At 41.6% G+C, this 288,358-nt stretch overlaps 2 protein-coding genes, 1 long non-coding RNA gene and 1 pseudogene across 9 annotated transcripts; 1 reads left to right on the plus strand and 3 right to left on the minus strand.

Moving 5' to 3' along the window:
• Positions 1-29,138: 29,138 nt before the first annotated feature.
• Positions 29,139-149,024, plus strand: ZNF678 (zinc finger protein 678). Of its 6 annotated transcripts, none has more exons than XM_033196985.1 (4): positions 29,139-29,315; positions 56,656-56,767; positions 62,949-63,041; positions 142,074-149,024. In XM_033196985.1, exon 4 carries the CDS (start codon positions 142,118-142,120, stop codon positions 143,564-143,566), a length of 1,449 nt encoding a protein of 482 aa, XP_033052876.1. In that variant the 5' UTR covers positions 29,139-29,315; positions 56,656-56,767; positions 62,949-63,041; positions 142,074-142,117; the 3' UTR covers positions 143,567-149,024. The 6 variants fall into 6 exon arrangements, 5 of the variants coding, with proteins under 5 accessions (XP_033052876.1, XP_033052877.1, XP_033052872.1 ...); XM_033196986.1 differs by lacking the exons at positions 56,656-56,767; positions 62,949-63,041 and adding an exon at positions 134,227-134,353 and having other exon boundaries at positions 142,074-142,365; positions 142,618-149,024; XM_033196981.1 differs by lacking the exons at positions 56,656-56,767; positions 62,949-63,041 and adding an exon at positions 134,227-134,353.
• On the minus strand, positions 65,792-72,817 carry LOC117074999. Of its 2 annotated transcripts, none has more exons than XR_004433807.1 (3): positions 72,585-72,817; positions 67,114-67,228; positions 65,792-65,836 (listed from the first exon to the last, which is right to left on the minus strand). It is a non-coding gene; the product is annotated as an uncharacterized LOC117074999 (long non-coding RNA). The 2 variants fall into 2 exon arrangements; XR_004433808.1 differs by having other exon boundaries at positions 65,792-65,860.
• LOC117076016 lies at positions 88,587-89,729 on the minus strand (annotated as a pseudogene).
• A 116,762-nt stretch (positions 149,025-265,786) lies between the features above and the next one.
• On the minus strand, positions 265,787-266,555 carry LOC117074103 (zinc finger protein 717-like). Its single transcript, XM_033195323.1, has 2 exons — positions 266,337-266,555; positions 265,787-265,887 (listed from the first exon to the last, which is right to left on the minus strand). Exons 1-2 carry the CDS (start codon positions 266,497-266,499, stop codon positions 265,787-265,789), a joined length of 264 nt encoding a protein of 87 aa, XP_033051214.1. The 5' UTR covers positions 266,500-266,555.
• Positions 266,556-288,358: the final 21,803 nt, after the last annotated feature.

A 288,358-nucleotide genomic window follows, 5' to 3' on the forward strand; every position in this document is an offset into this window, starting at 1 on the left:
GCATCTGTAAACACTTAGAGCAGCTCTATAAACATGGGATTTTAGTCCAATGCCAGTCACACTGGAATACTTCACTTTTGCCAGTATGAAAGCCACTGCCAGGACCAGGGTCTGATGCGTTATAGACCAGTGCAGGATGTGCCATGAATCAGGTCATGGTAACCATCCATCCAGTGGTACACAACCCATATGCTTTAATGGAACTCATTCCAGCAAGTGCTACTGGGTTTACAGTTTTAGACTTAAAGGACACTTTCGTTTGTATCTGCTTGGCACCAGTTAGCCTATCTTTGCATTTCAATGAGACAAAGAAGCTACACAGCTCACCTGGACTAGGCTCCTGCAAGGGTTGAAAAACTCTCCCACAATCTTTGGGGAAGCATTGGCCTCAGACCCCAGGACTATACCCTGAAAAATGATAACTGTGCCTTGTTACAGTATGTGGACAAGCTTCTTTTAACATGAGAGGACTGTTGTCAGGGAACCTGAGACGTCCTATGGAAAGCAGATTAAAAAGTATCTAAAAAGAAAGCCCAAATTTGCCAGGAAGAGGTTAAATATCTAAGTTGCATAGTAAGCCATGGGAAATGCTGGCTTGGCAATGAATGGAAGGAAGCTGTTTGTGCACTTCCAACCCTGACCACCCAACATCAAACAAGATAATTTTTAAGGGCAGCAGGATCCTGCCACATCTGGATTCCAAATTTTTCACTGATGGCTAAGCCGTTATATGAAGCCACAAAATGAGGAGAAAAAGAGCCCTTCCTTTGGGAAACTAATCAGGAAATTATCAGGGGAACCCACCCCCAATATTTCAACGTAGGTTCTTTCTATTTTCGCTAAGTGTCGGCTGGTCTGAGAAATAAAAAGAAAGAGTACAAAGAGAGGAATTTTACAGCTGGGCTGCCAGGGGTGACATCACATATTGGTAGGTCTGTGATGTCCCACCTGAGCTGCAAAACCACTAAGTTTTATTAGGGATTTCAAAAGGCGAGGGGGTGTATGAACAGGGAGAAGGTCACAAAGATCACATGATTCAAAGGCCAGTAAAGATCACAAGGAAAAGTGCAAAGCAAAGATCACAAGGCAAAGGGCAAAATTAGAATTATTCATGAGGGTCTATATTCTGCTGTGCATATATTGTCTTGATAAACATCTTAAACAACAGAAAACAGAGTTTGAGAGCAGCGAACTTGTCTGACCTCAATTTCACCATAGTGGGGTTTTTCCTCACCCTAGTGAGCCTGAGGGTACTGCAGGAGACCAGGGCCTATTTCAGTCCTTATCTCAACTGTATGAGACAGACACTCCAGGAGCAGCCATTTATAGACCTCCCCCCAGGAATGCATTCCTTCCCCAGGGTATTAATTATTAATATTCCTTGCTGGGAAAAGAATTCAGTGATATCTCTTCTACTTGCAAGTCCATTTATAGGCTCTCTGCAAGAAGGAAAATATGGCTCTATTCTGCCTGACCCCACAGGCAGTCAGACCTTGTTGTTGTCTTCCCTTGTTCCCTAAAATCGCTGTTATTCTATTTGTTTTCAAGGTGCACTGGTTTCATATTGTTCAAACACCCATATTTTATAATCAGATTTCATATTGTTCAAACACACATGTTTTACAATGAATTTGTACAGCTAATGCAATCATCACAGGGTCCTGAGGTGATGTACATCCTCAGCTTATGAAGATAACAGGATTAAGAGATTAAAGTAAGACAGGCAAAAGAAATTATAAGAGTATTATTTTTGGGAACTGATAAATGTCCATGAAACCTTCACAGTTTATGTTCAGAGATTGTAGTAAAGGCAGGCATAAGAAATTATAAAAGTATTAATTGTGGGAACTGATAAATGTCCATGAAATCACAATTTATGTTCCTTTGCCATGGCTCCAGCCAGTCCCTCTGCTGGGAGTCCCTGACTTCCCACAACAGGAAATAGCATTCAAACAGATCAAAGAAGCTTTAACTCAGGCCCCAGGCTTAGGACCACCAGATATAACGAAGCCTTTCTATACGCTCATGAATGAAAGGGAATAGCTATAGGGGTTCTGACTCAAGTTATAGGATCGTGGCATCACCCAGCGGCATATTTATCCAAACAACTGGACTCTGTGGTGCTAGGATGACCTCCTTACTTTAAAGCATTAGCTATCACTGTCTTGTTAACACAAGAGGCTAGTAAATTAACTCTGGGAGAGCAGCTAACCATCTGGGTGCACACACTCAATGATAACTTTGATGGGTCAAAGAGGGCATCATTGGTTATCAAACCCAAGAATGGCTCAGTAACTAGGGCTTCTATGTGAAAATCCTTACATTATTTTAGAAACAGTGAACACCTTAAATTCAGCTACTCTGCTCCTGTCGAACCGGGAGCTCCCCTCCATGACTGTGTCAAAACAGTAGATGAGGTATTCTCCAGTTGGTATTCAACAGCTGGGTCCCTCAGAGAACCAGATGTCAGGTACTTCACAGATGGAAGTAGTTTTGTGCTAGAAGGGGTTGGACATGCCGGGTATGCAGTGGTAACATTGGACTCAGTAGTAGAAGCTCAGTCTCTGCCTACTGGAACATCAGCTCAAAAGGCAGAATTAATAGCCCTGACAAGAGCACTGTTGCTAGCAAAAGACAAGGTCAATATTTACAATGATTCTAATATACTTTTACTACATTGCATGTACACAGAACTATAGATTAAAGACAGAGACTTTTAACAACTGGAGACAAAGAAATAAAGTACAAGGAAGAGATTCTACAGTTCTTAGAGGCTGTATAGGCTCCAGAAAAAGTAGCTGTAATGCAGTGCAGAGGGCACCAAAAGGCAGGAACGCCAGAAGCTAGAGGAAACAGAAAGGCAGACAGAGAGGCAAAATGGGCAGCAAAAATTATGCTGCACTCTAAAGAGAAAGCAGAAGAAGCCTTAGCTATGCCTCTCCTCCCAGAACCTCCTCTCCAAGAGGACCCAAGTTATACTTGAAATAAAAGAGCCTGGTTTCCCAAAGAAACTGGAAAATACATTAAAGGATGGCAGTGGAAATTATTTGATGGGAGATTAGCCATTCCGGGGATGTTATCCTTCGTAAAACAAATTCATCAAGGAATTCATATGGGAGAAACGGCACTGGAAAAAGTTATTAAAATGTCATTTCTACATGCCATGGCTCTCTGCCATCACTCGAGCCATCTGTGAACTATGTTTAACCTGTACTCAGAACAAACCATGACGAGGGCCCACACAACACCCAGAAATTCAGGAAATAGGAGCCATGCCTTGTGAAAACTTACTTATAGTCTTTACCGAACTGTCCCATGCCAGAGGCTGTTGGTATATGCTAGTGCTTATTTGCACCTTTCCAGGATGGGTTGAGGCTTTCCTCACCAGGACAGAAAAAGCACGAGAAGTGACTAAAGTACTGTTAAGAGACATTATCCCCAGGTTTGGACTGCCTCTAACTTTAGGGTCAGACAATGGGCTGGAATTTGTAGCTGATATAATGCAAGTTTTAACAAGACTGTTAAAAATAAAGTGGAAGTTACATACAGCCTATCGGCCACAAAGTTCAGGAAAAGGAGAACACATGAACCAGACGCTCAAGCAACTACTGAAGAAATATTGCCAAGAAACTCATCTGAGATGAAATCCGGTCTTGCCTATAGCCATCCTCTGAGTCAGGGGCACACCCACCAAGCAAACTGGGTATTCACCCTATGAGTTTGTTCGGTTGGCCTCCCCCAAATCATAAGTCAAATAAAAGCTGACCTCCAGGAACTAGGGGAATTAACTTTAAGAAAGCAAATGCAAGCATTAGGAATAGCCATGCAAGAGGTCCATGGCTGGGTACAAGAGAGAATGCCTATAAGCCTGACAGACCCAGTACACCCCTTTAAACCTGGAGACACTGTTTGGGTTAAAAAGTAGAATCCAACTTCTCTAGGACCCATATGGGATGGGCCCTATGTTGTAATCTTGTCTGCTCCCACTGCTATTAAATTTGCAGGTGTTGTGCCTTGGATATACCACAATCGGCTGAAAACGGCAGCTCAAGAAAAGTGGACCAGCCAGTAGGACCCAGATCATCCAATCCAGCTGATCCTGAGACAAGACCAAGCTTCTGCTAAAGACAACCACCCTGCTCTGGTCACACCATAGCTGACCAGTCTATGCACGGCTGAAGCTTAAGGAGATAAGCCCTACTCTAGTTGCACACCAGAAGTTGACTAGTCTATGCAGCGCTAAAGCTTGAGGACTCATCAAGGAAGTAAATGTGGTTAGAAATTTTAGGACTAGGGCTGGGCACAGTGGCTCATGCCTGTAATCCCAGCACTTTGGGAGGCCAAGGCGGGCAGATCACAAGGTCAAGAGATTGAGACCATCCTGGCCAACATGATGAAAGCTCGTCTCTACTAAAAATACAAAAATTAGTTGGGCATGGTGGTGCATGACTGTAGTCCCAGCTACTCAGGTGGCTGAGGCAGGAGAATTCCTTGAACCTGCGAGGTGGAGGTTGCAGTGAGCCAAAATCGTGCCACTGCATTCCAGCCTGGTGACAGAGCAATACTCCATCTCCAAAAAAAAAAAAAAAAAAAAGAAAAAAGAAAAGAAAAGAAAGAAATCTTAGGACTAGTAGCTTTCCCTAATACTAACTTTTTCTATTGTTCTATTGTGGTGCTCAGTCTCCTCCCCCAGGTAAGGACCTCTTCTGTCCTTGCTGGATATGAATAAGCTATACATTGTTTTGCTGTTTTTACCTCCCTTAACCATGCTAGAAGAAGAACCTACAGAAGGGTGTCCCCGCTGTACACATACTAACTGGTCAGCGAACAGTATCACTAGAACTCTATTGTACCATACTTGTTATGAGTTTACATGGACTTGCTTAGGAACTTGTACTTATAATCAGACCACCTACTCAATTTGTGACCCAGGACATAACCAATCACATGTTTGCTATGATCCTAAATTTTTACCTGGTGAATGATTTGAGATTAGTGCAAGGTCAAAGGAAGGTCCCCTCTTAAACCAAACCAAGGTTCCTCCCTTTCACCTAGGGCCTATTTCTCTGTATTTTGATGCCTGTCAGGCAGTATACCTAGACTCACCCACCTGTGGTATCCTACCTTTGGAAAGATACTATAGAAATGACTACAAATATGTATGCATACCAAGAGTAACTCCACCTTTTCCCCCTAGAACCCCAGAAAAAGATTGTTGATATTGTATATCATTGCACCTTAGCACACAACAGAGGCCAGTTATGCTTACTGAAATGCCAGGAAAACTAGATCATGAAGCAAACACCTGTAATCCTGTAAATTTCACTATTCTAAAGCCAGACTTACCCATGTGAACTGCAGGTTACCCTATACATGTCTACATACACACATACCCAGCAACCTACCTATATGTTATCAAAAAAAGGAACACAGACCCGTCCAGCCCAGCAACACTTCTGAGTCTTTAAGTCATTCTATAAGCATGTGGATCAAAAGTTATCAGAGCCTCCTCCTGTACTCAAAAACCTGTTTGCTCAGTTGGCTGAAAACATTGCCAGCAGGCTAGGGATTTCCTCATGTTATGTTTGTGGAGGAACTAACATGGGAGACCAATGGCCTTGGGAAGCAAAAAAGTTAATGCCACCAGATAATTTTACTCTGACTGACTCTTCCCCCAAACTGACCTCCTAAGTTCAAGCCTCTGGCTCCTAAAAACTTCTAATATCGGGAGATATTTTGTTGCTCACTGGGGAAAAGATTTTACAGAACCAGTAGGAGAACTAACCTGCTTAGGACAGCAATATTATAATGAAACACTAAGGAAAACTTTGTGGCAGGGCAGAGAGGACTCCAAATCACCTCATCCAAATCCATTCTCTCATTTATCTTCTCTAAGTCACATTTGGTATCAGCTTGAAGCTTCAAATACCTGGCAAGCACCCTCTGGTCTCTATTGGATTTGTGGGCCATGGGCCCACCAACAGTTACCAGCCAAATGGACAGGGTCTTGTCTATTTGGAACAAATAAGCCGTCCTTCTTCTTACTCCCACTGCAACAAAGAAAAATCTTAGGGTATCTTGTCTATGATGAAATTAAAAGAATAAACAAAAGAAATGTAGACATAAAAATAGGAGATTGGAAGGACAGAGATTGGCCCCCTATTGAAGAATAATTCAATACTATGGGCCAGCTATGTGGGCACAAGAGGGGTCATGGGCATACCGCACCCAAATTTACATGCTTAACTGCATCATAAGGTTGCAGGCAGTACTTGAAATCATCACTAATGAAACAGCAAATGCATTAGATTTACCGGCCCAGCAAGCCACATAAATGAGAAATACCATTTACCAAAATAGATTAACCTTAGACTAACTCCTAGCCCAGAAAGGAGGAGTATGTGGAAAGTTTAATCTAACTAATTGCTGTCTAGAAATTGATGACAATGGGAGAGCTATTATGGAAATAACTGCAAGAATGAGAAAATTAGTCCATGTTCTAGTCCAGACTTGAAAAGGGTGGACTCCTGATTCCCTCTTTGGAGGCTGGTTTTCTTCCTTTAGTGGATTCAAAACTTTAATACGAGTAGTTCTAGCCATACTAGGAATCATTTAATACTCCCTTGCCTCTTACCCCTCCCAACTAGAAGCATCCAATCAACTATAGAAGCAACTGTAGCTAGGGAGACTACCACTCAGCTAATGTCTCTGTGTAAATGTCAGCCTGTGCCTAAGGAGGCACTGCTCTTTCATAAGGAATCAAGTAATAGTGATGCTTTCTATTAAAATCTTGTTTATAAAAAACATCAAAGGGAGAAACTGAGGTAGAAATTTAATAATAATAAGTACTGCATTCATTCACTCCAAGAAAAGTAAAAGCCAAGGCCCAGAATGTGGCAAGGCAGGGTTAAAAAGAAAAGAAGAACAAGTTTTCCTCTGCCTAGCAAGCTCACTTTACGGACAGTTATAAGATAACTCTGTTCAAGAAGTTGAAACCAAAGGAAACCAGACACCCCCCTTCTAGAGCAAGGGTGAAGAGGGAAAAAAAGAAGAAAAAAAGAGGAGAAATGTCTGTATTTAGCCAGTTTTTGTTTTTCTTTCAATTCAATTACAAGGCCATCAGCTATGCAAGGCTACAAATTATGCCAACGCAGCAGTAATGCTACAGATCACATGACCTGTCATTGCATAATTAACTGCCTTTGTTTTGCTTCTGTAAGTTTGCTTATAAAAATCCTGCTCAGTGTGTGTTCAATGCTAAGCTTTTTGGATGTGAATCCACTGAGCTGGTGCATACCTTAAAATAAATATCATCCTGTATTCACCCATACTGGTCTCTCTAGTCATCCGCATCCAGCAACACCTGTGCACCTGGAATCCCATTGCCACCAATTTCATGTAAACTCCAGTACCAAGGACACAAGAGAGACCCAGGCCTTGGGCCCCATGGGCACACTTGGCATCATGGCTGTCACCAGATGGATGGCCACACTCTACAAATCTTGGGGACCACTGCACCAAGAGGACAGAGAGGAGCCAACAAAGGAAAAGCCCTATGAAATGCACCCCCAAATCAACCAAACAATCCAAGAAAAAGCACATCCCAGGGCTCCATTGCTTGACCCACGTGGGAAGCCCTCCCACCTTGTTCTGGCCCAGTCCAAACACCTTCCACCCTACCCAGGCCTGCTCAAAGGGGCCCTGTCTACCAGAGCAGAGCACTCCCTCTCCAAGGCTCTATCACTCTTGCTGTCTAGCCCCCTCACCCTCTCTCTTTCTGTTCTTCCCCCTCCACCTCATGCTCTTTCTGTCACCTTTTCTCTCTCTCTCTCTCTCCTCACTCACTCTCTCTATCACTGTCTCTCTCTCCCTCCATTTGTATGTCTTCATCCCTCTCTCTTGCTTTCCTACAAGCTGTCTGTGTCTGTGTCTTAGTCTGTGTGTCTGTGTGTGTGTGTGTGTGTGCCCGCACACGTGCACCCATGTGTGGGGGGGTGGTTTTGCTCATGGTGGTGAGGTGTCTCTGGGTGTGCCTCAGCCCTGTCTCCTGGGATCAGGCTGCCGGTTCTAGTGCCAGTGAGGGGCAAAGCAGGGCTCCTTGGGCCCATTGTTGCCCATGGGACAGGTCCTCATCTGGACAGGTGACAGTGCTGGGGGTGTTGTGAGAAAGAGGACCCTCGGGGCTGCCTCAACTGATTGTCCTTGGGCAGCCTTGGTGGCGTGGGTAGGTGGGGCAAGAGGGGGCCTTGCAGGAGGGGCAGCGAGGGATCCAAAATGCCTCAGCAGTAAGGCAGAGGACCAGAGGGGATCCCCGGACCATGGGCCCTGGGCCCTGATGCCTTGGAGCACAGCCTATCCTGAGCAGGCCCGCTGTGGTGGAAGCTCAGGAGCTCAGCAGCTGGTGGAAGGCCTGAAGCATCAGTGGAGGCGGCCCGTGCAGAGAGCCCGAAACCTGGGCAGGGGACAGAGGCCTCTGGCGTCCTCACCCAGCAGCAGGGCAGCACCGGGGCAATCCCGCGTGTGGCCTGCCCACCAGCAATGGCAGGAGGCTCTGGGAGGCCAACAGAAGGCTCAGAGAGGCAACCGGCAGTGCTCAGGCATAGAGGGGAGGAGCAGCCATCCTGGGCACAGGTGAGCAGCTCAGGGATCTCCGATCCAAGCCCTGTGGCCCAGGGGTGGCGGGGACAACTGGAGTCTGGCGCAGTCGTTTGTCCTAGCTCTTGGGGCAGCCAGACACCATTGTCAGCATCTACGGCCATGCCACCCTGAATGTGACAATCTTGTCTGATCTTGGAAGCTAAGCAGGGTTAAGCCTGGTCAGTACTTGGATGGGAGACCCCCTGGGGATATTGGGTGCCGTAGGCTTTTTGGCTTCCTGCCCCCTCCCTCTTTCCCCCTTTTATCACCATGCTTCCCAACTGCCCCCTGACTCTGCTCCCATTTTCCGCACACCTCCACCCCCGCCACAGCCCAGGACCTCCTCGTGGGGGTCCACCACTGCAGCACCACCAGGTAGCAGCATCTCACTTCTTCCACCTCACTGCTGACCCAGTAGGATCCCAGCTTGCTTCCAGGGGTGCAGTGGGCTGGGGCCCAACCCTGAAGGCACAGAGGCAGGTCCCCTGTGGTCCCAGGTGTCTTCCCACTCCCAGGACACCCAGGCAATTCAATTCATTTATCCAGCTCCACAGCAATCATCCAAGCTGGGAGAAGGGGCTGGCAGGGGCAGCAGGTCCCACAGACGCCAGCCAAGACCTCCGCTCCAGAATGCATGGGCTGCTTTCCCTGGGGAAAGGACATTGCCTTCACCAGCCACCAGGAAAACTGTTCCTGTGCACCCAGAATCCCATTTCCACCAACTTCATGTAAACTCTAGTCCTGAGGACACAAGAGACACCAGGCCTTGGGCCCTGTGGGCACACTCAGTGCCATGGCTCTTGCCAGACAGAGGGGCACACTCTACAAATCTCGGGGCCCACTGCACCAAGAGGACAGGGAGGAGCAAACAAAAGAAAAACCCTATGAAACACACCCCCGAGCAACCAACCAATCCAAGAAAAAACACATCTCAGGGCTCAGTTGGGTCACCTGCGTGGGCAGCCCTGCCACCCTGTTCTGGCCCAGCCCAAGCACCCACCACACTATCCTGGCCTGCTCAAAGGGGCCCTGTCTACCAGACCAGAGCTTTTCCCCTCTAAGGCTCTATTGTTCTTGCTCTCTAGCTGCCTCACCCTCTCTCTTTCTCTTCTTCCCCCTCCACCTTGCACTCTTTCTGTCACCTTCTCCCCTCCACCTTGCACTCTTTCTGTCACCTTCTCTCACTCTCTACTGACTCACTCTGTCTGTCTCTCTATCACTGTCTCTCTCTCCCTCCATTTCTATGCCTCCATTTCTATGCCTCTTGCTCTCCTTCAAGCTGTGTCTGTGTCTTTGTATGTCTGTGTGTGGGTGAATGTGCCCGCGAGCGTGCGCCTATGTGTGTGGGTGGTTTTGCTTGTGGTGGTTGTGAGGTGTGTCTGGGTGTGCCTCAGCCCCTGTCTCCTGAGATCAGGCTGCTAGCTCTAGTGCCAGCATGGTGCAAAGCAGGGCCCCACCAGCTCCCTTGTTGCCCACGGGCTGGGTCCTTGTTGGGACAGACGACAGTGGTGGGGGCATTGTGAGAATGAGGGCCCTTGGGGCTGGGCTGGCTGATTGCCCTTAAGCAGCCCTGGCAGCTCTGGATGGGTGGGGCAAGAGGGGCCCTGCAGAGGGGTGTCAAGGGATCCAAAACAATCCCTTAGCGGTAAGGCAGAGGACCGGAGGGGATCCCAGGACTATTGGCCCTGGATGCTGATGCCTTGGAGCACACCCCGTCCTAAGTGGGCCGATTTGGTGGAAGCTCGGGAGCTCAGGAGCCAGGGGAAGGCCTGGAGCATCCGCAGAAGGGAAGCTACCTGGAGAGCTTGAAGCCTGGGCAGGGGTTAGAGGCCTCTGGCGCCCCCACTCGGCAGCAGGATGACATTGTGGCAGTCCCACGCATGGCCTTGCCACCAGCGATGGTGGGAGGCTCTGGGAGGCTGAACTGGAGGTGCAGCGCAGCAGCCGGCAGTGCTCAGGCATCAAGGGGGAGAGCGGCCCAGCCAGGCTGCAGGCAAGCCACTTGGGGGTCCCTGATCCGTGCCCCTTGGCCCCGGGGTGGTAGGGATGCCTGGAGTCAGGCTCACATGGCTGGGAGGAGCTCTTGGGGCAGCCAGGCACCACTGTCAGCATCTATGGCCAGACCACCCTGAAGGCACTTGATCTCATCTGATTTCAGAAGCTAAGCAGGGTTGGGCCTGGTTAGTACATGGATGGCAGAACTGGTTAGTACTTGGATGCGAGAACGCCTGGGAATTAGGTTGAAATTTAAAAATAATAATAATAATAAGTATTGCATTCATTCACTCCAAGAAAAGTAACAGACAAGGCTATAAGAAGGTCGTAGTGACCTAGTCTGGAAGTAAAAGCCAAGGCCCAGAATGTGGCAAGGCAAAGGTTAAAAGAAAAGAACAAGTTTTCTTCTGCCTAGCAAGCTAACTTCAAGGAAAGTTATAAAATAATACTGTTCGAGGAGTCGAAACCAAATGAATAGGTTCCAGATGCCTCCCCTCCGGAGCAAGGGTGAGGGGGGATAAAAGAACAAATGTCTATATTTAGCCAGTTTTTGTTTTTCCTTTCAACACAGCTACAAGGCCACAAGTTATGCCCAGTTATCAGTGATGCTATAGATTACATGACCTGTCGTTATATGACTTACTGCCTTTGTTTTGCAATTGTATGCTAGCCTATATAAGTCAAACTCTGTTTTTGTTCAAGCCTCAGCTTTTTGGATGTGAAGCCACTGAGCCAGTGCATACCTTAAATTAAACATTATCCTGTTTTCCCATATTGGTCTCTCTGGTCCTCAGTTTCCCACATTTTCGTGAGCCAGCTAGGAGGAGTGAAGACAACAGGCTTATTATCTCCTTTGCCTGTGGGGCTGGAGCCCTGGGTCCAGGGAAACCTGTGACCCCAGGCACTGCCAAGAGAAATTCAGATCGGGGGGAGATTGGCTCTCCCATGACCCGGAACTCCTACCCAGCAGTGCAGTGGAAACTGAGGGGCTATAGGATGATTCCAGGAACAGTGCACATCCTTCAGAACCATGGTAAGGCTTTGGGGCCCAAGGCAGGACTGGCCCCATAAGGATGGAAGGAGCAAGCTTGATCACCTCCCAGGGTGTAACTAGTAATCCAACCCAGAGAGTCTGGGGGTGGCAAGAGGGGCTCGCCACCCCAAACAGGAACACAGGAACTGGGAGTGCAGAGGTGTGTCAAAGTGTGTGAAAGAGACAGTTCTGGGAGGAACCAATGCAGGGAGTCACATGGGGAGCCACAGATGTTTTAGCATGGACTGTGCTCCAAGTGAAGTGTGGGGCTGACCTGGGCTAGTTGTGATCTGCATTCGGCTAATAGGAGCTGCTCCATGGCTGCAACAGCTGTGGTGGGAATAAGGAACTCTCCTAGCTAAGCGGAGACTGATAACTGCTGTAATAGGAGATGATCTGGCCAGTCTGAAATGAAAAGAAGAGTGAGCGCGCCGCATCGTAAAGGGAGGAAAGTGGAAGAAAAGTCATGAAAACCTACCGTATTAGAGTGCATGATACAGAACTTTAAGAAAGGTTATGCAGGGGATTATGGAACCAAGCTAACCCCCCAGAGGTTGAGAACACTCTGTGAATTAGAATGGACTTCTTTTGGTATTGGATGGCCGGCCAAAGGTAAATAATTGGCCGTGTACTTTTTTTTTTTAATATACTTTAAGTTCTAGGGTACATGTACACAATGTGCAGATTTGTTACATATGTATACAGTGCCATGTTGGTGTGCTGCACCCGTTAACTCGTCATTTACATGAGGTATATCTCTTAATGCTATCCCTCCCCTCTCCCCCACCCCATGACAGGCCCCAGGGTGTGATGTTCCCCACCCTGTGTCCAAGTGTTCTCATTGTTCAATTTCCACCTATGAGTGAGAACATGCGGTGTTTGGTTTTCTGTCCTTGCGATAGTTTGCCCAGAATGATAGTTTCCAGCTTCATCCATGTCCCTACAAAGGACATGAACCCATCCTTTCTTATGGCTGCATAGTATTCCATGGTGTATATGTGCCACATTTTCTTAATCCAGTCTATCATTGATGGACATTTGGGTTGGTTCCAAGTCTTTGCTATTGTGAATAGTGCCACAATAAACATAAGTGTGCATGTGTCTCTATAGCAGCATGATTTATAATCCTTTGGGTATATCCTAGTAATGGGATGGCTGGGTCAAAGGGGATTTCTAGATCTAGATCCTTGAGGAATTGCCACACTGTCTTCCACAATGGTTGAACTAGTTTATAGTCCCACCAACAGTGTAAAAGTGTTCCTATTTCTCCACATCCTTTCCAGCACCTGTTGTTTCCTGACTTTTTAGTGATCACCATTCTAACTGGTGTGAGATGGTATCTCGTAGTGGTTTTGATTTGCATTTCTCTGAAGGCCAGTGATTATGAGCATTTTTCCATGTGTCTGTTGGCTGCATAAATGTCTTCTTTTGAGAAGTGTCTATTCATATCCTTCACCCACTTTTTAATGGGGTTGTTTGATTTTTTTCTTGTAAATTTGTTTAAGTTCTTTGTAGATTCCGGATATTAGCCCTTTGTCAGATGAGTAGATTGCAAAAATTTTCTCCCATTCTGTAGATTTTCTGTTCACTCTGATGGTAGTTTTTTTGCTGTGCAGAAGTTTTTTAGTTTAATTAGATCCCATTTGTCAATTTTGGCTTTTGTTACCATTGCTTTTGGTATTTTCGTCATGAAGTCCTTGCCCATGCCTATGTCCTGAATAGTATTGCCTAGGTTTTCTTCTAGGGTTTTTATGGTTTTAGGTCTAACATTTAAGTCTTTAATCCATCTTGAATTAATTTTTGTGTAAGGTGTAAGGAAGGGATCCAATTTGAGCTTTCTACATATGGCTACCCAGTTTTCTCAGCACCATTTATTAAAGAGGGAATCCTTTCCCCATTTCTTGTTTTTGTCAGGTTAGTCAAAGATCAGATGGTTGTAGATGTGTGGTATTATTTGTGAGGGCTCTGTTCTGTTCCATTGGTCTATATGTCTGTTTTGTTACCAGTATCATGCTGTTTTGGTTACTGTAGCCTTGTAGTATAGTTTGAAGTCAGGTAGCATAGTGCCTCCAGCTTTGTTCTTTTGGCTTAGGATTGTCTTGGCAATGTGGGGTCTTTTTTGGTTCCATATGAACTTTAAAGAAGTTTTTCCAATTCTTTCAAGAAAGTAATTGGTAGTTTGATGGGGATGGCATTGAATCTATAAATTACTTTGGGCAGTATGGCCATTTTCACAATATTGATTCTTCCTATCCATGAGCATGGAATGTTCTTCCATTTGTTTGTGTCCTGTTTTATTTTGTTCATCAGTGGTTTGTATTTCTCCTTGAAGAGGTCCTTCACATCCCTTCCGTCTCAGATCTGGTCATGCTTGAGCTATTCAAATACCTCTCAGGGAGATGTGAGGATGCATTTATTATTTTGACCAAGGCCAACTCCATGTGGGGCAATGGACTTTCATCTCTCAACCCTTTTCAACCACTGATCTCTTAAACTGGAAACATCATACTCCAGCCTATATGGAGAAGCCCCAAACTCTTATCAGTCTGATGTAGTCCATCTTTCTGACACACAATCCAACATGGCCAGATTGCAGGCAGCTTCTTCTCATGCTGTTTAACACTGAGGAGTGCAGGAGAGTAACCCAGGCAGCTCTACCCTGGCTAGAAGTCAATGCACCAGTAGACACAGTGAATGCTCAGGCATACACTCAGGGCCAGTTCCCAGACCAAGATCCCAAATGAGACATGGAAAATGTGACCTAGCTTCAGCGTTTGCAGAGATACCAACAGGCACTTCTGCAAGGGCTACACGATGGTGGAAAAAAAGGCAATCAATATAGGAAAGATGGCAACGGCGCTTCAGGGAAGTGATGAGAGCCCTAGCCAGTTTTATGAAAAACTCTGAGGGGCATACCAGCTTTTCATCCCGTTTCACCCTGAGGCTGTTGAAAATCAGCTTATAGTGAATACATCATTTGTATGACTGGCCCAGGGTGACATTCAGTGAAAGCTTCAGAAACTGGAAGGCTTCACAGGCATGAATGTCACCCAGGTTATAGAAGTAGTCACCAAGGTGTACATTAACTGTGACCAGAAGACAAAGAAGGAAGCCAAACAGAGGCTTTAAAAGAAGGCTGATCTGTTAGTGACAGTACTCACAGAAAGAGGGACTAGCAATGTGAGAGGACGTGGACGTAGACATGGACATGGAAGGGGTCAAGTTAGATAGGGATTGGAGAGCCGACCAAGGCTAGAGAAGGATCAATGTGTGTGATGCAAAAAGAAAGGACACTGGAAAGATGAATGCCCAGAAGGCAATGAGAAAAATGGCCAAGGCTGTGAAACAAAGATGCAACTGGCCAGGAGTTGCCACACCCTAGGAGAAGGAGATACTTATCTAATCAGACTGGCAGGGACTGAAAGATATGAGGACTAGGACAGACTGGGCTCCTTCTCATTAGGCCTCCAGGAGCTCATGGTCACTTTAGAAGTTGGAGGCTAATTGATGGACTTTATGGTAGATACTGGGGCTGAACACTCTGCAGTAACTCGACCCGTAGGGCCACTATCCAAAAACTATACAAATATCGTAGGGGCTACTGGAGTCTCAGAGAAGAGGGCATTCTGCCAGTCAAGGAGGTGTGTTATATGAGGACAAAAAGTTCAACATGAATTCCTACACCTTCCAGATTGTCCAGTTCTCTTGTTATGGACAGACCTACTTCAAAAACTGAAAGCACAGATTACTTTTGGCCTGCAGGGAGATATGACTTTAAATCTAACTCACCTGAAGGCCATGGTGTTAACCCTTACTGTCCCACAGACTCAGGAGTGGAGACTTTATAGAAAGAAACTATTTCTAGGTTAGCTGTAAATCATGCAACAATAGTATTAAAACCAGGAGCAACTCCTATTCAGGTTCGTCAGTTCCCAGTTCCCAAAAAGGCTTACTGTCCCACAGGCTGAGGAGTGGAGACTTTATAGAAAGAAATTGCAGGCACCAATGCAACCTTGTACACAAGAGGAAGAAAAATTATTATTTCAGTTAGTCAGAGAAATTCCTGGAGTGTGGGCTGAGGACAACCCACCTGGGCTAGTTGTAAATCATGTGCCAATGGTATTAGAATTAAAACCAGGGGCAAATCCTGTTTGGGTTGATCAGTACCCAGTTCCCCAAAAGGCTGTACAGGGCAATAGTAAACACTTAGAGCGGCTCTATAAACATTGAATTTTAGTCCAAAGCCAGTTGCCCTGGAATACTCCTCTTTTGTTAGTACAAAAGCCACTGCCAGGAGCAGGGTCTGATGAGTATTGACCAGTTCTACACTTGCATGCCATAAACCAGGCCATGGTAACCATTCATCCAGCAGTTCCCAACCCATATACTTTAATGAGACTCATTCCAGCAAGTGCTACCTGGTTTACAATCTTAGACTAAAGGGATGCTTTCTTTTGTATCTGCTGGTACAGTTAGTCAGCCTATCTTTGCATTTCAATGGGACAAAGAAGTTACACAGCTCACCTGGACTGGGCTCCTGCAAGGGTTTAAAAACTCTCCCAAAATCTTTGGGGAAGAATTGGCCTCAGACCTCAAGGCCTATACCCCACTAAATGATAACTGCACCTTGTTACAGTACATGAATGACCTTCTTTTGGCAGCCCCAACACGAAAGGACTGTTATCAGAGAACCCAGGACCTCCATCTCCTATGGAAAGCAGGTTACAAAGTATCTAAAAAGAAAGCCCAAATTTGCCATGAAGAGGTTAAATAGCTAAGTTTCACAGTGAGCCACGGGGAACACCGGCTTGGCTATGAGTGAAAGCAAGCCATTTGTGTGCTTCAACCCTGACCACCCAATGTCAAATAAGAGAATTTTTAAGGGCAGCAGGATTCTACCACATCTGGATTCCAATTTTTTCACTGATGGCTAAGCCTTTATATGAAGCCACAAGGCGGGGAGAAAAGAGCCCTTCCTTTGGGAAACTAATCAGGAAATAGCAATCAAACAGATCAAAGAAGCTTTAACTCAGGTCCCAGCCTTAGGACTACCAGATATAACTAAGCCTTTCTTTCTATATGTTCATGAATGAAAAGGAATGGTTATAGAGGTTCTGACTCAATTTATAGGATCCTGGCATCACCCAGCGGCATATTTATCCAAACAACTGGACTCCATGGCACGAAGATGGCCTCCTCGCCTTAAAGCATTAGCTGCCAACGTCTTGTTCACAGAAGAAGCTAGCAGATTAACTCTAGGACAGCAGCTATCCATGCAGGTGCCACACTCAGTTACAACTTTAATGGATCAAAGAGGCCATCATTGGTTATCAAACCCGAGGATGACTCAGTACCAAAGGCTTCTATGTGAATACTCTTACATAACTTTAGAGACAGTGAACACCCTAAACCCAGTTACTCTGCTCCCCATCCAACTGGGAGCTCCCCTTCATAACTGTGTTAAAATAGTAGATGAAGTATCCTACAGTCAGAAAGATCTTACAGACAGACCCCTCAGAGACCCAGTTGTCAAGTACAGAGACCCAGTTGGAAGTAATTTTGTGCTAGCAGAGGTTCGACATGCCAGATATGCAGTGGTAACATTAGGCTCAGTAGTAGAGGCTCAGCCTCTGCTTACTGGAACATCAGCTCAAAAGTTAGAATTAATAGCCCTGACAAGAGCACTGTTGCTAGCAAAAGACAAGAAGGTCAATATTTACATTGATTCCAAGTATGCTTTTACTACATTGCATGTACATCGAGCTGTATACAAAGAGACAGGACTTTTAACAGCTGGAGGCAAAGATACAAAGTACAAGGAAGAGATTCTACAGCTCTCAGAGGCTGTATAGGCTCCAGAAAAAGCAGCTGTAATGTGCTGCAGAGGGCACCAAAAGGCAGGAACGCCAGAAGCCAGAGGAAACAGAAAGGCAGACAGAGAGGCAAAGTGGGCAGCAATGATTACATTGCATTTTGAAGAGGAAGCCTTAGCTATGCCTCTCCTCCCAGAGGACCCTCTCCAAGAGGACCCAAGTTATACTCCAAATGAAATAGCCTGGTTTACCCAGGAAGCTAGAAAATATATTGAAGGAGGGTGGTGGAAATTCTTCGATAGAAGAAGCCATTCCAGAGATGCTAGCTCCTAAGTTTGTGAAGCAAAATCATAAAGGAACTCATATAAGAAAAACGGCACTAGAAATCTTACTGAAATGCCATTTCTTCTTTTTTATTATTATTATTATTATTATTTTTTTTTTTTTTACTTTTTTTACTGAAATGCCATTTCTGTGTGCCACGGCCATCTGCCATCACTCAAGCCATTTGTGAACATTGCTTAACCTGTGCTCAGAACAACCCCTGACAGGACCCCACTCGGCTCCCAGGAATTCAGAAAGTAGGAAACATGCCTTGTGAAAACTTGCTTATAGACTTTACAGAACTGCCCCGTGCCAGAGGCTATTGGTACATGCTAGTGCTTATTTTCACCTTTTCAAGGTGGGTTGAGGCTTTCCCCACCAGGACAGAAAAAGCACGAGAAGTGACTACAGTACTGTTATGAGACATTATCCCCAGGTTTAGACGGCTTTTAACTTTAAGATCAGCCAATGGGCCAGCAGTTGTAGCCGAAATAGTGCAAGATTTAACAAGATTGTTAAAAATAAAATAGGAGCCTATCGGCCACAAAGTTCAGGGAAAGTTGAATGCATGAACCAGACACCCAAGAAACTACAGAAGAAAAATTGCCAGGAAATTCATCAGCGTTAGGATCAGGTCTTACCTATGTTCCTCCTCCGAGTCACATGCACCCCCACTGAAAAAAAACTCAGTATTTGCCCTGTGAAATTTTGTTTGGTCAGCCTTCCCCAATCATAAGTCAAATTAAAAGCGATCTCTGTGAACTAGGAGAATTAACCTTAAGAAAGCAAATGAAGGCTTTAAGGACAGCCTTGCAAAGTGTCCATAGTTAGGTACATGAAAGAATGCCTATAAGCCTGACAGACCCAGCATACCCCCTTTAAACCTGGTGACTCCATTTAAGTTAAAAAGTGGAGTCTAACTTCTCTAGGACCCATATGGGATGGGCCCTATACTGTAATCTTGTCCACTCCCACTGCTGTTAAAGTTGCAGGTGTTGTGCCTTAGATCCACCACAGTCAGCTGAAACTGGCAGCTCAAGACAAGTAGACCAGCCAGCAGGACCCAGATCATCCAATCCAGCTGATCCAGAGACAAGACTAAGCTCCTGCTAAAGGCAACTGCCCTGCTCTGGTCACATCAGAAGCTGACCAGTCTATGCACAGCTGAAGCTTGAGGAGACAACAAGCTCTGCTCTAGTCACACACCAGAAGCTGACTAGTCTATGTACAGCCAAAGCTTGATGACTTATAAAGCAAATAAATGCAGTTAGAAATCTTACAACTAGTAGTTTTCTTTGTAATACTGTTTTACTATTGTTCTGTCGCTGTGCTCAATCTCCTTCCCCATGTAAGGACCTCTTCTGTCCTTGCTAGATATGAAATATGCCGTACACTGTTTTGCTGTTGTTACCCCCTTTAACCATGCTAAAAGAAGCATCCCTAGAAGGGTGCCCCAACTGTACACATATTACATAGTCAGGGAAGAGCATAACTAGAACTCTATTGTACTGGACCTATTATGAGTGTACTGGAACCCACCTAGGAACTTGCACTTGTACTTACAATGAGACTACCTATTCAGTCTGTCCCAGAGGATGGCCAGCCTTATGTATGCTATGACCCTAAATTTTCACCTGGTGCTTAGTTTGAGATTCATTCAAAGTCAAAAGAAGGTCCCCTCTTAAACCAGATGAAGGTCCCTCCCTTTAACCAAGAGCCTACTTCTCTGTACTTTGAAGTCTGTCAGTCAGCATACCTAGACTCACTTGTCTGTGGTAACTTACCTTTAGAAAGATATTATAGAAATGACTACAAATATGTATGCATACCAAGAATAACGCCATTTTGTTCCCCTGGGACCACAGAAAAAGATTGTAGATATTGTATTTCACGGCACCCTAGCACACAACAGAGGCCAATTACGCTTACTAAAATGTCGGTAAAACCAGATTGTGAAACAAAAACCTGTACCCCTACAAGCTTCACCATTCTAAAGCCAGACTTACCCATGTGGACTACAGGTTACCCATACATGTCTACATAAGAAAGTACCCAGCAACTGACCTATATGTTATCATATACCCTACCTATATGTATCAAAAAAGGAACCTGGACCCATCCAGACCAGCAAAAATTCCAGGTCTTTAAGTCATTCTATAAGCATGTAGACTAGAAGTTACCAGGGCCTCCTCCTTTAGCCGAGAACCTGTTTGCTCAGCTGGCTGAAAACACTGCCAGCAGCCTAGGCGTTTCCTCATGTTATATTTGTGGAGGAACTAACATAGGAAACCAGTAGCCTTAGAAAGCAAAAGAGGTAATGCCACAAGATAACTTAACTCTGTCCGACTCTTGCCCTGAACCGACGCCCACAAGTTCAAGCTTCTGGTTCTTAAAAGCTTCTATTATCAGGGGATACTGTGTTGCTCATTGAGGAAAAGCTTTTACAGACCCAGTAGAAGAATTAATACGTTTAGTACTGCAATATTATAATGAAACACTAAGAAATCACTTTCTTGCAAGGTAAAAATAGTTTCAAATCACCTCATCCAAATCCATTCTCCTGTTTCTCTTCTCTAAATCACACCTGGTATCAGCTTGAAGTTCTAAATACCTGGCAGGCACCCTCTTGTCTCTATTGGATTTGTGGGCCACGGGCCAACCAACAGTTACCAGCCAAAAGGACAGGGGCTTGTGTACTTAGAACAATTAGGCTGTCTTTCTTTTTGCTTCCACTGCAACAAGAGGAAACCTTAGGGTATCCTGTCTATGATGAAATTAAAGGAAGAAACAAAGAAATGTAGACATAAAAAGACATAAAATAGGAGATTAGAAAGACACAGATTGGCCACCTGAAAGAATAATTCAATACTGTGGGCCAGTTACCTGGGCACAAGATAGGTCATGGGGGTACTGCACCCCAATTTACATGCTTAACCACATCACAAGTCTGCAAGCAGTCCTTGAAATTATCACTAATGAAACAGCAAATGCATTAGACTTATTGGCCCAACAGGCCACAAAAATTAGAAACACCATTTATCAAAATAGACTGGCTTTAGACTATCTCCTAGCCCAGGAAGGAGAAGTATGTGGAAAGTTTAATCTAACTAATTGCTGCCTAGAAATCGATGACAATAGAAAAGCTATTACCCAAATAACTGCAAGAATGAGAAAATTAGCCCATGTTCCAGTCCAGACCTGGAAAGGGTGGACTCCTGATTCCATCGTTGGAGGCCGGTTCACCTCTTTCAGTGTATTCGAAACATTAACAGGAGTAGTTCCAGTCATACTAGGAGGTTGCTTGATACTTCCTTGTCTTTTACCCCTCCTGGTTAGGAGCATTAAATCAACTATAGAGGCAATTGTAGCTAAGCAGACTACCACTCAACTAATGGCTCTGTGTAAATATCAGCCTGTTCCTAAAAAAGAAAAACTGTTCTTTCAAACAGAATCAAGTAATAGTGATGCTTTCTATTAAAATCTTGTTTATAAAAAGCATCAAAGGGGAAAACTGAGGCAGAAATTTGAAAATAATGACAATAAGTACTACATTCATTCACTCCAAGAAAAGTAACAGACAAGGCTTTAAGAAGGTCAGTGACCTAGTCTGACAAGTAAAAGCCAAGGCCCAGAATGGTTTAAAAAAAAAAAAAAAAGAACAAGTTTTCCTGTACCTAGCAAGCTCGCTTCCGCGCGGTGGCTCAAGCCTGTAATCCCAGCACTTTGGGAGGCCGAGACGGGCGGATCACGAGGTCAGGAGATCGAGACCATCCTGGCTAACACGGTGAAACCCCGTCTCTACTATAAAATACAAAAACTAGCCGGGCGAGGTGGCAGGCGCCTGTAGTCCCAGCTACTCAGGAGGCTGAGGCAGGAGAATGGTGTAAACCGGGGAGGCGGAGCTTGCAGTGAGCTGAGATCCAGCCACTGCGCTCCAGCCCTGGCGACAGAGCGAGACTCCGTCTCAAAAAAAAAAAAAAAAAAAAAAAAGATAACCAACGGAATAGGCCCCAGACACCCCTCCTCTGGAGCAAGCGTGAAGGAAAAAAAAAAAAAAAAAAAGACAAATGTCTTTATTTAGACAGTTCTTGTTTTTTCTTTCGAAGCAGCTACAAAACCACAAGTTATGTCAAGTCATCAGTTATGCTATAGATTACGTGACCTGTCAATATATGACTTACTGCCTTTGTTTTGCTCTTGTATGCTAGCCTTTATAAGCCAGACTCTGTTTTTGTTCAACGCTCAGCTTTTTGAATGGGGATCCACTGGACCAGTGTGTACCTTAATATAAACATCCTCCTGTTTTCCCATATCTGTCTCTCTGGTCCTCAGTTTCCCACAGCAGAAATACCGGGTGCTGAAGGCATTTTGGCTTCCTGCTTCCTCCCTGTTTGCCCCTTTTATCGCCCTGCTCCCCAACCGCCCCCTAACTCTGCTCCCCTTTTTCTGCAGGCCTGCGTCCCCGCCGCAGCCCGGGACCTCCTCATGGGTGTCCACAATTGCAGCACCACTAGGTAGCAGCATCCCACCTCTTCCGCCTCGCCGCCGCCGCTGCAGCAGGAGCCTGGCTCGCTGCGCCGGGAGAGGCGGGCCCGGCCGGACCCCAAAGACGCAGGGGCAGGCTCCCTGCAGTCCTGGGAGGTTCTCGCTCCCGGGATCCCCAGGCAATTCAATTCATTCATCCGGCGCGGCATCTACAGTCCAAGCTGGGGGAAGGGGCGGGCAGGGGCAGCGGGTCCCACAGATGCCAGCCAAGACCTCCGCTCCAGAATGCTGCTTTTCCCGGGGGAAGGACATTACCTTCGCCAGTCAGCAGGAAAGCCGTAACTGTACACCCGGAATCCCATTGCCAACAACTTCGTGTAAACTCCAGTCCCAAGGACACGAGAGAGACCCAGGCCTCAGGCCCCATGGGCACTCTCAGCGTCAGGGCTCTCGCCAGACGGACCAGGAGAGTCTACAAATCTCGGGGCCCACTGCAACAAGTGGACAGGAAGGAGCAAACAAAGGAAAAACCCTACGAAACGCACCTCCAACGCAACCAACCAATCCAAGAAAAAACACGTCTCAGGGCTCCATTGGCCCACCCTGGTGGGCGGCCCTGCCACCCTGTTCTGGCCCAGCTCAAGCACCCTCCACCCTACCCCGGCCTGCTCAAAGGGGCCCTGTCTACCAGAGCAGAAGACTCCCTCTCTAGGTCCCTCACCCTCTCTCTTTCTCTTCTTCCTCTCCCTCTCTCTCTCCCCCGCCTCCCTCACCCTGTCTCTCTCTATGGCTTGAAGAGCGCTTTCCCTCCAAGGCTCTATCGCTTTCACTCCCTAGCTCCCTCACCCTCTCTCTTTCTCTTCTTCCCCCTCCACCTCTCCATCTCGCGCGCTCTCTCTGTCTCCCCCCCATGTCTCTCTATCGCTGTCTCTCTCTCCCTCCGTTTCTCTCTCTCCATCCCTCTCGCTCTTGCTCTCCTTCAAGCTGTGTGTGTGTGGTCGCGCGCCTGCTCCCGTGTGAATGGGTGGTTTTGCTCATGGTGGTCGTGAGTTGTGTCTGGGTGTCCCTCAGCCCTCCTCTCCCAGGATCAGGCTGCCGGCTTTGGTGCCAGCGCGGGACAAAGCAGAACCCACCTGGCTCCCTTGTTGCCCACAGGCTGGGTTCTCGTCGGGACAGGGGACCGGGGTGAAGGCGTTGTGAGAAAGAGCGCCTGCAGGACTGGGTCGGCTGATTGCCCTTGGGCAGCCCTGGAGGCTCTGGGTGGGTGGGGCAAGAGGGGGCCTTGCAGGAGGGGCGGCGAGGGATCCAAAACAGTCCCTCAATGCTAAGGCAGAGGACCGGAGGGGATACCAGGACCCTGGGCCCTGGGCCCTGGGCCCTGACGCCTCGGAGCACACCCGGTCCTGAGCAGGCCGGATATGGTGGAAGCTCGGGAGCTCGGGAGCTGTGGAGAGGCCTGGAGCTTCGGCTGAAGGGAGGCCACCTCCAGAGCCCGAAGCCTGTACGGGAGACAGAGGCCTCTGGCGCCCCCGCCCGGCAGAAGGTCGGCGCTATGGCGGTCTCGCGCTTGGCCTGGCCACCAGCCACTGCGGGAGGCTCTGGGAGGCCAGCTGAAGGCGCAGCCAGGCGGCGGACGGTGCTTGCACGTAGAGGTGGAGAGTGGCCGGTAAAGGGGGCCAGCGGACTAGCCCGGCCGCTGTCGAGCAGCTCAGGGATACTTGATCCCAGCCCTGTGGATCCGGGGTTGCCGGGATGTCTGGAGTCGGGCGCGCAAGACTGAGCGGAGCTCTTGGGGCTGCCAGGCGTCTATGGCCATACCACCCTGGAAACTAGTCAGTTTCCAAAGCCTCCAATTATAATGGGTATAACCATAAAGAAGATTATGACAAATGCATGAGCCGTAACGATAACATTATAGATGTGATCATTACCTAACAGGTTGCCAGGTTGACCGAGTTCGGCTCGGATAAGAAGGCTTATAGCTATACCTACGGTTCCAGCTCATGCGCCAAATAGTAAATATAAGGTTCCAATGTCTTTGTGATTTGTAGAGAATAGCCAGCGGCTATCTCGTCTTATCTCTGGAAGCTAAGTAGGGTCAGGCCTCGTTAGTACTTAACTGGGAGACCGCCTGGAAATACCGGGTACTGTAGGCTTTTTGGCTTCCCGCTCCCTCCCTCTTTCCCCCTTTTATCGCGTTGCTTCCCAACCGCCCCCTGACTCTGCTCCTCCTTTTTCACCCGCCTGCGCCACCGCGGTACCCCGGGACCTCCTCATGGGGCATCCGCCACTGCAGCACCGTCAGTTAGCAGCTTCCCACCCCTTCTGCCTGGCAGCCAACCCATCAGTAGCCTAGTTCGCTGCTCGGGGCGGGGCGGACCGAGGCCAACCTCAAAGGCTCAGGGGCTGGGTTCCCTGCCGTCCCGGGTGTCTTCCCTCTCCCGGGACTCCCAGGGAATTCAATTCACTCATCCGGCGCCGCTGTCACCGTCCAAGCCGGGGGAAGGGGCGGGGAAGCGGGCCCCACAAGACGCCAGACAAGACCTCCGCTCCAGAACGCATGGGCTGCTTTCCCCAGGGGAAAGACATTGCCTTCGCCAGCCACCAGGAAAACCGTCGCTGTGCACTCGGAATCCCTTTGCCACCAACTTCTATAAACTCCAGTCCCAAGGACAGGAGACAGACCCAGGCCTCGGCCCCGTGGACATGCTCGGCGCCACAGCTCTCGCTAGAGGGACTGGTGCACTCTACAAATCTCGGGGCCCACTGCCCCAAGAGGACAGGGAGGAACCAACAAAGGAAAAGCCCTACGAAATGGACCACCAAAGCAACCAATCCAACAAAAAATACGTCTCAGGGCTCCTTTGGGTCACTCCGTTAGCCCTTCCACCCTGTTCTGGCCCAGCCCAAGCCCCCTCCACCCTACCCCGGCCTGCTTAAAGGGGCCCTGTCTACTGGAGCAGAACGCTCCCTCTCCAAGGCTCTAGGGCTCTCTCGGTCCCTCACGCTCTCTCTTCTTCTTTCCCCTCCACCTGGTGCTCTTTCTGTCGCCTTCTCTCTCTCTCTCTCTCTCTCTCTCTCTCTCTCTCTCTCTCTCTCTCTCTCTCTCTCTCTCTCCCCCCTCCTCCTCCTCCTCTCTCCTGACTCACTGTCTCTCTATCACTGTCTCTCTCTCTCCCTCCGTTTCTATGTCTCCACCCCTCTCTCTTGCTCTCATTCAAGCTGTGTGTGTCTGTGTCTTTGTGTGTCTCTGTGTGGGTGTCTGTTTGCAGGACGGGCGGCGAGGGATCCAAAACAATCCCTCAGCGCTAAGGTGGAGGACCGGAGGGCCTGGGCACTGAGGCCCTGTCCTGAGCGGCCAGATGTGGTGGAAGCTCGGGAGCTCGGGAGGCAGGGGAAGGCCTGGAGCGTTGGCGGAAGGGAGGCCGCCCGGAGAGCCCGAAGCCTGGGCAGGGGACGGAGGCCTCTGACGCCACGGTTCGGCAGCAGAGCGGCGCCGTGGTGTTCGGGGGACTTGGCTGCCAGCTACTGCCGGAGGCTCTAGGAGGCCGACGGAAGGCGCAGCGCGGCGGCCCGCGGTGCTCAGGCATAGAGGGGGAGAGCAGCCCATCCTGGACGCGGGCGAGCGGCTCTGGGGTCCCCTATCCGAGCCCCCGGGGTGGCGGGGACGCCTGGAGTCTGGCACGCGTGATTGGACCCAGTTCTTCGGGGGGCCAGGCGCCACTGTCAGGGTCTACGTCCATACTGAAAGAGATCAAATGAAATCCACAGGCAGACAGCCCGGGGGGCGCCTTGAGCCTAGTTAGAAGTTGACCCTACAGGCAGACAGCCCGGGTGGCGCCTTGAGCCTAGTTAAAAGTTGACGCCGGACCTAACCGATAATGTTATCTATAGATTTCAGATGTTGTATAGACAAGCAATGTGAAAGTCCCTGTCTTGTTCTTTTTCTGTTCTAATTACTAGTGCTTGCCATATATCTCTCAACTTCCTGAGCCCAGTATAAACATATCCCACCATATGTCTCCCCTCCATATATCCCTCAACTTCCTGGGCTCATCCCACCATATGTCTCCCTACCATATATCTTTCAATTCAAAGACTACCATATATCTCAACTTTAGAAAGACACCACCTGGAAAATCCCCGATAAGAACACAGCCGTTTGTGAGAGCGCGGGAACCAATAAAAAAACTGCTAAATGTATAAACTTAAAATGTTAACCAATTGTAATGCTGTAACCTAGAGAATTCCCTCGTTCCTCTGCAACTTTACAAGTCCTGTTTACATTAGGCTATAAAAGGCAAGCGCACGCATTGTTCAGGGCCCTCCTGTATGTTGTAGAATGGAGGGACCAAGTTCGAACTTGCATTAAAGATCCTTGCCGCTTGGCTTTGACTCTGGACTCTGGTGGTCTTTTTCGGGGAACAAACGGTCTGGGCATAACAATACCAACCTGAAGGCGCCCGATCTCCTCTGATCTAGTGAAGCTAAGCAGGGTCGGCTGGGTGAGTGCTTGGATGGGATTCCGCCCGGGAAAACCGGGTGCTGAAGGGATTTTGTCTGCTTGCTTCCTAACCGCTCTCTGACTCTTCCTAACGTTCCCCTTTTATCTGCTTGCTTCCTAACCGCCCTCTGACTCTGCTCCCCCTAACCGCCCTCCTGAGGCCCCGCAGCAGCCCGGGACCTGGGGATTCCCCCCCCCCCCCCTGCACCACCGCCAGGTAGCAGCATCCCACCTCTCCCGCCTGGCGGCAGCCCCAGCAGGAGCCGGGGTTGCAGCTGGCCGGGCCGACTCTGAAGGCGTAGGGGCGGGTTCCCTGCCGTCCTGGGTGTCTTCCTGCTCCCTGGAGGCGCAAGCACTTCAATTCAATCAGGCGGCGTCGCCGCCACCGTCCAAGCCCAGGGAAGGGGCCGGCAGGGGCAGCGGGTCCCGCAGACGCCAGCCAAGACCCCCGCTCCAGAACGCATGGGCTGCTTCCCCCTCGGGGAAGGTCATTGCCTTCATTAGCCACCAAAACAACTGTCCCTGTGCACCCAGAATCCCATTGCCACCAACTTCGTGTAAACTCTAGTCCCGAGGACACGAGAGAGACCCAGGCCTCCGGCTCCGTGGGCACGCTCGGCGCCTCCGCTCTAGCCAGATGGATGGGAACACACTACAAATCTCGGGGCCCACCGCACCAAGAGGACAGGGAGGAGCCAACAAAGGAAAAACCCTAAGAAACGCACCCCCAAATCAACCAATCCAAGAAAAAACACGTTTCAGGGCTCCCTTGGTTCACCCGCGTGGGCGGCCTGCCACCCTGTTCTGGCCCAGCCCAAGCACCCTCCACCCTACCCAGGCCTGCTCAATGGGGCCCTGTCTACCAGAGCAGAGGACTCCCTCTCTAAGGTTGTATGGCTCTGGCTATCTCCCTCACCCTTTCTCTTCTTCCCCCTCCACCTTGCGCCCTTTCTTTCGCGTTCTCTCTCTCTCCCCTCCGTCACTCTGTCTCTCTCTCTCTCTCTATCGCTGTCTCTCTCTTCCTCCCTTTTTCTCTCCATCCTTTTCTCTCTTGCTCTCCCTCAAGCTATCTGTCTCTTTCTCTGTGTGTGTGTATGTGTGTACCCGCGCGAGTGCGCCAGTGTGTGTCTGTGTGTGGGGGGGTCGGGGGGGTGGGGGTTGGTTTTGCTCGTGGTGGTCGTGAGATGTGTCTTGGGTGTGCCTCAGCCCCTCTCTCCCGGGATCCAGGATATGTGTGTTGGGGGGAAGCAGTGGAAAGGGTGGTGAAGGAAGGTGACAATCAGCTTCCTGGAGGGCACTGACAGGCCATTATTCCTGTGGCTTGGCAAGTTTTCTGTTTGAACTTATTTCTTGTTAAGGGTCCAAGTGTACTGACTATGGGAATAAGAAAAGAAGAGTAGCTCTGAACAGCTGAAGCTCTGTGAGGTACAAAAGATTTTTCTGGCCCAGAGAGACTTGAGTATGGGATTTGAGACGCATCTCCACACCCTTTCCCAGGGGCAATTGTTTAAAGGTATGTTGTTCCTAACGACCTGCCTCATCTGGAATTTGTGATACAAAGAACAATGTATAGCCAGCCAGTGGCTTATGGATTTTAATGTAAATTTTTGATGAAAATTTTAGGAACTGCGTCTTTTCTCAAAATCCACTTGTAATGGCTACTAATTGGAGTGTATATTCAGGGCAACTTTGTGCTCTCCGGTAGGTATCCTGAACATGTGCCCTTGACTATACTTTTGAAAATAGATTCTGACTTTTTTATTATGATAGGTTGACAGGGGACTGGCCTGGGACACCTGCCTGGATGTAAATACCCCAACCATTAGCTGCACTGCCCAGCAGAGGAGGCGGGTGGACAGCAGGTCCCCTTTGGTCAGAAACACATGCATTTCCTGTTCTACAGCTGGGTCCTGCTTGCGAGGACAGTCCCACAGGCGCACCGGAATGCACAGGCAGCCTCCCCTTTCCACCCGCCAGCATTCCCAAGCACGCCTCGGCTTCTGACTGGTCTGTGCTTTGGGAGGAAAACTCATCTTCAGGTTTCTCTCCAACAGAAGATGATGATGACGCTGTTTAGACACTCAGAAACAAAGATTGCAGATTGGCTTAAGAGTGCGCCCTTTATTAAAGATGGTATGCATGTAAAGACATGGAACAATTTTGGAAAGATACAAAAAAAAATTGCCCATTTTATTAACAGTCTCATTCAACTCCTTTGCTGACCTCATCTCCTGTCACTCATAACCAAAGGAGGAGGGTCCTGGAGCCCTGTCCAATCAGGGACATTGACGTGGGAATTGTCCAATCAGGAGCGCAACTTGAGAGGCAGAGGCGGTTTCCGGGATCTGGCGGGGCCTTTGTCTTGCGCTCCAGGTGGAGCTTCTGTCGCGTTTTCTCCGCTATTTATCCTCAGCTGCGGAAGGCCCTGGTGACTCTGCTGCTGCAGTGTCTGGTTTCTCTGTGACCTGCAGGTGCTGGGAGTTACGTAGCTAAGATGCCAGGACACACTGAAAGCCGGAAAACGGTGAGAGTTCCCTGGAGGGTATTCCAAGATGGCGGCCCGGCCTCTCCGCGTCAGCTCCGGAGTCCGCGGCCCGGAGTCTCGGCTGGCGCCTGTGGGATCTGTCACCTCTGGGTAGGGGCGGGGCCAGGCTGCCGCGTGATTCTCCTCCCATCGCAGTGCCGCGGCTTCCCCTCGGGCCTCCGCCCCGGCAGCTGCAACCCCGCCAGTCCCCCAAACTGTGTGCTTGGTCCGGAGGGGAGGGTCATCGGGGAGAAGCCCAACTCGGTGTGCGAAACATGCGTGGGAAGGGCTGTTCCATAGGGCTCATCTTAGCTGTGCAGTCCATCCTTTTTCCTGTGAAAAATAAAGGGAGTCACTCTTAAAGCTTTAGAGTTTGTTTGAGCAAAGGGAGTTTCAGGAATGGGAGAGCACCCGGCTATGGTGTGTGGCTTGTGGGTTTATGGAGGAGGTGCTTGAAGGAAAGTCTTTTGTAAGGTGCATGAGGAAGCAAGCCAAATTTAATAATTGACTGGCGACAGTTACAGTCACTTTATTTGGACTGTACAGGTGGAAATTTCCTGGTTATTTAATTAGAGATTAATTGGAGTTTTGTGATTGATTGAACCTGGATTTTGTTTCCACTTAAGGTAGTCATTAACAGGAAGTGCATTTGAGCTACTAGTATTTTTCATGTCGAAACGCAAGACACTAGAGCCACATCTGTCTAATTGCCTGCTAATTATTTTAACACTACACAAGAGACTGGTTTTCCCCTGCATTTTCCAAATACATGGAAAGCAGGGTCTCAAATCCCCTCCCCTGTTCCCCCAGCCTAACTCTGGCCTGCAATAAAATACTAAATTTTCAGTTTCTTTCCAAAATTCACAAAAACCACCGTCACCTCTTCAATTCACAACATTGTCAGCTATTTGTCTTTTATTGCATACTCCAGGCACAGTATTTTAATTAATCATTTTTTCACAGAACATTGGAGGGAACTCTTTGTTGTTGCTGCTGTTGTTTTGTTTTTGTTTTATCTTTAAGAAGGAGTCTCGCTCTGTAGCCCAGGCTGGAGTGCAGTGGTGCGATCTTGGCTCACTGCAACCTCTGCTTCCCGGGTTCAGGCGATTCTCCTGCCTCAGCCTCCTGAGTAGCTGGGATTACAGACGCGCGCCACCACCCTCGGCTAATTTTTGTATTTTTAGTATTTTGTGTTTTAGTTTCATCGTGTTGGTCAGGCAGGTCTCCAACTCCTGACCTTGTGATCCCCCCGCCTTGACCTCCCAAAGTGCTGGGATTACATGCCTGAGCCACGGCCCTTGGCCTGTTGTTGTTTTTTTCCCCGCCCAGCTTTTTTTGTTGTTGTTGTTGTTGAGTTGGAGTCTCGCTTTGTTGACAGGCTGGAGGGCAGTGGCATGATCTCGGCTCATTGCAACCTCCGCCTCCTGGGTTCAAGCGATTCTCCTGCCTCAGCCTCCTGAGTAGCTGGGACTACAGGTGTGCGCCACCACACTTGGCTAATTTTTGTATTTTTAGTAGAGATGGGGTTTCACCATGTTGGCCAGGATTGTCTCGATCTCTTGACCTCATGATCTGCCCACCTTGCCCTCCCAAAGTGCTGGGATTACAGGCATGAGCCACCATGCCTGGCTTGTTGTTGTTTTTAAGAGGATCTTGCTCTGTCATCCAGGCTGCTGGAATGCAGTGACATTGTCATAGCTTACTGCAGCCTCCAACTCCTGGGCTCAGGTGATTTTTCTGCTTCAGCCTCCTGAGTGGCTAGGATTAAATGTGTGTGCTACCATGCCCGGCTAATTCTTTTTATTTTATTTTTTTGTAGAGATTAGGTTTCACTAGTTACCCATGCTTGTAGCGCTCTTTAAAGATTTGTTTTCTGTTTGTAAAAGCAGAGAAGAACTCCCTGGCACTCTATTGTGAAGAAATATTTGTGGCACTCTGCTTTTATCTTTCCTAGGCACAGACGCCTTGTACAATATCTTTGAGGTGAGGTTCCACTTTGGAAACTTTACAGTTTGTTGTATTCTCAGCCACTCTTTTTTATTTATATTTATTTATTTATTTATTTTGAGACAGAGTCTCTCTCTGTCGCCCAGGCTGGAGTGCAGTGGTGCACTCTCGACTCACTTCAAGCTCAGCCTCCCGTGTTCACGCCATTCTCCTGCCTCAGCCTCCCGAGTAGCTGGGACTATAGACGCCCACCACCCTGCCCGGCTAATTTTTTGTATTTTTAGTAGAGACAGGGTTTCACCGTGTTAGCCAGGATGGTCTTGATCTCCTGACCTCGTGATCCGCCCGCCTTGGCCTCCTGAAGTGCTGGGATTACAGGTGTAAGCCACCGCGCCTGGCCCGTCAGCCACTCTTATCCTAGTCCTGAGTTTCAGAATAATCCTGAGTTTCAGAATTGATCCAAGATGCCCACAGTGGCTATGTCTCTTGGAGTATCTAGTGAATTTTAGTTGCTGGGTCTTTTTTCTTCCCAGAGGACAGCCTGTGGCGTGGGGATGGAACCTCTCAGTGGAGCTGCTGGATGTCCTGGGGCTGAGAGAAGTCTTCTGGTGCACCCTTCATCTAAAAAGCTAACCTCTTAGACATTCTCTCCCAACCCCCAATTTCATTGTCTGGAGACACGTCAGTGGAGCTGGGAAAAGACAGAAATAATTCCTGCCCTCTGTATTCTCAGACTTGTGAAGGGAGAAAAACTAGTCCAAAGGACAAGCAAAACCTACTCCAGTGAGCTGATGTGAGAACATGCAAAGCAAAACATCCCTGGAGCACACAGTGAGGCACAGTGCAATGTCTCCAGACAGGGTGGTCAGTGACCACTTCAGTGAGCAGAATGGGGGTGGGAGAATGTCCCAGGTTATAGGATAGCCTGACCTGGCGCTTGAGTCGGATGTGTCTGTGTTCCAGGTAGCACTGTTACTCCCTGAGTTTGTCACCTTAAAAAGATTTGTTCACTTATTTCATCATCAGTTTTTTATTAAGTATATATAATCCCTTTATCAGTAGAGCTTGAAAGGTTAGAAAATATTTACAAAGGACATGAAAGTGGTGAATTCTAGGAAAAAATATGTAGTCATGTATTTCATTTGTTAAAAAAACTCATTTATCTTTTTCTTCATCAGAGTGAGTGTAGTAGTTTCTCAGTTCTATTCTATTTTAAGGGTGATTTCTTTTTTTTTTTTTTGAGATGGAGTCTTGCTCTGTCGCCCGGGCTGGAGTGCAGTGGCCGGATCTCAGCTCACTGCAAGCTCCGCCTCCCGGGTTTACGCCATTCTCCTGCCTCAGCCTCCTGAGTAGCTGGGACTACAGGCGCCCGCCACCTCGCCCGGCTAGTTTTTTGTATTTTTTAGTAGAGACGGGGTTTCACCGTGTTAGCCAGGATGATCTCCATCTCCTGACCTCGTGATCCGCCCGTCTCGGCCTCCCAAAGTGCTGGGATTACAGGCTTGAGCCACCGCGCCCGGCCTAAGGGTGATTTCAAACAGAATCTCAGGGCTTAAGTTTGGGAATTCTACCAGGGGAAAAAATAGGAAACATCTCTTTTTCACTATGCCTATAGGAAATTCACTTTCACAAGACAGTATGGTAGATTAATTGGTAAATTATATAGATTCATGAAACATCAGTTCCTCTTTTTTACAGGGTGGATACTTTGTGACATTAAATGTTCTGTATTCAATTATCTGGACATCCAAATTCAATGCTAAGTTTTAGGAGATGGGACATGGCTCCTCTTAGAAGGGCTCACATTTAGTAAGTGTTTCCTAAATGATCTGTTATAGAAATATTTAATTGACATTTTTGTATCTGAAAGGAATAGACACTTTTGCCTTTCCTTTTGTTTTTTTTTTTTTTTTTTTTTGAGACGGAGTCTCGCTCTGCCGCCCAGGCTGGAGTGCTGTGGCCGGAACTCAGCTCACTGCAAGCTCCGCCTCCTGGGTTTAAGCCATTCTCCTGCCTCAGCCTCCCGAGTTGCTGGGACTACAGGCGCCCGTCACTGCGCCCGGCTTGTTTTTTTGTATTTTTTAGTAGAGACGGGGTTTCACCATGTTAACCAGGATGGTCTCGATCTCCTGACCTCGTGATCCGCCCGTCTCGGCCTCCCAAAGTGCTGGGATTACAGGCTTGAGCCACCGCGCCCGGCCGGCCTTTCCTTTTGAAATGTAAAATGTGTCTTACAATTTTATTCCCTTTTATAAACACTGTCTTTGGCTGATTTTGCTGAATTCTTCAAACACTAGGCATTTTCTCATTTAAAACTAAATGAATAGCCCTGACTGGAAAGTAGAAGTCTGAGCCCAGTGACTCTAAGTTAAGGCCAATCTTGAACCTGCAAAAGAAGGTCATTGAAGGCCCAGTTAGTTCTTCCTGAGGAGCCTCCCTTGCAGGTGTCCCGGCCTGCTCACACAAGCATGGAAGAGCCCTTTACATTGAGAGAAGCTACAGAGCCCTGGAAAGTGGGAGATCCATGGGCAGATGCAAATGAGGTTGGGTTGGAAGACGGGTTCAGAAGCTCTTTCTGAGGATAAAATTTCGTCGTCCTGGGCTGTTTCTAGACTTTGTCAAATAAAGCTAATTTAGATTTACATAAAAAGTTACTTAATTTTAAAGGAGTATTGCAACAGGGGAAAAATACCAACTATATCTGCAGTCATCTGAAATGTTAGGCAGAAAAGGGCTTTATTTGAAGGGGGAACACACAAGACTAGAAAGAATGTGGAAGCGGGAGGACAGGATGAAAGTTGCCAAAATTAGATCCTAGATCAGAGAATGTTTCACCCTGAGGTCAGCCTGTGTTTAGGAGGGGCATAAAGAGGGGTTATTTGCTGCCTCAGGCTGAGTATGCATCAAAGTTCTGGGGCCTGCTAGAAAGAGAGAAGCTAAACCCTTTTATGCCTAGTGTTCATTATTGGAGCACTAAGCTCGTGGGAGTTATTTATACTTTCTACTACTAGATGACCCTACTGCTCAGGGTCATCACCATGGTCTGATTTTTCCCACAGAAAAATTTGCCACCTCCAGCATAAATGGGTTAAGCAGTGGTTGGTGAACAAGGTTTTTTTTGTTTTTTGTTTTTTGGTTTTTTTTTTAACCACTGAAGAGAATTGTTCAGGTGATTGTTTGTGAGACAAAAATGGGAATTTGCAGTCTGTGTCTGGCTTTGTAATAGCTTAAAAAAAAAAGGGAGCATCATAAGTCAAAATTAGAAGAGTGTTTCTTTTCATTCAGCTGCTCTTTGAGAACATGAAGGATGAGGAATTTCTTCAGTCACATCTATTTACCAGGAATGCCTACCCACCCAATCTTCTCCTGCCACTTTACTGTATATAGCTCTTCCATTTGGCTGTTTTGAGATGTACTTTTTATAACAAACTGGTACTACATGTTTTGCTGAGTTCTGTGAGGAGTTCTGTCAAATTATTGAACTTGAGTATGGGGTTATGGGAGTCCCAGACTTACAGACAATCACTCAATAAGTATAGATGGGTCCCTGGTGCATGTGACTGGCCTCTGTAGTGGGGGCAGTGATGTGGGACTGAGCCCTGGCCTTGCAAGGTCTGTGCAAACTGAATGGTGTTAGAATTGAATTGTTGAGCAACCAGTGGTGTTGGAGAATTGGTTGGTGTTCAGGAAACTGCACACATCTGGTGTCAGAAATTTTGTCAAAAGTGCAGGAGCAGCAGCTGGAGGCAGATGCCCTTTCTTAGTGAAGGGAGGTTCTGTTCTGTTTACAGGCTGTTACACTGCACTGTCCTGTGATTCCAGATGTCCTCCCAAGATGAGAGAGGACTGAGGAGTTAGAGGGAAGGAGTTCTGAAAACAGACCCCCTTTCCCCACAGCTGCTTTCACATGGTGCCCACCCACTCAAGAACATAGCCACTAACTATCGATGTGGCCATGCCTCTTCTAGAACAAGGCTTCACTCTCAGGAATTTCACGTACAACACCTTTGCTTCTAGAGTCTCCAACCAAAAATCTCACATGTGTCTTCAGGACTCTTGGCATATCCCCTGCCTCAGATACTGTTTCTGTAGCCACAACCTGCTCGCTTCATCAATCTGGGCTTCTGGACTAGCTGATTATAAGGTCATTTTCCAGCACAGAAATGAGTCAGGGTCATAGCCCCACATGGACCAGTATCTGAGCATAAACCAATTATTCCTTCAATCCTTCACTGTCCCCCACCTGTGGATCCTTGAGAGCACCTTTCTCTTTTTTTGCTTTCTTCCCCACAAACTCTCTTTCATGTTTCTAATCCAGTGCCCACTGGAATTCCAATGTCCAGGAGTTCAAGACCTGTCTGTTGTAGGAGCAAATACAAATTATAAGGAAGAAACTTAATTTTTCCACTTGAGAATGAGGGAAGAAATTTTGCTCTTCTCCCTTTTCTTTTTGTGTTGTTTGTTTGTTTGTTTGTTTTTAGACGGAGTCTTGCTGTCTTCCAGGCTGGAATACAGTGGCGCGATCTGGGCTCACTGCAAGCTCCGCCTCCCAGGTTGGTGCCATTCTCCTGCCTCAGCCTCGCAAATAGCTGGGACTACAGGCGCCCGCCACCATGCCTGGCTAATTTTTTGTGTTTTTAGTAGAGGTGGGGTTTCACCGTGTTAGCCAGAATGGTCTCGATCTCGTGACCTTGTGATCCTCCCGCCTTGGCTTCCTAAAGTGCTGGGATTACAGGCGTGAGCCACCGCACCCGGCCTCCTTTTTCTTAAAGTATTTAATTTAGAAAAGTCTTATTATTCTTTTGTTTATTTATTTTGAGACAAGATATTGCTTTTTCACTTAGGCTGGAATGCAATCATAGCTAACTGCAACCTGGAAGTCTTGGGCTCAAGGATTTCCTGCCTCACCCTCCAGAATAACTAGGACTATAGGCATATACTAACATGCCTGGCTAATTTGTAATGTTTCTGTAGAGACAGGGTCTCAGTATGTTGTCCAGACTGATCTTGGACTCCTGGCCTCAAGGGTGCTTTCTACCTCAGCCTGCCAAGGTGCTAAGATTATAGGTGTGAACCCCCATGCCTGACCTGGAAAACTTGTATTTTTTCTTCTGCTTCTTGAAATATATGCAAATTATTTTACCAGCTAAATAAATTTGAATCATTCTTTTTAACTCATGGTTGTCTTTATCCAAGACCTGGATTCTGTTGCATCGTTTTTTGATTTGGCAGAAATTTATTGTTTTTAAAATGTTTAGTCTTTTAAAGTTGATTTTAAGAGCATGCAAAAGTTGAGCCCAAAGAGTAGAATTAAATTCAGCAGCCAGAATGGTAACGGGTAAAAGATATTAAGTAGCTGGCCTTTGACAAAAAACTGATCATCCAAGGTGATTATCTGACATTTGGAGTCTGAAGTACTTACAGTGCAGAAGCAAGAACAGTTTAATGTATGACCTGTACAGCAGAGTTTCTAGCTATACCTGATTTCTTTTTATTACTTAGGACAAGTTAGCATGGTTATGTGTAGTCTTTAGTAGATGACTTGCATTCATTTAAATTAAACAGTGTTTTCAACAATAGTGTATAAATAAGGCCACAATATTATTTATTTCTCATGCTGCCTTGTTTAAGAGGCTGCAATATTTATTTTGAACAAACCCCTTAAAGTAGGGATTTTTAACATCAGTGCTATTTATTCTTTTGAAATATAAAGTGTTTTATATTTCAGTGAATTAAGGTCATATTAATAATCTCAAAACTACTGTAAACATCATGACTAGTATATGAAAAAATTTTTACCTAGATATTTATACCTACTATATAAAGAAAATTCACTACCAAATTGTTTCAGTAGATACTAATCAGTCTGACATGATTATTAATTGATTGTGTAGGTATAATTATAGGTCAGCATGATTTTATTGTCTAGTGTTTTATTTTACTAAATTAAGGATGTAGCATTTGTAGCCCAGATAAACATAAGTGATGTAGCCACCCAAGGATCACAGTAGCTCTTCAGTTAGCTGTGTCACAAGCTCAGATAAATCCCACTGTATTAATAAAATTGTATTCCAATTCTTCATCAAAAGGTGCTAGTGGAAGTTGTCAGGTGCCTTCCAATATGGACCCCTAATCTAATGGCCTGCAGATGAGAAAGCAGCAGAACTGGCAGAAAAAACCTTTAGAAATTCTGCTTGAGACTATGCTCCTGTTCCTCATAATGTTTTTTATGCTAACAGTGGCTGTGTGCTTTGGGTGTTTAAGGAGAAACTCCTGGAAGGGTAGATTTTTCTGGTTGAATTTATCAATCCCATATTTAATCTAAGCTTTTCTTTAAGATGTTTTCAACTTCTTTTCTTCTCTCAATATAACCTTTCTCTGATTGAGAGCTGTTTTTCTCTCCAGTGCCTTGGGTATCTGTTTCAGAAGCTTTATTAGTATCTTGCAGTGTCTGTAAGCAAGGTGGGGGTCATAATGGCAGCTCGTGGAGCTATTTTATTCAGACTCATGCTGGGCATCTAGCAGTATTTTTTTTCCCTGTTGCCATTATACATGGAATCTGAGGTTGCAACACTCTTTCCATTTCCATTATTGCTAAAGTGCAATTCTACCCAGGAGTCCTGCAGGCTCTCCTCCAGCCTCGGGGCCCCTGCACTGTAACAGGGTGTGGGAGCACAACTACAGCAGTCAGCATTTGCATGGGCTGTAAGCTCTGGGTGGTAAGCTGTGGCTTGGTGGCAGATGGCCAGAGTTGGAAGTGGATACAGGCCAGCAGAAGATGGGTGCTCAGAGCGTGACAAATGATTTCTTTGAAATGTAAATAGTCAAGAAGATAGATTCTTTCATTACTGTTGCTGTAGGAGAGCAGAAGCCTACTTTGAGCGGGCACCTGGCTCTAAGTTGCAAAACTACCTCATGCCTTACAGATAAGGTAATTTGTTTTTCATTGCAATATAGCAAATTAGGTAACACAAATGACTCTCCCTTCCCCCAATTATCAGGTGAATTTAGGATGAACTATATATGACAAATGGTGCAGTCAGGTCTGCTACTTGAGGACTAATTAAGGTGACTTACATTCTGTCTTTTTAATCTCTTAGCAGATTATCTGTAATGCATGTCACATTCTGGTTGAGTTGTGTAATTTAAACCAGTTTTGTTGTTGTTGTTGTTGTTGTTCTACCATTGTAGAGAGTTTTTCCGGGATTGGAGATGATTTTACTTGTAGTTATATTCCCCAAACATTGTCCAGAATTACCAGATATAGTATAAACTTATGAGGTGCCTGCCAGGCTTCACTCCAGAGAGGCTTTCCATCTTGGGCTTCTAGTCACAACTCATACTTGTGCAGCAAAGTGCATGCTGCCCCTAAAATCTACAGGCAGTGTAGTCTCTGCCTGTTTAGGATCTGCAGTCTCTTCTAGAGAAGTTCAAGCAGACTTCTACCAAAACTACTCCACAGGGCAGCAATCAACCATTCAACGTGTTTCAATGCCCTGGCTTCTTCAGACCTGAAACTAACTCAAAGACTCTTGGTACCCAGAGACCCAAACAGGGTCACACGTGTGTATTAATTACATGACTTGAGACCTCAAACTCCTCCTTTTTCTCTTGCCCAAAGGCCCACAAATGTATAGAGGGCACCTGCTGCTTTCTGACCCATCCAAGACCTAAATCTGCAGCTCCAAATTCTAAATCTAGGTCATAGGATTTGAGAAAAGAAAGTAATTTTATCAGAAGAATCTGAGCTGTTTTACTTATCAGGCCCAGAGAGATGTTATAATAAGACCATAAACATGACCTGCTCCTCATTTTTAATGTATTTTTTCCTTGAAAGTGCTTGCTATTGTTACAGGTAGCTGTAAATTAACATAATAATGCCACCATATAGTGTCTCCACCAGACACTATAACCCACACTCTGTATTATATGGTCACTCACCAATCACTAATGTTATTTCTGTAAACCAATGAGAATTTCAGACAAACAAGTTTGTATCAGTTCAGTCTTTTGTCCCGCTCCCCCATCCCCTTTTTTTTGCCTTTGAAAATCCACTTGGAAGTACTGCTAATCAAAGTGTATATTCAGGTCAACTTAAAACTATACTCCCAGATAGCAATCCTCAAGCTTGACCCCCCATAATACTCTTAATTATATCATTTTCATCTCAGCTTTTTTTCTAAAGGTCAGCATTTTATGGAGTGTGTTAGAGCAGTCTCCATCAGGAAATCTCTCTGGTTTTAACTCCGCTTGCGGTAACATCCAAGATTGCTGAGCTAGGTTGATCCCACTTAGAATCTGCACAGGAGATCTAACTTCTGCCTGGGATTTACAAGACAGGACAAGACTATGGATTGAAGATGAACAGAAAACCCGTGGGAGACATGTTCTGCATTCTGACACATCAACATAGACATCTTAAAGTCCTTCTTTTAGAGGGATTTTTTGAGTATTTCAGATCTTGTCCCATGACCTGCTACATTTGTGTGAGAGGCTCCTGGTTTAAACAGAACCTCATGGCAAAGTTTTTAAGTGTAAACCAGCACATGAGCAGTGGGAGGTTAGCAGCACATAATAGCGAAAGCCATGACTATAATTACAGTTACCTTTAAACTGTGATACTGGAGTAGATAATTTTTGTCTTTCCTCTTAACCAAGAGTTGGCTCATCAGAACAGGTGCTGTCACACCTGGATTCAGGTTCCGCAGCTCCACTAGGGCAGTTTTATTTGCTATTCAGAATCAACCTGAGTGTGAATTTACTGAATCACAATGAGGGCATCAATCCAGGGACACCAGAACTCTCTCACCAGCACCTGGGAGTCTCTCAGAATTTTGGAAATGTTCTATGCAAACTGTGGTCAGGCTGATAAGAGGGTCTAATTTTGCTTCCCTCTCAGAGTAAGAGGAATGAGTTATCTAGTACTTGTTTCTCTCCTCAGTCTGGTTGGTTGGTACCCAGGTGGAAATTGTTTTAGTACCCTGGTACTTGGTGTAAAAGAAAAGAGAGGAGATCTGGAGACTCAAACTGATGTTTTTTCATGATTAGATTCAGATTTATTTTATTTATTTATTTATTTATTTTTATAAGTTATTTATTTTTTGGCTGGGCATGGTAGCTCATGCCTGTAATCCTAGCAGTTTGGGAGGCCGAGGCAGGTGGTTCACTTGAGGTCAGGAGTTCAAGGCCAGCCTGGCCAACATTGTGAAACCCCATCTCCACTAAAAAAAAAACTAGCTGGGTGTGGTGGCGCACGCCTGTAATCGCAGCTGTTCAGGAGGCTGAGGCAGAATCGCTTCAACCTTGGAGGTGGAGGTTGCAGTGAGCTGAGATTGCACCAGCACACTCCACCCTGGGTGACAGAATGCGACTCCATCTCAAAAATAAATAAATAAAAGAAAAATATTTTAAATTATTTATTTTTTTGACTACGAGTATTACAACAGTGATATTTTGTTCTTCTGTGTGCAATGGCACATGATAAAAATTTGTCCTATTACAGTTGATGTTAATTTCACTCAGTTGGTTAAAGAGTTCTCTGACAGATTTTTCTACTATAGAGTTAATTATTTTTCTCTGCATTACTAAGTACCTGTTGTAAATTTACTGGCTAATTTGTTTAAACCATCACATTTATTCTGTAAGTAAGCTCAGATCTCTTCTTTTTATTCTCTTTGCATGTACCTTACTTTGGAAAATGAAGGCTCTCATCTTTGTTTACTGGTCAGAAAAACTGAGATGAACCCAGGCTCTGCCACTTACTGGATGTTTGACAGAATATTCTCATTGGGCTAGAATTACTGGCCTCATTGGTGAGCTTCTTAGAAATTCAGAAACTCAGGCTTCACCCCAGATCTCCTGAATCAAAATCTGAAGTTTCCAGTTATCTGTTGTACACATTAAAATGTGAGAAATATCTTCTAACTCACCACAACTTTTCCATTTGAGAAATATACACAAGTTAGTCCGTACAGTGTAAATATAGTACTCAAAATTGGGCAATGCCTGTGTGGGTACCCATAATTTTGTATTTTGTCATCTAGAAAGGTATTGTATGTATACTGGATTATGGATCTTATGCATTTTTTCCTCAAAGTTAGTGAAAACCTTTGAAAATATTTCTGAGTTAAAAAATTATCTTATTGGATAATTCCAGTGACTCAGTCAGAACTGGTTCTCTTTACTCTCATTTTACGTTAAACCAAATTAAGAATTATGCCCATGGCCACTTAGTGAGTGTGTAGTGTTTTTTGGTTTTATTTTATTTTATTTTATTTTTCAGAGACTCTTGACATTCAGGGATTCAATCATAGAATTCTCTCTGGAGAAGTGGAAATTGCTTGAGTATGCTCAGCAGAATTTGTGATGTTAGAAAACTATAGAAATGGTTTTCTATTCTATGTTCTAATAGAACATTTCTATTCTGTAGTTTTCAAACATCTACAGGCTGGTACCTGGCCTGTCTTGGTGAGGATAACTTCAATACACAATTTCTAATATACCCTGTGAGTTTCTTTTTTTTTTTCTTTTGTTTTTTGAGACCAAATCTTGCTCTGTGGCCAGGCTGAAGCATAGTGGCATGATCTCGGCTCACTGCAACCTCCACCTCCCAGATTCAAGTGATCCTCCTGCCTCAGCTTCCCGAGTAGCTGGGACTATAGGCAGACGCCACCACACCCAGCTAATTTTTTTGTATTTTTAGCAGAGACAAGTTTTCACCATGTTGGCCAGGACAGTCTCGATCTCTTGACCTTGCAATCTGCCTACCTCAGCCTCCCAAAGTGCTGGGATTACAGGCATGAGCCACCATGCCTGGCCTTTTTTTTTTGCTTTCGTATATGTTTTAGGGAGTCTCTGCTTTGCTTGAATAAATTTCAGATCACCATTTTCAAGAAAAACTTAGGGATTTGTTGGTATAGAAAATAAAATCTCAAAGATACTTCATCTTAACATAAACCTTTTTCTTTCTTCAGCTGATCTGTCCTTTATTTTAGATTAGTGGTAACTCCAGAAATTTAGAGGCATAAAATATTGTTTCCCACATCTTATAATCACATTACCACCTCCCATTACCACCACCTGTTTTTTTCCTTAGGCGACTGGGTCTCTCCATGTTGCCCAGGCTGCTCTCAAACCCCTGGGCTTACGTGATTTGCTGCCTTGGCCTCTCAAAGTGCTGGGATTAGAGGTGTGAGCCACCGTGCCCAGCCAACCACCACCAAGTTTTGATTCAGCAGCACTGGGTAGTGGAGCTCAGGACCCACAAATTAGAAAAGTTTTTAAATATCATAAAGTTTCTGTGAGGAAACAGTATTTCATTTTAAATTTTTAGACTCTTTTATAATGTTCTGTTTTTTCCACTGAGCACAGTACTAAGTTGGTAATTGGAAAATCCCAGCAGAAGTCATACTACTATTTCTGATGAAAGAGTCCTTGGCTGTTCTCTAAACCAAACCTGATCACCTATATGGAGAAAAAAAAAGCCCCGGAGTGTGAGGAGACTGGAGACAGTAGCCAAACATCCAAGTAGGTGGGAGTGAATAAAGTAGATGACATAGATGAGATGTCCAAAGGTCAAGGAGAAAGTCAGATCTTAAAATGTGGCTTGTGAAGCTACGCTCCAGTGGAAATAAGTTTCTAAGAAGCCCTGGTTTTTTTTCTCTTGCTCTCATATAGAGACAGACATCTTCTGTCCCATGCTCTTCAATTCTCTAAGGACTGGACTTCCTCTTCCACAATCCTTCTTCTAGCTTACAAAGAAAAAGTCCTTTTTGTGGCTTACAAGGGACTGGAGGACGTGACGTGGCTGCTTGCTCTTTTACTGCTTTTCAGGACATGGGGCTATCTGTGATTTTTAAGGAGCTCTGTGTTAAACATTTTCTAATTTCCATTTTGAATCTTGTCTAAAATGTGTAAGAGTAGTGGAGATACTGGGGTTTGGTTTAGAAATCCCAGAAACACCACACCCAGATGTTGTATGTTTTCTGCTTTATAATTTCATATCCTATGAAGGCTTCAAATGTGATTCTACAGAAATTTATACTCAATACTTTTATCACTAAGCATCTGCCCCATATAATAAAATCTAACGTTATCTTACTGCAAAATTTTAAGTTTTTTAATATGTGCTGAGACATATCTTGTAAATGCTGTGTGCTCTAATTCCTAAACTGTAATATGGTTTAATGTATCTACTTTCTACATTTAAAAAATGTACTGTGCCATTGAGGAACTTAGAACATTGCTGAGCATGTGTTAAATTCCCATTTGTTTCCTGATTTTTAAATAGTTATTATTTTATAATTTTTCTTGTTTAGTTTGAAGCTTACTAGGATTATGTCACTGTATGTGTTTTTATATGCATACACACGTGTATACATAATGTCATTGATATGTATGTGTATGTTTTATATTTGTGCATATACACACGTGTATATATGCATAACATTAATTTTTTGATCAATAAAAATTGCGTGATTATGTATTGTGTATATTGTAATAATTTGATAGTTATATATATTGTGAAATGTTTAATACAATTAAGTTGATGAAAATTATGTCACTTAACATGGTTATGTTTTTTTTGTAGTGACAGCACTTGAGGTCTCCTACTGTTGTAGCAAATTTTAACCATACAAAACGCTGTCATTAACTACATTTTAAAGCTATACATTAGATCCCCAAAACTTATTTATCTTTTAACTGAAAGTTTGTAGTCTTTGAGTATCTTATCATTTTTTCTACCTCTAGAGCTGCCATTGAGTATCCTGCCTCTAGAGTTACCATTGTAATTCTCTGCTTTTTGAGTTCAACCTTTTTAGATTCTCCATTTAAGTGAGAACATACAGTGTTTGTCTTTCTGTGCCTGGCTTATTTTGCTTATTAGCATAATGTCTTCAGGTCCTTTTGTGTTGAAATAGAATTTCATTCTTTTTTATGGGAGAATAATATTTGGTTGTGTATACCACATTTTCTTTATCCATTCAACATCTGCAGATAAGTCATTTTTTTAAAAAAAAATCCTTGACAGTTGTCAATAATGCTGCATTGAATACAGGGGTGCAGATATTTCTTTGCGATACTGATTTTATTTTGTTTATATACAGAAGTGGAATTGCTGGATTGTAAGATAGTTCTAGTTTTTAAAAATAATCTCCATGCTAGTTTTCATAATGACTTTTCCAGTTTCCAACTCATTAAGAGTGTACAGAAATATTTTGTCACATCCTTGTTAACACTTGTTGTATTTCTTCTTTTTATTAGCCATTCTAACTGCTGTAAAATGCTATCGCATTATGATTTTGATTTGCAGTTTTCTGACAAATGGTAATGTTTAGCATCTTTCTACACACCTGTTGGCCATATTAATATGTTTGTTTAAAAAATATTTAGTCTTTAGCCGGGCATGGTGGCATGTGCCTGTAATCCCAGCTGAGGAGACTGAGGCAGGAGAATTGCTTGAACCCAAGAGGCAGAGGTTGCAGTGAGCCGAGACTGCGCCATGGCACTCCAGCCTGGGTGACAGAGTGAGACTCCATTTCAAAAAGAAAAAAGAAAAAAACTTCAGTCTTTTGGGGATTATTATTGGTACCCAAATAATAATTTGGGTATTATTGTTACTGTTTCGCTTATGATTTGTGTGAGTTTCTGCTATATTTTGAATACTAACCTCTCATCATACATGGTTTGCAAATATCTCATCCTATCTTAAAGGTTCTTATTTTTTGCTGTGCAGAATATGTTTAGTTTGATACAGTACAACTTTATGTTTGGTTTTGTTGCCATACTTTTGATATCATATTTGAAAAATCATTGCCAAGTCAGTATCATGGAGGCTTTTCATATGCTTTTTAAATGATTTTTTAAGGACTTATGTATTAAATTTATTTATTTATTTATTTTTGAGATGGAGTCTCACTCTGTCGCCCAGGCTGGAGTGCAGTGGCACAATCTCGGCTCACTGCAGCCTCCACTTCCCGGGCTCAATGATTCTCCTGCCTCTGATTCTCAAGTGGCTGCAATTACAGGTATGTGCCACCACACCTGGCTAATTTTTGTATTTTTAGTAGAGATGGCGTTTCACCATGTTGGCAAGGCTGGTCTTCAACTCCTGACCTCAAGTAATCCACCCGCCTTGGCTTCCCGGAGTGCTGGGATTACAGGTGTGAGCCATTGCGCCTGGCCATGACATTTTTATTTTTAAAAAACAAAACTGCCCAAGTAATTTCTTGATATATGAAAACACAAATAATGTATATAAACCAAGAGTCCTCATCAACATATTTCCAACCCCATTACTCTCCTTTTCAATGTCAGAACTTTAATAGATTTGAGGTGTATCCTCCTTCACATCCAGAAATTTTGCTTTGTGAGTTTTCACCCTATATAATATTACTATACTATGTATATTGCTTTATACTTTGTGGTCTTTTACTTAACAATGTGTCTTAAATTCTTTCCACCTCAGTCTATGTGAATCTGCATCACTCTTTCTAACCATTGTCTGATATTACTAATTAGGTACGGGTGTATCTTGATGTAGGAAACGTTTCTTTCCTTGATGAACATTTCAGCTGTATTTAACCGGGGCCATCACAGACAGTAATATCCTGTACACAGTTGTGTTCATATATGCGTAAGTTACTGTCTAAGATGGATTTGCAAAAAGAAGGGAATGAAGCTCTGAAGTTTTAATAAATACTGCCAAGCTGCTCACCACAGTACTGTCACCATTTTACAATCCCGAAGGCATATTTGTAGAGTGTTCATTTCCACCCACCATCAGCAACACCGCATATTGTTAACTTTTAAAACTTTTGGTTATTAGTGGAATTAAACAATTTTTCTTATGTTTATTGAGCGTTTCTATCTTTTCTGTGAATTACCTATTTACGTATTATTTTACACATTTCCCCATGGGGATGGATGTCTTTTTCTTACTGATTTATAAGAATCATTTATGTTTAGGATATCACTCTTACTGTGTTACATGGTTTTATTCATTATTTTTCAAACTTGTTTCAGACTCTAAATTAATTGTTTCAAAACGAATTGGTATAAAGTGAAGGTTGTAAGGCATAAAGTCAAATATTTATAAAATTTGTATACGGTATTGTGATTTTTACAGCTTATTTTTGTAGTCTTAGCTACTATTAACTTTATTACCAGCTTTTTATTAGTTTTCTATATAAAAACAACCAAAATGTTAACAAACAAATATCCATTTTTGGTGACTATTTTAAGAAAATCATTGATATTTTAAATGAAATAACTAATTTATTGATCGTGCACTATAGAATTGTTTTCCAAACTTTACCTCAAACTACTCACAGCTAACTATTTAATTCCCCTTTTCAGAATTTTGTGGGTTTTTGTTTTGTTTTGTTTTTACAGAATTTTCTACTTCTACTTCAGCATAGCATTGGAGAGGAAATGTGGCAGTAGTTACGAACACAATTTCTGCAACTTACTAGCTGTGTGACCTTCAAACATTTTCTTAATCTCTTTATGCGTCCATGTTCTCTCCTGTAGAACAAGGAAGCAGTAATAGCTACACCTCACAAGATAACTGTGAATTCCTATGAAATATCACCTTTTCATGTAGCATTTTTGAATTCTTGGTATGTTTCAGGCACTACGTAACTGATTTATGTACATTATTTCACTTAGCTCTCCCATAATTCATGCCTTGCCAAAATTGCTGGCTCTGCTTGTTTTTCAGTGGTTTGGAAATTGTTTACATCTCTCAATATGAAAAATAATCTGAAAGTAAACTGATGAATCTCACATATTGATGACTTGTTGCCCCCTAGGTGGTCTTTTTATCTATTAAACATATTTTAAAACAATTGTTTGCTATTTTAAGTTACTATTTTACAAGCCATCACTAGTCAAAGTAAAATAACATCTAATTATATGTTGCTATTGGTGCCAGATTCTTGGAAATAAGAATAATTAATTAATGAGAAATAGATGACAAATAATTCTCATCTCTTTATTTTACATTTCAGTATGTATTAAGTTTAAGTCTTTATTTTGAGTTAATTTTTGTGTATGGTACAAGAAATACGATTTAATTTTATTATTGTGCTTGTGAGTATCCAGTTTTCCCAGCACCAAGTATTGAAGATGCTGTACTTTCTGCATTGTGTATTCGTAATGCCCTTGTCAAAGATTTACCTTTAGATGCATAGATTTACTTCTGGGCTCTGTATTCTGTTCCATTGATTTTTGTGTTGGTTCCTATAAACATACCATTCTATTATTTATACTGTAGCTTTGAAATGTAGTTTTAAATAATGAAGTATAATGTCCCCAGATTTGGTTTTATTCCTCATGATTGCTTTGGCCATTTAATGTTTCTTATAGGTTTTATATACATTATAGACTTTATTTTCTGTTACTCTAAAAAGTGGCACAAGAATTTTGATAGGAATTTGAATTAATCTACAGATTGCTTCAGATAATATGGCACTTAGATGATATTTATTCTTCCAATCCATAAACAAGTCCTATATTTACATTTATTTGTATCTTCTTTAATTTCTTTCATCAATACCTTATTTTTTTTGTTTAAAGATCTTTCACCACATTGGTTAAATTTGTTGCTAAGAAATTTATTATTTTGTTGCTATTGTAAATGAGATTTTTTTTTTTACTGGTTTATTGCTACTCTATATAAACAAAACTGATATTTGTATGTTAATTATATTTTCTACTTCTTTACTGAGTGCATTTATTATTTTAAGCTATTTCTTGGTGTACTATTTATGGTTTTACATATATAAGATTATGCCATGCCATCTGCAGTGACTTTTTTTCTTCTTTTCAATTTGGATCTTCTATGTTTTCTTGCTTAATTATTCTATGTAGGACTTCCAGTTCTATGTTCAAACAGAACCATTAGAATGGACATAATATAGACTTGCATTGGTGTTTGTGCATTTGAAGGAGCAAACACCTCTTTTCATTTTTATAAACTGTTTTCAGTAGGTAAAGATCTTCATCTTTTGGGTCTCAAGACAGATGAGATCTTTTCTGGGCTTGCAGTAAAAAGGGTTGTAGCTGGGTTACAAGGTTGCTGCCAAGTCTGGAGTGGGTTTTACCTTTAGTGGGCTTGTTACGAGGAGCACATGTGGTTGTGAGTCCTGTCATGTTTTTGGGCAGACTGGATTGTCTTCAGGACTTTCTGTGGAGCAGGCACTAGGGCAGGTTTCTGCTGTATGGTGGGCCTAATACCAGATGCATGGATGAGTGTAGCTCCCACTGAGTACCTAGCAGGGTTTCCCCAGGTTATCTACAAGCAGTGACTTTTGAACTGTTTTGTGTGGGTCACAAGTATGATGTCCCCAGCTTTTTTGTTATTCCTCATGATTGGTTTGGCCATTCCTCATGATTGGTATTTCTTGTAGTTCTATGTACATTGTAGGCTTGCATTTTCTATTATTATGAAAAGTGGCACAGGAATTGTGATAGGGATTTGAGTTAACTTACAGACTGCTTTGGATAATGTGACACTTTATTAATCAAAGGGCCTGTCTTCTCAAAGTGACTCTTCTTGATCTTGGGTTTTAGCACAGTTTCCTAATGCCCTGTATCCCAAAGCTCAGTATATTGCCCAGGCTGTTCTTGAACTCCTGGCCTGAAGCAGGCCTCCTGCCTCAGGCTCCTGAATGGAGGAGATTAGTGTCATGAGCCACTGTGCCTGGCTCTCTCATAAAGTTACTTTGGTTGATGGATGGCTGACTAGTTTTTTTTGTTTGTTTTTGTTTTTGCTGCAGGGGAATATAAAAGTAGGGAACTCCAGCATTCCCCTTGAAAACTGGTACAAGACAGGGATGCCCTCTCTCACCACTCCTGTTCAACATAGTGTTGGAAGTTCTGGCCAGGGCAATCAGGCAAGAAAAATAAATAAAGGGTACTCAGGAAAAGAGGAAGTCAAATTGTCCCTGTTTGCAGATGACATGATTGTATATTTAGAAAACCCCATCGTCTCAGCCCAAAATCTCCTTAAGCTGATAAGCAACTTCAGCAAAGTCTCAAGATACAAAATCATTGTGCAAAAGTCACTAGCATTCTTATACACCAGTAACAGACAAACAGAGAGCCAAATCATGAGTGAACTCCCATTCACAATTGCTTCAAAGAGAATAAAATACCTAGGAATCCAACTTACAAGGGATGTGAAGGACCTCTTCAAGGAGGACTACAAACCACTGCTCAGTGAAATAAAAGAGGACACAAACAAATGGAAGAACATTCCATGCTCATGGATAGGAAGAATCAATATCGTGAAAATGGCCATACTGCCCAAGGTAATTTATAGATTCAATGCCATCCCCGTCAAACTACCAATGACTTTCTTCACAGAATTGGAAAAAAGACTACTTTAAAGTTCACGTGGAACCAAAAAAGAGCCTGCATTGCCAAGACAATCCTAAGCCAAAAGAACAAAGCTGGAGGCATCACTCTAGGTGACTTCAAACTAGGCTGCAGTAACCAAAACTGCATGGTACTGGTACCAAAATAGAGATAGACCAATGGAACAGAACAGAGCACTCAGAAATAATACCACAGATCTACAACTATCTGATCTTTGACAAACCTGACAGAAACAAGAAATGAGGAAAGGATTCCCTATTTAATAAATGGTGCTGGGGAAATTGGCTAGCCATAAGTAGAAACCTGAAACTGGATCCCTTCCTTACACCTTATACAAAAATTAATTCAAGATGGATTAGAAACTTAAGTGTTAGACCTAAAACTGTAAAAACCCTAGAAGAAAATCTAGGCAGTACCATTCAGGACATAGGCATGGGCAAGGACTTCACAACTAAAACACCAAAATCAATGGCAACAAAAGCCAAAATTGACAAATGGAATCTAATTAAAGAACTTCTGCACAGCAAAAGAAACTACCATCAGAGTGAACAGACAACCTACAGAATGGGAGAAAATTTTTGTAATCTACTCATCTGACAAAGGGCTAATATCCAGAACCTACAAAGAACTCAAACAAATTTACAAGAAAAAAACAACCTCATCAAAAAGTGGGCAATGGATATGAACAGACACTTCTCAAAAGAAGACATTTATGCAGCCAACAGACACATGAAAAAATGCTCATCACTAGCCATCAGAGAAATGCAAATCAAAACCACAATGAGATACCATCTCACATCAGTTAGAATGGCAATCATTAAAAAGTCAGGAAACAACAGGTGCTGGAAAGGATGTGGAGAAATAGGAACACTTTTACACTGTTAGTGGAACTGTAAACTAGTTCAACCATTGTGGAAGACAGTGTGGCTATTCCTCAAGGATCTAGAACTAGAAATACCATTTGACCCAGCCATCCCATTACTGGGTATATACCCAAAGGATTATAAGTCTTGCTGCTATAAAGACACATGCACACTTATGTTTATTGTGGCACTATTCACAATAGCAAAGACTTGGAACCCAACCCAAATATCCATCAATGACAGACTGGATTAAGAAAATGTGGCACATATACACCATGGAATACTATACAGCCATAAAAAAGGATGAGTTTGTGTCCTTTGTAGGGACATGGATGCAGCTGGAAACCATCATTGTGAGCAAACTATTGCAAGAACAGAAAACCAAACACCGCATGTTCTCACTCACAGGTGGGAACTGAACAATGAGAACACTTGGACACTGGAAGGGGAACATCACACACTGGGGCCTGTCGTGGGGTGGGGGCAGGGGGAGGGATAGCATTAGGAGATATACCTAATGTAAATGGCGAGTTAATGCATGCATCACACCAACATGGCACCCGTATACATATGTAACAAGCCTGCACAATGTGCACATGTACCCTAGAACTTAAAAGTATAATAAAAAATAAAAATTAAAAAAATAAAAGTAGGGAACTCCTATTCCATTATCTTGATAATGTTACTGTCTCCATGCATTTCTGCCTTATTTTGTTCTCTTGTATGTTTGTGTGTTATTTTAGGTTCAAACATTAAGAACAACGTGGTAGAATTTATACATTGTGTATAAAATAAATTAGATAGCTAGTAGGTACACTATATATTATAATATTCACCTGTAAGATTAAGTTTAGTGCAGACAAAAGGGCTCATTAAGATTTTCATCCACTTTTTTCAACATATGTCCAAACTATAATATAGTTTATGCCCAAATTTTTATTTTATCAGTTACTCTTAACCATATTTCACAAAATTTGTATTTTTTAAATTTAGAAATGTGAGACTCTTATTTCCTTTTAAAGACTATTACAGGTTATTTGTTTTGTAAAATAATAGCATCAATATATTAGTAATATAAATAGTTATTTGCAGTGTAAATACTTATTAAAATTCTCTCATTAGAGAATTTTATTAATTATTGTAGTGCATTTTCTGTAAAATTGTACTGCCATACACCACAGGGCAATGATTCAGAATGCCTGGTCTTCATAGATGCACACTCACAGATGAACATTGTAGTTATTTAGAAAAATTCTTTTCTAGTGTTATATCGATGTTCCAAACAATATTTTATGGGTAAATGTTTCTCTCATTCTAGTTTTGCAATTCCATGTTAACTGTATTTTTATTTTAGGGTAGGTTCCTTGACATTGGTTTATTGTATTCTTGGTTTTACCCAAGTATTATTTTGGATGACAATGTGCAGCTTTTTATGTACAGTTTATGTCAATTTGCAGTTTACTTACAATATGAATTAGCCATATATGTATTCACAATTGAAGTTCAACAGAGTTAATGAAAACTAAGCAAACTAATGTTATATGATGAAGCCCCAATCAGCTATCTTATACTTAAGCAAATACACCGAATAATAGTTTGTAGCTTTATTGCTGCTTTTGTTCAAACTATGTTTTATATCTGTGACCAAGGAAATTTCTGATATTGTCCTATCAGGCTAAAGAAACAAAAAGCCGGGTGCGGTGGCTCACGCCTGTAATCCCAGCACTTTGGGAGGCCTAGGCAGGTGGATCACGAGGTCAGGAGATTGAGACCATCCTGGCTAACACGGTGAAACCCCGTCCCTACTAAAAATACAAAAAATTAGATGGGCATGTTGGCAGGTACCTGTAGTCCCAGCTACTCAGCAGGCTGAGGCAGGAGAATGGCATGAACCCGGGAGGTGGAGCTTGCAGTGAGCCAAGATTGTGCCACTGCACTCCAGACTGGGCAACAGAGCAAGACTCCGTCTTAAAAAAAAAGAAAAGGAGAAACAAACAAAAAAGCAGTGATGATACTTTCAAGTAGGAGTTTATCCCAGATGTTCCATATGTAGACAACTCTGCTCATGTTTGTTTGTTTTAATAAAGCTGTGGTGCAAAACCTTATGTGTTTATAGAAATTAAAGCTTTTCAGTTCCATACCAAAGCAGCCGAATGATCTAAATCCAAGAGTGATGGCTTAGAGTGAGGACCATTTCTTGCTGACATGGAGATGGTTGAGTTGGTCTACAATAAATCTACGGGAGAGGCAGGTTGTGATGACTTGGAAGTATTGGTTGCCTTTGTGGTCTCAGAGTTCTTTGCCAAGTTCACCTCAGCAGTGCTGTGCTGTTCTGTTGTCAGATTGGGAATGCTTGGCCAGTAGTGGTTCTCTGCATGATCCAAAACTGCGGATGCTTCCCTGATCCACTGCCTGCCAGAAATGCAGTTGTAGCAAAGGAGGTCGGTAAGGGGACAGAGGCTGGCTGGCCGCTGCCTCCCTGAGATAGAGCAGTGGGCACCCAATCCTAGCTCACATGCCAAGTGCCATCCTCATCCCAGTACCCAGGGGTGTCTCCCATAATGCGCACTGCCTGGCCTTATGTAAATGGAGAGCTCAGCTAAGGCCTATAGTTGTTAAGGGGCCTTTCCAGAGCCCCGAGTGTGCTGGACAACTCAATAGCCATGGGAAGACCCTGTGTCCTTGTGGCCACACAGAGGCAATGGTTGAAGCATGCCTACATTGCAGGGCCTTCTGGAGTCTTCATGTGAGAGTTCAGCTCTGGCAACAGAGGACATCTCTGGTGTCTGGAGATTCTCAGTGTCTGGCAGGTGGGAAACTGATTGATGGCATCTGCTGGCTTCTGGAGCACTGCCTGGCGGTCCTTATCTATGGACCCCAGCCAGGGCACTTCAGAAAGCTTGATCGCTGGCTAGCATTCTGGACTGTGAGACAGCCTGGCTGCAGCTAGTGCTGGATGGAGAGAGTAGAGTGTAGTGAGGTGGGAACAATGTGCATTCTGTCACGTGGCATGGGGTTTCTTGTGACTCTGAACTACCCAGGTGCGGCAACCAGAAGGCAATCAGAGAGTGGAAACAGTCCGACTCATAGACATAGTTATTTATTGTCAGTGGAGAGAAGTTCATCGAAGGAGACACAGATTGGGGTGGTGCATTAATGTAATTCTCAGGGCTGAAAATGCCACCTTTTAACAATATTTTTCTTAGGACCCCACAGGTGTGTCACTGTCTGTTTTTAATTCCATGTACAAACAGTACTTTCCTCAAATAATGAAAGTAGCACTATTATTATGTTGGGAAGAGAGCAGCAACACTTATGAATAAAAGCCCATTGACAGATTGAGCTCATAATGCTTACACTAATTTATACATGATATGATTTCAGGTCGTGCATAATGTGTGCTTGTCAATAAAAATATGAATTTTAAAAATTAAACAGTTTATCTTAAAATGCAACTATTTTAGCATTGGTCCACAGTTTTAGTAAATATCTCTTTTTTTCCCAGTAAACCATATTCTTAATACAAATGTTAGCACTCGGTACTGCTTTTTATTTTTGTTTTTTATTTTTAACTTTTAAGTTCAGGGGTACATGTGCAGGTTTGTTACATAGGTAAGCTTGTGTCATGGGAGCTTGTTGTACAGATTATTTCATCATCCAGGTATTAAGCCTAGTGTTCATTAGTTACTTTTTCTGATTCTCTCCCTCCTCCCACCTCTACCTTCAGATAAGTCCCAGTGTCTTTTGTTCCTTTCCATGTGTCCATGTGTTCTCATCATTTAGCTCCCACTTACAAGTGAGAATATGCAGTAGTTGTTTTTCTGTTCCTGTGTTATAGGATAATGGCCTTCACCTCAATCAGTTTCCTGCAAAGGGCATGATCTCATTCTTTTTTATGGCTGCCTAGGATTTCATGTTGTATATGTACCACACTTTCTTTATTCAGGCTATTATTGATGGGCATTTAGGTTGATTCCATGTCTTTGCAATTGTGAATAGTGCTGCAGTGAACATACACATGAATTTGTCTTTATAATAGAATGATTTATATTCCTTCGGGTATATACCCAGTAATGAGATAGCTGGGTCAAATGGTATTTCTGTTTTTAGTTCTTTGAGGAATCACCACACTGTCTTCCACAATAGCTGAACTAATTTACACTCCCACCAACAGTGTATGAGGGTCTTTTTCTCTGCAACCTTGCCAGCATTTGTTACTTTTTGACTTTTTGATACTAGCCATTCTGACTGGTGTGAGATGGTATCTCATTGTGGTTTTCATTTGCATTTCTCTAATGAAAACCATTAGAGAATGTTGAGCATTTTGAAATATGATTTTTGGTTGCATGGATGTTTTCTTTTGAAAAGTGTCTGTTCATTTCCTTTGCCTACTTTTTAATGGAGTTGTGTTTTGGGTTTTTTTTCTCGTAAATTTATTAAGTTCCTTATAGATGCTGGATATTAGATCTTTTCCAGGTGCATAGTTTGCAACAGTTTTCCCCCATTCTGTAGGTTGTCTGTTACTCTGTTGATATTTTTCTTTTCTGTGTAGTAGAAGCTCTTTAGTTTAATTAAATCCCATTTGCCAATTTTGCTTTTGTTGAAATTACTTTTGGCGCCTTTGTCATGAACTCTTAACCCATTTCCATGTCCTGAATGATACTGCCTAGGCTGTCTTCTTCTGGGGTTTTTATAGTTTCAGGTTTTACATTTAAGTGTTCTATCCATCTTAAGTTAGTTTTTTGTGTATGATGTAAGGAAGGGGTCCAATTTCAATCTTCTGCAAATGGCTAGCCAGTTATTCCAGTAACATTTATTAAATAGGGAATCTTTTCCCCATTGCGTGTGGGGTTTTTTGTTGTTGTTGTTATTGTTGTCGTCGTTGTTTGTGATGTAGTGTCACTCTGTTGCCCAGACTGGAGTGCAGTGGCACCCATTGCTTATTTTTATCAGGTTTGTCGAAGATCAAGTAGTTGTATAGTTGTAGGTGTGCAGCCTTATTTCTAAGTTTTCTGTTCCATTGTTGTATGTGTCTGTTCCAACACCATGCTGTTTTGGTTATTGTGGCCCTGTAGTATAGTTTGAAGTTGGGTAGCATGATGCCTCCAGCTTTATTCTTTTTGCATGGCATTGCCTTGGCTATTCAGGCTATTTTTTGGGTCTGTATGAATTTTGAAATAGTTTTCTCTAGTTCTGTGAAGCATCTCGTTTGTAGTTTAATAGAAATAGCATTGAATCTATAAATTGTTTTTGGGCAGTATGGCCATTTTTACAATATTGATTTTTTTCTATCTTAAGCATGGAATGTTTTTCCATTTGTTTGTGTTGTCGAATTTTTTGAGCAGCATTTTATAGTTCTCCTTTTAGAGATCTTTCACCTTCTTAGGTGTATTTCTAGGAATGTTATTCTTTTTTGTGGCAGTTGTGAGTGGGATTGTGTTCTTTATTTGGCTCTCGGCTTGGCTGTTGTTGGTATATAGCAGTGTTAGTTATATTCACATGTTGATTTTGTATCCTGAGACTTTACTAAAGTTGTTTGTCAGCATAAGGAGATTTTGGGGTGATACTGTGGGGTTTGTTAAGTGTAAGATCATGTCATCTACAAACGGGTATAGTTTGACTTCCTGTCTTCCTATTTGCATGCCCATTATTTTTTTCTCTTGCCTGATTGCCCTGGCCAGGACTTCCATTACTATGTTGAACAGGAGGGGTGAGATAAGTCATCCTTGTCTTGTGTCCGTTTTCAAGGGGAATGCTTCAAGCTTTTGGCCATTCAGTATGATATTGGCTGTGGGTTTGTTGTATTTGGCTCTTATTATTTTGAGGTATGTTCTTTCAATATCTAGTTTATTGAGAGTTTTAATCATGAAGGATTGTTGAATTTTATTGAAGTCCTTTTCTGCATCTGTTGGGATAATCATGTTGTTTTTGTCTATAGTTCTATTTATGTGATAGATCACATTTATTGATTTCCGTATGTTGAACTAAACTTGCCTCCTGGGGATAAAGCCTACTTGATCATGGTGGATAAGCTTTTTGATGTGCTACTGGATTCAGTTTGCCAGTATTTTGTTGAGGCTGAGGTTTTTGCATTGATGTTCATCAAAAATATCAGCCTGAAGTTTTCTTCTTTTGTCTGCTTCTACCAGGTTTTGGTATCAGGATGATGCTGGCTTTAGAGAATGTGTTAGGGAGCAGTCTCTTCTCAAGTTTTTGGAAGAGTTTCAACAGGAATTGAACCAGCTGTTCTTTGTACATCTGGTAGAATTCAGCTGTTAATTTGCCTTGTCCTGTGCTGCTGTTTGGTTGGGAAGATATTACTTAATTTCAGAGCTCACTATTTGTCTGTTCAGAGTTTGAATTTATTCCTAGTTCAGTCTGGGGAGGGTGTATGTGTCCAGGAATTTATCCATTTCCCCTAGATTTTCTAGTTTATGTGCATAGAGGCATACATAATATTTTCTAATGGTTGGTTGTATTTCTGTGGCATCAGTGGTAATATCCCTCTTGTCAGTTCCTGTTGTATTTATTTGAATCTTCTCTCTTTTTTACTTTATTAGGCTAGCTCATGGTCTGTTTTATTAATTAAAAAGAAAGCACCTCCAGGATTTGCTGATCTTTTGAATTGCTTTTCATGTCTCAGATTTCTTCAGTTCAGCTCTGATTTTGGTTATTTCTTGCCTTCTGCTGGCTTTGGGATTTGCACTTGGTTCTCTAGTCATTTTAGTTGTGATGTCAGGTTGTTAATTTGAGATCTTTCTAACTTTTTGATGTTGGCATTTAGTGTTATAATTTTCCATCTTAGCACTGCCTTAGCTGTATCTTAGAAATTCTGGTATGTTGTATCTGTATTCTTGTTAGTTTCAAAGAACTTCCTGATTTCCACCTTAATTTTATTATTTGCCCAAAAGTCATTCAGAAGCAGATTATTAAATTTCCATGTAATTATGTGGTTTTGAGTGAATTTCTTTGTCTTGATTTTTAGTTTGATTGTGTCGTGGTCTGAAAGATTGTTATGATTTCAGTTGTTTTGCATTTCCCAAGGTGTGTCTTTCTTTTGATTATCTGATTGATTTTACAGTATGTGCCATGTGGCTATGAGAAGAATATGTATTTTGTTGGTTTTGAGTGTACAGTTCTGTGGATATCTATAATCAGGTCCATGTGATCCAGTACTGAGTTCAAGTCCTGGATATCTTTGTTCATTTTCTGTCTCAATGATCTAATATTGTCAGTGGGGTATTAAAGCCCCCTACTATTACTGTGTAGGAGTCTAAATTTCTTTAAAGGTCTCTAAGAACTTGCTTTATGAATCTGTGTGCTTCTGTGCTGAGTGCATGTATATTTAGGATAGTTATATATTCTTATTGAATTGAATCTTTTACTATTATGTAATGCCCTTAGTTTTCTTTTTTGATCTTTGTTGGTTTAAAATCTGTCAGAAACTAGGATTGCAATCCTTGCTTTTTTTCTGTTTTTTATTTGCTTCATAGATTTTCCTCCATCCCTTTATTTTTAGCATACATGTGTCATTGTGCGTGAGATGGGTCTCTTGAAGACAGAATACCAGTGGGTCTTGGTTCTTTATCCATCTTGCCATTCTGTGTCTTTTTATTGGGGCATTTAGTCCATTTCCATTTAAGATTAGTATTAAAATGTATGGTTTTGATCATGCCATCATGATGGTAGCTGTTTATTTTGCAGACTTGTTTATGTGGTTGCTTTATAGTGTCATTGGTCTGTGTACTTCAGTGTGTTTTTGTAGTGGCTGTACTTCAGTGTGTTTTGTGTTGTGTAGTGGTAACAGTCTTTTCTCTGCATATTAAGCACTTTTTTTCAGGAGTTTTTGTAAGGCAGATCTGATGATAATAAATTACCTCAGCATTTGCTTGTCTTAAAGGGATCTTATTTCTTATTTGCTTATGAATCTTAGTTCGGCCAACTATGAAATTCTGGGTTCGAATTTCTTTTCTTTAAGAATGTCAAATATTGGTACCCAATCTCTTCCAGCTTTTAAGGTTTCTGTTGAGAGGTCCACTTTTAGTCTGATGGGCTTCCGTTTGTAGGTTACCTGACCTTTCTATCCAGCTATCTTTAACATTTTAACTTTCATTTCAACCTCAGAGAATCTGATGATTATGTGTCTTGAAGATGATTTTGTTTTGATGTGTTTTACTGATGCTTTCTGCATTTTTTGAATATGAATGTTGGCTTCTCTAGCTAGGTTGGGAAAGTTCTCATGGATGACAACCTGAAATATGTTTTCCAACTTGGTTCCATTCTCCCCATTTCCTTCAGGGGCACCAATGAGAATTAGATTCATTCTCTTTACATTATATTTCTTGGATGTTTTATTTGTTCCTTTTAACTCTTTTTTTTTTTTTCACTGTTCTTGTCTGATTGTCTTATTTTAGAAAGTCAGTCTTTAAGCACTGAGATTCTTTTCTCCATTTGGTGTATTCTGCTATTAATAATTTTCATTCCATTACAAAATTCTTGGAATGGGTTTTTTAGTTCTATCACATCAGTTATGTTCTTTTATATACTGGCTATTTTGTCTTTCAGCTCCTGCATTGTTTTGTCATGATTTTTAGCTTTCTTGCATTAGGTTTCAATGTATGCCCGTAGCTCAGATGATCTTCATTTGCACCCATATTCTAAATCCTATTTCTGTCATTTCAGCAATCTCAGCTTGGTTCAGAACCCTTCCTGGAGAGGTGACACAGCCGTTTGGAGGAAAGAAAGCACTCTAGCTTTTTGGACATTCAGCATTCTTGCACTGATTCTTTCTCATCTTTGTTGGTTTATTTACCTTCAATCTTTGAGGTAACTGACCTTTGGATGTGCATTTTTCTTCTTCTTTTATTGTATTTGATTGCCTTGAGAATTTGATTGTGGTAAAATGTGTTTTCAGCCAACTGGTTTTGTTTCTGGAAGATTTTGGGGGCCAGCACTCAGTTCCCAAATCTTGGACTTTGTGCTCTCTGGGAGACTTGTATTGAACCTCGTTTGTTTTCTGGCTCCTGGAGGTTTAGAATCCACTGCACTGTGTGTATGGTGGTGGGTGAGGTGCAGCAGCTGCAGCAGAGTGCTAGTGGGTGCTGGAGTGCTTGCCCTGCTACAGGCATTCACTGGAGTGGTGAAGGCAATACAGCAGGGGGTTATGAGTGGCGGGAACCCCTGTTGCAGAGTGTGTGTGCCGTTGTGTTGGAGGTGGTGTTGGCCTAGGGCCAGAATGCTAGTGGTGCAGGTTTGGGTGCCTAATCTGTGCCTTACAAGCAGGAGTGATTGCTCAGGGAAGGACCCACTGTTCTCTGTGCAGTGTTAGTGCAAGGATGGGGTGCTAGTATGGGTAGGGCTTGCTGGTTCTGTGCCTGCCAAGGCTGAATCTGCAGTGGTGGTTGCTGGGGGGGTGCGGGAGAGTGAATTATGCTCCTGTGCTGGTGGACAGTGAAAGTAAAACCTGCCCATATAGACATGCACCAGCAAAGCAATGTGGGAAGTTACCATGGCCCTGGGGGAAGCTGCAGTATGGGGAGGGAGCAGACAGGCTTGTATGTGGTCATAGCGATCATTTCGTTGGAACTCTTCACCAGTCGGGCATAGTGCATCAGTGCAAAAGCTACAGTGTGGGCCCCGAGGACACCCAAGACTGCCCTGCAAGCAGATATGGCCAGGCTTGGGCCCCAGGATAGGCCAGCAGACCAAGGGATGCTTAGGTCAGACCAGTGCCATCTGATAGGCAAGACAGACCTGTGGAGATCAGATCTGACAGTTCCTCTGGGCTGCTAAAGTCTCGGAGCAAGCTGAGCCTATGGGGATGGTTGTCCAAGTCCACACCTCGCTACAGGTACTTCTTTATCAAACCCTTTGAGCTCTACATCAGCTGGCTTGCTATCTCTACCAAGTAGGGGTTGCAGTTCTAAGGGACAGAAGCTCTCCCTGCTAACTCAAAAGTGTCTCTGGTGGCCAACGGTTCTCTTCCTGCTCAAGGTTCCAGAGGCCTATGGCGAGAGTGGGTTGCTTCTTGACAGTTCAACTCGTTCTTCTGGAGCTGTTGTGGTCCAAAAATGAGTCCCAGTATACAGTAGCCCCATGCATTGTTTCCAGCTTTCTGCTGCATCAGACCGGCTTCTGTGTCTTCCCTCTGTCCACTGTCAGTGCCTTTCCTCTGAAGATCTGTTAAAAGCATACCTGTCATCTCAGTCCCTCGGTAAGAGCTGTTCTACCTCGCTGCATCTAGTTGGCTATCTTGCCCTCCCCTCCTGCTTTTTAAAATAAAGCAAAATTGACTTTCATTAGTTATACTTTCACCTTTAATACTAAAGCAAATGCTATTAAATTGAAGTTATTCAAACCTAAATATTTTTGACAGAAATTACATCCATATTTCTGGAAAAGCTGTTACTGTCCTGATAAACAATGAATTTTTGTTATCATTACTTTTGATGCCTTTATGAAACTAAGGGCTTCCTTGAGTCTCTAGTCTTTCTGTCAAGAACAATAGCATCATTCTTTTATGAGGAATGAAAGTACATTATAATTTATCTAACTTCTAAGTCTATTTAGGCCAAAAATTACCACAAAAGGCCTGGTGCAGTAGCTCATGCCTGTAATCTCAGCACTTTGGGAGGCCGAGACAGGCGAATCATCTGAGGTCGGGAGTTCTAGACCAGCCTGACCAATGTGGAGAAACCTCGTCTCTACTAAAAATACAAAATTAGCCAGTCGTGGTGGTGCATGTCTGTAATCCCAGCTACTTGGGAGGCTGAGGCAGGAGAATTGCTTGAACCCGGGAGGCGGATGTGGTGGTGAGCTGACATCGTGCCTTTGCACTCTAGCCTCAAGAACAAAATTCCCTCTCAAAAAAAAAATTTACCACAGAAAATTAATACATTAATATTGTAAGAGTGATACATTTAGAGTATGGACCTCTATATAAAGGTCATGTACAATTTTCATTGGATAATTTTCAAAGTCTTCAATATGAATACTGAAATGAAAAACGTTTAACAAATATGAAGAAAAGGAGGAAAAAGGATAGAAAATTTAGTATAGATTTTAGAAATATAAAATCCTTGTAGATATTTATAATTTGTATCCTGTCAATTGCTAAGAAATGTGTTAGGGCTTGTCATTGAAATTATATTGAAGTATATTATATATATAAAAATATACCTAAGTTATAAGTATATAGCTTGTTAAATGTTACAAAATTCTGCAACATACCTACATAACTAGCCCTTAGTTCAAGAAGGAGAGCATAAAAAAAAGGAAGGAAGAAGGAAGGAAGGTAAAAAAGAAAGGAAAAATTAAAGGAAACATGGATTACTAGAAATCCAGATGCCCTCTTGTAGTTTCTGCCTATCCACCAAGTGCAAACATTACCCTGATTTCTAAAACCGTTAAGTAGTTTTGTCTATTTATGAACTTTATGGTCATAAAATATATACTCTATGATTGGCTTCGTCGCTCAACATTCTTAGTGGCATTGCTTCTTTTTCATCCATAATCTAATCCATCTATAATTATTGCTGTATTGTATTCCATTGTATAAAATCAACTTGTATTGTTGATAAAATTTCGATTTTGTCTAGTTTGGGACTATTATGAAAACTCTTGCTTTGAACTTTTTAGTACATGTGTTTGGTGCCAAGATAGTCACATTTCTGTATGCTAGAGACCTAGAAAAAGTGCTAGATTATAGGTTATGCATATGTTCAGCTTTAGTATATACTGCCAAATGGTTTTCTAATGTGGTCCTTACAATTTACATTTCCACCAGCAGTGCATGAGAGTTTCGTTTGTTCTGCATCTTGGCAAACATTTGTTACATTTTCTTTTTCCATTTTAGTTATTTTGGTGGCTATGTAACTGAACTGCATTGAGATATAATTTGCATTTCCTTGATAACTAATAAAGTTGAAGCCATTTTATATGTTTAGTGCCCATCTGAAGGTAATTTTTTTCAAGTATCAGTTTAAGACTTTTGCATTGTTATATTGCGTTGTCTACCTTTTTCTTATTACATTCTGGATACAAGTATATTGTCAGATATATATATGTGTATATATACGTATATATGTATACACATACGTATATATACACATACACGAATATCTTCTCCCACTCTAGTTTTTTATTTTCTTAATTTTGATAATAATAATTTCTTAAATTGAATGTAGTCACACATCAATTTTTCTTTTTTATGACTTTCTGGTTATTTTTGTTAATTTGTTATTATGTATGTATATATGTATGTATGAGATAGGGTTTTACTCTGTCACCCCTGGTGAAGTGCATTGACATTGTCATAGCTGACTATATCCTCAAACTTCTGGACATAAGCAATCCTTCCATCTCAGTTTCCTAGGCAGCTAGGACCACAGGGGCATGCCACCTGCCCAGCTAATTTTTTTTTTTTTTTTTTTTTTGTGTGTAGAGACGAGTTCTCACTATGTTGTCCAGGCTGGTTTTGAACTCCTTACCTCAAGTGATTCTTTTGCCTAATCCTCCCAAAGTTCTTACATTATAGGTATGAGCCACCACACCTGGTCCTGGTTTCAATTTTTTAAAGTTTTGCGAATTATAATACATATATCTCTGTTTTCTTCTAAGAGCTTTAAAATTTTAACTTTTGCATTCAGAGCTACAATCATCTATAATCAATTTATGTGTGTAGCCTGAGATAAGAATCAAGATCTTTTCTGTCTGTGTGTCTGTGAATGTCTAATAGGCTTGGCACCACTAGTGCCAGTGTAAGACATTATTTACTTACTGCACTGTCAACTTTGTCATTAATAAGTTGGTCATATATATTTTGCAAACATAGTTTTTAAAAGAATTATGTTTTAGTTGAAGGTTAATTGGCAATTTCTGATAGGTAAAGTCTCTAGTTTTGTTTGTTCTGTTTATGTTGCATTCTGGCTTTCTTAGAAACCTAAAGCACAGGGACTGCCATTACAATGGCCTCCCTGTTAAGATTTTTAAACACTTGTTTTTATTTATTTTACATATTATGTATCCATTGGTCTGACTCCTTAAAGTTGGGTCTATTATTTCTAAGTTCTATTGGTAACCTTTACATCTAATAACTGTTCACAGCACACCTGCTGTCTTATTTCGTGTGTGATTCAGTAGACATCCAGGCAACAAATATTATATTTATGAACCCCTACTGTTAATTCTTCCTCTTCTATAATGATAACTTTGCAACAATTCAGTAAGTCCATTTTAGAAAATTTCTTTTTTTTTCTTTTTTCTTTTTTTTTCTTGTGACGGAGTCTTGCCTTGTCGCCTGGATTGCAGGCTGGAGTGCAGTGGCACAATCACGGCTCCCTGCAATGTCCACCTCCCAGGTTCAAGCAATTCTCATACCTCAGCCTCCTGAGTAGCTGGGATTACAGGCAATTCCACTTCTGATTTAACTTTGTCAAGAGTTCCTTGACCGCTCTCAGAATTGATTACTCACTAGAAAAACTAAAAACACTTAGAAACTAAGTGTTACATTTATGGCTACAATTTATTAAATAGAAAAGATACAGATTATATTTAGAAAAGAAAGTAGGAGGTAGGAAAGCTTTCAAAGGAGACCAAGTGCACACCTCCAGTTGCCCTGTCACAGTGGAATCACACAAGCAGTACATAATTTTCCCAGTCTTAATGTGACATGTGCAAAGTTTTGCCAAGTAGAGAAACCAACCAGAGTCTTGGTGTCCAAAGTATTTTATTGGGGTTCAATTGTATAGGCATGCAGTGGGCACATGACTGGCTCTAGCTACTCAATCACCATTTCTACTGTAGGGGTCATACTAATACAGCATGGCCCAGAGACCCAGGCATACAAAAACAAGATATTCACTATATCACTTACATGGTTACAATCATATACATGTTTTTACCCAAGACCTCAAGTGAACTAAGACACTCTTTCTTATCAGGTAGAATTTTCCAACGTCATGGAGATTACCTTCTAGGGGCAAGTCTAGAACCAGTTCTGAAGACCTTTAAAATGTACATGGTTGGGGAAGTCCTCACCAATTGAATTAACATTTTGTCGCAGAGCTTTATACTACCATTGGTGCAGGATATTTTATATTGAATCATTTGTTCATTTGTCACAAGACCTAAAGACCAGCTCACTGTTGAATGAATGCATGATTTCCAGGTACCTGTTCTCAGGCATGGAAATATTCAAGGCTCAAATAGGAAAATCAATGGCTACCTTAGTGATGCAAGAACTTCCTTAAACTAACCATTTATCCACTCTCCACTCAAGCCATTAATATTTAAAATATGCACAAATAAACAAATATGACTATTAACTGAGATGAGCTAACAGCTGAGAATTCTGAACAAAACACAGCTAGATATTTACCTTGCTCTATCTCCAGCTAAGGCTGATCACTTTTGGCTGTCTGTCCCGACCAGCGGGATCATTAACACAGACCTTGGAGGAGGGGGTGGGAATTTAGAGAGACAAGAGACACAAGAAATGGAGACAAGACAGTATTCTGATCAAGTCTCATTTAATGGCGGTGGTGTAATGCCTTATATATGCTGCCAGGTAAGAGGAAGGGCTCAGAGCAGGAGGGGAGGGGAATAATGAGAGACGTCACCAGACGCATGCTCGGTAGACTTAGTCTTTCCCGGGCGCGGGAGGTTATCTACGCGCGGGCGGGAAAAGTTCGCGCGCGCGGGTAAAGTTGATGATGAACCAGGAAGTGCGCCATCTTGTCTCCACAATGCAGAGCTTAAGCAACAGAGGCCGCGGCAATTTCCGAGCCTCACGGCTCCGGACAGGTCCCCCTTTTTTATATTATTAAACGACTAGAAGATATTCCCTCGGGAACTGCGCCTGTCTTAGGTTGGAGTGACACATCTCTTCACTGGTACCCGTCATGGGATTAGGCAGTAGCTATGACGGCCCTCCTGTCTTAGGTTAGTGAGAGATGACACTCTCTTACCCGTCATTGGCTGTCCAGTTCAGCGCACAAGGAAGGTGGTTTATAGCAAGTGTAAGTATGGACCACCGTGATCTTCTTGTTCAAGGCGATGATAATGGACCTGTATGGGTTTGGCTTGGATGGCCTCGATTTGTTGCTTAATGAATGTCATGAGCTTATTGAAGATTATAGGCCCCAAAGAGAGTAAGAGCAATAGGCAAAGCAGGGGGCCCAATAACGGTATGATATAAGGGAGGAGTCCATGGAACCCAGTCCAAAACGGGTTATCAGTCATTTCTTTTTGTCGTTTTTCTAGGTCTTCTTGTAGACGCTTGATTTTATCTCTGACGATCCCGGACTTGTTGGCGTAAAAACAGCATTTTTCCTGTAGAGCCAAGCAGATACCTCCCTGTTCGGCAGTTAATAAATCTAGGCCTCTCCTATTTTGAAGCACTACTTCTGCCAGGGAATCTACTTGATCTTGTAGATCCTGTATAGTACTTGAGATGGCCTGCATATCTGAGATCAATTGGCGAGACAATTTGGTGTATTGAGTAACAGAGACCCCTAGGCTTGAAACCCCAGTTGTTACGGCAGTAGTGATGCCTAATCCTACAAGTAAGGGGATAAATTGTATTGCCCTTTTGGCTCTTCCCAAAAAGTGATCTATAGCTGGAATAGGTACAGGTTCATCTCCAGGGATAATGTCTATATCTGGCAGAAGAGTGGCTAGGATACAAAGTCCTGTCCAGTTTGTGGGCAAATATGTATATGCTCTATTGTTTCCGCATATAAAAACTGAACTGTTTGGGGCGCACAGCGAATGAGAAACATTAGTGATAATAGGGCAATTAGTAAACTCAGCTATGCCTACGTCAATGTCGTAGGAATTGTTGAGAGGCGGAGAGTAGATACAAGAAGAGTTAGAGAATTCGAGGGGCTGTACTCGAAGGGGAGGAATGATGGCGCAGGAAGTATTGGGTGTATAGCTTGAGTCATTACTGGGTATGGCAAGAGGAACAGGATCTCCCAATGGTAAGCACAGCCAGCAATCACTGGCTAGACCAGAGTTGGAATTATTGAGCAGACTATGTGTAACAGTGAGGAGGTCAAAAGTCTGGGCATCAATTTTTTCTCTCCCTCGAGTTTTGGGCAAGGCCAAGGGGTGGTAATAAATTTCCGGGTACAAGGACTTTTGCAATTCCTCAAGTTTTTTGTGTACCATAATTTCTCGGGCCTTGTCTTGTGGTCCTCCCCCATCAGAGACATGAAGAGGGGGGTTAACATTCCAGCAGACAGGCTGCCCTACCGTACCAGTACAGCCAGCTGATATGAGGTTGTTGGTATTTCCTAATACTGTAGGGACATTGCTGGCCCCTATAGTAGGGTCTCTAGTACTTGTTAAGGTAGCAGTGTAGTATGTTTTACCGCCAGAGGTACATTTTTGATAAGCGGTGAAACAGGAGCTGTGTATAGAGTCCCAAAATGTGGTACAAGGGCAGGTTATGTTATCCCCTCCACTAGATATTCTCGGGGTTAATACACACCTCCACTTAAGGGAATTAGACGGCAGGTATGCTGTGTGAGAGGAGCAAGATACAGTTGTGATATAAGGATTAGGTGGGCTGGCGAAATATCCCCCAGCGCAATCACAAGGCTTACCATGTCGTTGTTGTATGATCATAAGAGCTTCACGTGGATCACCAAAACCGGCATGAACTTGGAATGCCTTGCAAGTCAGCACGAGAATCCAAAGGAGTTTGTAATTGGAGTTCATCTTTGTAAGGAAAGAAAGGTACTCTCAGGGAGAGAGTTATTCCCTGGGTTGGTTATTGTTAGGTACCTGTTTTACCAATCGCTCTGGTAGCCATCTGGCTGCGTCATGATTTTGGGAAAAAACACAAACGGAGCCTCTTCCCCAAATTAACACTGGGTCTGGACCATGCCATGTGTTGTCTAATGGGTCTTTCCACTTAACCATGGCAAATTGTTTTTTAGAGTCAGAATGCCAAAATCGATCAGCCGCTGATTTATTCAGCTCATCTAAATTTAAAAAATTCAAAATAAAGAGTGTGTGATTAAGAATGTTTCTAGGGGTGCCCTTAGTAGGGTACCATTCCCCCTTCTTTATCTTTTCAATGGTAGTTTTTAAGGATAAGTGAGCTCTTTCAACGATTCCTTGTCCTTGAGGATTATATGGGATACCAGTAGTATGTTTTATTTGTAATTTTAGGCAAAAGTCTTGGAAACCTTTAGATGTATAGCCAGGACCATTATCTGTTTTTAATTGTTTAGGTTTTCCAATTATAGAAAAACAGTGTAGTAAATGGGCTATTACATGTTTGGTAGCTTCACCTGTTTGTAGGGTGGCTAATATAAATCCACTAAAAGTATCTATACATACATGGATGTATTTTAAATTACCAAACTCTGAATAATGGGTGACATCCATTTGCCAGATCATATGGGAACTAGCCCTCTTGGGTTTACTCCTAAGTGAGGGACTGGCAGATAAGTTATACATGTCTGGCATTGTTTAACAATTTGTCTAGCTTGTTCCCTAGTTATTTTAAACATTAATCTTAGGGTTTGAGCATTAAGGTGGTGTAAAGCGTGAGCGGTCTGTGCTTGATTCAAATTTGTATCTATAGTTGTAGCTACAGTCTTGGTTGCAAAGTCAGCCACTTGGTTGCCTTGGGATAGAGGTCCTGGCAATCCTGAATGAGCTCTAATATGTCCAATGAAAAAGGGTGTTGATCTGTTATGTATTACTCGCTGGCATTGTAAAAATAGTTTGGCTGTGTCTGACACATGTTTGATTTGTGCTACCGTTTCAAGTAAAGGTATTGAGTGAGCTAAATATGCACTGTCAGTATAAATATTAAGGGCCTGATTAGGGAAGGCTGACAGCACTGCGATTAGGGCCTGCAACTCCACTAGTTGAGCTGACGTATGACTGGTTTTGAAGTTAACAGTGGTGTCTGCAAAGGTATATGCAGCAGTCCCTGTGGAGGACCCATCAGTGAATACTAATAAGGCATTGTCTAAGGGTGTTTTACTGGTGATATGAGGGAAGACAAAAGCATGCAGCTTACAAAATTGGATAAGCTTATTTGGTGGGTAATGGTTATCCAAGTTACCAGCGTAAGAAGTGCAAGCAATCGGCCACGTCTCAGTGTTTTGCATTAGCCAATGGATTTGTGGCTTAGAATAAGGTTGTATGATCGTAGAAGGTTCAATTCCAAAGTATTTTTTGCTATTGTCTCTTCCTAAAATAATTAAGTCTGCTATGGCATCATAATAGGGTAGCAATACCTTTTTGGGAGATGAAGGCAAGTGGACCCACATAATAGGGTTATCTTGCCAGAATAAACCAGTAGGTGTTAGTGTTGTGTGAAATATTAAAAAGGTTAATGGCTGTGAATAGTCTATGCTGGTGACAAATTGTTCAGCAATAGCCGCCTCTACTTTATGGAGTGATAAAAGCGCCTCTTTTGACAATGACCTAAAGGACTTAGGGTTGGGGTCACCTTTTAGGGTGTCGAATAAAGGTTTTAACTTTCCCGTGGTAAGTTTTAAGTATGGCCGGAGCCAATTAATGTCTCCAAGGAGTTTTTGGAAATCATTGAGGGTATGTAACCTATCTTTACGGATAACTGCCTTTTGATTAGTAATCTTAGGTCCATTTATTTGAAAACCTAAATATGTATAAGGGTCTTGTAATTGTATTTTTTCTGGAGCTATGTGTAACCCCGCAGTGGTTAGCTCTTGTCTGAGTTGTGCAAAACACTGTAGAACTTGTTCTCCATTTTTCCTGCTATGAGGATATCATCCATGTAATGTATAATGTATATTTGTTTCCATGTCTCTCTAACTGAGTGTATGGCTGTAGCCACATATTTTTGACACAAGGTGGGGCTGTTGGCCATACCTTGAGGCAACACTTTCCATTGGTATCGCTTCATTGGTTCTTTAAAATTTATAGCTGGCAAGCTAAAGGCGAATCGTTTTTGATCAGTGGGATGAAGGGGAATCGTAAAAAAGCAATCTTTCAGGTCTATGATAATTTTAAAATATCCTTGAGGGATCGCTACCGGAGAAGGTAGCCCGGGCTGTAAGGCACCCATGAGGACCATAGTAGCGTTTACTGCCCTTAAATCTTGTAATAGTCTCCACTTACCGGACTTTTTCCTGATGACAAATATGGGTGTATTCCAGGGAGAGTTACTCTCCGCAATATGCCCTGCCATTAGCTGTTCCTGTACTAACTGTTGGGCTGCAATTAGCTTTTCATTAACTAAAGGCCATTGATCAACCCAAACAGGCTCATCCGACTTCCATGTTATGGGGTCAGCGCACTTTTGGGGTACAGGCATGTCAATGGCCGAAGTTAAAAATTTCCAAACCCTTTTGTGTTAGATTGTCCTAAGGCTGGAATAGGCTGTCGAATACCGTTTTCTTTTTTCCCAGTCCTTTTCCGGGGCTATAACCCTGAGCTAACATTTGTGCAGCAACTATATCATTGGGGCTGCACATCAAAATTTTCATCTGGGAGAGTAGGTCCCGTCCCCAGAGATTAACAGGCAGTTGAGGGGAACAAATGGTTAATGAGACCTGAGTTATTTTCTTTGTCTTTCCAGGTAAGGTATTTAGAGCTTTGTTTGGGATTACTACTTTGTCCAATTCCTCTTAAGTTAGTGAAAGTTTCTGTGGTAGGCCTAGTGAGAGGGCCAGTCCTCTTGTCTAATGATGGTTACATCAGCCCCTGTATCTATTAATCCTGTAAACAACTTACCATCTAGCCACAAGGTCAGGGAGGGCTTTTGATTAGTGATTGGCTGTACCCAATATATATTTGATGATCCAAAACCTCCCTTTCCTCTGTTAGAGTGCTGGACTTTATTAGTTGTTTTAATTAGAGGCAGTAGGACTAATTGTGCTATTCTATCCCCTTGAGGGACAGTAATAATATTGTCAACAGCCCTGGCCATTATTTTAATTTCGCCAGTATAGTCGTTATCAATTACTCCTGGGAAAACTTGTAGACCTTTCATAGTGACACTACTTCTTCCCAGGATCAATCCAAAGGTATCAGGAGGCAAAGGCCCATATATTCCAGTGCCCAAGGCTTGTGCTCCCATCTCAGGTGTTAATACTGTGTGGGAGGTGGAACAGAGGTCCAGTCCTGCACTTCCTGGGGTTGCTCTACTAAGTCTTGAAATGGATTGTTGTTGCTGGCCGGAACAAAGCTGACCGCCCCATAAGCTTGTTTCGGGGCCTGGGGCTGGCCCCTCATCCCGTTTCCCTGTTGGGAGGGTAAAGGATTTCCCTGATTGTCAGTTTTAGATTTACATTCATTAGCCCAATGTTTTCCTCTTTTACACCTTGGGCAAAGGCCTGGAACCTTTGCTTCAGAGTTTTTATTTGAATCCCCGCGGCAATCTTTTGCAAAATGTCCTCTTTTGCCACATTTAAAACACCCTCCTTTTTCTCTGTTTTTTTTATCAAGGAAGTCTTTTACGGTTTGTCCGCTAAAGGCTGCGGCCATTGCCAAGCCCTGTTGATAGGAGGGTCCAATGTCTGAACAGAGGCGGATATATCCAGTCAAATCTGTTTTCTTTCTATAAGGACGGATTGCTGCCTGACAAGCTGGATTGGCATTTTCATAAGCCAATTGTTTAACATAATCTACCCCCGCCTCGGCATTACCAAAAATCCTTCCTGCGGTTGTCATGAGCCTATGGACAAAATCTGCGAACGGCTCATCAGGTCCCTGCTTGACTCCAGTGAGTGAAGCTCCTGGGTCGCCTTTAACAGGGAGTTTCCTCCAGGCTTTTGTAGCCGCCGCCTGGATTTGTGAGAATAATCCAGGGTCGTATTGCATCTGCGCATCAGTGTTGGAATAATTACCAGAGCCAGTTAACATATCAAAGTCCCAACCGTTTCCTGCCTGTTGGTTTCTTTTGGCTGTGTCTCTGCAATTTTCAAAAAACTCCGATTTCCAAATCAAATGATCTCCCCCTGAAAGAACTGCTCTAACTAGTGTGTTCCAATCTGTTGGAGTAAGCCAGTTATCGGCCACAGACTCTACTATAGCAAGAGTATAGGGAGCAGTAGCTCCATATTGAGAAACAGCAGTTTTTAACTCTTTTATAACAGTAAAATCAAATCCATTATGATGCCTCCAGGCCTGACCCTGTCCATCTACAGTTTCAGTTACTGGGAAGATATCTTTATCGGAGGACTCCGTGTCTCGGCTAGTAGAAAACTTCCCTTTTGGACATGTTGTCCGGGCCGCTGAGGCGGGCGAGGGAAGCCTCCCATACTCTCTGAATTTGTTACCCTCTCATTTCCTGTTTTTAACTTTTGCAGCCTAATGATTAGTGACTGATGCAATTCTTCTAACTTTATCTGCTCTTCAAGTTGAGCGATTTTTTCTTTGAGTTCCTCTTTCGGATTAACCACCGCCATTACGTCGGGTGCAGAGGCACCAGGCGTTCCGTTATAGGGAGGCGGATGCGAGAAAGAGGGGGGCCAATCAGGATTATGATATCTAGCTGCTTCTTCCTCTAAGTTGTCCCAATTTACATCTGAGGGGCCAGGATTGTCACTTTTATCTTTTGGTGATGTATGTAGAACTGGATATTTTTTAGGCTTTTGTACGCCTAGCATCATTTTGTCTCTAACCGAAAGAGCCTTGGTCCCCTCGTCATCACTTTCAAGAGAAATAAGGTCTACTTCTTTGTCTGGCGGGGGGCTCCTGAGGTCGGTCTGAGAACTGACTTGTAAAATTTCCTCAGTCTGGGTGACCGCAGCCATTATTGTGGATCGGCCTCCTTTTTATCTATTAGGTCTCTGATTAGATTCCAATAACAAAAGGCTGTCACTGGAACTTTTTCTGGTCCAAAAGTATTATAATAATCTTGAAAGCAATCTCCCACTCTACGCCACCTCTTTATGTCAATGGTCCCCTCTTGCGGGAACCAAGGGCAGGTGTCTTTTACAAAATCAAAAAATCTAAATAAGTCACCACTTTTAACCTTTACTCCCCGTGTCTTTAAAGCCTCTTTTAATTGCCCTACGTAGATTTGATGCTGGCTTAATTCTTGTCCCATTTTGGGCGCGTAACTTACCCTCAACTCCGAAGCAGCAGGCTCCCACGACGGTCGGAGGGATTTTTCTTTCACTTTAGTCGCCGGCCTTTCTATGCGCCCTCTTCCTCACGCAGTTCCCTCGTATCCAAGCCCCGCGTTTGGGCGCCACATGTCCCGACCAGCGGGATCATTAACACAGACCTTGGAGGAGGGGGTGGGAATTTAGAGAGACAAGAGACACAAGAAATGGAGACAAGACAGTATTCTGATCAAGTCTCATTTAATGGCGGTGGTGTAATGCCTTATATATGCTGCCAGGTAAGAGGAAGGGCTCAGAGCAGGAGGGGAGGGGAATAATGAGAGACGTCACCAGACGCATGCTCGGTAGACTTAGTCTTTCCCGGGCGCGGGAGGTTATCTACGCGCGGGCGGGAAAAGTTCGTGCGCGCGGGTAAAGTTGATGATGAAGAACCAGGAAGTGCGCCATCTTGTCTCCACAATGCAGAGCTTAAGCAACAGAGGCCGCGGCAATTTCCGAGCCTCACGGCTCCGGACAGCTGTCCATGTGTGAGGAACACTATTTACAAATTACATGTCAAACATGTTAAAAAATATTCCATGATACTGGTTAAAGCATAATAAGAAACACTTTAGTCGGAATAATAAGATGGGTATAGATACCACTGCAGTAAGATTTTGTAGTTGGGGAGAAAGATTGAGCTCAACTCTAAATACAGTATGGGTAAGTAAGAACTTACAGCCAAGGAGCAGGCTAAGGGTTGATGGATGGAAACTTACTAAGAGGAAACAAGGATGAGGGGTATTCTGGTTAAAGTGACCAAACCAGTTCTTGCTGGGGACAGCCAGGGTGATCAACCTTGTGGGATGGCGGACAATGAGAAACCTTATGAAACATTGAGGCTGATCAGATATTAAGGATGACGTGTTCTTGCTAAACTGACTTCTCAAGGTAATTTGCTACAACTGAATTTTACAAGAAAGTGTATAGATTGGCCTAGAGGAAGGTACAGAAGTCTGACAAAAGCAGTAACAGAACAGGAGTCACTCTGAGAGAGACTTGAAACTAGGACCTAGAATTTGAATTACTTGCTTGATAAAGAAGACACAAATTTTTTCTATTATGTTTTACTTGAAAATGTGATTTAAGACTGTAGAGTAGTAGAAGATGAGAAAAGGATACAGCCTGCATCCATGAAAAGGAAATGGCCAGTTTATCGTTTTCTATCTAGATCTGTTATGTTAAACATGGGCTCATGGACATCCAATTTGAATATGCATGGTCAGTGGAGCAAAACTATTGCAGGTGCCAAAGCTAGCACAGCTGAAAACATAAGGTATCATTGGGTAAATTTAGTCCCAAATAAGTAGAAAAAAATGAATTAAAGTAATACATATTTATGAACCTTAAATGGCTAATAAGTGAATATGTCAATTAATTTTGTGGAGAAATCAGGCAAACTAAGAAAGTATACATTAAACAAAAAAGCTTAGAAATAGAAAACAAAATGCTCAAAGATCTTGGCCAGGCACGTTGGGATTACACCTGTAATCTCAGCACTTTGGGAAGCCGAGGTGGGCAGATTACGAGGTCAAGAGATCGAGACCATCCTGGCCAACATGTTGAAACCCCGTCTCTACTAAAAATTCAAAATTAGCTGAACGTGGTGGCACACGCCTTTAGTCCCAGCTACTCAGGAGGCTGAAGCAAGAGAATTGCTTGAACCTGGGAGGTGGTGGTTGCAGTGAGCTGAGATCACACCACTGCACTCCAGTCTGGTGACAGGGAGACTTAGTCTCAAAAAAAAAAAAAAAAAATGTATTCTCTAGACATTTGAAAAATCCTCTCTCAAATCAAGAGCCAACAACTAATGAAACATAGATATCAGTGACCACTTATGACGAAGAATAGAGCTTTAAAAATAAACTGAAATGATCACTGAATGAGTAACGACAACTCACAGCAAACAGTCACAAAGCCTAGGGAGGGAGGAGAATTTGATTTCCAGATTTACTACAGTATAGTATTCAACATGTCCACTTTTCAACAATAAAAAATGATGAGCCAGGCAAGATGATGTGCACTACAGGTGCCAGATACTTAGGAGGCTGAGATGGAAGAATTGTTTAAGCCTAGGCATTTCAGTGCCCTATGACTGAGTCTGTGAATAACCACTGTACTGCAGACTGGGCAACATAGGAAGATCCCATCTCTAAAAAATAAAATAAATAAGCAAATAAAAACATAGTCATTCAAATGAACAACAAAATATTATTCACAGGAAAATACTAATGAATTAACAGAAACTCTCTTAGGAAGCACAGACATAATATTTATTAAACTAAGCCTTTAAATCAACTTTCATAAGCACATTTTAAAAGCCAAAAGAAAAATGAACAAAAAGTAAAACAAATGAGTAAAACAATGTCCCGCCAAATGGAATATATCACTAAACAAATAGGGATTTTAAAAAAGTCAACCAAATAGAAATTCTAGAACAAATGTATACTAACTGAAATAAATTTAATAGAGGGCTTTAACAGAACACTTGAGCAAGCATATAAAAGAACTGATAAACTTAAAAATAAGTAATTAAGAGTCTGCTAAAAAGTAAACACAAAAGAAAAAGGTAATGCAGAAATTTAGAAACAAAACTTTCAGGATCTCTGATTATCACCAACATTTAAACTCTGCTTGCAAGAACTACTCCCTCTGCGGTTCTGTGTGGTATCCAAGGTGTTTCTTCTTTGGCATGTGAGAATATGTAGTTAATAAGCTAAAGTCAGTTTTATTAGTGCCAGGCGTCATGTGTTTGGTCATATTCTTAACCCTAACAGGCAATTTTTCCCTAATCAAGGTGATCAGTAGGTAGGTGAAACAAAGCATTCCCTAATTACTGTGGGGCAGGAATGTAAGGGAGAGCTCCACTTATGGTCTCCCTGAATGCAAAGCCCATGGGGATGGGGTGATAGGCTGCACCTAAATGGCAGGATGAGAATGGAAGACAGAGCCGTGTTCAGTATTTGCCTTGATAGTGCATTCAGTTTGGGTTGGGAGAAGCTAGGCCTCAGTATTGCAGGGTGAGGATGAAAGAGTTCTGCTCCTAGTTTTTGTAACACTAGCACTGTGGGAAGAGAAGTGTTATGTCTTACTTGTGTGTGATGTTTGCCAGAATATGAAGAAGTGTCATCCAGTAATCACTTTCTGCATAGGCCATGTTTATCCCATGCTTCTTTGGCTAGAGAGAGCATGTTAGAATTTTTTTTTTTCATTATTTTTCAGTTGCCTTTTCCAGATTACTGTGTTCTCCACTATTGAACCAGGATATATAGGAGGCAAAACAAAACAAAACAAAAGACATACCCAGGGCAGTAGCCGTTAAACCACTCCTGTTGTTCCAAGTTAGTCTGCCTTCTTTTCTGTACCTTTCAGAGTCTTTAGACTGATGCTTTATAAGTTTTTACAAGCCCGTTGCTATAATTTTTGAGAATAGAATAGAGTTTGCTTATCCCATCTTGTCTAGAACCAAAAGTTTCAACTTTTGGTGTTTCAAGAAAACTTTGAGACATTTAAATCCATTTTGTCTTGTATTTCCTGCATGAAGCAGTAGCCTGTCAGTTCTTACGCCTTCTAAACTGCTGCAGACTCCTGAAATTTTGTGTATCATCACTGCATTTACAAAGTGCACAATGCAGCCAAAGATGTTAGGGCAGGTTATGGGTAAAATTGGAACTTCTACTCCATGCCTTCTTACCTGGAACATCTCTACATTTTAGCCACTGTGGAAACCCTGAAATTCACCCTTTCCTTTTTTTTTTTTTTTCAAGATTTTAAAAAAAATTCGGGGGTACATGTACAGGATGTGTAGGTTTGTTACACAGACATGTGCCATAGTGGTTTACTGTACAGATCATCCTGTTACCTAGGTATTAAGCCCAGCATCCATTAGCTATTCTTTCTGATATTCTCCCTCCCCCCAACCCCCCAACAGGTGCCCAGTACATGTTGTTCCCCCAACATGTTTATGTTTTCTCATCAGTTAGCTCCCCCTTATAAGTGAGAAATTGCAGTGTTTGGTTTTCTGTTTCTACATTAGTTTGCTAGAATAATGATTTCCAACTCCATCCGTGTCCCTGCGAAGGACATGATCTCATTCCTTTTTATGGCTGCATAGTATTCCATGGGGTGTATATATAACATATTTTCTTTATCCAGTCTATCACTGATGGGCATTTAAGTTGATTCTATGACTTTGCTATTGTAAATAGTGCTACAGTGAACATACATTTGCATGTATCTTTATAAAAGAATGATTTATATTATTTTGGGTGTGTATCTGGTAGTGGAATTATTGAGTCAAATGGTATTTCTGCCCTTGGGTCTTTGAGGAATTACCACACTGTCTTCCACAATGGTTAAACTAATTACACTCCCACCAACAGTGTACAAGTGCTTTTTCTACACAACCTCACCAGCATCTGTTGTTTTTTTATTTTTATTTTTATTTTTTTGACGTAGGGGGTGGATACAGTCTCACTCTGTCACCCAGGCTGGAATATAGTGGCATGATGTCAGCTCAATGCAACCTCCACATCCTGTGTTCAGGTGATTCTCATGCCTCAACCTCCTGAGTAGCTGGGATTACATGGTGTCATGCACCACCATGCCCAGCTATTTTTTTCTATTTTTTAATAGAGACAGGGTTTCACTGTGTTGGCAAGGTTGGTCTTGAACTCCTGGCCTTAAGTGATCCACCTGCCTCAGCCTCCCAAAGTGCTAGGATTACAGGTGTAAGCCACTGCCCCATACTGTTTTTTGACTTTTTAATGGCCATTCTGATTGGCATGAGATGGTATCTCACTGTGGTTTTGATTTGCAATTTTCTAATGATCAGTGATGCTAAGCTTTTTTTTTTCATATGTTTCTTGGCTGCATGTATGTCTTCTTTTGAGAAGTGTCTGTTCACGTCCTTTGCCCACTTTTTAATAGGGTTGTTTTTTCTTGTAGATTTGTTCAAGTTCCTTGTAGACTCTGAATATTAGACCTTTGTCAGATGGATAGATTTCAAAAATTTTCTCCCATTCTGTAGGTTGTCTCTTCACTCTGATGATCATTTCTTTTTCTCTGCAGAAGCTGTTTAGTTTAATTAGATCCCATTTGCCAATTTTTGCTTTTGTTTCAATTGCTTTTAGCATTTTCATCATGAAAACTTTACCTTTGCCTGTGTCCTGAATGATACTACCTAGATTTTCTTCTAGGGTTTTTATAGTTCTGGATTTTACATTTAAGTCTTTAATGCATCTTGAGTTAATTTTTGTATATGGTCTAAGGAAGGGATCCAGTTTCAACTTTCTGCATATGGCTAGCCAGTTGTCTTAGCCCTATTTATTAAAGAGGGAATCCTTTCCCCATTGCTTGATTTTGTTAGGTTTGTCAAGGATCAAATGGCTGTGTAGCAGGACAAGCCACAGGCAAAACTCCTCAGACACCAAGTTAAAGAAGGAAGAGGTTTATTCGGTCAGGAGCATCAGCAAGACTCCTGTCTCAAGAGCTGAGCTCCCCAAGTGAGCAATTCCTGTCCCTTTAAGGGGGTCCGTGTGAGAGGATTGTGATTGATTGAGCAAGCAGGGGGTACATGACTGGGGGCTGCATGCACCAGTAATCAGAACGAAACAGAACAGGACAGGCATTTTTACAGTGCTCTTCCATACAATGTCTGGAATCTATAGATAACATAACCGGTTAGGTCAATCTTTACCAGGCCCAGAGCGTGGCACCAGGCTGTCTACCTGTGGATTTCATTTCTGCCTTTTAGTTTTTACTTCTTCTTTTTTTGGAGGCAGAAATTGGGCATAAGACAATATGAGGGGTGGTCTTCTCCCTTATTCCCCCACTTTGAGACTCTCACTCATTTTATTGGTGGGAGTTCTCACCTTCATTTTGACTGCCTATGTCTTCCTGCATGACAGATCGATAGTAATTTATGTAGTACACTTGTGCTGAAGCATTCTGGTGAACTAGAGTAGCGATGAAACATTTTACTATTTGATTGAGTACAGGTAGTAAATAAGGGATCAGTAAGCAGGTTCCTATTACTACTATAATTTTAATTACAAGAGTTTTAAATCCTCCTAGCACTGGAAACCATTTTTAAACATGGCCTCAGGGTCAAATCCTTGCCACACTTGTATAGGCACATGTGCCAGTTTCATCATGTCTTTATATCTTCGACTACTTGCCCTGGATCATCTGTCTGCAGGCAGCAATTCGTAAGGTTAAATTTTCTACAGACTTTTCTTTCAACTGCTAGCAAGTAGTCGAGAGTCAATTTATTTTGATAGATAGCATTTCTCATCTGAGTTTCTTGCCAGGCCAGAACAGTCAGGGTTTTACCAGTTTTATTAGTGATGATCTCCAAGACAGCTTGCAACCATATGATTCGGTTGAGCATGTAAATGGGGGTCCGGTATCCCCACGACCCTTCTTGTGCCCAAGTGGCAGGCCCATAGTATTGTATAATTTTTTCAGGAGGCCATTTATCATCTTTTTAATTATCTATGGCTATGCTTTGCTTTTTGGGGGAAGCATAGACAGGGAAGCCCAGGAGTTCACCTGTTTTTATGGGCAGTAGGAAGAAAGATGGTTTAATAGTGCCAGTAATACAATTGCCTGTCCACTGGTCAGGCAGCTTAGTGTAGGCTCTATGTCCACATATCCAGTATAGCCCTGTGGAGGCCATCCAGTCCCAGTGGGATTCTGGGTGGCCCTAAACGGTCTGCAAGTTTGGAAATTTACTGAATGGATTTTTCTCTGTGTCGTTTGAACTCCACCATGTAGTCTTCCTACAGGAAGGGTGAAGTCCTTCCCCATTCTTACTGTACAGTATTGTCTAATGATTGAGGCTTTTAGGTCCTAGAAGTGATCAGGGTGATTCTTTTGGGCCAGGAATTCATCAGGAACTGGGTCTGTAGGTACTAACTCTCAGGCTTCCTATGGCCATTGATCTCCTATTACAGTTCCTCCACATACATAACATGAAGTGACATTGAGAGACTGGGCTACATGCTTGGCTAATTGCAAAAACAAATTTCTTGTTTTTTCTTGGAATTTCTGGTACTGGCACATTTAGTCTATCATAGAAGGTTTGCAATACTGGCTCGGGAGACCGTTTATAAACTTTTTCTCAAACCACGATATTTACTTGAAGATCCAGTCCAGCTCCATCAATTTTTAGGGTTACACGTTCTCCTTTTTTCTAGCGAGGATTAAGGGGGTTGATTATTACTAGTTCTAAGGGTACAGGACCAGTGGTACAGGAAGGGCCACTTTTCCCTTGCTGAAGGTAGACAGGATTTTTTCATTTTTTTAAATTTAAGTAGCCTAAATGACACAAGACCATTATCTATATTTTCACACAGTCCTAATTCATGATAAATGTACTTATTTTCTGCCATATAACCTCTTTCCTAATTAAGAGAACCACATCCTATTTTTAACTTATCATTATTAATGACAGCACAGGCATCAAATTTTAAGGTGACTTGTTTGGGCACTTCTTTTTTTTCTTTTTTGGCTAACACTTTTCTCATATCGTTTATGAGCCCCCACCAGTCTTCAGTTCTTAATCTTATTTTAAAAACTGTGGTCTTGGGAGGCTCAGATGGGTCATAACACACATCAGGTTGGTCATTTCCTGGGCTACATACCTTGTATAGAATAACATACAAGCAAGTTCTTTTTAGAGTTCCAGTACACTTATAGTAACCATAAAATAATAGGACTGTAGCAATCTTTTGTCCTACCTCAGTGACTTGATATAAACACTGGGAACAGCCTTCAGTCTGAGGAAGAGCAGTTGAAGTCCTTACTGTACAAGTCCAAATTTTAAGGAAAATGAGTCCCACGATGAGTTTCCTCATGCTTCAGCCATGCATGGACCACTCAGCTTCCGTGTGTGACTGGAGCAAGGCTTGTCATCTTCTTCAGAGTCACTTTGCAGGGATTGGCGAAGCTGCTCCCATCCATGTATGGCTCCCAGTCTACTGATGTTTAAGGATGGTCTCAGAGGTTGGGCCCACTAGAATAAACTGAGTCCAATACCTCTACATAGTTATGTTCAACTGGGCTCTCTGATACCAGGAGCAAGGTGGTGGGGTTTAGGGTATTTTAAACTTCAGTGATTATGCAGGGATTTTCACAGATCAAGCTTTGGTATCTAGTTAGTCTAGCATTCGTTAGCTAATGATGTCCTTTGGTATTTATTAAAGTCACCACAGCATGGGGGAATTTTATGTTTAGGTTTTGCCCAAGAGTTAGCTTATCTGCTTCTTGTGCTAACAGGGCCATTGCTGCCAGGGCCCTTAGATATGGGGGCCAGCCTTTGGAAACCCCATCTAGTTGTTTTGAGAGATAGGCCACTGGCCTTGGCCAGGGCCCTACAGTCTGGGTTAAAACTTCAACTGCCATTTTTCTTTTTCTGACACATGGGTGTAAAGGGTTTTGTCAGGTCAGGTAGACCAGGGCTGGGGCCAACATGAGTTTTTCTTTAAACTCATGAAAAACTTGTTGCTGTTGGTTGTAATAAGTGTAGTTTATCTAGTCTTCATTTTTATTAACTGTCACCCACTAAAATATTGACTTAAATCCTGTAACTATTTGATTTCAAACTTTAAATTGATCCAGTATTCTTTGCGGGGCTCCAATTGCATCTAAATAGATGTGAGAGTTGAAAGACCCATAAGGGGCTTCTCTTGCTTTACGATGTCCTTTTTTTTTTTTTTTTTTTCTGGTTGATGAAATGCCAGGGTGAAAGGGATAGCCAAATGGACTAAAGCACAAGTGCCACTCCAGTTGTTCGGCAGAGTGCCCAGTACAGGTCCACCACAATACCACTACACATCTGCCCGGGGATGAACAAGGGCTGACTGATTGATAAGCTCTTGAAAATTCTTAAGCTCATCACATCCCTTCAGGTCTTCAAGAAATGCTAAGTTTTCTCCTTGTAGTGAGAGACACAAAGTGAACTTAGTGTTGGGAGACAGGAGCTGGATGGCCCTCAGGGGCTGACCCACAGAGTGCCAGACTTTGGGATATAGCAGAGAGAGCTTGGGATGACTTATTACTCCAGGCTGTAGAATCCTGGAAAAGAGCTACCATGCAGCCTACGCCTGGTCGACTGGAGAACCACCTTAGTGGGAGGGGGCAGTTTGGGCCTCTGGCCTGGCATGTGCACAAGCATAACAATTGCTTTTGTTTAATTTGCAGATGGAATATTTGATCCATTTTAACCAGGCATTTGCATCTTGATATCTTGTCTTTATTGTTAAAGTTTAAGTATTTAACTTCTATGATCCTCTAGTAAAATGAATGTATGATTTTAGGAAATTACAAAAACTGGTTGGGACAGTCCATCCTTGCTCTTTAGTGCTCCACAGAACGTTGGACCAACTATGGCATGAAAGCTCTACACTGGGGGCAAGACTTCTGGTTGGCACTAGGGTCTTTATCAAAATCTCCTCGGATTAAATGGTCCTAGTTTACTAATGCCCAGTCTGAGGGACAGAAGTACTTTTCTGAAGTAGAAAGCTGTCTTTGACTTGGCAAGTCTCCACAGGATATAACAAGGCAAGCATTAAATGCAATAGTTTGAGGTGAAATTGACTTGGTTATGCTAATAACTAGATGGTCAGCAATAGAACCAGGAAAGAAGAAAGAGTAATAGAATAGATGAAAAGAGTTAAAGTTTTCTTAGCTTTAGTTTGGTAGGGTTTTCGCCTGGGACTGTGGTCCACGACTCTGGAAGGGGTGGTGTCTTCTTGACTCGGGTGTGATTAGTCCATCCCTTTCTTTTTTTTTTTTTTGCTGTATGAACAGCAGTCTTGGTGGTTAGCAGCACAAGGTAGGGTCCTTCCCAGGCTGGCTCGAGTTTTTCTTCTTTCCACGCTTTGATGAGAATGTGATCTTCCCACTGGTGCTGGTTTACCGGAAATTCTAGGGGTGCTACATGTACTAAAAGACTTTTAGTGTTTGAGGGAAAGGAAAGTGGAAGATAAACCAAGTATATAATTTTTAAGAAATAGACCTTTTGTTTTAAATGTGGAGACCTTAGCTGTGGACTTTAGAGCCCTTAGTGCCTTTTTACTGAGAAATTTCCTTTAGCACCTATTTTTATTAGTTTTTAAACCAAAGAAAGCCAAATACCATTCTACATTTAACAATGCATTTTGTGTGATTTTTGTACCAGATAAGCTAAATTTTACCTTTATATTAGTGTATTATTAATGTTAAACCTAATTTTAATAAACCTTATAGACATATTTATCCAATTTTTAATGTTTGAGCGACCATAAGGTAAGATTTTATAGACTCTTTTTAACCTTTTATAATTTTTGCTAAAGAGCAGGTTGGTGCTTTAAGAAAAACCTACTATGCTTTTATTTTAATGTCCAGTTTACAGAAAAACTGGTTGTTACCTCTTTAACTTTAGCCAATGTTTACACACAGAATTTCCTTTCCAATTAACATTTTAAAACTTGATTAAACCTTTAAAACAAAATATACATATTTTTAACCTTTTAATGAAGGTAAAAATTTATATTGTTATTCCTCCTTATAATTCTTTTACCAAAGGTATATTTTACTTTCCTTATACACCTTGCACATAAACTGTTTTTTTAATAACATTTTTCTCTTTCACAACTTTTACGGACAATTCTTCGACATGCCTCAACTTTCTGACTTATTACAAATATTTCTTTCTTTAAACAATCAATTTATTTCAGAACAAGAGTTTACCATATAATACTCTTTTTACATAAATTCTGCCCCCGCCCCTTTTTTTCCTTAGGGTACTTCTGAACTGGTGAGGTGTGCTCACAATGAGGTTGCCTCTAAAAGTTATTTTTTACTTTTTTCTGTTAGCGAATCAGTTGCCGCTACAGATTGAATGCTTTTGGGCCATCCACAGGTTACTGGGTTAAGGATTTTTGATAGGAAGCCCTCAGTGCTTTTGGGATATGCCCTTGTTTACACTGACAATGAAGTGGTATTGGAGTGTTATAGGGTTATGGAGAATACCTTCAATTATCAATTACAGGTTTCAAATTTACCTTAGCTTTTAAAAAGGAATAGGGTACACTGTTTTTTTTTTTTTTTTCTTTACTTGTATCTCTCTCTCTCTCTTTCTTTGACTTTGTTTCTCTCTCTTTGACTTTCCTTTTGCCTCTGTCTCTTCCTCTCTCTCTCTCTTCTCTCTTTCTCTCTCTGCCTCGCTTATGCTGCAGTTCTCTCAACCAGTGTGGAGAGATCTAAAACCAGCTGTAACCAAGTGTCTATGTATGGGAACTGGTCTGGGTGCCCTGGCTTTACAGGTTACCACCTTGTGCCATACCTTTGAAACAAGGGACTTGTCTAGGCTTCCTTCTGATGGCCAATCCACCTCTAATGCTGGCCCATTACACACAGTTTTACACACAGTTTTACGTTTTCCTGGTGTCATAGATAGTCTCCTTTAAATCCTGTTTTGAAATTTTTCAACGTAGTTCCTAGTAGAGTTGACTTACCTGTGCCTGACCCATGCTTCTTTGAGACAAAACACCACATTTACACCACACACACACCACAAAACAAAGAACGGGTAAAAAGGGCACACACACACTTTTACAGTTTACGCCAAACCAGAATCAAAACCAAAATCAGAATATCAAGAAATCTAAGCCAGGTCCAAACCAAAACCAAAGTATCAAGCAATCCAAGTCAAGTCAAAAACAAAAACCAAAGTGCCGGTACAGGCGCACTGTGGGTGATCAGGTCACTTCCACTCAAATTGAGTAGGCAAGTTCCTAAAACCAGTCCTGTCAGGTGATTCAAACCAAGTCAAAACCAAAACCAAACCAAAGTGCCAACAAAGGCATGTTGTGGGTGATGAGGCCACACTTCCACTCAAACGGAGTGGGCAAGTTCTCAAGACTAGTCTTACCAAGTTTCAGATGTCCAGACTCCAAGTACTGGTTCTTTCCTAGTGTTCAGCCTCTGCATTGATCCTCCATGGGGGCATGCCACACACTGCTCTGGCAAGGCATCCCACTGGGACAAATGCCTACCTGGGAGTGCTCTCAGGATCTGCGTTGCTCAGGCTGGTCAGAGTCCCCCACAGGGATGTTCCACAGGGCAGGTTTAAGCTGCCTAAGGAGCTGCTGCAACCATCTGTTAGTCACCTCACTTCCCAGTCAGGGAACCAAGAAATGTAGCAGGATGAGCCGCAGACAAAACTCCTCAGACACCAAGTTAAAGAAGGAAGAGGTTTATTCGACTGGGAGCATTGGCAAGACTCCTGTCTCAAGAGCAGAGCTCCCCGAGTGAGCAATTCCTGTCCTTTTTAAGGGCTTACAACTATAAGGGGGTCCGCATGAGAGGGCCATGATCGATTGAGCAAGCAGGGGGTATGTGACTGCGGGCTGCACACAGTGGTATTCAGAACGAAACAGAACAGGACAGGGATTTTTACAATGCTCTTACATACAATGTCTGGATTCTATAGATAATATAACTGGTTAGGTCAGGGGTCGATCTTTAACTACCAGGCCCAGAGGGTGGCACCAGGCTGTCTGCTTGTGGATTTCATTTCTGCCTTTTAGTTTTTACTTCTTCTTTCTTTGGAGGCAGAAATTGGGCATAAGACAATATGAGGGGTGCTCTTCTCTCTTAGCTGTAGGTGTGCAGTCTTATTTCTGTGTTCTCTATTCTGTGCCATTGGTCTATGTGTCTCTCTCTGTGCCAGTAGCATGCTGTTTTGATTACTGTAGCCTTGTAGTATGGTTTGAAATCAGGTAGTATGATGCCTCCAGCTTTGTTCTTTTTGCTTAGGATTACGTTGGCTGTTTGGGCTTTTTTTTTGTTCCATGTGTATTTTAAAGTAGTTTTTTCTAATTCTGTGAAGAATGTCAGTGATAATTTAGTGGGAATAGCATTGAATTCTTTTATAAATTACTTTGGGCAGTATGGCCATTTTCTCAATACTGATTCTTCCTATCCATGAGCATGGAATGTTTCTCCATTTGTTTGTGTCCTTTCTGATTTCTCTGAGCAATTGTTTATAGTTCTCCTTGAAGAGGTCCTTCACTTCTCTTGTTAGCTGTATTCCTAAGTGTTTTATTCTCTTTGTAGTGATTGTGAATAGTAGTTCATTCATGATTTGACTCTTGGCTTGCATGTTGTTAATGTATAGGAATCCTAGTAATTTTTGCATATTGATTTTATATCCTGAGATTTTGCTGAAGTTGCTTATCAGCTTAAGAAGCTTTTGGGCTGAGACAATGGGGTTTTCTCAATGTAGGATCATGTCATCTGCAAAGACAATTTTACTTCCTCTCTTCCTATTTGACTACCCTTTATTTCTTCCTCTTGCCTGATTGCCCTGGCCCAGACTTCCAATACTATGTTGAACAGAAGTGATGAGAGAGCACATCCTTGCCAAACAAATCTGGCATGGTGTCTTATGATTTTGAAGGTTGAGCTACTAAAAGACATCTGTTTTGTTGTCAAGGACTGACACCATACAAACCACACAGGACAAGGTGGCAGGAAAATGAACTCACATATGGAACAAGTTGCAACCCAGCTAGGCCCACTCCTAGGGCTAGGACTATCCTGCCTCTATAGGTGACATGACACTTATAGGCCTGAAAGGAGGTGAACTGATGGCATCCTTTCCTTATAATTACATTTTATGTAGCTTATCTCACATGCACAGACTCACTTCCAAGACTCTGCTTGGTGAGTGTCTGTGTCTCAGCTTCATTGACAGTGAGAGCTCAAGACTTTGGTGAGTGGATAGGATGAGGCAGGATTTTCTCAATGAAGTGGTAGGAGAATTTTATTCTTTAATTTCAGTCATATCTTAGTTAATTATGACTAAATACAGTAGATGTTTTCAAAAGAATATTAATTTCAGGAATTCAAGAGAAAACTAGATTTTGGAAAAAAACCTTTATTGTATGCTGTTGAATTTGGACTTTGTGTGTGATATTCCTTATTTTATAATTTTCTTTTTTATTTTTATTTTTAAGTAAAATAGCTATTTATTCAGCCCATTGTTGTGCCAACATGTTCTGTGCATATACCACTGTAATTAGCACACCCTTTGTAACAGGCAAAATTGTACATCAAGTTATATTTCATGTTACCTGATTATATAAAAATGTAAAATGAAAATGAATTATCAATTTCTTTTAACATTCCTAGTAAACAATTCAGCAGTAGATATGAGGCACAAAATCTTAGTAAAATATGACACAGGAAGAGCAATCATGTATCTCTTAAAGTTAACTTATCATGATTTGTTACTAATATACAAAGACAGCAAACTTTTAAAACATTACATTTACTAAGATTCTGGCAATAAGACATAGCATACCAAGCTTGCCACTCAACTTGTTTATGGTAAGTCTCAGCTTCAATATGAAGCTTTTTTTTTTTTTAATCAAAATCCTGCTTTTTGCATGCTAAATATCTTGGCAAGTAGGCCATTAAACATGGTAATGACAGCAAGAGGGAGGAGTTAACAAAAGCTAAACATTGCAGCCTAAACAAAATCCATACAAAAAAAAAAAAAAAAAACTATCACTGGTTACATAAAATTTTCCTGACTGCTTAAAACTGCCGAGACCAGCTTGGTCCGGGAGACCCTAACCCAGTGGTGCTAGAGGAATTAAAGACACACACACAGTAATATAGAGGTGTGGAGTGGGAAATCAGGGGTCTCACAGCCTTCAGAGCTGAGAGCCTCGAACAGAGATTTACCCACGTATTTATTGACAGCAAGCTAGTGATAAGCATTGTTTCTATAGATTATAGATTAACTAGAAGTATTCCTTATGGGAAACAAAGGGATGGGCTGAAATAGATGGGTTTGGCTTGTTAGCAGCAGGAGCATGTCCTTAAGGCACAGATCCTCGTGCTGTTTTTGGTTTAAGAATACCTTTAAGCAGTTTTCTGCCCTGGGTGGGCCCCGTGTTCCTTGCCCTCATTCCGATAAACCCACAACCTTCCAGTGTGGGCGTCATAGCCATCACGAACATGTCACAGTGCTGCAGAGATTTTGTTTGTGGCCAGTTTTGGGGCCTGTTTCTGGCCAGATTTTGGGGGCCTGTTCCCAACATAAAACTTGGTATAAAACATGCATTTTAGAATCTCCAGCTATCAAGTTCAAAAAGTACCAGTGTCTATTTAAAATAATTCCTCTCCCAAGCCAAAGTGTAATCAAAATTAATTCAAATGACATAACATATTCTAATGCTAAAAAATATTCTTTATTATTGAAGAGGTAAATCCCAGAGCTTTTGGGGCTTTCTCATGCTGCAAATGACTGCTTCTCTGGTTCACTCAAAGCAGCGTATGACAGCATCCAAGGATGACACTAAGCTCAGTAAAGGGCAAGACTGCTGGTACCCAGCTCTGACCTCCCAGTGAAGCATGGCTACCGTGTCCATAATACAGGCAGGATGTGTGAGGATCAAAGGCACACTAATCTACTAGCTAAAGAGATAGCAAACCAGCCCTGCAACCCTAAAAGCTCCTTCCCCAGGTAAATAAAAGTATACGAGGGGAAAAAATTAAAATACACTTCTCTACAGAGTAACGGTTTTGAAATATTAATGTAATCCCTCCTTCAAAAATTTTAACTGGAGTCATCTGGTCATTTCTGATTACATCTTAAAGATGTATCCAGATTCACTTTCTGTTGGTTTATCCTTAGACACTTCTAGTTAAAAGTATTAATTTTATTACCGAATATCTTAACCACTAGTCCGACTGCAGAGTATTATCTCCCAGAGTTATGAAGCACTAGAAGAGGAAAAAATAGATGTTCAAGCAGCAGGCAACATTTATGGCCCTTTCACACAGTGGCATCTGAGTGGCTACTGAATAGTCCAGGAATAATTCTAAAAACAAGAAAATTCGTGCATTTTAGTAAATATGTTGTAGTTTTCACAGTTGAAATTTCCTCAGACATTGCACTTTCTTTATAAGGGAATCCTGATTTTTCTTAATGTTAATGGTGAGTCAGGACTTGAACTAGCAGCCTTCTTTTTCTTCTTCTTACTGTGTTTCTTATGCTTCTTTTTCTTTTTTCTGTTGCTTTTTCTCATTTTTCACTGCTTTTCTTTTTTGCTCGTACCTCCTCAATATACTGTGATTCTGACAAGGACTTGGATGATAAAGTTTTATCTTAAGTATTTATCTTTCTCTTTTTGCTGAGTCCCTTAATATCCTTTTCTTTCTCAGTTGCATCTTTTGACTTTTCTTTTTTAAACTATTCTTACTGTCTGATTCAGTTTATTACATGGAGCTTTCAGAAGATTTATGTGAACGGTTCTTTTTCTTTCTCTATTTTCCTTGTTTCTTATCCTCATCTTCAGAATCAGAAGAACTGCTGGAAGAATTAGAGCTTGATGAAGAAGATGAATACCTACCAGATTTATTCTTTTCTTTTTTCTTTGTTTTTTTTTTTTGTTTGTTTTTGATGAGCTCTCACTTCCACCTAACAATTTCTCTCTGTGTTTTTCTAGTTCTTTCTTCCAGTTCTCATTCATTTTTTCTTCAAATTCAGCCAAAGTCTTGGAGCCTTTCTTTTCCTCTTATAGTTGCTCTTTTCTTCCCAGGTAGGCCTTGGTCGATTCAAGTAATCCGGTATTGTTGGCCCTGAAGACTGGATTGGACCCCTTGATCTCACCATTGCTATTGGGTTCATGTAGTCCAGGATGTAGAGCATCTTCCTCCAGTTCTAGAATCATTTTCTTGTTCAAATAACCTTTGTTAAATTTAACTGGTTTCAGGTTTTTGTTTTTAACAATATTGATCTCATTCTAATTCCCTTGGTGTCATGTCATAATTTTGGCAGTACCACGCGATTGTCCCACTTCCCCATGGTGCTGGGCTGAGCGCACAGTCACACACAGAGGGAAACCAGGCTGGAGAGAAGGCCAAAGCGGGCCTGCTGCAGGTCCTCCTGTCACCTCCCCCTATAATTTTCTTTTAAATACTGTATGTAATTACATTGAATTTTATCTTTGAAAGCAACAGATATCTAAATTCAGAATGACTGAGTTATGCTTCTTTTTTTTAAAGTTTAGAGGCACTTTAGTGTATGTATAATATTTTAAGACTGATTAAAATTATGTCAAAATATGAGATTTTACATTTTATATTAATTAGATTTTAGATTACTATGAAGACCATTTAGTTTTATTATGCCATAGTAGTTGCTATGAGAGAAATTTTTTTCCTGGCTGCCACATATCTGAAAATAGAACTTTTTGCTGTTTATCAAATCGTTGAAGAATTAATAAGCACCATACATGAATGTTGCTTTAATATCCAGCGTGATTTTTATATACCTTCTTAAAAATAAATTCAGCTTTATTATTTTTTCTTTTTTTTATTTCAAGTGCAGGGGTGCATGTGCAGGTTTTATATAGGTAAACTCGTGTAATGGGGGTTGGTTGGTTGTACAGATTATTTACCCAGGTATTAAGCTTAGTACACATTAGTTATTTTTCTGATTCTCTCCATCCTTTTGCTGTCTACTGTCCAGCAGGCACCCCACTCTGTTTTTCCCCTCTGTGTGTCCATGTGTTCTCATTTAGTTCCCACTTAGGGAAATGCAATATTTGGTTTTCTGTTCCTGCATTAGCAGATAATGATAATGGGCCTCCAGCTCCACCCATGCTTCTGTGAAGGACATGATCTCATTTTTTTTATGGCTGCATCATAATACATGGCATATAGGTAACTAATTTTCTTTATCCAGTCTACTATTTATGGACATTTAGGTTGATTCCATGTCTTTGCTATTGTAAATAGTGCTGCAGTGAACATATGTGTGGATGTGTCTTTATGACAGAATGATTTATATTTCTTTGGGTATTTACTCAGTAATGGGATTGCTGGGTCAAATGGCAGTTGTTTTTCAGTCTTTGTGAAATCACCACATTGTGTTCCACAATGTTTGAACAAGTTTACACTCCCACCAACAGTGTATAAGCGTTTTGTTTTGTTATTTTCAGACTTTTTAGTAATAGCCATTCCAACTGGTGTGAGATGATATTTCATTGTGGTTTTGATTTGCATTTCTCTAATGATCAGTTATGTTGAGCTTTTTAAAAATGATTGTTGGCTGCATGTATATCTTTTTTTTTTTTTTGAAAAGTGTTCATCTCCTTTGCCCACTTTTTAATGGAGTTGTTTTTTTCTTGTAGATTTAAGTTCCATATAGATTCTGAATATTAGACCTTTGTCAGATACATAGTTTGCAGAAATTTTCTCCCGTTCTGTATGTTGTCTGTTTACTCTGTCAGTAGTATCTTTTGCTTTACAGAAGCTCTTTAGTTTAATTAGACCCCATTTGCCAATTTTTGCTTTCATTGCAATTGCTTTTGGCATCTTCGTCATGAAATCTTTGCCTCTCTCTATGTCCAGAATGATATTGCCTAGGTTGTATACCAGGGTTTAGTTATGGAATTTACATTTAAGTCTTTGATTCATCTTGAGTTTTGTATATGGTGTAAGGAAGGAGTCCAGTTTCAATCTTCTGCATATGGCTAGCCAGTTCTTCCAGCACCATGTATTAAATTGGAAGTTCTTTATTCATTGCATGTTTTGTTAAGCTTTGTCAAAGATCAGATGGTTGTAGGTGTCTGGACTCTCTATGCTGTTTCACTTGCCTATATTTCTGTTTTTGTATCAATACCATGCCACTTTGATTACTATAGTATAGTTTGAAGTCTATACTATAGTATAGTTTGAAGTCGGGTAGTGTGATACTTCCAGCGTTGTTCTGTTTGCTTTGGATTTTCATGGCTATTCAGTCCTTTTTTTAAAAAGTTCTGTGAAGAACTTTGCTAGTTTGTTAGGAATAGCATTGAATCTGTAAATTGCTTTGGGTAGTATGGCCTTTTTTTTTGAGACGGAGTCTCGCTCTGTCACCCAGGCTGGAGTGCAGTGGCCGGATCTTGGCTCACTGCAAGCTCTGCCTCCCGGGTTTTACGCCATTCTCCTGCCTCAGCCTCCCGAGTAGCTGGGACTACAGGCGCCCGCCACCTCGCCCGCCTAGTTTTTTGTATTTTTTAATAGAGATGGGGTTTCACCGTGTTGGCCAGGATGGTCTCGATCTCCTGACCTCGTGATCTGCCCGTCTCGGCCTCCCAAAGTGCTGGGATTACAGGCCTGAACCGCCATGAGTATGGCCATTTTAATAATACTGATTTGTTAAATGCATGACCTTGGAGTTTTTTTAATTTGTGTCATCTCTGATTTATTTGAGCAGTGTTTGTAGCTCTTATTGTAGAGCTCTTTCACCTTCTTGGTTAGCTGTATTTCTAGGTTTTTCTTTCTTTTTTCTTTTCTTTTTCTTTCTTTTTTTTTTTTTTGAGACGGAGTCTCGCTCTGTGGCCCGGGCTGGAGTGCAGTGGCCGGATCTCAGCTCACGGCAAGCTCCGCCTCCCGGGTTCACGCCATTCTCCTGCCTCAGCCTCCCGAGTAGCTGGGACTACAGGCGCCCGCCACCTCGCCCGGCTAGTTTTTTGTATTTTTTAGTAGAGACGGGGTTTCACCGTGTTAGCCAGGATGGTCTTGATCTCCTGACCTCGTGATCCGCCCGCCTCGGCCTCCCAAAGTGCTGGGATTACAGGCTTGAGCCACCGCGCCCGGCCTTCTTTTCTTTTTCTTGTGACAGTTGTGAATGGGATTCTATTCCTGATTTGGCTGTTGGCTTTATAATTTTATTTATTTATTTATTTATTTTTATTTTTTGAGACGTAGTCTCACTCTGTTGGCCAGGCTGGAGTGCAGTGGTGCAATCTCAGCTCATTGCAACCTCCACCTCCTGGGTTCAAGCGATTCTCCTGCCTCAGCCTCCAGAGTAGCTGGGATTACATGCACGTGCCACCACGCCTGGCTAATTTTTGTATTTTTAGTAGAGACAGGGTTTCACCATGTTGGTCAGGCTAGTCTTGAACTCTTGATCTCGTGATCTGCCTGCCTCAGCCTCCCTAAGTGCTGGGATTACAGGTGTGAGCAACCATGCCCGGCTTGGCTTCATAATTTTTGGTGTATAGAAATGCTAGTAATTTTTGTACATTGATTTTGTGTTTTGAGACTTTGCTAAAGTTGTTATAACCTTAAGGAGCTTCTGAGTCAAGGCTATGGGGTTTTCTAGATATAGAATCATACCATCTGCAAACAGGGATAACATGACTTCCACTCTTCTTATTTGGATGCCCTTATTTCTTTCTCTTGCTTAATGCTTTGGCCAGGACTTCCAATACTATGTTGAATAGGAGTGGTGAGAGAGCATCCTTGTCTTCTGCTGGTTTTCAATAACAAAACAAAAACTTATAAAGTTTTCTGCAGATCAGTTTGGCTGAGACAGATTAGTAATGAGATAATGCTAAATTTGATAATTTGCCAGATTTTTTTTTTTTTTTTTGAGATGGAGTCTCACTCTGTCGCCCAGGCTGGAGTGCAGTGGCCGGATCTCAGCTCATTGCAAGCTCCGCCTCCCGGGTTTACGCCATTCTTCTGCCTCAGCCTCCCGAGTAGCTGGGACTACAGGTGCCCACCACCTCGCCCTGCTAGTTTTTTGGGTTTTTTTTAGTAGAGATGGGGTTTCACTGTGTTAGCCAGGATGGTCTCGATCTCCTGACCTCGTGATCCGCCCGTCTCGGCCTCCCAAAGTGCTGGGGTTACAGGCTTGAGCCACCGTGCCAGGCCCAATTTGCCAGATTATTAAAATAAAAATCCTGCTGTTTTCTCTGAAAGTTTCAAATTACTTATCAGTTAAAATTTATATTTACTGTGACAAGTAAATTTTTGAGAATTTTTAGTTGTATGCATTAAGGATTTGTGTAATATACAGTACTTTTCAGAAGCACAGATATCCACATTGTACACATAAGTAAAATATTTCACAATTCTTTTTTGACAGACAGTAGTGTTTCATCAGAGATCTCAAGTCTCTTATTTGGACCACACACCCTGTCCCATATACCATAAGATAACAGTAATTTGTAGAGTGCAATTATTTTTAATACTTGAAAATTTATTTTATGTTTTGCATAAATTTTTGAAATAATAGTGCTTCACTGCAGAAATAGTATCTGACTATAGCCAGAATTACTGTTTGTTTATAACACAAGGCTAGAATTGGTAGAATTATTTTAGGTATTTGGGCTCCAAACATCCTTCTTCCTCCTAGCACTTTCCTGACTGTGTAAAAATATCAGTTTGAATATTTATTTAAACCAGATGTTAACTTAAAAAGGTCATAAATGAAGTTTGCATATGGCTGAATAGTACTTGTTGGTTGCACTTTAAAGAATGCTTTTTGATCCAGGCACAGTTACATATGCCTGTAATTCCAGCTTCTTCAGAGGCTGAGGTATGAGAATTGCTTGAGCTCAGGAGTTCAAGGCTATAATGTGTGATGATTGTACCTGTGAGTAGCCACTGAGCCTCAGCCTGAGGCAACATACCAAGATCTCCTGGAGGGGAGGGAAAATAAAACATAACCTGTGACCCATACATGCATGTGCATCTTCCTGGAATGGGCTGCTGGTTGTGCCGGGTTCCCTTTTGCAGGTACTGCCTGGCTGCCTCAGCATCTCCACGTGTGGATGAAGTCTCAGGCTTTGTGGGGAGAAAGAGCAGCTCCACAGGCAGCTAATTGTCTCCAGAGCTCCAAATCTGTTCCTCCCATGTCATGATGGGCATGGCGCCGGGGGAATGTTGCATTGTGTTTTCAGAGGAATCAGGTACAATCCCTGAAAGGATGAATCTATTTTGCTATTTTCTGTTGCCAGGTTGGGGGAGGTACTAGGTGGTTGGCCTTTATTTGTATGGGTACTCAGATGCCTGCCACTGTGTTACTTGTTTTACTACCATACAATGAGGGTTCACTTTTAAACTTGGCATGTAGATACTATTTGCCACCAGCAGAGAGGAGGGCTGCTGACTTGGGAAAGTGTACTTGGCAGCCCCAGGTGTATCTGGCCACCCCAGTGTGACCCAGTGAATCCCACTCCAGGTGCTGCAGTCCTACTGGTATGTAGGAAGTCATCTGATTCCTCACCCACCATTGCTCATGGGCTCCAGGGTCTTGGCACCCCAACCCAGCCCCCTTCTGCTGCTTCATGCCAGCTGTGGGAGGATGCGGAGCTGGTGCCTTGTCCACTTGAGCTCTTGCGGGTGCTCCAGGTCTGTTGACAAAGCAGTAAGTGGCAGCCACTAACTTTGAACTTCCAGGATGTATTCTGTGGACTTCAAGTGCCTCTTAGAAGTCCGATTCCATTAACTCCCCCAAAACTTAATGCAATTTGAGGCTACTTCTCATTCTTATCTCAGTGTTACACAACCATTAATCTCCATTCTATCTGTAGACATTCACTTTCTGGACATGTATAATTGAAACCATACATTATCAGTCTTTTGCTTCTGGTTTCTATTAGTTTAGTTTGTTTGAGGTTCATATCCGTTGTAGCATGTAGCATTATTTATTTCATTTTGATTGCCAAATAGTATTCCAATATAAAATATACTTAATTGTTTTTCCTTATATTAACTGGTTAACATTTGAGTGTTTCCATTTTTCATATATGGTTATAACAAATAATGTTCCAATGAGCCTTTGTGTGAACCAACATTTTCATATCTTTGGGGCACATAAGTGAGAGTGGAGCTGATGCACCAATATGGTAAACCTATGTTAAACATTTCAAGAAACTACCAAATTGTTTTGTAAAGCGGATATGCTGTTTTACAGGTTTATCAGCAGTTTGTGAGGATTCTATGTTTACGTCTCTGCCAACACTTACTTTTGTTTGTTGTTAAATCATTATACTACATAAGAAGGGGTATCTCCCTGAGGGTTATGTTTTTGAGACAGGATATCACTTGGGGACCCAGGCTGGAGTGCAATGGCATGCTCATGGCTTACTGCTGCCTCCACCTCCCAATCTCAAATGATCCTCCTGCCTCAGCCACGTGAGTAGCTGGGACTACAGGATGTACCACCCACCATGCTCACCTAATTTTTGTGTTTTTTAGTAGAGATGGGGTTTCACCATGTTGCACAGCTGATCTCAAATTCCTGGGCTCAAGTGATCCACCCACCTCTGCCTCTCAAAGTGCCGGGCTTAAACGCATGAATCATTGCACCTGGCCTCCCTGAGGTTTTGATTAGCATTTTTCTGATGACTAATGTTAAGCGTAGTTTTACATAGTTACAATTTATATATATTTTTCACAGTGACAAAATGTTCATTAAAATTACCTTTTTAAAGATGTGTTTTTATCTTTTTATTACCATTTTTGTTCAGTTAGCACCTTTTTTTTTTTTTTTATGGAGGTTCGCTCTGTCACCCAGACTGGAGTGAGCCACCACGCCTGACCCAGTTAGCACTTTTTTAAAAAGTTTTTTCTTGTGGGAGTTTTCATTCATTTTTATTTTGAATGGTTGGTTTTCTTTGTTGTATTTTCAGAAAGTTCATAGCTAGTGTACAGAAATACAATTAATATTTGGATCTTCATCTCATAGTCTGCAACATTTCTAAATTTATTTGAGTTTTTAGACAGTTCCTCAGGATTTCTTTCATATATGAAATAATGTCTCAGAAATTAAAAGAATTTTACTCTAAGACAATGTAGAGACACTTTATCTTTTCATATATGACTTTTAAAGCTAAATTTTCCAGAATAATATTTAATAGATGTGGCAAAAGTGAATATTTGTCTTGTTCCCAATGTTATGGAGGAAACTTTTTTTCACTAAGTAATAATTATTGCACATTTTATATAGATGCCCTTTAACAGGTTGTGGACGTTCTCCTCAAGTCCTAGTTTGTTTAGGATTACAATCATAAAGTACATTTAGCCAAAATTTTTTTCTGTCGATATTATCACATCTTAATCTTTATTTTATTGTGATATATTTTATGGATATTAACAGCTTTATTAAAATATTTGATATACGAAAAAGTTCAAGCTCAATATACTCAATTTCATGAGATTGGATATATTCCTGTGACACTTCACCACTATGAGAATAATAAATATAGCCATGTTAAGTGTACTTATAAAACACACACACACACAAATGGGGAAACTTGTGGAAGTGTAAGCATAAATGGATAAATTAATTGTTCTCTAGATGTTAAAACTGTGTCCTGAATTGGTGGGTTCTTGGTCTCACTGACTTCAAGAATGAAGCCAGGGACCCTCGCGGTGAGTGTTACAGTTCTTAAAGATGGTGTGTCTGGAGTTTGTTCCTTCAGACGTTCAGATGCGTCTGGTGCTTCCTCCTTCTGGTGGGATTGTGGTCTCGCTAACAGGAGTGAAGCTGCAGAACTTCACGGTGAGTGTTACAGTCCATAAAGGCAGCGTGGACCCAAAGAGTGAGCAGCAGAAAGACTTATTGCAAAGAGCAAAAGAACAAAGCTTCCACAGTGTGGAACGGGACCCAGTTGCGCTGGCTGGCTGGCTGGGGCAGCCTGCTTTTATTCCCTTATCTGGCCCCACCCACATCCTGCTGATTGGTCCATTTTACAGATAGCTGATTGGTCCATTTTACAGAGTGCTGATTGGTGCATTTATAATCCCTGAGCTAGACACAGAGTGCTGATTGGTGCATTTATAATCCTCTAGCTAGACATAAAAGTGCTCCAAGTCCCAACTAGGTTAGCTAGATACAGAGTACTGATTGGTGTATTTACAAACCTTGAGCTAGACACAGAGTGTTGATTGATGTATTTACAAACCGTGAGCTAGACACAGAGTGCTGATTGGTGTGTTTACAATGCCTTAGCTAGACATAAAAGTTCTCCCAGTCCCCACTAGACTGAGGAAGCCAGCTGGCTTCACCTAGTGGATCCCACACCAGGGCCGCAGGCGGAGCTGCCTGCCAGTCCTGCACCTTGCACCTGTACTCCTCATCCTTTGGGTGGTTGATGGGACCCAGTGCTGCAGAGCACGGGGCGGCACTCGTTGGGGAGGCTCAGGCCACACAGGAGCCCACCACAGGGGAGTTCGGGCATGGCGGGCTGCAGGTCCCGAGCCCTGCCCAGCGGGGAGGCAGCTGAGGCCCGGTGAGAACTCCAGCGCAGCGCCAGCCGGCGGGCACTGCTGGGGAACCTGGCGCACCCACTGCAGCTGCTGGCCCGGGTGCTAAGCCCCTCACTGCCCTGGGCCGGCAGGGCCGGCCAGCCTCTCCGAGTGAGGAGCCCGCCAAGCCCGCACCTGTGCCTGCGGGAACTCACGCTGGCCTGTGAGCACCTATAGCACAGCCCTGGTTCCCACCTGCACCTCTCCCTCCGCACCTGCCCGCAAGCAGAGGGAGCCGCCTCCACCGTTGGCCAGCCCAGAGAGGGGCTCCCACAGTGCTGTGATGGGCTGAAAGGCTCCTCAAGCGCCACCAGAGTGGACACCAAGGCAGAGGAGGTGCCGAGAGTAAGGACTGCTAGCATGTTGTCACCTCTCAAAACTACATGTTTTTGAAACAATCTCACTTGGTCAAGGTGTATAACTCTTTTTATATGTTATTTATTATCTCCTTTTTATTGAAAGTGAAGGGGGCTTGCCCCTCCATGCCTGTAGATATTTCTCATCAGGTGGGACAAGAGACTGAAAAAGAAATAACACACAGAGACAAAGTATAGAGAAAGAACAGTGGGCCCAGGGGACTGGCACACTCAGCATGTGAGGACCTGTACCAGTGCTGGTCTCTGAGTTCCCTCAGTATTTATTGATTACTATTTTCACTATCTCTGCAAGGGGAGTGCAGCAGGAGAACAGGGTGAACAGGGTGATGGTGGGAGAAGATTAGGAAAACATGTCAGTAAAGTAATCTGCATCATAAATAAGTTCAAGGGAAGATACTGTGCCCAGATGTGCACATAGGCTAGATTTATGTTTCTCTTTACCCAAACATCTCAGTGTAGCAAAGAGTAACAGAGCAGTATCACCACTAGCATATTTCGCCTCCAGCCACAGGGCAGTTTTTCTCCTATTTCAGAATAGAACAAATGGTTGGCTTTACACCGAGACATTGCCTTCCCAGGGACATGCGGGAAACAGAGGCCTTCCTCTTAACCAAAGAAGCCTTCCTCTTTTACTAACCCTCCTCAGCACAGACCCCTTATGGGTGTTGGGCTGGGGAACGGTAAGGTCTTTCCCTTCCCATGAGGCTGTATCTCAGGCTGTCTCAGTGAGGGGAAACCTTGGACAATACCCAGCCTTTCTTGGGCAGAGGTACCTGCGGTTTTCTGCAGTGCATCGTGTCCCTGGTTAATAGAGAATGGAGAATGGCGATGACTTTTACCAAGCATACTGTCTGCAGACATATTGTTAACAAGGCACATCCTGCACAGCCCTAAATCCCTTAAACCTTGATTCAGTACAGCACATGCTTCTGTGAGCACAGGGTTGGGGCTAAAGTTATAGATTAATAGCATCTCAAAGCAGAATAGTTTTTCTTGGTACAGATAAAAATGGAGTTTCTTATGTTTTCCTTTTCTACATAGACACAGTAACAATCTGATCTCTCTTTTCCCCACAGAAAATATTTGGGAAGGATCGATATTCTCAAAAAAATTTGGCAGAATACATCAGTGATGCCATCCAGATCTGAGATACTCTATACATGAAGATTTTTAATTGATTTAATCTCTTTATTTGTTAGAAGTCTGTTAACACATCCTATTTTGTCTAGAATTTGTTTTTGTAATTTTTGTCTTCATATATATATTTGTTTATAATTTCTAGTGTTCTGTATCTCTAGATTCTCATGGCAGTTGATATTTTAAAATAATGTGAAAAATGAGGTTTTGAGCTGTCTGTTAATACCGTCTTTCTGAGGGTCTTTGTAGAAAATAAAACAAGGCTACAACTTCATACCTACCACTCAGACATGTCATTTTGCATAAGACAAAAGTGCACCTAAAATAAACTAGAAGATTGTGTCGTTTGACTTTAAGTTTTATCAAATGTTGGCTGGCAGCCTACTGTCCTCTTTTGTGTCAGTATTTAGATAACACAGAAAATGTAACTTGTAATGAGAAAAATACAAAATAACATTGTAAGTAAAGAATGGTATCAGTTGTTGATCATTTGATGACTCACTGGTTAACACTTATGTAGCACAGAGTATGTATATTTCCAAGCCACGTACATGTATGTCTTAAATATATAGCTATTTAAAGGAACTATATATAATTTTAAATAGTTATATATTTAAATATATTTATATTTTATAATATATATTTTATCTATTTTATAATATACATTTATTATATATTCTATATTTAATTTATATATGCTATATTTTATATTCAAATATACATTTATGTATCGCACATAGGTTCATTTAGGAAATAAATTGGCACATTTTACAGGTTTCATAGGGGGCATTAAAACTATAAAATAATTTGTTTTAGTATATAGGAAAAATTAACACAACAAATGTTAACTAACTTTATTAGAAACATTGATTAGTTAGAAAGACACGTGAACAACAATTACTGTGGAAACCAGGGTATACAGATTATGTTTGGTTATTAAAAAAAAAAATCTTAAAACTTTAAGGTTTAAGGCTCCAAAAGTATAAATAATGTTATGAAAGCAGAACTCCTACAGGTTGCATTTTCTGTGAATAACAATAAAATATACAAGTTAAAATTGTAAACTGTAACCGAAAAGTATTGTCTAGCCATCTAGCCACATGCAAATATAATTTGAGGTTATTTAAAATAGCATTTGGGTTAAGTACAAAATTCAAACTGATTTTTTTTTAAGGATTTAGGTAAGTACTAAGAAGGAAGCATGGTAATTGGAATCCAATTATTTCAACAAAGCTGTCTTAAAATAGGTAAATAAATACTCATTTGGGTCATATTCAGTAGAGACTGATATCTTTACAAATTTATTCAACACATAAAATTATTTTTTTAATGTTGAAAATTATTTGGTGAATGATATGTATAGAAATGTCTTAAACACATAAAATTATTGTTTATATATTAAAAATCATCAAATTCTACAAATTATTACTAATATATGGTACACTGTTGGGATCAGAAGCTATTCTGGAATAAGAAACCTTAGATTTCTCATGAAGCACTATTGTCAGCTACAAAATGTCTATCTGAAATATTTTACTTATGTATTTTTGGAAATAATATTCTATATAACAGCAAGTTTCTTCTGAGGCAACAACTGAAAATGCTCAGGAAGTTACAAGAGTGCTTAAGATGCCTAGTAGAGTTGAAAGAAAAATGCAGAAACTTCAAGAAGGAAAAGTAAATCTAGAGAAGGATCTAGAAAAGGAATGAAACAGAGATGCAGTTACTGCCCTCAGGGCAGTTGATAATTTTGTGATCATCAAACCTGTATGGGTCCTCAGACTTGCCCTCAGGTAAATTTGAATAAACAAAGACACATAAAAACTAGACTCTTGACAAGAATTAAGGTATTCCAAATTAGAATTTTTTTTTTTATACTTTAAATTCTAGGGTATATGTGCACAACGTGCAGGTTTGTTACATATGTATACATGTGCCATGTTGGTGTGCTGCACCCATTAACTCGTCATTTACATTAGGTATATCTCCTAATGCTATCCCTCCCCCCTCCCTGCTCCCCACAGTAGGACCTGGTGTGTGATGCTCCCCTTCCTGGGTCCAAGTGATCTCATTGTTCAGTTCCCACCTATGAGTGAGAACATGCGGTATTTGGTTTTCTGTTCTTGCGACAGTTTGCTGAGAATGATGGTTTCCAGCCGCATCCATGTCCCTACAAAGGACATGAACTCATCCTTTTTCATGGCTGCATAGTATTCCATGGTGTGTATGTGCCACATTTTCTTAATCCAGTCTGTCACTGATGAACATTTGGGTTGATTCCAAGTTTTTACTATTGTGAATAGTGCCGCAATAAACATACGTGTGCATGTGTCTTTATAGCAGCATGGTTTATAATCCTTTGGGTATATCCCCAGTAATGGGATGATTGGGTTGAATGGTATTTCTAGTTCTAGATCCTTGAGGAATCACCACACTGTTTTCCACAATGGTTGAACTAGTTTACAATCCCACCAACAGTGTAAAAGTGTTCCTATTTCTCCACATCCTCTCCAGCATCTGTTGTTTCCTGATTTTTTAATGATTGCCATTCTAACTGGTATGAAATGGTATCTCATTGTGGTTTTGATTTGCATTTCTCTGATGGCGAGTGATGCTGACCATTTTTTCATGTGTGTGTTAGCTGTGTGAATGTCTTCTTTTGAGAAGTGTCTGTTCATATCCTTTGCCCACTTTTTGATGGGGTTGTTTCTTTTTTTCTTGTAAATTTGTTTGAGTTCTTTACAGGTTCTGGATATTAGCCCTTTGTCAGATGAGTAGATTGCAAAAATTTTCTCCCATTCTGTAGGTTGCCTGTTCACTCTGATGGTAGTTTCTTTTGCTGTGCAGAAGCTCTTTAGTTTAATTAGATCCCATTTGTCAATTTTGGCTTTTGTTGCCCTTGTTTTTGATGTTTTAGACATGAAGTCCTTGCCCATGCCTATGTCCTGAATGGTATTACCTAGGTTTTCTTCTAGGGTTTTTATGGTTTTGGGTCTAACATTTAAGTCTTTAATCCATCTTGAATTAATGTTTGTATAAGGAGTAAGGAAAGGATCGAGTTTCAGCTTCCTACTTATGGCTAGCCAATTTTCCCAGCACCATTTATTAAAGAGGGAATCCTTTCCCCATTTCTTGTTTCTCTCAGGTTTGTCAAAGATCAGATGGTTGTAGCTGTGTGTTATTATTTCTGAGGGCTCTGTTCTGTTCCATTGGTCTATATGTCCGTTTTGGTACCAGTGTCATGCTGTTTTGGTTACTGTAGCCTTGTAGTATAGTTTGAAGTCAGCTAGCGTGATGCTTCCAGCTTTGTTCTTTTGGCTTAGGATTGTCTTGGCAATGCGGGCTGTTTTTTGGTTCCATATGAACTTTAAAGCAGTTTTTTCCAATTCTCTGAAGAAAGCCATTTGTAGCTTAGTGGGGATGTACCTTGGGCAGTATGGCCATTTTTATGATATTGATTCTTCCTATCCATGATCATGGTATGTTCTTCCATTGATTTGTGTCCTCTTTTATTTCACTGAGCAGTGGTTTGTAGTTCTCCTTGAAGAGGTCCTTTACATCCCTTGTAAGTTGGATTCCTAGGTATGTTATTCTCTTTGAAGCAATTGTGAATGGAAGTTCATTCATGATTTGGCTCTCTGTCTGTTACTGGTGTATAAGAATGCTTGTGATTTTTGCACATTGATTTTGTATCCTGAGACTTTGTTGAAGTTGCTTATCAGCTTAAGGAGATTTTGGGCTGAGACAATGGGGTTTTCTAAATATACAGTCATGTCATCTGCAAACAGGGACAATTTGACTTCTTGTTTTCCTAACTGAGTACCTTTATTTCTTTCTCTTGCCTGATTGCCCTAGCCAGAACTTCCAACACTATGTTGAACAGGAGTGGTGAGAGAGGGCATCCCTGTGTTGTGTCAGTTTTCAAAGGGAATGCTTCCAGTTTTCCCATTCAGTATGATATTGGCTATGGGTTTCTCATAAATAGCTCTTATTATTTTAAGATATGTTCCATCAATACCGAATTTATTGAGAGTTTTTAACATGCAATGCTGTTGAATTTTGTCAAAGGCCTTTTCTGCATCTATTGAGATGATCATGTGGTTTTTGTCTTTGGTTCTGTTTATATGCTGGATTACGTTTATTGATTTGCATATGTTGAACCAGCCTTGCATCCCAGGGATGAAGCCCACTTGGTCATGATGGATAAGGTTTTTGATGTGCTGCTGGATTCGGTTTGCCAGTATTTTATTGGGGACTTTTGCATCGATGTTGTATCTCTGTCAAGCTTTGGTATCAGGATGTTAGCCTCATAAAATGAGTTAGGGAGGATTCTCTCTTTTTCTATTGATTGGAATAGTTTCAGAAGGAATGGTACCAGCTCCTCCTTGTACCTCTGGTAGAATTCGGCTGTAAATCCATCTGGTCCTGGACTTTTTTTGGTTGGTAAGCTGTTAATTATTGCCTGAATTTCAGAGCCTGCTATTGGTCTATTCAGGGATTCAACTTCTTCCTGGTTTAGTCTTGGGAGAGTGTAAGTGTCCAGGAAATTATCCATTTCTTCTAGGTTTTCTAGTTTATTTGTGTAGAGGTGTTTATAGTATTCTCTGATGGTAGTTTGTAATTTCTGTGGGGTCGGTGGTGATACCCCCTTTATCATTTTTTATTGCGTCTATTTGATTCTTCTCTCTTTTCTTCTTTATTAGTCTTGCTAGTGGTCTATCAATTTTGTTGATCTCTTCAAAAAACCAGCCCCTGGATTCATTGATTTTTTGGAGGGTTTTTTGTGTCTCTATCTCCTTCAGTTCTGCTCTGATCTTAGTTATTTCTTGCCTTCTGCTGGCTTTTGAATGTGTTTGCTCTTGCTTCTCTAGTTCTTTTAATTGTGATGTTAGGGTGTCAATGTTAGATCTTTCCAGCTTTCTCTTGTGGGCATTTAGTGCTATAAATTTCCCTCTACACACTGCTTTAAATGTGTCCCAGAGATTCTGGTATGTTGTATCTTTGTTCTCATTGGTTTCAAAGAACATCTTTATTTCTGCCTTCATTTGGTTATGTACCCAGTAGTCATTCAGGAGCAGGTTGTTCAGTATCCATGTAGGTGAGCGGTTTTGATTGAGTTTCTTAGTCCTGAGTTCTAGTTTGATTTCCCTGTGGTCTGAGAGACCGTTTGTTATAATTTCTGTTCTTTTACATTTGCTGCGGAGTGCTTTACTTCCAACTATGTGGTCAGTTTTGGAATAAGTGTGATGTGATGCTGAGAAGAATGTATATTCTCTTGATTTGGGGTGAGGAGTTCTATGTATGTCTATTAGGTCCACTTGGTGCAGAGTTGAGTTCCGTTCCTGGAGATCCTTGTTAACTTTCTGTCTCATTGATCTGTCTAATGTTGACAGTGGGGTGTTAAAGTCTCCCATAACTCTTGTATGAGAGTCTAAGTCTCTTTGTAAGTCTCTAAGGACTTGCTTTATGAATCTGGGTCCTCTTGTATTGGGTGCATATATATTTAGGATAGTTTGCTCTTCCTGTTGAATTGATCCCTTTACCATTATGGAATGGCCTTCTTTGTCTCTTTTGATCTTTGATGGTTTAAAGTCTGTTTTATCAGAGACTAGGATTGCAACCCCTGCTTTTTTTTGTTTTCCATTTGCTTGGTAGATCATCCTCCATGCCTTTATTTTGAGCCTATGTGTGTCTCTGCATGTGAGATGGGTCTCCTGAATACAGCAAAATGATGTGTCTTGACTCTTTATCCAATTTGCCAGTCTGTGTCTTTTAATTGGATCATTTAGTCCATTTACATTTAAGGTTAATATTGTTATGTGTGAACTTGATCCTGTCATTATGATATTAGCTGGTTATTTTGCTCGTTAGTTGATGCAGTTTCTTCCTAGCATCGATGGTCTTTACATTTTGGCATGTTTTTGCAATGGCTGGTACCGGTTGTTCCTTTCCATGTTTAATGCATCCTTGAGGATCTCTTTTAGGGCAGGCCTGGTGGTGACAAAATCTCTAAGCATTTGCTTATCTGTAAAGGATTTTATTTCTCCTGCACTTATGAAACCTAATTTGGCTGGATATGAAATTCTGGGTTGAAAATTCTTTTCTTTAAGAATGTTGAATATTGGCCCCCACTCTCTTCTGACTTGGAGAGTTTCTGCCAAGAGATCTGCTGTTAGTCTGATGGGCTTCCCTTTGTGTGTAACCCGACCTTTCTCTCTGGCTGCCCTTAAGATTTTCTCCTTCATTTCAACTTTGGTGAATCTGGCAATTATGTGTCTTGGAGTTGCTCTTCTTGAGGTGTATCTTTGTGGCGTTCTCTGTATTTCCTGAATTTGAATGTTGGCCTGCCTTATTAGGTTGGGGAAATGCTCCTGGATGATGTCCTGCAGAGAGTTTTCCAACTTGGTTCCATTTTCCCCGTCAGTTTCGGGCACACCAATCAGACGTAGATTTGGTCTTTTTCACATAATCCCATGTTTCTTGGAGGCTTTGTTCATTTCTTTTTACTTTTTTTTCTACACTTCTCTTCTCACTTCATTTCATTCATTTGATCTTCAGTCGCTGATACTCTTTCTTCCAGTTGATCGAGTCGGTTACTGAAGCTTGTGCATTTGTCACATAGTTCTCATGTCATGGTTTTCATCTCTATCAGTTCTTTTATGGTCTTCTCTGCATTGATTGTTCTAGTTATCCATTCACCCATTCTTTTTTCAAGGTTTTTAGTTCCTTTGCTCTGATTACATAGTTCCTCCTTTAGCTCTGAGAAGTTTGATTGACTGAAGCCGCCTTCTCTCAACTCGTCAAAGTCATTCTCCGTCCAGCTTTGTTTCATTGCTGGCGATGAGCTGCGTTCCTTTGGAGGGGGAGATGTGCTCTGATTTTTTGAATTTCCAGCTTTTCTGCACTGCTTTTTCCCCATCTTGGTGGTTTTATCTGCCTTTGGTCTTTGATGATGGTGACGTACCGATGGAGTTTTGGTGTGGGTGTCCCTTCTCTTTGTTAGTTTTCCTTCTAACAGTCAGGACCCTCAGCTGTAGGTCTGTTGGAGTTTGCTTGAGGTCCACTCCAGACCCTGTTTGCCTGGGTATCAGCAGCGGAGGCTGCAGAAGATAGAATATTGCTGAACAGCGAGTGTTGCTGTCTGATTCTTGCTCTGGGAGCTTCGTCTCAGAGGTGTACCCAGCCGTGTGAGGTGTCAGTCTGCACCTAGTGGGGGATGTCTCCCAACTAGGCTACTCGAGGGTCAGGGACCCACTTGAGCAGGCAGTCTGTCCATTCTCAGATCTCAACCTCCGTGCCTGGAGAACCACTGCTCTCTTCAAAGCTGTCAGACAGGGACATTTACATCTGCAGAGGTTTCTGCTGCTTTTTGTTTAGCTATGCCCTGTCCCCAGAGGTGGAGTCTACAGAGGCAGGCAGGCCTCCTTGAGCTGTAGTGGGCTCCACCGAATTCAAGCTTCCCGGACCTACTTAAGCCTCCCCAATGGCAGGCGCCCCTCCCCCAGCCTCACTGCCCCCTGCAGTTAGATCTCAGACTGCTGTGCTAGCAATGAGGGAGGCTCCGTGGGCATGGGACCCTCCAGGCCAGGTGCCTTATCTCCTGGTGTGCCGTTTGCTAAGACTCTTGGTAAAGTGCAGTATTAGGGTGGGAGTTACCTGATTTTCCAGGTGTTGTATGTCTCAGTTTCCCTTGGCTAGGAAAAGGAATTCCCTTCCTCCTTGCACTTCCCAGGTAAGGAGATGCCTCGCCTTGCTTCAGTTCTTGCTGGTCGGGCTGCAGCCGCTGACCAGCACCTACTCTCCGACACGCCCCTGTGAGATGAACCTGGTACCTCAGTTGAAAATGCAGAAATCACCCATCTTCTGTGTCAGTCATGCTGGGAGCTGGAGGCTGGAGCTGTTCCTATTTGGCCATCTTGGGCACCCCTCCAAATTAGAATTTATAAGTTACATAGGAAATAAACCACCAGAATAAAGGTTCAGATAAACTAGATATTTCCAAAATGTCAAATACTAAAATTTTTAAAATATTTAAATGTATAAAAAGGAAAAAATGGGAAATTGAAGTGATATATAAAGATCAAGGAGGAACAAACTTTATAAGCCATACTTGGAAAAGAACTAAACCAAATGTAAACATTTGAAAAATAAAATAAAGTTAATATACAATGCACAGTGAAAACATTAATGCCTAAAGATCAAGGAACAACAAACTTTATAAGCCATATTTGGAAAAGAACTAAATCAAATATAAACATTTGAAAAATATAATAAAGTTATTGTACAATGCACAGGCAAAACATTAAAATAAGTTAATGAGAGGATTAGTGAACTGTAAGATTTAGCTGCCAAAATGCATTACAGATGGACAATGAAATAGAAATATGAATACAGATGGCTAGTACACATTAGTTACTTATTTAAATCCTTTCCCTCCTCCAACTCTTCACCCTCCAATAGGCTCCAATATGTGTTTCTCCCCTCTGTTTTAAGACACGTAGATACTTCATAACAATAGGTTTATTGAATGCTGATTTTACAATAAAATTTGTGATGATTCAATAATTACATTAAAATTTACTTGTGACTTTTTTTGAATATATGTTTTAATCCAACATCAATATTTGAAACCTTTAAACAGCAAAAATACTAACAGGATTTTCTTTGAATGGAACATTATTTCCTTCCTTTTTTTTGAATCAGAGCCTCACTCTGTCACCCAGGCTGCAGTGCAGTGGCAAGATCTCGGCTCACTGCAACTTCTGCTTCCCGGCTTCAAGCGATTCTCCTGCCTCAGCCTCCTCAGTAGCTGGGACTACAGGTGCACTCCCCCATGCCCAGCTAATTGTTTGTGTTTTTAGTAGAGACAGGAATTCACCATGTTAGCCAGGATGGTCTCAATTTCCTGACCTCGTGATCTGCCCGCCTCCACTTGCCAAAGTGCTGGGATTACAGGCATGAGCCACCACGCCTGACCCTCTTTCACTTTTTAAAAAGTTTTTCTCTCTTTAGAAAACAAGTCTCGCGCAAAGTAACATACAGAGTGTTCTAGTACTTATGAGTTTATACAGAAGACCTGGGGAGCTCTTATTCTACTTTTTCAAATGGAGACTGTCCCCTAAAAATAGAAAACCTGACATACTGCTAATAAATATATTTAAGCTCATGGTGAATATTTCCAGCCCCTATCATCACTAAGTTAGTCAATAACATTACAAGGATTTTATAAATAGCACAGAATAATATTTCCACATACTTTTGTGGTAGCCAGAAAACAAGATAAACAAAAACCTTTTTATTGGCATTAATTGCAACGGAATAAAACAAAATAACCTATACGGTCACGTCTTAAAATTTTGTTATGAAAGGTTAAAACCCAGGTTATATATCGTAGTACTTTATTTTATTTCTATTTTAAAAGCTTTAGCATTACATGTGATTTTTAGTTACATTTTTAAAATAAACTTAATTGTGCACATTTGAGTTTTACAAAATGTTGTAGGATACCTACAGATAGTAAAATGGTTACTATAGAGAATCAGATTAACATATTCATCATCTCATATAGTTTTTGTGACAAGAGTATGCACAGTATACTTATTTTATAAAAAATCTCTAATACCATACAATTTTATTTACTTTAGTCCTCATGTTGGATATTAGATCTCTAAACTTGTTCATTCTACATATTTGCTATTTTGTATTCTTTTACAGACATCTCCCAATTTTCTTTTTCTTCATTCTCCTTCCCTTGGTAAGCACTGTTTCATTTCCTATCTCTGCATATTTGAGAGATTTTAAGATATTTTGCATATTTTTTTCTGTGTCTGGCTTTTACTTAGCATAATGTTCTTCAGTTCCATCTATGTTATGACAAATAGCAGAATTGAATTCCTTTTTTTAAGGCTGAATAATATTCACAAATATAGTATTTTCTGTATTCATCCTTTGATGGACACTTAAGTTTATTCCATATTTATCTAAGATGAGTGATACTGCAGTTAATATGCCAGTGCAGATACCTTAACTGTGATGATTTTCTCCCTTTTAGGTATACCCAGAAGAAGGATTGCTGGGTCATATGGTAGTTCTAGTTTTAATGTTTTAGGAACCTCCATCCTGTTTTTTATAATGGCTATACCAGGCTACATTTTCCCACCAACAGGATTGCTAGGATTTCCGTTCCTCCACATCCTCTCCTACATTGGTTATATCTTGTCTTTTTAAAATAATCATTCTTACACGTGAGAGGTGATATCTCATAGTGCTTTTAATTTGTATTTCCCTGATAATTAATGATGTCAAGAACTTTTTCCTATACCTGTTGGCCATTTTTTGTTTCTTCTTTGGAGAAATACCTATTCAGATCCTTTGCTTATTTCTTAAATTGGATTGTTAATTCTACTATTGAGTTGGAAGAGTTCTTTGTAAATTTTGATATTAACCTCTTACCAGATATGTGGTTTGCATTTACTTTTTCCTAATCCGTAGATTGCCTTTTAAGTTTGTTGATTGTTCCCTTTGCTGTGCAGAAGCTTTTTAGTTTTACATAGTCCTATTTATTTTTGGTTTGGTATTTTGACTTTTAGTCTGACAGCCAAAAGATTATTGCCAAGGCTAATGTGAAGGAGCATTTCCCTTATGTTCTCTTGTAGGATTTTTATAGTTTCAGGTTTTACATTTAGAGCTTTTATCAATTTTATGTTGATTTTGTGTATAGTGTAAGGTATGGGTTCAATTTCGTTGTTTTAAATGTGGAAATCCAAATGTCCTAGCACCATTTACTATTTTTTTAATTAATTAATTAATTTACTTATTTTTTTGAGATGGAGTCTCACTCTGTCGCCCTGGCTGGGGTGCAGTGGTGTGATCTCAGCTTACTGCAACCTCCGCCTCCGAGGTTGAAGTGACTCTCCTGCCTCAGCCTCCCGAGTAGCTGGGATTACAGGCACACACCACCACGCCTGGCTAATTTTTTTTCCCCAGCACCATTTACTAAAGAGACTATCCTATCTGCATTGTATCCTTTTGGTGCCCTTGTCAAAAATTCGTTTACCATATATTTTTAGATTTATTTGTGTGCTCCCTATTTTTTCCCCATATATATATATATTTTTTCAATACCATACTGTTTTGATTACTATAGCTTTGTTAGTGTAGTTTTAAATCCAGAAGTGTGTTCACCAGTCTTGTTGTGCCCATGAATGCACTTGGAGAAGAACAAGTCTTTAGAATACCTGCCAGGGTCATCATCATCATTAAGGGACGACCCATCATTTTTTCACAAGCCCTGGTGTTACTCTTGCTCACCTCTCAGTGAGTATTTCCTGTCATTGGCCTGGACATTCTGGCACTTTGGATCCCCACTTTGGATCCCCACCTGGACCAAGCCCAAGTCTTTTGTACTGATGACTATACAATCCAACAAGAAACCAGTACAGCTTTCCAAATCCCTCTAAGGTGATCAACACCCTATAATATCAACTCAAGTAGGGCATAGAAGGGATTCATCCTGTTACATATGACAGGATAGAAGGGGGTTTTCTGAAATCACTATCTTACCTTTTAACTTCCCAGTCTGGCCCTTTTTCAAGGCTAGGGAAAGGAATGGAGGCTTACTGCTGATTACTACAACTTCATCAATGCTATACTTATTAAATCTCTTTACATCAGACATTATCACCATCTTGGAAGAAGTTCAGAATTCCTCTGCAACTTGGTTTACTGTTATTGACCTGGCAAACATGTTTTGTTTTGTCTCAATTTGTAGAGAAATTCAGGTGCAGTTCACTTTTACATTTAAAGGCCAAAGATACATTTTTATAAAGCTTCCAATAGGCTACCTCAGTAGTCCTCCACTGGCTCATGATCTGTGTAGAGAGGACCTAGCTGCCCTCTGACTTCCACCTGTGGCATTATGTGGGTGGTGTCCTTCTGGGTGATAAGAGGTAAAATTGACCCTTATATTGAGAACCAACCTCATGACCCATGGGGATGGGCCATCACTCTACACAAGATACAAGGGCCTGCCATCTCCATCAATTTTGGGGGCTATATTTAGAGTAAGGAAGGCAGACAAACTTCACAATCAGCATCCCTGAAACTTCTCACTCACAGGGTTCTTTTCTTGGCTAAAGAGGCCCAGCACATTGTTGGCATTTGTGTCTTACTGAGATAACACATTCATCACCTCTAATGCTTTCTAAGATGCATCAGGCCACTCACAAGACATTCACCTTCATCTGTGTTCTTCTCAAGAAGAAGCTGTAAGAGTTGCCCAGTGGTTCGTCCAGGAGGCTCTTCCACTAGTCCCATGGGGAAAGGACTTGCAATGGTAGGTAATAGGTTTCAATAATAATACTTCTTGACTCATGGAGTCTTTAGGCTACTCACTGTGGCTCTTGACTCCCAGTGGGCTTTTGGTGTATGCCTGTGGTTAATATATGCTTCTCAAGACACAGTTGGTTGCAGTTTATCTAGTTCTCCCTGAGACCAAGACACTGACAGGATTTTAATTCATCTACTGAAAACAGAGATATACATTGTGCCTTGGATCTAAGAACCCTATTCTAGAAAACCAGGTGTGGCTACCAAGCATCTCTTGTCAAATGGAAGGAATACTTGCAGAACTGAGACAGGCCTGGAGTTTCAGGTGTTTCTGTACTTCACAAGACTGTCAGTTTCTGTTCCTCCAGCATGCCAGAAGATGATCAACAACCAGAGACCATTTTGCCTTTAGCTAGCTGGGTCCTTTCCAACAGCTGGAAAGCTACTGCACTGCTGCAACAGGGGTGTACCTACTTTATTGATGGACGTGCAGAGGTGCCCAAGTCACTTCTGGATGGGCAACATCTATCATCCAGTGTCAGATAAACCCTTCCAGCTGCAGAAAAAGGACCACTCAGTATGCAGAACTGATGGCCCATTTCCACTAGGTCATGAGGTTGGTTCTCAAAGTGAGGGCCCATCTTACCTCTTCCTCTTGGTTATCTTTTCATCCTCCTGGCTGGTGAGCAGTCTGCCATGCAAGGCCAGTCTGAAACCCACATCTTCACCAATTCTAGGGCCATCACTAATGGGTAATCACTGTTTGGTGGTCACAAACTGGAAAATTCATGGTCAGGCACTGTGGGGTGCCTCCCTTTGGTGGAATAGTGCTGATATCTGTGCCACACGGTCTATTTTTATTCACTGTGTCTAGGCTCACACCAGTAAAGTCCTGCCTCTCAATATGACAAAGCAAATTACCTTACCTACGTCCTTACTGTGAGGGTGATGGCATGGGCCAGTGCTTGGGCACCCTCAGTCCTGCTGCTGGATTATCTGGTTAGTGGCTTCTGACTCAGAGGACCTTCGTACCCTGGAGTGCAGTGGGCCTTCCAGTGATTCCCTTGACATAAGGGGCATGGGCAAGGGGGTGGCTTATTTTTATTTGGACAGTTTTTTTAAAGTGTCCTTGTAGACCGCACTGGAAGCAAGCCCTATTAGGCATTTCATTTGCCCAGCCTTTCCCTTTTCCAGAGCCACCAAAGTCTGCTTGCCTGAGGGCCATGACTAAAGTGATGGCCTTTTTTTTTTTTTTAATCCTGTTTGTCCCATTCTGCCTGCTTCTCCTGATCTCTATTACAAAAAACCAAGTTTGCCAAGTTCACTAAGGTTTCTAAGTTTTGCTCCGGGCCTAAGGCAAACTTTTGAAGTTTTTTTCTAATGTCTGCAGCTGACTTAGTGATAAACTTATCCTTTAAGATTAGTTGGGCTTCAATAGAGTAAGGTGACAGTGAGGTATGCTTTCTCAGTGCCTCCCTAGTCTCTCCAGAAAGGCAGTAGGATTTTCTTCCTTTCCCTGTATTATAGTGGACATCATTGAATAATTCATAGGCTTCTTCCTAGTTTTCCTTAGTCTTCTAGCACGCAAGTTAGCAAATGTCTGCAGCACCAATATCCATGTTCTGATTCTGCGTCCCAGTGAGGGTCTACACTGGGAACTGCCTGCTGGCCTTTGGGAGATTTGTTCTCTTTCCTCTGTTGTCATCCTGTCATTGACCTGACTGAGATACCAGAGATCACCAAACTCTCGGGCTGCAGTTACGGTGGCACTTCTCTCATTTGGGGTTAGTGTCTGATTTAGCAGTAACATTATATCTCTCCATGTCAGATCAAAGGATTGTCCTAACCCTTGTTAGCCATCAGGGTTATCTGAGAATTTTCCTAGGTCTGTTTTAATTTGTTTCAAGTCTGAGAGGGAAAAAAGTACATGCACTCTGACTGGGTCGAATTCTCCTCCCACCACTTGGAGGGGACATAGTTTCAGAATATTGGCACTCTTTGGTTCATTGTTTACCCCTTTGTTTATCTCCTTTTGGACTGTTTGGGTTGAAGGGGGTCCTTATTAGTTGGGGAAGGAGCCAGGGGAACGCTGGGGTAAGGAGGTAGACTCTGAGGGCTTCCTGAAGGGCATAAATTACACTTTTTACATAATTGCGAGTTGTCTCTTAATGAAAAGAAAGTTTGAACATATGGCACTTCACTCCATTTGCCCTCTTTTCTACAAAAGAGATTAGCTGTAAGATGGTGGTATAATTTATACTTCCCTCAGGAGGCCAGGTTTCTCCCCCTTGAAGAGGATATTGTGGCCAGGCAGTGCTGCAGAAGAATATAAGTTGTCTCTTTCTTAGCGTCTGAGGGTCAAATTGTCCCAATTCTCCAGAATACATCTTAGGGGCGTTTTTGGCCCTAATGTTTGGAGGCAACATTTCCCATCTGAAAAAAGGACATAGGGATGCCAGCACCCCTAGTCATTTTCCGATGAGCATTAGTCCTAGAGCGTACTCTATGGTTCTTAATGCTTATTCCTTTCCAGGGTACATAACCACCCACGGACCTCTGCTTATCGAATTAGTTATGCTCACCAATGTAACAGTCCTGCACCCATTTTCCTGCCTTTCTTGACCACAAAGAAAGGGATCCAGGCTGCTGGATTCTAATGGTCCTTTACCAGTGTGCCCAACATTGCCTTTGCACTCAGGGATGAGTTCTAGAGCTCGGCTGGGTTCATGAGTATTTCATAACAACCCAATTGTCCCATCAAGGTTCATTCCCATAAACAACAGTTCCTATGCAAATTCATTTCAGAGACGGTGTAGGTAACCTTTTGAGTCAGGATTGAGACAAAGTTTTTGCCGACTAGGGCCTTTGTTCTTCTTTTCCTTTGTAGGAATATGCTCTAATTATTGATATTAAACTTTTTGTTTCCCTGGATTAAATCCTTTTGGGTATGAAATATGAGAGATGGATCCTATTTATCCTATGTGCCTTTTTCCTGTGAGAAGGAGAATGAGGAGAAAAAAATGGGCTTGCTGGTTTTTATGTGCTGAAGTCCAGTTGTTAAACTTCTGGGCACTATGTTATCCTTCCAATAATATTGGATACTTACGGAATATAAGGATACTTCCAATAGTATTGACTTATGTAGGATCACTAGGCAAAGCTGTGAGAGAGATAAATCCTCTCTTGGCAGATGGATTTTGGGAACACAGTGGAAGGACGTTTGCTCATGGATTTTGGAAACACAGCAGAAGGATGTTTGCTCATTGCCCTCATTTGCCACTATAGGAATGTGCACCTCACTTTAATTTACTCAATTCATTTTCATCCTGATCTATTATGTTGTTGTAGACCCAGTTCCAGTTGTTAAAGTACTGGATCGTCAGTTCTAAGGCCCTGGCCAAGGAGCCAAGGCTTGGAGATTGTATTGCAGGGGGGGTAAGCTGGGTAGAAATTGGGGAAGTAGAGCATCTTACACAATGGGAAAGCAATCTTCCTAGCCATTTACAAACTTGGGACCCTGGCAAGGGTATTGGGGAATTGGGCCCACATAACTGCCTATGTCAAGAGCTGTGTACCTAAATTGGGAGGGCTACCAGGGGAAAGACTCCCTGGGTTCATAGCCTAGTGCCTAAGGATGCAGTGTAGAGCTTTCTTAGATCCCTTTGGAGATACAAATTGCTCTAATACTTGGGAGAGGAAGTGAAAGTGTGAAGCATTAGTACCTAGGAGGCAGGGATCAGAGGAAGTAGATTCAGAGGTAAGGAGAATTTTGGGGTACACTTTCAAGAAAGCAATGGTTGGGACCCAGGAGGTATGGGTCAGTAGGACAGGTAGGGGTGCACGCATGGGCGACTGTTGAATAGAGGCTTCTGGCTATGCCATGATCTTGACTGGCCAATGCCAGGAGTTCGGGCCAACAGCTTTCTGCCTCTAGTTGGTCCTCGGCTTCCCCCAGGAACATTGTGAAAGTGGAAGCTGGTCAGTAACCGACTCGATGAACTGGAAGAAAGAGTATCAGCGATTGAGGATCAAATGAATGAAACGAAGCGAGAAGAGAAACCAAAAGAAAAAAGAAGAAAAAGAAATGAACAAAGCCTGCAAGAAGTGTGGGATTATGTAAAAAGACCAAATCTACGTCTGATTGGGGTGCCTGAAAATGAGGGGGAAAATGGAACCAAGTTGGAAAACACTCTTCAGGATATCATCCAGGAGAACTTCCCCAACCTAGTAGGGCAGGCCAACATTCAAATTCAGGAAATACAGAGAATGCCACAAAGATACTCCTCCAGAAGAGCAACTCCAAGACACATAATTGCCAGATTCACCAAAGTTGAAATGAAGGAAAAAATCTTAAGGGCAGCCAGAGAGAAAGGTCGGGTTACCCACAAAGGGAAGCCCATCAGAATAACAGCAGACCTCTCGGCAGAAACTCTCCAAGCCAGAAGAGAGTGGGGGCCAATATTCAACATTCTTAAAGAAAAGAATTTTCAACCCAGAATTTCATATCCAGCCAAACTAAGTTTCATCAGTGAAGGAGAAATAAAATCCTTTACAGATAAGCAAATGCTTAGAGATTTTGTCACCACCAGGCCTGCCTTACAAGAGACCCTGAAGGAAGCACTAAATATGGAAAGGAACAACAGGTACCAGCCATTGCAAAAACATGTCAAAATGTAAAGTCTATCGATGCTAGGAAGAAACTGCATCAACTAGTGAGCAAAATAACCAGCTAACATCATAATGACAGGATCAAGTTCACACATAACAATATTAACCTTAAATGTAAATGGGCTAAATGATCCAATTAAAAGACACAGACTGGCAAATTGGATAAAGAGTCAAGACCCATCAGTCTGCTGTATTCAGGAGACCCATCTCACATGCAGAGACATACATAGGCTCAAAATAAAGGGATGGAGGAAGATGTACCAAGCAAATGGAGAACAAAAAAAAGCAGGGGTTGCAATCCTAGTCTCTGATAAAATAGACTTTAAACCATCAAAGATCAAAAGAGACAAAGAAGGCCATTCCATAATGGTAAAGGGATCAATTCAACAGGAAGAGCTAACTATCCTAAATATATATGCACCCAGTACAGGAGCACCCAGATTGATAAAGCAAGTCCTTAGAGACTTACAAAGACACTTAGACTCCCATACAATAATAATGGGAGACTTCAACACTCCACTGTCAACATTAGACAGATCAACGAGACAGAAAGTTAACAAGGATATCCAGGAATTGAACTCATCTCTGCACCAAGCGGACCTAATAGACATCTATAGAACTCTCCACCCCAAATCAACAGAATATACATTCTTCTCAGCACCACATCGCACTTATTCCAAAATTGACCACATAATTGGAAGTAAAGCACTCCTCAGCAAATGTACAAGAACTGAAATTATAACAAACTGTCTCTCAGACCACAGTGCAATGAAACTAGAACTCAGGACTAAGAAACTCAATCAAAACCGCTCAACTACATGGAAACTGAACAACCTGCTCCTGAATGACTACTGGGTACATAACGAAATGAAAGCAGAAATAAAGATGTTCTTTGAAACCAATGAGAACAAAGATACAACATACCAGAATCTCTGGGACACATTTAAAGCAGTGTGTAGAGGGAAATTTATAGCACTAAATGCCCACAAGAGAAAGCTGGAAAGATCTAAAATGGACACTCTAACATCACAATTAAAAGTACCAGAGAAGCAAGAGCAAACACATTCAAAAGCTAGCAGAAGGCAAGAAATAACTAAGATCAGAGCCGAATTGAAGGAGATAGAGACACAAAAAACCCTCCAAGAAATCAATGAATCCAGGAGTTGGTTTTTTGAAAAGATCAACAAAATTGACAGACCACTAGCAAGACTAATAAAGAAGAAAAGAGAGAAGAATCAAATAGACGCAATAAAAAATGATAAAGGGGATATCACCTCCGACCCCACAGAAATACAAACTACCATCAGAGAATACTATAAACACCTCTACGCAAATCAACTGGAAAATCTAGAAGAAATGGATAATTTCCTGGACACTTACACTCTTCCAAGACTAAACCAGGAAAAAGTTGAATCCCTGAATAGACCAATAGTAGGCTCTGAAATTGAGGCAATAATTAATAGCCTACCAACCAAAAAAAGTCCAGGACCAGATGGATTCACAGCTGAATTCTACCAGAGGTACAAGGAGGAGCTGGTACCATTCCTTCTGAAACTATTCCAATCAATAGAAAAAGAGGGAATCCTCCCTAACTCATTTTATGAGGCCAACATCATCCTGATACCAAAGCCTGGCAGAGACACAACAAAAAAAGAAAATTTTAGATCAATATCCCTGATGAACATCGATGCAAAAATCCTCAATAAAATACTGGCAAACCGGATTCAGCAGCACATCAAAAAGCTTATCCACCATGATCAAGTGGGCTTCATCCCTGGGATGCAAAGCTGGTTCAACATTCACAAATCAATAAACGTAATCCAGCATATAAACAGAACCAAAGACAAGAACCACATGATTATCTCAATAGATGCAGAAAAGGCTTTTGACAAAATTCAACAGCCCTTCATGCTAAAAACGCTCAACAAATTCGGTATTGATGGAACGTACCTCAAAATAATAAGAACTATTTATGACAAACCCACAGCCCATATCATACTGAATGGGCAAAAACTGGAAAAATTCCCTTTGAAAACTGGCACAAGACAGGGATGCCCTCTCTCACCACTCCTATTCAACATAGTGTTGGAAGTTCTGGACAGGGCAATCAGGCAAGAGAAAGAAATCAAGGGTATCCAGTTAGGAAAAGAAGAAGTCAAATTGTCCCCGTTTGCAGATGACATGATTGTATATTTAGAAAACCCCATTGTCTCAGCCCAAAATCTCCTTAAGCTGATAAGCAACTTCAGCAAAGTCTCAGGATACAAAATTAATGTGCAAAAATCACAAGCATTCTTATACACCAGTAACAGAGAGCCAAATCATGAATGAACTTCCATTCACAATTGCTTCAAAGAGAATAACATACCTAGGAATCCAACTTACAAGGGATGTAAAGGACCTCTTCAAGGAGAACTACAAACCACTGCTCAGTGAAATAAAAGAGGACACAAACCAATGGAAGAACATACCATGCTCATGGATAGGAAGAATCAATATCATGAAAATGGCTATACTGCCCAAGGTTATTTATATATTCAATGCCATCCCCATCAAGCTACCAATGACTTTCTTCACAGAATTGGAAAAAACTGCTTTAAAGTTCATATGGAACCAAAAAAGAGCCCGCATTGCCAAGACAATCCTAAGTCAAAAGAACAAAGCTGGAGGCATCACGCTACCTGACTTCAACTATACTACAAGGCTACAGTAACCAAAACAGCATGGTACTGGTACCAAAACAGAGATATAGACCAATGGAACAGAACAGAGTCCTCAGAAATAATACCACACATCTACAGCCATCTGATCTTTGACAAACCTGAGAGAAACAAGAAATGGGGAAAGGATTCCCTATTTAATAAATGGTGCTGGGAAAATGGCTAGCCATAAGTAGAAAGCTGAAACTGGATCCTTTCCTTACTCCTTATACGAAAATTAATTCAAGATGGATTAGAGACTTAAATGTTAGACCTAATACCATCAAAACCCTAGAAGAAAACCTAGGTAGTACCATTCAGGACATAGGCATGGGCAAGGACTTCATGTCTAAAACACCAAAAGCAATGGCAACAAAAGCCAAAATTGACAAATGGGATCTCATTAAACTAAAGAGCTTCTGCACAGCAAAAGAAACTACCATCAGAGTGAACAGGCAACCTACAGAATGGGAGAAAATTTTTGCAATCTACTCATCTGACAAAGGGCTAATATCCAGAACCTACAAAGAACTCAAACAAATTTACAAGAAAAAAACAACCCCATCAGAAAGTGGGCAAAGGATATGAACAGACATTTCTCAAAAGAAGACATTCATACAGCCAACAGACACATGAAAAAATGCTCATCATCACTGGCCATCAGAGAAATGCCAATCAAAACCACAATGAGATACCATCTCACACCAGTTAGAATGGCAATCATTAAAAAGTCAGGAAACAACAGGTGCTGGAGAGGATGTGGAGAAATAGGAACACTTTTACACTGTTGGTGGGATTTTAAACTAGTTCAACCATTATGGAAAACAGTATGGCGATTCCTCAAGGATCTAGAACAAATGTACCATATGACCCAGCCATCCCACTACTGCGTATATACCCAAAGGATTATAAATCATGCTGCTATAAAGACACATGCACACGTATGTTTATTGTGGCACTATTCACAATAGCAAAGACTTGGAATCAACCCAAATGTCCATCTGTGACAGACTGGATTAAGAAAATGTGGAAGATATACACCATGGAATATTACGCAGCCATAAAAAAGGATGAATTTGCGTCCTTTGTAGGGACATGGATGCAGCTGGAAACCATCATTCTTAGCAAACTATCACAAGAAGAGAAAACCAAACACCACATGTTCTCACTCATAGGTGGGAACTGAACAATGACATCACTTGGCCTCGGGAAGGGGAACATCACACATCGGGGCCTATCATGGGGAGGGGCGAGGGGGAGGGATTGCATTGGGAGTTATACCTGATATAAATTATCAATTGATGGGTGCTGACGAGTTGATGGGTGCAGCACACCAACATAGCACAAGTATAGATATGTAAGAAACCTGCACGTTATGCACATGTACCCTAGAACTTAAAGTATAATAATAAAAAAAAAAGATATCACAGGGAAACTTTAATAAATGAGAAACCAGTGGAAAACTTGCAACATCAACTGACAAAAAAAAAAAAAAAATTCACATAGATTCTTGGGGGAAAGAGGAGAAAGTAACTGTTTGGTACTGATGATAGGAGTAGATTAAACCTATGTATGGAATATAACATGAGAAATGAGACACAGAGAGAACTAGACTAGGAAGGAGAGCCTTTAGGGACTTTAATGGAAATAATCTGAAAGGTAAAGGTTAATCTATTCTCCTTTATTGTATTCTGTGGAGAGGAACTCTGGGCTTTTCCATATATAGTTTACATGCTGCTTCCTGTCACTATGGTGATATAGTTTTTTTGTATGCTAAATGGTTGGCCTAACCATACGGTTGGTGACCCAATTATCAAGAAATAGAAAAGAACTGAAGTGTCAGTGCTGTGCTGCTAACACAGTAGACAATGGGTCTTTATTTTTCCACCAAACTCGGAGAATAGCATCAGAATGAGCACAGGAAAACAAGCAGGGTGCATACTCCTGTCATTTCACCCTGGTTTTTGTGCAGAAACTAGTTCATAAGATACTTATTTTAACTCTTGTGACTCATATGAGCCAAGATTGTGTTGCTAGGAGCTATTTTCAATTATGCTAATGGAAAAATAAAATAAATTGCAGAAATGTAAAAAAAAGAAAAAAGAGAAAGTGGAAGCTGGTTCCAGGGAGACCAATACTCCCAACCCAGAAGGGTTGGGGGTTGTTAGAAAGCCTTTTCCCAGAAAGCTTAACACTGAGTCTTAAGTCCAGCAGCCATGCTATTCATTTTTAACTGGTCGACAGGTGCCCGATATTTTCCTCTGATTCTAAGGAAGGATAGGACAGAACAGCAAGTGAAAATGGTGCAATATTACTCACCGCTTTGGAGAATCCCTGTACGGGCCACCAAATGTTACCGGCGGGTCTTTGTTCTTAGAGCTCCCAAGATGGTGGCGGGCCGCTCCCAAGATGGCAGCAAGCCTTTTATTCTCTGACCTGGGGTTCTTGGCCTCATGGATTCCAAGGAATGGAACCTTGGGCCATGCAATGTGTGTTATAACTCTATTAGAAGCTGTGGGTCATGGAAGAGAACCGTGGAACCCAGAAACTAGTGTTCAGCTTGATTAGGACAAACCCAGGCACTTAGCCATGCAGGAACAATGGTGAGCCTCTAACCCAATAAGGAGTGGCAATCGGCACCTCACTGGATCAGAAGTGTGGCGGACACCCTGCCAGATCCAGAGGGGTGGAAGTCAGCGGCGGGCCTGGCACAGCAATCAGCAGTGATGGACGGCAAGAGAAAGCTCTCTTGAATCAGAACAAACATGGACCAGAAGAGTGTGCAGTTGCAAGATTTGAGTGAAAACAGAGCTCCCATACAATGGGAGGGGACCCAAAGGGGGTTGCCACTGCCAGCTCAAATGCCTGGGTTTATATCCCAATTGTTGTCTCTCCCCCTGTGCTCTCACACAATAGATGATTGACTATTTCTCTACCTTTCACTTTTAGCCTACTTGGCATTTTAGTGAGCTCTCTTTTACTACCTGATTGGTCGGGTGTGAGCTGAGTTACAAGTACCGTGTTTAAAGGTGGGTGCAGTCACCTTCCTTAGCTAGGCTTAGGAATTCTTCATTGGCCTAGGAAATCCAGCTAGTCTTGTCTCTCACAGAGAGGCAGAGTACAGCAATTGTGAGGCATTGAACTCAGTGCTGCCCTGTTACAGCAGAAAACCAAACCAAACCAAACTCAGCTGACATCCAGCCATGGAGTGAGCATTTAAACAAGCCCTAGCCAGAGGGGAATTTCTGATCCCATTAGTCAGAACTTGAGTTCCCAGAAGCCTTGCGGCTGTGGGCTAAAGTGCTCTGGGACCCTAAACAAATTTGAAGCAGTCTAGGCCACAAAGACTACAACTCCTAGGTGAGTTCTAGTGCTGAACTGGGCCCAGAACCAGTGGACTAGTGGGGCACATGGCCCACTGATACATGAGCTAGGGCAGCTAAGGGAATGCTGACATCACCCATCCCCTAACCCCAGGCTTCACAGCTCATGTCTCCAAAAAGAGACCCTTTCCTTCCACTTGAGGTGAGGAGAAGGAAAAACGGGGACGACTTTGTCTTGCATTTTTGTATACCAGCTCAGCCACAGCAGAATAGGGCAGTGGTCATAGTCATGAGGCTCCCTTTACAAACCCTAGCTCTGTCATGACATTTCTATACACACCCTGGGCCAGAGGGAAACCTACTGCCTTGAAGGGAAAGACCCAGTCCTTGCAGAATTTACCTGCTAACTAAAGAGCCCTTGGGTCCTGAATAACTACCAGTGATTCCCAGTTACTATACTGAGGACTTTAGGTGACACTTTGAGACTTGCTGGCTTCAGGTGAGACTCAGCACATTCCCAGGTGTGGTGGCTACAGGGTGATACTTCTGCTTGAGAAAAGCAGAGGAAAAAGTAAAGAGGATTTTGTCATGCATGTGAAGCACCAGCTTGGCCACAGGGAAACATAGCACCAAATGAACTTTTGAGGTCCCTGATTCCAGACTTGGTTCTTGTATGGCATTTCTGGACCTTCCCTTGGGAAAAGGGAAACACCCTGCCCTGAAGAATGTGTCCCAGTTTGGGCAACATTAACCACAAGCTGATTGAAGACTCTGAAGGGAACATTGGTGGTAGTATGGAAGTACTCTCCATGGTCTGTGATGGTGGTAGCCACAGAGTGAGGCTCTTCTGCCTTTGGAACAAATTGAGAAGAGAGAGAAGGACTGCATTTTTTGGTTTGAGCACCAGCTCAGCCACAGGACAATAGAATGCCAGATAGATTTCTAAAGGACTTGACTCTAGTCCCTGGCTTGTGAACAGCACCTCTGGACCTTTCTGGGGCCTAGCAGAACTTACTAACCTGAAGGGAAGAACACAGGCCTGGCTGCCTATGGTACCTGCTAATTTTAGAACCCCAGGGCTTTGAGAAAACATCGGTGGTAGTAGCCAGGGAGTGGTTCCAACAGGCTTTGGGTGAGACTCAGTGCTTTGCTGGCTTCATGTCTGAGCTACTGCATTTCTAGTCATTTTGGCCACAGGGGTGCTTGTGTCACCCTTCCTCTAGCTCCAGGCAGCTCAGCCCAGAGGCAGAGACTCTGTTTGTTTTGGAGAAAGTGAGGGAAGAGAACAAGAGTATCTGCCTGGTGATCAAAAAAGAAAAAAAAAATTTTCATTCTCCAAGTTGAATATGTAAGTGAAGAGATTATGCTCTCCTCCCTTTTTATAAAGCACTTAATTTAGAAAACTTTTATATGTAATTATTTTCTTCGAAATGTATGCACATCATTTAAAAAGCTAAATATGTCTTTTGTCGTTTCATTTGACTCAGGTGTACCTTTATTTTAAACCTGGAAATCATTGTTTTGAAATACCAGTAGCAAAAGGTAGAGCACCCTATTCCAGAATTTCTTTTGGAGAGTAGAGCCTACCTTCAGCAGGACCTGGCTCCAAGTTCCAAAACTATCTTATGTCATGAAGAAATAGAAAATTTGTATTTCTTTTGAATATAGGCAATTCAATTTTCCGTTGACTACAGACAAAACACAGATGGCCTCCCCAGTTACCAGGTGAATTTAGGGTGAACGTGTGTGTGTGCATGTGTGTGTGTGTGTTTGTGTGTAGCAACATGCTGTTTTAATGAGCACCTGGGTGCAGGTAGGCTGAGGCGTGAAATCGAGTCAGCACCAAATGAGGGTGGGGCAAAGGTTTTATAGTCTCCTATCAGCAGGAAGTGTCCTAGTCTGACATAACTGCTATGTTGTTGTACCCAGATGGCCTCTCTAGATCTTCAGGGGTACGTGTCTTCTGGCAGGCTCTCTTGCTGCTTCTGCTATCTTGCTGGCACACGCTGCTGGTGCAGGTAGCCTTGCACCTTGGGACTGGGCCTGAGAAGGGAGGAGTTATTCATCTCCTTAAGCTTTCAGACCTGGGGGAAGAATCTTACATTCCTGTCTATTTGGTTATAGAAAAGGGAAAACAGATGACTTTCTCAACAACTACTTCAGGCGTGACATAGGGGTGGCGTGGGCACCTTGGACAAAGAAAAACTTAATTTTGGGGTTATTCTGAAGAGACGGGTTGGTATCCATCATGTCATTGTAGTAGGAGCATTGTCTGGATTGTCTGGCGATTAACTGTAGTTTCAACAAGAGTTTCAGTGGCTTTTATTATCAGTAGGATAACACACCAGAGAAACAGGAGGGGCCCGTTGATGATGATTACTGCCCCTACCAGTGTTTTAAATCCTCCTAAATTAGAAAACCACCCTCCTAGAAGGTTTGTTGGGTCCCATCCCTTCCAGGTTTGGACTGGTACGTGGGCTACTTTTCTGATGTCAGAAGTGATTTCTAGAACCTCTTTTCCCTTATCATCTGTGTTAACATGGCGATTTAGAGATATTAAACTTACCACAGACTCCACTCTCTTCTGCTAATAAGTAGTTTCGTGCTAGCCTGTTTTGATAAATTGCTGCACACATTTGGTTTTGTGGCGCTGAGCATTTCTGGGGCTGAGGCAGTTTGGTTAGTGATTATTTCTAGAACAGTCTGTAGTCTAGTTATTCTATTTAGCATATATATAGAAGTACAATAACCTCAGCCCAAGTGGCAAGACCTAACATTCGATGATCCATTGCGGAGGTCATTTGTCCCTTTGCCATTTTTTGGCTTTCTCCTACCTTTAAGGATAGTTTTTCTTTGTTTAGATTATTATATACAGGGACGCCAAGGGTGCTGCCCGCTGTTAATGTTTTGGAGGAAGGAGTAGCCTTGGGGTGAGCTTGACCCTGGTGCGATGGACCCAGTGGGGGAGTCTTTGGACTCTCACTGCAGTTGGTGTGCTGAATATCACAGTGTAGGGGCCTGTCCACTTTGGTTGTAGCTTTTGGTGAGGGTCGGGTTGGCAGATAAGCCCTGTTCTTTCCACATGAATGTGTGTGAATGCACTATATGGAACGCATAACAAGAATTTGAATATATGTTGATCTGTTTTCTGGCTGCTAGAGTGAGAGCTCAAGTGAGGGCGATGAGTTCAGCTTTTTGGGAGGTGGTGCCTAGAAGGAGTGGATTGGCTTTAATAGTGTCTGGGGGGTGGTGACACTATAGCGTAGCCAGCATGCCAGCGTCCTTGATGTAGTAAGGAGCCGCCATTTACCAACCAAGTAAAGGAGGCATCTGGAAGGGGTTGGTCTGTTAGGTTTGGAAAAGGTATAAGAAAGGTTTGAACAGTGTTCACACTGAAGTTTGAAGGGTCTTGGGCAGTTGTAGCTTCAGGTAAGACCATGACTGTGTTTGGACGGAAGCTAAACACAGTGATTTGGGGAGTTTCTATGAATAGAGAATACAGTTGGAGGAGCCATGAGGCAGAGATGAGACTTAGTACACTGCGGTGAACTAGCATGTCTTTGATGTTATGGGTTGAATAAACGGTTAGGTTGGCATGGAGAGATAGTTTTAGACTTTCAAGGGTGAGGACAGCAGCTGCTGCCAATGCTCGGAGGCAGGCAGGCCATCTGAGAACTGTGGCTTCAAGCTGTTTAGAGAGGTAGGCAACAACCTGGAGGGTGGATCCCTTAGACTGGGTTAGAACACCTAGTGCAACTCCATGCTGTTCATCAGTATAGAGGGAGAAAGGTTTGGTGAGGTCTGGAAGAGTGAGGATGGGGGCTGAAATGAGAGCCTTTTGGAGTAGATGGAAAGGTTGGGTAATAGGCTGTGCAGGTTTTAAAGGCTCATGGAGAGGGTCTTTAGCAGCTTGGTATAACGGTTTGGCAAGTAAAGGGAAGGAGAGAACCCAGAGCCTAAAATATCCCACTAGCTCTTGAAAAGAGAATTTCTTGCTTAGTTTACGGAGGCAGGAGGCACTAGAGGAGGGATGTGCAGTCAGTTGTGAGCCCTCGGGTTCACGGGCTAAGAGGTAGGCCTAAATAGGTGACTGAGGGGGTGCATATTTGTGCTTTCTTAGGGGAGACCCAATACCCCTATTCTGCCAAGAAGTTTAAAAGAGAGAGAGAGTATGGGCATTGCAGTCTCTTTGAGAGGGGCTACACAGGAGCAGATTATTAGCATATTGAAGGAGAGTGGATGGTTTTAGGGATAAGGTAGAGAGGTCATGAGCAAAGGGCATGTCCAAAAAGGTGGGTGCTGTCTCTGAAACCTTGAGGTAGTACACACCAGGTGAGCTGACGTGAAAGGTGGGTGTCAGTGTTTTCCCACGTAAAGGCAAAGAGGTTTTGGGAATCAGAGTCTAAAGGAATTGTGGGAGAAAAAAGCATCCTTTAGGTTTAGAAGAGAAAAATGGGTGGTATTGGAGGGAATTGCGGAAAGTGAAGTATAAGGGTTAGTAACTGCTGGAAAGCTTGGTTAATGAGCCTGAGGTCCTGGACTAAGCAATGAGCTCCTGGCTTTTTAACAGGTAGAACTGGTGTGTTAAAAGGGGAGTTTGTTGGGCGGATGGGTGACTGGCGAGGAAGTGAGAAATGATTAGGCCTACAAGAGCTGCTTGGGGGATGGGATACTGCTTCTGTGATAGAAACTGGGTGGGCTCTTTAAGGGTAATGCTGACGGGGATGTGGTGTTTTGCGCCTAAACAGCGGGGTTAACTACAGATGGGGAATAAGGAAAAGTTGCATGTTTTAACGTGGGAGGTTGGAGAAGTAGAAGAGAGTTAGAAGTGCCAGAGGGATCTAGGTGGATGTCTTGGGTACTATGGGGAACGTGGAAGTGGAGAGTAATGTCGAGTTTTGAAAGGATGTCTCTGCCTAGGAGCGGAGTTGGGCATGAGGGCAGGACTAAGAAAGAGTGAGTGAAGGAAAAGGTGTGTAGGGAGCAGAAGAGTGGAGCGGTTACTCGGGGTTTGGAGACTTGTCAACCAATTCCCACAACAGAGACTTGGGAGGACTGGGTGGGTCCTGAAAAATTTGGTAAAGCAGAGTAGGCTACCCGGTATTAATTTAAAAATCACACTGGCCTACTTGCCACCATCAGGGTTACCACTTGGCTCAGATGAAGCGATGGTAGTTTCCGGGATGTCCTTTCCAGGGCACCATCAGTCTTCAGTGGCAAGGCCAATGAGATCCAAGCAGGAGGTTTTGGCCTGCTTGGGAAGGGATGGGGGCGGTCCTTGCTGGGGCCACTCATAGTATGACTTCCATTGGGGTCCTCTGCAGAGGGGCACAGCCTTGTGGGCTTACCTGGGTGTAGGCATTGTCTGGACCAGTGGCCTTCGTTGCCGCACTTGAAACAGGTGCCAGGTGGAGGTGAATTGCTAGGAGGCTTCTGTGTGGAGCTGCCGCCCCGTGGGCCAGCAGGGGGCCCCTGATGGCGGAGGCAAGCATTTGAAACTCTGCCTGTTTTTGCCTTTTACTTTACTCATCATGATTGTTAAAGACTTTGAAGGGTAAATTAAGAAGATCTCACGGTAGGGTTTGAGGGCCGTCATCAAGCTTCTGAAGCTTGCACCAAATATCAAGGTTGGATTGGGAGATGAACTGAAGGTTTAAAATAGTGGTTCCTTCTCACCTGGATGGGTCTAGGTTGGTATATTTTCTCATGGCTTCAGTTAAACAAGGGAGAAAAAGGGCTGGGTTTTCGTCAGGACCTTGGGTGATTTCTGATTTTCATAGTTTACCACTTTATGGGCACCCTTTTTGAATGCTGCAAGGAGACACACAATCATGTCTCAAATGCGGCGTCCAGAGGCCCCGTCTTGATAATCCCAGTGAGGGTCCTGCTTGGGGACTGCCTCTGCACCAGTAGGCTGGGCAGGAGCTTGGTGATGAATTGTATCAGTATGCGCCTGAGCTAGGCTGCAGATAACAGTCCCAGTCTTCTGGGGTGAGGGTGGAAGAGAGGATAACATAGAGGTCATGCCAGGTTACTTCTTAAGACTGGGTAAAATACTGAAACTCCCTAATATAAGAGGCAGGGTCTTCTGGAAATGAACTGAGTCTTTTGTTAATTTGAGAGAGATCAGTGAGGGAGAAGGGAACATGAACTCTAATAATACCTTTGGTTCCTGCTACTTCCTGAAGGGGGCATTCTAGCACAGGTGCTGAAGTAAGGTTGGGGCATGCCAAAGTTGGTGCCTGAGCGAGTATGGGCAGGAGAGAAGGAAGAACCTGGAAGTAGTTCCTGCTGAGGATGTGAAGGGGAAACGGGGGTTGAGTTAACAGGCAGTGGAGGATAGATAGGGGCATAAGGTGGTGGGATGGGTTTACAGGCTTCAGGAGAGGGCGGTGAGAAAGGAGAATGAGTACAGGCAATGCTAGAATTGTCCTGAGGAGAGGATGGTGTAGGAAAAGAAGTAGATACAGCTGACTGGGAAGGTGGCTGAGAAGACAATGAGGAGGCTTGGGGGGTTAAAGAAGACGGCTGAGAGGAAGAGGTAGGGGCTGGGAGGGGTGGACAGCAGTCTGCTGGATCTAACAAGGAAAAAGAGGTAGGGTTGGGAGGAGAAAGGTGATCAAGGCGGCAAGAATGAAGGAGAAGGATTTGAACAGGTGAGCAAAAATTGCAGAGGTCGGGTTGTAATCTGAGTGCAAAAAGGCCTAGACATAAGGAATTTCTTCCAATTTTTCCAGTTGTCGACAATAATTGCTTACGTCAGTTAAAATTGTTAAGTTGAATGTTCTATTTGCAGGCCATTTGGACCCATTATCTAATTCGTACTGCGGCCAGGCTGCATTGCAAAAAAGACAAGGCGCTTAGGGCAGATATCTTGACTGAGGCCTAAGGTTTGCAGGTTTTTTATGAGGCAGCCTAGAGGGCTGTTTTTTGGAATGGAGGACTGGGAGTTTTCCATAATGGAGGGTAGGCTTGGGAGAGCAGGGAAAAGGAGACCATCCTGGATGGCTGGAGGGAGATGATAAAAGGAGCGAGCCTCACCGCTGCCTTTTTTGTCCTGGAACGGGATCAAATGACCTGGAGGCGTCCTCCTGAGACCAGATGATCAGCGAGTACCTGGCACATGCCAGAGCCTTCTTGGACCAACATTGGATTTTCAGACCGGAGAAACCAAGAGAGGCCATGCAGAGTTTCCCCTGCTAACTGGGCTCCCGGGAAACTTACCAGTAGGTGAGATCAGTGACCGATGTGCATGCAGAGAGAGGCGATTGGAAGCTGAGGAGCTTCCTTTGTCTGGCTACTATGGCCTGCTCTCCAGGATAGAGGGGTAGGGTCCACAGAGGACGCAGACCTGAGCCCCTCCTGGGTCTCCACACCAGATGTAAGGTTCTTGTATTGGTTGGAACCCCAAGAGTGTGCCAACACACAAGGCAGTGTGGAGCAACATGCTGTTTTAATGAGCGCCTGGGTGCAGGTGGGCTGAGGCCTAAAATGGGGTCAGCTTGAACAATATATATTTTTAATAAGTTTCTGTCTTCTACTTGAGGACTAGTTTTCATTACTTTTATTTTTGTTTTTGCAGTCTGTTAGCAGATGACCTGTGATATATGTCACATTGTGATTCAATTTTATTTAAAAAAAAAAAAAGCAACAGTTTTCTCTCTGTTCTACCATTGTGGAGAGTTTTTCTGGAGTTGAAAATAATTTTGTTTTTAGCTGCTTTTTAAACGCTGTCCAGAATTACCAAACATGATATAAACATATAAGTTACCCACAAGGCTTCACTGTAAAGGGCCTTTCTTTTTTTGAGCGTCTAGTCACATCTCGCAATTGTACGGCAAAATATTGCACAATGTTTAGATAGAAGGGTCTCTCTATTTGGAATCTACAGTTCTTTCAGAGCAAGTAGACCATATTTCTACAAAAATAACTTCACAAAACAACAACCAGATATTCCAGTTCTTTCTTTTAATGCCCCTGCCATCTTCAGACCCAAAACTGAGTCAGAGATAATGGGGCCCAGAAACAACTGGGCTCACATCTGTGCATTGAGTAGGTGTTAAGACCCTCAACTTCATTCCTTCTCCTGCTGTCCAAATGCCCAGGAATCTGCAGAGGGCACCTGTCACATTCCTGCCCCTCAGAGACCTAAATCTGTAGCTTAAACTTTTGAATCTAGGTCCTGGGGTTCTTCAGCATCTGTTAGAGAAGCCTCCATGAGGACATATCTCCTCTAGATTTTCTCCCCATTCTATAGCTCCCAGAAATAGTAAACCAGGTTGACTCTGCCTAGAGTCCACATAGAGGGGCTGTCATTTGCCTAAGATGCAAAATAAAGGGCTAGACTTTGAACTGAGGATGGATAGAAAACTCAGGGGAGAAATCTACCTTGTGAGACATCAACATAGACTTTGTAAAGTCCCTCTTTTGGAGTGGGTTTCTCCATGTTTGTAGATTTTTGTCCAGTGACCTGCTGCAGTTGTACAAATAGCAAAAAGTAGAGCACCCTGTCTCAGAGTTTCTTTTGGAGAGTAAAGCCTACCTTCAGCAAAACCTGGAAGAATCTGTAAGTATAAACAAGTACCTTAGCAATGAGAGGTCAGCACCACAAAACGTCCAGTCATGACCACAACTACACCTCACCTGTGAACTCTTACTGGAGTAGGATAGTTTTATCTTTCCTCTTACCCGAGAGTTAGCTGATCAGAGATAGGTAGTATCCAACATGGTTGGCTGCTTTACAAGGGCAATTTAATTTACTTTCCTGGCCTCATAGAAGTACCTTGAATTGGTCCTGCCTGATTCATCATGGGGACATCAGCCTAGGCTTACTGGAACCCGTCTCATCAGCATCCGAGATTCTATGAGACATTTAAGGATGTCCTGTGAAGACTGTTGATGGGGTATTCTGCTTTCATCTCAGTGGAAGAGAAATAAGGCATCTAGGGTTTGTTTCTCCCCTCACAGAATGAATCTTCTTGGTTGGTACCTAAATGGGGGTTTCTTCAGTTTCCTGGTACTTGGATGAAGAACCAAGAGGAGATCTGGAGATGCAAACTAATATATAGACCAATTGCCTCCATTTGGTATGGCTATTAGAAAAGCAAATGGAGCTGTCATGGCTCATCATGCATGAACTTTCAGTCTAGAAAATGTAGGTAAATGCTTGAATTTGGAAGTATGTGGCCAGTTTTTTTTTTAAAAAGTAGAGATATAGGTGCACAGGGAACTTGGGCTTCATTTGAGCTCCTTACTTCCCTGTTATTGTGAGTTCTGATGTCACTACCTGAATGGCCATTCTTTTTTTTTGTTTTTTTTTTTTGAGACGGAGTCTTGCTCTGTCACCCAGGCTGGAGTGCAGTGGCACAGTCTTGGCTCACTGCAACCCCCGCCTCCTGGGTTCAAGCGATTCTCCTGCCTCAGTCTCCCAAGTGTAGGATTACAGGTTCCCACCACCACGCCCAGTTAATTTTTTGTATTTTTAGTAGAGACAGGGTTTCGCCTTGTTGGCCAGGTTGGTCTCGAACTCTGGACCTCAGGTGGTCCGCCTGCCTCAGCCTCCCAAAGTACTAGGATTACAGGCATGAGCCACCACGCCCGGCCTATACGTTTTATTTTTAAAATCAGTGATAGATAAATGGAAAAAGAAATAGAAAGGGTATGCCCTGTATTCACATCCTGGCAATTATGAGACACTTCGCATCTACCCCCCAGGGTTTTATGAAGATAAACTCACATAATGTGAGGTTCCCCACATACTGTTTTGTAATGTACTTCCCAGCACATAGTACGTGCTCCGTAAACATTGCATTAATGTATATGCACAAGTTGTTTCCCAAATGGAGATTTGCTTAGACATTGTGGTCCTCTTTAAACTTTAAAGGGCTAGCAAAACAATGCCATGTTTCAGAATTGTGATTGGTGGTCTTCACTTTGGACCAAAAATATTTGTATTGGGCTAAGAGTATTGTGTAAAGGGACTCTGTTTGTTGTGCCTGTAGTTTTCTACCTAAGTGCTACTCATGATGGACCTAGGAGGAGCAACATTAACATGAACAGGGATTTCTTACAGGAGCCAGTTAATAGACCTCTTCCAAACCTACAGAATCACATTACTTAAAGTGGGGCTCAGAATAGCAAATGATATATGCACATTGAAGTTTCAGAAGCAATGCTTAGCTAAGTGGCTCTCAGCCCAAGCTTCCAATTAGGATCACATGGCCAGTTTAAAGAAATACTCTCACTTGTACCCACCCCACAGGTTCTGTCTGTTGGTCTGGGTAAGAACATTGGTGGTGTTTTAGTTTCGTACCCCATGTGATCCTAAGGTAAGGCCAGGGTCAAGCATGAGGGCCCTTAGATACATTTGTGGAGTTGAGTTCAGCCTTTGTTCCAGAGGAAGGTCACAGGGTCTGCTCTCCTTTGGTTTGGTGTGGTCAAGTCAGTGCAGCCAATATTTTTATTATTGTAGCCCAAATTGCTGGCTTCCATGGGAGAGAAGGGCACTTGATGGCAGGAAAATGGAAACTCACATTTTGACCTTTATGTAGGGGCTCACTGTTCCTGTCTTGTACCATGAAGAAACAGGAGAGTAGCTTTTTCTGCATTTCAAGGTCCTTCTGCCTGTGTGTGTGGCCACAGCAGGTGAAGGAGTTGTGCTGACATCTCTAAAGGCATATTCTCAAGATGTGTGATTTGTCCAGATAATCTCATCTGAAGAGAAATCAGAAAAAGAGGAAGAAATGGCTGGTTCTCGGGTAAATGAGTACTAGGTCGGAGGCTGGATCAGCTGTTTCTCCAGAAATGTCATGTGTTTAAAACTTGCAGACTTTTATTTATATATTTGTAATGTTTCTGCCTAATAAATTTATTTCAAGTACTTTTAAAATTTTTCTTCTTATGATAGTCAAGAGGCTCTGAAAAATATTTCTTTCCTATATATCAATGTTTTATATCCATTCAGGCTTTTTAAGTGCCATAAGCAATCTTTACTATAAATTTTTGACCTGCAAAATGAATGTTTCTTTTGTATCTGTTGAACATGGGAAGGTGTGGATGCCCAAGATTCCCACTGGAGATGGATTTGGGTCCTTGGATTAGTTAAAAGAAAGTTGATGGAATTTTGCATGAAACTGATGTTTCTTTATGATTAGATTCAGATTTTGCCTTCTTGACCTATGCTGTTATAGCAATGATGTTGTAACCTCCTCCTGTGCATTTTTACACGTGATACCAGTTTTTTGTGTTACAGTTGCTGTTAATTTTATTCACTAGGTTAAGATGCTTTCTGACAGATTTCTTCACTAAAAAACAAATTAGTTTTCTCTGTATTATTAAGTACATTGGGGAGATTTAATAACTGATGGGCATGAACCATCACATTTAATTTGGAAGTTCTCCTTCTTAGATTATTTGACCTTGGAAAATGAAGGCTCTTATTTAATGGTCAAATGAACTGAGATAAATGCAGGCTCTGCCACTTAATGTTTGGCAGAATATTCTCCTTGGTTCAGAAGCATTAGCATCACAGGTGAACTTGTTCAAAATTCAGAAAGTCAGGTTTCAGCCCAGACCTTCTGAATCAAAATCTACATTTTAAACAGATTTCTAATTTCTTGTCATATGCATTAAAATCTGAGAGGCACTTCAGATGATTTTTCCTTCTGAGAAATTTATCCAACTTATTTTGTGTAATGTAAATATAGCTGTCCAATATGTAATGCCTGTATTGGCACCCTTATTTTTATACTATAACACTTAACAAAAGTATAGCATCTCCACTGGTTTTGTAAATCTTATGCCATCCTCTTTCCTTAGAGTTACAGAATGCAAATGAGAATCTTTGTGTTTTAAACAGTATCTTACTGGACAATTTATGCCAGAAAAAGTTCACTTTACTCTCTTCAATTCAGTTGGAGTCAAATTAAGAACTCTGCCCATGGCACATTTTGTAAATGTGTGTGTATTTTTTCCCCCCAGGGACTATTGGCATTCAGTGATGTGGTCATAGAATTCTCTCCAGAGGAGTGGGCATGTCTGGACGCTGCCCAGCGAAATTTGTATAGGGATGTGATGTTCGAGAACTACAGAAACCTGGTCTCCCTGGGTGAGGATAACTTCAATACACAATTTATATTTCATACTATGGATTTCATATTTTTCACTCCTGAAATGTTACCTGAGAGTTTGTCATTTGCATGAATGAGTTTTTGATCTCTGCTTCTAAGGAAAACTTGGGAACTTGTTGGTGTAGAAAATAAAATCTTCAAAATGTTTCATCTTGACATAAATTTTAAGGTGATCTAAATTCTTCAGTCTAGATGACTGGTAATTCCAGAACTTTAGTGGTATAAGATACTGTTGCCCACACGTCAAAATCTAATTACACTACCAAGTTTTGATTCAGTGGTATTGGGTAGTGGAGCTAAGAACCTATACGTTTTTGGGAGACCGAGGTGGGCAGATCACCTGAGGTCAGGAGTTCAAGACCAGCCTGGCTAACATGGTGAAACCCCATTTCTACTAAAAATACAAAAAACAAAAATTAGATGGGCATGGTGGCATGTGCCTGTAATCCCAGCTACTTGGGAGGCTGAGGCAGGAAAATCACTTGAACCTGAGAGGCAGAGGTTGCAGTGAACCGAGATCGCGCCATTGCACTCCAGCTTGGGCAACAAGAGCTAAACGCCGTCTCAACAAACAAACAAACAAAAAGAACCTATACATTTAAAGTCCTTTCTAAATACTGTATAGTTAATGTCAGAAAATAGTATTTTGGGAGTAATTTTCTAGAACCTTCTAAAAAATTGTTTTCCTACCAAGCACCGTACTAGGTTGGTAATTGGAGCATGCCAGCAAGAGTCATGTTATTTTTTCTAATGAAACAGGTCTTGCTATGTCTAATCCAGACCTGATCACCTGTCTAGAGCAAAGAAAACAGCCTGGGAGTTTAAAGAGACAGGTAATAGTAGCCAAATTTCAAGGCAGGTAGGAGTAAATAAAGCAAATGACACAGGTTAGAGGCCCAAATGTCAAGGAGAAAGCCGGAAATGAAAATGTGGTTTGGGCAGCTCTGCTTCAGAAAAGCCTGAGTTTCTTTGTCCTCCTCTCACAGGAGCATCTTCTGCCCCATGCTCTTAAGTTCTCTAAGGATTCCACTACCATGAAGTGATTTTCCTTTGAGGTTACAGAGTGAAGCAAAGTCCTCTTCATGGTTTATAAGGCACTATATAATCTGACTGCTTTTCCATTGCTTTGTGGAACATAGGAATATCTACATATTTTTGAGGAACTCTATTTTATACCATTTAATTCTCTTTTTGCATCTTGTCTGAAATTTGTGAGAGTAGTGGTATATTGGTATTTGGTTCAGAAATCCCCGGAACACCACAAACGTATGTTGTGTTTTCAGCTTCATGATTTTCTATCCTATGGAGGTTTCAAATGTGATTTTACAGAAGCTCATACTCAGTGATTTTATCAGAACACTAAATATAGGAAAATCTAAACTTATTTTACTTCAAAATTTTATTTTCTAAGTAAAAACTGAGATTGGTAATTTAAACTCTATGCCCACATTGTTACAGTATCAACAGTAATATAATTTAATATATCTATTCCCTACATTTAAAAAAAATACTATTTTATTAGGGAGCTTGGAAGATTGCTGAGCATATATTAAACTCCCACCTTTTACCTTATTTTTAAATAACTATATTTTAAATTTGTTTTTATTTACTATAAAGCTTACTGGGGTATACATACATATACATGCATGCATATATATTTATTTGTGTGTGTAACAACTCTTTTACAAATAAAAATTATGAATGTCCAACATAAAAATTTGATGTGTACACATTGTACTATAATTAACACACTCAAATTGATTTGGAGTGTGAATTCCTAATGTCTACTACCTTAGCAAATTTTAAGCCTACAAGACATGATTAACTGTATTCATGAAATTACACATTCGGTCTTTTAAATTTGTTCATCTTAAAACCAAACAACAATTCCAGCACTTTGGGAGGCCAAGGTGGGCGGATCACTTGAGGTCAGGAGTTCAAGACCAGCCTGGCCAACATAATGAAACCCCATCTCTACTTAAAAAAACTAAAATTAACTGGGCATGGTGGCGGGTGCCTGTAATCTCAGCTACTCGGGAAGCAGCGGCAGGAGAATTTGCTTGAATCTGGGAAGTGGCGGCTGCAGCGAGCAGCCACTGCGCTCCAGATCCTGCCATTGCACTCCAGCCTGGCTGACAGAGCAAGACTCCGTCTCAAAAAAACAAACCTGAAAAACACCTTCCCAATTTCTTCACTTCTAGGCCCTGCCAACTCCCTCTGTACTCTCTGCTTCTGTGAGTTTCACCATTTTGGATTCTCTATACAAGTGAGATCATACAGTATTTGCCTTTTGGTGTCTGGCTTATTTTACTTAGCATAATGTCTTTCCAGTCCATCCATGTTGTTTAAATGGCAGAATTAAATTATTTTTATGACCAAATAATATTTTATTGTGTATGTAAACCATATTTATCCATCTAGTGTCTAAAAACATTTAGGTTATTGTAATATCTTGGCAATTGTGAATGATACTGTAATAAATATGATGATGCAGATATTTCTTTGAGATACTGATTTCATTTCCTTTGGTTATATACATAGAACTGGGATTGCTGAATTTTATACTTGTGTCTTTTTCTAAGAGCCTTCATACCAATTTTTATAATGACTTCACCAATTTACAACTTTTAAAGTGTACAGTACAGGATTTCTGTTTCTTCACATTGTGTGTTTTGTTTTGTTTTGTTTTGTTTTGTTTGAGATGGAGTTTTGCTCTTGTGGCCCAGGCTGGAGTGCAATAGCACGATCTCAGCTCACTATGACCTCCACCTCCCAGGTTCAAGCAATTCTCCTTCCTCAGCCTCCCAGGTAGCCAAGATTACAGGCATGTGCCACCATACCCAGCTAATTTTGTATTTTTAGAAGAGACGGGGTTTCACCATGTTGGCCAGGCTGGTCTCAAACTCCTGATCTCAGGTGATCTGCCCACCTCAGCCTCCTAAAGTGCTGGGATTATAGACATGAGCCACTGCTCTTAGCCCCGTTCTTCACATTATTGTCAAACCATTATCTCACTTTTTAATATATATGTATTAGTCATCTTAAGTGTGAAGTGATATTTCATCATGGTTTTGATTTGTGATTGCCTGATGATTGGTGATAGCCCTCTGATATATCTGTTGGCATTTGTATGTCTTCATTGGAACAGTATCTATTGGTCTTTTGCCTGTTTTTCAATTTTATTATTAATATTATCATTATTATTGTGTTCCTTTTGATTTCTATGAGTTCCTCATATATTGTTGATATCTACCTTTTATTTGATTTATGGATTGCAAATATTTTCTCCCATCCTGCAGATTTTCTTATTTTATTGTTTTTCTTGCTGTGCAGATGCTTTTTAGTTTCATGAAGTCCAACTTGTTAATACTTGCTTTTGTTGCCTGTTCTTTTGATGTCATATCCAAAAAATCATTACCACAACCAATATCAAGTAGTTTTTAAAATATATTTTCTTTTAAGTCTTTCTGTCTGACATTTAAGTCTTTATTTTGAGTTAATTTCTTGGTATTGTGTAAGAAAAAAATGGTCTAATTTCACTTGCATGTAGATATTCTTTTTGCCCAGCATCAATTATTGAAGAGACTATCTTTTGTACACTGTGTATTCTTGATGCCCTTGTTAAAGATTCATTGACCTTATATGCATGGGCTTATATCTGAGCTCTCTATTTTGTTCCTTTTTTGTATCAGTTTTCGTATTTATGCCATCCTACTCTTATTACCATAGTTTTCAAATAGAGCTTTAAATCAGAAAGTATGATGCCCCCAGCTTTGTTATTATTTCTCAAGATTGCTTTCACAATTCAATGTCTTGTAATGCTATATAAATTTTAAAATTTTATTCTATTATTTTTAAAAATGCCATTGTAATTTTGATAGGAAGTTTATTGAATCTCTTTATTGCTTTGGATAATATGGCACTTTACAATAATTAGTCTTCCAATTTATAAACATTGGGTATCTTTACATTTATTTGTTTTTTCTTGTTTCTTTTATCAATATTTTCTTTCCCAATGTAAAGATTTTTCACATCATTGTTTAAATTTTTTGCTAAAAAATTTAGATGTTACTGTAAATGAGTTTTTTTATTAACTAGTTTGTAGTTAGTGTACTAGAACAAAACTGATATTTGTATAACCTTTTATATTCTGCTAATTTACTAAGATTTTTGGTTTATTTCTTAGGCTTTCTACATATAAGATGATGTCATCAACAAACAGCAATATTTTTACTTATTTCTTTTCAATTTTTATGGCTTTTAAAAAATTTTCTTGCCTAATTGTTCTGTCTAGGACTTCCAGGACTATGTTAAAATAGAAGCATTGATAATGGGCACAATATCACTTTGCACTGGTGTCTGTGCATTTGAAGGAGCAAATACCTCTACCAGTTTTTATAAACTGGTTTATACAGGTAAAGATTTTATCCTATTGGGTCCCCAGCTGATGAGATCTTTTCTGGGTTCACAGTAGAGAGGGGATATACCTGAGTCCTAAGGTTGTTGCAGGGTCCACAATGGGGTCTATCTTTAATGGGCTTATTACCAGGGGCTTGTGTGCTTATGAATTCTGTCTTATTACTTGGCCAACTGAGTTGCCTTCAGCACTTTGATCTGTAGGGCAGACACTTGGCCTAATCCCAAGTGTTTGTATGTGTGTGGCTCCCACCCAGTACTTGCAAAGTTTTTACCAGGTCACAGGTCTCTAGGTTGGCAGGACTGGCTATGGAATATAGCTTAAAGGTCTAGAACTGAGTTATTCACCTGCTTCAGAGACCACAGTAAATGTCAAGGTCTGCAGTTCTGCATCTATGGCCATGAATGAGCATCTGACCCTAGCTCTCTGAATGGGCAGGACCTCTTCTTGACTGTGGCTGGAAGGAGTTAATGACAGTTACAGGTGTTACTTCAGAATTCTAAGTGGAATCATGTTAAATGGGCCATTTCCTCATCTGTGTAGCCAAGACCAGCGGTCCTCAAGTTTGCCATCTGAAGGTAAACTTGCTTTCTGAAAAAGGCTTTCCTTGGTCTTGTGCTTTTGGCAGGGTATTACAACTCCCTCCCTGAATCACAAAGCAATCATAAATGTACTTTTTGTGTGACAGGGTCTTGCTCTATTACCCAGGCTGGTCTCAAACACCTGGCCTGAAGTAATCCTTCTGCCTCACCCTCTCAAATAGCTGGAATTACAAATATGAGCCATGGTGACCGGCTCTCTCACAAAGGCACTTATGTCCATAGATGGTTGATAAGTTTTTGTTGCTTTGGGAGATATACAAGAAGAGGACCTCCTGTTCCAACAACTTGCTGATTTTATTCTTCCTATATAGTTGCACTTCCGTTTATTTTTCTCTTTGTATTTCAAATTTGTGTGGGATTTTTAAATAAACATATGTATTTGGGAAACCTAGTGGGGAATCTATGTTCTCATTAAATCTTATATGTATTCATGCGTGCTTATAAATTATATGTTTCCAATAAATGAACACTTTTATTATTACTTGATGTTCATATTTTCTCTTGTGACAAGTTTGGCTTAAAGTATACTTTGTGAAATATAACAGTTGTTGACATATAATGTACTTTTCCCAATATAATTGTTACCTTTCCAACTGTCATTTGGTTACCATTTGCATGGAATCTTTTTTCTTCCTCCCACTTTTAGTCTATTATGCCAGTCGTCTAAAGTTAGTCTCTTGGAGACAAGACATAGTTTGTGGTTTTTACAATTTTTTCTAAATCTCTTTATTCAGTCTTTTGATTGGGATGTTTTGTTGATGACTATTTAAATAGCTGTCTAATACATAATTACTTACTATTGTCATTTATTGTTTTATCGGATTCTTGTAGCCATTTTTTCCTCCTTTTCTCTCTGTCTTCCAGTATGTTTTCTGAGCTTAGCAACATGCTTCTACTCTCTTCTTCTGTGTGTGTTTATATGTATCTCTATAGGTATTTTCTTTGTGGTTGCCATGAGAATTATAAAACCTCCAAAGTTACAACAACGTATAATAAACTGGTAATAGCTTAATTTCAGTTGCATACAGAAATTTTTTTCATTATATTTACCTTAAACTTCATATTATTGATGTCACTAATTATATTTTTCATATTATATAGACATCAACAGATGTTTATTATTGTTCTCATGCATTTTTCAAATTGTAGAGCATAAGTAAAAGTGTTTTCAGCACCATCATTATAAAACTACAGAATTTTATTTTTGTGTATGTGTACATCTTTCCCAGAGTTATGTATTTGTATATAATTTTTTGTTTAACGACGCGTTTTATTTTCAATGGACCGGAGTCCATTTTACATTTTCTGTAGGACAGTTGTACTGGTGATTTAGTTTTTCTGCATTTGGCTGTCTTGGAAAGTCTTCATCTTCTCTTAATTGTGAAGGACAGTTTTACTGTTAATAGTATTCTTGCTTGAAAGTTTTTGTTTTTTCTTTCAACACCCTGACTATATCACTTAACTTCCTTTTTCCCTGCAAGGTTTCTGTTGATAAATTCACAGGTAATCCCATAGGAGAATGCTTATAAATGATACATCACTTTTCTCTTGCTGCTTTCAACATCTTATTCCTCTCTGTGATTTCAAAATCTTGCTTATAATGTGTCTTCTTATGGGTCTTTTTGTGTTTATTTTTGATTTTTTTACATCTTTTGTATAAACATTTCTGTTATTTTCTTGTATTCTTTAGTCTCACACTTTGTTTCTTGCTATACATTTTATTATTTTGTTGATACTCACATTTCCTGATTTTATTTAGTTGTCTTTGTTCCCATTTCACTTACTGAGTCATTTGAATTTTTTAGATAATTTATACATATTTATTTTCTTAGAATTAATTTTTTATTTATTTTATTTCCTTGATTGGACCATGTTACCCTGATAACTTTGCATATATTGTAATCTCTGGTTCATATTTGGGCATTAATAAAATGCCACCTGTCACACTCTTTATAAGTGGCTTTGTCCTGGAGGAGGCTACTAGCTATTTGCCAGGCTGGAGATCCTTGTAGCCTCTCAAACCTCTTATGATTTGTCTTCTCTGGAATTGTGTGTTTACTGTTCAGCTAAAGTGATTTGTTCATGTTTCTTTGTAAAAACCTGTAATCATGTGCTACACCTGGTGTCTGTCTGTGGCACTGTGATCTCCCTGCTGCAGTAACAATTATTTACCTTTTTCTTAGCAGACCAAAGCTGTCATTCAAAGCATACCACCATTTCTTTCAACAGTCTTTGTTATGGGAGACAGAAACCAGTCTTTGGAAAGCCGCCAAAAGCCAGAAGTATGGGCACATGTACAATGTTTTGTTTTTCTGTTTTTTTGCTTTGAGGGAGAAGCCAGGAGTTTGAAGTTTACTCTTAAAGACACCATGCTGTATTGGGGTGGAGGAAAGGTTGTATGTATAAATGTAACAAAATTTACTTTCTATTCTGTGTGGATTTTGCAATTGTGCTCACCTAGGGTGTTGCAAACTCTTAACTAGATTTTATAGTTTTCAGAAAGGCATTTTGGTCAGTATATTTTTGTTAAGTTTACATGTTCAAAAGGGAATCAGGGCCAGTGGTATTTTATTATGCCATCTTGTTAATGTCTTTGATATAATTATATTTATTAGATTTGTAAAGTGTATTTACTGGAGATTAGTAAGCAGAATAACTTTTTATTTTTATTTCTTTCAGCTATTTTATCTTATTCCATTCAAGACCTTTTGCCAGAGCAGGATATGAAAGATTTATGCCAAAAAGTGACACTGACAAGACATAGAAGCTGGGGCCTTGACAATTTGCACTTAGTGAAAGACTGGAGAACTGTGAATGAGGGTAAGGGGCAGAAAGAATGTTATAATGGACTTACTCACTGTTCATCAACTAAAAGCAAAATCTTTCAATGTATTGAATGTGGCAAAAATTTTAGCCGGAGGTCAATCCTTACTGAACATAAGAGAATTCATACTGGAGAGAAACCATACAAATGTGAAGAATGTGGCAAAGTTTTCAATCGATGTTCAAACCTAACCAAACATAAAAGAATTCATACTGGAGGAAAACCCTACAAATGTGACGAATGTGGCAAAGTTTTTAATTGGTGGTCACAACTAACTAACCATAAGAAAATTCATAGTGGAGAGAAACCCTACAAATGTGACGAATGTGGCAAAGTTTTTAATTGGTGGTCACAGCTAACTAGCCATAAGAAAATTCATAGTGGAGAGAAACCATATACATGTGAAGAATGTGGCAAAGCCTTTACCCAGTTCTCAAACCTTATGCAACATAAGAGAATTCATACTGGAGAGAAACCCTACAAATGCAAAGAATGTTGCAAAGCCTTTAACAAGTTCTCAAACCTTACTCAACATAAGAAAATTCATACTGGAGAGAAACCCTACAAGTGTGAAGAATGTGGCAACTTTTTCAATGAGTGCTCACACCTAACTAGACATAGGAGAATTCATACTGGAGAGAAACCCTACAAATGTGAAGAATGTGGCAAAGCCTTTACACAGTTTGCAAGCCTTACTCGTCATAAAAGAATTCATACTGGAGAAAAACCCTACCAATGTGAAGAATGTGGTAAAACTTTTAATCGGTGTTCACATCTAAGTAGCCATAAGAGAATTCATACTGGAGAGAAACCCTACAAATGTGAAGAGTGTGGCAGAACTTTTACTCAATTCTCAAACCTCACTCAGCATAAAAGAATTCATACTGGAGAGAAACCCTACAAATGCAAAGAATGTGGCAAAGCATTTAACAAGTTCTCAAGCCTTACTCAACATAAGAGAATTCATACTGGAATGAAACCCTACAAATGTGAAGAATGTGGCAAAGTTTTTAAACAGTGCTCACACCTAACTAGCCATAAGAGAATTCATACTGGAGAGAAACCCTACAAATGTAAAGAATGTGGCAAAGCTTTTTACCAGTCCTCAATCCTTAGTAAGCATAAGAGAATTCACACTGAAGAGAAACCCTACAAATGTGAAGAATGTGGCAAAGCCTTTAACCAGTTCTCAAGCCTTACTCGTCATAAAAGAATTCATACTGGAGAGAAACCCTACACATGTAAAGAATGTGGAAAAGGGTTTTACCAATCCTCAATCCATAGTAAGTATAAGAGAACTTACACTGGAGAGGAACCTGACAAATGTGAAAAATGTGGCAGTCTTTAAAAACTGCTTACATTATACATGTCTTCAGTAATTTCATACTGAATAAAAGTTGTATGAGCATCATGACTGTTTAAGGATGTTTCACAAAATATAAGCTTCATGGTGCACAACACTATACTGAATGAAATGTATAAATATAGAATGTTACAATACCTTTGTTTATTTCAGAGATCATCCTGTAAATAGAATCTGTACCAGAGGAAAACCCTTAAACAATTATTCAGACTTTATTCAACTTTAGAGGATTTTATGGTGGAAAAAACCTCCTACAAATGTGGAAAAACATTTTTTCAAGATATATACCTTAGAAAACACAAGAGTTTATAATATAGTAGAATATATTTTACAAATACAGTGAATACAAACAAATGTCCAAAATTAAGTCTAAATAAAACATTACATAATTTACTATAGAAAGTACTAAGGCACTAACAGTTTCAGATGTTACTTTAAAGCAGTGTTGATTGTCGAGAATAATTCAAAGTTTAAATAGATAATTTAGTTGTATGTAAATTTAAATGAGTCAAGAGATGATGTCTTTTTGAAGTAGTTACATTCATGTTATACTTTTTCACATTAAAAGTTTTTATACTTTTATTATATATTTTAATATTGATGTAATTCAAATTTCAGATAACTTGATTTTATTATATTTATTGTTTACATTAAAGCATGTGGTCATTTGTTGCTGCATAAGAGCTATGAGAAGTTCTTCTATATTAGATGACCATCATTTATATGCTTTTTCATGAGTGATTAAGGGCACTGAAATGTAACATTTATAAGGAAAATATAAGTAGAAATGCTTTTTGTTGATGTATAACAGTGTTTTAAGTAACACATTAGGTATTCAGAGAAGTATTTTGCATTATAGTAATAGAGAAACATTTTGAATTTTAGTAGTAAATTGTTTTATGAGTTGCACATTAAGATAATAAAATACAGTAGCTTTTGAAATGTTATTTTTAGAATGCAGTTTCTTTTAATAAAACAAAATGATTTTTAATGTGTTAAGAATATTTTGCCTTGAATGAAGTACATCTTGCCATAATAATTAACCTATACCACTTTACCCAAAGTTGTAGGTAACAGATAGTAACAATACACTACTGGGTAACAGTGAAAGGATACCTCTAGTAGTCTCTTTTCCCAGTGGCTTTTAATTTCAAACAACTTGGGAAATTTTTTTTATATGATATGCTTTGGGTTTTTTGTACCTTACCTCATGTTGAAATGTGTTTCCTCATGGTGAAGGCAGGGTCTAGTGGAAGGTGTTTAGGACGTGGGTGTAGATTCCTCATGAATAGATTGCAGTGGAATAGTTCTTTCCACTGCAGTTAGTGAGTCCTCTGTCAGTTCATGTGAAAGCTGGTTGTTAAAAAAAGGAAAAAAAAAAAAAGCTGATATTCCTCTTGCTTTGTCTTTTGCCATGATACCCCTTTGCCTTTTATCATGAGTAAAAGCTCCCTGCGGCCTCATCAGAAGTTAAGCAGATGCTGATGTCATGTTTGTATAGCCAACAGAACTGAGGCTAATAAACCTCTTTTTAATTTGCCAGTGTTAAGTATTCCCTTCTAGCAGCACAAAATGGACTAACATACCATAGGTTATATTTTAATTTTTATCTTTTGTAAATACTGGACAATGATACTCTTATATAATCTTCAGTGTAACCATTATAATTGCCCACTATGATGATAATTATAAAGGAGTATAATGAAAAGCCATGTATTTTGAATCCTGAATGACTATTTACAAAATGTCATACTACATTTTTCTTTGAGTCTGTGACCTCTCTGGCCTGTAAAAACACATACATACATTTAGTTTTGATTAACGTGGAGTTAATTTTATAAGTCTATCACTCTAAACATAAGTGTTAACTTTAAGAGAATTATGGAGCATGTAATTGTGTTTGAGTATAGGTGTGTACTTTTTTGAGAACAAAACAAAAATATTGGAACAAAACGTAATTTAAAAAGTATTGGTAATTTACTAGCAAACTAGGAATCTCAAAGATTCTGAAAGTAAATATTTATTCTCTGCTTTGTATTGAATTTACTTCTGAAAAATCTTATGGCTCCTGGTTCAGAATCTTCTCATGCAGATCCTGTTTTTTTCTTGTCTGTTGACCATTCTAAACCTAATGTATAGTTTTCTCATTCCAAAGTTCATGAAATTTTCTCTATATTCCTGAGAAATTCCAAGAATAACCTTCATAAAGTTTATTAATGTTCACAAGATAATTTTAAGATGTAATTCTACAATGTATGTGTTGCTACATTTTATTTAATGAATACATTCTATTTTTGTATTTCAATTGGAAGACCTTATTTCAGACAATTTTTACTTGGTTTTTGTTTCCATTTTAGTATTTTACATAATTGAATTTATTTACTTTATTGAGCCAATTTGTTTAGATGTGCACTGGGAAGGCTTCATAATTCACAAAGTTGTTTTGACATATAAATGAGGTGAACAAACACAGGAACGTGCTAGGTTTCCTGGGGGTATAATAGATGCTCTATAATTAGCAGTAAATACTCTTGTTGAAGTCACTTTTTGGCTACAAGTAAGATTAGAAATATTCAACATGAAGAGATGGCATTAACTCTGCATGTAAAGAAAACACATGTATACCCAGGGTGTACAACTGCCTCTGAAATTAAGAGGAATTGTGTTTATTTCATAGTTATCTCCAGTGCTTCACTATTATTTTATTTTCACCCCCATCTATATGTTAGTCATAGCCCTTTCCCTTCTTTGCTTATTATGGCTACAGATTTCTCACTGTTCTCTGCAGCCCATGTAATTTCACATAGTATTTTGTAGGTTGTGATAAGAAATTTGAAATTTTTAATATAGTGAAAAATTGGATTTAACTGGAGAGTTTGAGGACATTTTTAAGTTATAAATGCACCATTTGAATAATTTAATTGGCATAATTGGAATGTACTCTACACAGTTTATAGGATTAAATTAGTGAGTAATGTTTGTATGAAAGAAATGTTATTAGATTCTACCACAAAATGTGGTAAACATGAAATCAGAATAGGTAAAGCATTAATAATGGTAGGCTATATATCATAATCACTATATAAAGAAACATCAGAATTTGGAAACCCCTTAAGCAAAAATATATCTTAGAAATCTTAAAGACACTTAATGGCAAGCAAAAAAGTTTAAATTTAGTTTTTTATAAATTACATATAGCACACTTTATGTGTACATGTAGAATTTTTTAGTTTTTAGTGTTTATGTAATATATTAGATAATAAACATTTACATTTATGTTTACATTTACATTTAATTTTTTTGAATTTAATTTAAATTTTTAAATGCTTCTGTGGATTTAAATTTTGGAATAATCTTTTCTTCCCCATTGATACTGGACTCTTGGGAAGTTTCTTACTCATATCACAATATGTTTTATTTAAATGGGTGCAGCTTACATTGCAGAGTTTATATAAATAATCACATAACTCGCCAATTCCTTAGTCATTTTCTGTATTAAAAAACTCGGAGATCTAGAGAGCTTTTGGATTGAAGTATTTCCTTGGTGATTTTGAATGCAAACCTGATTTCTGTGTTCACACCATGACCAGAGATGGGACTGTTAGCACCACCTGCTTCTTTAATGTTGTCCATGTGATTAGCATCAGCACCAGAAACTCCAGGTGTCCCAAACTTAAAGTGAAAGCTGTAGAGTTCATTGGTGACTCCCATGTTCTGTGCTGGTTCTAGAACATGCTGGTGAATATTAGAGTTTCTATGCTTATGGCTGATAAGTGGACATTTTTAAAAATCATAAAAACTATATTTTCTATATAGCTTATGAAAAAGATGTAGACTTGGTATTTGGAGCATTGCTTTTGCTCCATGATGTGTTTAAAAATTATTTTTAAATTGGCAAAATTATATATATACATATATACATAATTATATATGTAATTATAATTACATATATACACATAATTATATATATACATATCTTGCAACACATGATATTTGAAATGCTTGATTCTAGCTAATTAAAAACACTTTACCTCAATAGTTATTTTTATTGTGAGAATGCTCAACACTGTCTTGGCACTTTAAAAAAAAAATGCAATATATTCTCAATAACTGTAGTCACTCCGCACTACAATAGGTCTCTTGAACTAATTCCTTCTAGCTTAACAGGCATTGTTTATCATTTAACAGATAATTCTCTAAGCCCCTTTCTCCTAAAACTTCAGCATCTCTTAACCTTCCTAGTCTCTAATGAGATCAACTTGTTTAGATTCCACATGAGTGAGACTGTGAGGTATTCATCTTTCTGTGTTCTGCTCCATTGGTCTGTTTGTCTATTTTTAATGCCAGTATTGGACTGTTTTAGTTACTGTAGCTTTCAGTATATTCGACTGTCAAGTAGTACAATGCTTCCAGCTTTCAGAATCTTTTGCTGTACTATATGAATTTTAGGTTTTTTTGTGTTTGTGAAAAATTCTATTGATATTTTATAGACATTATGTTAAATATATACATCATTTTGTGTAACATAGACTTTTTAGCAATATTAATTTGGCCAATTATGAATAAGGGATAACTTTTCATTTATTTGTGTTTAATTTTATACCTCAATTTTCTTTAGCTTTGAATGTAGAGATCTTTAACATTTTTGAATAATTTTATTGGGAAGTAAACTTTTTGTAACTATTACAGGTGTCAGTTGTTTTCTTTATTTCTTTTTCAGATAGTTTGTTGTTAATATATAGAAATGCTACTCACTCTTATATCTTGATTTTGTATCCTGCAACTTTAGTGAATTTATTCTAAATGTTTTTAAAGTTTTCTATTTATAAGACTATGATATCTGCAAACAGGGACAATTATTTTCTTTCTTTCCAATTTGGCTATCTTTGGTTTTGTTCTCTAATTGCTCTGGCTTGGAAATTCAATAGCATGTTAAAGAAGAGTGATGTAATTAGGTATCTTTGCCTTACTATCGATCTACTATCTTTGCCTCTTTAAAAAAAGGCTTACAACTTTTGAAGGTTTGTCATGATGTCAGATATCCATTTGTCATATATGGCCTTTATTGGCTTGAGGTATGTATGTTCTATATGTAATTTCTTTTGAAATTTTGTCATAATGTTGAATTTTCTAAAATTCTTTTTCTGCATTCACTTAAAAGTTATAATTGGTTCTGAGATCCTTCATCTTTGTCAGAATCTAGGAGGATACATCTATACCTAGAGGAGGACATGAAGGCATCATATGTTACATTCTCGTGACATATAATGTCTACTGCTGATAATGTCTGCTGTAAGTTTCTGACTCCCTAAATGAAATTGAGGCCCAGAAACTCTCAACTGCTTTTTTCATTGAATAATACCAAGTGTCTGGAAATGTGACTGTTCAGATTAGATGCTTAATGTGTGTGTGTGTTGACTAAATAAATCTCAACCAGAACCGTCTCAGATATTTTATTGAATGTGGGACCTTTTTTTTTTTTTTTTTTTTTTAACCAGCAGGGGACCCCTGTTTGGTCTATGTCAGGAACAAAGACTAGGCAAAAGAAATATCAAACCACATTTACAAATGCAAAAATGGACTTGCTTTTGATATGGTTTTCCCAACAATAAGGGACATGAGTCATTGGGGCATGTTACAGAGAGTTTCAGTAAAATTCAGAAAAAAATAATAAATATGAACAGCCACAGCATGTGCAGGAGCCTTTTTATGGAGCCAGGCATGGTTGACCTGCTTTCCATGTCTCAGGACATTAGTCCCTACAAGAACCCTATGAGGTTTATCTTCTTTTCGCCCATTTTCAGAAAAGAAAAATTCAGCTCAGAGAGCTGCAGGAACATTGGGGACATCTCCAAGACACAGCCAATAGGTGGCAGTCATCAGTGTGTCTTGGAAGGGACAAACATTGAGCTTCTGAACAGCTACTCCAGGAACTATGGTTCTGTGGTGAAGTCCTGGTTAGGAGCCTAGGAAAATGGTGAAGGAAAAGATGGTCCCAGCCTGCAAAGCTGAAGTCAGGAACTCCACCAGCATCTCCCTTCTCCCTAGCCTGGTGGTCCACATCATGCAGATTTACTCTAGATTCAGCTTAGACTCGTGTTTATACTACGCAGGGGACAAGGAGGGAACTACAGTCAGCAATAGCAGCATGAGCCTCAGGTGTTTTGGGGATTGAAATTCAGACCAGGAAATCCCAGTACATCAGTGCATGTGGAGGGCATGAGTATTTATGGAGAAGGTTCTAGGCTTCCAAAGTAAAACTGGATGTGGAGGTTGGGGATTGATTCAAACATTAATACTTTCAAGACATTTCTATGGTATTTGTCAGCTGTGGAGCAACAGCACACATCTGTATTAATAGCCTGTATTAAGAGACTACTGTGGATCCTGAAAAACGTACTCATTGTAGAGATGAGAAAACACAGGCTTTTGCACATCAAATGGCTACTCAAAGCATGTGGTTCAGAATTGAGAACGTACAGAGTGAGAGTGGTATGAATTTTCTTGTAAGCTACCTGAAGTTCTGTTTGCTGTCATGTGGAGGAAAAGAGCCTTGGAGAAGGTTTATTTTTTTCTTTGTTTGGAAAGAATACATAGAGCAAGATGATTTACAATAACCCTTTTGACCTAATGCACATACTTGTTTTCTTTAAGGGTAGTCTTAAGTAACAGCTACAGCAGTTTCTCATCTGGCAAAGAGAAAAAGGCTGGGAAACTGCAGGGCCAATAATGGAAGCAGATGATGCAGGGAAGAGAAACCCCAAATAAGTATTAAATAACTGAAAGGTGACTCAAACTTATCTGTTAAACAACTGGAAATGCAAGGAATTACATGAATTTATTTGTCACACAGACACCAGATTGGCAAAAAATTAAGTCTTAACCTACAAGGGAGGCTGGATGTAGGAAACAGCGATATTGAGAGACTGCTGGGGACATTATACTTGCCACAGCCCTTTTGGAAAGTAATCTGGCTGTACCTATTAAAGTTTTACCCATGCATATTCTTTCACCAGGTTACCCCTTTCTGCAGGTGATTACTATATATTATGGGCTGAATTGCATTTTCTCCCAAAAATGTATGTGTTCACATGTTTTAATAGCCAGTGCCTCAGAATGGGAGTGTATTTGGACATATGATTTTTATAGAGGTAATTAAGGTTAAGTGAGTTTATTGGAGTGAGCCCTAATCCAATATGATGGGGGCCTTTGTAAGAAGTGATGGTAAAGGTACAGAAACAGAAGATCCTGTGAACACAGCAATGGAAGACAGCCATCTACAAGTCAAGGAAAATGGCCTCAGAAAAAACACCCCAGCCATAGCTTGATGTCAGATTCCTAGCCTCCAGAATTGTGAGAAAAAAATTCTGTTATTAAAGCCTTGAGTTTGTGATACTGTGTTATGACAGTGTAGCAAACCTTTACAGTCTGTTAGGACACATACAAAATGTTTCCTGCAGCACGACTGAAGTGGAAATAAAATTTCTTCATGCCAGGTTCCACCAGCATTGAAAGGCTGAGCCACTGTGGGAAACAGCTTTGCTTATGAAATAACATAAAGACATGATATCAAAACCTTTTTGGGTTAACCCCCAGCTCCCCTTTTGTAAACACTTCCCTCATAAAAGTACTGGTGTGTAAGGTATAGAGAAAGTCTGGGAGGGCAGTGGAGCTGCCTGCTGTAAGAGATACCTGGGTGCAGTTATTTAATAAAAACAGCAACATGCAAAGATACTCATGGCCTAGTGTGAAGTAAAAGCAACAGAAAAATGTCTGCTCTGATATTCCTATAAGTATGTGAACAGGGATTTGTGCCTAACCATTTGCCATTTAGGATTCATGAAAGCTGGACTCCTTTGGGAAAGAATGGTGAGTTACCCTAGTGGGAAAGCCCTAGGACAGATCCCAGGGTGCCTACATACTCCGTTCTTGGTCCTGGGCCCACTTTTGTCTCTTCTGATCCCTGTCTGCAAAGACCTCTCTGTGCCCACTCCCACCCAAGCCCAGAGCTAGATATGGTTGGTGGCATGGTATACCTGCCCTTTATCCAAAGAGATGGAGTAGCTGGACCCATCAAACAGCTTTTTATTGATCTCCTGCATGGAGCTCTGCAAAGAGAGTGCCTTGCAGCTAGACCAGGGGGCATCAGTGGTTGCCTGGTTGTCATCACAGGGGAACACTTCCATTAAAAGTTCTCCAAAGGTTGAGGCTTCATTTATGATTACACAGCTGCACTTCAGCCTGCAAGACAAAAGTGAGACCCTATATAAAAAACAAAAGTAATTATGCCTATATCAGGCATAAAAGAGAATTCCCATAGACCTTCAGCCAGGGAGGAAACCGGATCATGGTTTGAAGTCTTGATGTTCACATCCAAGAAGACAAAATTGTTTTTCAACACTCACCTCCCTGTCCTGTCATGCCCTCAGTTATGAACCTGACCAACTCACTAAGGTTTCCAACACTTGATGATCTGCTCCTGTCCAGAAATAGCCTCCTCAGCACTTGCTTTCCCCAACACATGGTGTCAGAAAGACATGTGAGTCTTATTTGATAGGATCACAGGTGAGGCCTCACCTGCATGGGCCTCTCCTGAGATGCCCTGTGTTACCTTTGCATGCCCTCTGCCAAATGGCCAGAGACATCAGTGGTGAGAGTTGAGCCAATTCCTGCATTGTTGAAAAGCATTCTCACGTCAGGCCTTACTAAATCAAGAGCCTTGGAAAGTCAGGATATAGCAAAAGAATATCTTGCTCTCTTGAGCATTTCCTACTGAGTGAGTTGACTTCTGGGGCTGTCTCTAGAATGTAGGTGCCTGGTTACCAGGGTTCTAAGTTATCTTGGGGCCTGTCACTGAGAAAGTAAGGTCACTTCAGGGTTCTAGCCCCAGGACCCCTTCCTTCCATAAGACTTACCCAAAGGCCCTACTGAGGATACTGATTTCTCATGCTCCCCACCACGTCAACTCCTTGCCTATACACAGTTATGCAGGCACAGCCTCTCAGTCCCCTACAGAGACTGGACGCAGTCAGGGCCCCAGGTTTGTGGTGACACAGCTGGATCAGAACTACTTTTTTCTAACCAGTTCTGTGAACCTAGAAGTCATTGTGTATTTTGGTGCCTACCAGCCTCCTAACCTACCCAATGGGGATTATACCAGCATCTTCTAGAAAATGCATCAGGTACAAATGAGACAAAACTCATGGCATAGTGTCACATGAAGATAATGCACAAATTTAGAGATGGAAGAATTACAAGAATGGGTGGGAGGTAGCATGGAATACAACTCAGACCTGGAACCAGCAGTGTGGTTTTGGAAAGTCACTTCTCTGGGCCTCATTTTTCATTCTGAATTAGTAAGAGGTTAAAATCCAAATATTGCCATCTTCCTACTAATTACACATTCCAATGACTTTCCATTATATGTAAAATCAGACCCTTGTGCTGCATATCATGTGGTGTGCAGCATCCACAAAAGCTCAGAGCACTGTGAGACTAATGACTTACTTCTGACCAACAGAAGTCAACAAAGACAATGGGATATCACTTCTATTTCACCCCAGGCTGGAGACCAGAGTCCGGCATAATTGAGTTTTGGTGAGGGCTCTCAAGTTGTAGGCTGGAGACTTAAGGTTGTACACTTACCTGGCAAAGAGAGTACGAGAGAGCTCTTTAAGAATTATTTCATAAAGCCAGTAAATCCAATTATGTGGGCTTCAGCCTTAGAATATAATTGCCTCCCATTTCCTCAGCTTTAAGATGTCAAAATATGAATTAGACAGTTATGTCATGACTAAGCCTGAGCATATTTTATGTATGTAAAGCTATTAACATTTTTTGTGAACTACAACATATGTTTTGCCAGTTTTTCTATTTTGTAGGTTATCTTTTTCTAGTTAATAATCTTGTGATTATTATTTAATCCAGGGTCCCATTATCCTCTAGGCAACTGCTCTCTCCTGGGAGGGTGTGCCTGGTCGGGTTTGCCTCATCTTTTGTAGCTCCCTTATCCTGTATGCCATTTGGCTGTGGTTTTCTTCTTCAATCCAATCCTATCTATATTTCATGTTTTAATGATTTTTCCTGACTTCTAGTTCAGTGAGGATACATCTTGTATTTCAGAGTGAGTTATTCTTTCTAAGAATTTGTGGTAAAGAAAGCTTGCCACAGATGACCTGTCAGCCATCTTAAATCAGAAGATCAGAAATTATCTGTTGTATATTGCACTATTAAGTCAGATACTTCTGAAATGGTAAATGCTTCTCTTTGGCAAGAGAGAACACAGGAATATTGGAGGGTTTGCCTCATTAATGTATACTCATCTTGGCATAATTGTGCTAGACTGATTATTAAGCTAAAGAGGCTAAACAAAAAAGGGAGCCCAAAAAGATAAAAATCTATCTTCAAATTTATCACTGACAGTATTATCTAATGGAATTTTACTAAAGGCCCCATCCTGACTCTTGAGCTGCATTAATCTATTGTGCCTGGATATTATTTACATATTCATATCTGAATCAATTTTTATAAAAGTTGTGAAAGTTCTGTAGTCACCATTCACTAATGAATCCTCTGAGAACTAAACTGTTATTTAACAAGCTTGACTGAGGTAACTGGAATCAAACAGGCCATAAATTACACAGGGCAGCCTTGGCTTGTGGCTTAGGGGAAATGTTTTTCAAAGTTTCTTATGCTCAGTGACAGGTATGTGCCCTTGCAACTTCTCCTTGAGGAGGCCTTGCTGCAGTTGGACAGGGAATATCCTGCTCATGAACTTCAGGCTTGAAAAGCATCCCTTAATTTCTCCTTTCCCTCGTGCTACTGTAAAGCATCCATGCTCTTTTTTTTTTTTTTTTTTTTGAGATGGAGTTTTACTCTTTTTGCCCAGGCTGGAGTGCAATGGCAGGATCTTGGCTCACTCAACCTCCGCCTCCCGGGTTCAAGTGAATCTCTTACCTCAGCCTCCCAAGTAACTGGGATTACAGGCATGCACCACCATGGCCGGTTAATTTTTTGTATTTTTAGTAGAGATGGAGTTTCACCATATTGGTCAGTTGGTCTTGAACTCCAGACCTCAGATGATTCACCCACCTCGGCCTCCCAAAGTGCTGGGATTACAGGCATAAGCCACCACGCCCAGCCTCTCCTCTTTTTTTTTTTTAAACAGAGACTCATTTCATCACTTAGGCTAGGGTGCAGTGGAGCGATTTTGGTTCACTGCAGCCTCGACGTCCTGGGCTCAAGCGATCCTCCTTCCTTAGCCCCTCAAGTAGCTGAGACTACAGGTGCATGCCAGCACACCCAGCTAATTTTTTGTAGAGACGGTTTTGCCATGTTTCCCACGCTGGTCTCAAATTCCTGACCTCAAGCGATCTCCCCGCCTTGGCCTCTCAAAATGCTAGGATTTCAGTCATGAGACATCACGTCCCACTGAGAACAGAAAAAGATAAAAAAGGTCTACTCTATATCTCAGTCAATGTGTTATTTGATTCTGCGATAATAGCTACTGGGCCTTGCTCTTTCCCCCTGTTGATATATAAATACCTTGGAAAAACTTGGTTCACAGGCTACAGATAAGCCACTACAATTAAAAGTAGAACTGGCATCTACAGTTTTGCTGAGAAGACAAGGAGATTGGTGACCCTAGCTTCCATTAATCTCCTCTCCAGGAACTTTCTCCTGGGTATGTTAATAGCTGTTTTCTCACATAATTAGATAAAGAAAGTAAGCAAGATCAAATATTTCTCAGAACTATGACCTATCAGTTCTTGTTTGAGGGATACTTTAATAACTTGAAGCAGAAAATATAAGTTTGTTGTATTTAATGTAGTCAGAGAGGTTTACTGTCAATTATTTTGGGAAATAAATATACCCCAAACTTATTTATCAGGCTCCTAATGGGTCAGAGAATTTTATATCTTTAATAATTTGATGAAACATATGAACATATTAACCATGATATTATAGGGAAGAAAAAAGGATGTCTAATTTATTGAGAAAAGCTAAGGCATTCAGATTCAAATGGGTGTACTTTTCTTTATCCAACTGCCCTGAGTTTATTAGGAATACAGATTTATGGAACATTTAGATATTTTGAAGAAACTCTCAATTTATTTATTTATTTATTTTTTTATTATTATACTTTAAGTTCTAGGGTACATGTGCATAACGTGCAGGTTTGTTACATATAAATACTTGTGCCATGTTGGTGTGCTGCACCCATCAACTTGTCAGCACCCATCTATTTGTCATTTATATCAGGTATAACTCCTAATGCAATCCCTCCCCTCTTCCCCCTCCCCATGATAGGCACCGGTGTGTGATGTTCCCCTTCCCGAGGCCAAGTGATCTTATTGTTCAGTTCCCACCTATGAGTGAGAACATGCGGTGTTTGGTTTTCTCTTCTTGTGATAGTTTGCTAAGAATGATGGTTTCCAGCTACATCCATGTCCCTACAAAGGATGCAAACTCATCCTTTTTTATGGCTGCATAGTATTCCATGGTGTATATGTGCCGCATTTTCTTAATCCAGTCTGTCACAGATGGACATTTGGGTTGATTCCAACTCTTTGCTATTGTGAATAGTGCCGCAATAAACATACGTGTGCATGTGTCTTTATAGCAGCATGATTTATAATCCTTTGGGTATATACCCAGTAGTGGGATGGCTGGGTCATATGGTACATCTAGTTCTAGATCCTTGAGGAATTGCCATACTATTTCCCATAATGGTTGAACTAGTTTACAATCCCACCAACAGTGTAAAAGTGTTCCTATTTCTCCACATCCTCTCCAGCACCTGTTGTTTCCTGACTTTTTAATGATTGCCATTCTAACTGGTGTGAGCTGGTATCTCTTTGTGGTTTTGATTTGCATTTCTCTGATGGCGAGTGATGATGAGCATTTTCTCATGTGTCTGTTGGCTGAATGAATGTCTTCTTTTGAGAAATGTCTGTTCATATCCTTTGCCCACTTTTTGATGAGGTTGTTTGTTTTTTTCTTGCTTTTTTTTTTTGTTCTCCATTTGCTTGGTAGATCTTCCTCCATCCCTTTATTTTGAGCCTATGTATGTCTCTGCATGTGAGATGGGTCACCTGAATACAGCAGACTGCTGGGTCTTGACTCTTTATCCAGTTTGCCAGTCTGTGTCTTTTAATTGGACCATTTAGTCCATTTACATTCAAGGTTAATATTGTTATGTGTGAACTTGATCCTGCCATTATGATACTAACTGGTTATTTTGTTCGTTATTTGATGCAGTTTCTTCCTAGCCTCGATGGTCTTTACATTTTGGCATGTTTTTGCAATGGCTGGTACCGGTTGTTCCTTTCCATGTTTATGGCTTCCTTCAGGGTCTCTTGTAAGGCAGGCTTGGTGGTGACAAAATCTCTAAGCATTTGCTTATCTGTAAAGGATTTTATTTCTCCTTCACTGATGAAACTTAGTTTGGCTGGATATGAAATTCTGGGTTTAAAATTCTTTTCTTTAAGAACATTGAATATTGGCCCCCACTCTCTTCTGGCTTGGAGAGTTTCTGCCGAGAGATCTGCTGTTAGTCTGATGGGCTTCCCTTTGTGGGTAACCCGACCTTTCTCTCTGGCTGCCCTTAAGATTTTTTCCTTCATTTCAACTTTGGTGAATCTGGCAATTATGTGTCTTGGAGTTGCTCTTCTGGAGGAGTATCTTTGTGGCGTTCTCTGTATTTCCTGAATTTGAATGTTGGCCTGCCCTACTAGGTTGGGGAAGTTCTCCTGGATGATATCCTGAAGAGTGTTTTCCAACTTGGTTCCATTTTCCCCCTCACTTTCAGGCACCCCAATCAGACGTAGATTTGGTCTTTTTACATAATCCCATACTTCTTGCAGGCTTTGCTCATTTCTTTTTCTTCTTTTTTCTTTTGGTTTTCTCTTCTCGCTTCATTTCATTCATTTGATCCTCAATCGCTGATACTCTTTCTTCCAGTTGATCGAGTCGGTTACTGAAGCTTGTGCATCTGTCACGTATTTCTCGTGTCATGGTTTTCATCTCTGTCATTTCGTTTATGACCTTCTCTGCATTGATTATTCTAGCTGTCAATTCTTCCACTCTTTTTTCAAGATTTTTAGTTTCTTTGCGCTGGGTACGTAATTCCTCCTTTAGCTCTGAGAAGTTTGATGGACTGAAGCCTTCTTCTCTCATCTCGTCAAAGTCATTCTCTGACCAGCTTCTATCCGTTGCTGGCACTGAGCTACGCTCCTTTGCAGGGGGAGATGCGCTCTTATTTTTTGAATTTCCAGCTTTTCTGCCCTACTTTTTCCCCATCTTTGTGGTTTTATCTGCCTCTGGTCTTTGATGATGGTGATGTACTGATGGGGTTTTGGTATAGGTGTCCTTCCTGTTTGATAGTTTTCCTTCTAACAGTCAGGACCCTCAGCTGCAGGTCTGTTGGAGATTGCTTGAGGTCCACTCCAGACCCTGTTTGCCTCAGTTGAAAATGCAGAAATCACCGGTCTTCTGTGTCGCTCGCGCTGGGAATTGGAGACTGGAGCTGTTCCTATTCGGCCATCTTGCTCCGCCCCCCCTCAATTTATTTTTTAAAGTTTCTGTTGCAACTCTTGAAAGGGAAACCTCAGGAGATTCAGAACACCAAACGGTAGCTCTAACAGAGTAGATATTTGAGTAAAAGTGTTTTGTATCCCCCAGGAAGAAATCATATGCCTGAAGTTTTGGGACAATTATATAGCTACTAAATTGTGAATATATCCATAGGTTTGATAATAGTTTAACCTGTTGATACCAGTTCTATAATTAACAATTTAATTTCTATAATTAAACATAATTCAACCAAAGTTGAATTAAAACTTGTATCAGGCTTATAAAGGTTCTGCAGATATTACATTTATTAAAATGTGTTTTGATCTGCTTTGGTATTGGAGCTAAAAACAAATTCCATTAATTCTGACTAGCAAACATTCTCAGTAAAATTTATAACAGTCCACACACAAATATGGTCCATCATTGTAAACATAAAATGCCAAGCTGGATAGAGTGTCTTCAGATGTTTTCTGATTCACGGCTGGTCTCTCGTGTTCAAATACATTCATGGTTTTGGCAGGAGAACATTTATTCTGAGTTGGGCATGAGTATATGAACCTGTGGCTTATGTAAACCACTGGGGTCTACAAGTGTTCACATTTGGCATCAAACACTTGACTGTGTTCACAGTTTTAAAAATATGTTTAAAATATAATTTGAATTTTTAATTTACTTTGAGTTAAATTTTTATATATGGTGAAAGGTAAGGATCTAGTTGTATTCTTCTGCATATTGCCAGGCAGTTATGCCAACACCATTTATTGAATAGAAAGTCCTTTCTTCATTGCTTGTTTTTGTCAGCCTTCTTAAAGATCAGATGGTTGTAGGTGTATGGCCTTATTTCCAAGTTTTCTATTCTGTTCTCTTATTTGGATTAAAGACTTAAACGTAAGATTGCAAAATATAAAAATCCTGAAAGAAAACCTAGAAATTATCCTACTCAACATCGACTTTGGCAAGGAATTTAAGACCAAGCCCCCAGAAGCAATTGCAACAAAACCACAGGTTAACAAATGGGACCTGATTAAACTAAAGATTTTCTGCAAAGTGGAAAAAAGAAAAAACACCAACAGAGTAAACAAACAGCTTACACAATGGGAAAAAATATTCACAAACTGTGCATCCAACAAAGGTCTAATACCCTGAATCTATAAGAAACTTAAGTCAGTAACTAGAGAATGAATAGTGCCATACAAAAGTGAGCAAAAGACATGAACAGACACTTTTCAAAGTAAGACATACAAGTGACCAATGAACATATCAAGAAATACTCATCACAAATCCCCAGAGAAATGCACATTAAAACCACAATGAAATACTACAACACATGCTAGCAAGGCTGCAGATTAAAAAAACCCATACACTGTTGGTGGGAATGTAAATTAGTTCAGCCACTGTGGAAAGCAGTTTGGAGATTTCTCAAAGAACTTAAAACAGAGTTACCATTTGACCCAGCAATTCCATAATTGGGTATATACCAAAAGGAAAATAAATTATACTAAGAAGACACATGCACTCATATGCTCATCACTGGAGGACTCACAGTTGCAGAGAAGTGAAATCAATCTAGGTGCCTGTCAATGCTGGATTGCACTAAGAAAATGTACATTTACACCATGGAATACTATGAAGCTATAAAAAAATAAAATCATGTTCTCAGCAGCAACATATGGCTGCAAGCCATAATCTAAAGCAGATTAACTCTGGAACAGAAAACCAAATACCACGTGTTCTCACTTAGAAGTGGAAGCTAAACGAATAGGCACTGTGGATTCCTAGGAGAGTAGGAAGAGAGATGGACATGTGTTGAAAGACTACCTGTGGGTGCCATGCTCACTATGTGGGCCCAATATACCCATGTAACAGTCCTACACATGTATCCCCCTGATTTAATAAAAGCTGAAATTTTAAAAATCACATTGTACACCACAAGTATATATAATTGTAATTTGGCAATTATACCTTAATAAATCAGAATAAAGAATAAAATGTAATTTCAACCAAATATTTGTAGAACCATTTAAACAAGTAGTTTGGCCTCCATTGTATTGGAATAAAGTGTAAGATTATTATGGTCTCAGGTAGGACCTTTACCAGGCTGGGCTTCAGAGGGCTTCCTTGCTTTGATCAGGTAAATGTCTGCCTGGCTGAGGGCTTTTTACCTCCCAGGAGCTCAGCAGTTTGTCTGCACAGAATTAAATTTAGCTGACACAGAGGAGGTCCTGTGTGTCAGTGGCAGTAGTTCCCCTGCTCACTGTCCCAAGAGTCTACACAGTTCCTATCCAGTAAGGATTGTACACCCCTCACCTAGAACTTTTCTTTTTTTTTTTTTTTTGAGATGGAGTCTCGCTCTGTCGCTCAGGCTGGAGTGCAGTGGCAAGATCTCAGTTCACTGCAAGCTCTGCCTCCCGGGTTCACGCCATTCTCCTGCCTCAGCCTCCTGAGTAGCTGGGCCTACAGGTGCCCACCACGCCCGGCTAATTTTTTGTATTTTTTAGTAGAGACGGGGTTTCACCGTGGTCTCTATCTCGTGACCTCGTGATCCACCCGCCTCGGCCTCCCAAAGTGCTGGGATTACAGGCATGAGCCACCACGCTCGGCCCACCTAGAACTTCTCTATCCAGCTCTGTGAAAGGCTTCCCTAGTCTTTCAGGTTCCCTGTAGTCAGGATTTTTAAGCCCCCATTCAACCCCTATTTACTGCCTCAGGGTCTCTGTGCTTATATTCTGGTTTTAATAATTATGTTCAACTTTAAAATAATTTCTGGAACTGGGAGGCCAACACAAAATCAGACCACCAGGAGGTCTTTCTCATTCCCATTTGTGTGTTCCTTCTTGTGAGGCTTTTAATTTTTTTTATGTGTGACATTTTTATATTTGTAGATGTCTCAGGTTTACTGGGCTTGGGAGGTTCCATTTGTTAGGAAAATTATGGCAATGAGTGGATCACTTTGTTTTCTTAAGACAGGATCTCTGTTGCTCTGACTGGAGTGCAGTGGTGCCATCATAGTTCACTGGAGCCTCAAATTCCCAGGCTAAAACAATCCTCTTGCCTTAACCTCCCAGCTAGCTGGTACTGCAGGCACATGCCACCATGCTCTATAAATTAAAGAAAAAAAAATTGTAGAGACAGGACCTTGCCATGTTGCCCATGCTAAAATCAATTTTTCTAATGTTCTGAATTAAGGGTTTAAAAGTCTGTTAGGGTGTCCTTCCATATTTGCAATTCTGCCCTATGTGCAATTCTAGAGAAAAAAAAACACACATTTTCATCAGACTTATCCATGCACATATTGGTGTGACGGACCAATAGGGCTGAATTTTTTTTCATGCCCAGTGTAGTATGAGTATTGTGACTGTCTTTTATCCTATACAATCATTGTTTGCCAGTCTGCATAAGGGATTCTTCATTCTCCATCCAACACTTGCAGGGTGATGTTCCCTGAGCTTCCAGCCGTAGATCTTTTCCCTTCATATTTGATATTCTTTCTCAGAGTTACCGCATCTATTTCTATACTTCTGCTGATTATTCCCAACCACCTTTAGCTATGACTCTGGAGTCACAATACGACTGCAATCTACCTTTTCAAAGTTATTCCACCAAACTTCTTTACATTTCTTATGAACTGGTCAAATTCAATGTTCTTGGCTCTCCCTATGCCTCCATAAAGGTGAATTTGATGCAAGACCCTTATTTCCAAGGAGCTTATCACTTAATGAAAAAATGTTAGTAGCATATCTTGTTTTTAAATGTAAAAAAATAGGACATGTGGTTCCAGGAGTCCAAAAGAGCTGCCTGCAGAGAAAAATCAGAGAACATTCATGCAGGAGGTGATCTTGAAGGATGGGTAAGATTCAGAAATGCAGTGATGCAGAGAAATGCATTCCATGCAGAGCAAAATGCAAAGGTAGAACAGAGTAAAAAGTGTACAGAGAAGAGAGTGGTTTTGTTTGCCTGACATTGGAAAGGTAGATTGAAAAAAACTCAGGAAGGGCTTTGATGTACAGGCTTAATTTGAATTTTATTCCAGGTGATGTGAATACTTCTATGATTTTAGAACAGAGCAATGACATTATTAGAACCCTGTTCCTGAATGTTCAGCCTGCCACCACCATATGAGATTGGGGAACAATAGCGGGAAGAAAAGGGAGAAATTTCTGAGTTAGGGGAGTGACAGTGGGGATAGAGAGTTAAAAAGGTATGAGGTAGAATTTTCAGGGCAGAGAAGATGAAGGACCCATAATGAGCTTCAGCCTGAGTGATTGGGAGGCTCAGGGTACTATAAACAGTATAGAGAAAACAGGGGAGCAGGGGGAATAAATTTAGGGCATGTTGGTGCTGATGGGATCTCTGGGAAACCCAGGTGGAGACTCCTACTCACATCATCGTCTCAACCTCAGTGTTTTGAACTCCAGGTCAGGTCGGTCTGGTTCCCTTCCATACTCCTCTCAGCTAGGAAAAGCCTACTTTGGTGCCCAGGCTTGTGTGACTTGAGGGAGTAAATACTTCAGCAGCTCCCCCTGACCTTCATGCTGTGGGTCAGTCTGGGGATGATTATGAGAACCTTGCAGCCTCACTCCAGCTTCTGTGCTCTACCTCACAGGACTGGCTTTTGATTGTCTCCGAAAATTCTTGTCCCCTTTCTGAGGTTCTGACACATACAGTCTCCTGGGACAAAAGCCCCTGCCCCAAGTCTTGTGCTGGGGTCCTAATATCCATGGACAAAACCTAGAGGATGAAAAATCATCCTTAAAGATAACTGCGGTTTTCTAACTGTTCCATCAGTCTAGGTGACATCTTGTGGCTTCTGATTATTAACCATTTTTAAGCCCAATAGGGTTGGCTCAACTCTTCTTCCTGCAAGGCCCAGTCCCCATGCCTATATCATCCTCAGAAATGGACCCTGGCCCTCTCTTCACTTGCGGGTGCTACTTCAAGTTCAACACCACACTATGCCAGGAACTCAGAAAGTGTGAGCTGACCAGCAGGTAGTCACACTCCACCTTGCACTTACTTGAGGTTTTTGATGGACGCATCTTGCATCCTGCCTCTTGGGTTTTCAAAAATCCCATAATTTTTCACCTCTGAGTCTACCCTGGTTGTAGATAACCCACCACTGGACACTCGACCTTTTTGCTACACTGGAGGGCTCAAGACTGCTGCTGTTCTTATCTCCTGTCTTGGATGACGTCTCTACTAGTTGCATCTTGGTTCTAACAGTGCCATCATCCAATTCCATGAGAGCTTTGCATTTATGGTTTGAGGTTTGCAGAAATAAAACAAAATTGGAGGGAGGTCTGGGAGAATCCAGGTCCTCCATAACTGATTTAGTCAAACATCTTTAGTCACCTTCTGCTCATTCTGAAGACTTTCACATAATTAAAACTCTTCCTGGCCAAACACTAAATAAATTTTACACATGCTGCTTGAATCACTGTGCAAGCATTCTATGAATTACTGTGGATTTCTCAGAAATTAATATATCTCTAAAACTATTTCTCTGTGTAGGCTGAAGCCAGCAGCTGTGAAAACTCAAGAGTTGCCTTATCCAATGAAGCTTTAGGACAGGGCTGCCTTTCACATTTCTCAGATATGCTGCTTATTTGGAAAATAAACACTCTTGGCAACTATGAGCTCCTCAAATATTCCACAGTTTTTCAAAAATTTGAAATGGAAAAGGTAATTGTACGTGTTTAGGTCAGAAGTTGCTTGGAGTTGCTGGGATTGGTTATAAAGAATTTTATTCATATTTTTAATTAAGCTTACATTTTTAAAACACATACAAATATATTATTATGAAGTATATGAGAAAAAAGAACAGTTTTCTCTCTACATTTTATTTTTAAGACCAGAACTTAAGAAATGAGAGGCACACCACCGAGGTGGCTGCCAGTGTCAGGCAAGGGTTTGGCAGAGAACAGCCTAAGATAGGACCAACCACTGACAGATTCTACTATAGGAGCAAGAGGAAGTTTCAGGGAAGAAAAGGCAATGACCTACAGAATCATAACCTAAATAAATGGTTGTTGTTTTAAGCCTTTAGATTAGAGGTTAGTTTATTTGGTTCCAAATGGTAATTGATACATAAGTAGAGTTAGATCCTTTTAGAAATCTTTCCCAGGAAACTTTCAAGTAAAGATGGTGGATTGAGCAAACACATCTGCTTTCATCTTTTCTTTGTCCTCATAAACTTAGAGTAAATGATAATTTTAGAAGTGCATAAATCCACAGGGATAGAAATCAGGTATAGGAAGGATAGACAAGATAAAAAATTTTGGAAGCTGGAAAGTAAATAGTAGAGGACAAAAGATTGAAACAGGTGTATATATTTGTCACACCTTGAACTTAAAAGATGAGCATTTTCTTTATATAAATTATTTGTTTATTTGAAAAAAAAACCATGGTGACATTAAATACAGTTTTTCTTTTTTTTGTTTGTTTGTTTGAGGCAGAGTTTAACTCTTGTTGCCCAGGCTGGAGTGCAATGGCTCACTGCAACCTCTCTCTCCCAGGTTCAAGTGATTCTCCTGCCTCAGCCTCCCAAGTAGTTGGGATTACAGGCATCTGCCATCGTGTCCAGCTGATTTTTCTATTTTTGGTAGAGATGGGGTTTCACCATGTTGGCCAGGCTGGTCTCGAACTCGTGACCTCAGGTGATCCACCCATCTCAGCCCTCCAAAGTGCTGGGATTATAGGCATGCATCACTGCGCCCAGCCTATTTTTCTGTTTCTATCTACAATTGAAATTATTTTATTGTTTTGGTATTAAACATGATGTTGACATTTGTTTTGAGATAAATACATTGTATTATCTTAAAATATTTTTCTAGTCTTATTTAATAAGAAGTATATGTTGAACTTATGAAATACATTCAAACATTGCTAGGTCTGAATTGTATTTCCCTAAAATTTACATATTGAAGCCGTAACCTGAAGTGTGACAATATTTGGATATAGGGCCTTTGGGAGATAATAAGGTTTAGATGAGGTTTCAGGGAATGATGAAATTAGTGCCCTTATAAGAAGATGCCCCAGAGAACTTTCTTACTTTCTCACTCCCCTCCATTCCTGCCCATCCTGTGAGAACAGAGTGAGAAGGTGGCCATCTACGATCCAGAAAAGAGCCCAGAAACAAATTATGCTAGCACCTTGAGTTTGGACTTCTAGACTTCAGAATTATGGGAAAGTTCATTTCTATTGTTTAAGCCACCAAGTTGTGGTCTTTTGTGGCAGTCCAAGATGACTAAGATAAAAATCTAAAGAGCTAATTATTTGACCTTTATTATTTAATCAATTATATATATTTATATGTTGCCCAAAATGAACTATTTCTAAATTCTTTGCAATATGTGAAAATAGATTGTGTTTATTCAAACTAGAGGGAAAAGTACATCATGTTTTGTTGAACTGCAAAGAAAATTCAGGAAATTTTTCCTGATGACTGTGAACATTCACTAAAAATATTTTTTTTTACATCTTTAAAATTATACATATAGTTACTTTCATTTCTGACAACATGGTACACACTCCATATCCTGGGGTGGGGGAAAGGCCCCGTAAAAAAAACACCTATTATGCTGGATAAAATGAAGTGAACAACAATCGTCTAAACTTGTAAAAAAAAGTAAAAGTAACCCTCAAGATTCAAAAAACAAAAATGCAGCTGAAAGCCAAAGTGGTAAACTCATGTTAAGAATGCAACATCTGCAAGGTGTTTGCCAGTATTGGTAATCTCAAGATGGTATTTAATGGGGTCAGGGAAAAGGAGAGATAAGCTGTGCATTCAGGTTTTAGGTCAAGATAAAATCCCATCCCACTATAATGCTGAGATCCTAAAAAGATTAGGTTCAAAATGAAATTGGAGACTGGAAATAATCTATCTTTGGCAAAAGTTGGTGCTTGGGACATTTAACAATTTTGGAGTAATTGCTGGCTAGGAAAAGCATTCCCCTTAAGAGTTTATAACCACAATTCTTCCCTCAAGTTTGAAGTTTAGACTTAAAACACATGCCTATCCAGAAAATACTAAGGCAACAAACCAATCTAAAACAAGCCTTTGATTGATAGCATCCCAGAGTGCCTCGAAAAAGCAAACACAAATGCAGTCAGGAGGGACTCACCCTTAAACTAGGAGTTACAAGAGTTTAACAGTTTAAGACTACCAAATGTAAGCTCAGGATTTTAAATCCCAGAAACACACAGGGAAACAAGAGCCATGAATGGGAGACAGGAGAAACCACACTAGCAGAACTAGACTTCCAAAAAATGTAAGACAATGATTTCTCAGATAAAGTAAACTATATAAATCCCCAAAACATTTTTAAACAAGCATAAAAAGCATGAGTAAAAAATAAGATCATATCAAAAATTAAATGGAATTGGGAAGGGAATAAATTTCTGACAGTCAAATACATGACAAAAAGTCAAATGGTTTTATTAAACAGATACTCAGCTGAAGAGATTATTGATTTTTAAAAATTATATTGAGTGCAACAGATGGAAATGATAAACAGCAGTTAAAAGACATAAAGAGGATAATAAGTATATTATATATCTAATTGAATTCTTAGACTTTTGTTCAACAACGGATGAGAAACATAGTCATTTTCAATCAAATAAAAACAATTTATGCCAGCAGATCCTTGGAAAACCAGATACATAAATGAGCATGGAAAGTAAATACATTGTTAAACAGGTATGTAAAGCTAAACCATACTAATTATTTAAAATATTACTGACTCTTTATTGAGCATTGCAGTGGACTGAATGTTTGTTTTCTCCCCAAATTCACATGTTGAAATCCCAACCACCAATGTGATGTGGTATTAGGAGGTAGCTCCTTTGGAAGGTGATAAGGTCATGAGTATGGGGCCCTCATGAATAGAATCAGTGCCCTTATTATTAGGAGCTAAGGAGACCAGAGGATTTTGCTTCTACTATGTGAGGACAGGCAGTCCACAACTCAGAAAAGGGCCCTCATGAGAACCAGACCATGCAGGAACCCTGATATCAGATTTCCAGCCTTCATAACTGTGAGAAATAAACTTCTGTTGTGGGTAGCCACTCAGTGTATAGTATTTTGTTACAGCAGTGATGGTGGCGGTGGCCCATTTGGAGCAGCTGCTGCAGGGATGCCAGCTGCAGCAGAGGAGGTGTGGCTGGGGCTGTACGCTCCAAAGAGCCAACAGGGGAGAACACATGGGAGCACTCCACTCCCAGGTGCAGCTGCAGCCACCCAGCCACGGCTCCAGACCTATGCATCTCTGCACTCTCAGAGGCCCCGGAAACCTCCACTGCCCCTGCAGGCTAAGAAGTGGCTGACCCCACTCCTTGGCTTCTCCCTACTCCTGATGCCCACTCTGGTGCAGAGCAAAGTTGTAGCCCGGTCCAGGCACTGTCACAACCAGGCCAGGTGTGTGCATGCTCTGGACAGTGCTGATAGAGCAACCCCTCAACTGCTGCCTTGGTCCCTTCCAGACTTTGGGCACTGACAAGCACAGGTAGGAGGCTGGGGAACTGAGGATGGCTGGGCACAGATGTTCAGGCACCCCTCACGATGAACCGCATGGGCACCATGAATGACATGTTGATGGTGGCAGAAGCCACACAGGCTCCTAGGTGGAAAGGGACTGTTCCTCAGTGAAACCTCACCTTCAAGCCAGAGAGGGCCTGATGCCTGTGGGCCAGGCGGCCAGTTCTGGGGGAAGTCGGTGGCCAGGAGTGAGAACTTCATTGGTCAGTGTTCAGCCAATCGGATGGTGCTTTTTCCAGGCCTGCCCATAGCCACTCATGGACCAATCAGCATGCACTTCCTCCCTTCTGAGCCCATAAAAATTATGGACTCCGACAGAGTCAGACAGACCTCAGGACTACCAGCTGCTGTCTTCTTGACTCTTGGGACAACCTGCCTGTGGAAAGGAACTACTCATCATGGGTCTCCTCTCCACTGAGAGCTGAATGCTTATTGGGATGACTTCCTGCAGAAAGGAGTTACCCCTTCAGGTCTCCTGACAGCTGTTCTGTTGCTGTTCTGAAGCTCCTCTCCACCTTGCTCATTCTCCCATTGTCAGCTTACCTCATTCTTCCGGGGCGCAGGACAAGAACTCAGGACCCGCTGAATGGTGAGACTGAAAGAGCTGTAACACAAAACTGAAACATGTCCCCGACTCCCAGAAGGCCCTTCTGCGGCCGCAGCTCTTCTCTCCTCGTCACCCACTCATCACATTGTGGGTGATGAGAGAATAGCTATGGCCCTACTGGGAGACCTCAGAGATCCCTGAGCCAGGGCTGTGACATGTTATAACACCATCTGTGGGGCTCTGTGGTTCCTGGCATCTGTGAGCTTTCAGATGCCACTGTGTTCCACTTTTCCAGACACTGGTGCCTGCCCCAGATGCTGCTTGCAGTATGTCTGGTCCAGCCGCTGCCTCATACAGAGCCAGCACCTGTGCCGGTGCCTGGACCTGTCCACCCCACCACAGCCAGCATGCCTGGCTATGCACAATGTCTGGACTCCACCCTCACTTGCTCACACACCTCTCATTGCTCTGTACCTGGCTCACCCTTGGTAGGTGTGGGATCCAGGCTGGCAGTGCAAGCCGAACGCAGACTGCTGGGCCAAGTGTGCAGAGTGAGCCCAGTGGGCACAACCACAACCCAAGCAGAGGTGCCGTGGGCCACAGAGGTTTCTGGCTGGCAAAGCAACACCCTAAAGATCCTGTGACAGTAGCTTGAGCTAAGACCAGTATTCAAATTCAAAATATTGGCCAGGCATGGTCTCACAAGCCTGTAATCCTAGCACTTTGGGAGGATGAGGTGGAACGGTTGTTGAACCCAGGAGTTTGAAAACAGCCTGGCCAACACAGGGAGACCTCATCTTTACAACAAAAGGAATCTTTTTAAAAAATTAGCCAGGCATGGTGGCGTGTGTCTGTGGTCCCAGCTACTTGGAAGGCTGAGGCAAGAGGATTGCTTGAGTCCAGAATTAGAGGCTGCAGTGAGCTCTGATTATGCCACTGCACCCAAGCCTGGACAACATAGCTAGACCTTATTTCAGAAAAAAACAAACAAACAAACAAAGACCAAAATCATGCTAAGATGTAAGACAGGAGGTTTCTACAGTAGATGTATTATTCAGTAGGAGTGAAAATATGGAAATAAACTTTAGAATGTTTTGAGCATACATAATAAAATAAACTTTAAGAATAACCACTAAAGGGTAGCAATAGAATTTATAATTTCTAAAAAAAGTACATAAAGGAAATGATCAATCTAAAACTTGCAAGAAAATACATGGGAAAGGGGATAATAGCAATGCAGAAATATTAGAAATATATTCAAGTATATCAGTAATCGCAAATGTAAAGAAGTAAAATTTGCCATCTTAGAAAAGGGTAGTCTTTGAAAATGAAAAATTTGGATTAAAAGAACCTAGTTGTAGGCTGTTTATGAGAGTCATTCCTCCTGCATAAGGATATAGACTGTTTGAAAGCAGAAAGATAGAAATACCAGGCAAATACTAATTTTAAAAATCTTTATAATTGTATCACAAACATGTTAATTTTAAGATAAAAGTAATTATTACAGAGAAGGTCACTTAAAAATGATAAAAGATCCCATTTCCAAGAACATAATAGTTATACATTTATATGCACTCATGTACCTCATAAAAGTCTCAAAATTTGTAAAAGAAAGTGATAAAATTATAAGAATACACTGAATATTGGAGTATAAAATGGTTTACTAACTTTAGAGCTATTTGGTCACTCACAGAAAAGTTGAAGATGCAATTCCACTTCTAGATAATACATCCCTTAGAGAGTTGCCCTCACCTTTGTTCAAGTGCACATGTGTAACATTATTTATAGCAACATTATTTGCAAGAATAAATAATTGGGAAAAATTTAACTATCCCTTACTGAAGAATGTATATAAATAAGCTGTGGCAGACAGATGTTGAGCATAGTGTGAACCAGCATTAAAAGTTAGTAGAGGGGGGCAGAGCAAGATGGCCGAATAGGAACAGCTCCAGTCTCCAACTCCCAGCGCGAGCGACACAGAAGACAGGTGATTTCTGCATTTTCAACTGAGTTACTGGGTTCATCTCACTAGGGACTGACGGACAATCAGTGCTGGTCAGCTGCTGCACCCCGAACAGCGAGAGCTGAAGCAGGGCGAGGCATCGCCTCACCTGGGAAACGCAAGGGGGAAGGGAATCCCTTTTTCTAGCCAGGGGAACTCAGACACACAACACCTGGAAAATTGGGTAACTCCCACCCCAATACGGCACTTTAAGCAAATGGGCACACCAGGAGATTATATCCCACACCTGGCCAGGAGGGTCCCATGCCCACAGAGCCGCCCACGGAGCCTCCTTCATTGCTAGCACAGCAGTCTGTGATCTAATCGCAAGGCAGCAGCGAGGCTGGGGGACGGGCACCCGCCATTGCTGAGGCTTAAGTAGGTAAACAAAGCCACTGGGAAGCTCGAACTGGGTGGAGATCACAGCAGCTCAAGGAAGCTTGCGTGTCTCTGTAGACTCCACCTCTGGGGACAGGGCACAGCTAAACAACAACAACAACAACAACAACAAAAAAAAGCAGCAAAAACCTCTGCAGATGCAAACGACTCTGTCTGACAGTTTAGAAGAGAACAGTGGATCTCCCAACACGGAGGCTGAGCTCTGAGAAGGGATAGATTGCCTGCTGAAGTGGGTCCCTGACCCCTGAGTAGCCTAACTGGGAGACATACCCCATTAGGGGCAGACTGACACCCCACACCTCACACGGTGGAGTACACCCCTGAGAGGAAGCTTCCAAACTAAGAATCAGACAGGTACACTCACTGTTCAGCAATATTCTATCTTCTGCAGCCTCTGTTGCTGATACCCAGGCAAACAGGGTATGAGGTGGACCTGAAGCAATCTCCAACAGACCTGCAGCTGAGGGTCCTGACTGTTAGAAGGAAAACTATCAAACAGGAAGGACACCTACACCAAAACCCCATCAGTACGTCACCATCATCAACGACCAGAGGCAGAAAAAACCACAAAGATGGGGAAAGAGTAGGGCAGAAAAGCTGGAAATTCAAAAAATAAGAGCGCATCTCCCCCTGCAAAGGAGCGCGGCTCATCGCCAGCAATGGATCAAAGCTGGATGGAGAATGACTTTGATGAGATGAGAGAAGGCTTCAGTCCATCAAAATTCTCAGAGCTAAAGGAGGAATTACGTACCCAGCGCAAAGAAACTAAAATCTTGAAAAAAGAGTGGAAGAATTAATAACTAGAATAATTAAGGCAGAGATGGTCATAAACGAAATGACAGAGATGAAAACCACGACATGAGAAATACGTGACAAATGCACAAGCTTCAGTAACCGACTCGATCAACTGGAAGAAAGGATCAGCGATTGAGGATCAAATGAATGAAATGAAGCCAGAAGAGAAACCAAAAGAAAAAAGAAGAAAAAGAAATGAGCAAAGCCTGCAAGAAGTATGGGATTATGTAAAAAGACCAAATCTACGTCTGATTGGGGTGCCTGAAAGTGAGGGGGAAAATGGAACCAAGCTGGAAAACACTCTTCAGGATATCATCCAGGAGAACTTCCCCAACCTAGTAGGGCAGGCCAACATTCAAATTCAGGAAATACAGAGAACGCCACAAAGATACTCCTCCAGAAGAGCAACTCCAAGACACATAATTGCCAGATTCACCAAAGTTGAAATGAAGGAAAAAATCTTAAGGGCAGCCAGAGAGAAAGGTCGGGTTACGCACAAAGGGAAGCCCATCAGACTAACTGCAGATCTCTCGGCAGAAACTCTCCAAGCCAGAAGAGAGTGGGGGCCAATATTCAATGTTCTTAAAGAATTTTAAACCCAGAATTTCATATCCAGCCAAACTAAGTTTCATCAGTGAAGGAGAAATAAAATCCTTTACAGATAAGCAAATGCTTAGAGATTTTGTCACCACCAAGCCTGCCTTACAAGAGACCCTGAAGGAAGCCATAAACATGGAAAGGAACAACCGGTACCAGCCATTGCAAAAACATGCCAAAATGTAAAGACCATCGAGGCTAGGATGAAACTGCATCAAATAACGGGCAAAATAACCAGTTAATATCATAATGGCAGGATCAAGTTCACACATAACAATATTAACTTTAAATGTAAATGGACTAAATGGTCCAATTAAAAGACACAGACTGGCAAACTGGATAAAGAGTCAAGACCCATCAGTCTGCTGTATTCAGGAGACCCATCTCACATGCAGAGACATACATAGGCTCAAAATAAAGGGATGGAGGAAGATCTACCAAGCAAATGGAGAACAAAAAACAGCAGGGGTTGCAATCCTAGTCTCTGATAAAATAGACTTTAAACCATCAAAGATCAAAAGAGACAAAGAAGGCCATTCCATAATGGTAAAGGGATCAATTCAACAGGAAGAGCTAACTATCCTAAATATATATGCACCCAATACAGGAGCACCCAGATTGATAAAGCAAGTCCTTAGAGACTTACAAAGACACTTAGACTCCCATACAATAATAATGGGAGACTTCAACACTCCACTGTCAACATTAGACAGATCAACGAGACAGAAAGTTAACAAGGATATCCAGGAATTGAACTCAGCTTTGCAGCAAGCAGACCTAGTAGACATCTATAGAATTCTCCACCCCAAATCAACAGAATATACATTCTTTTCAGCACCACATCGCACTTATTCCAAAATTGACCACATAATCGGAAGTAAAGCACTCCTCAGCAAATGTAAAAGAACAGAAATTATAACAAACTGTCTCTCAGACCACAGTGCAATCAAACTAGAACTCAGGACTAAGAAACTCAATCAAAACCGCTCAACTACATGGAAACTGAACAACCTGTTCCTGAATGACTACTGGGTACATAACGAAATGAAGGCAGAATTAAGATGTTCTTTGAAACTAATGAGAACAAAGATGCAACATACCAGAATCTCTGGGACACATTTAAAGCAGTGTGTAGAGGGAAATTTATAGCACTAAATGCCCACAAGAGAAAGCTGGAAAGATCTAAAATGGACACGCTAACATCACAATTAAAAGAACTAGAGAAGCAAGAGCAAACACATTCAAAAGCTAGCAGAAGGCAAGAAATAACTAAGATCAGAGCAGAACTGAAGGAGATAGAGACACAAAAAACCCTCCAAAAAATCAATGAAAACAGGAGTTGGTTTTTTGAAAAGATCAACAAAATTGACAGACCACTAGCAAGACTAATAAAGAAGAAAAGAGAGAAGAATCAAATAGACGCAATAAAAAATGATAAAGGGGATATCACCACCGACCCCACAGAAATACAAACAACCATCAGAGAATACTATAAACACCTCTACGCAAATCAACTAGAAAATCTAGAAGAAATGGATAATTTCCTGGACACTTACACTCTTCCAAGACTAAACCAGGAAGAAGTTGAATCCCTAAATAGACCAATAGTAGGCTCTGAAATTGAGGCAATAATTAATAGCCTACCAACCAAAAAAAGTCCAGGACCAGATGGATTCACAGCTGAATTCTACCAGAGGTACAAGGAGGAGTTGGTACCATTCCTTCTGAAACTATTCCAATCAATTGAAAAAGAGGGAATCCTCCCTAACTCATTTTATGAGGCCAACATCATCCTGATACCAAAGCCTGGCAGAGACACAACAAAAAAAGAGAATTTTAGACCAATATCCCTGATGAACATCGATGCAAAAATTCTCAATAAAATACTGGCAAACCGGATTCAGCAGCACATCAAAAAGCTTATCCACCATGATCAAGTGGGCTTCATCCCTGGGATGCAAGGCTGGTTCAACATTCGCAAATCAATAAAAGTAATCCAGCATATAAACAGAACCAAAGACAAGAACCACATGATTATCTCAATAGACACAGAAAAGGCTTTTGACAAAATTCAACAGCCCTTCATGCTAAAAACGCTCAATAAATTCGGGATTGATATAACGTACCTCAAAATAATAAGAGCTATTTATGACAAACCCACAGCCAATATCATACTGAATGGGCAAAAACTGGAAAAATTCCCTTTGAAAACTGGCACAAGACAGGGATGCCCTCTCTCACCACTCCTATTCAACATAGTGTTGGAAGTTCTGGACAGGGCAATCAGGCAAGAGAAAGAAATCAAGAGTATTCAGTTAGGAAAAGAAGAAGTCAAATTGTCCCTGTTTGAAGATGACATGATTGTATATTTAGAAAACCCCATCGTCTCAGCCCAAAATCTCCTTAAGCTGATAAGCAACTTCAGCAAAGTCTCAGGATACAAAATTAATGTGCAAAAACCACAAGCATTCTTATACACCAGTAATAGACAAACAGAGAGCCAAATCATGAGCGAATTCACATTCACAATTGCTTCAAAGAGAATAAAATACCTAGGAGTCCAACTTACAAGGGATGTAAAGGACCTCTTCAAGGAGAACTACAAACCACTACTCAGTGAAATAAAAGAGGACACAAACCAATGGAAGAACATACCATGCTCATGGATAGGAAGAATCAATATTGTGAAAATGGCCATACTGCCCAAGGTTATTTATAGATTTAATGCCATCCCCATCAAGCTACCAATTCTTCACAGAATTGGAAAAAACGGCTTTAAAGTTCATATGGAACCAAAAAAGAGCCCGCATTGCCAAGACAATCCTAAGTCAAAAGAACAAAGCTGGAGGCATCACACTACCTGACTTCAAACTATACTACAAGGCTACAGTAACCAAAACAGCATGGTATTGGTACCAAAACAGAGATATAGACCAATGGAACAGAACAGAGTCCTCAGAAATAACACCACACATCTACAGCCATCTGATCTTTGACAAACCTGAGAGAAACAAGAAATGGGGAAAGGATTCCCTATTCAATAAATGGTGCTGGGAAAATTGGCTAGCCACAAGTAGAAAGCTGAAAGTGGATCCTTTCCTTACTCCTTATATGAAAATTAATTCAAGATGGATTAGAGACTTAAATGTTAGACCTAATACCATAAAAACCCTAGAAGAAAACCTAGGTAGTACCATTCAGGACATAGGCATGGGCAAGGATTTCATGTCTAAAACACCAAAAGCAACGGCAGCAAAAGCCAAAATTGACAAATGGGATCTCATTAAACTAAAGAGCTTCTGCACAGCAAAAGAAACTACCATCAGAGTGAACAGGCAACCTACAGAATGGGAGAAAATTTTTGCAATCTACTCATCTGACAAAGTGCTAATATCCAGAACCTACAAAAAACTCAAACAAATTTACAAGAAGAAAAAACAAACAACCCCATCAAAAAGTGGGCAAAGGATATGAACAGACATTTCTCAAAAGAAGACATTCATACAGCCAACAGACACATGAAAAAATGCTCATCATCACTGGCCATCAGAGAAATGCAAATCAAAACCACAATGAGATACCATCTCACACCAGTTAGAATGGCAATCATAAAAAAGTCAGGAAACAACAGGTGCTGGAGAGAATGTGGAGAAATAGGAACACTTTTACATTATTGGTGGGAGTGTATATTAGTTCAACCATTGTGGAAGACAGTGTGGCAATTCTTCAAGGATCTAGAACTAGAACTAGCATTTGACCCAGCCATCCCATTACTGGGTATATACCCAAAGAATTATAAATCATTCTACTATAAATGTAGCCACATTTGAGCCTTTTCCTTTTAAATTACTTAAAGAATTTAAACAAGCTATTAATCAATATGGACCAGGTTCTCCTTTTGTAATGGGACTGTTAAAGAATGTTGCTGTTTCCAGTCGGATGGTTCCTACTGACTGGGATGCTCTTACTCAAGCTTGTCTGACTCCTGCTGAGTTCTTACAATTTAAAACTTGGTGGGCAGATGAAACTTCCATTCAGGCTGCTCGCAATGCCCAAGTCCAACCTCAAATTAATATAACTGCAGACCAACTTTTGGGGGTCAGCGGCTGGGCTGGTTTAGATGCACAAGTGGTCATGCAGAATGATGCCATTGAACAGCTTAGAGGAGTGTGCATTAGAGCATGGGGGAAAAAATCACTACAGGTAGAGAACAATACCCTTCCTTTAGTGCTGTAAAACAGGGACCAAAAGAACTGTACACAGATTTTATAGCTCGGTTACAGAAGTCTCTTAAAAAGGTGATTGCAGATTCGACTGCTCAGGATATAGTGTTGTGGTTATTAACTTTTGACAATGCTAATCCCAAGTGCCAGTCTGTTCTGTGACCTATTACAGGGAAAGCACATTTACTTGATTATATCATGGCCTGTGATGGCATTGGAGGTAATTTGCATAAAGCTACTTTGTTGGCACAAACCATGGCAGGACTGAAAGTGGGTAAAGGAAACACTACATTTCCTGGAACTTGTTTTAACTGTGGGAAGCATGGTCATACAAAAAAAGAATATAGAAAAAAAATCAGTGAGTCAGGCCACCACTTGAGGGAGAAAAGAAAACTGCTGAGCCTGGAATATGTCCAAAATGTAGAAAAGGAAATCATTGGGCTAATCAGTGTCACTCTAAGTTTGATAAAGATGAGAACCTGATTTTGGGAAATGCCATGAGGGGCCCATTCCGGGCCCCTTTCCAAACCAGGGCATTTCTGGCTCAGACCATTTCCCCACCCCTGTACAATGTCTGTCCCCCACCACAGCCAATAGTGCTGCAGTAGTTTTATGCGGCACAAAACTGTGAGCCTTCTGCCTGGGGAACCCCTGCAAAAAGTTCCAAGACCCCTGCTAGTGGGGACAACAGGATTACTTCTAGACAGATCTAGTTTAAATTTAAAAGGAGTGCAAGTACATACCGGAGGCACTGATTCAGATTACAATGGAGAAATTCAAATTGTTATATCTACTTCTCTTCCGTGGAAAGCAAAGCCAGGAGACCATATAGGACAGCTCCCGATTGTGCTGTATGTAGAAATGGGGAAAAGTGAAATTAAATGAATAGGATGATTTGGAAGCACAAATAAATGAGGCAAAGTGGCTTATTGGGTGAATCAAATTACTGATAAATGTCCTACCTGTGAAATAATTATTCCGGGAAAGAAATTTAAAGGTTTGGTAGAACTAGGAGTGGACATTTCAATCATTTCTCTACAGCACTGGCCGTCCATGTGGCCAATTCAACCTGCTCAATTTAACATAGTTGGAGTTGGTAAAGCCCCTGAAGTATATCAAAGTAGTTATATTTTGCACTGTGAAGGGCCCGATGGACTATTCAACCAATTATAACTTCTGTACCTATAAACTTATGGGGAAGAGATTTATTACAACAATGGGGAGCAAAAGTTCTAATTCCAGAACAATTATATAGCCCTCAAAGTCAACATATGATGCATGAAATGGGGTATGTCCTTGGTATGGGACTAGAAAAAAAATTGCAAGGTTTGAAAGAACTGCTTCAAGTGGAAAGACAAAGTTCCCGCCAAGGATATCATTTTGATAGCAGCCATTGTTAAGCCTCCAGAACCTATACTTTAAAAATGATTAACAGATCAGCCAATTTGGATAGAGGAATGGCCAATAAGTAAAGAGAAACTGGAGACTTTAGAGGACTTCATTAATGAACAACTAAAAAATGAACATATAGCCTCAACATTTTCCCCTTGGAATTCTCCAGTTGTCATAATTAAGAAAAAATTGGGTAAATGGAGAATGTTGACACATCTTAGAGCCATTAATTCAGTTATACAACCCCTGGGGAAATTATTGCCAGGATTATCTTCTCCTGCTATGATTCCAAAAAATTGGCCTTTAATCATTATAGATTTAAAAGACTCTTTCTTTACTATCCCCTTAGCTGAGCAAGACTGTGAATATTTGGCATTTACAATTCCTGCAGTAAACAACCTGCAGCCCGCTAAGCATTTTCATTGGAAAGTGTTGCCACAAGGCATGTTAAACAGTCCAACAATTTGCCAGACGTATGTAGCGCAAGCAATTAAACCTACTCGTAAAAAATTTTCACACTGTTACATTATTCATTATATGGATGATATACTTTGTGCTGCCCCCACTCGAGAAATATTACTCCAATTTTATGATCACTTGCAAAATTCTGTTTTTCATGCTGGTTTAATTATAGCTCCTGACAAAATTCAGACTATTACTCCTTACTCCTACTTGGGGACCTTAGTAAATGACACTCCCTTTGTGCCACAGAAAATAACCATATGTAGGGATCAATTGAAAACATTAAATGACTTTCAAAAATTACTAGGGTACATTAATTGGATATGACCTGCTCTAGACATTCCTACCTATGAAATGAGTTATCTATTTTCTATCCTTAGAGGAGATCCTAGACTAACTAGCCCTCAGCAATTAAAAGAAACTGAGACAGAGTTACAGCTGATTGAAAAGCAAGTTCATAAAGCTTAAATAAATAGAATAAATCCAGAAAAGGCTCTAGATTTGCTAATTTTTCCAACTCAGCATTCACCTACTGGTATTATTGTTCAAGAGCAAGATCTTGTAGAGTGGCTTTTTATTCCACATGCTAATTCACAGACTCTAACTCCTTATTTGGATCAAATCGCTACTATAATAGGTAATGGGAGAACATGAATTGTTAAATTACATGGATATGATCCTGGAAAAATTGTTGTCCCTCTCATGAAGGCACAAATACAGCAAGCTTTTATAAATAGTCTTACTTGGCAAACCCATTTAGCTGAATTTGTGGGTATTCTCAATAATCATTTTCCTAAAACAAACCTTTTTCAATTTTTGAAATTAACTAATTGGATTCTCCCTAAAATAACTAAATTTAAACCAGTTGAAGGTGCTGAGAATGTTTTTACAGACGGATCTAGGATTGGGAAAGCTTCTTATTCTGGCTCAAAGGGTAAAGTTTTTCAGACGCCCTATACTTCAGCTCAAAAAGTGGAGTTTGTAGCTGTAATTAAGGTGTTGACTGCTTTTGATATGCCTATTAACATGATTTCTGATTCTTCATACATGGTTCATTCCACACAGTTAAATGAAAATGCTTAGTTATGATTTCATACAGATGAACAACTGATGACTTTATTTATCGAATTGCAAACAGCAGTTAGAAGTAGAATGCACCCTTTTTACATCACTCACATTAGGGCTCATACACCTCTTCCAGGATCTTTAACTGAAGGGAATCAAATGGCTGATTGATCTAATGCTAGACACTTTCACAATTTAACCCACGTTAATGCCTCTGGTCTCAAACGCAGATACAGAATTACCTGGAAAGAAGCTAAATCTATTATCCAGCAATGCCCAACTTGGTACATTCCTCATCTTTTACAGGAGGAGTTAATCTTTGAGGATTGGAACCTAACTCTCTTTGGCAAATGGATGTCACACATGTTCCCTCATTTGGGAGACTAGCTTATGTACATGTATGTGTGGACACCTTTTCTCACTTTGTCTGGGATACATGTCAATCAGGAGAGTCTTCTGCCTCTGTTAAACATCACCTTTTGCAGTGTTTTGCGGTGATGGGCATTCCAGCTTCTATTATGACAGATAATGCCCCAGGCTATACTAGCCAAGCTCTGGCTGCGTCTTTCTCTATATGGAATATTAAACACATTACTGGTACCCCCATATAATTCTCAATAACAAGCCATAGTGGAAAGAATGAATCTCTCCCTGAAACAGCAGTTGCAAAAGCAGAAGGGGGAAAAGAGGAACTATGGCACACCCCATATGCAACTGAATCTAGCATTATTAACTTTAAATTTTTTGAGCCTGCCTAAAGGCCAGATGTTATCAGCAGCTGAACAGCATCTACAGAAACCAGTTGCAAAGGCAGAAGCAGAACAACTGGTTTGGGGGAGAGATCTGATAACAAAACGTTGGGAAATAGGTAAAATAATAACTTGGGGGAGAGGTTATGCTTGTGTTTCTCCAGGATGAAATCAACAGCCAATTTGGATACCATCAAGACACCTGAAACCTTATCATGAGCCAGATGCTGAGGAAGAGATTCCGGGAAGATCCCAAGGACCCCCTGGTTGCAGCCATGTCAAGACTGACACTGAGGAGGACCCCAACTGTCACAAAAAACACGCATCAAACACAGCCACCTACCTGGGGACAGATCAAGAAGCTGTCACAGATGGCAGAAGAAAACCTAGGGAAAGTGGGACAACCAGTCACAATGAGTAATTAATGATAGCTATGACAGCGGTGATCACCATTGCCATGAGTATTCCTTTAACAAGGATTGATACAGAGAACAATTATACTTATTGGGAATATTTACCTTTTCCACCACTTCTATGGCCTGTAACTTGGCTGGACCCCCACAGTGGAGGTATACATTAATGATAGCTCTTGGATGCTCGGTCCTACAGATGATATAGGCCCATCTCACCCACACGTGGAAGGAACTGTTATGAATATTTCTTTAGGATTTGAACATCCGCCTATATGTTTAGGAAAGGCTACTAGTTGCCTATCCCCTCGCTATCAATCTTGGCTGGCAATAATGCCTGGATGTAATCACCCTATGACACATTTACACAGGCTTTCTGATCTCAGTATTTACCATAATTAATCTGCTCCTATAATTGAGGCATACCACCCTCAAAAACCTATTTGTAAACAGAATTGGACCTGACCAGAAATAATGAACATACTTGTTTGGGAAGATTGCATTGTAGAACAGGCAGAGGTGCTGTGCAATGATTCCTATGGAATCATTATTGATTGGTTCCCTAAGGGGATGTTTAGCTTGAATTGCACCTCACAGTCTGTATGCCATGGCCACACTATGTTCAGCTGGTCTAAACAAAATGGTCAGATGGTAGAAATGATAAGAAGTATGGCAAGAGTTCCTATTATCTGGAAACATGGTGGTATAGTGGTACCTCAACCTCAAATGATATGGGCCGCTCTGAGAGCTAAACATAAGGATTTGTGGAAACTATTAATGGCTCCTAATAAGATCAAAATTTGGGAAAGAATAAAAAAGAATCTTGAAGCACACTCTACAAACTTGTCTTTGAATATTGCAAAATTTAAAGAACAAATATTTAAAGCAGCCCAGACACCCCTGACCTTTATGCCAGGAACTGGAGAACTTGAAGGAGCTGCAGACAGATTAGCACCTAGTAACCCATTAAAATAGATAAAAACACTTGGAAGCTCTGTGATTTCAATGATGATTGTGCTTTTAATCTGTGTTGTTTCTTTGTACAGTCTGCAGATGCGGATCCTGACTCCTGTGAGAAATAACTCACTGTGATAAAGCTGCCTTTGCTTTTATGGTCTTGCAAAAACAAAAAAGATGAACGTGTTGGGAACAGGCCCTCAAATCTAGCCATAAATAGGCCCCAAAACTGACCGTAAACAAAATCTCTGCAGCACTGTCACATGCTCATGATGGCTATGATGCCCATGCTGAAGGTTGTGGGTTTACCAGAATGAGGGTAAGGAACACCTGGCACATCCAGGGGTGGCAAACCACTTAAGGCTTTCCTAAGCCACAAACAATAGCATGAGCAATCTGTGCCTAAAGACATGTTCCTTCTGCACATAACTAGCCAGAGCTCATCCTTTTGTTTCAGCCCATCCCTTTGTTTCCCGTAAGGAATGCTTTCAGCTAATCTATAATCTACAGAAACAATGCTTATCACTAGGAATGCTTTCAGCTAATCTATAATCTACAGAAACAATGCTTATCACTAGGAATGCTTTCAGCTAATCTATAATCTACAGAAACAATGCTTATCACTGGCTTGCTGTCAATAAATATGTGGGTAAAACTCTGTTTGTGGCTGTCAGCCACGAGAGATTTTGAAAAATGTTTTATGTGTACTTGAAAAGAACATGATTTCTGCTGTTGCTGGATGTAATGCTCTATAAAAGTAAGCTACACACTTTGGTGGCTGGTGCTGTTTAATTCTTTATAGCCTTGCTGATTTTTCTGTCTCCTTTTACTGAGAGGAGTATTGATGTCTCCATTTACTGTTGTGAATACACAATGTACACAATACTTCTTTCTTCTAGGTCTGGCAGTTTTTGCTTTATGTGTTTCAAAGTTCTGTTTTGTGTGCAAACTCATTAAGAAATGTCATTTTTGGTGAATTGATGCATGCATTATTATGAAATATTCTTTATTATCCCTGCTAATTGTTTTTGTTATGAAATCTGCTTATCTGATATTGTTAGCCATTCCAGCCTTCTTTCAATTAGTTTTTGATTTGTTTTTCTAAGATCACCAGAGCGGGCACAAAAGAACCAGCGAGTAGGCAAGTGTAGGAGCAAAACTGCAAGTTTATTTTGGTCACCTAGCTTCAGGGGAAGAAGGTGGGTAGGGAGAGGTCTGTCGGCCTCCGGCAAATGAGGCCAACAGAGTCACCCGTGGAGCTCTCGGACAGAGTTCCGACAGTCCTGACCGCAGTGGGGAAGCTGGGAAGTCCGTGCGTGGCGTTCGTCCGGAGCGGCTTTTCTAGGAGTGGGAGGGCAAAAGGAGGGGCACGGGCGTGTCGGGGGCGTTCCACAGGTGCGACCAGGTAAATCTTGGTCTCTTTGGATTGACATCACCTGGCACATGCCTAGTTGGTCTGCACCTTCCCGGGTCGCCGGCTGCATTTTCACGTGCGCGGGAAAAGTTGGGGGGATGAAGAACCCGGAAGTGCACCATCTTGCCTCCGTTTGTCCAAACAGTCCAACCTTTTATTGATAATAGTGATAAAGGGGCGCCGTGGTCTGTCTGGCTACTTCCTGCTGTTAAGGGGCGCTGTTAAGGTCGGGGCCTATGGTTGGTATTTGGACATACGGATGAAGAATAAAATAAGGCACAGTATTAGCATAGGAATGAGGTATGGAAGCATTTGTTGGAATATGGGCAAAACCCAGAAGGAAGGTCCCGGCAAGGTTGGGGTATTAAGGTTCTGTATCTCAGTTTTTTATTTTATTGAGGGTTTGAATGTTAGTGTCTACTAGGCCTGACTTGCTAACATAATAGCAGCACTCTTCTCCAAGGAAGAGACAAGTCCCTCCTTTTTCAGCTGTAAGCAAGTCTAGGGCTCACCTGTTTTGGGCAGCTACTTGGGCTATTGAGGTAGTTCGGTGCTGCAGGGAGGCCAGGCTTTCAGCTGATTCCAATAACTAGAGGGAGGAAAACAGCCCGTTTTTGACAGAAGTGGCGTAGTGGCATAGAAAGTTGCTGGAAAAGCTCTGCTACTTCTGCCTGGCTGTATAAAGTTAGACTGGGGACCAAGGACACGGGGACATAGAGGGATCAGTTAATGGCTGTATGGTGAAGAGTTTTAGAGAGAGACCAGTTGCACCAGAAATAGCCTACAATGGGGGCTGTTTGGCCTCCATTGGGTGCCTGAGTATGATTACCTCAGGATGAATTTGGAGTTGAATAACGGAAAGGAAGGATTGGGCTATTTGGATTTTGGTATAGTGGTGCCTGGAGTGTGAGTGAATTGTGGGATGTTTGACCAGTTGTGTTGAAGGCCATAGGCAGGGGGCTGCCACTAGGCGGGGGCCTTCTAAAGCCTCACAGAGAAAGCAGTGGGAGAGATTGGTTATATTCACAGTGTAGGTTAAGTTTAGCCTTTGGCAGATAAGTGTGAGCCACGAGAAGGGGGTCTCTATTGTGTGGAGAGAAGTTTGATAGCCTTAAGGAAGACAACTGGCAGAACTATGTACTACTGAGTGTGTTCGGCTGTCTTGTGGCCAAGTTTCAGTGATGAGAAAAAAATTGCCATACAGTAGGCGGACTAGCAAAGGTCTGAGTGTATGAGTGAAACAGCAATATAAGTATAAAATGAGACTTCATTTTCAGTGTAGTCACGGAGTGTCCCTTGCCACTGGAGATGTTCGATGAAGGTTAGGAGACGGGAGAACCACTGCTCTGGACTATTGTCTGGAGGTAGATATGGGTCTGGGGTTATGTATTGAAAGTCTGATAGGTTTATGTAGAGGATGGTGAGGAAGCGAGCTAAGCGCCAGGGGTCAGGGAGCATGAACTAGTTAAGAAAGTTTTGTAAGTTTGAGGCGAGTGGGGGAAAGTTGAACTGATGTCCACTGATTGTTCCCGGTGGGGGCCCTTTTTAGCTGGGAAATATGAATCCAATGCATTTGTCCTAGGAGTTTTGCTGCTGTATGTGTAGACAGGAGGACAATGTACGGGCCTTTCCACCTGGGCTGTAAGTCTTTGGCTTGGATATCTTTTATGTATACTTGGTCTCCGGGACTGAGGGGGAGATGTGGGTTGTAGGCGTCTGTTGGAGGAGGGTGTGCTAACTCAGCGTGTTGTCTTAGGAGTTGTCTGAGAAGAGTGAGATATGGGAGGTAGTTCGCCAAAGGGGCTAGCAGGGAAGGTATTTGTTGGAGGGTTAGGGGCCGTCCGTAGACTAATTCGAATGGACTGAGGCCTGTTGGGCTTCGAGGTGCTGCCCGCAGCCGGGTCAGGGCTAAGGGAAGGAGAGTTACCCACGACTGCCGGGTTTCGATTGAGAGTTTGGTGAGCTGCTGTTTGATGAGTCCATTAGCCTTTTCTACCTTACCAGAAGACTGAGGCCTATAAGGGATGTGGAGTTTCCAGGTGATGTGTAGGAGGGCTGCCACCTGTTGGACTACCTTAGAGATGAATGCTGGACCATTGTCGGATTGAAGAGTGACCGGGAGGCCAAACCTGTGGCTCGGCGAGGGTGATGGGGGTCCCCGAGTCTCGGCACCTTCAGTTGTCGTCGTCGTCCAGATGTAGGAGCTGGAAGGAGCTCCCAGGATCCTGGGAAAGGGGGTCACGTGGAGATGCAGCACCTGTTCTCAGGGTGGGGCAATCAGACTTTCAGTGTCCTCCCTGCTGGCAAGCAGGGCAGGGGGTTGCTGGTGGACGAAGGTTAGGACATTCACTGGCCCAATGTCCTTATGACTTGCACTTACAGCAAGGCTGCGTTGGGGCTCGGGGACCTTGCAGACACCTGTTGGCATAGTGTCCTGCCTTGCCGCACTTATAGCAGGCTCCTTTCGTAGCCTTGGAGTCTGTGGGGTGTGTGCTCTCTGGTCTGGGGTTACAACTGGGCTGTAAAGCCGCTGCTAGGAGCTGGGCCTTCTGTTTGAGACGTGCCTGTCACACTGCCTCAGCCGTCTCCTCTCTGGAGTTATAGACCTTAAAGGCTAATTTAACCAGATCTTGTATTGGTGCCTGAGGACCATTCTCTACCTTTTGAAGTTTCTTACGAATGTCAGGAGCTGATTGAGAAATGAAATAAGACGCCAAAATGATGGCCCCTGTGGGGGAGGCCGGATCTAACCAGGTATATTGGGTTAGAACCTCAGTCAGCCTATTTAAGAGTGCGGCTGGATTTTCTTCTGGATTTTGAATAATTTCTTTTAATTTGTTAAAATTTACAGTTTTGTTTGAGGCTGCTTGCATACCAGCCAACAAACACTGAACCATTATGTCTCGCCTACGGCACCCAGGCTGGTTTGCTTGGTAGTTCCAGTCTGGGTCTGCCGAGGGGACTGCTTGCTCCCCAATGGGATAGCGGTGTCAGTTAAATGTAGTTGGTTGGCGTGCTGCCTGGCGGCCGCTAGGATGCACTCTTGCTCCTCAGGGTTTAGGGTGGAGGTTAGGATAACCTGGAGGTCATGCCAAGTTAAGTCATAGGCCTGACAAAGGTATCTAAATCCCTTTATGTAGATGGTGGGATTAGCTGAGAAATCACCTAAACGCTTCTCAATTTTGGAAAGATCGGCCAATGAAAAAGGGACATGTACTCTGACTACCCCCTCCGCCCCAGCCACCTCTCGCAAAGGTGCTAACACTGTAGGAGGGTGTGGGCAGAGATAGGGGACTCAAGACAGCCAGTTGGGGGTCCCGAAGGAGGCACGGGACCGAGTGGATTACTAGTAGATAAGGAGGAGGAAGGAGGAGTCTGGATGGGGGAGGAGGAGGAGTCTGGGCAGGAAGGGAGGGGGTGGAGAGAGCGGGGAGAGGAGGAGTATAGGGACGAGAGCTTAAGGCCCAAAAGCCTTGTACGTAATTAATTTTGGACCACTTGCCTAGCCACTGGCAGAAATTGCTGAGGTCAATCACGCCACACTGGAAAGGAAAATTAACCGCTTCCTCCTAAGGTCTTGTTCGACCTGTAAGGTTTCTAAAGTGGCTAGGAGGCACCCTAAGGGGGTGCTCTTTGGAAATTTGGACTGGGGGGGTTTCCCGTTTGTTTCTTCTTTACCGACACAATGGACACAATGGAAATGGAAGTGGATCTCTGCCTGGTTTCAAAGCGTCCTTTGGAACCAGCAGAGACAGACTGGAGGCTCATGGAGCCAAAGTGGAGATTACCTTCAGGCGGACGTCTCCGTCCTGAACGGGTCTCCCGAGCCACATGGTGGCTCAAAATGGACCTCGGACCTGCACAGGATTTCTGGCTGAGGGAGGTAAAGAGGAGACAAGGGCACTTACCCCAGAGAGGCCGTGAGAGTGAGGGAAGCGGGTCTCAGGTCCTGGTCCATCTGCCGCGTGGGAGCAGGAGGAGATTCCTCAACCCTTGGAGGCCTAAGGAGGGGTCTCCTCCCGGGTCTTCGGCACCAACTGATTTGTTTTCCTAAGACCACCAGAGCAGGCACAAAAGAACCAGCGAGTAGGCAAGTGTAGGAGCAAAACTGCAAGTTTATTTTGGTCACCTAGCTTCAGGGGAAGAAGGTGGGTAGGGAGAGGTCTGTCGGCCTCCAGCAAATGAGGCCAACAGAGTCGCCCATGGAGCTCTCGGACAGAGTTCCGACAGTCCTGACCGCAGTGGGGAAGCTGGGAAGTCCGTGCGTGGCGTTCGTCCGGAGCGGCTTTTCTAGGAGTGGGAGGGCAATAGAGGGCACGGGCGTGTCAGGGGGCTTCCACAGGTGCGACCAGTAAATCTGGTCTCTTCGGATTGACATCACCTGGCGCATGCCTAGTGGTCTGCACCTTCCCGGGTCGCCGGCTGCATTTTCGCGGCGCGCGCGGGAAAAGTTGGGGGGATGAAGAACCGGAGGTGCACCATCTTGCCTCCGTTCGTCCAAACAGTTTTTACTTGATATAACTTTTCTTTTACCTTACTATTAATCTATTTTATATATTTGAAATGAGTTTCATGTAGAAAGTAGTTGATTTATATTTTTTAAATTAATTCTAATAATTTCTATCTTTTTTTTTTTTTTTTTTTCTTTTCTTTTTTTTTTTTTTTATTATACTTTAAGTTCTAGGGTACATGTGCATGACGTTTATATCATGTATAACTCCCCAATGCAATCCCTCCCTCCTCCCCCCTCCCCATGATAGCCCCAGTGTGTGATGTTCCCCTTCCCGAGTCCAAGTGATCTCATTGTTCAGTCCCACCTATGAGTGAGAACATGCGGTGTTTGGTTTTCTCTTCTTGTGATAGTTTGCTAAGAATGATGGTTTCCAGCTGCATCCATGTCCCTACAAAGGACGCAAACTCATCCTTTTTGATGGCTGCATAGTATTCCATGGTGTATATGTGCCACATTTTCTTAATCCAGTCTGTCACAGATGGACATTTGGGTTGATTCCAAGTCTTTGCTATTGTGAATAGTGCCGCAATAACAAACGTGTGCATGTGTCTTTGTAGTAGAGTAATTTATAATCCTTTGGGTATATACCCAGTAGTGGGATGGCTGGGTCATATGGTACATCTAGTTCTAGATCCTTGAGGAATCGCCATACTGTTTTCCATAATGGTTGACTAGTTTACAATCCCACCAACAGTGTAAAAGTGTTCCTATTTCTCCACATCCTCTCCAACACCTGTTGTTTCCTGACTTCTTAATGATTGCCATTCTAACTGGTGTGAGATGGTATCTCATTGTGGTTTTGATTTGCATTTCTCTGATGGCCATGATGATGAGCATTTTTTCATGTGTCTGTTGGCTGTATGGATGTCTTCTTTTGAGAAATGTCTGTTCATATCCTTTCCCCACTTTTTGATGGGGTTGTTTGTTTTTTTCTTGTATATTTGTTTGAGTTCTTGTAGATTCTGGATATTAGCCCTTTGTCAGATGAGTAGTTGCAAAAATTTTTTCCCATTCTGTAGGTTGCCTGTTCACTCTGATGGTAGTTTCTTTGGCTGTGCAAAAGCTCTTTAGTTTAATTAGATCCCATTGTCAATTTTTGCTTTTGCTGCCGTTGCTTTTGGTGTTTTAGACATGAAGTCCTTGCCCATGCCTATGTCCTGAATGGTACTACCTAGATTTTCTTCTAGGGTTTTTATGGTATTAGGTCTAACATTTAAGTCTCTAATCCATCTTGAATTAATTTTCGTATAAGGGGTAAGGAAAGGATCCAGTTTCAGCTTTCTACTTATGGCTAGCCAATTTTCCCAGCACCATTTATTAAATAGGGAATCCTTTCCCCATTTCTTGTTTCTCTCAGGTTGTCAAAGATCAGATGGCTGTAGATGTGTGGTATTATTTCTGAGGACTCTGTTCTGTTCCATTGGTCTATATCTCTGTTGTGGTACCAGTACCATGCTGTTTTGGTTACTGTAGCCTTGTAGTATAGTTTGAAGTCAGGTAGCGTGACGCCTCCAGCTTTGTCCTTTTGACTTAGGATTGTCTTGGCAATGCGGGCTCTTTTTTGGTTCCATATGAACTTTAAAGCCGTTTTTTTTTTATTCTGTGAAGAAAGTCATTGTAGCTTGATGGGGATGGCATTGAATCTATAAATCACCTTGGGCAGTATGGCCATTTCACATGATATTGATTCTTCCTATCCATGAGCATGGTATGTTCTTCCATTTGTTTGTGTCCTCTTTGATTTCACTGAGCAGTGGTTTGTAGTTCTCCTTGAAGAGGTCCTTTACATCCCTTGTAAGCTGGATTCCTAGGTATTTGATTCTCTTTGAAGCAATTGTGAATGGAAGTTGATTCCTGATTTGGCTCTCTGCTTGTCTGTTACTGGTGTATAAGAATGCTTGTGATTTTTGCACATTAATTTTGTATCCTGAGACTTTGCTGAAGTTGCTTATCAGCTTAAGCAGATTTTGGGCTGAGACAATGGGGTTTTCTAAATATACAATCATGTCATCTGCAAACAGGGACAATTTGACTTCTTCTTTTCCTAACTGGATACCCTTGATTTCTTTCTCTTGCCTGATTGCCCTAGCCAGAACTTCCAACACTATGTTGAATAGGAGTGGTGAGAGAGGGCATCCCTGTCTTGTGCCAGTTTTCAAAGGGAATTTTTCCAGTTTTTGCCCATTCAGTATGATATTAGCTGTGGGTTTGTCATAAATAGCTCTTATTATTTTGAGGTACGTTCCATCAATACCAAATTTATTGAGCGTTTTTAGCATAAAGGGCTGTTGAATTTTGTCAAAAGCCTTTTCTGCATCTATTGAGATAATCATGTGGTTCTTGTCTTTGGTTCTGTTTATATGCTGGATTACGTTTATTGATTTGCGAATGTTGAACCAGCCTTGCATCCCAGGGATGAAGCCCACTTGATCATGGTGGATAAGCTTTTTGATGTGCTGCTGAATCCGTTTGCCAGTATTTTATTGAGGATTTTTGCATCGATGTTCATCAGGGATATTGGTCTAAAATTCTCTCTTTTTGTTGTGTCTCTGCCAGGCTTTGGTATCAGGATGATGTTGGCCTCATAAAAAGAGTTAGGGAGGATTCCCTCTTTTTCTATTGATTGAAATAGTTTCAGAAGGAATGGTACCAGCTCCACCTTGTACCTCTGGTAGAATTCAGCTGTGAATCCATCTGGTCCTGGACTTTTTTGGTGGGTAGCTATTAATTGTTGCCTCAATTTCAGAGCCTGTTATTGGTCTATTCAGGGATTCAACTTCTTCTGGTTTAGTCTTGGGAGAGTGTAAGTGTCCAGGAATTATCCATTTCTTCTAGATTTTCTAGTTGATTTGCGTAGAGGTGTTTATAGTATTCTCTGATGGTAGTTTGTATTTCTGTGGGGTCGGTGGTGATATCCCCTTTATCATTTTTTATTGCGTCTATTTGATTCCTCTCTCTTTTCTTCTTTATTAGTCTTGCCAGCGGTCTGTCAATTTTGTTGATCTTTTCAAAAAACCAACTCCTGGATTCATTGATTTTTTGGAGGGTTTTTTGTGTCTCTATCTCCTTCAGTTCTGCTCTGATCTTAGTTATTTCTTGCCTTCTGCTAGCTTTTGTGATGGTTTGCTCTTGCCTCTCTAGTTCTTTTAATTGTGATGTTAGAGTGTCAATTTTAGATCTCTCCTGCTTTCTCTTGTGGGCATTTAGTGCTATAAATTTCCCTCTACACACTGCTTTAAATGTGTCCCAGAGATTCTGGTATGTTGTATCTTTGTTCTCATTGGTTCAAAGAACATCTTTATTTCTGCTTTCATTTCGTTATGTACCCAGTAGTCATTCAGGAGCAGGTTGTTCAGTTTCCATGTAGTTGAGCGGTTTGGATTGAGTTTCTTAGTCCTGAGTTCTAGTTTGATTGCACTGTGGTCTGAGAGACAGTTTGTTATAATTTCTGTTCTTGTACATTTGCTGAGGAGTGCTTTACTTCCAATTATGTGGTCAATTTTGGAATAAGTGCGATGTGGTGCTGAGAAGAATGTATATTCTGTTGATTTGGGGTGGAGAGTTCTATAGATGTCTATTAGGTCCGCTTGGTGCAGAGATGAGTTCAATTCCTGGATATCCTTGTTAACTTTCTGTCTCGTTGATCTGTCTAATGTTGACAGTGGAGTGTTGAAGTCTCCCATATTATTGTATGGGAGTCTAAGTCTCTTTGTAGGTCTCTAAGGACTTGCTTTATGAATCTGGGTGCTCCTGTATTGGGTGCATATATATTTAGGAGAGTTAGCTCTTCCTGTTGAATTGATCCCTTTACCATGATGTAATGGCCTTCTTTGTCTCTTTTGATCTTTGATGGTTTAAAGTCTGTTTTATCAGAGACTAGGATTGCAACCCCTGCTTTTTTTTGTTCTCCATTTGCTTGGTAGATCTTCCTCCATCCCTTTATTTTGAGCCTATGTATGTCTCTGCATGTGATGGGTCTCCTGAATACAGCAGACTGATGGGTCTTGACTCTTGATCCAGTTTGCCAGTCTGTGTCTTTTAATTGGAGCATTTAGTCCATTGACATTTAAGGTTAATATTGTTATGTGTGAACTTGATCCTGTCATTATGATATTAACTGGTTATTTTGCTCGTTAGTTGATGCAGTTTCTTCCTAGCCTCGATGGTCTTTACATTTTGGCATGTTTTTGCAATGGCTGGTACCGCTTGTTCCTTTCCATGTTTAGGGCTTCCTTCAGGTCTCTTGTAAGGCAGGCCTGGTGGTGACAAAATCTCTAAGCATTTGCTTATCTGTAAAGGATTTTATTTCTCCTTCACTGATGAAGCTTAGTTTGGCTGGATATGAAATTCTGGGTTGAAAATTCTTTTCTTTAAGAACGTTGAATATTGGCCCCCACTCTCTTCTGGCTTGTAGAGTTTCTGCCGAGAGGTCTGCTGTTATTCTGATGGGCTTCCCTTTGTGGGTAACCCGACCTTTCTCTCTGGCTGCCCTTAATTTTTTCCTTCATTTCAACTTTGGTGAATCTGGCAATTATGTGTCTTGGAGTTGCTCTTCTGGAGGAGTATCTTTGTGGCGTTCTCTGTATTTCCTGAATTTGAATGTTGGCCTGCCCTACTAGGTTGGGGAAGTTCTCCTGGATGATATCCTGAAGAGTGTTTTCCAACTTGGTTCCATTTTCCCCCTCACTTTCAGGCACCCCAATCAGACGTAGATTTGGTCTTTTTACATAATCCCATACTTCTTGCAGGCTTTGTTCATTTCTTTTTCTTCTTTTTTCTTTTGGTTTTCTCTTCTCGCTTCATTTCATTCATTTGATCCTCAATCGCTGATACTCTTTCTTCCAGTTGATCGAGTCGGTTACTGAAGCTTGTGCATTTGTCACGTATTTCTCGTGTCATGGTTTTCATCTCTGTCATTTCGTTTATGATCTTCTCTGCATTAATTATCTAGCTGTCAATTCTTCCACTTTTTTTTCAAGATTTTTAGTTTCTTTGCGCTGGGTACGTAATTCCTCCTTTAGCTCTGAGAGGTTTGATGGAGTGAAGCCTTCTCTCTCTCATCTCGTCAAAGTCATTCTCTGACCAGCTTTGATCCGTTGCTGGCGATGGGCTGCGCTCCTTTGCAGGGGGAGATGCGCTCTTATTTTTTGAATTTCCAGCTTTTCTGCCCTGCTTCTTCCCCATCTTTGTGGTTTTATCTGTCTCTGGACTTTGATGATGGTGACGTACGATGGGGTTTTGGTATAGGTGTCCTTCCTGTTTGATAGTTTTCCGTCTGACAGTCAGAAGGACTGTCTGTTGGTCTGTTGGAGATTGCTTGAGGTCCACTCCAGACCCTGTTTGCCTGGTATCAGCAGCAGAGGTTGCCGAAGATAGAATATTGCTGAACAGCGAGTGTACCTGTCTGATTCTTTCTTTGGAAGTTTCCTCTCAGGGGTGACGCCACCCTGTGAGGTGTGGGGTGTCAGACTGCCCCTAGTGGGGGATGTCTCCCAGCTAGGCTACTCAGGGGTCAGGGACCCACCTGAGCAGGCAGTCTGTCCGTTCTCGGATCTCAACCTCCGCGTTAGGAGATCCACGGCTCTCCCCAAAGCTGTCAGACAGAGTCGTTCGCGTCTGCACCGCCCCCGCTCTTTCCCCTAATGGGCTGCAGCTGTGCGCTGTCCGCAGAGGTAGAGTCTACAGAGACAGGCAGGCTTCCTTGAGCTGCTGTGAGCTCCACCCAGTTTGAGCTTCCCAGCGGCTTTGTTTACCTACTTAAGCCTCAGCAATGGCGGCGCCCCTCCCCCAGCCTCGCTGCTGCCTTGCGGATAGATCGCCGCAGAGGCTGTGTTAGCAGTGAGGGAGGCTCCGTGGGCGTGGGACCCTCCCGGCCAGGTGTGGGATATATTCTCCTGGTGTGCCTGTTTCCTTAAAGCGCAGTATTGGGGTGGGAGTTACCCGATTTTCCAGGTGTGTGTGTGTCTCAGTTCCCCTGGCTAGGAAAAGGGATTCCTTCCCCTTGCGCTTCCAGGTGAGGCGATGCCTCGCCTGCTTCAGCTCACGCTGGTCAGGCTGCAGCAGCTGACCAGCACCGATTGTCCGGCACTCCCTAGCGAGATGACCCCAGTACCTCAGTTGAAAACGCAGAAATCACCGGTCTTCTGTGTCGCTCGCGCTGGGAGTTGGAGACTGGAGCTGCTCCTATTCGGCCATCTTGCTCCGCCCCCAATTTCTATCTTTTAATGTGCTTCCTCAATTTGCATTTTGCATTCAATGTAATTAATAACATTTTTGTATTTATAGCTACTATTTTACTATTTGTTTTTGGTTACTACTTGATATGATTTGGCTCTGTGTCCCCACCTAAATCTCATCTTGAAATGTAATCCCCAATGGGCAAGTGTGGTGGCTCATGCCTGTAATCCCAGCACCTTAGGAGGCCAAGACAGGTGGATCACCTGAGATCGGGAGTTCGCAACCAGCCTGACCAACATGGAGAAACCCTGTCCCTACTAAAAATATAAAATTAGCAGGGCATGGTGGCACATGCCTGTAATCCCAGCTACTCGGGAGGCTGAGACAGGAGAATCACTTGAACCCAGGAGGTGGAGGTTGTGGTGAGCCAAGATCACACCATGGCCCTCCAGCCTGGGCAACAAGAGTGAAACTCCTCCTCAAAGAAAAAAAGAAAGAAAGGAAGGAAGGAAGGAAGGAAGGAAGGAAGGAAGAAGAAGAAGAAAGAAAGAAAGAAAGAAGAAAGAAAGAAAGAAAGAAAGAAAGAAAGAAAGAAAGAAAGAAAGAAAGAAAGAAATATAATCCCCACAATCCCCATGTGTTGAGGGAGAAATCCAGTGGGAGGTGATTGGATCATGAGGCTGGTTCCCCCATGCTGTTCTCACAATAGTGGATGAGTTCTCACAAAATCTGATGGTTTTATAAGTATTTGGCAAGTTTCTCCTTCACTCACTCTTCTCTCTTTTCTGCCACCATATGAAGAAGGTCTTTGCTTCCCCTTCACCTTCTGTCATGATTGTAAGTTTCCTGAGGCCTCCCTAGCCATGCAGAACTGAGTCAATTAAACCTCTTTGCTTTATAAATCACCCAGTCTTGAGCAGTTATTTACAGCAGTGTGAGAACCAACTAATACAGTTAATTGGTAGCAGTAGACTGCTAAAAAGATACCCAAAAATGAGGAAGCAACTTTAGAACTGGGTAACAAGCAGAGTTTGGAATAGTTTGAAGGGCTCAGAAAAAGACAGGAAGATGTGTGAAAGTTTGGAGCTTCCTAGACACTTGTTCAATAGTTTTACCAAAATGCTAGGAGTGATATGGACAGTGAAATCCAGGATGAGAAGGTCTCAGATATAGATGTGGAACTTACTGGCACCAAAGGTCACTCTTGCTATGCTTTAGCAAAGAGACTGGCAGCATCCTTCCCATGCCCTGGAGATCTGTGGAACTTTTAACTTGAGAGTGATGATCTGAAATTGGAACTTATGTTTAAAAGGGAAGCAGAGCATAAAAGTTTTAAAAATTTGGCCAAGTGCTGTGGCTCATGCCTGTAATCCCAGCATGTTGGGAGGCCGAGGTGGGTGGATCGCCTGAGGTCAGGAGTTTGAGACCAGCCTAAGGGAGAAGACCACCCCTCATATCATCTTATGCCCAATTTCTGCCTCCAAAGAAAGAAGAAGTAAAAACTAAAAGGCAGAAAGAAATGAAATCCACAGGCAGACAGCCCGGCGCCACACCCTGGGCCTGGTAGTTAAAGATCGACCCCTGATATAATCTGTTATGTTATCTCTAGATTACAGACATTGTAGAGATGCACTGAGAAAATCCCTATCTTGTTTTGTTCCAATCTAATTACCGGTGCATGCAGCCCCAGTCATGTGCCCTCTGCTTGCTCAATCACGACCCTCTCACATGCACCCCCTTAGAGTTGTGAGCCCTTAAAAGGGACAGGAATTGCTCACTCAGGGAGTTCAGCTCTTGAGACAGGAGTCTTGCTGATGCACCCGGCCGAATAAACCACTTCCTTCTTTAACTCAGTGTCTGAGGATTTTTGTCTGCTGCTCATCCTGCTACATGACCAACATGGAGAAATCCCATCTTTACTAAAAGTACAAAGTTAGCCAGGTGTGGTGGCACATGCCTGTAATTCTAGCTACTCAGGAGGCTGAAGCAGGAGAATCACTTGAACCCAGGAGTTGGAGGTTGCAGTGAGCTGATATCATGCCATTGCACTCCAGCCTGGGCAACAAGAGTGAAACTCCATCTCAAAAAATAAAAATAAATAAAAAACAAAAAAGTTTAAAAAGTTTGCAGCCTGACAATGCAAGAGAAAAGAAAAACCCATTTTCTGGGGAAAATTCAAGCCAGCTGCAGAAATTCGCATGAGTAATGAGAAGCCAAATGTTAATTGCCAAGACAATGTGGGGGGTACTGTCTCCAGGACATGTCAGAGACCTTCACAGCAACCTCTCCCAACAGAGGCCCAGAGTCCTAGGGGGAAAAAAATGTTTTTATGGGCCAGATGTAAGGCCCACCTGCTGTGTGCAGCCTCAGGACTTGGTGTCCTGCATCCCAGGTGTTCTAGCTGTGACTAAAAGGGGTCAAGGTACAGTTCAGACCATTGCTTCAGAGGGTGCAAGCCCCAAGCCTTGGCAACTTCCATGTGCTGTTAGTCCTGTTGGTGTGCAGAAAACAAGAATTGAGGTTTAGGAGCTCCTGTCTAGATTTCAGAGGATTTATAAAAATACCTGGATGTCTAGGCAGAGGTGTGCTGCAGTGGTGGAATCCTCATGGAGAACCACTACTAGGGCAGCGCAGAAGGAAAACCTGGGGTTGGAACCCCCATGCAGAGTCCCTACTTGGGCACCACCTAGTGGAGCTGAGAGAAGAGGGCCATCATCCCCCAGACCCCAGAATAATAGATCCACTGACAGCTTGCACCGTGCAACTGAAAAAGCCACAGACATTCAACGCCAGTCATGAAAGCAGCCAGGGTTGTATCTAGGAAGTAACTGACTTCCTTTTGATTTTACAGGCTCATAGGTGGAAGGGACTTGTCTTCTCTCAGATTAGACTTTGGGATGTGGGTTTTAAAGTTAATGCTAAAATGAGTTAACACTTTGGGGACTGTGAGAGCCATGATTGGTTTTGAAATGTGAAAAGACATGAGACTTGGTAGGGGCCCAGGGTGGAATGATATAATTTAGCTCTGTGTCCCCACCTAAATCTCATCTTAAATTGTAATCTTCATAATCCCCACATGTCAAGGGAGGAACTCAGTAGGAGGTGATTGGATCACAGGGGTGGTTTCCCCCAGGCTGTTTTCATGACAGTGGGTGAGTTCACACAAGATCTGATGGTTTTATAAGTGTTTGGGAAGTTTCACCTTCACTCACTTTTCTCTCCTGCTACCATGTGAAGAAGGTCTTTCCTTCCCATTTGCTTTCTGCCAAGATTGTAAGTTTCTTGAGGTCTCCCTACCCATGTGGAACTGTGAATCAATTAAACCGCTTTTATTTGTAAATTACCCACTGTCAGGCATTTTTTTATAGCAGTGTGAAAATGGACTAATAATGCCCCTTATTTACATTTCTTTTCTTTCCTTTTTGAAAGATTTGAATAACTTTCAAAAGTTATTTGAACATATTTTTATTTTATTTTGTTTATTGCATATTTTAATATATCTTTTTTTAGTGGTCACTGTGAGATACCCATGTACATACTTAACCTTTTTATGGTGGTCCACTTAAAATAGTATTTTATTCCTTTAAATGGAATGTAGATGTCTTACCCCATATAGGTGCCTTTAGTCTTTCCTCTTATAATTGTTATAGTTGTTTTATATATTACATCTACCTACATTAAAAACTCTATCAAGCAGTGTTACATTTTTTGCGTTCAACTGTCACACATATTTTGAAAAACTCAAGTGAAGAAGAATAGTCTGTTATATTTACCCAGATGTTTACCACATTTATTCTCTTCATTCCTGGTGTTTCAATTTCCTTCTGTTGTCATTTCCCATCTCTGAAGAATTTCCTTTAGCAAATGTTTTAGAGCAAGTCTTCTGGAAACAAGTTTTCTCAGTTTATATTCATCTGAAAACGTGTTTGTTTTATCATTCCTAAGGGATATTTTTAAGGGATACGGAATTCCAAGTTGACAAGATTTTTTTCTTTCATCACTTTAAAAAATGTTGTTGGTGGGTGGAGCAAGATGGCCAAATAGGAACAGCTGCAGTCTCCAACTCCCAGTGCAAGTGACACAGAACACCGGTGATTTCTACATTTTCAACTGAGGTACTGGGGTCATCTCACTAGGGAGTGCCGGACAATCAGTGCTGGTCAGCTGCTGGAGCCTGACCAGTGAGAGCTGAAGCAGGGTGAGGCATCACCTCACCTGGGAAACGCAAGGGGGAAGTGAGTCCCTTTTCCTAGCCAGGGGAACTGAGACACAAAACACCTGGAAAATCAGGTGACTCCCACCCCAATACTGCACTTTGAGCAAACGGGCACACCAGGAGATTGCATCCCACACCTGGCTGGGAGGGTCCCACGCCCATGGAGTCTCCCTCATTGCTAACACAGCAGTCTGCGATCTAACTGCAAGGCAGCAGCGAGGCTGGGGGAGGGGCGCCCACCATTGCTGAGGCTTAAGTAGGTAAACAAAGCCGCTGGGAAGCTTGAACTGGGTGGAGATCACAGCAGCTCAAGGAAACCTGCCTGTCTCTGTAGACTCCACCTCTGGGGACAGGGCACAGCTAAACAACAACAACAACAAAAAGCAGCAGGAACCTTTGCGGACGCAAACGCCTCTGTCTGATAGATTTGAAGAGAGCAGTGGATCTCCCCACATGGAGGTTGAGATCTGAGAACAGACAGACTGCCTGCTCAAGTGGGTCCCTGACCCCTGAGTAGCCTAACTGGGAGACATACCCCATTAGGGGCAGACTGACACCCCACACCTCACACGGTGGAGTACACCCCTGAGAGGAAGCTTCCAAAGGAAGAATCAGACAGGTACACTCACTGTTCAGCAATATTCTATCTTCTGCAGCCTCTGTTGCTGATACCCAGGCAAACAGGGTCTGCAGTGGACCTCAAGCAATCTCCAACAGACCTGCAGCTGAGGGTCCTGACTGTTAGAAGGAAAACGATGAAACAGGAAGGACACTTATACCAAAACCCCATCAGTACGTCACTGTCATCAAAGACCAGAGGCAGATAAAACCACAAAGATGGGGAAAAAGTAGGGCAGAAAAGCTGGAAATTCAAAAAATAAGAGCACATTTCCCCCTGCAAAGGAGCACAGCTCATCGCCAGCAACTGATCGAAGCTGGTCAGAGAATGACTTTGACGAGATGAGAGAAGAAGGCTTCAGTCCATCAAACTTCTCAGAGCTAAAGGAGGAATTACATACCCAGTGCAAAGAAACTAAAAATCTTGAAAGAAGAGAGGAAGAATTGATAACCAGAATAATTAATGCAAAGAAGGCCATAAACGAAATGACAGAGATGAAAACCATGACACGAGAAATATGTGACAAATGCACAAGCTTCAGTAACCGACTCGATCAACTGGAAGAAAGAGTATCAGCGATTGAGGATCAAATGAATGAAATGAAGCCAGAAGAGAAACCAAAAGAAAAAAGAAGAAAAAGAAATGAACAAAGCCTGCAAGAGGTATGGGATTATGTAAAAAGACCAAATCTACGTCTGATTGGGGTGCCTGAAAGTGAGGGGGAAAATGGAACCAAGCTGGAAAACACTCTTCAGGATATCATCCAGGAGAACTTCCTCAACTTAGTAGGGCAGGCCAACATTCAAATTCAGGAAATACAGAGAACGCCACAAAGATACTCCTCCAGAAGAGCAACTCCAAGACACATAATTGCCAGATTCACCAAAGTTGAAATGAAGGAAAAAATCTTAAGGGCAGCCAGAGAGAAAGGTCGGGTTACGCACAAAGGGAAGCCCATCAGACTAACAGCAGATCTCTCGGCAGAAACTCTCCAAGCCAGAAGAGAGTGGGGGCCAATATTCAACGTTCTTAAAGAAAAGAATTTTCAACCCAGAATTTCATATCCAGCCAAACTAAGTTTCATCAGTGAAGGAGAAATAAAATCCTTTACAGATAAGCAAATGCTTAGAGATTTTGTCACCACCAGGCCTGCCTTACAAGAGACCCTGAAGGAAGCCCTAAACATGGAGACGAACAACCGGTACCAGCCAATGCAAAAACATGCCAAAATGTAAAGACCATCGAGGCTAGGAAGAAAATGCATCAACTAACGAGCAAAATAACCAGTTAATATCATAATGACAGGATCAAGTTCACACATAACAATATTAACCTTAAATGTAAATGGACTAAATGCTCCAATTAAAAGACACAGACTGGCAAACTGGATAAAGAGTCAAGACCCATCAGTCTGCTGTATTCAGGAGACCCATCTCACATGCAGAGACATACATAGGCTCAAAATAAAGGGATGGAGGAAGATCTACCAAGCAAATGGAGAACAAAAAAAAACAAGGGGTTGCAATACTAGTCTCTGAGGAAACAGACTTTAAACCATCAAAGATCAAAAGAGACAAAGAAGGCCATTCCATAATGGTAAAGGGATCAATTCAACAGGAAGAGCTAACTATCCTAAATATATATGCACCCAATACAGGAGCACCCAGATTCATAAAGCAAGTCCTTAGAGACTTACAAAGACACTTAGACTCCCATACAATAATAATGGGAGACTTCAACACTCCACTGTCAACATTAGACAGATCAACGAGACAGAAAGTTAACAAGGATATCCAGGAATTGAACTCATCTATGCACCAAGCGGACCTAATAGACATCTATAGAACTCTTCACCCCAAATCAACAGAATATACATTCTTCTCAGCACCACATCGCACTTATTCCAAAATTGACCACATAATTGGAAGTAAAGCACTCCTCAGCAAATGTGAAAGAACAGAAATTATAACAAACTGTCTCAGACCACAGTGCAATCAAACTAGAACTCAGGATTAGAAACTCAATCAAAACGCTCAACTACATGGAAACTGAACAACCTGCTCCTGAATGACTACTGGGTACATAACGAAATGAAAGCAGAAATAAAGATGTTCTTTGAAACCAATGAGAACAAAGATACAACATACCAGAATCTCTGGGACACATTTAAAGCAGTGTGTAGAGAGAAATTTATAGCACTAAATGCCCACAAGAGAAAGCTGGAAAGATCTAAAATGGACACTCTAACATCACAATTAAAAGAACTAGAGAGGCAAGAGCAAACACATTCAAAAGCTAGCAGAAGGCAAGAAATAACTAAGATCAGAGCAGAACTGAAGGAGATAGAGACACAAAAAACCCTCCAAAAATTCAATGAATCCAGGAGTTGGTTTTTGGAAAAGATCAACAAAATTGACAGACCACTAGCAAGACTAATAAAGAAGAAAAGAGAGAGGAATCAAATAGATGCAATAAAAAATGATAAAGGGGATATCACCACCGACCCCACAGAAATACAAACTACCATCAGAGAATACTATAAATGCCTCTACGCAAATCAACTAGAAAATCTAGAAGAAATGGATAATTTCCTGGACACTTACAATCTCCCAAGACTAAACCAGGAAGAAGTTGAATCCCTGAACAGACCAATAGCAGGCTCTGAAATTGAGGCAACAATTAATAGCCTACCCACCAAAAAGTCCAGGACCAGATGGATTCACAGCTGAATTCTACCAGAGGTACAAGGAGGAGCTGGTACCATTCCTTCTGAAACTATTGCAATCAATTGAAAAAGAGGGAATCCTCTCTAATTCATTTTATGAGGCCAACATCATCCTGATACCAAAGCCTGGCAGAGACACAACAAAAAAGAGAATTTTAGACCAATATCCCTGATGAACATCGATGCAAAAATTCTCAATAAAATACTGGCAAACCGGATTCAGCAGCACATCAAAAAGCTTATCCACCATGATCAAGTGGGCTTCATCCCTGGGATGCAAGGCTGGTTCAACATTCGCAAATCAATAAACGTAATCCAGCATATAAACAGAACCAAAGACAAGAACCACAGGATTATCTCAATAGATGCAAAAAAGGCTTTTGACAAAATTCAACAGCCCTTCATGCTAAAAACGCTCAATAAATTCGGGATTGATGGAACGTACCTCAAAATAATAAGAGCTATTTATGACAAACCCACAGCTAATATCATACTGAATGGGCAAAAACTGGAAAAATTCCCTCTGAAAACTGGCACAAGACAGGGATGCCCTCTCTCACCACTCCTATTCAACATAGTGTTGGAAGTTCTGGCTAGGGCAATCAGGCAAGAGAAAGAAATCAAGGGTATCCAGTTTGGAAAAGAAGAAGTCAAATTGTCCCTGTTTGCAGATGACATGATTGTATATGTAGAAAACCCCATCGTCTCAGCCCAAAATCTCCTTAAGCTGATAAGCAACTTCAGCAAAGTCTCAGGATACAAAATTAATGTGCAAAAATCACAAGCATTCTTATACACCAGTAACAGACAAGCAGACAGCCAAATCAGGAATGAACTTCCATTCACAATTGCTTCAAAGAGAATAAAATACCTAGGAATCCAGCTTACAAGGGATGTCAAGGACCTCTTCAAGGAGAACTACAAACCACTGCTCAGTGAAATCAAAGAGGACACAAACAAATGGAAGAACATACCATGCTCATGGATAGGAAGAATCAATATCGTGAAAATGGCCATACTGCCCAAGGTTATTTATAGATTCAATGCCATCCCCATCAAGCTACTAATGAGTTTCTTCACAGAATTGGAAAAAACGGCTTTAAAGTTCATATGGAACCAAAAAAGAGCCCGCATTGCCAAGACAATCCTAAGTCAAAAGGACAAAGCTGGAGGCGTCACGCTACCTGACTTCAAACTATACTACAAGGCTACAGTAACCAAAACAGCATGGTACTGGTATCAAAACAGAGATATAGACCAATGGAACAGAACAGAGTCCTCAGAAACAATACCACACATCTACAGCCATCTGATTTTTGACAAACCTGAGAGAAACAAGAAATGGGGAAAGGATTCCCTATTCAATAAATGGTGCTGGGAAAATTGGCTAGCCATAAGTAGAAAGCTGAAACTGGATCCTTTCCTTACCCCTTATACGAAGATTAATTCAAGATGGATTAGAGACTTAAATGTTAGACCTAATACCATAAAAACCCTAGAAGAAAACCTAGGTAGTACCATTCAGGACATAGGCATGGGCAAGGACTTCATGTCTAAAACACCAAAAGCAACGGCAGCAAAAGCCAAAATTGACAAATGGGATCTCATTAAACTAAAGAGCTTCTGCACAGCAAAAGAAACTACCATCAGAGTGAACAGGCACCCTACAGAATGGGAGAAAATTTTTGCAACCTACTCATCTGACAAAGGGCTAATATCTAGAATCTACAAAGAACTCAAACAAATATACAAGAAAAAAACAAACAACCCCATCAAAAAGTGGGGAAAGGATATGAACAGACATTTTCAAAAGAAGACATTCATACAGCCAACAGACACATGAAAAAATGCTCATCATCACTGGCCATCAGAGAAATGCAAATCAAAACCACAATGAGATACCATCTCACACCAGTTAGAATGGCAATCATTAAGAAGTCAGGAAACAACAGGTGTTGGAGAGGATGTGGAGAAATAGGAACACTTTTACACTGTTGGTGGGATTGTAAACTAGTTCAACCATTATGGAAAACAGTATGGCAATTCCTCAAGGATCCAGAACTAAATGTACTGTATGACCCAGCCATCCCACTACTGGGTATATACCCAAAGGATTATAAATTATTCTACTACAAAGACACATGCACACGTATGTTTATTGCGGCACTATTCACAATAGCAAAGACTTGGAATCAACCCAAATGTCCATCTGTGACAGACTGGATTAAGAAAATGTGGCACATATACACCATGGAATACTATGCAGCCATCAAAAAGGATGAGTTTGCGTCCTTTGTAGGGACATGGATGCAGCTGGAAACCATCATTCTTAGCAAACTATCACAAGAAGAGAAAACCAAACACCACATATTCTCACTCATAGGTGGGAACTGAACAATGAGATCACTCGGACTCCGGAAGGGGAACATCACACACTGGGGCCTATCATGGGGAGGGGGGAGGAGGGAGGGATTGCATTGGGGAGTTATACATGATATAAATGATGAATTGATGGGTGCTGACGAGTTGATGGGTGCAGCACACCAACATGGCATAAGTATACATATGTAACCTGCACGTTATGCACATGTACCCTAGAACTTAAAGTATAATAATAAAAAAGAAAATACAATACTTCAAAAGGCCATTACATTTTGAAATGTGATTCATTTCTTTGGATGCAATTTCATATAGCACAGCTGACTTATGTAGGAAGAGATGGGGCCAGATCAACATCTTGAAATAAAATCTTAAAATACACCAAGATACAACCTTTTTAAAGCATTAATCTCACAGGGCCTATAAAGCAATAACACACACACACACACACACACACAAAACAAGATATTCAGGCAGCAACTAGCATGATGAATAGAACAGTACCTCACATCTCAATGCTAATGTTGAATGTAAATGACCTAAATGTTCCACTTAAAATATACAAAACGGCAGAATGGATAAAAATCTACCAATCAAGTGTCTGCTGTCTTTAAGAGACTCATATAAGGGCTCACATAAACTTAAGGTAAAAAGGTGGAAAAAGATATTTCATGCAAATGGAAATCAAAAGCAAGCAGTAGCTATTCTTATATCAAACAAAATAGACTTTAAAGCAACAACAGTTTAAAAAGACAAAGGGGGCATTATATAAAAATAAAAGGATTAGTCAAACAGGAAAATATCACAATTCTAAATATATGTGCACCTAACACTGGAGCTCCTACATTTATAATAGAATTACTATTCGACCTAAGAATTGAGACATGACAACACAATAATAGTGGAGTCTTCAACACTGCACTGACTGCACTAGACAGGTCAACAAAGAAAAAATGGACTTAAACTACACCCTAGAACAAAGAGACTTAACAGATATCTACAGAACATTCTACCCAACGACTGCAGAACATACATTCTTTTCATCAGCATGTGAAACATTCTCCAAGATAAATCGTATGAAGGGCCACAAAATAAGCCTCAATAAATTTAGAAAATCAAAATTATATCAAGTACTCTCTTAGACTACACTGGAATAAAATTGAAAATGAACTCTAAAAGGAATCCTCAAAACTGTAAGTGGAAATTAAATAATCTGCTCCTGAATGATCTTTGGGTCAATAATAAAATCAAGATGGAAATTTAAAAATCCTTTAAACTGAACAATAATAGTGACACAACCTATCAAAATCTCTGGGATACAGCAAAGAGTACAGTTCACAGAATTAAATGCCTATATAAAAAGTCTGAAAGAGCACGAGTAGACCATCTAAGCTCTTACCTCAAGGAAACAGAGAAACAAGAACAAACCAGACCCAAACCCGGCAAAAGAAAAGAAATAACAAAGATCAGAGTAGAACTAAATGAAATTAAAACAAAAAACCATACAAAAAAGATACACACACACACACACACACACACAAAACAAGATATTCAGGCAGCAACTAGCATGATGAATAGAACAGTACCTCACATCTCAATGCTAATGTTGAATGTAAATGACCTAAATGTTCCACTTAAAATATACAAAACGGCAGAATGGATAAAAATCTACCAATCAAGTGTCTGCTGTCTTTAAGAGACTCATATAAGGGCTCACATAAACTTAAGGTAAAAAGGTGGAAAAAGATATTTCATGCAAATGGAAATCAAAAGCAAGCAGTAGCTATTCTTATATCAAACAAAATAGACTTTAAAGCAACAACAGTTTAAAAAGACAAAGGGGGCATTATATAAAAATAAAAGGATTAGTCAAACAGGAAAATATCACAATTCTAAATATATGTGCACCTAACACTGGAGCTCCTACATTTATAATAGAATTACTATTCGACCTAAGAATTGAGACATGACAACACAATAATAGTGGAGTCTTCAACACTGCACTGACTGCACTAGACAGGTCAACAAAGAAAAAATGGACTTAAACTACACCCTAGAACAAAGAGACTTAACAGATATCTACAGAACATTCTACCCAACGACTGCAGAACATACATTCTTTTCATCAGCATGTGAAACATTCTCCAAGATAAATCGTATGAAGGGCCACAAAATAAGCCTCAATAAATTTAGAAAATCAAAATTATATCAAGTACTCTCTTAGACTACACTGGAATAAAATTGAAAATGAACTCTAAAAGGAATCCTCAAAACTGTAAGTGGAAATTAAATAATCTGCTCCTGAATGATCTTTGGGTCAATAATAAAATCAAGATGGAAATTTAAAAATCCTTTAAACTGAACAATAATAGTGACACAACCTATCAAAATCTCTGGGATACAGCAAAGAGTACAGTTCACAGAATTAAATGCCTATATAAAAAGTCTGAAAGAGCACGAGTAGACCATCTAAGCTCTTACCTCAAGGAAACAGAGAAACAAGAACAAACCAGACCCAAACCCGGCAAAAGAAAAGAAATAACAAAGATCAGAGTAGAACTAAATGAAATTAAAACAAAAAACCATACAAAAAAGATACACACACACACACACACCCACACACACACACACATACATATATGCTGATTCAAAAGATAAACAAGGGCCGGGCACGGTGGCTCACACCTGTAATCCCAGCACTTTGGGAGGCCGAGGTGGGTGGATCATGAGGTCAGGGGTTCAAGACCAGCCTGACCAACATGGTGAAACCCCATCTCTGCTAAAAATACAAAAATTAGCTTGGTGTGGTGGCAGGCACCTGTAATCCCAGCTACTCAGTAGGCTGAGGCAGGAGAATGCTTGAACCCGGGAGGCAGAGGTTGCAGTGAGCCAATATCGCACCACTGCACTCCAGCCTGGGCAAAAGAGCAAGACTCCATCTAAAAAAACAAAAAAAGATAAACAAAACAAAATAAATAGATCATTAGCAAGAGCATCCAAAAAGAGAGAAGATCCAAATAAACTCAATTAGAAATGAAATAGGATATATTACAACTGATACCACAGAAATGCAAAAGATCATTCGAGGCTACTATGAACACCTTTATGGATACAAACTAAAAAACCTAGAGGAGATGACAAATTCATGGAAATATACAACCCAGCTGGGCGCGGTGGCTCAAGCCTGTAATCCCAGCACTTTGGGAGGCCGAGACAGGCGGATCACGAGGTCAGGAGATCGAGACCATCCTGGCTAACACGGTGAAACCCCGTCTCTACTAAAAATCCAAAAAAAAAAAAAAAACAAACTAGCCGGGCGAGGTGGCGACGCCTGTAGTCCCAGCTACTCGGGAGGCTGAGGCAGGAGAATGGCGTGAACCCGGGAGGTGGAGCTTGCAGTGAGCTGAGATCTGGCCACTGCACTCCAGCCTGGGTGACAGAGAGACTCCGTCTCAAAAAAAAAAAAAAAAAAAAGGAAACATACAACCCTCCTAGATTAAACCAGAAAGAAATAGAAACTCTACACAGATCAATCCCAAGTAGCAAGATTGAAACAGTAATAAATAAAGGTCAGGATGAACAAGAAAAAAGTCCAGGACCAGATGCATTTACAGCTAAATTCTATCAGACATTCAAAAAAGAATTGGTACCAATCTTACTGACACTATTCCAAAAGACAGAGACAGAGGAAATACTCCCTAAATCATTTTATGAATCCAGCATCACCCTAATACGAAAACCAGGAAAGGACATTTAAACAAAAGAAAACTACAGGACAGTATCCCTGATGAACATAGATGCAAAAATTCTGAGTCAATAACTAGCTAACCGAATCCAACAGAATATCAAAAAGATAATTCACCAAAATTAAATGTGTTTCATATCTGGGATATAGGGATGGTTTTACATACATAAGTCAATACATGTGATACACCATATTAAATAGAATTAAAAGCAGAAATCAAGTGATGATCTTTTTTTTTTTTTTTTTTTGAGGCGGAGTCTCGCTCTGTTGCCCGGACTGGAGTGCAGTGGCCGGATCTCAGCTCACTGCAAGCTCCGCCTCCCGGGTTTACGCCATTCTCCTGCCTCAGCCTCCCGAGGAGCTGGGACTACAGGCGCCCGCCACCTCGCCCGGCTAGTTTTTGTATTTTTAGTAGAGACGGGGTTTCACTGTGTTAGCCAGGATGGTCTCGATCTCCTGACCTCATGATCCGCCCGTCTCGGCCTCCCAAAGTGCTGGGATTACAGGCTTGAGCCACCGCGCCCGGCCGTGATGATCTTAATAAATGTAAAAAAAATTATTTGACAAAATTCAGCATCCCTTTATAATTTAAACCCTTAGCAAAATCAGCATAGAATAAAAATACCTTAAGATAATAAAAGCCAGTTATTATGAACCCACAGCCAACTAAATGAAGAAAAGTTGAAAACATTCTCCCTGAGAAACGGGCGTGGTGGCTCATGCCTGCAATCCCAGCACTTTGGGAGGCCGAGTTGGGGGGATCACCTGACATCAGGAGTTCGAGACCAGCCTGACCAACATGGAGAAACCCTGTCTCTGCTAAAAATAAAAAATTAGCCGGGCATAGTGGTGCATGCTTGTATTCCCAGTTACTCGGGAGTCTGAGGCAGGAGAATCGCTTGAACCTGGGAGGTGGAGGTTGCAGTCAGCCAAGATCATGCCATTGCACTCCAGCCTTGACAGCAAAAGTGAAACTCCGTCTCAAAAAAAAAGAAAAGAAAAGAAAAAGAAAGAAAAGAAAAGAAAACATTCTCCTTGAGAACTGGACTGGAACAAGTCAAGGATACCCACATTCATCACTTCTACTCAATATAGTACTGGAAGTTCTAGCCAGAACAATCTGACAAAAGAAATATATAAAGGACATCCATATCAGTAGAGAAGAAGTCAAACTGTTGCCGTTTGCCTATGATATGATTGTATACTTAGAAAATCCTAACGAGCCATCCAAAGAGCTTCTACAATTGATAAATGAATTCAGTAAAGTTTCAGGATACAAAATTAATGTAGAAAAATTAGTACCACTGCTATACACCAACAGCAACCAAACTGAGAATCAAATAAAAAACTTAACCCCTTTTACAACAGCTGCAAAGAAAATTACTTAGGACTATACCTAAGCAAGGATGTGAAAGGGCTGTATAAGGACAACTACAAAACACTGCTGAAAAAAATTAGAGCAACACTGAAAAATGGAAACACATCCCATGCTCATTGATGGGTAGAATCAATATTGTAAAAATGTCATACTGTCAAAAGCAATCTGTAAATTCAATGAAATTCCCATTAGCAATATCATTTTTCACAGAACTAGGAAAAACAATTACAAAAAACAGAAGCACGTGTAGTCAAAGCAAGACTAAGCAATAAACACAAATCTGGAGGCATCACATTACTTGATTTCAAACAAGGCTAGAGCTACCAAAATAGTTTGATACTGGTCTAAAAACAGGCATGTGGATCAATGGAACAGAATCGAGAGCCCAGAAATAAAGCCAAATACTTGCAGTCAACTGGTCTTCAACAACATAAACAAAAACATAAACATAAAGTTGAGAAAGGATACCCTCTTCAGCAAATGGTGCTGGGATAATTGGCAAGCCACATGTAAAAGAATTAAACTGGATTCTCATCTCTCACTTTATACAAAAATCAGTTGAAGATAGGTTAAAGACTTAAATCTAAGACTTGAAACTATGAAAATTCTAGATGTTAATATCAGAAAAAGTCTTCTGGACATTGGTTTAGGCAAAGAATTTATGACTAAGAACTCAAAAGCAAATGTATCAAAACCAAAGATAAATGCATGGGATTTACTTAAACTAACAATCTTCTGCACAGCAAAAGAAATAATCAGCAGAGTAAATAGAAAAATCACAGAGTGGGAGAAAATATTTGCAAACTGTGCATCTGACAAAGAACTAATATCCAAAATCTACAAGGAACTCAAACAAATCAGCAAGAAAAAAAAAGAATTTCATCAAAAAGTGGGTTAAGAACATAAACAGATAATTCTCAAAAGATATACAAATGGCCAAGAAACATATGAAAAATGCTCAACATCACTAATTATCAGGGAAATGGAAGTCAAAACCACAATGCAATATCACCTTACTCCTGCAAGGATGGCCACAATTTAAACATAAAAAAATAATAGATGTTGGTGTGGATGTGGTGAAAAGGGAACATTACACTGCTGGTGGAAATATAAAATGGTACAACCACTATAGAAAACAGTATGAAGATTCTTTAAAGAACCAAAAGTACAGCTACCATTTGATCCAGGAATCTTACTATGGGGTATCTACCTAGAGGAAAAAAATCATATTGTGAAAAAAAGACACTTGCACATGCATGTTTATAGCAGCACAATTTGCAATTGCAAAATTATGGAATCAGCCTAAATGCCCATCAACCAACCAATGAATACAGAAAATATGGCATATATATATATATATACACACACACACGTATATACACACTCACACACACCATGGAATGGTGAAATGAAATGAAAATGAATAAAATAATGGCATTTGCAGCAACCCGGATGAAGTTGGAGACTATTATTCTAAGTGAAAGAACTCAGGAATAAAAAAAGCAAACATCTAATAGCTATGAGAATCCAAAAGCATAAGAATGATATCATAAACTCTGGGGATTCAGGAGGAAGAGTGGGAGGGATAAGGGATAAAAGACTACACACTAGGTACAGTGTACACTGCTCAAGTGATGGACAAAAATCTCAGAAATCATGTAACCAAACACCAGGTTTTCCCCTAAAATTATTAAAATAATTAAAAATAAAATAAAGTGGTCAGTAAAAGAAAAAAAAGACATGATTATTTCAATTGATGCTGAAAAAGCATTTGACAAACTTCAACATCCTTTCATGATAAATACCCTTAAACAACTAGGGATAGGAAAAATATACCTCAATATAACAAAGGCCATTTATGACAGACCCATAGATAATATCATACTGAATGGGGAAAAACTGAAAGCCTTTTTCTCGAGATCTGGGACATTACAAGGATGGCCACTGTCATCACTGTTATTCAATATATTACTGAAGGGCGTAGCTAGAGCAGTCATACTAGAGAAAGATATAAATGGCATCTAAATTGAAAAGGAAGAAGTCAAATTATCTTCATTGGCAGATGATATAATTTTATATTTAGAAAATTCTAAATACTCTGAAGAAAAACTGTTAGAACTGATTAACAAATATAGTAAGGTTGCAAGATGCGAAACCAACATAAAAAAAAAACTGTAGCATTTCTATATGCTGACAGTGAACAACGTGAAAAAAAATGTTAAAGTAATCCCATTTAAAATGACCACACATAGGGCGGAGCAATATGGCCGAATAGGAACAGCTCCAGTCTCCAACTCCCAGCGCGAGCGACACAGAAGACAGGTGATTTCTGCATTTTCAACTGAGGTACTGGGATCATCTCACTAGGGAGTGCCGGAAAATCGGTGCTGGTCAGCTGCTGCAGCCTGACTAGCGAGAGCTGAAGCAGGGTGAGGCATCGCCTCACCTGGAAGCACAAGGGGGAAGGGAATCCCTTTTCCTAGCCAGGGGAACTGAGACACACAACACCTGGAAAATGGGGTAACTCCCACCCCAATACTGCGCTTTAAGCAAACAGGCACACCAGGAGAATATATCCCACACCTGGCTGCGAGGGTCCCACGCCCACGGAGCCTCCCTCATTGCTAACACAGCAGTCTGCTGCGATCTATCCGCAAGGCAGCAGCGAGGCTTGGGGAGGGGCGCCCGCCATTGCTGAGGCTTAAGTAGGTAAACAAAGCTGCTGGGAAGCTCGAACTGGGTGGAGCTCACAGCAGCTCAAGGAAGCCTGCCTTCTCTGTAGACTCCACCTCTGGGGACAGCGCACAGCTGAAGACCAACAGGGGAAACAGCGGGGGCCTGTGCAGACGCGAACGACTCTGTCTGACAGCTTTGGGGAGAGCCATGGATCTCCCAATGCAGAGGTTGAGATCTGAGAATGGACAGACTGCCTGCTCGGTGGGTCCCTGACCCCTGAGTAGCCTAACTGGGAGACATCCCCCATTAGGGGCAGTCTGACACCCCACACCTCACAGGGTGGAGTACACCCCTGAGAGGAAGCTTCCAAAGGAAGAATCAGACAGGTACACTCGCTGTTCAGCAATATTCTATCGTCGGCAACCTCTGCTGCTAATACCCAGGCAAACAGGGTCTGGAGTGGACCTCAAGCAATCTCCAGCAGACCAACAGACAGTCCTTCTGACTGTCAGAAGGAAAGCTATCAAACAGGAAGGACACCTATACCAAAACCCCATCAGTACGTCACCATCATCAGAGACCAGAGGCAGATAAAACCAAAAAGATGGGGAAAAAGCAGGGCAGAAAAACTGGAAATTCAAAAAATAAGAGCGCATCTCCCCCTGCAAAGGAGCGCAGCCCATCACCAGCAACGGATCAAAGCTGGTCAGAGAATGACTTTGACGAGATGAGAGAAGAAGGCTTCAGTCCATCAGACTTCTCAGAGCTAAAGGAGGAATTACATACCCAGCGCAAATAAACTAAAAATCTTGAAAAAAGAGTGGAAGAATTGACAGCTAGACTAATTAATGCAGAGAAGGTCATAAACGAAATGACAGAGATGAAAACCATGACACGAGAAATATGTGACAGATGCACAAGCTTCAGTAACCGACTCGATCAACTGGAAGAAAGAGTATCAGCGATTGAGGATCAAATGAATGAAATGAAGCGAGAAGAGAAACCAAAAGAAAAAAGAAGAAAAAGAAATGAACAAAGCCTGCAAGAAGTATGGGATTATGTAAAAAGACCAAATCTATGTCTGATTGGGGTGCCTGAAAGTGAGGGGGAAAATGGAACCAAGTTGGAAAACACTCTTCAGGATATCACCCAGGAGAACTTCCCCAACCTAGTAGGGCAGGCCAACATTCAAATTCAGGAAATACAGAGAACGCCACAAAGATACTCCTCCAGAAGAGCAACTCCAAGACACATAATTGCCAGATTCACCAAAGTTGAAATGAAGGAAAAAATCTTAAGGGCAGCCAGAGAGAAAGGTCGGGTTACGCACAAAGGGAAGCCCATCAGACTAACAGCAGATCTCTTGGCAGAAACTCTCCAAGCCAGAAGAGAGTGGGGGCCAATATTCAACGTTCTTAAAGAAAAGAATTTTCAACCCAGAATTTCATATCCAGCCAAACTAAGTTTCATCAGTGAAGGAGAAATAAAATCCTTTACAGATAAGCAAATGCTTAGAGATTTTGTCACCACCAGGCCTGCCTTACAAGAGACCCTGAAGGAAGCCCTAAACATGGAAAGGAACAACCAGTACCAGCCATTGTAAAAACATGCCAAAATGTAAAGACCATCGAGGATAGGAAGAAACTGCATCAACTAACGAGCAAAATAACCAGTTAATATCATAATGACAGGATCAAGTTCACACATAACAATATTAACCTTAAATGTTAATGGACTAAATGCTCCAATTAAAAGACACAGACTGGCAAACTGGATAAAGAGTCAAGACCCAGCAGTCTGCTGTATTCAGGAGACCCATCTCACATGCAGAGACATATATAGGCTCTAAATAAAGGGATGGAGGAAGATCTACCAAGCAAATGGAGAACAAAAAAAAGCAGGGGTTGCAAACCCAGTCTCTGAGAAAACAGACTTTAAACCATCAAAGATCAAAAGAGACAAAGAAGGCATTACATAATGGTAAAGGGATCAATTCAACAGGAAGAGCTAACTATCCTAAATATATATGCACCCAATACAGGAGCACCCAGATTCATAAAGCAAGTCCTTAGAGACTTACAAAGACACTTAGACTCCCATACAATAATAATGGGAGACTTCAACACTCCACTGTCAACATTAGACAGATCAACGAGACAGAAAGTTAACAAGGATATCCAGGAATTGAACTCATCTCTGCACCAAGTGGACCTAATAGACATCTATAGAACTCTCCACCCAAATCAACAGAATATACATTCTTTTCAGCACCACATCACACTTATTCCAAAATTGACCACATAATCGGAAGTAAAGCACTCCTCAGCAAATGTACAAGAACAGAAATTATAACAAACTGTCTCTCAGACCACAGTGCAATCAAACTAGAACTCAGGACTAAGAAACTCAATCAAAACCACTCAACTACATGGAAACTGAACAACCTGCTCCTGAATGACTACTGGGTACATAACGAAATGAAAGCAGAAATAAAGATGTTCTTTGAAACCAATGAGAACAAAGATACAACATACCAGAATCTCTGGGACACATTTAAAGCAGTGTGTAGAGGGAAATTTATAGCACTAAATGCCCACAAGATAAAGCTGGAAAGATCTAAAATTGACACTCTAACATCACAATTAAAAGAACTAGAGAGGCAAGAGCAAACACATTCAAAAGCTAGCAGAAGGCAAGAAATAACTAAGATCAGAGCAGAACTGAAGGAGATAGAGACACAAAAAACCCTCCAAGAAATCAATGAATCCAGGAGTTGGTTTTTTGAAAAGATCAACAAAATTGACAGACCACTAGCAAGACTAATAAAGAAGAAAAGAGAGAAGAATCAAATAGATGCAATAAAAAATGATAAAGGGGATATCACCACCGACCCCACAGAAATACAAACTACCATCAGAGAATACTATAAATGCCTCTATGCAAATCAACTAGAAAATCTAGAAGAAATGGATAATTTCCTGGACACTTACAATCTCCCAAGACTAAACCAGGAAGTAGTTGAATCCCTGAACAGACCAATAGCAGGCTCTGAAATTGAGGCAACAATTAATAGCCTACCCACCAAAAAAAGTCCAGGACCAGATGGATTCACAGCTGAATTCTACCAGAGGTACAAGGAGGAGCTGGTACCATTCCTTCTGAAACTATTCCAATCAATTGAAAAAGAGGGAATCCTCCCTAACTCATTTTATGAGGCCAACATCATCCTGATACCAAAGCCTGGCAGAGACACAACAAAAAAAGAGAATTTTAGACCAATATCCCTGATGAACATCGATGCAAAAATTCTCAATAAAATACTGGCAAACCGGATTCAGCAGCACATCAAAAGCTTATCCACCATGATCAAGTGGGCTTCATCCCTGGGATGCAAGGCTGGTTCAACATTCGCAAATCAATAAACGTAATCCAGCATATAAACAGAACCAAAGACAAGAACCACAGGATTATCTCAATAGATGCAAAAAAGGCTTTTGACAAAATTCAACAGCCCTTCATGCTAAAAACGCTCAATAAATTCGGGATTGATGGAACGTACCTCAAAATAATAAGAGCTATTTATGACAAACCCACAGCTAATATCATACTGAGTGGGCAAAAACTGGAAAAATTCCCTTTGAAAACTGGCACAAGACAGGGATGCCCTCTCTCACCACTTCTATTCAACATAGTGTTGGAAGTTCTGGACAGGGCAATCAGGCAAGAGAAAGAAATCAAGGGTATCCAGTTTGGAAAAGAAGAAGTCAAATTGTCCCTGTTTGCAGATGACATGATTGTATATGTAGAAAACCCCATCGTCTCAGCCCAAAATCTCCTTAAGCTGATAAGCAACTTCAGCAAAGTCTCAGGATACACAATTAATGTGCAAAAATCACAAGCATTCTTATACACCAGTAACAGACAAGCAGAGAGCCAAATCAGGAATGAACTTCCATTCACAATTGCTTCAAAGAGAATAAAATACCTAGGAATCCAACTTACAAGGGATGTCAAGGACCTCTTCAAGGAGAACTACAAACCACTGCTCAGTGAAATCAAAGAGGACACAAACAAATGGAAGAACATACCATGCTCATGGATAGGAAGAATCAATATTGTGAAAATGGCCATACTGCCCAAGGTTATTTATAGATTCAATGCCATCCCCATCAAGCTACTAATGAGTTTCTTCACAGAATTGGAAAAAACGGCTTTAAAGTTCATATGGAACGAAAAAAGAGCCCGCATTGCCAAGACAATCCTAAGTCAAAAGGACAAAGCTGGAGGTGTCACGCTACCTGACTTCAAACTATACTACAAGGCTACAGTAACCAAAACAGCATGGTACTGGTATCAAAACAGAGATATAGACCAATGGAACAGAACAGAGTCCTCAGAAACAATACCATACATCTACAGCCATCTGATTTTTGACAAACCTGAGAGAAACAAGAAATGGGGAAGGATTCCCTATTCAATAAATGGTGCTGGGAAAATTGGCTAGCCATAAGTAGAAAGCTGAAACTGGATCCTTTCCTTACCCCTTATACGAAGATTAATTCAAGATGGATTAGAGACTTAAATGTTAGACCTAATACCATAAAAACCCTAGAAGAAAACCTAGGTAGTACCATTCAGGACATAGGCATGGGCAAGGACTTCATGTCTAAAACACCAAAAGCAACGGCAGCAAAAGCCAAAATTGACAAATGGGATCTCATTAAACTAAAGAGCTTCTGCACAGCAAAAGAAACTACCATCAGAGTGAACAGGCACCCTACAGAATGGGAGAAAATTTTTGCAATCTACTCATCTGACAAAGGGCTAATATCTAGAATCTACAAAGAACTCAAACAATATACAAGAAAAAAACAAACAACCCCATCAAAAAGTGGGGAAAGGATATGAACAGACATTTCTCAAAAGAAGACATTCATACAGCCAACAGACACATGAAAAAATGCTCATCATCACTGGCCATCAGAGAAATGCAAATCAAAACCACAATGAGATACCATCTCACACCAGTTAGAATGGCAATCATTAAGAAGTCAGGAAACAACAGGTGTTGGAGAGGATGTGGAGAAATAGGAACACTTTTACACTGTTGGTGGGATTGTAAACTAGTTCAACCATTATGGAAAACAGTATGGCAATTCCTCAAGGATCCAGAACTAAATGTACTGTATGACCCAGCCATTCCACTACTGGGTATATACCCAAAGGATTATAAATTATTCTACTACAAAGACACATGCACACGTATGTTTATTGCGGCACTATTCACAATAGCAAAGACTTGGAATCAACCCAAATGTCCATCTGTGACAGACTGGATTAAGAAAATGTGGCACATATACACCATGGAATACTACGCAGCCATCAAAAAGGATGAGTTTGTGTCCTTTGTAGGGACATGGATGCAGCTGGAAACCATCATTCTTAGCAAACTATCACAAGAACAGAAAACCAAACACCGCATGTTCTCACTCATAGGTGGGAACTGAACAATGAGATCACTCGGACTCGGGAAGGGGAACATCACACACTGGGGCCTATCATGGGGAGGGGGGAGGAGGGAGGGATTGCATTGGGGAGTTATACATGATATAAATGATGAATTGATGGGTGCTGACGAGTTGATGGGTGCAGCACACCAACATGGCATCAGTATACACATGTAACAACCCTGCACGTTATGCACATGTACCCTAGAACTTAAAGTATAATAAAAAAAAAGGGAAAAAATAAAATAAAACGACCACACATAAAATTAAATATCTACGAATTAACCAAATAAGTGAGAGATCTGTAAAATGAAAATTATAAAACACTAATGAAGAAATTAAAGAGTAAACCAAAAAATGAAAAAATATTCTATGTTCATGGATTGGAAAAATCAATGTTATTAAAGTGTTCATACTACTCAATCTGCAGATTAAATGCAATGCCTATCAAAATATCAGAATAGCCAAAGCTATTCTAAGCAAAAGAACAAAACCAAAGCAATCACATTATGTGACTTCAAATTATACTACAGACTTATAGTAACTAAAACAGTATGGTACTGGCAAAGAAACAGACACATAGGCCAATAGAGCAGAATAGACAACCCAGAAACAAATTCACATATCAACAGTGAACTCACTTTTGACAAAGGTGCCAGAACATACACTGAGAAAATGACAGCCTCTTCAACTAACAGGTGCTAGGAAAACTGGGTACCCATAGGCAGAAGAATGAAACTAGACAACTATCACCATATGCAAAAATGAAATAAAATGGAATAAGTATTTAAATCTAAGACCTCAAATTATAAAACTACTACAAGAAAACATTGGGGAAAAAATCTCCAGGACATTAGTCTTGGCAAACATTTCTGGGCAATACCCTACAAGCACAGGCAACCAAAGCAAAAATGTACAAATGGGATTACATCAAGTTAAAAAGCTTCTGCACAGCAAAAGATACAATCAAGAAAGTGAAAATAAAACAACCCACAGAATGGGAGAAAAATATTTTCAAACTACACATCTGACAAGGGATTAATAACAGTGGGTTATGTACATGTGTGAAGGTGACAAACCTGAATATTGACAGAAAGTGCATACTCATGTCACCTGTGTGCGGGGTCCTATTATGACACTCTTTGTACCACTAGGAAACTACACAATATACAAGAAAGTCACAATCCTTGCTATGACCTTACTGCAGGTATGAAATTCATGATCTCACCTATTGCCCAAAGCATAGGTATGATTGTCAGTGTCCCACCAATTGGTTGGGTCCAGGCATGAGAGACACGATGTCTGTGTGTTGGGCCTAGAAATGAGTTAAAATACCACCTGTGAAATGGAGCCAGGAAAGTGAGTCAAATCACCGAGGTGCTGAACTCACGTATATGTCACAATACCCTCTGAAGTTGGCCCAGATGAAAGGGTTACATCCCCTAAGCTCTGGATCCTGGTATATGTCACAAACCCTCTGTGGGCAGAGCCCAGGAGAGTTACATAACCTAGATGCTAGGCCCAGATAAATGTCACAATTCCAACTGTGGGCTGAGCATAGACAGGAAAGTCAAATATTTATATGCGGAGCCCAGGTGTATGTCACAGTTCCACCTGAGGGCTGGACCAAGGCAGTTGGGTCAAATAATCTAGGTGCTTGAACTGTCAAATTTTACAAGATCATTTGTTGGCTGGGCCACAGTGAAAAAGTCAAATCACTCAGGTCCTGGGAAAGAAAATGTCACAATTCCACCTGTATCAAGGTTCAAAAGTTAGAGTCACAGTTCCACTCATGTTCCAGACTCAGGTATGGGTGTCAACACCACTTGTGAATGTGGTCCAAGTACAGAAGTCAGAGTATCAGTGGTGGGCTGGATCCATGGTTGAGAGCCTCAACACTACCTGTTGGTTGTGTCATGGTAGAGTCATAACCTCACAGGTGTGATGAATCCAGGTCTAAGAGCCACCATCCTACCTGTGGACTGGATCCACATATGAGAGTCACAATTCCAACTTTGTCTGCATCTGGGTTTGAGATTAATAACCTCAACAGTGGGCCGTGTCCATGTGTGAGGGTGACAATTGGAACTGTTGACTGAATGTGCAGAGTCACAAGCTCACTTGTGCACAGGGCCCTGTTATGATACTGTCTGTACACCTGAGGGCTTTATACAATAGGTTTGAGAGTCACAATTTTCTATAAAACCTTTGTGCTCATATGAAACTATGATTATATAACTTGCCCTAAACCAAAATACAAGAGTTAAAATCTTTACCATTGGCTGGATCCAAGTGTGAGAGTTATCGCACCAGTTGGTTGGATCTAGAATTGAGTCATTATCTTACCTGTGGCCAGATTCAAGTATGATATTCATAATTCCAACTGTCGGCTGCATCTGGTTCTGAGATTCAGAACCTCAGCAGTTGGCTGTGTCCATGTTTGAGGTTAACAATTCTTACAGTTGGTTGAGTGTGCCTATAAGAGTCATGGTCCCACCTGTTTTCTGGGCCCTGTGAAGACACTCTCTACCCACCAAGGGCTTTGTGTGGCAGGTGTGAGAATCACAATTTTCTGTGAAACTTTCAGGCTGGTATGTACCCACAATCTTACCTGTGAACCTAAACCTAAGTATGAGAGTCGAAAATCTCTTCTGTTGTCTGGTTTCAGGCATGAGAGTCATCATTGTATCTGTGAGTTCAGTCCAGACAGATGTCATTATCCCACTTGTGGCTGGATCTAAATTTAAGAGTCATAATTCCAACTGTTGACTATGTCTGGGTGTAAGATTCTGGACCTACTAAGTAGGCTGTGTACATGTGCGAAGGTGATAATCTTGAATGTTGGCAAGAAGCGCATACCAGAGTCACAATCTCTCTTGTGTGCTGGGCCCTGTTATGACACTGTCCATACCACCCATGGGCTTTATATGGTATGCACGAGAGTTGCAATGTTTTATCTGACCTTCGTACATATATGAGGGCAGTGATATTTCCTGTTGCCCTAAGCTAGCTATCGGCATTCAAATCACTTCTATTGGCAGGGTCAATTTATAAAAGTCATCATTGTGCCTGTGAACTGAATCCAGAAATGAGTCACCATACCTGGCTGGGCTCAAGCAGGGGAGTAAAATCATCTATATGCTGGGCCGAAGTATATGTCACAATCTAACCTGAGGACTGGACCAAGGCAGGAGAGTCAAATAAGCTAGATACTTGATCGGTCAAATGTCACAACATCACTTGTTGGCTGGGCCACAGTAAAACAAATTACTCAAGCACTGAGAAAGAGACCATGTCACAATCACACTTGAGGCAAAGCATGGAAACTAGAGTCACAATCACACATTACTGAGATCTAGGTATTAGTGTCAGCACCACCTGTGAGTTTGCTTCAAGTTCAGCATTCACAATCTCGAGAGTGGGCCGGATTCATAGATGTGAGCCTCACGCCAACCTGCGGACTGTTTCTTGGTAGGGGAGTAGCAGCCTCACAGGCGTGCTGAATCCAGGTCTGAGAGTCATCATCTTACCTGTGTACCAGATCCACATATAAGTGTCATGCTACCATCTATATACTGCATCTAAGTGTGAAATTCAAAATTTCAGCAGTAGGTGTGTCCATGTGTGAGAGTGACAATTCTCACTATTGACTCAATGTTCCTACTAGAGGCATAATCTCACCTGTGTGCTGGACCATGTTATGACACTCTCTGTGGCACTTGAGGTCTTTATATGGTAGAGGTGGGGGTCAAAATACTCTCTGAGATGTTTTTAAATTTTATTTGATTTTAAGTTCTGGGATACATATGTAGGATGTCCAGGTTTGTTACATAGGCAAGCATGTGCCATTGTGGTTTGCTGCACCTATCAACCCAGCACCTAGGTATTAAGCCCTGCACACAGTAGCTATTTATCTTAATGTTCTCCCTTCCCGCTCCATGCAACAGGCCTCTGTGTGTTGTTCCCTTCCCTGTGTCCAGATGTTTTTATTGTTCAGCTCCCACTTATAAGTGTACTCTCTGAGATTTGTATGCTAATAGGGACCCATGATTTTTCTGGTTTTTCTAAGCCCAGGTATGAGAGTTAAAATATCTCCTATTGTCTGGGTCCAGGTATGAGAGTTATCATCTTGCCTATAAATTTGGCCAATAAAGGAGTTATTATCCCAACTGTGACCAGAGCTTCATGTGCAAGTCACAATTTCAACTGTCAATTGCATCCTCATGTGAGATTCAGGACCTCACAAGTGGGCGATGTTCATGTTTGAAGGTGACAATCCTAACTTTTGGCTGAATGTGCATATGAGAATTATAATTTTATCTGTGTGCTGGGTGTTATGACACTCTGTACCACCTGTTGGCTTTACATCGTAGGTGTGAGAGTCACAATCCTCTCTAAACCCTTCATACTGGTAAAGATGCATGATTACATACGTTGCTTGTAAACCCAGGTATGAAAGTCAAAATCTCTCCTATTGCCTGGGTCCAGGTATGAGATTCATTATTGCACCTGTAAGCTGAGTGCAGCAATGCATCACCATCCCACTTGTGGTCAGCTTCACGCATGATAGTTATAAATTCAACTGATGACTGCATCCAGGTGTGTGGGTTTCAGGATCTCACCAGCTTGCTGTGTTCATGTGTAGAGGTGACAATTTTAATTGTTGTCTGGGTGTGCATATGAGAGTCACAATCTCACCTGTGTTCTAAGCCCTAGTATGACACTGTCTGTACGACTTGAGGGCTTTATGTGGTATGCGTGACAGTCAAAATCCTCTCTGTGACATTTATACATGTATGAGACCCCTAATCTTAGCTCTTGTTTTAAGCCTAGCTACAAGAGTCAAAATCTCTCCCATTGGCTTTATGCAGGTATGTGAGTATTTATTGTACCTGTGAGCTGGGTCCAGAACGGAGTCACCATACCACCTATGGAGAGTGCCCAGTTAGGAGAGCTAAATCACCTAGGTGCTGGGCCCAAATGTATGTCCTGTACAAATGTATGTAATTCCACCTGTAGACTGGACCCAGGGGAAAAATCACCTAGATGCTGGACGTACACATATTTCATCATTTTCTATGTTGCCTGGGCCAAAGCAGAAGTGTCACATTACCTATGTGCCAGACCCAGAAATACTTCACAATTATTTCTTTGGGCACAGTTCAGGAAGGAGAAAAAAATACTAAAATGTTAGGCTTAGACATATTCTATAACACCTCCTGTGGGCTAGGCCCAGGCAAGACAGTCAAGTCACATAGGTGATGAACTTAGCTATACATGACTATTTTTTCTATGGGCAATGCTCAGGTAGGAGAATCACATCATTTTGTTGCTGGGCCCAGTATATTTTACAATTACTTCTATGTGCTGGGCCAAGGCAGGAGTGCCAAACCACCTAGGTGTTAGGTCCAGCTACATGTCACAATCCCCCTGTGGGCATGGTTCAGGCAGAAGTGTCACATCACCTAGATGGTGGACATAGGTATATGTCACAATCTCGCTGGGCTGAGACCAGAAAAAATAATCAAATTAACTTGGTGAAGAGCCAAGGTGTATGTTACAATTCTGTCAGTCATCTGGGCACTGGCAGCAGAGCCAAAGAGCCAAGATACTTGCCTCTTTTATACATCACAATCCCACTTGTGGCCTGGGCCCACACAGAAAAGTCAAATCACCTAGGTGCTAGGCAAAGGTATGTATCTGAATCCCACCTGTGACAAGGTTCAAGGATGAGAGTTAAAATGCCACACGGCCCAGGTCCAGGTCTGAAAGTCAACATCACCAAGATTTTGTTTCAAGAACAGAAGTCACAGTCTCAATGATGGACTAGATCCATGCATGAGAGCCCCAACATCATCTGTAAACTTTGTCCTGGTAGGAGAGTCCCAGCATCATGTGTGTGCTGAATACAGGTTTGAGGGTCACCATGCTACCTGTGGGCCAGATGCATGTATGAGAGCCACAATTCCAACTTCTGACTGCATTCGGGCATGATATTTAGGACTTCACTAGTGAGCTGTGTCCCTGAATGAGAGTGACACTCCTAACTATTGGTTAATTGTGCATATGAGAACCACAATCTTACCAATGTGTTAGGCTCTGTTATGACACTCTCTGTACCACCTGATGGCTTTACACAGTATATGTGAGAATCACAATTCTCTCTGTGACATTCATACAGATTTGAACCTCATATTTTACATGTTGACCAAAGCCTAGCTATGAGAGTCACAATATTTTCTGCTGGCTAGGTCCAGGTAGGAGAGTCATTATTTTGTTAGCTGAGTCCAGAAATGATTCACTGTACCTTCTGTGGGCTGTCCCCAGGAAGGAGAATCAAATCAGCTAGGTGTCTGGCTCTGTCATATATCAATTTCACATGTGGATTGGACATAGGTATAAGAATCAAATCACCTAATCCCTGGCCAAGAGTATGTGTTACAATCTCACTTCCAGGAAAGTCCAGGAATGGGAGTCACAATTTCATACATGTCTTGGATCCAGATATGAGTGTCAACACCAGCTGTGAGTTTGGTCCAAGTATGGGAGTCACAATCTCAAGAGTGGACTGCATTCATGAATGAGAGCTTTAATCTCACCTGTAGTCTGTGTCTTGCTATGAGTTACAACCTCATGTTTTATGCTAAGCTCTGTTATAGCACTCTCTCTACCACCTTAGCGCTTTATATGGTAGGTGTGAGGGTAACACTACTCTCTAAAACCTTTGTGATTGTTTGTACATGATTATATAATTTTCCATAAACTCAAGTATGAGCGTAAAAATGTCTTTTATTAGCTGGGTCCAGGTATGAGAGTCATCATCATGCCTCTGAGCTGGGTCCAGAAATAAGGCATCATTCTACCTGTGGCCAGAACCAGGTATGATAATCACAAGTTCAACTGTCAACTGCATCATGGTGTGAAATTCAGGACCTTACCAGCTGACTATGTCTGTGGTTAGGTAACAATCCTTACTGTTGGCTGACTGTGAATACAGGAGTCAAATCTCAACTGTTTGCTGAGTCTTGTGCCACTCTCTGTACCACTTGAGGGCTTTATGTAGTAGATGTGAGAGTCACAATCCTCTCTGAGGACTTCATGGTGGACAAACAATTTTGCCTGTTATTCTAAGCCAAGGTCAAAATATTTTCTATTGGCTGCATTCAGGAATGAAAATTATTATTAACCCTGTGAGCTGGTTCCAGAAGTAATTTGCCATTCCACCTGTGGCTGGAACCACAGATGAGAGTCAGACTTCCAACTGTTGAATGCATCCAGGTGAGAGATTCAGGACCTCACAAGTCATCTGTGTCTGTATTAGTCCATTTTCACACTGCTATAAAGATACTACCTGAGACTAGGTAGTAGTAGTCAAAAAGGTGCTTAATTGACTCACAGCTCTGCATTGCTGGGGAGGCCTCAGGAAACTTGCAATCATGGAAGAAGGTGAAAGTGAAGCAAGCACCTCTGTCAAGTGAGAAAACATTTAAATGGACCATTTTCAAGGTATGATAAATCTAAGTACTGGCAGCCAGTCTGCCAACATAACAAACCACACTGCTCATGCACCTAGAAGGTCAAAATTGGTGAACAAAATGTTGAGGAAGGGTCAGCCCATAAAAGGGAAGAAAGTTTCACTATTGGAAAATTGAAACTTAAGTAGGGAAGAGGACCAAGATATAATCTTATAAGGCGGATAATTAAACTTAGGCGACGTCTAGGAAGATTGTAACCCCATAGTACTCGACCAATGAGGAACTGGGGGACTTGCATGTTAGGAGATAAATTACCTGTTATGACTGCCCTGGGTGTGCCTGCCTACCAGACCCCCTATCTTGCAAGACCATTATTAAGTCTCACTTTCACTGTTTTTCATGCCTGTAAGTCCATTCTTTTGAGTTTGAATGGGTGAACACTTTTCTCACAAACCTGGGGGCTCATCTGCGATCTCTGCTTGCTTGGAGTGGGAGATCTATCCCACCCAATTTAGGTGGCCTGCTCTTTCCAGGCTTTCCAGCTCTATGCAGAAAACATAGACAACCCCAAGATTGTTATTCAGGAGGCAGCAGAGGTGACAAAGAGAGAAAAGCAGGCACCGGGCAACCAGGCAAACTCATGTACCAGCCAAGGTAGGAAAATTGGACTATACTGCCGTGGTGGTGGTGCATTTTTGGAGATTGAGTGTGTGTGACTAAGCTGAATGTTAGATTTAAAGCAAGTACGGAGTCCCAATCCGCAGTTCCATTCTCCTGAGAGAGAAATGGCTAGAGACAGATGAAGTGATTCATCTGTCTTGGGGTGTGCAAGAAACCTCCAATAAGTGGAGGTTGAGTACACATGAGTGTGAAAGAAGCCTCCTGTAAGTGCAGTTGAGGACACAGGAAAAACTCAGACACAGAGACTGGCCAAAAATGGGAGACAGAAATCCTAGCACTGGGGGACAAAGGAAAGACATTTGTAAGTCTTCAGTCTTCTGGCCTAAGTTTGGCTCAGATGAGGATTGGGTGTGCCAAGCTTTAATTCTCTATGTGACTAATAAAACCCAATCCTCACAAGAAGAGAAAGGTTACGTTCTCTGCTAGGCAAGGAATTAGCCCTCATGTTCCACCTCAAAGAAGAAAAAGAGTCTAGTAAAGAGCCCTCACCCAGTGAAAAGCCATGGGACCCCCTATCATGCTTGCCCCTCCATATGTCTCACAAAGAAAGGGACAGGAAGATCAAGGGGCAGCGGGAGGGTTAGAGGAAGACAGACCCGGAGACCATGGGGAGCTAAACCAACTGCTCCTTTAAATCCTTATCCAAATTTAAGGCAAGAATTAGAATAGTGTAAGAAGGATATTGAGAACTTCCCTATCCCTTCCACAGCAGGCATCTAGCATGTTCCCTCTTAGGGAAGTGCCCATGAGACAGGGAGACATTGGCTTTGTAAATGCTCCTCTTACAAGTACGAAAGTTAGGAATATTAAGAAGGAAATGAAACCACCCCTAGAAGATCCCCTCGGTTTAGCAGACCAGCTGGACCAATTTCTAGGACCCAGCTTTTACACCTGGGCTAAAATAAAGTCTATTATAAATATCCTGTTCACAGGAGAAAAAAGGGGAATGATTAGGTGAGCAGCCACGACCATCAGGGAAAGGCAACACCCTCCCAGACAGGGAGTCTTGCTAGCCAAATACAAATTTCCAAATGTTGATCCCAAACGGGATAATAATGATCCCAGGGACCAGGCCCAAATGCAGGACCTCAAGGAACTAACAATTAAAGGGATTAGGCCAGGCGTGGTGGCTCACACCTGTAATCCCAGCACTTAGGGAGGCTGAGGCGGGTGGATCACGAGGTCAGGAGATCGAGACTATCCTGGCTAACATAGTGAAACCCCGTCTTTATTAAAAATACAAAAAAATTAGCCAGGCGTGATGGTGGGTGCCTGTAGTCCCAGTTACTTGGGAGTCTGAAGCAGGAGAATGGTGTGAACCTGGGAGGCAGAGCTTGCAGTGAGCAGAGATCTTGCCACTGCACTCCAGCCTGGGTGACAGAGCGAGACTCCGTCTCAGAAAAAAAAAAAGGATCAAAGAGTCAACTCTTAGAACCTAAAATGTGTCAATCACATTCAAGATTTAACAAGGAAAAAGAAAAATCTCTCTGCATTCCTGCAGAGGCTCAGAGATCAGATGAAAAAAAAAAAAAAAAAACAACTCCGGATTAAATCCGGAGGACCCAGCAGGGCAAGGCCTTTTAAAGGTTAACTTTGTAACTAAAAGCTGACATTGCAGGTGAGGGAGTGCAGCTGCAGGCATGGAGGTGACATAAGCTGCAGAGCCCAAGCAGACAGCCAAGATAAAGGGGACAGTGTGAGAGAGCTAGTGTGTGTAAAGTCCTAATAAAAGAATGAATGTCTGTATTACATAAAGGGAGTCACTGGGGACCCCAGGCTCTGTGTGATGCAATACTTACTGAGGCAGCCTTGTTGTCTGGGGTGGTTGCAAGGGTTCTTGGTCTCACGGCCAGGGAGATCAGCATCATGGATGCGTGTGCACATGGAATGGGTTTGGATCAGGAGTTTGATGGGCAGGGGAACATCTCTCCATCGCAGCGGGGGAGTCCCAAGTGGGTTGCCAAGTTTTAGTAAAAATGTCAGGGTTTTTATAAATGGGCTAGTGAGGAGGGGGCTCGTGAGGAGGGAATGTCTTGTCCTCCTAGGGCCCAATGATTTAGTTGGGACCAGGTGTGCTATCTGTATAAAGCAAAATTTCTATCAGCCTTTACCCAATTCCTTGATTATGTAGGCAGGCTTTTAGTCTCTGTTGTTCTTATCTGGGAGGGAGAGTTTCTGCGTCAGTTCCCAGACATCTTGCAGCTGCAGGCATCCCCTGCTACAGTCTGCTTTTAGCTTCCCTATCTTTGTGTGCCTAAAGGGAAATGAATGTGCTTATTAAGACCCACTGTTTTTACTGGGGCCCATTGTATAAGTGTGAAGTTTGTTGATTACCCAGGAGACTTCATCCCCAACCCCACCCCACCAACCCCTTCTGTGCTTGAGCTGTTTATCTGTGATTTACAGCCTGAACTTTCAGGCTGCCCTTTGTTAGGAGAGAAGTGATTTATTTGAACTGCATGAGGTTAGAAAGGAAGCTATTTCTTTTCTTTTTTTTTTTTTTTTTGAGACGGAGTCTCGCTCTGTCACCCAGGCTGGAGTGCAGTGGCCGGATCTCAGCTCACTGCAAGCTCCGCCTCCCGGGTTTATGCCATTCTCTCGCCTCAGCCTCCCGAGTAGCTGGGACTACAGGCACCCGCCACATCGCCCGGCTAATTTTTGTATTTTTTTAGTAGAGACGGGGTTTCACCGTGTTAGCCAGGATGGTCTCGATCTCCTGACCTCGTGATCCACCCGTCTCGGCCTCCCAAAGTGCTGGGATTACAGGCTTGAGCCACCGCGCCCGGCCGGAAGCTATTTCTAAGCTGCTTTCTTGTTAGAAAGAAAGTTTCCTGCCAGGGACTCACTTTACCCTGTCTACCTAAATAATTTTTTTCTGCCTCCTATATATGGGAATATAGGAATTTATACTCTTGCTAAACAAGTATGGGGAAGTTGTGTAACTTGTCAAAGAATAAACAAAAAGGTAATTAAAAAATGGCCATGGGAGGAAGACCTCAAGACTAAGGCTATTTCAAAGCATTCAAGCAGATTTCACAGAAATGTTCAAAGTAGGAAGACTAAAGTATTTACTGGTAATATACAATCTGGTAATTTCCAGCTGGGTGGAAACCTTTCCCCTTCCAACAGCCACTGCTGGGAATGTGATCAAAATAATATCAAAACAGATTGTACCTAGATTTGGCCTGGTGGAAAATATTGATTCAGACAATGGGAGTCACTTTATTTCAAGGGTGTTAAGGGGAGTTATGGAAGGTTTACAAATTAAATGAGATTATCACACCCCTTGGCATCCCCATTCATCTGGAAAGGTAAAAAGAATAAATCAAACTCTCAAAAAGCCTATCACCAAACTAATCTTAAAAACTAAAGTATCTTGAACCATATATCTCCCAATAGCACTCCTTAGGATTAGGAAGCCCCAAGAAAAACCTTGGGATTGTCCCCCATGAGTTATTATACGGGTTCCAGTATTTGGGCAGAGCTACAGATCTCCCTACTATGGAAACTAAGAATCAATTCTGAAGAAATTATATACTGGCCATATCCTCCACCCTGTCATTCCTTAGGTTAAAAGGACTTCTGACTCAAACTCTGCCTCTTGAGTTCACGTTCACCACTTCTGGCCTGGTGACTTGGTGCTGATTAAAACTTGGAAAGAAGATAAGCTCCACCCAAGCTGGGAAGCTCCTTATCAAGGGCTCCTGACCACTAAGATGGCTGGATGTGCAAACAGCTGAACAAAGGTGGACTCACTATACTCAAGTCAAGGGACTGGTAAAAGGGACCCTAGAAGGCAAGGAAAAAGACCAGTGGAAAGTACATGGGTCACCTGAGGACCCCTTAAAGTTAACTCTAGGAAAAATCTAAAAGGAAAACACGGGCTGGCCCCATTTCTGGAAGTTAATATGGCTAGGATGGGCTACATACAAGAGCAGAAGGTCAAAATGGAAACTGGCAGGGGACTCTTCCCTACCCAACCAGGTTGGTGAATAATGCGCACCTCAGACTATAAGATTTGATACCTGCCAGGTTTTAACTTGTGGGAATTTAGAAAATCAGAGACAGTTCTCACAGGCAGATAAATACCTTTTGCCTGAACCAAATACATGTTACAGTAGGGCATCACCCTGCCCCAGCTGGGATGATGTATAGTGGACTACCCAATTTCAGGGTTGAAGAGTAAACATGGAATAAGTAACTCCAAGCTGGAGACTCTTAAAGAATAAACGACATCTTTCCAAGCGTTCCCTGCCAAATAACTGCCAGAATTTAAAATGTAATTCTATACTCATCGTCATTGACAATCCAGTCATTGTAGACCAAGAACCAAAAGCAGCATCTCGGATATATGGGTGAGGGGCAGAAATCACACGGAAAGACCCCCAGGGCTATTTGTTCTCAAACTAATCAAGAACTCTACCTACCATTTTCCTGGGACTACTCCAACCCCAGACCCTAATAAACACTTTAGTTCACCAGATAATGACCCTAAAAGGGAAAAATACTAAGGTAAAGGATCTAAGGCAAACCTTAGAAATTGAGACAGGGTATGGGGATGTAAATGCCTGGGTCAAATGGGCCAAATTTTCAGTACAAGCCCTCAACAAGAGTAACTGCTGTGGGATGACCTCGGGCACAGGTGGTTCCATTTCCCCTAGGATGTAATACCCATCCTAAAGGACTGCACTGTATGTTGGCTCTATACCAGGACAAGGATGCATGGGGAAGTAAGACTTGTAAGAGTTTGTCATTGCTCTTTCCCGCATTCCAGAGCTCAGATTCCAGAGCAATCTCCTTGTTCTCTATAGGGAATAGGAACTGTAGCAGGACGAGCCATAGACAAAACCTCTCAGACACCAAGTTGTAGAAGGAAGGGCTTTATTCAGCTGGGAGCATCGGCAAGCTACTGCCTTAAAATCTAAGCTTCCCAAGTGCATAATTTCTGTCCCTTTTAAGGGCTCACAACACTAAAGATTTCACATAAAAGCGTCATGATTGATTTGAGCAAGCAAGGGGTATGTGATAGGGGCTGCATGCGCTGGTGGTCAGAGAGAAACAAAACAGGGCTGGGAGTTTCACTACGTTCTTTTATACAATGCCGGGAATCTATGAATAATATCGGTTTCTAAGTTATGAGTTGATTTTTAACTACTGGGTTTAGGGCAGGCAGGCCCAGGCCTGGTTTTGGGCCTGGCACCGGGCTGCCTGTCTTTGGTTTTACTTCCTTGTTTTTTTTTTTAAACAGGTACTGAGTATAAAACAATATGAGAGGGTCGCTCTCTCTCTCCTCAGAACCACTCCTCTTGCCTCTCCAGGCAAGGGGAAGAGTTCAATAAGCCTGTGGGAGAACTCTCAACTTCTACCTACACGTCACTGGTGAGCCAAGCAATGGCAATTACTCAGCTCTCCATACACCCCAGGCTGATGTCTGGTGGTATTATGGGAAAAGGAACCTCCATAACCTGTTACCATCCAATTGCACTAGGACTTCTGCTTTAGTCCAGCTGGCCATTCCCTTCATCCTGGCATTCCATAAGATACCCAAAAATACACATGGACACTGAAACCAGAGAGATTTGACAAATTCTTTTAATCCCAATGTATATGTTAACTCAATTGGAGTCCCTAGAGTTGTACCTAATGAATTTAGGCCTAAAACCAAATAGCTGCTGGGTTTGAGTCAGCACTCTTCTGGTGGTCAACTATTAATAAGAATGTGGATTGGATTAACTATATCTATTATAATAAACAGAGATTCTCAGATGTACTCAGGATGCCCTCAAAGGGGTGGCTAGCCAGTTAGATGCCATAGCTGAATGGCCTGGAAAAACAGGCTTGCACTATACATAATACTATCAGAAAAAAGGGGTCTTATGTGTTATTCTGAGTGGGAAATGTTGTACTTTCATTCCCAACAATACTGCCCTAAATGGGACCATCACAAAAGCTTTACCAGAACTAAAAACTCTAGCCAATGACCTGACAGAAAATGCTGGAATTAAAAGGCTGGCTAGAAGGTTGGTTTGAAAAATGGAAAGGCATGGTAGCTTCAATACTTACATCTCTCATAATTGTGGCAGGAGTCTTAACAGCAGTGGGATGTTGTATTACCCCTTGTGTGAGGGGACTAGCACAAAGATTAATTAAAACAGCTATTAATAAACAAATGCCCATAGCTTACCAACAAAATAACCTGCTACTATTAGAAACTGAATTAAACTCACTCTCCTATGGAAAAAAAAAGTAAATGACTTCTAGAGCAAAGGACAAAAAGGGCTTAAATGAAAATGAGACCAAAGGAAGTAAATAGAAAAGAGTTAATAGAAGAGAGTTAACAAAAAATAAAAGAGTTAATAGTAAATAGAAAAAATAGAAAAGGACAAAGTTATATGTCACCATTTTACCTATGAACTGGAAACAAGTATAAGATTCGTGATTTCAACTTTTGACTGCCTACAGGTGTGAGATGAAGAATCTCCAGTTGCCCCTGGAGATAATATGCAGGTGGTATTTCATGTGTGCATATTTTAAAAAGAAATACATAGAATAAGGAGATAAAAATTTACAGAGGGACATAAAAGACTTGATATTATGTGTGTAGGTAAACAAAACTCACCATTTCAAAGATAATCATTTTCCCTAAAATTAATCTATAAATATATTGTTATGACATCAAAAGGTCAACATGCTTTGTTTATGCAAGAAGAGATCAAAACTAAAAACACTATAATGCATCTGAAAGGTTAAATATACATATAAAATCAGCCAAGACATTTGTGAATTATAAAAGCAATAGGAATAACTATCATTACCTGGCACTAATTTATATTATGAAACTCTAATATTATAAGAATTGACAAAGATCAAGAACCAGAATATGCACAAAATCCAGATGGATCCAAATAAATGTAAAAATAAATTGTATGTTGCAAGTGGCCTTTAAGAGCAATAGACAGATATATATCCAACCACATCATAATAACGCTAAATGCAAATGAGTTAACCCAATTCAAAGGTCAACGTTAAAAGGAGGCAACAATCACATGGCCAAAGACAAAGCTCCCAACTCTCCTTCTACCCACGAATACAATGAATACATATCTATTCAGGCTCAATTCCCTCTGAGAGAAAGTCATAAATAAGTTAAGACTCCCAAGCAGTGGAAATCTGGAAAAAAAACATACATGAGCAGAAAATACCAAAACACAATTGGGCACTGTAGTGCCTGCCCTAGCCACTACAACATACAGTTGGAAAGGAACCCCCAACATTCTTGCAACACACTGAGAAATGTAGGGTATGGACCATATATATGGGAGCCAACCTGTAAAATTCCCCATGGTTTGGCTCTTAATTTATCTAGCTCTGGGAATATAAGAGACTAAGATCCATGAGTCTATATAGAAAACAAAACAAAATGGCAGTTTTCTATGATCACACTAGTATTTGAAAGGCTTTATCTCCCAAGATATGGGCAACGAAGGGCTTAAAACTCATAGGTATCAGTTTCTCCCTAGAAGGGATCTTCAAGCTTGCTGATGCTGACAAATGAGCTTCTACCTGTTCTGCATTAGGAAGACAATGGGGCCAACAAATAGTAACCTCCAGCAGCCTGAGTAGGAGCTCACCACTTCTTGAGCCCTGCTCCCCAGCTTGCCCCACTAATAACTCGAGATCTCCCAGTTCCTCCTGGATGGTACTTTACATGTGCTAAGTGCTTCAGTATTTACATTTTCCATTTCAGAAACTATATCCTAAACCTCCAAACTCTGCAGGTGCAGGAGACAGGGCAAGTGTGAGTCTCACAAAAAGGGGTGGAATCAAATTGGTATGCAAGCACTTCCAAGGGCTACAACCCTCATAGGTAGTGCAGAGAAGGGGCTAACAGGCACAGCTCTCTGTTTCTCCTGGGAAGGGATTAACAACAAACTCTTCCAGTGGCAACTTGATGGCCTGGCTTCTAATTAATTTGCATCACAGGATGAAAGGGGCAAATAGCAGACCTTTAGCAGCCTGAGCAGACCCTGAAATCTTTCTGAGTCTTCTCTCATAGCTCACCACAGTGATAAATCTAGTTCTACTTATTCTTTCCTTAGTTTGTCCACAAACCAAATGCCACAACTTCTTTGGCTCCCCCAAGAGACTGTGGCCTTAATCACCTATCACTGGCAGTGAATTGGCTTTGCATTCTTGAGTTTCCCTATGCAGAAGAAAGCAGAGGTAGCCACACAACAGGCTCATTTTCCACAACTGTCTCCCCAGGATCACAAGGTATCATGTGAATTTAACTGCAGAAATTGTAGAAACATTACTGTCTTGGGGGTAATGATAGAATGTGATACATCTTACTGTCCTGGCAGCCAACAAACATAGAGACAAGCACAAATATGAAAGGTACCTTAGAATCTCTGACCACATAAATTGCTGAAAGTTTTCTCTCATGTCAGTGTGACAAGAGAGGGTGGAGAAGTTTCCCTATATAATGTGCAGAAACTAACACAGAGAGTCAAAGAAAATAAAGGAACAAGAAAATATGTTCCAAAAAAGGAACAAGACAAAAATGTCCCATAATCAACCCTAGTGAAAGGAAACTATGCAATTTACACAACAAAGAATTAAAATAATGGTCTCAAAAGTGTTCAACAAGATTAGGAGAGCAATGCAAGAAGAAACTGAGAATTTCACAAAAAAAGAAAGTATAAAAATAGTACAAAGAGAAATTATAGAGTTGAAGAACATTATAACTAAACTGAAAAATTTAATAGACATGTTTTACAGCAGACTAATTCAAAGACAGGATGAGTGAACTCAGAGACTGGTCACTGGAAATCATCCAATCTGAGGAGCAAACACTTTAAAATGAAAGAGTAAAGGTAGGTTAAGGGACTCTTGGCATGCTATCAAGTTAAAAAACTTACACATTATTCATAGTATAGAAAGAAGAGAGAGAAAAAGATAGTAAAGATATTCAAAGAAATAATGGCAGAAAACTTCTCAGCCTTGGGAAAGTAGAAATCCACATCCAGGAAGCCTGAAGGACATCAAATAAGATGAATCCACAGAGACCAACCCAACCAAGACATATCATAGTCAAATTGTTAAAAATGAAGACAAAGTGAAAATTTGAAAGCATTGAGAAAGGTGGCTTGTTGTTTAAGTGAACTCCTAGAAAGCTACAGCATTTTTCTGCAAAAATCTTGAAGATCAGTGGGAGTGGGATGATATAATCAAAAAAAAAAAAAAAAAAGCCAACCAAGAATAATATTTTCCATAATCTTGTCTTTCAAAAATGAAGGAGAGAGAAACTTTCTCAGCAAAATAAAAGGTTAGGGAGAGTGTATTGCCACTAGACCTGTCTGGCAAAAAATGCTGAAGGGATTCTTCAAGCTGAAGAAAGAGGACAATAGTTAGTAACATGAAAATATATGAAAGCATACAACTCACTGGAAAAGGAAGTAAATGGTCAAAATTAAAATTCTACCATTACACAATATTAGTGTTTTCATAGTGGTGAGTATCACAATTATTCCTCTTGTACAAGAGTTAAAAGACAAAACAAATTCAGTAAAAATGAATGACATAAAATCAAAATACAAAACTAATCATGTCTATACATTAACAACAAGCTACATAAAAAAGAAATTAAGAAAACAACTCCATTTACAATAGCATTAAAAAACACTCGTGTAAATTTAAACAAGAAAATGAACAATGTCCTTGTTGAACTCTATAAAACATAAATTTTAAAAATTAAAGATGACACAAATAATGGAATGACATCCCATGTTCATGGGTTGCAAGAATTAGCATTGTTAAAATATCCATACTACCCAAAACAATATATAGATTTTATGCAATTCCAATGAAAATTCCAATGCCACTCCTTATAGAAATAGAAAAAGTAGAAAAAATAGAAACAAAGCCCTAAAATGTGTAGAAAACCGAAACAAATAAAAAATAACCAAAGCAACATTAAGCAAAAAGAACAAAGCTGGAGGCATCATCCTACATGTTTCAAAATGTATTAAAAGATATCAAGGCCAGGCGCAGTGGCCCATGCCTTATAATCCCAGCACTTTGTAAGGCTGAGGTGGGCGGATCCCGAGGTCAGGAGATCGAGACCATCCTGGCTAACACGGTGAAACCCCATCTCTACTAAAAATAGAAAAAAATTAGCTGGTCGCGGTGGCGGGCGCCTGTAGTCCCAGCTACTTGGGAGGCTGAGGCAGGAGAATGGCGTGAACCCAGGAGGCAGAGCTTGCAGTGAGCCGAAATCATGCCACTGCACTCCAGCCTGGGTGACAGAGCGAGATTCTGTCTCAAAAAAAAGCTATTGTGATCAAAATGGCATGGTACTGGAATAAAAACAAACACTATGTCCAACACAATAAAAAGATTACATAGAAATAAATCCACATAGGCCAGGCATGATAGCTCATGCCTCTAATCCCAGAACTTTGAAAGGCCAAGGCAGGTGGAGTCCAGCCTGGGCAACATGGAGAAATCCTGTCTCTACAAAAAAAATACAAAAATTAGCCAGGCGTGGTGGTAAATGCCTGTAGGCCCAGCTACTTGGGAGGCTGAGGAAAGAGGATCATTTGAGCCCAGGAGGCAGAGGCTGCAGTGACCCAAGATCATGCCACTGCACTCCAGCCTGGGTGACAGAAATCCTGTCTCAAAAAAAAAAAAAAAGGAGAGAGAGAGAGAAAGAAATCCACATATCTGCAACCAACTGATTTTTAACAAGGTTACAAAGAACACAAAATAAGTTTGGAGGGGGGTGGTTTCTTCAATAAACCAACTTACAAAAACTGGCTATTCACATGCAGAAGAAATTCTATCCTTAGGTCAATGCTTACATAAGAATCAACTCTGGCTGGGCATGGTGGTGTCCACCTATAGTCCCAGCTACTTTGGAGGCTGAAATGACAGAATCTCTTGAGCCCAGGAGGCAGACGTTGCAGTGAGCCCAGATTGTGCCTCTGCACTCCATCCTGGGTGATAAAGCCAGGACTTGTCTCAAAAAATATTTTTTTTAGAAAAAGAATCAACTCAAAATGGATTAAAAACTTAAAAATAAGACATGAAACTGTAAAATGACTAAGCAAAAAAAACCCCCAAAAAACAAAAACAAAAACAAAAAAAAGGCAGGGGGTGGTGGCATAGAAAGCTGCAACACAATGGCCAGGGCAATAATTTTCTGAATATGACCTCAAAAGCACAGGCAACAACAGCAATAATAAATGCAGTTTCTGTCACTTACAAGTATCTAAAAGACAAGGGTCTTTCAAATAACTGTTGTCTCCTTAACTCCACAGGTCTATTTATTCATCCCAGTGTTAGGTCTACACTACAGGATACACACCCCTGGATCTGAGGTGTTCTGTGCACATACCGGTGGTTCCAGATCTGAGAGACGAAGTACAAGCCAGCACAACCCTGAAGAAAGAAAAACTAGAGCCCATGCCCAACCTCTTGTGACCCTTCCCTGTGAGGCAGGCTTTGACTGAGATGCTTATCCTCACCAGGTACCTGTCTTTAATGTCATGGCTATATTGTATTCTTTTTTCAATATACTGTAGATTCCTCAATGTATTTATTTTGGGTCCTCTGCCCTGATATCAAGACATAAAGTTGATTTTTAAAATATTGACATACATTTAGCAAGCTTTTATACTCACTTAGCCATTCTACAAATTATCTGTAGATTCTTTTAACTGCATAATCATAAATTTTATACCTTTATCTATTTCACAGTCTAACACTTAAAGTATGATGGTCTATTGTATCTGAATATACTAGGCATACATGAATTGTTCCCAACCAAATATGCTTTAAACATTTCACCAATATGTATGAGGGAAGCTACCTTCTATTTCTAGTTTTCCTGAGTTCCTACAATTATGAGTAGTTGGAATTTTTATGAAGGCATCTTATTCATCAATTGAACTAATCATTTATGTTTTTCTTGTATCATAATGAATAAACCAAGGCTATAAATTACTTGTAATCATGGGTTAGCTGAAATTGTTTTTAAATATATCTTAGTAGCCATTACATTTATATATTTTCTAATCTCCACTTGATATATTTTTGTAGCGTATTGCCAGTTCATTTATAACACAGAAATGATTAACACCACATCATAGTTAGAAAGCTGAAAGGTCAAATTTTAGGTTTGTTGCCTAATATCCCAGAGTGACTGAAGAAGTTTCCATCCTTGCCACATTCTTACTTTTCTGTGGAAAAAGTTACTATCTCCAGGGACCCTGTCTCCAATTCCATAGTGTAACCAGACTACCTACCGTGGAAAGCTATCAAGGGAAGATACCTCTTAGATGTTAATTTAATGTATCAAGATACATAAACACAGAATTTGGAGTACATCATGACCTTAATTGTGTCAATGCATTTCCACGGATTTATAATATGCCTCAAATGTACACAAACTTAAGTTAGTTGAATGACTAAGCTAGTTGAATGACTCCCTGCACACTGAGGATTTCTAACATACTACATTTAACTAGTGTCTGTTACATCATGTGTGTCCATCAGAACACACAATACATGCAGTCTCAAATTACTCAGTGAACCAGAAGAGACCACAGCATGAAACCTGATTGGCTTTGAATCCCAGCTCCCTAATTTTATTTTAAAAAGTAATAATACTGGGAGTCTGTGCAGGAATGGAAGAAATCATCACTGATCCAAACATCCTGGGTCCATTGTTAGAGGGTCTCAGGACTGCATCCCTATGCTTGGGGGCCCAGAACAGCCTGTTGGGTCCCAGAAATGAGTAGTGTAGAGACCCGGAGTACAGGTAAGCATTTATTGAGCACTTGCAGCGATAACTTTGTCCAGGGCAAGAGGCAGTCAGGCCATTTCATTCTGTTCAGAGGCCTGCATGTAGGACCTGTGCCTAACACCTACTCCACCACAAACAGACTCAGCTGAGGTAGGTTGTGGCAAAATACTGCCTTTTTTCCCTGCAGCCCCACGGAATAAGGGCAAGGCATAGTGTGTCTTCCCAGCTTAGGAGGGAATTAGGCCCTGTTCAACGCGCAACACTAGGTTTCTCCTCAGAAATTCTTAGGGGCTGGGGACTAACTCATTAGATGAGCATTAGGGTTGAGGGTCTCCACGTATTTCCCTACCCTCGCCATACCCTTCTGCTCCATCAGCCTGCCTCAACACCTTTTTCTTGGCTGCGTCTCTGTAGAACCATACCTCCGTGCAGACCATTCTCTGAGGACCCTCCTTGCCCTCTTGCCTCGTCCCCTTCAGGAGCTCAGTTCTCTGCTCACTCCTACTGGGCCATCCTTACCTCTTGCATGCCCTGGACTTGGGCAGGGGCTTGACCTACACTTTTCTAGTTCCTGCTTCAGTCTGTGTAGGAAGGGATGGGGTAGAAGGGTGGGATGGGGAAATGAAGAGTGGGAAGATATGGAGAAGCATCAGTGGTGTGCAGACACACAGAATGTGGAGCAGGAGGAAGAGACCTCTTTGGGGCACATTCCTGTGGAGGGATGGCATGTAAGGGTCCCTCACTCACCTCTGCTGCAGCTGCAGCTGCAGCTGGTGCTGGGTGGTGGCTGACAGGTGCTCAGCTTTTTTATCCTCTTGGAACAGCTCCCTGGGGGTCCAGTACATGGTCAGTACCTGTTACTTCCTAATTTCTCCCCTCTACCACTGAATCTTTAAAAGGGGCATTCTCCTGGCTGAGAAAGTCACTCAGAAATCCTGCGATCAATCTTGATCTTAGTTTTGAAGACTGGCTGATTTCTTTGTAGTTTGTCTTCTACTGGGTGAAATACACCTCTTACTAACTGGTGTTTCTATAATCTCTTGCGCTGTGTGATTGTGGTGGGGTTGCAAGCTTGGGGTCCTGTCCTTCCCTTTCTGACTTGCAGGGACCTGATCACTAGCTGGGGATCACAGCTGTGGTTGGAAAATATTCAACATTCTTTCACGATAACAACTTTCAGCTAAGTAGATATAGAAAAGGATACAGTCAAATTGGTAAAGAGTACATGAAAAACCCACATCCTAACATCATCCTTAATGGTGAAAGCCTGTATAAGTATTTCCTAAGATAAAAAACAATATATTCACTGTCACATCTACTTATCATTGTACAAAATCAAGGTGCTAGTCAGGACAATTTGGCAACAAGGAAAATCAAAATGTATCTATTTTGAAAAGGATTACTATACTTTTTTTTTTTTTTTGAGACAGAGTGTTACTCTGTCGCCCAGGCTGGAATGTAATGGCATGATCTCGGCTCACTGCAACCTCCTGGGTTCAAGCGATTCTTGTGCCTCAGCCTCCTGAGTAGCTGGGACTACAGAGGCACACCACCATGCCCAGCTAATTTTTGTATTTTTAGTAGAGATGAAGTTGGCCAGGCTGGTCTTGAACATCTGGCCTCAAGAGATACACCTGCCTCGGCCTCCTAAAGTGCTAGGATTACAGGTGTGAGCCACTGTGCCTGGCCAGTATTATGTACACTTATTTTTATTTGCACTTGGCCTGATCTTGTATTTAGAAAATCATAAGGAATTCACCAACTTAGAATAAAGTGCAGTATGGCAACAGGATACAAGATCAGTATACAAATTTAATTGTATTTCTTGACATAAAAAAATGAACAATACATAAAAGAAACAATTTTAGTCGCAATAGTATCAAAAGCCAAATAAAAATAATTTTAACGGCCGGGCGCGGTGGCTGAAGCCTGTAATCCCAGCACTTTGGGAGGCCGAGACGGGCGGATCACGAGGTCAGGAGATCGAGACCATCCTGGCTAACACTGTGAAACCCCGTCTCTACTAAAAAATACAAAAAACTAGCCGGGCGAGGTGGCGGGCGCCTGTAGTCCCAGCTACTCCGGAGGCTGAGGCAGGAGAATGGCGTGAACCCAGGAGGCGGAGCTTGCAGTGAGCTGAGATCCGGCCACTGCACTCCAGCCCCGGGGACAGAGTGAGACTCCGTCTCAAAAAAAATAAAAATAATAATAATAATAATAATTTTAACAAAAGAAGTGAAAACTGGAACACTGAACATTACAATTCAAGGCTAGTGTTGTAAACACTTAAGAGTCATCTCTGAGCCTCCTCCTCTTGGCTCTGACCACTTTACCTTCTTAGGGGGAGAAAAGTAATTGCACTTTTTTCCTTTATGTTCGAGGTGGACTTAATACTTCCAAATGTGTATTAGACTCTCCCTTTTTATGGAAAGAACACTAAGACCCATCAAGAGAGATTTTAGCAATCCTTATCAAAGAGAACAAAATACAAAGCCACTCAGCCTCAACCTATTACCTGCACCAAAGACAAGATCACATAAACCTGGATGACTCCACCTCAGCATTTTTCCTTCCTTCCTTTAGTTCCTTCCCTCCCTCCTTCCCTATCCCTCTTTCTTTTTTCTTTCTTTTTTTTTTTTTAGCTAGGTTCTTACTCTGTTGTCCAGACTAGAGTATACTGGTGTGATCATAGCTCACTACAGTCTCCAATTCCTGGGTTCAAGCGATTCTCCTACCTCAGCCTCCAGAGTAGCTAGGACTACAGGCAGGCACCATCATGCCTAATTTTTTGTGTGTTTGTTTTGTAGAGACAGAGTCACTATGTTGTTAGATTGGTCTCAAACTCCCAACCTCAAGGGATCCTCCCAACTTAGCCTCCCAAAGTGCTGAAATTACAGGAGTAAGTCACCACACCCAGCCAGCATTTCCCTTTGAACAGGAAAAGTGGTGGTGAAAACTATGAGAAACTAGTGTGGAACTCCTTGTCTAAAGCAGGGAAGGAAAAGCAAAGTTCAAGTCTATCTCATAAAAGAACTAAGTAAAGCTTGGGTGAAATGGGACCAATGGAATTTCAAAGTATGGGTAAACATTTATCAGATATATGGAGTATGAACTGGCTCAAGAATTATGGGGTAGGTTTACCCCCATGACTCTGCCTCTGCTATTTTATCCCATCATATACACTAGAGCAGTTTTTCCAACTAAGATAATCCATTGAAGACACCCAAATTAGTTTACTGGGTAAGAACAAACATCTTTTTAATGGATTCAAAGATGGTTAACACATTAATTTCTGCTTCAATAAACTTGCAAAAATACAGACAATTCTTCATGCATTAGGGTGCACCTGTTATAAACAGACATCTGGTCTATAACCATATACCTTTAATATATTAAAGCTAGTTGTTAATAGTAATATCAACCACTTGGTCTACATTCAAATCTCCTAATTTTTGCCATAATATCACAGGTTATCAATCCAGGATTTAATAAATAAACAAAATTCCACAGCACTGTCATATGGACAAAGAGAAGTCTTGATCCATCAGGTCCTGATCCATAGGGAGCAAGACAGACGCTCTGGTTCAGTTCAAATTCCACCATCTTTCCTTTGGAAGTTCAGAAATCTGTACTCTCCCACTGCTTCTCTGCAGGTCTAGGGTTGGATTCTGTGTCCCTGAAGGTCGCTATGCGTAGGTGGAAGAGGAGCCACTGGGGCTTCAGGGGAGCCTGGATATTGGAACAAGTGTGCCACCACTTGGGAGTAGAAACACAGGTGGATCTCAGACAAGATGTGGCCTGATTAGCAGGTGCGAATCATAGACCAGGGCCAGGGCTGAGGAAAGGGTGGCACCATCGGTGCTATAATGACTGCTTTGCCAGAAGACAGTAACTGCTCTCAGAAACTTCCGAATTACTAGAGTGGGCTGTAGTGTAAAGCAAACAAATCACACATGTGCTTTAAATACCTGATCTCTCAAGCACAAAGGGGAATTTCTTGGGAGTGGAGGTGGAAAGATCTCTACACTATTTAATTCCTCCTTTCTTAAATCAGTCACGAGGTCCAAACTAATGGCTCCCTGGTCACTCTGGGGTTCAGCTGAACTTCAGTCCTACAAGGCATAATAAATCAGGAAGGACCATCAAGACTATTGTTATGAAGCCTGTAAATAACATTCATCACTTCTATCCATATTATCCTATACAACTCTGTTTTACATGGTCCCAACCACAACACTGGAATGCTCAGAAATGTAGACAAAGTCTGTGTCCTAGATAAAAGGGAATGCTTTTTGAAGAACAATATCTGATTTCTTTCCTCTGTGACTTCTCTAATGTCTGCTAAGCTGTGACTTCAAGCAAAAGGTTTTTTCTACATTTATTACACAGTGTTTTCTCTATGTGAGTTCTGTGTGTCCAGTGATGACTGACCTCAGGCAAAATATTTTCCCACATTCATTACTTTCATAGGTTTTACTATCCTATGTGAGATCTCTGATGTTGGCTGAGCCTTGACTTCCAGCCAAAGGATTTTCCACACTCATTACATTCATAGGGTTTTTCCCCAGTGTGAATTATTTCACATCAAGTGAGGTCTGACTTCTGGTAGAAGCTTTTACCATATATATTACATCCATAGGTTTTCTGCCCTCTGTGAATACTCTGATGCGACCTAAGGCTTGACTTCCAGCCAAAGGGTTTTCCACATTGATTACATTCATAAGGCTGTTCCCCCGTGTGACTTCTCTGATGGCTAGTGAGGATTTCTTTCTCATAGAAGGTTTTCCTGCATTCATTACATTCATAGGGTTTCTTGCCTTGTATGAACACCCTGATGCACTCTGAGGTATCACTTGTGATGAAACGTTTATCCACATTCGTTACATTCATAGGGTTTCTTCCCTGTGTGAGTTCTCTGAGGTACATTGAGATTTGCCTTCTCATGGAAAGCTTTCCTACATTCTTTACATTCATACGGTTGTTCACCTGTGCGAGTTCTTTGAGGTACCAGGAGGGCTGACTTCTTGCAGAATCTTTTCCTATATTATTTACATTCAAATGGCTTCTCACCTGTGTGAGTTCTTTGATGGATAGTGAGGGTTGACTTATGGTAGAAGGTCAACCCACATCCATTACATTCATAGGGTTTCTCCCCTGTGTGAGTTCTCTGATGTACCCTGAGTGTTGACTGCTGCCAAAACGTTTTTCCACATTCATTATATTCATAGGATTTTCTCTGTGTGTGGATTTGCTGATAAACACTTGGATTTGATCTGACAGAAGAATTTCTCACATATGGCACATGCATAGGGTTTCTCTCCTGTATGTGTTCTCTGATGTTTTGTAAGACATGATTTGATAATGAAGGCTTTCTCACATTCACTATATTTATAAGGTTTCTTTCCTGAGTGTATTTTCTGATGTTCAGTGAGTTTATGCTTCTTACAGAATATTTTCCCACATACATGATGTTCAAAAGTTTTCCTCCCTACCTGAGTTAGCTCTTGAGCAATAGGAGCTGACTCATTACAGGCTTTCCCACATTTATTACATTTACAAGAGGTCTCTCCCATAGAAACACTCTTATGTGTTAATATAGCCTCCACATTGAAGGCATTCCTCAGTCCACTGTATTGAAAACACTGTAGTCCAATTTGAATCTTGTGATCCTAAGATGCTCATGACCTCTGAGAAATGTTCCAGTTAAATCATAAGCATCAGGTCTCACTCCAGCTTGTATTTCATCAGGATCACCAGAAAGAAGCATGTTCTGAAAGACATTCAACTCCTCAGGTCTCATTCCTGAATAGTTTCCATTATTTCTAATCAGTTCTGGTACATGGTTTGAAGTCAAACTACATGTTTTTCCTGATACCATTCCCTTCTCAACTGATGATTTGCTTTTGGTAATTACAACTTGCCACAAATGTCTACTGTGACTTTCTTGGCTCCTCTCAATTATGTCATCAACTATGTGGACAGCTGAAAGAAGTAAAAAAAAAATCGTACATAACCACACATAAATATTTCCTATGAGATGCTCCTTTAAAGGTAAATAAGTTGCTTCTTTTTTTTTTTTTTTTTGAGGCAGCATCTTGCTCTGTCACCCAGGTTGGAGTGTAATGGCATGATCTCAGCTCACTGCAACCTTCGCCTCCCAGGTTCAAGCGTTTCTCCTGCCTCAGCCTCCTGAGTAGCTGGGACTACAGGCACCTGCCACCACACCCAGCTAATTTTTATATTTTTAGTAGAGACAGGGTTTCACCGTGTTGGCCAGGATGGTCTCAATCTCTTGACCTTGTGATCTGCCCACCTCAGCCTCCCAAAGTGCTGGGATTACAGGCATGAGCCACCGTGCCCAGCTAAGGTAAATAACTTTCTATCCTAGTGCCATAAGATTTTATAAAAATCAATGGGTACTGTTTTTATAAGTATGTGGATTCTTTTCCTACTGAGTTAATTACACTAATAGATTATCTAATGTTAAATTGTTTTTCTTGCTTTAAAAAAAAAAAAAAAAGACAGACAGATGGGGTCTTGCTGTGTTGCCCAAACTGGAGTGCAGTGGTGAGATCATAATTCACTACAACCTCAATCTCCCAGGCTCAAGCAATCCTCACACCTTAGCCTCCCAAGTAGATGCGCCTACAGGCATACACTACGACATTTGGTTTTTGGTGCTGGATTTTTTGTAGAGATGGGGTCTTGCTATCTTACTAGGCTGATCTCAAACTCCTGGCCTCAAATGATCTTTCTGACTCCATCCCCCAAAGTGCTGGGATTACAGTTATGAGCCACTGAGCCTGGCCTTTTAAATTCATGTAGAAATATTTAGTAAAAAAATTCACTTAGTGTCTTGTATTTTTCAACTAAGCGCTTTTGACCTGCCATTTGCATTACCTATTTATTTTACCTATTTTGTTCTTATAACACTGGACCTCTCATGCTGGTATTTTTCTCATTCTTCTGCTTTAAAGATTAGAAGGTTTTCCTAGATCAGCAACTTGTAGGTGCAGAAGAGGATTATTTGCCTCACATCTAAGCAGGTAAAATGTGATACCCAGAAATCCCTTCTTCTCCTCCCAACTTCAGGACCACCCCCTTTGTATACCCCTATACTGGGTCCTCCTCAGTTTCATGATTTCTGATGCTGTATACACAATTCTAAGTGCTGTACTTCTCAGATTCTTATCAATTCCCTAGGTGACCTCCTTCATAAGTGTGGCTTTAAATACCAGCTTTAACCTCCTGAGACTCAAATTTGTATCTCCAATAGTGATGTCCATTTTCTAAAATTATATATCTACCTACATATTACATGTTAAATTTGGAAAACAGCTTCTCAAATATAAGCTATCCCAAAGTGAAGTGTACTCAGCATTTTATGTCAAAGGACTCAGATTTCTATTTGGAAGTGAAGTTCAAAGTTAACATTTTTTTTTATCTCTTCATGAAAGCACTTCAAAAACACCAGACTGCTGTGCTTCTTGCTTAGCTGAGAGGCAAATAACCCTCTCCTGCACCTACAAGTAGCCAATCTAGGAAAACCTTCCTTTAAAGCAGAAGAATGAGAAAAATACCAGCATGAGAGGTCCAGTACAGCAGTCTGAAGTAGACCTGGGACACTTGAGCTTGATGTGAGGAGGGGCATCCACCATTACTGAGGCTTGAGTAGTGGTTTTCCCATAACAGTGTAAACAAAGCCTTTGGGAAGTTCAAACTGGGTGGAGCCCACCACAGCACCACAAAGCTGCTGTAGCCAGACTGCCTCTCTAGATTCCTCCTCTCTGGGCAGGACATCTCTGAAAAAAAGACAGCAGCCCCAGTCAGGGGTTTATAGATAAAACTCCCATCTCCCTGGGACAGAGCACCTGGGGGAAGGGGCAGCTGTGGCACAACTTCAGGAGACTTAAACGTTCCTGCCTGCCAGCTCTGAAGAGACCAGCAGATCTCCTAGCACAGTGCTCGAGCTCCGCTAAGGGACAGACTGCCTCTGAGTGGGTCCCTGAACCCCGTGCCTCCTGATGGGGAGACACCTCCCAGCAGGGGTTGACAGACACCTCATACAGGAGAGCTCCAGCTGGCATCTGGCAGGTGCCTCTCTGGGACAAAGCTTCCAGAGGAAGGAGCAGGCAGCAATCTTTGCTGTTGTGCAGCCTCCGCTGGTGATACACAGGCAGAAAGGGTTTGGAGGGGCCCCCCAGCAAACTCCAGCAGACCTACAGCAAAGGGGCCTGACTGTTAGAAGGAAAACTAACAAAAAGAAAGCAACAGCATCAACATCAACAAAAAGAACAAACACGCAAAAACTCCACCTGAAGGTCACCAACAGCAAAGACCAAAGGTAAATAAATCCACAAAGATGAGGAAAAACCAGCACTGAAAATTCCAAAACCAGAATGGCTCTTCTCACCAAAGCATCACAACTCACCAGCAAGGGAACAAAACTGGATGGACAATGAGTTTGATGAACTGACAGAAGTAGGCTTCTGAAGGTTGGTAATAACAAACTCCTAAAGGAGCTATTCTAACCCAATGCAAGTGAGCTAAGAACCTTGAGAAAAGGTTAGAGGAATTGCTAACTAGAATAACCAGTTTAGAGAAGAATATAGATGATCTAATGGAGCTGAAAAACACAGCATGAGAACTTTGTAAAGCATACACAAGTATCAATAGCCGAATCAATGAAGCAGAAGAAAGAATATCAGAGATTGAGGATCAACTTAATAAAATAAAGTGTGAAGACAAAATTAGAGAAAAAAGAAGGAAATGAAATAAATAAAACCTCCAAGAAATATGGGACTATGTGAAATGGTCAAACCTATGTTTGACTGGTGTACCTGAAAGGGATGCAGAGAATGAAACCAAGGTGGAAAACACACTTCAGGATATTATCCAGGAGAATTTCCCCAACCAACCAAGACAGGCCAACATTCAATTTCAGGAAATACAGAGACCACAAAGATACTCCTTGAGAAGAACAATCCCTACACACATAATCATCAGATTCACCAAGGTTGAAATGAAGGAAAAAATGTTAAGGGTAGGCAGAGACAAAGGTCAGGTTACCCACAAAGGGAAGCCCATCAGACTAACAGTGGAGCTTCTGCAGAAAGCCTACAAGCCAGAAGACAGTGGAAGCCAATACTCAACATTCTTAAAGGAAAGAATTTTCAACCTGGAATTTAATATCCAGCCAAACTAAGCTTCACAAGTGAAGGAGAAATAAAATCCTTTACAGACAAGCAAATGCTAAGGGATTCTGTCACCACTGGATCTGCCTTACAAGAGCTCCTGAAGGAAGCACTAAATATAAAAAGGAAAAACTGGTACCAGCCACTGCAAAAGCAAACCAAAATGTAAACACCATCAACACTATGAAGAAACTGCATCAACTAATGGGAAAAATAACCAGCTAGCATCATAATGACAGGATCAAATTCACACACAACAATGTTAACCTTAAATGTAAATGGGCTAAATGCACCAATTAAAAGGCATAGACTGGCAAATTGGATAAAGAGTCAAGATCCATTGGTGTGCTGTATTCAGGAGACCCATCTCACATGCAAAGGCACTCATAGGCTCAAAATAAAAGAATGAAGGAAGATTTACCAAGCAAATGAAAAGCAAAAAAAGCAGGGGTTACAATACTAGTCTCTGATAAAACAGACTTTAAACCAACAAAAATCAAAAAAGACAAAGGGAATTACATCATGGTAAAGGGACCAATGCAATAAGAAAAGCTAACTATCCTAAATATATATGCCCCCAATAAAGGAGCACCCAGATTCATAAAGCAAGTTCTTAGAGACCCACAAAGAGATTTAGACTCCCACACAAAAACAGTGGGAGATTTTAATACCCCACTGTCAATATTAGACAGATCAATGAGACAGAAAATTAACAAGGATATTCAGGACTTGAACTCAGCTCTGGACCAAAAGAACCTAATAGACATCTACAGAACTCTCCACCCCAAATCAAAACAATATATATTCTTCTCAGCACCACACAGCACTTATTCTAAAATCAACCACATAATTATAAGTAAAACACTCCTCAGCAAATGCAAAATAATGGAAATCATAACAAACAGTCTCTCAGACCACAGAGCAATCAAATTAGAACTCAGGATTAAGAAACTCACTCAAAACCACACAACTACATGGAAACTGAACAACCTACTCCTGAATGACTACTGGGTAAATAAAGAAATTAAGGCAGAAATAAATAAGTTATTAGAAAACAATGAGAACAAAGACACAACGTACCAGAATCTCTGGGACACAGCTAATGCAGTGTTTAGAGGGAAATATTTACCACTAAATGACCACAGGAGAAAGCAGGAAAGATCTGAAATTGAAACCCTAACATCATAATTAAAAGAACTAGAGAAGCAAGGACAAACAAATTCAAAAGCTAGCAGAAGACAAGAAATCACTAATATCAGAGCAAAATTGAAGGAGAGAGACACAAAAAAAAACCTTAAAAAAAAAATCAATGAATCCAGGAGCTGGGTTTTGAAAAGATTAACAAAATAGACTGCTAGTCAGACTAATAAAGAAGAAAAGAGAGAAGAATCAAATAGACACAATAAAAAAATGATAAAAGGGAGATCACCACTGATCCCACAGAAATACAAACCACCATCAGAGAATACTATAAACACCTCCATGCAAATAAACTAGAAAATCTAGAAAACGGATTAATTCCTAGACACAAACACCCTCCCAAGACTAAACCAGGAAGAAGTCAAATCCCTGAATAGACCAATAATACGTTCTGAAATTGAGGCAGTAATTTATAGCCTACCACCCAAAAAAAGCCCAGGACCAGATGGATTCACAGCTGAATTCTACCAAGAGGAGCTGGTACCATTACTTCTGAAACTATTCCAAACAATAGAAAAAGAGCGACTCCTCCCAAACTCATTTTATGAGGCCAGCATCATCCTGATACCAAAATCTGGCAGAGACACAACAACAACAAAAAAGAAACTTTCAGGCCAATATCCCTGATGAACATTGATGTGAATATCCTCAATAAAATACTAGCAAACCAAATCCAGTAGCACATCAAAAAGCTTATCCACCACAATCAAGTCAGGTTCATCCACGGTATGCAAGGCTGGTTCAACATATGCAAATCAATAAACATAATCCTTCACATAAACAGAACCAACGACAAAAATCACATGACTATCTCAACAGATGCAGAAAAAGCCTTTGATAAAATTCAACACTCCTTCATGCTAAAAACACTCAATAAACTAGGTATTGATGAAACACATCTCAAAATAATAAGAGCTATTTATGACAAACCCACAGCCGATATCATACTGAATGGCTAAAAGCTGGAAGCATTCCCTTTGAAAATCGGCACAAGACAAAGGTGGCCTCTCTCACCACTCCTATTCAACATAGTATTAGAAGTTCTCCCCAGGGTAATCAGGCAAGAGAAAGAAAGCTATTCAAACAGGAAGAGAGGAAGTCAAATTATCTCTGTTTGCAGATGACATGACTGTATATTTAGAAAACCCCATCATCTCAGCCCAAAAACTCCTTAAACTCCTTAAGCCCAAAACTCCTTAAGCAACTTCAGCAAAGTCTCAGGATGCAAAATTAATGTGCAAAAATCACAAGTATTCCTATACACCAAAAATAAAGAGTCAAATCAAGAGCAAATTCCCATTCACAATTGCTACAAAAAGAATAAAATACCTAGGAATACAACTTACAAGGGATATGAAGGACCTCTTCAAAGAGAACTACTAACCACTGCTCAAGGAAATAAGAGAGGACACAAACAAATGGAAAAACATTCCATGCTCATGGATAGGAAGAATCAATATTGTGAAAATAGCCATAGTGTCCAAAGTAATTTATAAATTCAATGCTATTCCCATTAAGCTATCATGGACTTTCTTCACAGAATTAGAAAAAACTACTTTAAATATCATATGAAACCAGGAAAGAGCCCATAGAGCCAAGACAAAGGTCTTAAGCAAAAAGAACAAAGCTGGAGGCATCACACAACCTGACTTCAAACTATACTACAAGGCTACAGTAACCAAAACAGTATGGTACTGGTACCAAAACAGATATATAGACCAATGGAACAGAACACAATCCTCAGAAATAACACCACACATCTGCAATGATCTGATCTTTCACAAACCTGACAAAAACAAGCAATGAGGAAAGGATTCCCTATTTAATAAATGGTGTTGGGAAAACTGGCTAGCCATATGCAGAAAACTGCAACTGGACCCCTTCCTTAAACCTTATACAAAAATTAACTCAAGATGGATTAAAGATTTAAATGTAAGACCTAAAACCATAAAAACCCTAGAATAAAACCTAAGGAATACCATTCAGGACATAGGCATAAGCAAAGACTTCATGACTAAAACACCAAAAGCAATGGCAACAAAAGCCAAAATTGACAAATGGGATCTAATTAAACTAAAGAGCTTCTTCACAGCAAAACAAACTATCATCAGAGTGAACAGGCAACCCACAGAATGGGGGAAAATTTTTCCAATCTAGAAATCCGACAAAGGGCTAATATCTAGAACTTAAAACAAATTTACAAGAAAAAAACAAAAACCCCCATTGAAAAGTGGGTGAAGGATATGAACAGACGCTTTTCAAAAGAAGATATTTGTGCAGTCAACAAACATATGAGAAAAAGTTTATCATCATTGGTCATTAAAGAAATGCAAATCAAAACCACAATGAGATACCATCTCATGCCAGTTAGAATGGCGATCATTAAAAAGTCAGGAAACAGCAGATGCTGGAGAGGATGTGGAGAAATAGAAATGCTTTTACACTGTTGGTGAGAGTATAAATTAGTTCAACCATTGTGGAAGACCATGTGGTGATTCCTTGTCCGGAGCCATGAGGCCCGGAGTTAGCCGACCTCTGTTGCTTGATCTCCGCAAAGCGGAGACAAAATGGCACATTTCCGGGTTCCTCATTACAGACCTTTCCCGTGCGCCTAAAGCTTTTCCCGCGCACGCCCAAACTGTTCCCGCGTGCGCCTAGACTTTTCCCGCCCACGCCAACATTTCCCGCGCCCGCGCAAACACTTTTCCCTCCCAGGAAGATATGCAGCCTACGGCGCAAGCGCGATCCTGTGCCTGGGAAAATTACAAACCCACGGCGCATGCGCAATTGTAATTTGAGAAGACCCGGCCCCCCGTCACCGCCCTGGCCCAACCTCTTCCTCTGCCAGCCTATATAAGGCATGACCCTGCATTCAATAAACGAGACTTGATCAGGCTATTTGTCTTGTCTCCATTTCTCGTGTTTTCTTGTCTCCTCCATTCCCACTCCCCCTTCCAGGGCCCATTCGACTGTCCTGCAGGTCGGGACACCTGGCGCCCGAATAGGGACCTGGACACAGGGGAAAAAGTGAGGAAGAAGGCACTAAAGTCTGCCGAAAGTGAAAGTGGAAGAAATTCCTCCGGACGTCGCGGGAGCCTGCCGCGTTGGAACCACAGGTGAGTAATAGTGTCAGATTATGGGACAAGAATTAAGCCAGCATCAGATTTATGTAGGGCAATTAAAAGAGGCATTAAAAGCATGAGGAGTAAGGGTTAAAAGTAATGATTTGTTTAAATTTTTTGATTTTGTAAAAGAAACCTGCCCTTGGTTTCCACAAGAGGGAACCATTGACATAAAGAGGTGGCATAGAGTGGGAGATTGTTTTCAAGATTATTATAGTACTTTTGGACCAGAGAAGGTTCCGGTGACAGCTTTTTCTTATTGGAATCTAATCAGAGATATGATAGATAAAAAGGAAAAAGAAAAAGATCCTGAGGTAATGGCGGTGGTTACTCAGACTGAGGAAATATTAAGAGGCAGCTCCCAAACCGACCTCGAAAAATCCATACCTAATAAAGAAATAGACCTTATATCACTATAAAGTGACGAGGAAGAGGCTGGGGTCCCCTCAATAACAAATATAGAAACATCAAATAAGGAAAAGGCTAAAAAATACCCAGTTTTACCTATAACTAATGAAAGCAAAAGTAAAAATAACCTTAACCCTTCAGAAGTAGACTGGGATAATTTAGAGGAAGGGGCAGCAAAATATCATAATTCTGACTGGCCACAAACTCTTACTTATCCCCCTCCCTATAATAAGGCTTCTGCCCCCACAGTTATGGCAGCAATAGACCCAAAAGAGGAGCTTAGAGAAAAAATTGCACAACTTGAAGAGCAAATAAAGCTCGAAGAACTACATCAGTCTTTAATCACTAGATTACAGAAATTAAGGACAGGAAGTGAGAGTGTTCAATACCCTAAAGGAATAGAGAAACACTCTCACCCTCAGAGACCCGGACAGCATGTCCCAAAAGGAAGGTCGCTTGGTAGTAGGGATAGGGAGGATTCCTCTCCTTGAGACATTTTTCTAGTAATGGAAACTACAGATGCGCAGGGCCGAGCCTGGAGACACCACAATGGGTTTGAATTTACTGTAATAAAAGAACTAAAAACTGCTGTCTCGCAATATGGAGCTACTGCCCTGTACACCCTGGCCATAGTCGAATCTGTGGCCGAAAATTGGCTCACTCCCATAGATTGGAATACCTTAGTTAGAGCAGTTCTTTCCGGAGGCGACCATCTGATGTGGAAGTCAGAATTTTATGAAAATTATAGAGATACAGCCAAGAGAAACCAACAAGCCGGAAATGGTTTGGATTTTGATATGCTAACTGGCTCGGGTAATTACACAGAAACCGATGCTCAGATGCAGTACGATCCTGGACTGTTTTCTCAAATCCAAGCAGCGGCTACCAAAGCCTGGAGAAAACTTCCTGTTAAGGGGGATCCAGGAGCCTCGCTCACGGGGGTCAAACAGGGGCCTGATGAGCCTTTTGCAGACTTTGTACATAGACTTTTAACCACGGCAAGCAGAATATTTGGAAATGCCGAGGCAGGGGTGGATTATGTAAAACAGCTAGTTTACGAAAACGCTAACCCGGCTTGTCAGGCAGCAATCAGACCTTATAGAAAGAAAACAGACTTAACAGGTTACATCCGCCTCTGTTCAGACATAGGGCCCTCATATCAACAGGGCTTGGCTATGGCTGCTGCCTTTAGTGGACACACCGTAAAAGACTTCCTCGCTAGTAAAAATAAGAATAGCGGGGGTGCTTTAAGTGTGGGAAAATGGGACACTTCGCTAGGGATTGTAAGGGAGATTGTAGCTAAGACCTTAGAGGCAAAAGCTCCAGGCCTCTGCCCTAGGTATAAAAGAGGAAAACATTGGGCCAACGAATGTAACTCTAAAATTGACAATCAAGGAAATCCCCTAACACCTCAACAGGGAAACGGATTGAGGGGCCAGCCCCAGGCCCCGAAACAAGCTTATGGGGCGGTCAGTTTTGTACCAACCAACCACAATCCGTTTCACAGCTTAATAGAGCAACCCCAGGAAGCGCAGGATTGGACCTCTGTTCCACCTCCCAGACAGTATTAACCCCTGAAATGGGACCCCAGGCCCTAAGTATGGGTATATATGGGCCCCTACCCTCAAACATGTTTGGATTAATCCTAGGGAGAAGCAGCGTCACCATGAGAGGCCTACAGGTCTTTCCGGGAATAGTTGATAGTGATTATATAGGAGAAATCAAAATCATGGCCAAGGCTATTGACAACATCATTATCATTCCTCAAGGGGATAGAATAGCGCAGTTACTCCTGTTACCATTGCTAAAAACAGCTAATAAAGTCCAATCGCCCCTAAGGGGAAAGGGAGGATTCGGATCCTCAGACATCTACTGGGTACAGCCCATTACTAATCAAAAACCCCCTCTCACCTTGTGGCTAGACGGAAAGTTATCTACAGGACTGATAGACACAGGGGCCGATGTAACAATATTAAACAACAAGATTGGCCCTCCAGTTGGCCCACTTCAGAGACCTTAACAAATTTACGAGGAATCGGGCAAAGTAATAACCCTAGACAAAGTTCCAAATATCTCACCTGGAGAGATCAAGAAAGTAATTCCGGTCTCATTAAGCCATTTGTTATCCCTGATTTGCCTGTTAACCTTTGGGGTAGAGATCTTCTCTCCCAAATGAGGGTCATGATGTGTAGTCCAAATGATATAGTCACTGCACAAATGTTGGCTCAGGGCTACCACCCTGGAAAAGGGTTAGGAAAAAGAGAAGATGGCATTTTACAGCCAATCCCAGCCATAGGAAAATTGGATAAAAGGGGGCTTGGAAATTTTTAACCGTGGCCATTGACATGCCTGCACCTCAAAAAAGTGCTGACCCAATCACTTGGAAGTCAGATGAACCCGTTTGGGTTTATCAATGGCCATTAACCAATAAGAAGCCTGCCACTGCCCAACAGTTAGTGCGGGAACTATTAGAGGCAGGACACATTACAGAAAGCAACTCTCCTTGGAACACCCCCATATTTGTCATAAAAAAGAAATCTGGAAAGCGGAGACTCTTACAAGATCTAAGAGCAGTAAATGCTACTATGGTCCTTATGGGTGCCTTACAGCCAGGACTACCTTCTCCAGTTGCAATCCCTCAAAGATATTTTAAAATCATTATAGATCTTAAAGACTGTTTCTTTACAATACCTTTACATCCTAGTGATCAAAAACGATTCACCTTTAGCTTACCATCTATAAATTTCAAAGAACCAATGAAGTGATACCAATGAAAAGTGTTACCTCAAGGTATGGCCAACAGTCCCACCTTGTGTCAAAAATATGTGGCTACAGCCATACACTCAGTTAGAGAGACATGGAAACAAATGTATATTATACACTATATGGATGACATTCTTATAGCAGGACAAGTAGGAGAACAAGTCTTACAGTGTTTTGCCCAATTCAAACAGGAACTAACCACAGCGGGGTTACAAATAGCTCCAGAAAAAATACAACTACAAGACCCTTATACATATTTAGGTTTTCAAATAAATGGACCTAAAATTACTAATCAAAAGGCAGTTATCCGTAAAGATCAGTTACAAACCCTCAATGATTTACAAAAGCTCCTTGGAGACATAAATTGGCTCCGGCCATACTTAAAACTCACCACAGGAGACTTAAAACCTTTATTCGACACCCTGAGAGGTGACCCCAACCCTAAGTCCCTTAGGTCGTTATCAAAAGAAGCTCTTTTATCACTTTATAGGGTAGAGACGGCCATTGCTGAACAATTTGTTACTAACATAGACTATTCACAGTCATTAATCTTTTTAATCTTTAACACAACACTGACACCTACTGGTTTATTCTGGCAAAATAACCCTATTATGTGGTCCACTTGCCTTCATCACCCAAAAAGGTATTACTCCCCTATTATGATGCCATAGCAGATTTAATCATTTTAGGGAGAGACAATAGCAAAAAATATTTTGGAATTGAACCTTTTACAATCATACAACCTTATTCTAAGCCACAAATCCATTGGCTAATGCAAAACACTGAAATGTGGCCTATTGCTTGCGCCTCTTATGCCGGTAACTTAGATAACCATTACCCACCAAACAAGCTTATCCAATTTTGTAAGCTACATGCTTTTGTCTTCCCTCATGTCATCAGTAAAACACCTTTAGACAATGCCTTATTAGTATTCACTGATGGGTCATCTACAGGAACTGCTGCATATACCTTTGCTGACACCACTGTTAAATTCAAAACCAGCCATACCTCAGCTCAGCTAGTAGAATTGCAGGCCCTAATCGCGGTGCTGTTAGCCTTCCCTGATCAGGCTCTTAATATTTATACTGACAGTGCATACTTAGTTCACTCAATACCTCTACTTGAGACAGTAGCACAAATTAAGCATGTGTCACATATAGCCGAGTTATTTTTACAATGCCAACAATTAATATGTAATAGAACAACACCCTTCTTTCTTGGACACATTAGAGCTCATTCAGGATTACCAGGACCTCTATCCCAGGGCAACCAACTGGCTGATATGGCAACCAAGACGATAGCCATAGCTACAAATACAAACCTAGCCCAAGCACAGGCTACTCATGCCTTACACCATCTTAATGCTCAAACTTTGAGACTGATGTTTAAAATAACTAGAGAACAAGCAAGACAAATAGTTAAACAATGTCAGACCTGTATAACATACCTGCCAGTCCCTCACTTAGGAATTAACCCAAGAGGACTAGTTCCCAACATGATCTGGCAAATGGATGTCACTCATTATTCAGAATTTGGTAACTTAAAATACGTCCATGTATGTATAGATACATTTAGTGGATTTATACTAGCCACCTTACAAACAGGAGAAGCTACCAAACATGTTATAGCTCATTTACTACACTGTTTTTCCATAGTTGGAAAGCCTAAACAACTAAAAACAGACAATGGTCCTGGCTATACATCCAAAGCCTTTCAAGACTTTTGTCTTAAATTACAAATAAAACACATTACTGGAATTCCATATAACCCTCAAGGACAAGGAATAGTTGAAAGAGCACACCTATCCTTAAAAACCACCATTGACAATATAAAAAAGGGAGAATGGTACCCTACTATTGGTACCCCTAGAAATATCCTTAATCACACACTTTTTATTTTAAATTTTTAAATTGGATAACCTGAACAGATCAGCAGGCGATCGATTTTGGCATTCCGAGTCCAAAACAATTTGCCATGGTTAAGTGGAAAGACCCCTTAGACAACACATGGCATGGTCCAGACAGTGTTAATCTGGGGAAGAGGCTCAGTTTGTGTTTTTTCTCAAACTCATGATGCAGCCAGATGGCTACCAGAGCGACTGGTAAGATAGGTATCGAACAATAACCAATCCAGGGAGTAATTTTCTCCCTGAGAGTACTCTTTTTTTTTTTTTATTATACTTTAAGTTCTAGGGTACATGTGCATAACGTTTATATCATGTATAACTCCCCAATGCAATCCCTCCCTCCTCCCCCCTCCCCATGATAGGCCCCAGTGTGTGATGTTCCCCTTCCCGAGTCCGAGTGATCTCATTGTTCAGTTCCCACCTATGAGTGAGAACATGCGGTGTTTGGTTTTCTGTTCTTGTGATAGTTTGCTAAGAATGATGGTTTCCAGCTGCATCCATGTCCCTACAAAGGATGCAGACTCAACCTTTTTTATGGCTGCATAGTATTCCATGGTGTATATGTGCCACATTTTCTTAATCCAGTCTGTCACAGATGGACATTTGGGTTGATTCCAAGTCTTTGCTATTGTGAATAGTGCCGCAATAAACATACGTGTGCATGTGTCTTTGTAGTAGACTAATTTATAATCCTTTGGGTATATACCCAGTAGTGGGATGGCTGGGTCATATGGTACATCTAGTTCTAGATCCTTGAGGAATCGCCATACTGTTTTCCATAATGGTTGAACTAGTTTACAATCCCACCAACAGTGTAAAAGTGTTCCTATTTCTCCACATCCTCTCCAACACCTGTTGTTTCCTGACTTCTTAATGATTGCCATTCTAACTGGTGTGAGGGTATCTCATTGTGGTTTTGATTTGCATTTCTCTGATGGCGTGTGATGACGAGCATTTTTTCATGTGTCTGTGGCTGTATGAATGTCTTCTTTTGAGAAATGTCTGTTCATATCCTTTCCCCACTTTTTGATGGGGGGTTGTTTGTTTTTTTTGTATATTTGTTTGAGTTCTGTGTAGATTCTGGATATTAGCCCTTTGTCAGATGAGTAGGTTGCAAAAATTTTCTCCCATTCTGTAGGTTGCCTGTTCACTCCGATGGTAGTTTCTTTGCTGTGCAAAAGCTCTTTAGTTTAATTAGATCCCATTTGTCAATTTTGGCTTTTGCTGCCGTTGCTTTTGGTGTTTTAGACATGAAGTCCTTGCCCATGCCTATGTCCTGAATGGTACTACCTAGATTTTCTTCTAGGGTTTTTATGGTATTAGGTCTAACATTTAAGTCTCTAATCCATCTTGAATTAATTTTCGTATAAGGGGTAAGGAAAGGATCCAGTTTCAGCTTTCTACTTATGGCTAGCCAATTTCCCAGCACCATTTATAAATAGGGAATCCTTCCCCATTTCTTGTTTTTGTCATGTTTGTCAAAGATCAGATGGCCGTAGATGTGTGGTATTATTTCTGAGGACTCTGTTCTGTTCCATTGGTCTATATCTCTGTTGTGGTACAAGTATCATGCTGTTTTGGTTACTGTAGCCTTGTAGTATAGTTTGAAGTCAGGTAGCGTGACGACTCCAGCTTTGTCCTTTTGACCTAGGATTGTCTTGGCAATGCGGGCTCTTGTTTGGTTCCATATGAACTTTAAAGCCGTTTTTTCCAATTCTGTGAAGAAAGTCATTGGTAGCTTGATGGGGATGGCATTGAATCTATAAATAACCTTGGGCAGTATGGCCATTTTCACGATATTGATTCTTCCTATCCATGAGCATGGTATGTTCTTCCATTTGTTTGTGTCCTCTTTGATTTCACTGAGCAGTGGTTTGTAGTTCTCCTTGAAGAGGTCCTTGACATCCCTTGTAAGTTGGATTCCTAGGTATTTTATTCTCTTTGAAGCAATTGTGAATGGAAGTTCATTCCTGATTTGGCTGTCTGCTTGTCTGTTACTGGTGTATAAGAATGCTTGTGATTTTTGCACATTAATTTTGTATCCTGAGACTTTGCTGAAGTTGCTTATCAGCTTAAGGAGATTTTGGGCTGAGACGATGGGGTTTTCTACATATACAATCATGTCATCTGCAAACAGGGACAATTTGACTTCTTCTTTTCCTAACTGGATACCCTTGATTTCTTTCTCCTGCCTGATTGCCCTAGCCAGAATTCCAACACTATGTTGAATAGGAGTGGTGAGAGAGGGCATCCCTGTCTTGTGCCAGTTTTCAAAGGGAATTTTTCCAGTTTTTGCCCATTCAGTATGATATTAGCTGTGGGTTTGTCATAAATAGCTCTTATTATTTTGAGGTACGTTCCATCAATCCCGAATTTATTGAGCGTTTTTAGCATAAAGGCTGTTGAATTTTGTCAAAAGCCTTTTCTGCATCTATGAGATAATCATGTGGTTCTTGTCTTTGGTTCTGTTTATATGCTGGATTACGTTTATTGATTTGCGAATGTTGAACCAGCCTTGCATCCCAGGGATGAAGCCCACTTGATCATGGTGGATAAGCTTTTTGATGTGCTGCTGAATCCGGTTTGCCAGTATTTTATTGAGAATTTTTGCATCGATGTTCATCAGGGATATTGGTCTAAAATTCTCTTTTTTGTTGTGTCTCTGCCAGGCTTTGGTATCAGGATGATGTTGGCCTCATAAAATGAGTTAGGGAGGATTCCCTCTTTTTCTATTGATTGGAATAGTTTCAGAAGGAATGGTACCAGCTCCTCCTTGTACCTCTGGTAGAATTCAGCTGTGAATCCATCTGGTCCTGGACTTTTTTTGGTGGGTAGGCTATTAATTGTTGCCTCAATTTCAGAGCCTGTTATTGGTCTATTCAGGGATTCAACTTCTTCCTGGTTCAGTCTTGGGAGACTGTAAGTGTCCAGGAAATTATCCATTTCTTCTAGATTTTCTAGTTGATTTGCATAGAGGCATTTATAGTATTCTCTGATGGGTTTGTATTTCTGTGGGGTCGGTGGTGATATCCCCTTTATCATTTTTTATTGCGTCTATTTGATTCCTCTCTCTTTTCTTCTTTATAGTCTTGCTAGTGGTCTGTCAATTTGTTGATCTTTTCAAAAAACCAACTCCTGGATTCATTGATTTTTTGGAGGGTTTTTTGTGACTCTATCTCCTTCAGTTCTGCTCTGATCTTAGTTATTTCTTGCCTTCTGCTAGCTTTTGAATGTGTTTGCTCTTGCCTCTCTAGTTCTTTTAATTGTGATGTTAAAGTGTCAATTTTAGATCTTTCCTGCTTTCTCTTGTGGGCATTTAGTGCTATAAATTTCCCTCTACACACTGCTTTAATGTGTCCCAGAGATTCTGGTATGTTGTATCTTTGTTCTCATTGGTTTCAAAGAACATCTTTATTTCTGCTTTCATTTCGTTATGTACCCAGTAGTCATTCAGGAGCAGGTTGTTCAGTTCCATGTAGTAGTTGAGCAGTTTTGATTGAGTTTCTTAGTCCTGAGTTCTAGTTTGATTGCACTGTGGTCTGAGAGACAGTTTGTTATAATTCTGTTCTTGTACATTTGCTGAGGAGTGCTTTACTTCCAATTATGTGGTCAATTTTGGATTAAGTGTGATGTGGTGCTGAGAAGAATGTATATTCTGTTGATTTGGGGTGGAGAGTTCTATAGATGTCTATTAGGTCCGCTTGGTGCATAGATGAGTTCAATTCCTGGATATCCTTGTTAACTTTCTGTCTCGTTGATCTGTCTAATGTTGACAGTGGAGTGTGAAATCTCCCATTATTATTGTATGGGAGTCCAAGTCTCTTTGTAGGTCTCTAAGGACTTGCTTTATCAATCTGGGTGCTCCTGTATGGGTGCATATATATTTAGGAGAGTTAGCTCTTCCTGTTGAATTGATCCCTTTACCATTATGTAATGGCTTCTTTGTCTCTTTTGATCTTTGATGGTTTAAAGTCTGTTTTCTCAGAGACTAGGATTGCAACCCCTGCTTTTTTTGTTCTCCATTTGCTTGGTAGATCTTCCTCCATCCCTTTATTTTGAGCCTATGTATGTCTCTGCATGTGAGATGGGTCTCCTGAATACAGCAGACTGATGGGTCTTGACTCTTATCCAGTTTGCCAGTCTGTGTCTTTTAATTGGAGAATTTAGTCCATTTACATTTAAGGTTAATATTGTTATGTGTGAACTTGATCCTGTCATTATGATATTAACTGGTTATTTTGCTCGTTAGTTGATGCAGTTTCTTCCTAGCCTCGATGGTCTTTACATTTTGGCATGTTTTTGCAATGGCTGGTACCGGTTTTTCCTTTCCATGTTTAGGGCTTCTTCAGGGTCTCTTGTAAGGCAGGCCTGGTGGTGACAAAATCTCTAAGCATTTGCTTATCTGTAAAGGATTTTATTTCTCCTTCACTGATGAAACTTAGTTTGGCTGGATATGAAATTCTGGGTTGAAAATTCTTTTCCTTAAGAACGTTGAATATTGGCCCCCACTCTCTTCTGGCTTGGAGAGTTTCTGCCGAGAGATCTGCTGTTAGTCTGATGGCTTCCCTTTGTGCGTAACCCGACCTTTCTCTCTGGCTGCCCTTAAGATTTTTTCCTTCATTTCAACTTTGGTGAATCTGGCAATTATGTGTCTTGGAGTTGCTCTTCTGGAGGAGTATCTTTGTGGCGTTCTCTGTATTTCCTGAATTTGAATGTGGCCTGCCCTACTAGGTTGGGGAAGTTCTCCTGGATGATATCCTGAAGAGTGTTTTCCAACTTGGTTCCATTTTCCCCCTTACTTTCAAGCACCCCAATCAGACGTAGATTTGGTCTTTTTACATAATCCCATACTTCTTGCAGGCTTTGTTCATTTCTTTTTCTTCTTTTTCTTTTGGTTTCTCTTCTCGCTTCATTTCATTCATTTGATCCTCAATCGCTGATACTCTTTCTTCCAGTTGATCGAGTCGGTTACTGAAGCTTGTGCATTTGTCACGTATTTCTCGTGTCATGGTTTTCATCTCTGTCATTTCGTTTATGACCTTCTCTGCATTAATTAGTCTAGCTGTCAATTCTTCCACTCTTTTTTCAAGATTTTTAGTTTCTTTGTGCTGGGTACGTAATTCCTCCTTTAGCTCTGAGAAGTTTGATGGGCTGAAGCCTTCTTCTCTCATCTCGTCAAAGTCATTCTCTGACCAGCTTTGATCCGTTGCTGGCAATGGGCTGCGCTCCTTTGCAGGGGGAGATGCACTCTTATTTTTTGAATTTCCAGCTTTTCTGCCCTGCTTCTTCCCCATCTTTGTGGTTTTAGCTGTCTCTGGTCTTTGATGACGGTGACGTACTGATGGGGTTTTGGTGTAGGTATCCTTCCTGTTTGATAGTTTTCCATCTGACAGTCAGAAGGACTGTCTGTTGGTCTGTTGGAGATTGCTTGAGGTCCACTCCAGACCCTGTTTGCCTGGGTATCAGCAGCAGAGGTTGCCGAAGATAGAATATTGCTGAACAGCGAGTGTACCTGTCTGATTCTTACTTTGGAAGTTTCCTCTCAGGGATGACTCCACCCTGTGAGGTGTGGGGTGTCTGACTGCCCCTAGTGGGGGATGTCTCCCAGCTAGGCTACTCAGGGGTCAGGGACCCACCTGAGCAGGCAGTCTGTCCGTTCTCGGATCTCAACCTCCGCGTTGGGAGATCCACGGCTCTCCCCAAAGCTGTCAGACAGAGTTGTTCGCCTCTGCACCGGCCCCCGCTGCTTTCCCTATTGGACCTCAGCTGTGGGCTGTCCCCAGAGGTGGAGTCTACAGAGACAGGCAGGTTTCCTTGAGCTGCTGTGAGATCCACCCAGTTTGAGCTTCCCAGCGGCTTTGTTTACCTACTTAAGCCTCAGCAATGGCGGGCGCCCCTCCCCCAGCCTCGCTGCTGCCTTGCGGATAGATCGCCGCAGACTGCTGTGTTAGCAGTGAGGGAGGCTCCGTGGGCATGGGACCCTCCCGGCCAGGTGTGGGATATATTCTCCTGGTGTGCCTGTTTCCTTAAAGCGCAGTATTGGGGTGGGAGTTACCCGATTTTCCTGGTGTTGTGTGTCTCAGTTCCCCTGGCTAGGAAAACGGATTTCCTTCCCCCTTGAGCTTCCAGGTGAGGCGATGCCTCGCCCTGCTTCAGCTCACGCTGGTCAGGCTGCAGCAGCTGACCAGCACTGATTGTCCGGCACTCCCTAGAGAGATGACCCCAGTACCTCAGTTGAAAATGCAGAAATCACCGGTCTTCTGTGTCACTCACGCTGGGAGTTGGAGACTGGAGCTGTTCCTATTCGGCCATCTTGCTCCGCCCCTCCCTGAGAGTACTCTTTTCCTCTATTGCAGAGATGAACTTCAACTGCAAGCCCCTCTGGACCATGGTGCTTATTTGCCAAGCACTCCAGGTATATGCCGGCTTTGGTAATCCCCATGAGGCCTGTAAATATATACGACAACGATACGGTAAGCCCTGTGATTGTTTGGGGGGATATGTGACCTTCCTTCCAAATACGTACATCTCAGCTATGTCTTGCTCTGCTTACACAGCATACCTGTCTAGTGACTCTCTTAAGTGGAGGTGTGTGTCAACCCCAAGAATATTTAGCGGAGGGGATACCACAACCTGCCCTTGTGACACATTTGAGACTGCTATGCATAGTTCCTGCTACACTATTTATCTAGAATGTACCGTTGGCGGTAAAACATACTATACTGCTATCTTAACAAGATCTAGAACCCCTACTATAGGGGCCAGTAGTGTCCCTACAGTTGTAGGAAATACCAATAACCTTATATCAGCTGGCTGTACTGGAATTGTAGGACAGCCTGTCTGCTGGAATATTCACCCCCCTCTTCATATCTCTGACAGAGGAGGACCACAAGACAAGGTCTGAGAAATTAGGGTATACAAAAAACTTGAAGAGTTGCAAAAGTCCCTGTACCCGGAAATTCACTACCACCCCTTGGCCTTGCCCAAAGCCAGAGGGAAAGAGAAAGTTGATGCCCAGACCTTTGACCTCCTCACTGCTACTCATAACCTGCTTAACAATTCCAACTCTAGTCTGGCTAATGACTGCTGGCTGTGTCTGCAATCAGGAGATCCCGTTCCTCTTGCCATACCCAGCAATGACTTAAATTATACATCCAATACCCCTTGCACCATAATTCCTCCCCTTAAAGTACAGCCTTTAGAATTTCCTAGTTCCTCTTGCATCTACTCCCCTCCCCTTAATAACACTTACCACCTTGATGTAGGATTCAATCAATTCAATAATTGTTCCACCATAGTAAATATTTCCCAATTGCTGTGTGCCCCAAATAGCTCAGTTTTTATATGTGGCAATAATAGGGCTTATACCTATTTACCTACTAACTGGACAGGACGCTGTGTCTTAGCCACACTTTTGCCAGACATAGACATTATCCCTGGAGATGAACCTGTACCTATCCCAGCTATAGATCACTTTTTAGGAAGAAACAAAAGGGCAGTACCATTTATCCCCTTACTTGCAGGATTAGGCATAACTACTGCCATAGCAACTGGGGCTACAGGCCTAGGGGTTTCTGTTACTCAATACACCAAATTGTCTGGCCAATTGATCTCAGATATGCAGGCCATTTCAAGTACTATACAAGATTTACAAGATCAGGTAGATTCTCTGGCAGAAGTAGTGCTCCAAAATAGAAGAGGCCTAGATTTACTAACTGCAGAACAGGGAGGCATCTGCTTGGCTTTACAGGAGAAGTGCTGTTTCTATGCCAACAAATCCGGGATCGTCAGGGATAAAATCAGGTGTCTACAAGAAGACCTAGAAAAACAACCAAAAGAAATAACCGATAACCCATTTTGGACTGGGTTCCATGGACTCCTTCCCTATCTTATGCCATTCCTGGGCCCCCTGCTTTGCCTATTGCTCTTACTCTCTGTAGGACCTTTCGTCTTCACTAAGCTCCTAACATTCCTTAAGCAACAAGTCGAGGCTATCCAAGCAAAACCTATACAGGTCCATTATCATCACCTAGAGCAAGAAGATCACGGTGGTTCATACTCACACCCATTATGACCACCTTCCCTATGCGCTGAACTGGACAGCCAATGACGGGTAAGAGAGCATCATCTCTCACTAACCTAAGACAGGAGGGCCATCATAAGCTACTGCCTAATCCCATGACGGGTACCAGTGATGAGATGTATTACTCCAACCTAAGACAGGCGCAGTTCCCGAGGGACAATCTTCTAGCCACAATTATATATTTAAAAAAAGGGGGACCTGTCCAGAGCCATGAGGCCCGGAGTTAGCCGACCTCTGTTGCTTGATCTCCGCAAAGCGGAGACAAAATGGCACATTTCCGGGTTCCTCATTACAGACCTTTCCCGCGCGCGCCTAAAGCTTTTCCCACGTGCGCCCAAACTGTTCCCGCGTGCGCCTAGACTTTTCCCGCCCACGCCAACCTTTCCCGCGCCCGCGCAAACATTTTTCCCGCCCAGGAAGATATGCAGCCCAGGAAGATATGCAGCCTACGGTGCAAGCACGATCCCGCGCCCAGGAAAATTACAAACCCACGGCGCATGCACAATTGTAATTTGAGAAGACCGGCCCCCCGTCACCGCCCTGGCCCAACCTCTTCCTCTGCCAGCCTATATAAGGCATGACCCTGCATTCAATAAACGAGACTTGATCAGGCTATTTGTCTTGTCTCCATTTCTCGTGTTTTCTTGTCTCCTCCATTCCCACTCCCCCTTCCAGGGCCCGTTCGACTGTCCTGCAGGTTGGGACAATTCCTCAAGGATCTAGAACTAGAAATACCATTTGACTCAGCAATCCCATTACTGGGTATAATACCCAAAGGATTATAAAGCATTCTACTATAAAGACACATGCACATGTATGTTTACTGTGGCACGATTCACAATGGCAAAGACTTGGAACCAACCCAAATGTCCATCAGTGTTAGACTGGATAAAGAAAATGTGGCACATATACACCATGGAAAACTATGTAGCCATAAAAATGAGTTCATGTTCTTTGTAGGGACATGGATGAAGCTGGAAACCACTATTCTCAGCAAAGTAACACAGAAACAGACAACCAAACACTGCATGTTCTCACTCATAAGTGGGAGTTGAACAATGAGAACATATGGGCACAGAGAGGGGGAACATCACACACCGGGGCCTCTCAGGGGGTGGGGGCCAAGGGGAGGGATAGCATTAGGAGATATACCTAATATAGATGACGGGTTGATGGGTGCAGTAAACCACCATGGCACATGTATACCTATGTAACAAAGCTGCACGTTCTGTACATGGAATCCCAGAACTTAAAGTATTAAAAAAAAAAAAATTCTCCAAAAAAGAAAGAAATTTAGCCAGGCATGGTGGCGGGCATCTGTAATCCCAGCTACTCAGGAGGCTGAGGCAGGAGAATTGTTTGAGTACAGGAGGTGGGGGTTGCAGTGAGCTGAGATTGTGTCACTGCACTCCAGCCTGGGTGACAGAGCAAGGCCCTGTTTGGAAAAAAAAAAAAAAAAAACCTTTAAAAAGTCAACATCTGCTGGGTTTTGCTCTTCTCCATCTCCCTGCACTATATGTTATCACTAACCTGGGAGGCTCTAGTGTTCTCTACCATCCAAGGTTCTCCTCGCTCCAGCTTGAAGATCACCTCAGGTTTGGTAATGTGGTACCCTGTTAACAAAAAATGTGAGATTAGGCCAGGTGCAGTGGCTCATGCCTGTAATCCCAGCACTTTGGGAGGCCCAGGTGGGCAGATCACAAGGTCAGGAAATTGAGACCATCTTGGCTGACACAGTGAAACCCTGTCTCTACTAAAAATACAAAAAATTAGCCGGGCATGGTGGCGGGCGCCTGTAGTCCCAGCTACTCGGCAGGCTGAGGTAGGAGAATGGCATGAACCTGGGAACTGAGAAATCAGGTCCTTCGAAGAATGACAACAGCTTGGATTCAGGAGCCGTGCAGTGAAGGGGCCAGTTTGAACCTTTCATTAGAGGGGGCTGACATGTTACTCATGGACTGGAATATTATACTTAAATAACATTAAACTGTATACATGTCCATATACTTACTAGCAGAGAAGAAAGCACTTGCTCCTGGGAGTTACTGTGATATTCAGTCACCCGAGGACACCAAGCTGCTGTAGGTCTCCAGCATCATGTCCCTGTACAGAGTCCTTTGAGCATCATCCAAGTCCTGCCACTCTTTCCAGGTGAAGCCCACAGCCACATCCTCAAAGGACATCAACTCCTGTAATAGCGTATTTCTCCTCAAGTCACTAGCCATGGGTCACAATAACAAGAATCATGGAGATCACTCTTCTCTGTGTGTCTCATGTATATGTCATATAAGATGTAGCTTGCTTTGTAGTCTATATGGTGTGAGAAAGAAAAATCATGGTAGAAATAGCCTCAAGTGTAATCATTTAATTACAGCTGACTCTTGAACAACACGGATTTGAACTACGTGGGTCCATGCACATGCAGATTTTCTTCTGTCTCTGCCACCCCAGCGTCAGAAAGACCAGTATCTCCAATGAACATATGTTCTCCCATAATTTTCTTGATAACACTTTCTTTCCTCTAGATTATTTTAAGAATACGTGGCATACTTATCCTCACATCACTGCTGCATCATGAGAACACAGTCTTGGTGTTGTTCACTCGTGTGTGTGCATGTGTCTTACATGAGATATAGCCTGCTTTTTACTCTATGATGGGAAAAAGAAAACTGACAGTAGAAGCATACTGCTACTAATTTACCAATTATGAAAAGTTCTACTAAACACTTTCCCTTACAGATCTGGAATTGTCCCTGCTGCTAGGGATAAAGTCAAGATAAAAATTCTGCTCCTCCTGCCAGGCACGGTGGCTCACGCCTATAATCCTAGCACTTTGGAAGGCTGAGGCAGGCAGATCACGAGATCAGGAGATCAAGACCATCCTGGCTAACACGGTGAAACCCCATCTCTACTAAAAATATTAAAAAATTAGCTGGGCATGGTGGTGGGCACCTCTAGTCCCAGCTACTTGGGAGGCTGAGGCAGCAGAATGGTGTGAACCTGGGAGGTGGAGCTTGCAGTGAGCTGAGATTGCACCACGGCACTCCAGCCTGTGTAACAGAGCAAGACTCCCTCTCAAAAAAAAAAAAATAATAATAATTCTGCTCCTCCAAGGTGCTTAAGATCTGTTACAAAGACATATGTATAGGGCCAGGCACAGTGGCTCATGCCTATAATCCCAGCACTTTGGGAGGCTGAGGTAGGTGCATCACAAGGTCAAGAGATTGAGACCATCCTGGCCAAATTAGTGAAACCCTGTCTCTACTAAAAATACAAAAATTAGCTGAGCATGGTGGCAGGCACCTGTAATCCCAGCTACTCAGGAGGCTGAGGCAGGAGAATCACTGGAACCCGGGAGGTAGAGGTCACAGTGAGCTGAGATCATGACACTGCACTCCAACCTGGTGACAGAGTGAGACTCTATCTCAAAAAAAAAAAAAGAAAAGAAAGAAAAAAGTCATAAGTATAAATGGAATTACAAAGAGTACCGTGCCTGAGTGAGTGTTTCTCAGCTGTGATGAGAGACAAAGGTATGCAAGGCATGATTATCAAGTGATTCTGCATTTCAATACTTGACCTAATTCCAACAAAAGAAACTTCATGTGCTCACTGATTTTAAAAAATTACTTATAAAGTACTTTTTATGTTCACAGGCATCCTTATGTTTCCCTACTACATTAAAAAAAGAAAAACTGCTAAGTGTTCACATAAAACTAATCACTCACTTCCTAAAACACAGGATACAAGTAATAAAGGTAAATAAAATGTGGTAAGGTACTTGCTCAGATTTGCATTTCCACAGTCATTTCTTGCCAGGAGACAGGGCAAGGACTAAAGAGAGAGTCAGAGGGGAAGAAACCAAGGTGAGACATGGCCATCTATACCAGGATACAGGCCAATAAAAGTACAGAATAGGAAACTAATCTTGAAAAAAAGAAAACAAAAGCAAAAGCAAACAGTGAATTCTGACCTAATTTGTTGTGCTGAGGGTGAAAAGTGGAGTTCAATTCCATGCTGTCTCTTGACCAGCTAGGTAGATACTGATGTTGTAAACTGAAATTGAGAAAAGAACAAAGAACATGATAAGGAAAAGCAAAAATAATCTTGGATACACAATCTGAAGCTTCTGCAGTCAGATATGTGGAGATGTTCATCTGGAAATGATTCACGATCTAGAGCTCAGGAGAGAGATCTAAGCTCAAGGTAAAGATTTGAAAAGCAACAGCATTTCAGTGGTAGCTGAAGCCAGCAGCTTGAATAAAATAGCTCAAAGAGAACCTAAGAGATTGAAAGGACAAAAAGAGCAAGTACAGAATCTGAGGAAACACTGATATTTACCAACAGAGGAAGAGAAATAGACCATGACAACTGAGAAGAAATAAAATCTATAAATATATTTCATAATATTCACAGGTTTATGAAAAAAAAGTCCTATGATCACACAGACATTGAGAAGATATATTTAAATATATCATCCCATTTGTAATAAAAAGTCAATAAAAAAGGACACATGACATTCTTCAACATGTTAAAATGGACATATCTTGACCCAAAAAGCAGCTTCATAGTTAATGAGGAAATACTGGAAGACACATATGCTCCATCTCTACAAATATTTACCATTGTACAAGAGGTACTGTTCAACTCAAATGAAGAGAAACAAAAATGAGAAAGACTATGATTTGCATATAATTTAAACCTAGAAAACCCAAGAGAATCTTCTGAAAACTAATCCCAATAAGAAAGCTCAATATGCTGGGTGCAGTGGCTCACCCCTGTAATCCCAGCACTTTGGGAGGTCGAGGCAGGCAAATCACCTGAAGTCGGAAGTTTGAGACCAGCCTGACCAACAAAGAAAATCCCTGTCTCTACTAAACAAAAATTAACTGGGTATGGTGGCACATGCCTGTAATCCCAGCTACTAGGGAGGCTGAGGCAGGAGAATTGCTTGAACCCAGGAGGCAGAGGTTGCGGTGAGCTGAGATCATGCCATTGCACTCCAGTCTAGGAAACAAGAGTGAAAGGTCGTCTCAATAAAAAGAAAGAAAGAAAGAAAGAAAAAAAGAAAGCTAGCTCAATATATAAACAGACTACAAAAGTCTTCATACATGTAATAACATTCATACTACAACCACAAGACAACACACCTAGCAGTACATTTAACAAAATTAGTATAGAACTAAATGGTGGCAGGGGGAAAAGTGAGGGATACAAAAGCTAATTAAGCAAGTAAAACGATATATTATGTTTATGAACAGGAAGAGTCTACATCATAAAGATGCCAATTCTCCCTAAGTCAGTGAAGTGCTTTAATATCATCCTATGAAAGCAACACATTCTCAGATATTGATAAGCCAGAAGAACACTTATGTGGAAAATTAAACAAGACTAGACAGTGTATGCTAGGTTATATTTCTGTTCACCTAAAACCTGGTCCTTCCTCCCTGTATTAGTCAGCTGTGTCTGCCATAACACATTCCACAGACTGGGTGACTTAACAGAAATTTTGTTGCTCACAATTCCGGAGGCTGAAAAGTCCAAGATCAAGGTGCCAGGCAAATCACTTCCTAATGAGGTCTCTCCTCCTGGTTTACAGATGACATAGCCTTCTTGATGTGTCCTCACATAGCAGAGATAGATAGATCTCTCTCTTCCTCTTCTTATAAGACCATCAATACTACTGGCTTAAAGGTCTCAACTCTTATGACCTCACAAGAGGTCACATGGGTGCCCTCCTAAAGGGTACCTTCATAAAAGGGCAGCCACATTGGTAGTCAACATAACCAACATGTAGACATGTAGTCAGCAAGTCTACATAACCAAACTGTAATAAAAACTTTGAACACAGACTCAAATGAGATCCTTGTGTTGTCAATGTCTTGTGGGTGCTGATATGTACTGTTGGCAGAAACAGACAATGACCACGAGGTTCCACTAAGAGCAAACAACTAGAAACTTGTGCCAAGTGGTTCATAGATCCTGCCCTATGCACCCTGTTCCTTGGTTAATTTTAGTTGATCTTTTCATAGTAATAAATCACAACTGGGAGTACAAAGCCTTTTCTAAGTTCTTAATTTCTTCTAGGATTACCGAACCTGTGGGTTTTCTTGGGGACCCCCAAATTTGCAGCTGTTATCAGAAGAATCATAGCCTTGGGGACATCTGAACCTCTTACAGAAAAGAACAATGTAGAGATAAGCATACCAAGGGTGTACAGTGATAAAATTGTCACACACAAAAAAAGATAACAGAAATCTGGGTAAATACAAATAAAGAAAACAATGGAAATGGTAGATGTGTGAGTAAACATATACATTGATCTTATTTCTGACCTTGTTAAAAAGTCACCGACCCTTTGAAGCAAGAAAATAACGTATTGTGGAGTTTATAACATGTAGGAGCAAAAAGTATGATAAGCATGGAAGCTGGGAAGAGCTAAAGGGAAGCATCTTATAAAGTTTGTATAGTATATTTGAAATGGCATAATACTACCTGAAGGTAGCCTATAAGTCAAACATGAATATGATGAACCATAAAACAACCATCAGGCCAGGTGCAGTGGCTCATGCCTGTAATCCCAGCACTTTGGGAGGCCAAGGAGGGAGGATCACTTGAGGCCAGGAGTTGGAGACAAGCCTGAGCAACATAGTGAGATCCTGTCTCCACAAGAAAATTTAAAAATCTAAACCAAAAAAAAAAAAAAAAATCAAAAACTTACAACCAATAATCCAAGAAAGGCACTCATAGGTCATATAAAAAGAGAAAGTGGGCTAAATCTGGCATGATAGCCATAATTTGCATATTTCTATTCTGTATGAATTGCTCCTGTGGAAGAAAGACTTGACTTGGTATAGTTAAAAAGAGAGAGAGACAGAGAGAGAGAATGAGATGGACAATCTGAAGCAAAGTATAGAGTACAGGAAATGTATGTGTGACACAGATAGAAAATATTAAATAGAGACAACAGACTTTTTTTTTTTTTTAAGACAGGGTCTCACTCTATCGCCCAGGCTGGAGTACAGTGGTGCTATCTTGGCTCACTGCAACCTCTGCCTTCCAGGTTCAAGCGTTTCTCCTGCCTCAACCTCTTGAGTAGCTGGGACTACAGGCATGCACCACCACACCTGGCTAATTTTTGTATTTTTTGGTAGGAACGGGCTTCACCATGTTGGTCAGGCTGGTCTCAAACTCCTGGCCTCAAGTGATCCACCCACCTCGACCTCCCAAAGTGCTGGGATTACAGGCGTAAACCACTATGCCCAGTCAGATTTTATAACATAAAAAACTTAAAAGAGCGGGGGGGAGGGGTGCCAAGATGGCCAACTAGAAGCAGTCGTAATTGGAGGCTCCCACTGAAAAGATCCAAAGTAGCATGCAAATCCTGCACCGGCAACCGAGATATCCAGATTCTGTCATTAGGACTGGCTAGGTGGCTGGCATGACCCAATCAGAGAAAAGAAGAGCAGTGTGGTACGGCAGCCCACCTGAGAGTGACAAGGGGCAGGGGAGCCCCCACTCCCAACCAAGGGAGGCGGTGAGTGAGAGTGCTACCCTCCCTGGGAAACGGTGCTTCTTCCACAAAACTGTGCAACCCACCGATCAGAAGATCCCACTCAGGAGCCCACGCCAATGGGGCCTTGGGTCTCAATCAGGGAGCTGCCTAGATTCTCAACAGCCACTTGGCCTAAGCCTGCTGAGTTCCCAGGGAGCAGGGCAGCTATCACCACTGCTGCAGCTGTCTGCCATCTAAGCCATCTGTGATCCTTGGGGGAGGGGCAGCTGCCAACACTGTAGCTGCAGGGCCCCCCTGCAGGAACTCCAACTCCACCCAGGGGCTTAGGTACAGAACTCTGATCTCCCTGGACCTGAGCCCCTAGGGGGAGGGGTGCCCATAGTCTCCGCCGACCAGCGGACTTAGTCTTTCCTCCTGCTAGCTCTGAGGAATCCAGGCAGCCCAGATGAGTAGTTTTCCCCCAAGTGCAGCAAACCTCCTCCACCAAGGGACAGCCAAAGTGCTATGTTAAATGGGTCCTGCTTTCTGTGCCACCCAACTGGGTCAGACCCCCCAACAGGAGCTGTCAGATATCCTATACAGGAGCGTTCCTACTGGCATCATGTCGGTGCCCCTCAAGGTCAGAGATTCCAGATAAAAGAGCAAGCACCCACCTTGGCTGTTCTGCAGGCTCAAGTGACATCTCCAGGTGTGAGAGCAAACCAGATGAATAGGGGCTGAAGTGAACCCCCAGCAAACTGCAGTAGCCCTACAGAAGAGGAACCTGACTATTGAAAGAAAAACAAAAAAACAAAAAGGAGCAACAGCATCAACAAAACAAGTACCACAAAAACCTCATCCAAGGGTCAGCAGCCTCAAAGATTGAAACTAGACAAACTCATGAAGATGAAAAAGAGTCAACATCAAAACAATCTAACTCAGCGTTAGAGAAGAGGACAGAGTGCCTCTTCTCTAAATGATTGCAACATCTCTCCAGCAAGGGCACAGAACTGGACAGAGGATGAGATGGATGAATTCACAGAAGTAGGCTTCAGAAAGAGGGTAATAACAAAACTTCGCTGAAGTAAAGGAGCATGTTCTAACTTCAAGGCAAAGAAATTATAAACATTAAAAAAAGGTTAGAGGAGTTGCTAGCTAGAATAACCAGTTTAGAGATGTACATAAATGACCTGATGGAGCTGAAAAACACAACAAGAGAACTTTGTGAAGCATATACAAGTATCAATAGCCCAACCGATCAAGTAGAAGAAAGAATATCAGAGATGGAAGACTGTCTTGCTGAAATAAGGCAGGCAGACAAGATTAGAGAAAAAAGAATAAAAAGGAATGAACAAAAACTCCAAGAAATATGGAACTATGTAAAAAAAAAAAAAAAAAAAAAAAAAAAAAAAAAAACCTAAAACTGATTGGAGTACCTGAAAAAGACAAGGATAATGGAACCTAGTTGGAAAACACACTTCAGGATATTATCCAGGAGAACTTCCCCAACCGCGCAAAACAGGCCAACATTCAAATTTAGGAATTACAGAGAACTCCACTAAGATGATACTCCACAAGAAGATCAACCCCAAGACACATAATCATTAGATTCTCCAAGGTTGAAATGAAGGAAAAAATGTTACGGGCAGCCAGAGAGAAAGTTCAGGTTACCTACAAAGGGAAGCCCATCAGACTAACAGGGGATCCTTCAGCAGAAACCCTTACAAGCCAGAAGAGAGTGAAGGCCAATATTCAACATTCTTAATGAAAAGACTTTTTTCAACCAAGGATTTCATGTCCAGCCAAACTATGCTTAATAAGGGAAGGAGAAATAGAATCCTTTTCAGATAAGCAAATGCTGAGGGACTTCCTCACCACCAGGCATGCCTTGCAAGAGCTCCTAAAGGAAACACTTAATATGGAAAAGAAAAATCGGTACCAGCCATGGCAAAACACACAAAAATGTAAAGACCAATGACACTATGAAGAAACAACATCAACTAGTGTGAAAAAATATATAACCAGCTAGCATCATGATGATAGGATCAAATTCACACATAACAACATTAACCCTAAATGTAAATAGACTAAATGCCCCAATTAAAAGACAAAAACTGGCAAATTGGATAGAGTCAAGACCCATCAGTGTGCTGTATTCAAGAGACCCAGCTCATGTGCAAAGACACACATAGTTCAAAATAAAGGGATGGAGGAAAATTTACAAAGCAAATGGAAAGCAGAAAAAAGCAGGGATTGCAATCCCAGTCTCTGACAAAACAGGCTTTAAACTAACAAAGAACAAAAAAGACAAAGAAGGACATTATATAATGGGAAAGAGATAAATTCAACAAGAAGAAAAGCTAACTATCCTAAATATACATGTAACCAATATGGGAGTACCCAGATTCATAAAATGAGTTCTTACAAACCTACAAAGAGATTTAGACTCTCACACAATAATACTGGGAGACTTTAACATCCTACTGTCACTATTAGACAGATCAATGAGACAAAATTAAAAGGATATGGCCAGGTTCAGTGGCCTATACCTGTAATCTCAGCATTTTGGGAGGCTGAGGCAGGCAGATCGTGAGGTCAGGAGCTCGAGACCAGCTTGACCAACATGGTGAAACACTGTCTCTACTAAAAATACAACAATTAGCAGGCAGGTGGTGGGTGCCTGTAATCCCAGCTACTCAGGAGGCTGAGGCAGGAGAATCACTTTAACCTGGGAAATGGAGGCTGCAGTGGGCCGAGGTTGTGCCACTGCACTCCAGCCTGGGCAACAGAGTGAGACTCTGTCTCAAAAAAAAAAGGAAAAGAAAAGGAGATTCAGGACTTGAACTCAACTCTGGATCAAGTGGACCGAATAGATATCTACAGAACTCCCCACCCCAAAACAACAGAATATATATTATTCTCAGTGTCACACAGCACTTACTCTAAAATTGGCCATATAATTAGAAGTAAAATACTCCTCAGCAAATGCAAAAGAACTGAAATTACAACAGTGTGTCAGACCACAGTGTAATCAAATTAGAACTTAGGATTAAGAAACTCAAAACCACACAACTACATGGAAATTGAACAACCTGCTCCAGAAAGATTCCTGGACAAATAATGAAATTAAGGCAGAAATCAAGAAGTTATTTGAAACCAATGAGAACAAAGAGACAACATACCAGAATCTCTGGGACACAGCTAAAGCAGTGTTAAGAGGGAAATTTATAGCCCTAAATGCCCACATCAGAAAGCTAGAAAGATCTCAAATCAACACCCTAACATCCCACTTAAAAGAACTAGAGAAGCAAGAGCAAACAAACCCAAAAGCTAGCAGAAGACAAGAAATAACTAAGATCAGAGTACAACTGAAGGAGAGAGAGACATGAAAAACCCCTCAAAAAAATCAATGAATCCAGGAGCTGGTTTTTTGAAAAGATTAACAAAATAGATAGACCATTAGTTAAACTAACATAGAAGAAAAGAGAGAAGAATCAAATAGACACAATACAAAAAGATAAAGGGGATATCACATTGATCCCACAGAAATACAAACCACCATCAGAGAATACTATAAACACTTCTATACAAATCAACTAGGAAATCTGGAAGAAATTGGTAAATTCCTGGACACATACACCCTCCCAACACTAAACCAGGAAGAAGTTGAATCCCTGAATAGACCAATAGCAAGTTCTGAAATTGAGACAGTAACAAATCGCCTACCAAGCAAAAAAAGCCCAGGACCAGATGGATTCACAGCTGAATTCTACCACAGCTACAAAAAATCGGTAACGTTCCTTCAGAAACTGTTTCAAACAATTGAAAAAGAGGGACTCTTCCCTAACTCATTTTATGAGGCTAGCATCATCCTGATACTAAAACCTGGCAGAGACGCAACAAAAAAAAGAAAATTTCAGGCCAATATCCCTGATGAACATCGATGCAAAAATCCTCAATAAAATCCTGGCAAACTGAATACAGCAGCACATCAAAAAGCTTATCCACCACAATCAAGTTGGGTTCATCCCTGGGATGCAAGACTGGTTCAACACGTGCAAATCAATAAATGTAATCCATCACATAAACATAACCAGTGACAAAAACCACATGATTAGCTCAAAAGATGCAGAAAAGGCCTTCAATAAAATTCAACATCCCTTCATGTTAAAAACTCTCAATAAACTACATATTGATGGAACATATCTCAAAATAATAAGAACTATTTATGACAAACCCGCAGCCAATATCATACTGAATGGGCAAAAGCTGGAAGCATTCAAACTGGCACAAGACACAGATGCCCTCTCTCACTACTCCCATTCAACACAGTATTGGGAGTTCTGGCCAGGGCAATCAGACAAGAGAAAGAAATAAAGGGTATTCAAATAGGAAGAGAGAAAGTCAAATTGTCTATTCATGGACTGTATTTAGAAAACCTATTTTTAGAAAACCCTATCATCTCAGCCCAAAAGCTTCTTAAGCTGATAAGCAACTTAAGGTCTCAGGATACAAAATGAATGTGCAAAACTCACAAGCATTCCTATACGCCAACAATAGACAAGCAGGAGCCAAACCATGAATGAAATCCTATTCACAATTGCCAACAATAGACAAGCAGAGAGTCAAATCATGAATGATTTCCCATTCACAAATACTACAAGGAGAATAAAATACCTAGGAATACAGCAAACAAGGGACATGAAAGACCTCTTCAAGGAAAACTACAAACCACTGCTCAAGGAAATCAGAGAGGACACAAACAAATGGAAAAACATTCCATCCTCATGAATAGGAAGAATCAGTATCATAAAAATGGCCATACTGCCCAGAGTAATTTATAGATTCAATGCTATTCCCATCAAACTACCATGGGCATTCTTCACATCATTAGAAAAAAAGACTTTGAATTTCAAATGGAATCAACGCAATGCAACCTTGTTTTACTGTGCTTCACTTTACTAGGATTGACAGATACTGAGTTTTCCACAAATGGAAGGTTTTTAGCAACCATGTGGGGAAGTCTATCGGCACCATTTTCTAACAGCATGTACTCATTTCATCTCACAATATTTAAAAAATTTTTTACTGTTATTATATCCATTATGGTGATCTGTGATCAGTACGGTTTTCTTTTCTTTTTTTCTTTTCTTTTCTTTTTTTTTTTGAGATTGAGCCCAAGCTGGAGTGCAGTGGCACAATCTCGGCTCACTGCAACCTCTGCCTTCTGGGTTCAAGCTATTCTCCTGCCTCAGCCCCCCAAGTAGCTGGAACTATGGGCACCTGCCACCACGCTCAGCTAATTTTTGTATGTAGAGATGGGGTTTTACCATGTTGCCCAGGCTGGTCTCGAACCCCTGACCTCAGGTGATCTGCCCACCTCGACCTCCCAAAGTGCTGGGGTTAGAGGCATGAGCCACCGTGTCCAGCCAATGTGATGAGTGCTTTTTGATGTCACTATTATAATTGTCTGAGTGGAGGGTGCTATAAATCACTCTCATATAAAACAACAAACCTAAGTGATGAACGTTGTCCATGTTCTGACTGCTCCATGGACTGGCCGTTCCCCTGCCTCTCTCCCTTCAACTCCCTTATTCCCTGTGTAGCAGGACGAGCCACAGACAAAACTCCTGAGACACCAAGTTAAAGAAGGAAGGGATTTATTTGGCCAGGGGCATCAGCAAGACTCCTGTCTCAAGAGCTGAGCTCCCTGAGTGAGCAGTTCCTGTCCCTTTTAAGGGCTCACAACTCTAAGGGGGTGCATGTGAGGGGATTGTGATTGAGCAAGCAGGGGGTACATGGGGGTACATGACTGGGGGCTGCATGCACTGGTAATTAGATCGGAACAAAACAGAACAGGGATTTTCACAGTGCATTTCTATACAATGTCTGTAATCTATAGATAACAGAACCAGATAGGTCAGGGGTCGATCTTTAACTACCAGGCCCAGGGTGCGGCGCCAGGCTGTCTGCCTGTGGGTTTCATTTCTGCCTTTTAGTTTTTACTTCTTCTTTCTTTGGAGGCAGAAATTGGGCATAAGATGATATGAGGGGTGGTCTCCTTCCTTATTCCCCTCTTTTGAGACTCTCACTCATTTTATTAGTGGGAGTTCTCACTTTCATTTTTACTACCTATGTCTTCTTGCAAGACAGATCGATAGTGATTCATACAGTACACTTGTACTGAAGCATTTTGGTGAACTAAGGTAGCGATGAAGCTTTTTACCATTTGAAGAAGTATGGGTAACAAACAAGGGAGCAGTAGGCAGACTCCTATTATTATTATAACTCCTATTATAAGAGTTTTAAATCCTCCTAGCACTAGGAACCATTTTCCAAACATGGCCCCAGGACCAAATCCATGCCACATTTGCATGGGCACATGTGCCAGTTTTATCATATCTCTAATTATGTCTTCAACTACTTGCCCTCAATCATCTATTTGTAGACAGCAATTAGTAAGGTTAAATTTCCCACAGACCCCTCCTTCAGCTGCTAGCAAGTAGTCAAGAGCCAATCTATTTTGATAGATAGCATTTCACCTCTGAGTTTCTTGCTGGGCCAGAATAGTCAAGGCTCTGCTGGTTTCATTAGTGATTATTTTTAAGACAGCTTGTAACCATATGATTTGGTTGATCATGTAAATGGGGGTCCAGTATCCTCATGAGCCATCTTGTGCCTAAGTAGCAGGCCTATAATACTATATGATTCTCTCAGGGGACCATTCATCACCTTTCCAATTTCCTATAGCTATGCTTCTCTTTTCGCGGGAAACATAAACAGGGAAACCTAGGAGTTCACCTGTTTTTATGGGCAGTAGGAAGAAAGATGGTTTCATAGTGCCAATAACACAACTGCCTGCCCACTGGTCAGGTAATTTGGCATAAGCTCTATGCCCACATATCCAATATAATCCAGTGGGGGCTGTCCAGTCCTGGTGGGACTCTGGGTGGGTCCACACGGTTTGGAACTTTGGGAATTTGCTAAATGAATCCCTCTCTGTTTGATTTGAACTCCACCAAGTGACTGTTTTTGTGGTATCACTATACAGTTTTTGTCCCAGACAACTAAGTCGTCCTACGGGGTCAGTGAATTCTTCTCCTTATCTAGCTATGCAATATTGTGCAATAATTGAGGCTTTTAGGACCTAGACATTATCAGGGTGATTCTTTTGAGCTGGGAATTCATCAGGAACTGGGTCTGTAGGTACCAATTATTGGGCTTCCTATGGCCATTGATCTCCCATTATAGTTCCTCCACATACATAACATGAAGTGACACTGAGAGACTGGGCTACATGCTCAGCTAATTGCAAAAACAAATTTCTTGTTTTTCCTGGAATTTCTGGTATTGGTACTTTTAGTTCATCATAGAAAGTTTGAAACACTGGTTCAGGAGAGCGTTTGTACACTTCTCCTCGAACCAAGCTATTTACTCAAGGATCCAGTCCAGCCCCATTGATTCCTAAGGTCACACACTCTCCTTTTTTCCAGCAAGGATGAAGGGGATTGGTTATTACTAGCTCTAAGGGGTTACATTGTCCTATAGTAAAGAAGGGCCATTTTTTCCTTTCTGAAGGTGGACTAGATCCTTTTCACTTTTTATCCAAGTGGCCTAAATGACACAAGACCAGTACCCACATTCATTTCCACACAGTCCTAATTCATGACAAACGTACTTATTTTCAGTCATACAGTCTTTTTCCCAACTAAAAGAGCCACATTCCCTTCCTAACTTATTGCTATTAATGACAGCATAGAAATCAAATTTCAAGATTATGAGTTTGGGCACCCCTTTTTTTTCTGTTCTGGCTAATACTTTACTTGTATCATTTATGAGTCCTCACCAGTCTTCAGTCCTTAATCTTATTTCAAAAACTGCGGACATGGGAAGCTCAGAAGGGTCATAACACACATCCGGTCAGTCATTTCCTGGGCTACATACCTTGTACTGAGTGTCATTATATAAACATGTTCCTTTTAAAGTTCCTAGGCTTTCATAGTAACTATAGAACAGAAAGGTTGTTTTAACTTGTTGCCTTACCTTGATAACCTGATGTATACACTGAGAGCAGTCCTCCGTGCAGGGAAAATCAGTGGAAGTTTTTACTATACAAGTCCAAATTATAAGGAAAATGAGTCCTACATTGATTCTGCTCATGCTTCTGCCGTGCATAGACCAGTCAGCTTCCAGGTGTGACTGGAACAGGGTTTGCCGTCCTCCTCAGAGTCACTTTGCAGGAGTTGTCCGGACTCGGTTTTGCCTCCTAGGTTTCATCGGCTGCAGGTCTCACAAGGCTGTGGTGGATCCAGGCTGGGATTCCTTCTACCTTTACAGCCATGGGGGTGGTCAGGATGACGGTCTGAGGTCCTTTCCACCATGGCTGCAAAGGGGCTACATTCCAGTCCTTGATCCATACATGATCACCTGGAGAGAAAGGGTGAACTGGGGAGAATAAGCTGATGGACACCTCTCATTTATCTAAGTTGGAATTGTTTGTGTAATTTTTCCTAAAGCCTGTAGCTGTCGATGTAATTCAACTTCACCTAACTCGGGAAGTGCCTGGAAGCTCCCATAGTATAGGAGGAGGCCTATGATACACTATTTCATAAGGGGGAGTATCCTGTTTTCTTAGAAAGAGTGCATCTAATTTTAAACAATACCATAGGAAGGACCTGTATCCACCTTAATCCTGTTTCCTGACATACTTTCCCTAAACTATTTTTGATAGTCCAATTCATTCACTCCACCTTTCCAGAACTCTGAGGTCGGTAGGCAGCATATAGCTTCCAAGTGATTCCTAATGCCTTTGCTGTCTTCTGTACCAAGTCAGCCACAAACGCCGGCCTGTTATCTGAGCTGATTCATAAGGGCAGTCCAAACCTAGGAATAAGATCTCAGATAAGCACACAGGTTACCTCATAGGGCTTTTCAGTTCGTGTGGGATAAGCCTCCACCCACCCAGAGTAAGTACACACAAGAACCAGCAAATACTTGTGACCTCCACATTTTGACATTTCTGTGAAATCCACCTGAAGATCCTCAAAAGGAGCCGCTCCATAAGCTTGTATACTAGGTGGAATGGTGGGGCCTTGCCTCACATTGTGCTGTCGGCAAGTAACACACAGTTGTGCTACTGCTTTGGCAAGGGCTTGCAAGTGTGAGACAGAGAAGTACCAGTCTAACAATTTTTCAAGTGACTCTTGACCTAGATAAGTGTTTCATGCACGGCAAATACGACTGTGGCTCCTAGCAACTGCAGCACAGCTACCCTAGCATCTGGCAGTCTGATCCATCCTCCTTTTATTACTTGCCCCCCTTCTGCTTGGAAGAAGCCTTTTTCTTCCTTAGAATAGGTAGGTACCAGGTCAGGTGTTTGAGGGAGTAAGGGGGCTACTACCGATACCTGGTAAGGGGTAGATGCTGCTTTTCGAGCTTCTGAATCAGCTTGAGAGTTTCCTAAGGTCACTGAGGTGGAGGCTTGCTGGTGTCCCCTGCAGTGCATGACTGCCACCTTCTGAGGTTTCCACACTGCCTCTAATAATTGTAGAATTTATTGATATTTTATGTCCTTTCACCCAGAGTTTAACAGACCCTTTTCCTTATACAATGTTCCAAGCACTTGGAGGGTTAGAAAGGCATATCAAGAGTCAGTGTAGATGTTTACAGTCTCACCTTCACTGAGTTCTAGAGCCTGAGTTAAAGACTTTAACATTAAGTTTTTGGTCGATACTGGTGCTGAACATTCAGTAGTGACCACCCCAGTTGCCACCTTATCCAAGAAAACCATTGATATAATCAGAGCAACAGGAGTTTCCTTTAACTTTAACAGGAGTTAAAGTTAAAAGACTTTAACTCAGGCTCTAGAACTCAGTGAAGGTGAGACTGTAATGTTTACAGTCTGTAGATATTTATAGTTTTACCTTCACTGAGTTCTAGAGCCTGAGTTAGAGCTCAGCTTTCTGGGCTGAAGTGCCCTGTGGCAACAGTTTGGCTTCAATGACAACATCCAAAGTTACCACTGCATATCCTGCACATCTTTCTCCTTGTGCGTTAATGAAGCTGCTCCCATCCACGTATAACTCCCAGTCTACTGATGCCCATGGCTGGTCCTGAAGGTCAGGTCTGCTAGAACAGACTGAGTCCAATACCTCTACACAGTTATGCTCGACAGGGCTCTCTGATACTGGGAACAGTGTGGCAGGATTTAGGGTGTTACAGACTTCAATAGTTACACGGGGACTTTCACACAGCAAGCTTTGTTACTTGGTTAATCTAGCATTTGTTAGCCAATGATGTCCTCCGGTATTCATCAAAGTTACCACAGCATAGGGGGCCTTTATATTCAGGTTTTGCCCAAGGGTTAGTTCATCTGCTTCTTGTGCTAACAGGGCTGTTGCTGCCAGGGCCCTTAGAGATGGGGGCCAGCCTTTGGAAACCCCATCTAGTTGTTTTGAGAGATAGGCCACTGGCCTTGGCCAGGGTCCCACAGTCTGGGTTAAAACTCCAACTGCCATTTGTTATCTTTCTGACACATAGAGTGTAAAGGGCTTTGTCAAATCTGGTAGTCCTAGGGCTGGGGCTGACATAAGTTTTTCCTTTAACTTACAAAAGACTTGCGTTGTAGAGGACCCCATTCAAAAGGCTCCCGGTTGCCCCCCTTTGTAACCCAGTATGAAGGTTTGGCTAGTACTGCAAAGTTTGGAATCCATAATATGCAAAACCCCACAGCTCCTAGGAATTCCTTTACTTGCCTTCTGTTTTTAGGTTCCGGTAGGTTGCAGATGACCTGCTTTCTTTCGGACCCCAGGCTGTGCTCCCCTTTCTGAATAGTGAATCCCAGGTAGCGTACCTGCTGTCTGCAGATCTGAGCTTTCTTCTTGGACACCTTATACCCACAGTCCTCCAGGTGCCAAAACAGGGCTTCAGTCCCTTTTGCGTACCCGACTGCCATGGAGTGTCCCGGCAGAAGGTCGTCCACATACATAAGCAAGACACAGCCTAGGTCTTTAGGAGGAAACTTTTGCAGGTCTTGAGCTAGGGCCTCCCCAAAGATAGTAGGGGAGTTCTTGAACCCTTGGGGAAGTCAGGTCCAAGTGTACTGAGTAGTGACACCTGACTCTGGATCTTCCCACTGAAAGGCAAACAGCTTCTGGTTCTCAGGAGCTATCTTGATGCTAAAGAAGGCATCTATTAAGTCCAGACAGGTAAACCAGCTGTCCTCAGCTGGCAGCAGTCCTAACAATGTGTAAGGGTTAGGAACTGTTGGGTGCAGAGTCACTGTAGCTTGATTGACCAAGAGCAAGTTCTGTACTGATCTGTAGTCCTTGGTCCCTGGCTTAGGGACAGGCAGGAAGGGGGTGTTCCATGGAGACTGGCAAGGAACTATAATTCCATAGGCTTTCAAGCACCTGAGATGAACCTGGATTCCTTTGAGTTTCTCTGGGAACTGGATACTGCTTTTGTCTAATTGGTTGGGCCCCAGGCTTAACTTCTATGAGTACAGGGGTTTGGTTGACCGCCAGTCCCGGAGGATTGTCCTTTGCCCATACTCGGGGCCATCGCTTAGCTAGAGCTGGTTTTATCTCTTGGCCTGGCTCAGTTAGAAAAAGTCTCCATTCTTCTTCCTGGGGGACCGTAAGGGTCATGATAACTCCTGTTCCCAGTAACTTTAGCTGTAAAGAGCCATGTTTTGTAAAGGAGATGGTGACTCTCAGCTTGCTAAGCAAATCTCTTCCCAGCAAGGGCAAAGGACAGTCAGACATGTACAAGAACTGGTGAACTATCTCATGTCCCCCCACGAAGCAGGTCCTTGGTAAACAAAAAGCCTGCTTAGTGGAAACTCCTGTTGCTCTGATTATATCAATGGTTTTCTTGGATAAGGTGGCAACTGGGGTGGTCACTACTGAATGTTCAGCACCAGTATCGACCAAAAACTTAATGTCCTTGCCCCCAACTGTAATCCTGAATGTGGGCTCCTTGGGGGCACTTCAGCCCGGTCCTCTTCAGTCCAATAACCCTTCAGCCAGACTGAACAAAGCTCTGTCATCTTTATCTGAGGTCTTTTGTTCTGAACCACCTTGCTTTTCCTTCAGTTGGGGACACTTACTTTTCCAGTGCCCTATTTCCTTACAATAGGCGCATTGGTTATGTTACAAGCATGGGCGATTAGACTGAGCATTCCTCCTGGAACCCCCTTTTCCGTCTCCTTTCAGGGGAATTCCCTTAATGGCTGCGGAAAGTAAGTTGGCGTTTCGCCTAGCCTGGCATTAGCCTTCCTTACGGCTTTCTCTGCAGCTTGTTGCATCTCTATTCACAAACACTTGATTGGCTATTTCCAGTAACTGTGAGGTATTCATACCCGCAAACCCAGCCTGTTTCTGCAATTTTCTCCTGATATCTTCCACACTTTGACTAACTAAGGCCATGTTAATCATGTGCTGATTTTCAGGGCTATCTGGATCAAAAGGAGTGTACATACGGTAAGCCTCACAGCCTTTCATAGAATTGCACTAGACTCTCCTCTTTTCCTTGGATGACCTCAGAGACCATTACATTTGTAGCCTTTTCAGCCCCTTTCTTTAGACCTTCTATTAATGCCTCACGGTACCATCTTGCCTCTCCATGTCTGGTCCCTCGTTTGGGTCCCATTGGGGGTCTATTCCTGGCAGTTGAATTCTTATATATTCTTGGAGGTTTTGGCAATCGACTGGGATGTGCTCCTCTAGCCACTTAGTTGCCACCTGGAGCACCCTTCGCCTTTCATCTGCATTAAAGAGGTACATGAGCAGCTGGTGGCAATCATCCCAACCAGGATTATGAGTCTGCATAATAGTTTGGGGCAAGTCAATTAAAGCTTGATGCTTTTCAGTGTAAGATGGAGTATTGTTTTTCCAATTGAGGAGGTCAGCAGAGATGAAAGGTTGATACACAAAGGCATGTCTTTCCACCATGTGACCATCCTCATCTACCCCAGTATATCACTGCCCTCTCAGGGGTATTTGGGTTGCTGTCTTGGGCCATAAGCAAGCTGCCAAGGGAGGAGTTTCTCCCACAGCTTCACTTCCTCTCTTGTCTACTCTGGGTGGTCTAGGGGTGTGGTTATCTGGTGGAGGTGTAAGTGCTGTGGGCTCAGGGGTGAGGGAGCCCTTCCTCCTAACAAGGAGGGGGTATTGCTGGTACCAATTCCTGCCACAATTCTTCTGGTGTTGGGTTGGACAGGACTTTTGGTTCTGACTTCCCTCAGCGGGTGGAGCAAGAACTTTCCTTAATTAACTGTCCCTTTGCTACTAGTACTGCTGCTGCCTGTCCTCTTAACCACTGTAGGGGGGTCTAAAACTAGCTGTAACCAAGAATCTATATGTGGGAACTGATCTGGGTACCCTGGCTTACAGGCTACCCTGTGCCATACCTTCAAGACAAGGGATCTATCCAAGCATCCTTCGGATGGCCAACCCACCTCTAATGCTGGCCAGTCTATCTCACACAAAGTTATAAGTTTTCCTGGTGTCATGGTGACTCCATAATCTCCCTTAAATCCTTTTTTGAAATTTTTCAACATCGTTCCTAGTGGGGTGGGCTTACTTTGTGCCTGACCCATGTTTCCTCGAGACAAAACACCACGCTCACACCACATGCACACCACAAAACAAACAAAGGGTAAAAAGGGCACACACACACTTTTACAGTTTACACCAAACCAGAACCAAAACCAAAATCAGAGTATCAAGAAATCTAAGCCAGGTCAAAACCAAAACCAAAGTATCAAGTAATCCAAGTCAAGTCAAAAACAAAAACCAAAGTGCCCGTACATGCACACTGTGGGTGATCAGGTCACGCTTCCACTCAAATGGAGTAGACAAGTTCCCAAGACCAGTCCTGTCAAGCAATTTAAACCAAGTCAAAACCAAAATGAAAGTGCCGATAAAGGCACACCATGGGTGACCATGCCATGCTTCCACTAAATAGAGTGGGCAAGTTCCTAAGACCAGTTCTGTCAAGCAATTCAAACCAAGTCAAAACCAAAACCAAAACCAAACCTAAGTGCCAATAAAGGCACACCGTCTGTGATCAGGCCACGCTTCGACTCAAATAGAGTGGGCAAGTTCTCAAGACTAGTCTTACCAAGTTTCAGATGTCCAGACTCCAAGTACCAGTTCCTCCCTGGTGTTCAGCCACTGTGTTGATCCCCCATGGGGGCCTGCCACACACTGCTCTGGCAAGGTGTCCCACTGGGGCAAATGCCTACCCAGGAGTGCTCAGGATCCGTGTCGCTCAGGCTGATCAGAGTCCACTGCAGGGATGTTCCACAGGGCAGGCTTAAGCCGCCCAAAGAGCTGCCTCAACCATCCGCCAATCACCTTGTTTCTTGGTCAGGGAACCAAGAAATGTAGCAGGACGAGCCACAGACAAAACTCCTCAGACACCGAGTTAAAGAAGGAAGGGGTTTATTTGGCCAGGGGCATCAGCAAGACTCCTGTCTCAAGAGCCGAGCTCCTGGAGTGAGCAGTTCCTGTACCTTTCAAGGGCTCACAACTCTAAGGGGGTGCATGTGAGGGGGTTGTGATTGATTGAGCAAGCAGGGGGATGTGACTGGTGGCTGCATGCACCAGTAATTAGATCGGAACAAAACAGGATAGGGATTTTCACAGTGCATTTCTATACAATGTCTGTAATCTATAGATAACATAACCCTTAGGTCAGAAGTCAATATTTAACTACCAGGCCCAGGGTGTGGTGGCAGGCTGTCTGCCTGTGGATTTCATTTCTGCCTTTTAGTTTTTACTTGTTCTTTCTTTGGAGGCAGAAATTGGGCATAAGATGATATGAAGGGGTGGTCTCCTCACCTGAGTCATAAAAACATTAAAATTAGGCCAATTAATAACCATATAATGGTCTCTAAGTGTTCAAGTCAAAAGAAGAGTCGCCCATCTCTCACTTTACATCAAAAACCAGAGATAATTAAGTTTACTGAGGGATGCATGTCAAAAACAGAGGCCAAAAGTTAGGCCTCTTGCACCACTTAGCCAAGTTGTGAGTGCAATGAGAAAGGAAATACTCTATTCCAGTGAACAAACGAGTACAGGAAAGTGTAACAGTTTTATTGCTGATACAGGTAAAGAGTGAGTGGTCTGGATACAAGTCTCTTCAGCTCTATAAAAACCAAGAGAGATGAGGAAATTGCAGAAGATACCAGCAAGAAGTTGGTTCGTGAGGTTCAAGGAAAGAAACCATCTCCATAACATAAAAATGCAAGGTGAAGCAGCAAATGCTGATGGAAAAGTTTTAGCAAGTGACCCATATCTGGCTAAAATCATCCATTTAGGTGACTACACTGAAGAGCAGATTTTCAGTGTAAACAGTTTCACACTGGAGGATTTCCTTCCTTCCTAGGGAGAGCCGCCAGCTCCCAGCCCCCAATACCCCTTCCATCTCCAGTGGACCCTGGCCGCGCCCTCTTGGAACCCTATTCTGAGACCAGAGGCCACATCTGCCCATGGGGAGCACAGCCTCCGATGCAGCGGGGGACAGCACAACCCCAGTCGCCTCCTACTCCAGCCCCACATCTACGCTTTAGGCCCCACCGCCTCAAATCCGCCCCTTTGCCTGCTCCAACCAAGGGAGCCCAGTACGCCCACCCAGGAACCCCCAAGGCCGGTGGTCTCCCCTTCCGCCTTCGCAGCCAACTTCAGGGACGCCCAACCCCACCCCAGACCTGCGGAGCAGTCCAGAGAGTGCAGGGTTCAAATTTACCAGGAGCTATGGCGGAGTGGGGCAGGGCATGCGCGGAAGGAACCCAGAAGCTCTTTTCCCTTGGTCCTGTGCTGGTGGCGTCATTGGAGAAAGACTACATTTCCCACGCGCCTCTGTGGTGTCCGGGCCCACCCAGGGAGGAAGTGTGTTAATTTCAGGGAGTCAGTTCTGCCACAGTGTCCCCTGGCCTGAGGGTGAGGATTGCGCTCTCCATGGGACAGCAGGGTGGATTCCGCTTGTTTCTGTTTGTTTTGTTTTGAAGACGGAGTCTCCCTTAGTCGCCTAGGCTGGACGGCAGTGGCGCAATCTTGGTTCACTGCAACCTCCGCCTCCCCGGTTCAAGCGATTCTCGGGTCTCAACCTCTGTGGTGCTGGGACTACAGGTGCCCACCACCACACCTGGCAAATTTTTGTATTTTAGTAGAGACAGTATTTCACTGTGTTGGCCAGGCTGGTCTTGAACTCCTGACCTTGTGATCCACCTGTCTCAGCTTCCCAAAGTTCTGGGATTACAGAAGTGAGCCACTGCTTCCAGCCGGATTACACGTCTTTATCAAACCCAGACTGGGACACTGTGGGGAGGATGGAGAAGGGCCATGTGGGCGCAGCAGTGGGTGATATCCACCTTTAGCTGCAGTTCTTTTTGTTGGCGAAAGGTACTGCAGTTATGGAACCCACATCTACTTTTTGCAGGTGCATCCCAAAGCATTAGAATTGTGTCTGTCTTGTACTTTAAATTTGTTGACAGACAGAAAATTAATGTTAATACTGTTCAAACCTATTAAAAGATGTTTGTTCTCACCCAGTAAACTAATTTGTGAATCTTCAACAGGTCGTAT

Source organism: Trachypithecus francoisi, unplaced genomic scaffold (assembly GCF_009764315.1).
Source record: "Trachypithecus francoisi isolate TF-2019V2 unplaced genomic scaffold, Tfra_2.0 Lachesis_group5, whole genome shotgun sequence".
In the NCBI taxonomy this organism is placed as follows: domain Eukaryota; kingdom Metazoa; phylum Chordata; class Mammalia; order Primates; family Cercopithecidae; genus Trachypithecus; species Trachypithecus francoisi.

Coding starts and splice junctions, on each gene's coding strand:
- ZNF678 (XM_033196981.1), top strand. CDS start 29,286: ATGCCAGGACACACTGAAAGCCGGAAAACG. Junction 29,316..134,226: donor ACACTGAAAGCCGGAAAACG/GTGAGAGTTCCC, acceptor TTTTCCCCCCAG/GGACTATTGGCATTCAGTGA. Junction 134,354..142,073: donor CAGAAACCTGGTCTCCCTGG/GTGAGGATAACT, acceptor TATTTCTTTCAG/CTATTTTATCTTATTCCATT.
- LOC117074103 (XM_033195323.1), bottom strand. CDS start 266,499: ATGGCTAGTGACTTGAGGAGAAATACGCTATTACAGGAGTTGATGTCC. Junction 265,888..266,336: donor CAGCAGCTTGGTGTCCTCGG/GTGACTGAATAT, acceptor TTTTGTTAACAG/GGTACCACATTACCAAACCT.